The following is a 211,756-nucleotide window of genomic DNA, read 5'->3' as shown; positions in this document are numbered from 1 at the left end:
GTGCAGCGCTTAAGTACTTGGAGAGTTAAATAGACCTGGTTTCAAATCTTGGTTTTGTTACCATAATTTGTCCCATGTCTTGCAACGCTTATTTTAAATTGTGCAAAAAAGTATCTCCCTATCTGTTGCTGTCAGAATTAAATGGAGATAATGCACGTAAATCACTTGTCCAGTCAGTGTCTAGCACATAGAAAGCGCTCAGTAAATATTGGCTGTACTCACGATAACCCATGATAGTTTATACTGACAAGGTAGAAATTACTATGTAAACGGCTCTTCACTATGAAGTTATTTCCTTTATGGGACAGCGACCACCTGCTGTATATTTTTTAATGTAACCGCAAGTTTATTTTTTCTTTAATATACATTTACTATAGGAAAACGTGGAGGGGGGGTGCGACCAAAGAAAAATGGTAAAAGTTAACAGCCTCCTCCTCTCAAACTCCCCAGAACCAAATCCTGTTAACACTAGGTTGTTAAGTCCCATCAGAGGATCTCAGGTTAAAGTGCTTGCTGGCGCTGTGACACTGGGTCACACCCTTTGAGATAAAAGAGAAGGCCGGGTGCGAGTCAACTATCATAAAGATACAAGATTCGGTGAGAACAGCAGGTCGCAGAGGCCGGACGCTTTTAGGCTATTATCGCGTAGCCCATTCTCATATCTCCTCTCCAGGTCTTTGTACACATGCAAATAGTTCATAAAGCAGAGATCGTCCCACATCCATGCGCTGAATCAGCCCGTTTGGGCCGAGATAACTCGTACACTGAGGAAAAATGGACCACCCCTGCGCTCCGGGGACAAGGCCAAGCCTGTCTCCCTCGCCTGCAGCGCGGCGGGGGATCCCCGGGAACCCGAGGATCGCCAGCGCGGCATCGCCAGGAACCCGAGAATCGCCAGGGGCCCACTCATTCCACAGGCCACGGCTGCAGCGTCGAGGCCCTCGCCGGGCGTGGCAGTCGCCCCTTTTGGCGGGCTCGGGCGCCTCGAAACTCCGCCCCCCGGCGCGGTATATCCGCACTCGCGGAGGCGGGTGCCGCACTCCTATTGGTAGAGTGGCCCGCGGTGGCCCCGGCCCCGACGCGCGCACGTTGAGTGGCGGGGGAAGGCGGAAGAACTGCACGAGCGAGGAGCGGCTCCGAGGGCCGGGCAGCAGAGTTGGGGTGCCCGCTTCGGGGCCCCCAAGAGGCTGCCGGGTCGGAGTGCAGCCTGAGACCACAGGGGGAAGGGGGTGGGTGGGCTGAGAGCAGTTCGGCGGCGAGGTTGGCCCGCTGCCTCTTCCCCCCCACCCCCGACCTTGTGGGCAGAAGCTTCCCAGAGCTCCCTACGCCGGCGCAATGGCGACTGCTGTGGAGACGGAGGCCTCTCAGCCGACGGATGCGAGCTGTGAAAGTGGCGGCGGCGGAGACGACGAGGTGAAGCAGGCGCTTCCGGAGCTTGAGTCCTCCCCACAAAATGGCGGCGGCGGCGGCCTCAACATCGCCGAGCCCGGCGGCGGCGCTGGGCCTGAGGAGACCGCGGGGGCCGAGGCCGCCCAGAGCTTCAGCCACGAGCAGCCTCAGGACTCCTCTGAGGCGGGCGCGGCCGCCCTGCTCAAAGGCCCCGAAGAGGCCGAAAGGCCTCTTAGGAGGAGTTTTCAGATCCCCAGGAAGAGCAGAGAAAAGAAAGGTGGTGCCTCTCCTTCTTCTCAACCCCCTCTCTCTCTCCCCTCCATCTTTTCATTAGAGCCTTTCTATCTTCTCTTCCCACACCCATCTGAGATACGTAAACACGCATGCAGCGCCGGCCGCCTCTCCCCTCACCGCCACGGCCGCCCAGCTGCCGCGCTTGGTGCGAGAGAAAGCGGTGGAACCACGCTCCCCTGCTGCCCCTCCCCGTGGAAGTTGGAAGTAGCTCAGGTTTGAAGCTTGTCCGTAAGGCTGCAGCTCCCAGAGAGGAAAGATGGTGCTCGGCGCCCCTCCCTCCCAGCCCCCGAAGGCAGAGAAGCTGTTGTGTCCTCCTAAGGATGCTTCTGAGAAGTCTCGCTATGGAAATAGCCCGTGGCCATGGATTCTGGGGCTTTCTCCAAGGCCATTGCCAATGTTCTGAGGACCACGAGTGCTTCTCCCCGTGGAAATTCTTCAGCTCTGTGTGTCTACTTGAAATGTGCTTGATGTCAGCGTCCTCCCTTATTTAGAAATCTCTATTAGTAGATGTGATCCATGCACACTGCTATTTTCCATCACACTTCATTTCCATTTAGATTTTTCCCCCTTGTTTTTGAAGCGTTAAATAGGTCTCTCTCTCTTTAAATTTGAATTTAGTATTTTTTTTATATTTGAAAAGAATGGCAAGGTAGGTTCTTGGCGCAGTAATTTCCCAATGGAAAAAGATTAATGAGAAGTTACCTTGTCCTCAAGAGTCACCAAGTTGGTCTTCTAGATGGTAGAACTTCAGATTTAAAAAAGTCCAGACTTAGTTTTTGGAACCCATATGGAAACAGTTACATTAATTACTTGTGCCTTTAAAAAATCTTAATGCCATATTGTTAATATGGAGTCAGAATTCCTAATGGAGATAAAAATCAGTATTGTTTTTTGTTATTGGGGTATAATTTTTTTAACTATCCAGTAAATTTTGGATATTCTGGATTTAGACAACTTCCTTTTTGCCCTACTCTGTGGTTAGGTTTTCATTAATTACTTTGGAAAATAATAGGATTTGTTTTTTTCCCGTATGGAAAGCTTTTCCATTTATTTGATTATAGAATCTTGGCTGTAGCGTTACACTGACTTTCCATAAGCATCACCAGTTCCATTTGCACTACTGGAATTGTTTGAGCCTTTTATTGGAAAAGTACAAATAAAGTTCATTTCTGTTTGGATGGCAAAGCCAAGAAAATACTTGGTGTGAGAAACCATGTTGACAAAGATGAAGTTAACCTGTGGAAGTTAGCATGAGGATTGTTTCTAGAAATATCTTTTGAGTTAATGTAGTTTAGGGTTCAGAAAGATACTTTTAAAGGTCAAGACTGTCAGTTCTTTTGGTGTATTTAGTTAAGATTTGAGATGTATGATTATAGTCTATATGAGAAAAGTTCCCAGTGTAATCAGTTGGTAGAGAATAGGTTGGAAGTACGTTCAAATGGGCTCTGGTTATGAGGTAGGAGGGGGAACTATTTTTTTCTTCACAGTTTGAGAAAAGTCGGTTGGAGTCTATTTTTTTAAGGTTCAGGTGCCTAAGAATATGGACAAACCACGATAAATTTTTTTTTACTGTTAGGACCAGAAAATTGGCCTAGAAACTCTTAAAATTTAGTTTGAAATGTGGGAAGGCAGTAGGAACTGGAAAGGCACTGTTTGTGTGTTTTTTAAATAAATAAAACCCAGAGATTGTTGTAAAATAGACTTCAGTTGAACACACTAAAAGTAGAAATAATTGAGGGATTAGGAAATATAAACCTTGCTGTTGTCCCCCATAGTCTTGTACCTCTTGGGTAAAACTTGTATTTTCCATTTTTACTTGAGAGACAAAAGTTGTGAGGAAAATATATCGCAGTGGGCTTTTTCATGATTAGTGAAAATGAGCAATTTTTAACTTGAGTAATTATTTATACCCTGAACAGCTGTTCAAATAGTAAAATAGCTAAAATAGCGATTTAAATACAACTTTAAAAAATTAAATAAGCAGCTATTTTACCACCGTGAATTTTATCTTGTTCAAGCTGAGAGAAGTTAGTAGTTGGCGATAGAATTCAATACATAAATTCAACTTTATTTAAAAAAAAATTCATCATAAACAGTACAGGTGCTGCTAGTTTTACTCTTCATACTCTTCATCCCAACGCCATCTCTTGGAAGGCTCTAAAGGTAAAGATAACACTTTGTGTAGGATTTGGCTAGGTATAACTAGTTGTGGTCATCTGAGTCTTTTTATCAAGAATATTAGATGGTTTTCAGTAGGTATGTCTGCTTGAACTTTTCAGTATCAAAGGTTCTGTTGCATTCATGTTTTAATATGGCAGACTTTTTCTTGTGACTGCTTTTCCAGTGAAATTTAAGATTAGTACTTAAATATTTTAATAACTTAAAGGTCATTACTATGGAAGTATAACTTGTTGACTCAAAGTTCTTTCTTTGGTCTTGCCAATAGTATGACATCCAAAATAACTGCCATTGTAATTGAGTAATAATATTGGCAAACACTTGTATAGTGCCTAATAAGTTGTGGGGATTGTTCTAAGCAATTTACATACATTGACAAAATCTCAACAGTGTTTTGTGGTAGGTACTATTCCCATTTTACAGATGAGACTAAAGTACTGAGAAGTTAGGTAACTTGCCCCAGATCACACAACTAATAAGTGGTGGAGCTGGAATTTGAAGATAGGTGTAGAGTACTTTTACTACTATAAAAAAGAAAAATCTTGCTACCCAGATTGAATAATCTAAGGTTTTAAGTTAGCTGCTTTTGATCTGACCTGTTAGTAACAAAAACTGTTTTTATCCCCCTATTAAATATAGAACTACTTAGTATGTTTTCGTCCTTGGGGAATTTTGACATTCAGAGATTATGTTCACTATCAACATTTGATTGGTACTGACAGATTAAGTGCCTCTTTGACTGGAAAGGTATACATTTTACTGTTTTTGATGTATGTTATATTATTTATTGGCTGAGGCATGATTCTTATATTTAACCAAATTGTAGAATTGCGTTTTGTTGGTAGATGTTTCACTATTGCCGCCTTTCAATCTAGTAAGTCATAAAAAGTAAAATTGGTAATTGCATTTGATGTAATTTTTCCCTCCAAAGTTTTTGGGAAATGGAGTAGTGATGATTGACTATCTGGAAAATGTTTATTGGTTAATGTTTTTGTAGGGTCCAGGGGAGTCTCAAAAATTAATTGCTCTCATGCACTAAGTTTCCATACTGGTTTAGTCCGGAAGTAATGGCTAATTCTCCTAACCTCCATCTTCCCACACAAAATTTGCACTTGCGTTTTGGAAGCCATTGGAGCCAAGTCTCATTCTTAAGGAAATTTCCATGGTATTTCATTAGTTGTATATGGATGAATGGGTTCTGAGAACAATAGGTCTCTCCACATAATAGCAAAGTAACCGAGGTAAAATTTACTTTGATCTATCCTCAGTGCAAAAAACATTGTTTCGTATTTGTACTCGCTTGATTCCTGCCAGCATATTCATTTCTAATTGTACGCTATGTTCAACCTTGTTGATTTAGAGATGAAGTACCCACTCCTAAAGTATTGTCTGTGGTAATTTTTTTTAGACTGAAGAAAAGTGATTTTAAAAAAAGACCTTACTGTGAAGAAGAAATGGATGGAGAGTGGTTGTATTATAATCATTAATAGACATCAGCTATGAATTCAGAGAAAATATCAGATCCCTAGCCTCTTCTTGCTAATTATTTCGTCATCTTCCATGAATTAGTTACTTTAAATCAGACAATTGTTTATTTATACTTCATACTACCCATTTGTATTTTTTTTTTGGAGGCAGAGCCTATGTCGTCCAGGCTGGCATGCAGTGTTGCAATCCTGGCTCACTGCAGCCTCCGCCTCCTAGGTTCAAAGGATTCTCCTTCCTCATCCTCCGAGTAGCTCGGTTACAGGCGTGCGCCACCATGCCCAGCTAATTTTTGTATTCTTTTTAGAGACGGGATTTCGTCATGTTGGCCAGGCTGGTCTCAAACTCCTGACCTGAAGTGATCCACCCTTTTTGGCCTCCCAAAGTGCCGGGATTACAGGCATGAGCCACCATGCCCAGCCCCATTTGTATGTTTTGATAGCAATGGTCCATCTTTTAAGTTCAGCTTTTTAAAATTTATGTACATATGATAATATTTTTTGCGATTCATATACATAATACAAAAAGGTCTGCCTTAACACCAAATTGGTAAAACTAATTGATGAAGATGTTCTTTTGATTAAGGAACAAAGCTGTTTGATGACCTAAATTATATATCTATGCTGACTGCCTTTATAAATATAACCTTTAAATCTTGAGTGTGGGCCAGGCATGGTGGATCATGTCTGTAATCCCAGCACTTTGAGAAGCCAAGGTGGGCAAATCACGAGGTTGGGAGTTTGAGACCAGCCTGGCCAACTTGGTAAAACCCCGTCTCTCCTAAAAATACAAAAAATTGGCTGGGCCTGGTGGCGGGCTCCTGAAATCCCAGCTACTCGAGAGGCCGAGGCAGGAGAATCACTTGAACCCAGAAGGTGAAGGTTGCAGTGAGCTGAGATCGCGCCGCTGCACTGTAGCCTGGGCAACAGTGCGGGACTCCATCTCAAAAAAAAAAAGAAATTTGAGTATGTTTTATATGATGCTACTAATAAAAAATATTTGATGATAGTATGGCTAAGAGTCAGGAAATTTGAATTCCAGTTCACATTCTATGTTACTGTCAGTTTCCTCATTTAAATTATAAACGTCCAAGTGCCCTTCTAAATCTGTGCTCTTCAGTCTCGTAAAATACATCTATAATTAGTTTGTCAATAGGGAAACCTAGTATGATCAGTAATCAACTCAGCTGTTTTTCTGACAGGCATTTAATGGAAATCCATTAAATAAGCAAAATTACACATTTCTTAATGTGTGAAAGAACCTCTATTGCTACTGCTGTTAACCTTTATAAAACAAAGGGCGTTACGACTCTTGGCCCTGTTATCTCTAGAGGAAGATTAAAATCAGAAAAAATTAAGAGATTTGAGAGAGGATATGAGGGTAGAAAGAGCAGTATTAGAACCAAATTCTTTGTTCTTTTATAGCCAACTTCCTGTGCCTAAGTGTTCTATATGATTTATGGTCTATAAAATGAGGAAACAGTCATTTTTCCGGCTCTTGACATGATTGGATATTGTACGTCTAATATCACACACACGCACGTCGTATATTTCAGGATACAAGATAGGGAGCCTGATCACTTGAATTTGAATCCCAGCAGCTTGATCCATTCGTTAATCCTGTAACCTTGGGCCAAGTCAGAGGCTACTTGTCTCAGTTTCAATTGATAAATGGGCATGCTGAACTTAATAGCATAGTTTTGATGATTGAGATGATACATGTAAAGCTCTTGGTACAGTATTGAAGGTGGTACTTAACCACTAATAGTTAGACAGTAACTGTCATAATCTAAAGAACAGTATGTTGAATACTGAGTTCCCTGAGTGAAATGGATGGTTCATATATATAATGCTTTCCCTGTTTGGATAGACACAGGGTTGTTTATTATTACTACCTCAAATAGTGACCCATAGTTGAGATTTTTGACGTATTTTCTTTAAAAGGAGTGACAAGACACATTGATTAAGATACATGTAGTGTTAAATCACCTCTGAGGACATAAAATAGACTACCAGAGAATATACATTCAGAACATGAACTTAATAAATTTTCTGAACTGCTATTACCAGCAAGTTGACTTGAAATCCTTAAAAATAGTTGCAGGGTAATTTTATTATTTTAGAAATTATCACCAGAAAAAATGAGAAATTATAACCGGCCTAACTAAGCCACTGAGGCATTTACAAAACAAAATCATTAGGATACAGATATTTATTGTTAGAGCTAAAATGCCTTTTTATTTGCATTTTAAGAATTTTTTCCTGTCAGCTGTCATTTTTAGTACATTGGACATGACTCTTGGACATTGCTTTAGAGTGAACTGGAAATGTTAATTACTTTGAGAATAATTTGGATGTGAACTTTTATGCAGATTTATGATTTGACTAATTTTACTTATGATTAGATAAATGGTATAAATTGTATTGGGTAGCTTAACTAATGAAAATTTATGTAGACTATAAAATTTCATAGAAATTGGCAGCCATGTGGTATCTTTTTTTGTGTAAATTTTAGATATCCGAAGTCATTTTGTTTAGAAACAAAATCGTGTAAATTTAACCCAGCTTTTACAATCATGCTTGGCCCACTTTAGATGTGAAAGTTATAAAGACCTCCATATGCTGCGTTCCTTGCCAAGTTTTTCACAGTTTAATTGGGGAGAGTCATCACAAAGATAAGATGTTTTTTGTCCTACATTCCGTAACACAGGTTTGAATGAAGACAATGTATGCCTCCTACCCTCTTCTGAGCTTTCATTTGTGTTTTGTATGTTACTGAATTGTTGAATTTGTGAATGAGTCTTAATTTTAAATAACAGTCATTTAGTAGTAGAATATATTGTTACCATTTTTAAAACGACAAATTTTCTCATTTTCTTCACTTGACTGTTCAATATTTTTAGGGCCAGCACTCACAGGTCTAGCTACTGGAATACAGGAAAGATGAGTAATGAGCAAGGCAGATACAGTTCCTGCTCTCATGGAGCTTGCAATCAATAGGTTACTGAACATATTCGTCTGCTACAAGTTTGATTATAGTACACTTTGTGTTGAGTAGTCTTGTTCTATTTGAGTACTTGTTTGAGCTTACTCCTGTTTATTAGTTGCATTACTATAACTGTGTTGTCTATTTTTTTAGTGTACAGTTCCAAAATAGTGGTAACCATTTGTTTGTACACATTGTGCCATTGAAAACTGTGTTTTTACAGTCACTTCTGTAATGTAGACATGGTTGGTAAATGAATGGATGAATGGCTCTGTCATTTGACATGTCCTTTAAAGTCTAATAATCATGTATAGAAAAGACAAAAGTTCGCTGCATCTGTCACCTTTAGGAGTATGTAAAAGTGGAACATTATGTTTTCAGTAGTGACCTGTTTTGACTATGACATTTGTTGACCCTTATTAAATAGTGTCTTGAAAGAAATTAAGGTAATAGAGAATAACGTAGTTTCTATGAGTAGTTCTCTCTGCAGTAAAAAGTGGTTCCTTTTTGATTTGGGGAAATATATATATGTATAGACTTTAAGGTGCGTTAGTAAATTAAAGTATTTTGTGCATAAGATGGAAATTCGAGGTTAATAGACTAGTAATTCTCAAGAACTAATTGGATATTTGACTTAAATATTTTAAAAAGTGGGGGCCAGGCGCAGTGGCTCACGCCCGTAATCCCACAATTTAGGACGGCTGAGGCAGGTGGATTACCTGAGGTCAGGAGTTTGAGACCAGCCTGGCCAACATGGTGAAACCCCATATCTACTAAAAATCTAAAAATTAGCTGGGCGTGGTAGCAGGTGTCTGTAATCCCAGCTACCTGGGAGGCTGAGGCAGGAGAATCACTTGAACCTGGGAAGCACGGAGGTTGCAATGAACTGAGATCGCGCCACTGCACTCCAGCCTGGGTGACGAGCAAAACTCCATCTGAAAAAAAAAAAAAATTCAGTAGGATGTAGAATGGTTGGGGATGTGGAGAATAAAAACTTAATGTCCTGGCCAGGCGCGGTGGCTCATTCCTATAATCCCAGCACTTTGGGAGGCTGAGGCAGTCGGATCACGAGGTCAGGAGATTGAGACCATTCTGGCTAACATCGTGAGACCCCCGTCTCTACTAAAAATACAAAAAAAAAAAAAAAAAATTAGCCGGGCGTGGTGGCAGGTGCCTGTAGTCCCAGCTACTCGGGAGGCTGAGGCAGGAGAATGGTGTGAACCCAGGGGGTGGAGTTTACAGTGAGCTGATACTGCACCACAGCGCTCCAGCCTGGGTGACAGAGCAAGACTTCATCTCAAAAACAAAAAAATAACCTTAATATCCTACTATGTGTTGGATGCTATGTTTAGAGCTTTTTCCATGTGTTATCTTATGTATGGCGTGTGGCATATAGTGGTTATTAGGGTTGCTGGAGTTTGCTGTTTTACATATGAGAGAGCTGAGCTATGTAAGTAATTTATTTACCCGCATCTTATTCCAAGCCAGTAATGCTGGGTTTGGTATTTGTGTCCAGGTTTGACTCCAAAGCCTGACATGTTTTCATTTTACTAAGTTGTCATAATAAATGTTCTACTACTTTTTATGGTTTATACAAGAAGCCACGTGAGTGCACCATTTTATTTTTTATTTTTATTTTTGAGACCGGGTCTTGCTCTGTCTCCCAGGCTGGAGTGTGGTGGCATGAACATGGCTCACTGCATCCTTGAACTCCTGCGCTCAAAGGATCCTCCTGCCTCAGCCTCCTAAGTAGCTGGGACTACAGGCATGCACCACCATGCCTGCTAATTTTTTTTCTTTTTTTTTTAATGGTTTGTGGAGACAGGGTCTCACTATGTTGCCCAGGCTGCTCTCGAACTCCTGAGCTCAAGCAGTCTTGCTGCCTTGGCCTCCCAAAGAGCTGGAATTACAATCATAAGCCACCAAGCCTTTTTTTTTTGTTTTTTAAAGACCAGTGTGTCAGTAATAGCACATATTTTGTTACTTCACATAATGTCTTAAATGTTTTTATGCTCTCATATATGGTGTAGGTATTTAGTTTGCTGAAATACACAATCTGAGACATACTTCAGTGTAACATAAAATAGGAGCTGAGACAAGTTGAGTATAAACACAGGTTCTTATAAGAGTCTTTAAGCAATTTAGGTTACCTGATGTAGCATGCCTAAGGTTGGCAAAATTGCAACTTCCTTGTCTGTGTATGATATGCCATATCCTCATTGTTGAAGGAACTGGCATATGTAGGCAACTAGTTTTACATTTTTTTCAATGAGTTAGTAAGTATCTCTTTTGCATATCACAAAGTAAGATAGCCTTCATGCCTTTTTTCGTGTTTAAGGTTACAATGGCCCACAAAAATATAAGAAGCTATATTTAAGATGGAGTAATGTTAAACATTTTAAATGTTTGTTTTTTTTTATTTTAGCACTTTTCCAGCCATTAACTCCAGGCTCTCGAGAATTTGAAGATGTTGTAAATATTCTCCATTCTTCTTACCTTGAACCAACCTCAGTAACAAATTTTAACTACAGACGTGCTTGCTTGATACACAATGAGCTTTTGGAAAAGGAGGTATGTTTTAAATTATACTTACTGTAAGATTGTTTTCAGAACCAGTTAACAGCCTGGGGAAAAAATTTTCTCTAGAAATACTAAAATTTTTAAGAAAACCAAATTACAAAGGGAAAATAAGTTGTTGTTGTTGTTGTTGTTTTTTGAGATGGAGTTTCGCTCTTGTTGCCCAGGCTCGAGTGCAGTGGTGCGATCTCCGCTTACTGCAACCACCGCCTCCCCGGTTCAAGCAATTCTGCCTCGGCCTCCAGAGTAGCTGGGATTACAGGCATGTGCCACCATGCCTGCCTAATTGGGAAAACAAGTTTTAAATGATATCTCTTTTTCCCACCAAATGTTGCTGTAGCATTACATTTATCTGCTATGTTAAAATTGTTATTAATAGCAATTGTATAAAATAACTTTTTAACTGAAAAAAGTATAGCGATGGCTTACTAGCTAATGGTTTAATTGTAAATTCAACTGAGCATTGTGGCTTATGCCTGTAATCCTAGCACTTTGGGAGGCTCAGGCAGACAGGTTGCTTGAGGCCAGGAGTTTGAGACCAGCCTGGCCAATGTGGCGAAACCTGACTCTATGATAATTAGCTAGGCATGGTGGCACATGCCTGTAATCCAGCTTCTTGGGAGGCCGAGGCACAAGAATTGCTTGAACCCATGAGGTTGCAGTGAGCTGAGATTGTGCCACTACACTCAAGCTTGGGTGATAGAACAAGAACTCTGTCTCAGATAAATAAGTAAATAAATAAACTGAATTCGTAGGGCTTTTTGCTCTTTGAGTATTGTACATGTTAATTAAATGCCTAAATTGGAAGGTAGTTAATGAAATCAAATATGTGGGTGTATTTGTTTTTAGGACATGCTTAATTTTTTCCACAATTATTGCCTGGTGGCTATATGATGATTTTATCATTAGTGGATATTCTTAGTGAAAAAGTTCTATCAAAGAAGAACAGTGAAGCATGTTAGACAGTGAACTTAAGTTTCCTGTACAAATTAGAATATTTCAGTTTTGATTTAGGAAAAGCCCGCATGTGTAGATGTTTCAAAATATTTGATGCATAATGCTTTCTGATGGGCATGAAATATGAATTTTTTATTTTTGCAAGTTGGTTAACCAAGTGATACCAGGATTAATTTTGAAAGGTTCCCTAAAGGGCACTAGTGTTACTGAATCCCAGAGAAAATTAAAATCTTAGTAGTTTGAATTGATGTGGCTTCATGGTATGATAGCGATTATTTGTTAATTTTATATGAAAATTTAGTCTGAAGATTCATTAGTTATGTTATTGAAGAGCAGTAATAGCCTGAATATAAAATGTTAGATATTTTATATTTTAAATGTATATCTGTTTTATAGATAGGAAAGCCAGCAGTTTAGGATAACTTATAGTTCCGACTACTTAGATGAAGTCACTCTTCTATCCTGTAAATATTTATGGAGCACATCTTATGTGCTTGTCATTGAGAATACAGTTACAGAGAAAAGAAGCATTTTTCTTGTCCTAGTTGAGTTTATAGTCTGGTCATTCAGCAGATTTATTAAACCACCTATTGGATGCAGTGTACCATGTTAAGTAAATGGGAGATACAAAGATAACTAAAGCGTTAATTTATAATCTGTGGGAAAGTTGTAATGTGGTAAAATTATAAGAGAAATTAGGCCGGGCGCGGTGGTTCATGCCTGTAATCCCAGCGATTTGGGAGGCCGAGGCAGGCAGATCACAAGGTCAGGAGATCGAGACCATCCTGGCTAACATGGTGAAACCCTGTCTCTACTGAAAAAAAAACAAGACATTAGCCGGTTGTGGTGGTAGGTGCCCGTAGTCCAAGCTACTCGGGAGGCTGAGGCAGGAGAATGGCGTGAACCTGGGAGGCGGAGCTTGCAGTGAGCTGAGATCGGCCACTGCACCTCCAGCCTGGGCGGCAGAGCGAGACTCCATCTCAAAAAAAAAAAAAATTATAAGAGACATTTAAAGATTGATGAGCGTTAGATGTTTATTTGACTATATTAATATATATAAAGAGCCAGTTAAAATAGGGGAAAACTGAAGGACAGCGAGTATAGAGATAGAGATTATTTTTCTATTTTGGTAGGTATGAGATTTCTTGGGGAAAAAAACTTGTAGCTTGAAAAACATAATCACATGCTAAGGCGTTGTTATAGATTTAATTCCATTTAGTTTACAGAAAAGCGAAGAGAACTGAAGTTTGATGGTCGTTTAGATAAGGAACTTTCAGAATCCTATGCATTTCTGATGGTCGATCGATACCAGGTGAGTTAATGCATTTTATAAAAAACAATTCGAGGATGTTTCCATTGTAAATTACTAATTTTGTGATTATTCAACAATATACTTGACAGTTATAGACTTTTTTTGAAATATAAGTGGCATGCATGATTTAAGGGGGCAAAATGTTTATTGTTTGTAATTTGTTTTTCAAATGTACTCAGTTTTTTCTCTGACCAGTCCTATTTTCTTACCCTAGAATGTGCTTGATAATAATACTTTTCTCTTTATTTTTTTTTCTGAGATGGAGTCTTGCTCTGTCACCCAGCCTGGAGTACAGTGGCATGATCTTGGCTCACTGTAACTTCTGTCTCCTGAGTTCAAGTGATTCTCCTGCCTCAGCCTCCCAAGTAGCTGGGGTTACAGACATACCTCCCAACGCCTGGCTAATTTTTGTATTTTTAGTAGAGAGAGGGTATCACCATGTTGGCCAGGCTGCTGTTGAACTCCTGACCTCGTGATCCACCCACCTCGGCCTCCCAAAGTGCTGGGATTACAGGTGTGAGCCACCACTCCCGGCCTTTTCTCTTAAGAAGATTATCTTCTATATTGTTGATTGTATGTGAGATTATCTTCTATTCTTCTATATTGTTGATTATGTGTGCCTGGAACCATTTTTCCTTTTTTTTTTTTTTTTTTTTTTTTTTTTTTGAGATGGAGTCTCACTCTGACGCTCAGGCTGAAGTGAAATGGTGTGATCTCGGCTCACTGCAGCCTCCTTCTCCCAGGTACAAGTGACTCTTGTGCCTCAACCTCCCGAGTAGCTGGGATTACAGGATGCGCCACTGCACCTGACTTATCTTTTTTGTGTGGTTTTAGTAGAGTTGGGGTTTCCCCATGTTGGCCAGGCTGGTCTTGAACTCCTGACCTCAAGTGATCTGCCTGCCTTGGCCTCCCAAAGTGCTGGTATTACAGGTGTGAGCCACCATGCCTGGTCTGTTTTTTCCCCTTTTAATTGAAGGTATTTAGGTGGAATAATATTTTGCTGTTTCTAATTCTCTTTGAAGAGTAATGGTTATGTATATTGAGTGGCAGGAGTTAAGAGTATCTGTCACCTCTGGCATAAAGAAAAATGATTGAAAACTAGCCAGGCATGGTGGCACGTATTTGTAGGCCTAGTTACTCAGGAAGTTGAGGTGGGAGAATCACTTGAGCCAAGGAGTTCAAGGTCATGCCACTGCACTCCGGCCTAGGGGGCAGAGGGAGACCCCGTCTCTAAAAAAATTAAACAAAGAATAGGCCGGGCGCGGTGGCTCAAGCCTGTAATCCCAGCACTTTGGGAGGCCGAGACGGGCGGATCACGAGGTCAGGAGATCGAGACCCTCCTGGCTAACACGGTGAAACCCCGTCTCTACTAAAAATACAAAAAACTAGCCGGGCGCGGTGGCGGACGCCTGTAGTCCCAGCTACTCGGAGGCTGAGGCGGGAGAATGGCGGGAACCTGGGAGGCGGAGCTTGCAGTGAGCCGAGATCGCGCCACCGCACTCCAGCCTGGGCGACACAGCGAGACTCCGTCTCAAAAAAAAAAAAAAAAAAATTAAAGAAAAATGGATTCTAGGTATGTTTACTTTGAGAAGCGTAAGTCAGTTTTACATTAATATTTATAAAGTGGCAAATATATAAGTTTTCTGTGATTTAGAATGATATGTAGTTTAGAAGCTTTGTTTTTATTTAAAACAAGTTTATAAAATTATTTTTTCAGGTTTTAAATGTTATGACTGCAAGATGAAGTAATTTTTTTTTAATTTAGGTTCAAAGCATATGTGAAAAAGGATTACATGTGGGTCAGTCCAAAATAACAATTCTTGGCAGTCCTTCCATGGGTAATCTTTTTTTCTTTTTAAATATAAATATCTACTATTAAGTTGCTGTCTAAAAATATCTCATGTAATTTCACTGCAGTTGTTATTAAATTCATGCTTTATTATGTTTCCAGAAAAAGAGACTACTCGTAGGTTCCGAAATGTAAGATCAGTTTTATCTTTTGTTTCTGACTTTCTGCACACTTCAAATTGATCAAGGATAGCTTTTTAAAAATGTCTTTAGTCCTAGTGATTTTGAAAAATATAATCAGTTTCCTTAATTTTTCCCACTTTTCTAGGTGTCTATCTTTCTAGGTATGCTGATTTATTACAAGCAAATCCTTTGGACACAGGGGCAATGGGTGATGTTATTTTTAAAATAATGAAGGTAATTTAAACTTACACATTTCATAGATGAAAAACTACACTTGATTTGGATTTTAATTTTTAGATGATGCTAAGTCTTTAGAAGATTGTTTAAAAGGTCATGCTTGCTAGTGTTTGGTAGTTAAAGATTCTTTTGAAAATGGTTTATTTGCCGTCTTTTTTGTGTGTGTATTGTTTTTTGTTTTTTGAGACAGAGTCTCGCTCTGTCGCCCAGGCTGGATGGAGTGCAGTGGCACCATCATGGCTTACTGCAAGCTCCGCCTCCTGGGTTCATGCCATTCTCCTGCCTCAGCCTCCCGAGTAGCTGGGACTACAGGTGCCCGCCACCACACCTGGCTAATTTTTTGTATTTTCAATAGAGACGGGGTTTCACTGTGTTTGCCAGGATGGTCTCGATCTCCTGACATTGTGATCCACCTGCCTTGGCCTCCCAAAGTGCTGGGATTACAGGCATGAGCCACTGTGCCCGGCCTGTTTGCCATCTTTCATCTAAGCTAACCATTCTTAAGAGTTTGTTTTCCTTTCCAAAGAAAGGAATGTAGAGAGTAATATGTTGGTAATATAATTTATGTTAGTGAAGAGTATTGTGAATGGAGTTTATATTTACTTGTTATTAAACAAGTTCAAATGTTTTTTTTTAGTGATTAACTTTTTCTTACTGCTTCAAATTTGGTAAAAGTGTTCTGTGAGATATTATTTTATTTATTTTTTGGAGAATGAGTCTCACTCTGTCACCCAGGCTGGAGTACAGTGGCACAATCCCGGCTCACTGCAACCTCTGCCTCCCAGGTTCAAGCAGTTCTGCCTGCCATAGCCTTCTGAGTACCTGGGATTACAGGCCTGCACCACCATGCGCTGCTAATTTTTGTATTTTTAGTAGAGACAGAGTTTCCTCGTGTTGGCCAGGCTAGTCTTAAACTCCTGACTCCAGGTGATCCGCCTGCCTTGGCGCCCACCTGTTCTGTGAGATATTGAAGGGAAAAAATGGTTGGTATAGTTGATCTATATTCAAAGAAGTATTTCATAATATTAATGTTATATAGTCAACAATTAGGTTGAGGTAGACACTTAAAAGGTTTTCTCTATTTTAGGGTAAAATAAAGAGTATATATGACCCCACGGGTGTAAAAAGTTTGGAATCTATGTTAAATAAAAGTGCTTTGGACCCCACACCAAAGCATGAATGTCACATGTCGAAGAATGCCAATCGAATTACATCGCTTTTGGCTTACAGAGCCTATGAGCTTACTCAGGTAGGTGCCAGGATCTGTTGTAATGTTATGACCGCATATCTGTTTGTTAACAAATCCTTTAAAATGTCTCCCTTTCAGTTCTCTCTGTCCCCACACCAGTCTAGACTCTGGTTTCTGCATATCACTTTCAGATTCCAGTGTCTGTTGCTGCTGTTTGTTCAGTGTTTTCTGAGATGTCTCAGAAACATAACAGTGGCTCTTCAAGGTTACAGGGTAATATTTATAGACTGCCTAGTCTAGCTCTTCCTGCTGGTAGACTGTGGCCTGGGTTTTGTATAATCATTGCCCTCAACACATCTTATTTCGTTTTGAAACCTTGGCATTTCCTGGCCTAGAAAGGTCTCCTGCCTAATATGATATTACTCATCTTTCAAGGTAAAGTTGAAATCCCTTGAAATGTCTTAAATCATAACATTTCGTACTATTGATTTGATAGATATTTTCTATCTTTATTAACATTTTTAAAGATGTAAACCTAGACTTATTTTTAAAGCCTTATTCAAGTATAATTGACATACAATAAACCACACATAAATAAAAGTAACATTTGATGAACTTGAGTGTTAAGTTTTTATATGAGGTTTGACTATAAAGCAATGGTTTTTTGTTTTTGTGTTTGTTTAAATAGAGATGGGGGTCTCACTGTTTTGCCCAGACTGGTCTAGAACTCCTGGGCTCAAGTGATCTTCCCACTTCGGCCTCCCTATTCTTGTTTTTTTTTATTTTAGTATTTTGTTATTTTATTTTGAGATGGAGTCTCGCTCTGTTGTCCAGTCTGGAGTGTGGTGGCGTGATCTTGGCTCACTGCAACCTCCGCCCCCAAGGTTCAAGTGATTCGCCTGCCTCAGCCTCCCGAGTAGCTGGGATTATAGGCACCTGCCACCTCACCTAGCTAATTTCTTGTATATTTTTAGTAGAGACAGGGTTTCACCATGTTGGCCAGGCTGGTCTCAAACTCCTGAGCTTAGGTGATCCCACCTGCCTCAGCCTCCCAAAGTGTCGGGATTATAGGTGTGAGCCACCGCACCTGTTCTTTTTAACATTAAAAAAATGTCTATAACCAAATGGACTGTTTGTGAAAAGTAGTAATGTTAACTTGGAAATGTTCTTTCTTTAATTATGTAAAATAAAATTTTAAGAACTATTGGTGTGGGCTTTCAGCAAAAATTATATTCACCAAAGTCATTTGGAACTGACTCATTTGATTACCTTCTGGACAGTAGCAGTATTAGTAGGTGTGAAGTATACATGTAAGATAGTTACTGGCTTTTCTAGAAGGACTTGCAAACTGGCCTTATGTTTTTAAAAAACTCCAGGCATTTTTTAGAGCAATAACAACATTATTGAAATCAATAGTTTCCCAGGGGAATGGACTTTGAAGGACAATACTACTGTGTTCATAAACTCAGGCATTCTTAAAGTGAAAATCACTAGTCTGCAAGTTACAAAACTGTACTATACTGAATGTGGTGAAGAGGTGAAGGGGAAAGGCTGATGCATAATGAGAAGAGGGTCAGCTACCTTTGTCACCTATGTTCGTATTCTTTTCCGTATCTCCTTTGCTATTTTATTTGCAATTGGAGCCCAGGTGTGTTTTTCTTTTGAAATAGCAAAACCGTAGTTTGGTTTAGTTGAGATTGTGTTCTTAGTATTTTGCTTTTTGTATTAGATTGGCTATTCTGAGCTGACCTGCAAGCTTAGGCTCTGTTTATAATATTTTTATTAGGAAACTCCCAGTGGTCAACTCTTCAGAAGTAAACTTTTGGAATACTTAGTAATACTCTGGGATCTTACACACTTAGATGCAGAATATTTTATATCACAAAATGAATAAAAAGTACTAATTATTTTAGTTAAATTGGCAAGCAGAGCTTAAAGACATTTTTTGTCAGAGGTGCATATATGGTTTTCTGTTTCTCAGAAATCAGGCAAATAAATATAAGGTTTCACCTTGCCTTTTTAAAGAAGTTAATTTTGCATTTTCTTATTTTTAGTATTATTTTTATGAGTATGGCTTTGATGAGCTAAGGCGAAGACCAAGACACGTTTGTCCATATGCAGTTGTGTCTTTTACTTACAAAGATGATATACAAACTCCGAAGTTTGTACCTTCATCAAGGTAAGACTTAGGAGTTTTAGACATCATCCACAGTGATACTCGACTACAGATCCTGCACTGCTGAGTTAGGAGGACCATTTTGTTTCTTTCCCATTTTTTTTTTTTAACTTCCCTTGAAGTTAGTTGGAGACTGAAGTGTTTAACGATGACTTTTAAATGGTCAGTGTGAAGAACAGTTAGTTTACCATGTGGAAATAAATACAAGCTAAAATTTAAACCTCATCTGGTTAATCTCTTCCTTAGAAATGAAGGTTTGTGTAGTTGAGTAAGTGGCAGGTTTTTTTTGTTTGTTTGTTTGAGACAGAGTCTCACTCTGTCCGCCAGGCTGGAGTGCAGTGGCATGATCTGGCTCACTGCAAGCTCCGCCTCCCAGGTTCACGCCATTCTGCCTCAGCCTCCCGAGTAGCTGGGACTACCGGCGCACACCATCATGCCTGGCTAATTTTTTTATATTTTTAGTAGAGACAGGGTTTCACCGTGTTAGCCAGAATGGTCTCCATCTCCTGACCTCGTGATCCACCCACCTTGGCCTCCCAAAGTGCTGGGATTACAGGTGTGAGCCACCATGCCTGGCCAGTAAGTGGCAGTTTTAAAAAGTGAGATTTTGGCTGGGCGCAGTGGCTCACGCCTGTAATCCCAGCACTTTGGGAGGCCGAGGTGGGTGGCTCACCTGAGGTCAGGAGTTCAAGAACAGCCTGTCCAACATGGTGAAACCCTGTCTCTACTAAAACTACAAAAAACTTAGCCGGATATGGTGGCACGCGCCTGTAGTCCTAGCTACTTGGGAAGCTGAGGCAAGAGAATTGCTTGAACCTGGGTGACGGAGGTTGGTAGTGAGCCGAGATCGCACCACTGCGCTACAGCCTGGGCGACAGAGTGAGACTCTGTCTGTATTTTTTTTTTTAAGTGAGATTTTGTGTGTTAGCACTCTTGGAAATGGGGAGCTTCTACAAAGGATGCTCATACCTCACCACAAACCAATCAGATATTTAATGGGCAGTCAAGGCATTGATAGTTTTTAAAAACTTCCAGGTGATTCTGATTTTCAGCCAGTATTGAGGACCATTGGTTTCTTTTTTTTTCTCTTTAGAGACAAAGTCTTGCTCTTTTGCCCAGGCTGGAGTGAGTAAAGTGGTGCGATCATAGCTTGCTGCAGCCTCAAACTGCTGCGTGCAAGCCATCTTCCCAAGTAGCCGGAACTACAGGCGTGCACCATCACGTCTGGTTTATTTTTAATTTTTGTGGAAATGGGTCTTGCTGTGTTGCCCAGGCTGGTCTCAAACTCCTAGCCTCAAGCAGTTCCCCTGCCTTGGTATTCCAAAGCACTGGGATTATAGGCATGAGCTGCCACACCTGGCCTGATGATTTCTTTTTTTTTTTTTTTTTGGTTTTCTGTTCTTGTGTTATTGAATATTTCTTATAAGCTCTAGGATAAGGTGACCAAATAGGAAGCAGTTACCATTTTTTCCCCATGTGGTGATTCTAAAAATGTTTTAGCCAAATGGAGTAAGTAAATTTATAGGGATGTAAGTGAGATGGTCAGATAGATGTCTGCTCATTTTTACTTTGGGTGTCTATACATATTTGAAGTCATGTGTGATATCTATTAATTAATTTAGAAATACTACTGTTTTAAAACCATATATCATGAAACATATATGTACGTTTTTGAGGTTGACCTCTTTGTCAGTTTTCCAGATCAAATTCTCTCCCATTTACGATCCTTTTTTCATGTAGGTGAATAATCCTTGGAAACCATATGTAGCCACGGGTACCAATTGACATAGTATCAAGACAGTTGTGGCTTTCATTTTTTGTGGCTCTAAATTTATGATCACTATAATATATACATCACTATAGTGTTTTTCATAAGTAGTTTTTAAAAGACATCTAGCACTTATAATTATGAGGTCATGCCCCCAGGAATAATGACTCTTAATTTCTTTGCCTCCTCTTTGATTCCATCTCTTGACCTCTATATCATTTCAAAGGAGCATTGATTGAACATCCATCCTTGTACCTTGAATATTCCATGAATGCTCCTGCTTCAGGGCCTCTGCATTTGCTGTTCTCTCTCTTTCCCCAGTAAGCTGCATAATTCATTCTGCATTTCTTCAGGTATCTCCTTATCATTGAGGTTTCTTTGTTTTTTTTTTTTTTTTTTTTTAACCTCTATACTCTTAATGTCTCTTTTTATAGCACTTAAAACCATCATGATCTGTTACATAACATTGTTTTCTGTCTTCCTCATTAGATTTATGTACGTTGGAACTTTGTTTAATACTATTACTTAGAACTGTGCCTGATAAATAATAAGAGTTTAGTACATATTTATTGAATGATGAATTAATGTATTTATGTATTGAGGCTGTGTCTTCTAATGTTGTCACCAAAATAATTGACAAGAGACTTTGGTGGATGCTGTTCTCTCTTGATTAATATTTTTGGAAAAAACAGCTCCTTTAAATTTGGGTAAATGTGGTAAAATGAGCAAAGTAAGTACTTCTGTTTTCTCTAAGTAGACTTGGATTTACTAGATTTTGTAATGAGTAATTTCTTTGTTCTTCCTACCTGGAGGAAGGACTTAACTGTAGTATGCCATTAAAAATTGCACTTATATCAAAGTCTTATATGTTAATTTTTATGATTATACTAATGAGTAATGTTTTTCTTTCCTTTTAAAAAATTTGTAGATCTAACAGCTTTAATGCAGATAGAAACATAGGTAAGAGATTTATGTTTCTTTAGTTTTATAAATGGAAAGAATAAGTATATATAGCAAAAGATTAAGTGCTTTGTATTATTTCTATAATGAATGAAAATCTGCAAAGTATGAAAAAAGTTGTAATGTAGCATCAGCATTTGGTTGTCCAAGCATAAGATCCCCTTTGAAAATTTGCTGCTGTGAATAGACCAAAAGGTTTTAGCACTTCAATTGAAAAAGATAAAAAATAAAACAGGTTTCATAACTCTAGCTTTTTAAAAGTATTAAATTCACCAAAGGTACAGGATTTAGAAGAGAAGTAGAGAAGATTTAAAGTAGTATTGATGTTAAACTATTTTAAAGTTTCTTCTTTTTTTTTTCCCTGAGATGGAGTCTTACTCTTGCCTAGGCTGGAGTGTAGGCATGATCTTGGCTCACTGCAACCTCTGCTTCCTGGGTTCAAGTGACTCTCCAGCCTCAGCCTCCTCCTGAGTAGCTAGGATTACAGCCGCCATCACACCTGCCTAATTTTTTGTATTTTTAGTAGAGATGGGGTTTCACCATGTTGGCCAGGCTGGTCTCGAACTCCTGACCTTAAATGATCCACTCGCCTTGGCCTCTCAAAGCGCTGGGGTTACAGGTGTGAGCCACCGTGCCTAGCCTATTTTAAAGTTGCTTTATAATGAAAATACAATGAGTAGAAGATACAGGACATTGTAGGCATTCATATAATCAACCAGATCTAATACAGCATCCCTTTGGAGGAAATAAGAAATGAATAATTGTCTTTGCTCCACAGCTTTTCTGATAATGACATTTAGACAGATACATTTGTTATTCTTTGCAACTGGCATGATTTTGCCAGGGGATAAATACCTGAAACAAAAATCCTAATATTTGAACTCTTAGTAAATAGAAGTGTAGAAGTATCGCTTCTTTTTTTTTTTTCCCTCCTACTTAAACCTTGTTTCAGATATTTTCCCTCATTTCTAATAAATGTGCACTCCTCTGGGCTGCCAAGTGACTAAGCTGTGTCATTATATTCTTTTTATTTAGATAAATATAACTATACCTTGTGGAAAGGACAGCTTTTAAATAAAGGAAAACTTTTGTGTTATATTTCTCTGAGGTCAGCCACTCGTGCTTTTTTGCCTATCAAACTGTAAGTATAAGTAAAGAGCAGTTCATGGTTGCTAATTTTATCACTTTCTTGAGCCTTTTTCCTTATTTCTTTTTCATACTTAAATTTTATTTTGCTTCATAAGAACTTCTATATAAATGTTGGTTTGTTTTTTAAAAGGTTGATTTGAAATTAGGTCATTTGGCAATATGAGTCCTCTCCCTCTGTGTCTTGATTTGAGGATAGGCTAGTCAGTACATTTACGGCATAAAGTTTTTTCTTTATCTTTTTTTTTTATTTTTTTGAGATGGAGTTTCGCTCTTGTCTCAATCTGGAGTGCAGTGGCGCAATATCAGCTCACTGCAACCTTCGCTTCCTGGGTTCAAGTGATTCTCCCATCTCAGCCTCCTGAATAGCTGGGATTACAGGCTCCTGCCACCATGCCCAGCTAATTATTATTATTATTATTATTTTTGTATTTTTAGTAGAGATGGGGCTTTGCCATGTTAGCCAGGCTGGTCTAAACTCCTGACCTCAGGTGATCCTCCCTCCTCGGCCTCACAAAGTGTTGGGATTACAGGTGTAAGCTACCGCGCCTGGCCTAAAACTTTTTCTTAGTGATTTAAATCTGAAATAGAATTTTTTAGTTTTATCCTAAGTAGTAGATATATATTTTTTATTTAGCATTTTGAATATAGTAGACTTAAAAGTTACCCATTCTTTGTTGGGAAGAGCTTTGATTTGGTGAGTTGAAATATACAGGCTGTTTTCAGTCCTATGCAGCATATGTTGGTATAGAAAGGTTTAAAATCTTTTGCTTCCGTCATTGTGAGCCTTCATAAACGTGTGAAGATTAACAGTTTATACTTCAGTTGTCCTTAATAAAATGACAGCCTTTTAGTTTCTGGCTTAAGGATGGAAGGTTGGAAATACTGCCTGGCTAGCTATCTACCCATGTATATATCTGGACTTCCAGTATCAAATCCCCTTTACTGCTGGGCATAGTTTCTCACTCCTGTAATCCCAACACTTTGGGAGGCTGAGGTGGGAGGATCACTTGAGACTGGGAATTTGAGACCAGCCTGAGCAACGTAGGGAGACCTTGTCTCTACAAAAAGACCCCAAAAAAAAAAAAAACAAAATTACCCTTGTGTGGTGGCACATGCCTGTAGTCCCAGCTACTTTCCAGAGGTTGAGGTGGGAGGATCACTTGATCCTAGGAGGTTGAAGCTGCAGTGAGCTGTGATCGTACTACTGCAGTCCAGCCTAGGTAACAGAGTGAGACTGTCACAAAACAAAAGATCTTTAGAATAAGGTGAGATGTTAGTAGATACGCTTTTCCATTTTCCATCAAGTATACTTCTTTGTGTATGTGTTAAGATTGCTAGAGTTGAAAATACATATAAGGCAAACATGCTTTTTAAATTTTCTTTCAGACCTGAGAAGTTAGATGTTGAAACAGTTATGAGTATTGATCATCTGAAACAGAAAATCCCTCCAGCATTGTTTTATAAGGAAACATACTTAGGTCCAAATGAAGGTAAGGTAATTTAATTTTATTGAAATGCATTAGAAGCAGACTTGATCTGGATATTTACTATGTATTTTTCTTATGTCAGTTTTGAAGAATGGAATGTATTGCAGCCTTTATGAAGTGGTAGAAAAGACAAGAATTGGAAGTAACATGGAGAGTTTACTGCAAAAACTAGACAGAGAAAAACTTGTGAGTGAAAGGTTTTTTGATGTTTCTCATTCTTTCTTACAAATATGCATATTCATGTATGATCATATTAGTGTTTCAGTTTATTTTTTGCCTCTGAAAGTACCATGAGGTGTCTGTCTGTTGTTACTGTTTAATTAACAGTGTTTTACTGTGGCTTCTGGTATTCTTTTCTTTGGGGCATGGTATCAGAGCTTATGTAAACCAGTCTTTCCCATGGAATATCTTTTTTTTTTTTGAGATGGAGTCTCGCTGTCTCACCAGGCTGGAGTACATGGAGTGATCTCAGCTCACTGTAATCTCTGCCTTCCTGGGTTCAAGCAATTTTCCTGCCTCAGTCTCCCGAGTAGCTGGGATTACAGGTGCACGCCACCACACCCAGCTAATTTTTGTATTTTTAGTACAGACGGGGTTCCACCGTGTTGTCCAGGATAGTCTCAATCTCCTGACCTTGTGATCTGCCCACCTTAGCCTCCCAAAGTGCTGGAATTACAGGCGTGAGCCACCGTGCCCAGCCCCCATGGAATGTCTACTTTGTGATTAAGAATGTGATTATCAGGCCGGGCGTGGTGGCTCATGCCTGTAATCCCACAACTTTGGGAGGCCGAGGCAGGCAGATCACGAGATCAGGAGATTGAGACCATTCTGAACAACATTATGAAACCCTGTGTCTACTAAAAATACAAAATTATCTCCTTGTGGTGTAGTCTCAGCTACTCGGGAGGCTGAGGCAAGAGAATCGCTTGAACCTGGGTGGCAGCGGTTGTGGTGAGCCGAGATCACCGCCATTGCACTGCAGCCTGGGTGAGTGAAACTCCATCTCAAGAAGAAGGAATGTGATCATCACCATATATTTTTTGAGTATCATTTTCTTACACAGGGTATATAATATAGTTCAGTAAAGAAAGAGAGTTTCTGTTTTCTCCTGTATCATAGAGTGATAGAGTTATTCAGATAGCTGTGGTTTGTTCCAGTAGAGACAGTGGCATATTTGAAAATCCAAGAAAAACAAACATGGTGAGATTGAAGAGATAAACGAACACTAGAGTAGTTGGGGGAAAGTAGTAGGGACCTGTGTCATACAGCATCATTCAGGCAGTGTTCAAGTGTTTGGAAATTTGGATTTGATCCTAAGAGCAGCAGATTTTGAAGGGTTTTCAAGGGTGTGCATTGAAACTTTGAAAGTGTATGCAACATAAGATCTGTTTTGAATAATTATATGTTAGTTACTCTGTAGAGAACAAATTGGAGAGGGGAGAGATGAGGTAGAAGCTATTAGATTAGAAGGTGATGGTGGGTTGGATGAGAAAGGTAATGATATAAAAAGAGACTGATTTATGGGATATTTTTGAGGTAGGGTCCAATTTAATACTGAAGTGTATCTAGTTTGAGTAGAGGGATTGGGTCAAACATCAGACTGTGATGGGTTGAGCAGTGAGTGGAAAATGAATGTGATGCCAGTATGTGTGGTTTAGCTGAAGGCGAGGAGGTGGTTGTAGAGAAGGGAAGTGGCTGTTACAAGGTTTCTTTTTGTCTTGCTAAATGTTGGTGGAAAGTTCCAGGAAAGAGGGATACAACTTGTTTTAGGGCAGTTGACTTTTTACTTCTCACTTTGTTGAGCCTCAGTTTCCAGGTAATCGAATGGCAGTCAAATATCTTTGAGTTTCAGAACCTGCAGCTTCATGTTTAATGGCTATGTCGAATTTAATTATTTTCATGTATATGTGCTTAATCAGTCTCTTGTTTATAGATGGGATAGATTGCACATCAAACTTATAGGCAGAGTTATAAAACTCTTACGAGTCTGACTTACAGGCTAGAAACCTGTCAGTTAAATGTCCTAGAATGAAAACACACACACACACACACACACACACACACACACTCTCTCTCTCTCTCTCTCTCTCTCTCTCTCTCCTTCACTCTTTTTTTTTTTTTTTTTTTGAGACAGAGTCGGCCTCTGTCACCCAGACTGGAGTGCAGTGGTGCAATCTCAGCTCACTGCAACCTCCACCTTCCGGGTTCAAGCGATTCTCCTGCCTCAGCTTCTTGAATAGCTGGGATTAGAGGCATGCGCCATGGCACCCAGCTAATTTTTGTATTTTTAGTAGAGATAGGGTTTTATGTTGCCCAGGCTGGTCTCAAACTCCTGACCTCAAGTGATCCACCCGCCTCGGCCTCCCAAAGTGTTGGGTGAGCCACCGTGCCCAGCCCTTTCTTCTTACTTTCTCATTGCATGTGAACATAATTTTGTGTTCATATTACATTGCTTGTTTTCCTCTGAAAGCCTGACTACAGTGCAAGCATTCCTCATGATCAAAATCTATTCAGATCCCGAGTTCAGAAAATGAAAGTTGAGATAGTAGGTTTGGATATGGAGAGATACTGAGTTATTCAAATCTATTTGGTTCTTGTGTTTCAGAGAGTGAGTATTGAGAATTTGGACAATGAGGGGTTTATCAGAAAATTACAATATCTTTTCAGTTACTGATAATGAGGATCAGGATAGAAAAGATGGCATTTCGTTCCTCACGTGACCAAGTATTACATTATGTTCATGGAATACTGGGTCTTTTCCAGAATCAAGAAGTAAAGTAAAATCCTAGATCTTAAAGGTTACTAGCATTCCACAAGGATACACTCCCAGAATCTAATGTACCTAGGAATTTTGCGTAGCTGTCCCTTTTCCAGCAGGCCTCACTGGGATTATTCCAGCTATAGCTGCTTTATTCATAGTTCTCTTGATAATGAGCAGTGCATTGAGGAATACTGATATTTTAAATTTTGTCCAAGATATGCACACAAGGTTTTCTGAATCGGAAGCAGATTTTGTGAATACCCCACAGTGAGTAAAAATGTATTGGCCCTCCTTTGCCCTAGTCCTTGACTCCCTAGAGCATGCAGGCCTAAGCCACTTGTCCTGAGTAGCTGCATACTTCATAGGTAAGAGATGGGGACAAATACTTTCTCTTTGCTTATAAAGGGGAAGAGACAGCTATTCCCTCCTATGCTGAATGTGTCTCTTTGAAATGTTATGAATATTAACGCCAACTCTTCGGTATATAAATAAAATCTCTTCAGGAGCCATTTATTTAGCCCTCTTGGACCAAGAGATATTTCCAAATTCCTGGGAACTCATTCCGTATTGAAATGTAAATACCTAGGGAGATCTCCATAGTCTTCTTGGCACCTCTGGACTTAACCTAGGAACCTCTCTTTGCTGTAATCTCTTAATCTATTCCCACTTGATGCTCTCAGGGAGATAAAATAAGTTTTATTATTGGGGAGCAGAGCAATTAACTAGATAAATGGCTACAGATCTAAATCTTAAGGTATGTGAAGAGTAAAAGATTTGGGGGGATATGAAATTACATATTCCCTTATCTTTATATCATATACATTTTTGTATATTAGAAGACTAGGACTTTTTGCAGTAGTGCTTAGAAATCGAGGGAAGTTTTTTCACCCAGGGAGATGATAAACGAAGTAAGATTATATTGACTTTTTTTTTTTGGGATGGAGCCTCGCTGTGTCGCCGCACTGGAATGCAGTGGTGTGATCTTGGCCCACTGCACTCTCCGCTTCCTGAGTTCAAATCATTCCCCTGCCTCAGACTCTAGAGTAACTGGGATTACAGGCGCCCGCCACCATGCTCGGCTAATCTTTGTATTCTTAGTAGAGACGGGGTTTCACCATGTAGGCCCGGCTGGTCTTGACCTTGTGATCTGCCTACCTTGGCCTTTGAAAGTGTTGGTATTACAGGCATAAGCCACCACCGTGCCTGGCCATCTTGCCCTTTCTTAGTGTATTTTTTATTTTTGTTCGAGTTTTGCTTTTGTTGCCCAAGGTCCGATCTCAGCTCACTGCAACCTCTGCCTCCTGAGTTCAAGCAATTCTTCTGCCTCAGCCTCCTGAGTAGCTGGGATTACAGGCATGCGCCGCCACACCTGGCTAATGGTGTATTTTTAGTAGAGATGGGACTTTCTCTGTGTTGGTCAGGCTGGTCTCAGACTCCTGATCTCATGTTCTGCCCACCTCGGCCTCCCGAAGTGCTGGGATTACAGGTTTGAGCCACTGCACCCGGCCTAGTGTATTCTTTTAATAGAGTTTTAGAATTTTCTGGATACGAGTCTTGCTCATTTTTTGTTAGATTTATCCCCAGCTGTCTTACATTTTTTGATGCTTTTGTAAATAGTATTTTCTTTCTTCTTTTTGCGGGGGGTGGGGGGGGGAGCGGTACAGAGTCTCACTCTGTCACCCAGGCTGGAATGCAGTGGTGTGATCTCAGCTCGCTGCAACCTCTGCCTCCCGGGTTCAAGGAATTGTTCTGCCTCAGCCTCCCAAGTACCTGGGACTACAGGTGTGCACCATCATACCTGGCTAATTTTTTTTGTATTTTTTGTAGAGATGGGGTTTTGCCATTTTGGCCAGGCTGGTCTCGAACTCTTGACCTCCAGTGATCTGCCTGCCTCAACCTCCCAAAGTGCTGGGATTACAGGTGTGAGCCACCACGCCTGGCCTGTGAATAGTACTTTCCATGTTAGTACATTTTCTGTTTCTTGTATACATAGAAATGTAATTGATATTTACATATTGATTTAATGCAGATCAATGTGAAATTTGAATAACGTGTTCATTTTTATACATTTTTGGGGGTTTCTATAGAGAATTCATTATCTGGAAGGTAGACTTGTTTTATTTTATTCCTCTCATCTTTATAGCAGTCCCCCATTATCCTTGGTTTTGCTTCCTGTAGTTTCAGTTACCTGTGGTCAGCTGTTATCTGAAAATACTATATGGAAAGTTCCAGAAATAATTCATAAGTTTTAAATTAGTTTTCAGTAGTAGCCTAATGCTGCATCATAATGTCTGTGTCATCAGCCTCACTTCCATCTCATCACATAGGCATTTCATCATATCACGTCATCATAAGAAGGGTGAGTACAGTACAATAAGATTTTGAGAGAGAGACCACATTATGTAATTCCTATTGTATATTGTTACAGTTACTCTATTTTTTTGGTGGGGGGACGGTATCTCATTCTGTTGCTCAGGCTGGAGTACAGTGGTGTGATATGATCATAGCTACTGCAGCCTTGAGCTCCTAGTCTTAAGTGATTCTCCCACCTCAGCCTCCCAGGTAGCTGGGCTGCAGGTGTATACCACCATGCCCAGCTAGTTTTTAAAATTTATCTATTTCTTTAAATTTTTGTTAGAGAATGAGGTCTTACTATGTTGCCCAGGCTTGTCTCAAACTCCTGGCCTTAAGCAACCCTCATGCCTCAACCTCCCATAGTGCTGGTATTATAGGCATGAGCCACCATGCCCAGCCTGTTCTATTTTATTATTAATTATTATTGTTAGTCTTTTAGTATGCCTAATTTAAAAGTTAAACTTTATTATAGATATGTATACATAGAAAAAAACAGGGTTTGTTACTGTCTGTGGTTTCAGACATTCACTGGGGGTCTCGTAACATATCCTCTGCAGATAAAAGGGAACTACTATATACTGTTTCTTTTGCCATGTTAATGTGCAGTCTAGGATTTGTAGTAAGAAGCTGAATAAAAATGGTGATTGTGGGCATTCTTGCCTTCTTGATTTAAAGAAAAAAAATTCTTATAACATTTTACCATTAAGTAGGAAGTCCACAGTAGTTTTTTATGTTGTAAACATTGCTTCTTTATTTTTTTAAGCATGAGTGGATTTTGAATTTTAGCAGATGGTTTTTGTTTTGTGTCAGGCGTTGGATTTATCAAGCTGGTCACACAGTATTTTAGGGTTCTGCAGAGAAACAGAACCAATAGTGTATGGTGGGGTGGTATGTAAAAAGAGAATTATTGTAAAGAATTGGCTCACACATTTATGGAAGGTGACGTGTCCCAAGATCATATCTTCAGTTAGCAAGCTGGAGACCCAGGAGAACCAGTGATTTAGTTTCAGTCTGAGTGTGCAGATGTGAGAACCAGGACTGCCAATGGTATAGTTCTAAGGGTGGCAGGCTCAAGACTCAGGAAGAGCCAATGTTTCAGTTCAAGTCTGAAGGCAGGAAACAGTTGATTTCTCAACTTGGAAGACAAGACAGGAGGAATTCTCTTGTTGTGGGGCTTAGGGTTTGCCTTTTGTTCTATTTAGGCCTTCAGCTGATTGGATATGGCCAACCTACATTAGGGAGGTTGGCCTGCTTTATTCAGTCTATTGATTGTAAACTCATCCGAAAATAACTTGACAGGAACACCCAGAAAAATATTTGATCAAATACCTGGGTACTACCTGGCCAAATCAAGTTGACATAAAAAATTAACCATCACACATGGTATTTATTCTGTAGACCTACTAAGGTGAGTTATATTTATAGTTTTCCAATATTAAACTATCCCTGCATTGCTTGTATAGAAACTACTACCCTACCCCTGCCACAGCTTTTAAAATAAATTGTGGGGTTTGGCTTTTGTTTAGGAATTTTGTATCTGTGATGATAAATGAGACTGACCTGCAATTTTCCTTTCTTATACCATCTCTGTCTTGTTGTTGTTTTTGTTTTTTTTTTTGAAGACAGAATTTCGCTCTTATCCCCCAGGCCTGAGTGCAGTGGCACAATCTCAGCTCACTGCAACCTCTGCCTCCCGGGTTCAAGGAATTCTGCCTCAGCCTCCCAAGTAGCTGGGATTACAGACATGCTCCATGGCACCTGGCTACTTTTTGTATTTTTAGTAGAGACAGTGTTTCATCATGTTGCCCAGGTTGGTCTCAGACTCCTGGGCTCAAGTGATCTGCCTGCCTCGGCCTCTCACAGTGCTGGGATTACCGGGGTGAGTCACCAAGCCTGGCTAACTTTTACTTTTTTGAGATTTGTTTTGCTATTTCTGTCTTAAGTCAGAAAAATAGTCAATAAATACTCAGTTGTAAGTACTGCTTTAATTGCATTTTACGTTTTAATGTGCAGTATTTTCATTATTCATTTCTGAGAAATTTTTATTTTTTAGTTTCCAATTTTTTTTTTTAACTTTGATATATGATGTAGAGGTATATGTATAGGGAAACATAGATACTTTCATCTTTTTTTATTTCTAATTTAATTGCATTGTAATCAACAATGGTGGTGATTATTTGAAATTTGTTGAGACTTTGAGATCTATGTAGTTAATTTTTGTACATGCTCCTTCTGTGTTTGAGTTCTGTGTTTGAGAAAAATGTATAACCTATAATTGTTGGATGCTGGGTACACAGTTCTGGGTTGACGGTTATTTTCTTGCACTTTGACTATGCTGCAGTGTCTTCTGGCTTCTGTTTTTGTTTAGGGGTTAGCTCTCAGTCTAATTGTTGCTTTGTAGGTCCCCTGCCGCCCCCTGGCTACTTTTTAAACCTTTTTTTTTTGTCTTTGATTTTAGCAGTTACAGTATCTAGGTGTAGATTTCTATTTATCCACCTTGGTATATATTTACTTTTCATACCTGTGGATTTACATCTTTTTTTCTCAAAAATTAGTTACCTCTTTTATTGTACTTCTCCCTCATTTTCTTTAGCCTGCCCTTTTTTTTTTTTTATTTTTGAGACAGAGTCTCACTGTGTTGCCCAGACTGGTGTTCTGTGGCATAATCGTGGCTCACTCCAACCTCCACCTCCTGGGTTCAAGCAATTCTCCTGTTTCAGCCTCCCAAGTAGCTGGGATTATAGGTGTGTGCCACCACGCCTGGCTAATTTTTGTATATTTAGTAGAGACAGGGTTTCGCCGTGTTGGCCAGTGGTCTCTAATGCCTGACCTCAGGTGATCCACTAGCCTTGGCCTCCCAAAGTGCTGGGATTACAGGCGTGAGCCACTGCGCCCGGCATGGCCTGTCTTTTTAGGACTCTGAAGAGGCATATTTTCCATGTCTGTTAACCTCGTCTTACGTTTTCCATCTATTTGTTTCTCTGTACTGCATTCTAATTAACTTCATTGTAACTGTTTTCTAATTTAAAAATCATATCTTTAGCTATTCTCATTTGTTGCTTTATTTATTGTGTTTCTAATTTCACAGTGCATGTTTTTTATTTTTAAAAGTTATATTTGAATTTTTTTGGATCTGCCTGGTTATTTTATAGCAAGTTCTTGTTAATTCTTTCAGAAGTATTTAGTGAGTACCCTATTATATGCCAGGCAGAATTCTAGGAGGTACACATTATATTCTGGTATTCTTTGCTAATATTTTTTTAAGTGAAATAAAACTCAGTGACATAAAATTAACCATTTTAGCCTTTTTTTTTTTTTTTTTAATGGGCAGGATCTTGCTTTGTTATCCAGGCTGGAGTGCAGTGATGTGGTCCTGGCTCACTGCACCCTTGACTTTCTGGGGTCCGGTGAGCCTCTTACCTCATCCTTCTGGGTAGCTGGGGCTACAGGTGCATACCATCACACCTGCTTAATTTTTGTGTGTTTTGTAGAGACAGGGTTTTGCCATATTACCTGAGCTGTTGTTGAACTTGGCCTCCCAAAGTGCTGGGATTACAGGTGTGTACCACCGTGCCCGGCCATTTTAGCCATTTTAAAATATATAATTCCATGGTTTTTTTAGTGGATTCACACTGTTGTGCAACTATCAACACTAATTCCTGAACATTTTCATCTCAGAATTCACTGTACATTCCCCCTTCCCAATCCCTGACAGCCATTAGTCTACTTCTGTCTCTATGGATTTATCTGCTCTGGATATTTTATATAAATAGAATTAAGCAATATGTGGCCTTCAGTGCCTGGCTTCTTTTGCTGAGCATAATTTTCAAGGCTCATTGATGTTGTAGCATATAGCAGAACTTCATTCTCTTTTATGGTCCAGTATTCTTTCATTGTATAGATAATACCACATTTTGTTTGTTCTTTTATCAGTTATTTCCATTTCTTGGCTGCTATGAATAATGGTGTTAGGAACATTAGTGTAAACATTTTTGTGTGAAAATGCTTTTAATTCTTCCAATTATTTTATGTCTTTAAACATTTCATAGTGGATTATTTTACATTTTGCATCTGATAATTCCAATTTTTGATGCCTTTGAGTGTTTGAATCTTTTTTTTTTTCTGCTGAATCTCACTTTAGTATAGCTTATTTCCTTCTAAGCTTCTTTTTTTTTTTTTTTTTTGAGACAGGACTTACTCTGTTGCCTAGGCTGAAATGCTAAAGTGCGTGGCACAATCACAGCTTCACAGCTTGAACTCTCAGAATCAAACAGTCCTTCTCCCACCTTAGCTTTCCAAGTAGCCGGGACTATAGGCACATGATGGCACACATGGCTACTTTAAAAATTTTTTTTGTAGAGGTGGGGGCTTGCTGTGTTGCCCAGGTTGGTCTTGAACTCCTGGCTTCAAGCAGTCCTCCCACTTCAGCTTCCGAAAGTGCTGAGATTACAGGCATGAGCCACTGTGCATGGCCCATTGTACGTGTGTTTATACTAACTCTTTTTTTGTGGGGGTTGGGGAGTGCCATAGTACCTTTAATGTTATCTGGAAATTTAAAATAGTAGAATCAACTAATTAAAAACCCCACAGATTGGATTAATACTTTTTTTTTTTTTTTTAAAGAATAACCAAACAGCTAAAATAAAGGCAACAGGAGCACAATTTCCAGGATTTTTTTTTTCTGCAGAGCTGAATGGATTTCTTTGGGCTGAAGCCACAGATGCAACTGCTGAAGGCCTCTGTCTGCCTTAGTGTTATTTCTGATTATAGATTCCCTATACTCCATGGATTTTTAGAAACATTGGGACCCCTTAAGTACAGGAATCTTTAGGTTAGTAGTAGTGGAATTTATAAAACCTAGTATTTGGAGTGAGTGAGAGGTTAAAGGCATCTAATTGATTTTTGTTAGTGAGCACAAAACATGAAAATCTTACTTGTGCTTCCTAACTTTTTATTTCATCAACTAGGAGTTTGGGCAAAATATTAAAAGAAGTATATTATCTAAAATATTTTAAGTAAAAGTGTTTGTATCTGAAACAAATTTTTCAGTTACGTTGTCCACTTGTAGTATACTCTAAGAGACTTAGCGTGGCTATAAATGGTAGCCATAAGACGCAGTTAAATATCTTGGAGGGCCAATACTATATGTCAGCATTATGATGTAACTTGGCCTGAGGATTTTTTAACCTTGGCCCTGGGATTTTTAGGAAACAAGGCCACCTCAGCACAGATGTAACTATTAGAAACCTTACAACAAAGTTTACCCTTACAAGAATATTTAAACTTCCTTTATAAAAGAAAGACCTGGCCGGGCGCGGTGGCTCAAGCCTGTAATCCCAGCACTTTGGGAGGCCGAGACGGGCGGATCACGAGGTCAGGAGATCAAGACCACCCTGGCTAACACGGTGAAACCCCGTCTCTACTAAAAAAAATACAGAAAACTAGCCGGGCGAGGTGGCGGGCGCCTGTAGTCCCAGCTACTCGGGAGGCTGAGGCAGGAGAATGGCGTAAACCCGGGAGGCGGAGCTTGCAGTGAGCTGAGATCCGGCCACTGCACTCCAGCCTGGGCGACAGAGCGAAACTCCGTCTCAACAAAAAAAAAAAAAAAAAAGAAAGACCTGGTAACTGACCCTCACAGAATACAGGCAGTAAAAATGGGGAAAGATGCCCCAGAGTTTAGAATGATCTTCAGATGGAGACCTTCCTAGTCATTTGGTCATCTGACCCCCGACTTTATCTGGCCCATGCCACCAGCCTGCTTCCACTAAAATAAACTCTTTGAACACAGGTATCTATGACTGATTTTTGGCACAGATTGAACTGAAGGAGAAGTTGACCCTGGAGAAGGTGATCAACTAAGACTACCTGAAACCCCCCAAACATAATACCACTTTACTTTTGAGTGTTCAGTGTTTTTATTAAATGTGAATTAGTAGCACAGTTACTTTTTGTCCTCTGAATTATTAGTTTTTATACAGACATTGTTTACTGGAATTGTTTTAGTAGGAATTTAGGTAATACAAATTTTCTTTCAGAAGTCAGGTATCCTTTTGTGTTCAGTTGCCATGCTCAGTTTCTCATTTACCCAAAACATTGTGAAATGAATTCTTTGCATTAGATTGTTTTTCTGCCTCCTCCTGCACAATGCTGTCAAGTCTTTTTTGTTATTGTTGTTTTAAGGAAACACTAGCTCAAAGGCGTATGCTCTCAAGGACATTCCTGGCCAACCTGGCTTCTGGTCTTTTTACAGCTAACCTATGATCTTTCATTCCATACTTGTCTTACACATTGATCCTAGTCTGTCCTCACCCTCTTGCCAGTGATAAATAACTGTGATGTTTGTAAACTGTCCATTATAACTCACCTTTGCTCATGGTGTTACCTCTACTGAAATGGCCTTCCCGCAATCTCAGGCTCTTGTCAGTGTACCCATCCTTCAAAATCCACTTTTGATACACTTTCAGTAAACCTTTCTTGACCATCTTTTACTACCATAAACAAACCGTATTTTTCTATTTCTGTTATTTTGTAAATCTCTTAGGGAACTTTTCCGTCTTATGTAGTTACTGGTATTTCTTGTGTTACTCTCTCTACCTAATTATAAACTTCTTGTGATCAAGGATCTTGTGTTGCTTGTATTTGGTTATCTCTAGGCAAATTGCCTTACATGTGAAAGTGTTCATGTAATGTGTGCAATTCGATTATGGAAACACATTGGGTTTGCAATTAGTCTGAACTCTTGGAACACAGTGTTTCAAAGCGTGTTTTATATCTAGCATCTAGCACATTACTTTGGCCACTAATAAACATATCTTTTGAATTGATGAAGAAAATATTTGAAGTCTTTAGTTTGATTTTGGTCCATCCTTGTATTTTAGCTTCAGGGAAAAATTAACGTGGTTTTGCAGTTAGGGGAGTTCTTTCAGTAACATTTTCTCATTAATGTTATGAAAACCAAGGAATTTTTATTTGATTGGAATCCTGATAATCAGCACAGTTGGTAGAAAGAGTTAATTAATTCATTAGCAATATTTTTTCTTAAAAGATGATTAAGAACTCTTTCTTTACAATTAGTAGAAAATGCTGTGTGTCTGCCTTATGGTGAATAATAATAAAGCAGATACAACTTCTTCCTTCCCCTCAAAATACAGGTTCTTGTTAAACCTTTGGGAGACCGAGGATACCTTTTTCTTCTCTCCCCTTATCAGATGGTTCCTCCATATGGTAGGTGGTCTCTGTTTAATTTTTATAATTCTTTCTTAACTTTTTAGTTAAAACACATTGCTAATGAGTTTGGCTTCTGTTTTTTAGAATATCAGACTGCCAAGTCTCGAGTCCTACATGCTTTGTTTCTATTTCAAGAACCTAGAAGCATAGTTACTTGTAAGTTCTTTGAATATCTAAATCTAGTTACTTATAGATACTTAACATTTCATTGAAATTTTCCAGATAACTCACTAAACATTTTGCCTTTCTTACATCATGTTTCAGGAAATACTGGGGGTTAAGAGGTAATTAGCAATATAAGACACAAATTATATGACTTTTTTTTTTTTTTTTGGAGACAGAGTTTTGCTCTTGTTGCCCAGGCTGGAGTGTAGTGGCGTGATCTCAGCTCACTGCAACCTACGCCTCCTGGATTCAAGTGATTCTCCTGCCTCAGCCTCCTGAGTAGCTGGGATTACAAGGCATCCATCACCATGCCCAGCTAATTTTTTGTATTTTTAGTAGAGACGGGGTTTCACCATGTTGGCCAGGCTGGTCTCGAACTCCTGACCTCAAGTGATCCACCTGCCTCGGTCTCCCAGCATGGTGGGATTACAGGCGTGAGTCACTGTGCCTGGGCAACGATTTTTTTTTTAACTGTGAGAAATTATTTTGTGTATATCAGTGCTCTCATAAAGCTTGATTATAATTGTTATAGTACTGTAGCTTAGTTATGAGGGTTACTTACTTATTTATTTTAGAGATAGGGTCTCACTCTGTTGCCCAGGCAGCAGTGTGATCATGGCTCACTACATACAGCCTTGCCCTCCCTTCTAGGCTCAAGCAGTCCTTCTGCCTCAGCCTCGAGTAGCTTGGGATTACAGGCGTGTGCCAGCACACCTAGCTAAATTAAATTTTTTTTTTTTTTTCCTTTAGAAGCAGGATCTCACTATGTTATCCAGGTTGTTCTTGAACTCCTGGCCTGAAGCGATCCAACTATCTCAGCGTCCCAAGCTTTTGGAATTACAGGCATGAGCCACTGTGCCTGGTCTGTGAGGGTTTTGTATGATTATTTTTTAGCTTAGTTTAATTTTGCATTCAAATTTTAGTAACTCTAAAGCATAATTTGCCAGGATAAATATTAGACCATTCAAAATTAATAAGAATTTCTGGCACTGATATAAGACAAGATTTGTTAACCACCTTTTCTAAGAATGAACATTAATACTATGTATTAAGATAAAGTTCCCACTAATGGCTTCATTTCACTGTTGGATTAAGGATGAGTTTCTCAATTGTGGCTACTCAACATCTGCATATCTGTTCATGTGAAGTTAGTTACTACTTTATATGAGGAAGGGATGACATGCAGGACTGTTTTGCTTGGAGCCTCAGATCTTGTTCTGTCTCTGTTTCTTCTTACATGTTGCTTGCCACTATTTGAATTTCCTGGGGGCAATAGGAAGCGAAATCTTCAATGAGTGGGTGATTTTTCCTTTAAAAATGTGTTCTGCTCTTTCGTTTGTTTTAGTTTCTTATTGGCCTGTTACAAGTTCCTGGACTTTTAACAAGCATGCTATTCATGTATTTGCTATATTGTATGTATGTACTAGGGTACATACTCGTCTGGTTCAACATTAATGATAAATGTTTTTACACTTCTTTGGCAATATTTAGATCTGTATTTGATTAGTTTCTTGATTGCTAACATGGTTTGCTTTTTTTTGTTTGTTTTATTTACAGCACAAAAAGGTTCAACCAATGCAGCACCAAAGGAGAGGCATGAGAGCATGCCAGATGTATTAAAAATAGCTCAGTTTTTACAGTTTTCTTTGATTCAGTGTCGAAAGGAATTCAAAAATATAAGCACTATAAATTTTCATTCTGTTGTTGAAAAGTATGTAAGTGAATTTTTTAAGCGAGGTTTTGGTTCAGGTAAACGAGAGTTTATTATGTTTCCATATGATTCACGATTAGATGATAAAAAATTCTTATACTCAGCTCCCAGAAATAAATCTCATATTGATACTTGTTTGCATGCCTATATTTTTCGGCCTGAAGTGTATCAGTTACCTATTTGTAAATTAAAAGAACTATTTGAAGAAAATAGAAAACTTCAACAGTTTAGTCCACTTTCAGATTATGAAAGTCAAGAAGAAGAAGTGAATGGTACAAAAATGAAATTTGGAAAACGAAATAACTCGAGGGGTGAAACCATTATATCTGGAAAGCAAAGATCATCTCATTCTTTGGATTATGATAAGGATAGAGTCAAAGAATTGATTAATTTAATTCAGTGTAGGAAAAAGAATGTGGGTGGGGACTCAGACACCGAAGATATGAGAAGCAAAACTGTCTTGAAGAGGAAGCTTGAGGATCTACCTGAAAATATGAGAAAGCTCGCCAAAACCAGTAATTTATCTGAAAATTGTCATCTGTATGAAGGTAAAATATCAGATTGCTCTTATAATAACAACCAAAAATAAAGTAGTTCTGTTCTTTCCTGTAGTAGAGGGGCGTATGAATTAAAGCCTGAGGGCCAAATTCAGCCTGTCCACTATTTTTTAAAGAAAGTTGTATTTGAATACAGCCATATGTATGTAGCTGTTTTCATGCTGTAATGGCAGAGTTGGCATTGGCACTGAGACTGTATGGCCCACAAAGCCTAAAATATTTGCTACCTGGCCCAGTACAGGAAACACTTTACAGTTCCTGCACTGGAACATCAGATTTCTAAATTGTTTGGTTTATGTTAACATGACATCATAATACTAATCAGAGTTCTTGTCCTTTTATATTCTTTAATTTGTATTTTTTTAATGGTTATTATTACTATTTTTTGAGACAGAGTCTCGTTCTCTCGCCCAGGCTGGAATGTAGTGGCACAATCTTGGCTCACCGTAAGCTCCACCTCCCGGGTTCACGCCATTCTCCTGCCTCAGCCTTCCGAGTAGCTGGGACTACAGGCGCCCACCGCCACGCCCACCTAATTTTTTGTATTTTTAGTAGAGAAGGGGTTTCACCATGTCATCCAGGATGGTCTCCATCTCCTGACCTCGTGATCCACCCGCCTTGGCCTCCCAAAGTGCTGGGATTACAGGCGTGAGCCACCATGCCCGGCCATATTCCTTTATTTTTATAGTTGAAGAAGTATTAGTTGAAGAAGTATAGTTTAATAGTATTAGAATATTAGTATCTTTTAGGCTGTTACATAATGAAAAGGAACCTTCTGAATTTGAAAATAAAATATGCATACACATATTCTTTTATACCCCAAGAATCTAGGAATATCTTTAGGTTTTTCTTTTTTTGTTGTTCTTTTTTCCTTTGTTTTGTTTTGTTTTGGTTGACAGAAAAAGATAAGACATGTAAGGTGCTTGTTTTAAGTGTGTTTGTTTCAATATTGCAAGTCAGCTAAAACACTTTTATCTGGATTTTTAAGATCTTAACACTACTAGTTCATAAGCACGAAATTTTGTATTCAGAGAAAGTTGACCTAACAGTCCACATTTCCTGCTGCTGTTGCCCCTCTGAATGATTGTGGCAGAACTGAGTATTCTGACGTTTTTTATTAAGCAACTTGTCTTTTCAAATTCAGTGTGTCTTAGTCTAGGTTAGTCAGATCAGTGTGTTTTTACACTTTTGCTCTTAGCAATCTGTATTTGTATCCTCACTTTTCACTTTCTTGCTCTCTTTATTTATTTGTTTTTGAGACAAAGTCTCACTCCATCACCCAGGCTGTAGTGCAGTGGCTCCATCTTGGCTCACTGCAACCTCTGCTTACCTGGTTCAAATGATTCTCATGTCTGAGCTTCCCCAGTAGCTGGAATTACAGGCACGCACCACTGTGCCTGGCTACTGTTTTGTATCTTTAGTAGAGATGGGGTTTTGCCATATGGGCCAGACTGGTCTTGAACTCCTGACCCCAAGTGATCCGCCTGCCTTGGCCTCCCAAAGTATTGGGATTACAGTCGTGAGCCCCCACGCTCAGCCTGCTGTTGTTTAACTTTTTTATTGTCATATGGTATTCAATATGGTAGCCACTAGTCATATGTTGTTATTTAAGTTTAAAATGAAATAAAAATACATTTCAACAACCACACCATTGTATTAGTATAGAGAGAGAACATTTCCATTATTGCAGAAAGTTCTGTTTGACATTACTGTTCTTTGCTGTAACTATCATGGTTTTTTCATTAGTTAACCTGTGTGTCTCTCTTTCCAATGTTGTTATTCCTTGTCCGTGTTCTTTATCTCTTTGGTGGCCTTCCTGACTTCACTACCTTCTTGCACCCGTTTCAGTATCATGTTCTTCTCAGTATTGCTTTGCTAATTTACTACCAATCTCATCTTATATACTTGCCTTTTAAAGCTTTGTTACAGACTAGCCATGTCCACCCATGTTTCCCACTCTTCTCTCACATGTCTTGGTTAAGGGTCATCTCTCTCTGCCTAGAGTATGTCATGGTCAGTCTTTTATTTCCCTCTTTTCCTGAAGTAACTTTCATTTCTTTCAAGCCTTATATCTTTGCAGTTCATATTTCTCCTCAGCTTTCTGTCTGTTCTCCTTAATGGTCTCCTCCTTTAGTTTATGCTGGATTTGCAATCTATGCTGAACCCGTTAGCACTTAATTGTCTTGTTGACATGTCTTGAGAGTTTTGTTTACTGTGTACTAGGTACTTTATGTATATGAACTCATTTATTAATAGTTATTGAGTAGTAGGCATTATTATCCTAATTTTGCAGATGAGAAAATCGTCTCAGATAAGTTAAATAACTTTACCAAAAGTTCTGAAGTTAGTAGCACAATCCGAAGTCATTTCTGACTGGCTCCAAAGCATTGTTCACAAACTGCTGCATTTCCTGTCACTGAGCACATAATATGCACTGAATAAATAAGATACTTATTTTTTGGTACTGTTTTTATTGGTAACTAATTCTGTTTATGTGGAAAAAATAGTTGTGGGTAAAAATCAGGCTTCATCAGTAATTAAAATGAGAAAGCCATACTAATTATAATAGGTCAAACGAGAAATGGGGCAGAAGAAGGAGGGTATATAGCTTAACTGAAACTAGTGACTGTCAGACTTGCATTTTTAGGTGTTTCTCACTTCTTTTCAAGTAATTTTGCGTACTTTGTTTCTGAAGGTAGAGATTTCAAGGTTGTATTCTAACTTTTTTTTTTTTTTTTTTTGAGACGGAGTCTCATTCTATCGCCCAGGCTGGAGTGCAGTGGTGCGATCTCGGCTCGCTGCAAGCTCCGCCTCCTGGGTTCACGCCATTCTCCTGCCTCAGCTGCCCAAGTAGCTGGGACTACAGGTGCCCACCACCATGCCTGGCTACTTTTTTGTATTTTTAGTAGAGACGGGGTTTCACCATGTTAGCCAGGATAGTAATCTCCTGACCTCGTGATCCGCCCACCTCGACCTCCCAAAGTGCTGAGATTACAGGCGTGAGCCACTGTACCCGGCTGTATTCTAACTTTTAAAACACCCTGATCTTGATTTGGTGGTGAGCCCAGTCATTTTATGAGGTAACCTCCTAACCCATTCCCACCACCCTTTATAACTTTTAACATAAACTGTTCTGCAGTACAGTTTATATCAGTGTACCTATTTAAGCGCACAGTTTGATGAATTTTGATAGCTGTGTAATCACCACTCCAATATATAGAACTTTTTTTTTTTGTGATGGAGTCTTACTCTGTCTTCCAGGCTGGAGTGCAGTGCCCCGATCTCAGCTCACTGCAACCTCTGCTTGCTGGGTTTAAGTGATTCTCCTATCTCAGCTCCCGAGTAGCTGGGATTATGGGCGTGCGTCACCATACCCAGCTAATTTTTTTTTTTTTTTTTTTTTTTTGAGATGGGGTCTCGCTCTGTCGCCCGGGCTGGAGTGCAGTGGCCGGATCTCAGCTCACTGCAAGCTCCGCCTCCCGGGTTTACCATTCTCCTGCCTCAGCCTCCCGAGTAACCGGGACTACAGGCGCCCGCCACCTCGCCAGGCTAGTTTTTTTGTATTTTTTAGTAGAGACGGGGTTTCACTGTGTTAGCCAGGATGGTCTCGATCTCCTGACCTCGTGATCCGCCCGTCTCGGCCTCCCAAAGTGCTGGGATTACAGGCTTGAGCCACCGCACCCGGCTAATTTTTGTATTTTTAGTAGAGACAGGGTTTCACCATGTTGGCCGAGCTAGTCTCAAACTCCTGACTTCAGGTGATCCACCCTCCTCAGCCTCCCAGAGTTTTGGGATTACAGGCATGAGCCTATAGAACTGTTTTTTTTTTTTTTTTTTTTTTGGAGATGGAGTCTCGCTTTGTCACCCAGGCAGGGGTGCAGTGGCACGATCTCAACTCACTGCACCCCCTGCCTCCTGGGTTCAAGTGATTCTCTTGCCTTAGCCTCCCGAGTAGCTGGGACTACAGGCGCATGCCACCATGGCCAGCTAAATTTTTGTATTTTTTTAGTAGAGACGGGGTTTCACCTTGTTAGCCAGGATGGTCTCGATCTCCTGACCTCATGATCCCCCCCCTTGGCCTCCCAAAGTGCTGGGATTACAGGCGTGAGCCACCGTGCCTGGCCAGAACATTTTTATATGTTGCTTTGTTTTCTTTGTTAGGTAGCTCACCCTACTCTGCTGCTGATCTGCTTTTTGTCTTTAGAGATTAGTTTTGCCTGCTCTCTAAAAAGTTTACATAATTAGAATCGTACAGTATGCACTCCTTTGTTTCTGACATTTATTTTTGTTGTGATACATTACACTCAAATTAGAAATCCTAACTCAGGTTTCACCCAATCCCTACCCCAACACAACATTAAAGCACATGACTTTCTGAATGTTTGCTCCCTTTACAAGTTTTAAGATACATTGGTTGTTACAGATTATACAGATTTATAGTGCATGCATGGAACCATGTCTTAACGTGTGTGCATGGAACCATATCTTAATGTGTTTCCTCTTATAATGCTTTTTCTTGATGCAAATTTCGTGGAGATTTTTTCAAGATGATTTTATGTCTGTAATATCCTAGCTTCATTATGAATTTAAGTAATCTAGTCATTCAAGATAAGTTGTAAATTATAAGTGTGTCTGCCAGTGCCTTAAGGACAAAATATAGTAGGTATGGAAAAGATAGAAATCAAATTAAGTCATTTTTTTATTAGCCTAATGTAATACGCATATAATCCTAACAATTGGCAAAATAGCAAGTACAAATGTTTCATCTCTTGTCAGGCATTTGGTTAACTTTGAGATTTTGATGGTAGAGTTAATACACATATTTAAAACCTGATGCATGAGCTTATTTTCCTATTGATAGAATGCTTAAATTACAATGAAAATTAAACTTTAATAGCAATTTTGAACTGTGCAAAATTTTACAATTCTGTTTGTAAAGTGATGCGAATATTTATAAAGTCTAAGCAAATTGTTTGGTTGAGTTCCTGACCATAAATGCTTTACAATAATTTTTTAGGTATATTTGATTTCAAAAATTTTATGCTGGTTTTTAAACTTAACTTCAACCAATGACTTTTCTTTCCTTTTTCTCAGAGTCTCCACAGCCTATTGGCTCACTTGGACATGATGCTGACTTGAGGCGGCAGCAGCAGGATACCTGTAACTCTGGCATTGCTGACATCCATAGGCTGTTTAATTGGTTATCAGAAACACTAGCAAATGCGCGCCATTCTGATGCATCTCTGACAGACACAGTCAACAAAGCCTTAGGATTGAGCACTGATGATGCCTATGAAGAGCTGAGGCAAAAACATGAGTATGAGTTGAACTCTAACCCAGATAAGAAAGAATATGAGCAGCCTACTTGTGGAAAAATTGAAAATGCACAGTTTAAGGGTACTCAGAGCTTATTACTAGAAGTTGATGCAACATCTAAGTATTCTTTTGCTATTTCTACCACCGAAGTCGGCACTGACCATAAGCTACATTTGAAAGAAGTAAGCATATAGCTGTTGGTTGTCTTTGTGTTTGTGAGTGTGTGTGTGAAAGAGGTGCTGTGAGTATGCTTCAGGGAATGGTTTTTTTCTTTGAAAAAGAAATAAAATGCACTTCTGAGTAAAGGTGCCTGTCTAGGATCGTACTTCCTAAGTTATTCCTTGTTACAAAGAGATAAATGCTGAAATAGTTTTCCTTCCTTCCTTAGAAGCTTAATATATTGTCTACAGTTTACTTGTGATAAAGCTAAGGTGGAACAATCTATTAATATTTGTCAGAAATGGCTTATTGGGAGTTAATTCCTTATTGTTTCATAATAAAGTTGAATTATCAAAACATTGGCTTTCTGCCGGCACTAACAGAGAACCCAAAGGTGAGACAGGTGAGGATACCAGTCTCAATACAGCAGTGTAAACAAAGTTAGGTACTTGGTATTTCTTATGCAAATAGGAATGGGACATAAGTAGCCTTTAGGATTACCTCTGAAGTGACTCGCAGCTTTGCTTATTGGAGTGTTCAGTATATTTATGATATATGTTCAGAGTGCTGGTTTGTAGCTGAGAAGTAGCCTTATCTCCCTTAAGTAGTCGCTGCATCACTGCGGAATAGTTCTAGGATGGCACCATATTCCTATGGGCTTACTTCTTCATTTACTGTCTCCATTTTCTCTTCCTTGCCTTTGTTTAAAAGTTGTATGCATGTCCCCATTCTTTCTCCATGTCGTTTTGGGGATATTTATTTCAAGGGGAAGATGATGACACGAAGCTTATTTGTTGGGTTATGTAAGGTAGGCACTGAGGAACTAACCTGTATTAATATTTTCCTGATAACTTTTGTATTTTAAATCAAGTTGATGGGGGGCGGGGGCACGGGGCGAACCTAGCACACCACCCATTTTTATAACTAAAGTTTTATTGGAGCACAGCTATGTCCATTTGTGTAGGTATTGCCTGTGGTAGACTTGAGAGTCTGGCCTGCAGAGCCTAAAATATTTACTGTTTGGCACTTTAGCATAAAAGTTGACCAATCCCTGTTCTAAATTAACATAAAATTAAGTTTTGAGGGAAAAGTTATGTTTTAATTTTGAGACTACAGTATAACTTTACCATGTTTTTACACATTTGTAATGTTTAGATTGAAGCACGTGAATTTACTGTGAAAAAAAGTTTATTCTTCACACTAAAATGAAATGAAAAGAAAGCTATTGAGTGTGTACTTTGATTTTTAGGATCCAAATTTAATTAGCGTGAATAATTTTGAAGATTGCAGTTTGTGTCCCAATGTTCCCATTGAACATGGATTTCGTAGACAACAGTCTAAGTCAAATAATGTTGAAGAGACTGAAATACATTGGAAACTGATACCAATTACAGGTAAGAAAAGTATACTTGGACTTCAGTTTGCTTCATTTTACTTGGAGACCAGTTTCCTGAAAGTTTCCTTCTGTTCTGGATTTCACTCTTGGGTCACTAGGTGCTTCATCTTACTTGGCACTGATATCTTCAGTGTCTTATTTAAGTAATACGATGTAATACTTAAGTAATACGAAGTAATACTGAGTGTTGCTGTTCTTGGTCAGCATCAGCAAGCACCGGCAAAATCACCTTAAAAACAGGGATTTAAGACACACTGTCTCTGTGGAGTTTAGCATGCAGACTGCTGAATGAAGACTGTTGGCAGAAACTGAGTTTTTGATAAGGTGAGGTAGCTGCAGAGATAAAATGGTGCTCTTTGGACAATCAATTAAATGTTGTCTTCTCAAACTTACTAAACTTCACTGTAACAAGCTGTCATCTAGTAAGTGATAATGTTGAGGTTCATCTATTAGAAATTTGATTTCTTAATGCTGAATTATCTTAAATAAATTGGATTATTATCTTAGAGAATGGCCTCAATGATCACATGTAAATGTTATTGAACTATGAGGCAAAAAGTTTAGCAGATGTTGAAATATTATTTTTTTGGTAGCATCCTAATTTCTCCGTGCAAACACGCACATACAAACACAGAAATACATACACTTCATATATCAAGTTCTTTCTCTTAAATATTTTTGGAAATATTTTCACGGTATACGTCTTTTCCAGTCCTACATCTTTAACCTTTTAAAAACAATAGCAGCAGCAAACAACTTTTTGTTACAAAGTAGACTGGCCTGTGAACTAGACTAGAACCTGCTGAGACTTCCGAGGACTCAGAAGAATTTATAAAACTTTATGAGTTCCCATGGGCTTTAGCACCATCTTCTACTTAACACCTTTCTGGAGGGCAGGCGGCCTGTAGGTGATGATAGAGGGAACCTAGTATTGTTTTATGAGGTGGAAATACCAGCTTGAGTGGGAGAAACAAAAGAAGTAGTTGACACAAGAAGGTTATCCTAACCGTTTCTCATTTAGACACCTTCATACTTGGTGTTGGGTCATTTGAAGGTAAAGTGTCTTAAGTGTTGATATTCCATCATCACAAGTATGACCCTTCAGATTATTTTAGGCAGAAGAAGGAATGCTTGCATTTGTTATCACTTGGGGTTGTCTGAAAGGTGCTTAGTAGGTATCACTAATGTCTGAAGAGAGTCTAATGGATGCTTTCCCTCAGGAGGGAATGCAAGAAGCCCAGAAGACCAGCTGGGGAAACATGGTGAGAAACAAACACCAGGTGAGAAGGCTTGCTTTTCTTTTCTTCCCAGTGTGCCCTTCTTCAGGATTGCTACTTGCATTTCTGATACTCCATCAATAAGGGCATTGACTTAAATTTTTTTAATTACAGAAAATTTGGACACTACCATATTTATTTGTATGTAAATCATTACTTGAATTGTATCCAATATTCTTACTATAAAGAGTGTTCAAATAAGTCACCAAATATTTATATAGATTAAGTTTTCTTCACCCATAGTAGAGTCTATCTTACAGTATGATTTGGAAAGACCGGAATACATTCCTAAACCATTTGTGCAGTATATCTTATGAGAAACTCTTCTTTGTTTTTGTTTTCGTTTTTTTTTTTGAGATGGAATCTTGCTCTGTCACCCAGGCTGGAGTGCAGTGGTGTGAGCTTGGCTCGCTGCAAGCTCTGCCTCCCAGGTTCAAGCAATTCACCTTTCTCAGCCTCTCAAGTAGCTGGGATTACAGGCGCATGCCACCATGCCCAGCTAATTTTTGTATTTTTAGTAGAGACGGGGTTTCACCATGTATGCGAGGCTGGTCTCAAACTCCTGACCTCCGATGATCCACCCGCTTTGGCCTCCCAAAGTGCTGGGATTACAGGCTTGAGCCCCTGCGCCTGGTTTTCTTTTTTTAAAATTAAAAAAAAATAGCCAGGAGGGGAAGCCATTTATATTTTAGGTGTACTGTACATAGTCTTAACCTAGTTGTTCTGATTGTAAAGCTGATTTCTGCAGGTACTTTAAATAAGAGATTAAGAAATTTGGATTTCAGAAACAATTGCAGATATTACTGATTAGCTAGTTGGCAGTGGGTACCTAGGAGATAATCTTTGAGATTTGTGGATTCAGCTTCTTTGTGGATTCACCTTCTCTGCAGATGCTCTTGCTTATAGTTTGGTGGTGATATTTTTTATGTTTTCTTTCAGTTTTATTGTATCTGACTCAGAAATTAAAGTGTTTTTTTATTTGAAAGAAATATGAAATAATTTTCTTACTACATCTTTGTAGTAATTTCTTTGCTTTGGGAGTTGTTTCTCCCCTGCCCCCCCCCCCCAATTAAAGTTACTAGCTTCCTTCAAGAAAATCTTTACCATCTCCTAGGAAAATTATGGTTTAAAAAAAGAAACCATGAACAACAGATACATAACATAGAGGAAAGTTTACAAATTTTTTTTTCTTTTTTCCTCTGACACAGAATCTCTCTCTGTCGCCCAGGCTCTAGTGCAGTGGCATGATCTTGGTTCTCTGCAACCTGTGCCTCCTGGGTTCAAGCGATTTTCCTGCCTCAGCCTCCCAAGTAGCTGGGATTACAGGCATGTGCCACCACACCCAGCTAAGTTTTATATTTTTAGCAGAGACAGGGTTTCACCGTGCTGGCCAGGCTAGTCTCGAACTCCTGACCTCAAGTGAGCCACTGAACCTGGCCACAGATCTTTATTGTACAGCTTTTTGAAATTTTACATATGTATATGACCACCACCCAAATCAAGGTATAGAACGTTTCTAGCATCCTAGAAGATTTTCTTCCGCATTCTCCTAGTTAGTACTCTCCTTGTTGCCAAGTAATCGCTAATCCAACTTCTTTTACCATATATTAGTTTAGCCTGCTGTTGAACTTAGGTTAATTAGAGCCTACTCATGTCGTCTCTCACGTTTGGTACTTTCATGCAATATTATGTCAGGACGTGATCAATGTTTTTCATCTATCAATAATTCTTTTCTCATTAAGAACAGTAGAATAGTAGTTATCTTTTTTTTTTTTTTTTTTTTTGAGAGTCTTGCTCTGTCGCGCAGGAGTGAAGTGGCGTGATCTCGACTCACTATAACCTCTGCCTCCTTGGTTCAAGCGATTTTCCTGCCTCAGCCTCCCGAATAGCTAGGAATACAGGCGCGTGCCACCACGCCCAGCTAATTTTTGTATTTTTAGTAGAGATGGGCTTTCACCATGTTGGCCAGGATGGTCTTGATCTCTTGACCTCGTGATCTCCCTGCCTCGGCCTCCCAAAGTGCTGGGATTACAGGGGTGAGCCACCGTGCCCGGCTAGTAGTTATCTTTCTTATGTTTCAGAATGTTCCATCAGCACCTACATTCGTTTTATTTGGGGATATCATCTTGATATTTTGTAAGCTAAAGTGTAGACATCTGACTGGTGGTGCCTTTAGAGAACTCACTACTCCCCTTTCACTTAAAAGTTAAAATACTGCAATTATTTAATGGCAGTAAGTTAAAAAAAAAAAAAACGTGGTGGCTCATGTTTGTAATCCTAGGACTTTGGGAGGCCAAGGCGTGCAGATCAGGAGGTCAAGACATTGAGACCATCCTGGCCAACATGGTAAAAACCTGTCCCTACTAAAAATAAAAAAGTTAGCTGAGCGTGGTGGCTCGTACCTGTAGTCGCAGCTACTCGGGAGGCTGAGGCAGGAGAATTGCTCGAACCTGGGAGGCAGAGGTTGCAGTGAGCCGAGATCGTACCCCTGCACTCCAGCCAGGTGGCAGAGCGAGACTCTGTCTAAGAAAAAAACAACAAAAGCATTATTATAGATTGACATGTATGTGTGTTTTCAATCACTTATAGATGGAGATCTTTTCAAAGTAATTAAGTTTTTTTTTCCTTTTTTTTTGTGCAACAGAATCTTGCTCTGTTGCCCAGGCAGGCTGGAGTGCCGTGGTGCAATCTTGGCTCACTGCAGCCTCCGCTTCTTGAGTAGCTGAGATTACAGGTGCCCGCCACCACGCCTGGCTAATTTTTGTGTTATTTTTTAGTAGAGACGAAGTTTCACCATATTGGCCAGGCTGGTCTCGAACTTGACTTCAGGTGATCTGCCTGCCTTGGCCTCCCAAAGTGCTGGGATTATAGGCATGAGCCACCGCGCCTGAGCAGTTAAGTTCTTAATAAAATCATACAGGGAAATTTGTGCAAAATAAAATTAGGTTGTGATTATTTATATTTTATAAAGGGATCTATTTGGTTTAGAGGTTTTTAATTATGGAAAATTCTCCATGTGGATTTAAGTTATATTGCAGGTTTAAAATATCCCCTTTATTTATAACCCTTCAGGAGTAAACTTACTGGTTTGTTGTTTAGCTGTACATTTTGGGAACCACTGTTTCATTTAAAGTAATAAATAGCCAGGTGTGGTGGTATGCACCTGTAGTCCCATCTGCTTGGAAGACTGAGGCAGGAGGAATTGAGGCCAGAAATTCAAGGCCAGTCTGGGAAACATAGTGAGGCCCCATGTCTAATAAATAATTAAGAACTTTTTAAATTAAGGTAGTTCTCCCCAACCCATATGTTTTATGAGATGCAATTCAACATTTTTTCTTTGAATATATTAGATATTTGACATGATACATAATTCAAGAAGTCTAAAAATACTTCAGAAAGTAATACTGCCCCAGCCCAGGTCACTTAGATTCTTCCCTGTATATTAGCCATGGTTACCAATTTCTTGTGTATCCTTCCAGACACTTTATGTGTACTAAATCACATTTTAATGTTGCATATTTAAGATATTCAGGATATTTAGTATTCCTAATTATCTTATGGAACTTGGATTTTCTGGTTTATCAATTTCATACAGTTCTAATTCTTATCCTGGCACGTTGGATATTTTGTTCCCCTCTCACCTCTGCCTACAGACCTACCTTGAGTCTTTTCGCTGTGCTGACAAATTGCCTTTGCAATAGTTAATGAGTGTACTGGTTCAGGATAACCACCAGCATTGGTAGAGAATGTCATAAGCTGACTCTTAGTGAGTCTATTTAAACCTTTTCTAGTGTGATGAGTGTGAGCAAAATCTACTGTAGGTTTGAAAACTACCTGTACCTGGACTTCCTAATTTAAAGGCCCCATTTTCTATACTACAGCAGCAATTTGTTAGGGAATGTTGGCCAAGGCTTAAGGAAAATCAGTAATTTTTTAGCGGGTAAAATTGTGTATAGGTCTTCTAAGCAAAGATCATGAGTTTTTGTCTTTTCCTAAAATATAACACTAAAATTGAAGTTAAATGTTTTTCAAACCCTTGTTGCTTAAAAATGGAATTTGGGTTCCCTTTTTCAAACGTTTCAAAAACATACTTTGTTTGAATTTAGGATTTTTTGGGGGAAAGTTGATCTTTTGGGTTGAGCTATTTGTCAAGAGTGAAAGGTTTTAATCCCATTAGTATCAGCTAACCATAGTATCAGCCAACCTCAGTATCAGCCAACCTCTGTATCTCAAATGAGGTATAGCTGTCCTCTTTTCTCTTAGAATTATTTCCAAACAAAAGGAAAATATTTATGAAAGGACTGTCAAAAGTGTGCAGCTGTGAAATATGTTCTTCTCTTGTCTTATTATTGTTCATTTTATTTTCTGATAAAATGAAATCCCTGACATTACAGGAAATCTACTTAGCAACCTCATAAGTGAGAACGAGTCTGAAAGCAGATATAAAATTAATTATCCTAGATCCTAGATGCAACTTTTGACAGTTATTCCCACAGCATTTCTGTTTAGTGTTCTTACAATTGTCTTACGCTCAGAATTCTCACTAAGGGGCCATTACCATAGTAGATATTACTTGGCAAATAATAAATACAGGGATTGAGCAAGCTGATGCAACTGACCATCTTGATTAAAACGTGTATTAAACTTAGATCTACAGAATGGTAGGGAGGCAGAAGTAAGCAAATGACTTAATTTGTATTGATGCCAAATTGGTGTTTCCTTGAGCACTTCAAAATGGCAGAGTTGTTAACTCTAGCTACAACTCTTAAGGACCATCCCATAAGTAGGGCACATAGGGCATAGAATTCATACCAGAATTTTAGGATTTTATTTTACTTTCTAATATATAATTAGTTCTTAATGTGTGTTAACCCTTTTTTTCCCCCCAATTTAAGGGTTTGTGTTTTCATATGTTATATTTTTGGATTGCTCTTATAATAATGAACTCTTCCTGTATAGGTATGAAATCACCAGAAGAACAACTGGTGTGTGTGCCACCACAGGAGGCCTTTCCTAACGACCCCCGGGTAATAAATAGACAGAGAAGTTCTGATTACCAGTTTCCATCCTCTCCATTTACAGACACACTAAAGGGCACCACTGAGGATGACGTGTTGACAGGTCAGGTGGAGGAGCAGTGTGTGCCAGCAGCAGAGGCAGAGCCGCCTGCAGTGAGTGAAACCACAGAGAGGACAGTGTTAGGAGAGTACAATCTCTTTTCTAGGAAGATAGAAGAGATTTTGAAGCAAAAGAATGTTTCATATGTCAGTAGAGTTTCCACACCTATCTTTACAACACAAGAGAAGATGAAACGGCTTTCCGAGTTCATATATTCTAAGACTTCTAAAGCTGGTGTGCAGGAGTTTGTAGATGGTTTGCATGAGAAGCTAAATACTATTATTATTAAAGCATCAGCCAAGGGTGGGAATTTGCCACCAGTCAGTCCTAACAATTCTGGTGCTAAGATAGCATCAAATCTTCTGGAAAGGCATGTCATACCAGTTTCCTCAAGTGACTTCAACAATAAACATCTCCTTGAGCCACTGTGTAGTGATCCTTTGAAAGACACCAACTCGAATGAGCAGCATTCCACTTCGACTTTGAGTTTAACCGAAGTAGAAAAGAACCAGCCTCAACATGCCACAGAGTTAACGGTGACTTCTGATCATACTGTACCTGGTGATATGGCCCAGGAACCAGTAGAAGAAACAACAAAATCCCCCAGTGATGTAAACATTTCTGCTCAACCAGCTCTTTCAAATTTTATAAGCCAGCTAGAACCTGAAGTATTTAATAGTTTGGTTAAAATCATGAAAGATGTCCAGAAAAATACTGTGAAATTTTATATTCATGAAGAAGAAGAGAGTGTGCTCTGTAAAGAAATAAAGGTAACTAAACGAGAAGGTAATAGTAATGCTGTACAAACTTCTCTTGTTGGTGTGACCTGTATAAAATGGAAGTTTTTTGTGTTTAAATGTTTACCATAGGCCAGGCATGGTGGCTAATACCTGTAATTCCAAAACTTGGGAGGCTGAGGTAGGAGGATAGCTTGAGGCCAGGAGTTCATGACCAGCCTGGGCAACATAACACGACTTTGTCTCTTAATAACAAAATAGGCGTGGTGGCACTCTACTGTAGTCCCAGCTGCTTGGGAAGCTCAAGTGGGAGGGTCACTTGAGCCCAGGCATTTGAGATTACAGTTAGCTATGATTGTGCTAGCTTAGGTGACAGAGTGAGACCCTGTCTCTAAAACTAAATAATAAAAATAAATGTTGATTGCATATCTTCATAATTTAACTCAGGGTAGAATAAAAGAGTGGTAAGTCCAAGTAAATTCAGAACTTGTGGTCTTAATATGTTAGAATTTAGAATCTTGTTTTATAGTGTCATTTATGCACATACCTTTTAAACTGTTGATTTGAAGGTTTTAAGTGTTTCTTGGAATTTTTTTTTTTTTTTTTGAGACGGAGTCTCCCTCTGTAGCCCAGGCTGGAGTACAGTGGTGTGATCTCGGCTCACTGCAACCTCTGCCTCCCGAGTTCAAGCAATTCTCCTGCCTCAGCCTCCCGAGTAGCTGGGATTGCAGGCATGCAACACCATGCCCGGCTAATTTTTTTTTGTATTTTCAGTAGAGACAGGGTTTCACCATGTTGGTCAGGCTGGTCCGGAACTCCTGACCTCGTGCCACCCGCCTCAGCCTCCCATAGTGCTGGGATTACAGGCGTGAGCCACCATGCCTGGCCGTTTCTTGGATTTTTAATGAAGAGGAAGGAAAAACAGAGAGGAAAAATTAAGTTGCCAGGGTTTATCTCATGGGATTTGATCAATCACATAGAAAAACAAACTGCCCAGAGTTGGCCTAATGATAAAACTTTTGGTACTTCTTGATACCCTAGCCATGTTACATTCCCTTTAGCGTTTATTGATCAAGAAACCTGATAATCTTGAAAGACTACTCAGTCACGAAAGATTTCTCACTGTGAGGTGTATTTTTTTCTACTGAAGCTGCAGACTGATATTTCATATATTTGGTTGAAACACACAGATGGCCAGGCGCTGTGGGTCACGCCTGTAATCCCAGCACTTTGGGAGGCCGAGTTGGGTGGATCACGAGGTCAGGAAATCGAAACCATCCTGGCTAACATAGTGAAACCCCGTCTCTATTAAAAGGACAAAAAATTAGCCGGGCGTGGTGGCAGGGTCCTGTAGTCCCAGCTACTTGGGAGGCTGAGGCAGGAGAATGGCGTGAACCCAGGAGGCGGAGCTTGCAGTGAGCCGAGATTGCATCACTGTACTCCAGTCTGGGCAACAGTGCAAGACTCCGTCTCAAAAAAAAAAAAAAACACACACACACACGCCTTTCTGTGTGTCTGTATGTTAGACATAGATATGTAAGTTTGTTACCAGTAAGTAGGTAAATGGTAACACATTGGAGCAATTGTATTAGTGGTATAATATTAAAATTAATACTCAGTAAATTATGGGATTTTAATTCCTCAAGGGAATGCCTAAGATTTTGAAATAAATGCCTGCTCTCATTTATGGAGTTTACTTACCATGACTGGAATTTCATTGGAATCAGAGGGACCATGGGCTTTATAGCTACTAACATGTCCTAAGCCTTTTGTCAGTTTGGGCATCTCTGAGGTCAGCATGTTTCGTGTGACATCACCTGGTCAAGACCTGAAGAACATAGGAATGACATGAGTCAGAGTACTCTGTTGGGCTTTCCTGATTCCTAATGGTTTCTTGGGAAAATGAAATGAGACCTCTAGGAATTCCTTGGTTGCATTTCTGCCCTACATGACTGAATGTAGAGTTTCTCAACTTTTCCCTACCAGCCAGCAATAAGTTCCCAAGCACAGTACTCTTTGGGGGCATAGCTGCATATTGGTTTGGGGCTAGATGAGAGAATAGGTTGGGAACAGTTCCCAGTGTGCTTAACATAATTCCATCTCCTTCCACCGCCACACCCCCCACCCCCTGCTCCTTTTTTTAAAAAGATTTGTAACACACCTATTTGACATTTTAAAAAATTTATTTAGTGAGATGGAGTTTTGTTCTTGTTGCCCAGGCTGGAGTGTAATGGCACTATCTTGGCTCACTGCAGCCTCCACCTCCTGGGTTCAAGCAGTTCTTCTGCCTCATCCTCCCAAGTAGCTGGGATTACAGGCACCCACCACAACGTCCAGCTAATTTTTTGTATTTTTAGTAGAGACAGGTTTTTACCATGTTGGCCAGGCTGGTGTTGAACTCCTGACCTTAGGTGATGTGCCTGCCTTGGCCTCCCAAAGTACTGGGATTATAGGCGTAAGCTATCACACCCAGCCGTGACATTTAGATTACGGGGATAGGAGATGCATTTCCTAATGAAATGTGCTTTTAATTTTTTCTGGCATAGAACAAGTCATTTCTGTCATTTATATAGAATAAAAGAGCATTCTTTGTTTTACGAATCTGATAGAAAACCAGATTGAAACCTTAATTCTTTTAATCAATATCCATTGGAAATATTCCAGGAAAAATACTACAGTAAAAGACTTTATGAATAAAAATGTAAAATTTAAATATTTCTGGAGTCAAACTGATTTATTATATGAATTAAACTGTCTTATTTTAAATGAACTTAAAGGTTCTTAATGTAAGAAGACATCAAAAATTACCAGGAGGGAGGCTGAGGTGGGCGGATCATGAGGTCGGGAGATCGGGACCATCCTGACTAACACGGTGAAACCCCGTCTCTACTAAAACTACAAAAAATTAGCCAAGCATGGTGTCGGGCACCTGTAGTCCCAGTTACTGGGGAGCCTGAAGCAGGAGGATGGTGTGAACCCGGGAGGCAGAGGTTCCAGTGAGCCGAGATAGCGCCACTGCACTCCAGCCTGGGTGACAGAGTGAGACTCCATCTCAAAAAAAAAAAAAAATTACCAGCAGGCATGTCAGATGGTAATTTACCTTTTCATTAACTGGCTAAGCTGGTCTGAGATCTGCCCAAAAGTTCCAGAGCTTGTATCAAAATCAATGTAGAAGGTGCTGCTTCAGCACAACATCCTCCTCTTTGGGGTGACACTTTAGGCAGCTGTTGAAAGAGCAGTAGACAGGTTGTCAGGTAAGCTGGGTTTTTATTATAGCTGTCTCTTGACCAGCTGTGCTGACATTAAAAGTAATCTCTGAAATGAGGAATATGACCTCCAGGATCTTGCAGTTTGCTTCAGTGTTCAGGATTCCACCAGCAAGCAGAGAGCAAAGGGAACTCTGCATAGAAGTCTGCCTGTGTCTTGTGAAAGGCAGTACCATGTTCACCAGCATGGAGGAAGAGTTATTAGTTGGGAGAGTCTACTTTGAAGACAGAAACTTGACAGAAATGGCTTATTAGTATGTGAATACCATTGTACATAATGAAGCTCTATATAAATGCTTTTTGAGCTGTTGTGAATTAAAGGAGCTATGGTTGTGAAAGTTGTTAACTCTGAAGGCATTTATCCCAGTTAATACTGCTGCAAATAACCAAGGGCCTGCTTAGAATGGAAAGGAAAATGGGAGCTAGGGAGTGGTTAATGATTAGACTCTAGGTTGCCTTAAAGTGTTTCTCATAGGGTATTACAGGCAACCTAGAGTCTAATCGATTATTAACCTCTATAATAACTAAAGGAGCTGGGTTAAGAACCTGGCCTAATTAACAGTTCTTTCTGTTACCCTCACACTGTTACTTGGCTGGCTTTGCATAGTGCTGTAACATTGTGACCATGTGATTGGTGAAGCTCTGTAACATTGTGACTATGTGATTGGTGAAGCTCTGACCTTTAGATTCCTCTTCTAGAAAAGAAAAGTGGATTTGGGCCATGTGCAGTGGCTTATGCCTATAATCCCAGCACTTTGGAAGGCCAAGGCAGGAGGATCACTCAAACCCAGGAATTTAAGACCAGCTTGGGCAACACAGCGAGACTCTCTTACAAAAAAAAAAAAAAATTAGCCTGATGTGGTGGTGTGAGCCTAGTGCCATGTATTCAGGAGGCTGAGGTGGGAGGATTGCTTGAGCCTGGGAGGTCAAGGCTGCAGTGAGCTGTGATCATTCCGCTGCACTCCAGCCTGGGAAACACTGATACCCTGTCTCAAAAAAAAAAAAAAAAAATGGATTTGGTGGTCTGTAAGGTCTCTTAGCGTGTAAATTCATTCATTGTTAATAATGTCCTAGTAGTACTTAAGCTTATCAGTTTATCTTGCATTTCTGGTATTAAATTGATGTTTACAAAAAAGCATTTTAATATTGATTTAGTTGTTTTTCTTTAACAGGAATATCTTATCAAATTAGGCAATACAGAATGTCATCCAGAACAGTTTTTGGAAAGAAGATCAAAATTAGATAAACTATTGATTATTATTCAAAATGAAGACATTGCAGGTTTCATTCACAAGGTAGACTATTAAGTCAAATTCACTACTTACTTTGGTTTTAAAAACTCCCTTATTTTAAAATCTTGCTGTCTGGCAGACTAGTGTTTTTAAAATAAGCTTTAAAGGAGATTAAACTTAAGGACGCATCTATGAATCAGCTTGTGAGATTCAAGTTTGTACCTCTGCAAAGTTTTAAATTGCTGCACATCACGGATCTTCCCTGTCACTCAAGTAGTCAAGACTAATAAGAGTACTGAATCCTTGAATGCCATTAGGTCTGCTGACTGACTACTTAATGTTTTCATCTTCATTTGTATGTCCTAGGAAAAACCTATTTGTGCTCCATCTTTGTCAGACCAGTCCCCTTTTCCCTTAAATTTTGAGGCATGCCATCTAGTCTTAGGAGCCCTATCTCACATCTTACATCTTGGATGCCTTTCCTGATTGTTTGACTGTTCCAGCACATAGGCTTTTGCCTTCATCTGAATTCTGACTGTACTCACAGGTTATAGCGAGGTCAGCTTTTGTCCATTTTGTGTTTTCAGGTCTATTGTAAGCTGCTTTTCCTTAGTGGTCTCCGATAGGTCCCAGTACATAAATGTTGGGTTTATATATTGGGAAATAATGTTGAGAATATTATTTGTGTGTGTGGCTTTCCAGAGACAATCTACTAATACAGATGAGCCATAGTGCATTCTGTTAAACTTCTTGTAGGTTCCTTCACACTTGGGTCTATCACTTCATTCCCTCATCCATCTGTTTCTCTTTTTATTTTGGGATTTAAACAGATACCTGGCTTGGTGACTTTAAAGAAGCTCCCCTGCGTTAGTTTTGCTGGTGTTGATAGCCTGGATGATGTTAAAAATCATACATACAATGAATTATTTGTATCTGGAGGTTTTATCGTATCTGATGAATCAATTCTAAATCCAGAGGTGGTCACAATTGGTAAGGTGTGATGTTCTTTTTAGCACACAACTCCTCTTCTGACTCTAATACTTTTTAATGTACTGTCCATTTATTCTGCCATTCACAGATAACTAGTACATTTCAGTCTTTTCCTGAGCTTTTATTACCTCAAATTTCTTTCCCCTTCTCTTAGACCAATAATTTTCTCTAAATCTGGTGTAAAGCAAGGCTCTCTGCCCCTGCTGCAGTTGAATCACTTCTTTTATTACTGTCATCAACATGTTCTTTTGTATGTAGATGTTATATTCTTAGAGCTTTAGGCATGTATAGATCTGTCTCCCTTAGACAAAGAGAAAAGAGTACATAGGAAAGTAGGTGTTTCTACATAATATGAAAAAGCACTTCTTTCATAATTCACTTGTGGAATGATTATTTATTGAATTAAAAAGAACTTCATTATCTCTAACAGAGAAACTTAAAAATTTTTTGACATTCCTTGAAGAACTTAGTACTCCAGAAGGAAAATGGCAATGGAAAGTCCACTGTAAATTTCAGAAAAAACTAAAGGAACTAGGCAGGTAAGCTTTGAAACATAACGATATAATGGTTGTTGATTTTAACATTGTACTCATATTTCTCTATTCCCATGTTTGTAGATTATGGATGTTGTTTGTTTTTCACAGATGTCCATAGCCAGTCATAATGCAGTATAGATACTAAATTATTCTTGCCTTTATAAGAGGAAGTGGTATTTTTAAGTAGAAGTTTGGTGAAGTTCTTGTTATGTGCATAGGTAAAATTTGTTTAATCTTTGCCATTTGTGGATTTAGAGTAATCATCCAGATGGAATGATCAGCATTTTTCTTTTCTTTTTCTTTTTTTTTTGAGATGGAGTTTTGCTCTTGTAGCCCAGGCTGGAGTGCAGTGGGGCAATCTCGCCTCACTGCCACCTCCGCCTCCCGGGTTCAAGTGATTCTCCTACCTCAGCCTCTCAAGTAGCTGAGGTTACAGGTGCCTGTCACCATGCCCGGCTTATTTTTGTATTTTTAGTAGAGATGGGGTTTCACTACATTGGCCTGGCTGGTCTCGAACTTCTGTCCTCAGGTGATCCGCCCACCTTGGCCTCACAAAGTGCTGGGATTATTACAGGCATGAGCCACTGTGCCCGGCCATCATTTTCCTTTTTTAACTGAACTGTATGTTCCAACTACATCAGACCCTCTCCGAGCCAACTGACTACTTTGTAGGTAGCTAATAAAATTACATATATTTGGACAAGGATTAATCTTGACCTGGTGAAGTGATTTGTGAGTAGGACATCAATTCATGTATATATAGGTAATTTCTAACATGCATGGAAGTCACTTCTTCAAGTGTGATCTTTGGAACACTAGTCACTTAGAGTCCATAAATGATTGTGGTAATCAGGCACATTTGGGATACTATATCCTACTAGTAAAGTCTATAAAATGTATTTACACATTAAAGGATATGAAGAACTCTAGTTAAAGGAATTGTTTTACATTGTGTTAATCATTATTTCCTTAAACTTAGACCACAAAATTTTATTTCTTAAAGTATGACATTCCATGGTAAACTTTTCAGGAAATTCAGGCTTAAGTAAGTTTTGAGTATTTAATTTTTTGTAGCAATTCACTTTTAAAAGCTTATCTCCATTTGTTGCCTTGTCCCTTGAAATATAGAAACAGCTTAGAGCCGGCCGGGCATGGTGGCTCATGCCTGTAATCCCAGCACATTGGGAGGCTGAGGCGGGCAGATTACGAGGTCGGGAGATTGAGACCATCCTGTCCAACATGGTGAAATCCCGTCTCTACTAAAAATTAATTGGGTGTGGTGGTATACGCCTGTAGTCCCAGCTACTCGGGAAGCTGAGGCAGGAGAATCGCTTGAACCCAGGAAGCGGAGGTTGCAGCAAGCCAAGATTGCACCACTGTACTCCAGCCTGGCGACAGAGCGAGACTCTGTCTCAAAAAAAAAAAAAGAGTTTAGAGCCGTAATAGTGTATTTTACTTTTTGTTTGTTTGTTTAAGAGACTTTAGTTCTTGTTGCCCAGACTGGAGTGTAATAGTGCGGTCTCAGCTCACTGCAACCTCTGCTTCCTGGGTTCTAGTGATTCTCCCGCCTCAGCCTCCCAAGTAGTTGGGATTACAGGCATGAGCCACCTCATCCGGCTAATTGTATTTTGAGTAGAGATTGGGTTTCACCATGTTGGCCAGGCTGGTCTCGAACTCATGACCTCAGGTGATCCAACTGCTTTGGCCTCCCAAAGTTTTGGGATTACAGGCGTGAGCCACCAAGGCCTGGTCTGTATATTGTATTTTTTGAAGGAAGGATTTTTTTGTCCTTTATACTTTTTTTGTCCTTTTAAGTTCTTCATTAAAGTTCAAAATTGATAGAGGTAATCACACTTTATTATTAAGTAAGTAGAATAATCAGCTGAGATATTAGCCTAAGCTGTATAGCTGGCCCTGAGGCCTTGCGACCAAGAAACCCCTTTCTTTCTTTCCAAAGAAGCATGCCCATACATCAGGCAGAGCTAAAGCAGTGCAGTTGTCATTAGTTGCCTCAATGGAGAAACTGAATTTTAATCTACAGCAGAAATTTCCATACTAAATTTTAGAAGTACAGATCCAGATACTGAACTGCTTAATTTCACAGATTGAATGCTAAAGCTCTAAGTCTGTTGACGCTTCTGAATGTCTATCAGAAGAAACATCTGGTTGAAATTTTGTCATACCACAATTGTGATTCACAAACTCGAAATGCTCCAGAATTGGATTGCCTTATCAGACTTCAGGCTCAGAACATACAGCAACGACACATAGTCTTTTTAACAGGTAAAGAGAGCACTCCTAAGCTTTCTATTACGAATATAGGAATGTGAATGAAAGGATTTTATGGGGCTGTGGTGGGTATCGCTAAGCTTTGATTCTGAAAATGTGAAGGAAAGGATTTTGTGAGGGCTGGGGGCTGTCTACATTTTGAAAGGTTTCATACATGAAACATTTTTTGTTAATTTAGAGAAGAACATCAAGATGCTTTCCAGTTACACAGATAATGGAATAGTGGTTGCAACTGCTGAAGACTTCATGCAAAACTTTAAAAATCTTGTGGGCTATCACAACTCAATCACAGAAGAAAACCTTCCGCAGCTTGGTGCTAATGAGAATCTTGAGTCCCAGTCAGGTAACTTTTCAGTGGTTTTCATTTTCTTTAACGCAGACAGTAAAACAGGAATGGTTTTGTTCTGTTACCAAATAATGAAATGACTGTTTTGAAACCACTCACCTCAGTATAAACAGTCATAGGGAAAGTGTTTGAAGACATTTATCATTCTAATACTTAGCATGCACAAGATCTGCTCATTTATTATACTGTAGCCAGTGTAAGTTGTTAGTTATTATAGATTATGCATTTCTATCTATATTGTAGACAATGCACACTATGGAGTATGCATTTTCTCTTCGAGGGTTTTTAAGCATTATTGGTTACTGTTGTCAGCAAAGGGGTTATATTAATAAAAAGGTAAGAAACCAGATATGGCTATTCAGCATTGAGCTACTAGACCTCCCCACATGTATAAAGCAATTTAATTGCAAGATAGTAGAGCTGTCATAGCTTTAGTCTTTCGTGAGATGGCCTCTGCTTTGGTTCCAGGTTCTATGTAAAATGAAAGATGTACTTTTGTTTTGGATGAAAAAAAAGCAGAAATGATCATTCAGTAGTGCTAACCAGTTTAGTAATCCAGTGAAGCTAGATGTCAAAAAATTTTATTTTATATTTGTCTTGTCAAATACTGAATTACCGTATAACTTTAGATGCTGTTTTGACATTAACCCCTTTGGAGCTGGGAGTTGGGATTTCCCAACATTAAACGTGAACACATTTCGCAGAAGCTTTTAGCATCGGATTATCTGGACATTCACATCTAGTGTGAGTGTTGTGACTAAGTGAACTTGTGGCAGAAGACCAAGCTTTAAGGGATTGTGGACTTGCAGACCCTGACGCGTTATATTGTGTGAGTAGTGTATAATTTTAAAACTTAAACAAACTGTGTATTTCAATAGAGGAGGACTTTTTGTTTTTTAAATGTAGCTCTTTTAGAAAACGATGAAAAGGATGAAGAGGATATGTCTCTGGATTCAGGGGATGAAATCTCACATATAGAAGTATGCAGCAATTTTCATTCAGAAATATGGGAGAAAGAGACCAAAGGATCACGTGGAACAGATCAAAAAAAGAATACTCAAATTGAGTTACAGTCGTCTCCTGATGTGCAAAACAGTTTATTAGAAGATAAGACTTATCTTGATTCTGAAGAGAGAACTTCTATTGATAAAGTATGCTCTGAAGGAGAGAACAGCAATTCAACAGAACAAGATTCATACAGTAACTTTCAGGTTTATCATAGTCAATTAAATATGTCCCATCAGTTTAGTCATTTTAATGTTCTCACTCATCAGACATTTTTGGGGACACCATATGCCCTTTCATCAAGTCAGTCTCAAGAAAATGAAAATTACTTCTTATCTGCTTATACTCAAAGCTTGGATAGAGATAAATCTCCACCTCCCTTAAGTTGAGGGAAAAGTGATTCTTCCAGGCCATATTCACAAGAGAAATAACTATAGTAACTTTTTTTTTTTAAAATAGATTGTTGTGGACTTTGTTTATTAACAATTTATATTTCTTTCTCTAAAAAGGTTCTTGTTCTTTCTCAAATGTTTTTTCTTTTATTTAAATCATGATGGTCTGTAACAGTTGAAGCATCTAAAAATTGAAATAAATATATATTTTTAACATATATTGTACTTGAATTATCTCATGTTGGCACTTCTAAGTTTTACTTTTGTATGTTACCTGTAGTTAGGCTTCAAATTGAAGCCTGTTTTATGTGTAAAATCAGATGCGTGCAGGAGGACGGTAAACAGCAAAGGCTTTACTACTTTTGCTCTAATGTCACCTGATAAAAAGTACTTTTGTTGAAGTGAATTATTTTGATTTAGGCTTTTGTATAGTGTTTTTACACAGGTATAAGCCAGTAATAGCAGTGTTAATATTTACAGGATTTTGGCTCAATACCTCAAGATTTAACAATGCAGTTTCATTTAGATAATAAACTATGTACATAGGACACATTTTTTATCTCTAGGCTTAGTCATGTAAAAACTGCCTATTGCTAAAATTCCGGTAACTTCGAGAGTATTGGATGACTTTTCAGTACTTGTGCAATCCTTGATTTAATGAAATTAACTTTCATATTTCAAAAGATAGGCTTCTGTTTATCAACGGCATTGAACAATTTGATTTTTAAATTAGTTTTAGCAATATTGAAGTATAATGGAAATATATTTTTGAGGTGGTCTTAGTAGTAATTACCATTTGTTGAACACATTAGTGCTATACTAGAAAGATACAGTGGAGATAGCTTTCAAACCTACATCTATTCCTAACTACATCTATTCCTAACTACTGCCTCTAATACTAATTACTAACTTGTTGCTAATGCTAACTTATAAAAATGTTTTTGAAAATTGCAATTTCTACAAATGTCATAAAAGCAGGATTTAAATAAAACAATTCAGGATTTAGAGAAGAAAACAATTTCCACGGAAGCCTAAATTGAATTTGTTATTTTAGTAATAGAGTTATGGGTCTAGATGTGTTAATAAGTTAGATAGAACTTTGGCACTTTAGAACAAATGCATGAGTGGTATTTCACTTAATAAGTTACATAAAAAGTGTGAAAGAACACTGTGAGGTCCCAGAAACGCCAGACTATATATTAAGGTAAGTAGAAAGTGTTTTTTTTTTTATAGGGCTTCGATACTCAGGTGGTAACAGAGCAGAAAAACATGTTTTTTTTAACTACTAAGCTTTTACAAAAGTATCTGTTTTATTGTACAGAACAAGTACAGCATTTTACTACATAGTATACAAGTTTTTAATGAGCATTTAAAAAAATAAAATCTAGGCTATTTGAAAAATACCGTTAAGCCAGTGAGCACATTTTATAATTTGGAAGACACAAATCAAATGTGAAGGATTTGATTTTCTACATTTAAAATGAAGAACCAAAATTATCTTCTTGATTTTCAGCTAAAGGCAGGAGACTACTTTCCAACTCCTTTTGCTTCTGGAGAAGGCCCTGAAATCACATTGATATGTTAGTAAAATGTGCACACCTGACTTGCAATGTTGTGTTAAACTAGAATTCTATTCACTTGGAAAACATTGCTTAGGATAAAACTGTCATTCAAAAATTTTTCAGAAATGCTTGTACTAGACCACTTCATTTGGATATATAGCTATCACATTTGTAACATTATATTTTTAGCATAAAAATCAGTAGGGATGAGAATTTTCTTCAAAATCAAGCCTCCAAAACTATGGGGGTTAAATGAAGTCATTCCCTCTCCCCCAATCCACCCCCAAGTGCTCTTAGATACTAGGAGTCTCCCTTAACATACATACAGTGTTTGTTTTGAGACGGAGTCTTGCTGTGTTGCCCAGGCTGGAGTGCAGTGGTGTGATCTCGGCTCACTGCAAGCTCCGCCTCCCAGGTTCATGCCATTCTCCTGCCTCCCAAAAAGCTGGGACTACAGGCATCCACCACCACACCCAGCTAATTTTCTGTGTTTTTAGTAGAGACAGACAGGGTTTCACTGTGTTAGCCAGGATGGTCTCGATCTCCTGACCTCGTGATCCACCTGCCTCAGCCTCCCAAAGTGCTGGGATTACAGGCTTGAGCCACACTGCGCCTGGCCAACATCCAGTGTTTATCTTGACTATCCTAACCTTACCTCTTAGATGCTAATAGAAGGGTCCTGCTGAAATAACACTGGGCACTATATTTGTGGGTAGATGTATACATCATATTCCTTTATCTTTATCTCACAATTTTTGTCTCCACTAAGCAAGAAGTAAATTAACACTTTGTCACTCTAAAGAAGTAATTTATGTAAAACTCTTAGTAATCCTGTTTGTCTTCAAATGAGTAAATAGACCAAAGGGGACAATTTTCTAGTTCTGTGGAGGGAAAACATCTGAGTCAGCATTTTGAAATGCAGAGGGTATTGGTACATGACGACATGGAAAAGGGCACTTTTAAACAACACAGCTTATTCTTCCCTGAGTACAGAGTATATAGTGAATCACAGCTAACTACAGCCATTCTTTTTAAAGCCCAAGGGATGGAGCAAAGATTGTAAAACCTGTTTTAATCAGAGAGTAAAATAATGAGAAGTCACAATAGTTTGGGAGAAAAAGTAGTCTGGTGAGTAAGGTTATATGTATAATTTCATACTGAATTTATTACTATTTGGGATGTACGTCAATATTCTAAACACTGCCAACACGTCAAGTTTTTTTAAAAGCCACATATTGCTAAGAATTTGTTAAAGTGTAACTGTATTTTTTGTTTTAGAGCCTTATTGATGTTTTGCCATTCCAATGTATGCATTTTTTTTACTCAATAAACTTGTCTTAATTTTGGAACTGTCTCATGATTTCGTACTGGAAAGAACTACTCAAAGACGGCAATGTAAAAGCAAGTCCAAGGAAAGTCCCATTTTATTTGTGTCTAACATACAGGAACTGAAATATTTGTTAAAAGCTGGGATGAGGCCGGGCACGGTGGCTCAAGCCTGTAATCCCAGCACTTTGGGAGGCCAAGACGAGCGGATCACAAGGTCAGGAGATCGAGACCATCCTGGCTAACACGGTGCCGTCTCTACTAAAAAATACAAAAAAACTAGCCGGGCGAGGTGGCGGGCGCCTGTAGTCCCAGCTACTCGGGAGGCTGAGGCAGGAGAATGGTGTAAACCCGGGAGGCGGAGCTTGCAGTGAGCTGAGATCTGGCCACTGCACTCCAGCCCGGGCGACAGAGCGAGACTCCATCTCAAAAAAAAAAAAAACACACACACACACAAAAACCTGGGATGCATCAAAGTAACTTAAAACAGCCATTCAACATGTTCCCCCAACCACCCATGCCACATAAAGAACAGACACATCTACACTTGAAAAAGCTCATACCTGTCTCAGTTCTGAAAGTCCCTTAAGGATTGCTTGCTGTCGATCCCTATTTTTCACCATGTTAGGATTAAGAAGTGGATCCCTGACACAGTCAGAATCAAATAGCTGTCGTTCTTGGCCACAGTCTAAAATAAAGCCAGATGAAAGTAACAAATCAGTCAATTACATTAGTAAAATGACATAGCCCTGTGCTATATAATAGTCTAAGGAGTCATTAATAAATATGTATCCTAGGAAAGTACTAAGCAAAATTTAAGACACATTCAAGAGAAAATTCCTTCATCTCTCCAGGAGCAAACATTGTAAGAAACTTTCTAGAACTAAGTGCAGGAATTACTAATTTGGAATTTGAAGTTGGGGGTTTACATGGGTCTTCAATTTTTACAGTTAGAATGCTTATATTTACTTACCTTGTGAATTTTGGTACTGAAGGTCCTGGGTTGAAGGCCGAGACAGTGGTGCATCGGGATCAAGGTAATAGATCTCATTTGTTCGAACATAGGGAACAAAATGGGATGATTCAGAAATCCCAGGTGATAATTCTGTTTGATTACCTCCTGAAATCAAATTCTCTCTCTCATAGCTACTGTTTTTTAGTGGTAAGTGTAATGTATTTTGAGTTTGTTGGGTTCTGTTTTTCACTGCTGGAACTGGTGGTGATGGAGACCTATTAAAAAAAGAAAAACAGGAGCCTTAGTAAAAAATTCTGTATTTAGATTAAGTATATCTCTTTGATCACATTTCACTTTATTTATGAAACGAAGTCTCGCTCTGTTGCCCAGGCTGGAGTGCAGTGGTGTGATCTGAACTCACTGCAACTTCTGCCTCCTGGGTTCAAGCAACTGTCCTGTCTCGGCTTCCCACGTAGCTGGGATTACACACGCACGCCACTGTGCCCAGCTAGTTTTTGTATTTTTAGTAGAGACAGGAGTTCACCATGTTAAACTCCTGACCTCAGGTGATCCACCTGCCTCGGCCTCCCAAAGTGCTGGAATTACAAGCGTGAGCCACATGCCTGGCCCATTTCACTTTATTCTAAATGTACCTATAACACCTTTGGGAATATATGCATAGAAGCCTGAGCTCTATAATACCGTTCCATAAAACGGGAAAAGAATGGTATTAATTTGTGTTTTTACTAGCACTAGCTATGGTATGTGTACTGTAGCACAAGGGAGAAATTTAATTACTAGATCCTGAGGAACACTGCTGGCTTGGTTAATCTGAGCCTACTGTTTTCTACTTAGATAATTCACCATATAATAATGTACTCACCATCTGAACGAAACTTGTTTTTAAGCCCCATTCTGAGACAACTAAACCAGCTGGTTCATGCACAAAGAATATTCTAATTTCTAAATCTCTCACTGACTGAATTTCTCATTGTCCTTATCAGTCATTTCTTCCCATTCACCGCCCCCCGCCATCCCTCCTCCCAAAGCAGAATGCCTATTCTGCTAGTGACATACCTGGAATATCAAAATCACTTAGTTAAGTCTAGAGATAAAAGTAAATGTTATCTACATTCCTGCCTAGGCCCAGTCCAACACAGGCCTTCAAGCTCCAGCTAAAGTGCCACCCTATCCCTTAATCCTCTAACCTTCACCTGGAAGCCACACCCTTTCTGACTGTTCTCTACATATACCTATATGCCTCATGCCGTCCAGATCTTGAATCCCTTTTTTGTCCCACACAGCACTAAGTAGCTGCAGAATTAATCTGATGCATACATACCTTTCCTTGCTGAATGAATTAATATTCAGAGGCTCTTCTTCCTAAAAGATGGATAAATGCAGAAAGGAATATATAGCATTTTCACATGTCCCCACAAATATTTTTAGAGCTATTTATTGAAATAATCTGAGGGTAATATTTGAATAACAGGTACCGACTGAGCAATAGACAGATTCAGTATTTTTCCAGGGTCAAACTAATCCAGTAGTTCCTAATCTCCCAAACTGACCTCTGTCTATATGGACTATAAACAAGGGTTTTAAAGGGGTATTTTGAACACATAGCATTCATCTATAGAAGTTGTGTTAAATGTAAAGGACTCGATAAGAAAACCTTTTCAGCTTTGTGGGCCATATTGTTTCTGTTGCTAGTCTGTTGTGTGAAGTCAGCCATAGACAATTGATAAAAGAATGAGTTGACTATGTTCGTATAAAATTTTACAAAAACGGGTAGCAGCCTGGATTTGCCCATGGGATATAGTTTGCTGATCCCTAATGTAAACTGAAACAGATCAGAACAGCCTTACCAAAGCATACATGTGAGAAACTATTTTAAATCTAGAAATACCAACACATCTTCTAAGATGGAAGAGCTTTACCTTTTTGACTAGATGCCACCTGAACTTTGACTCAGTTTCTTGATGAGATGAATGGAAAATTTCTGGTGAAATGCCTCTGTTTTGAGAGAGGTGCCCAGGATTATTTTTGTCTACCAAATGAAGCAATTCCATCTGCCTCCTTACTTTTTTTTCTTCTCTTTGCTTTTGAAGCTGTTTAGGGTACTTTTCTGATGCTGGAATATACCTTTTAGGTGGCTTATTTATATTCCAATCAGGCCTTTTAGGATATTTCTTCATGTGTTTTGTTTGTTTCTCTATTCCTGTGAACTGATTACACTGGTCATTATACCGATTGTTTTCTTTTTCTAAGCTGGCTCCTTTATCCTGAGTTAGTTCTTGCTTGTTTTTCTTGGTGCTAAACTGTCCGATAAGTTCTGCCGAAATCTCAGGAGATGAACAATTTGTGATGTCCCTCTCCATTAATGATCCACAATGTGATTCTGCATTGGTGAATATTCCTATATTTAAGTCATCTAAAAAAAAGTTTCAAATGATTTTTAAAAATTGTAAACAAAATTTTCAATTTTAAATAACTTTCCCCAAAACATTAAACAATTACTGCCCTCTGAGACTTTTATGAATTTTCAACAAAACCAAAACTCTATTATACTCATTAAAGAACAACCCCTCATACTCCCAACCACTGGCAACCACCACTCTAATTTCCATCTCTATGAATTGATAATCATGAAAAGATGCTCAACATCATCAGTCACTGGGGAAAATGCAAACCAAAACCACCTAAGATAACACCTCACAATCAGTAGAGTAACGAGGGTTTGGCAAGAATATAGAGAATCAGAACCCACATGCACTGATGGTGGGAATATACCACTGCTTTGGAGAAGAGTTTGGTGGTTCTTCAAAATGCTAAACATACAGTACCTGTTACTCATGACTCAGCAATTCTACTCTTCTCTCAAAAGAACTAAAAATGGGCCGGGCACGGTGGCTCAAGCCTGTAATCCCAGCACTTTGGGAGGCCGAGACGGGCGGATCACGAGGTCAGGAGATCGAGACCATCCTGGCTAATACGGTGAAACCCCGTCTCTACTAAAGAATACAAAAAAAAAAAAAAAAAAAAACTAAAAATGTACATCCACAAAAATCTATATATGAATATTCACAGCAGAATAATAGCCAAAAAGTGGAAATACCCCAAATGTTCAACTCATGAATAAAAATGTGGTATTATAAATGTAATATTTATTCAGTGACAAACAGGAATGAAGTACTGACACATGCTACAACATGGATGAACCTTAAAACATGCTAAGAGAAAGAAGCCAGAGAAGACCGTATGTGGCCTAATTCCAGTTACATGAAATGTCCAGAATAGGCAAAAATATTCAGAGACAGAACGTTAACTGGAGGAGAAAGAAGAAAGAAATAGAAAGTGACAAGTAATGGGTACAGTGTTTCTTTCTAGAGTGATCAAAATGTTTTAGAATTGATTGCGGTAATGGTTGCACCACTGAATACCAAAAAACACTAAACTGTAGGGTAAATTTTGTGGTATGTGACATATTTCAACAAAGCTGTTATTTATTTTGTAACTTACTGAAAACCTCACCTTTCATTAATTTTTGAACTTTTAAATTGAACTTAATTCTAATTGCTTTAATTATGACTTTAAGTAAATTTTAAATCAAACCACAATTTCTACACAAATACCTGTTTGCACACCAGTATCCTTCTTAGAAGTCGTATAATTCGTGTATGTATTCATTTTACCACTGACTTCATCAGAATCATGTCTTGAATTTGAAATGTCAGTAGACGCGTTATATTCCATTTGTATTGTATCAACTGGCAAAGAGAAATTACCTGATAAAACAACACTTAAGGAATATTAATAAAAATTATGTATGTATAGCAGCAACTAAATACAATAATTTTCACTTAATCAGAATGAACACTGCAATAAAAATTTTCTTACAAAAAGTTACCCACATTCCTATCAGTTACTGAATTTAGGGAGATCATTTCGTAATTGTTCTCTGTAAAAACAGATACAAAAAGTACACATTTTACCTATTATTTTAACATTATTTAACACATTTTAACATTATTTCTGCTTTTATTGTAATTTTCCACATAAATTAAGCATTCCTATTTATAAAATTACACTAGTTTAAGGTCTGAAATTCCTACAAAAATAGTAGGTATACTAAAGGTATTAAAAATAGGCAATCATTTAGGCTGGGTGCAATGACTCACACCTGTAATCCCAACACTTTGGGAGGCCAAGGTGGGAGGGTCATCTGAAGGCAGTAGTTCAAGACCAGCCTAGGCAACAAAGTGAGATTCCACGTCTACAAAAAATACAAGGTTGCAGTGAGCTGTGATGGCACCACTGCACTCTAGCCTAGGCAACAGAATCAGTCCTTTTCTCCAAACAAAGATAAAAAGGAATTCTTTAAAATCATCTTCTAAAAATATTATAAATAAAGTTCTGGTTAAGCCCTTACCACCAAGATTTTTAATCAATCTAGAAGTGTCATGTCCCTTTTGCGCCAATTCTCGGATTCTCTGTTCTTGTTTTAGTCTCTGTGCCAGTTCCTGCGCTCGCTGCATTGTCTGGAATAGCTCATTTGTCTTGACAGTCATGATTTCCTGTCAATATTGATGTGTTATTAAATACAACTATTAAACATACAAAGACTTGACTATTTCCTCTCAGTAAGTATTTTCTAAGCTTCTCATATGTGTCAGGCACTTGTTTACATACTAAGGCTAAGTAGAACAGTCAAGACAAAGTTCCTGCCCTTCTGGAGCTTACATTTTAACATCTTTTTCTACAGCTGTATTCAATCACAAATATGGTAACTCTTTTTACCCATTTCAAATTTATACTGAAAATTTTCAAAGTTTTAAAAACTGTTCTATTACATTTAAAAATAGATTTTAAAAGGTAAACACAAGGTTTATGACCTTGCGGTTCAAATGATACTTTACTGATTTCCTCATGTTACATAGGGGTAACTCAATGAAACTGGAACCCAGACCATGTGTCCCTTTACTAGCCAGTTTTGGAGTGAAGGTTGCCAAGTGGGAAAACTGCAGTAAAAGGCAAGAAAACGTTTAAAGTGCTCTACATTTTAAAACTTTAGCAAAGGAGTAAAAATGTTAGGTTAGCTCAAATATGGTACCACCACCATACATACCTATCTTGTCTGCACCACTTAGGGTTCTCCTAGTGGTGCAGACAAGATAGGTATGTATGCATACCTATGTTGTCTCCTAGTATCTACTTTTTTAAAAGGCCATAATTTAGGCCAGGTGCAGTGGCTCACGCCTGTAATCCCAGCACTCTGGGAGGCCGAGGTGTGTGGATCACGAGGTCAGGAGATCGAGACCATCCTGGCTAACACGGTGAAACCCCCGTCTCTACTAAAAATGCAAAAAATTAGCCGGGCGTGGCAGCGGGCGCCTGTAGTCCCAGCTACTTGGGAGGCTGAGGCAGGAGAATGGCGTAAACCCAGGAGGCGGAGCTTGCAGTGAGCCGAGGTCACACCACTGCACTCCAGCCTGGGTGACTGAGCGAGACTCTGCCTCAAAAAAAGGTCATTTAACATAGAGATCTCTAGGACAGTCACAAATTGTATCATCAATCCCAGCCAATTATTCTGCAAATGTATGTTCCTGTTCATAAGTGTCAATCATTTCTCTTAACATACCTAGAATAATTATTAATATAATAATAATTGCTTAGAAATGAAGCAAAGAAACTAGGAGTAGATAAAAATGAAGCACACAAGTAACACCTGCTTCGTGCTGTGACCTCCTCTACAGAAAAAGCCAAACCAATATAACATTTGAGAACTATTATCATGTGAAATAATGAAACTTTCTCAAGCTTCCCTCTTTCGTAACTTCATGTGAAGGTCTGACATGTCCATACATAGCTTCACAATTTCAAAATAACAGAAATGTTGAACTTCTGGTTATTTTTCATTTAAAAATACATCCATTTTTATTCTAAAATGTTACAATTAGGAGGCCAAACGTGGTAGCTCACACCTGTAATACCAATACTTTAGGAGGCTGAGGTGGAAGGATCACTTGAGCCCAAGAGCTTAAGACCAGCCTAGGCAACATAGTGAGACCCTGTCTCCTCCACACACCAACAAAAAAATCAGCCAAATGTGGTGGTACTACCGTGCCTGTAGTCCCTGCTACTGAGGAGACCAAGGTGGAAGGACAACTTGTGCCCAGAGGTCAAGACTGCAGTGAGCTATGATTGCACCACTGTACTCCAACCTGAGCAGAAGAGTGAGACCTTGTCTCAAAAACAAAATCAAAAATCAAAGTTACAATTAGAATGTAAATACCTACTTCCTTTTGTTTTTGCTTAAGTATGTCTTCTTCATACTGTTTCTGCATCTCTTCACGTTCCTGTGCTAAGCGAAGCTCCTCTTCTTGTTCTTCCTTCTTTCTTTGCTCTTCCTCCAGTTGTTTCTTCCTGCGCTTTTCTTCTACCTGGGCAGTGATGGCTTTCTAGTCATAAGCAATCACATAAATCATTGTCAAAAATAAAAATCTGTGAAGCAGGAGGGACTTCAAGCAAGATGGCTGACTAGATACATTCAGTGCTCACCTCTTCCACAGAGGGGAACCAGAATAATGAGTAGACAATCATACTTCACGTAGATCTAACAGTGAATAGTGGAATTCAAAATGACAGGAAGCATCAAAAGCAAGGAAGGAAGCAAAGCAGCCTGTCTTGACAGGATTGGCTAGGAGTCTACAGAGGCTGCCTAATTGGAGGAAAAGGAAAGTGAGCAATCCCCAGCAATCCACATTCCCACCAAGGTCTCCTACAATCCTAATCACCAAATAGCCCCTTGACCCTTGTGGGTCTCAAGACTAACAAGGCATTACCTGGAGAGCACAGGAAAGCACTGCTCAAGAGGGAGCTCACACTAGGTCCCACAAACACCCAAGACCTAAGGAACTGTAGCATTGCACTATTTTGAGAGCCCAGCTCCTAGCGGACCTGCATCTTGCCCCGGGGCCCTACAGCCCCTGCATCTCCACATCCCTAGAGACCCACTGACATTCACCATCTGCAAGAGCAACTCACTGAAAGCAAACCCACCCTCCCTAGTAGCAGAGCTACAATGCAGCTGCTACTGCCCCAACCTAAGCATTCTGCTGGTGGCCTGGAAATCATCCCACCCCTGCCTACAACAGCCAGCACCTGCACACAACACCTTGGGAACCTAGGGGCAGGTCTGCCCAGCCTTGCTTCATCTCCACCAGTAACCAAGCACATGCTCCAGGGATCTGGGGATTGCCCTGCCCAGGACACCACCATTGGCACCTGAGCACTCCTCCCAGAGTCTGGGCCCAATCAACCTGCCATTACCATCACAGCTGGCACCCACCCACATATGCCACCAGCAAGTCTGAGGACTGGCCCACGCAGCCCATCATAGCCACTGCCAAAACCACTGCTGACTGCTTGGATCCCAGAGGGTTGTCCCACTACTACTACTGCCATTGCCCATGTTTGCTGCCCAGTGGCTTGAAAACCTACTTACCCACCCAACCCACTGCCACCATTCCCAGAACTAAATGAAACTGAAACAAAAAAATACAAAAGACAAATGAAACAAAAAGCTGGTTATTTGAAAAGATAAATAAAATGGATAGATCATTAGCAAGATTAACCAAGAAAAGAACAGAGAAAATCCAAATAACCTCACTAAGAAACGAAACAGGAGATATTACTGACACCACTGAAATACAAAAGATCATTCAAGGCTACTATGAACACCTTTACACACGTAAAATAGAAAACGTAGACGAAACGGATAAAAGTCCTGGAAAAATACAACCATCCTAGCTTAAATCAGAAATAATTAGATACTCTGAACAGACCAATAGCAAGCAGTGAGACTGAAATGGTAATTAAAAAATTACCAACAAAAAAAAGTCCAGGACCAGATGGATTCACAGCAGAATTCTACCAGACATTCAAAGAATTGGTACCAATCCTTTTGATACTATTCCACAAGATGGAGAAAGAAGGAACACTCCCTAATTCATTCTATGAAGCCAGCATCACCCTAATACCAAAACCAGGAAAGGACGCACCCAAAGAAGAAAACTACAGACCGCTATCTTTGATGAACACAGATGCTAAAATCCTTAACAAAATACTAGCTGAGTCTAACAACATATCAAAAAGATAATCCACCATGATCAAGTGGGTTTCATACCAGGGATGCAGGGATGGTTTAACATACTCAAGTCAATACATGTAATAAATGTAATTCTTAAAAGAAGAACAAAAATCACACGATCATCTCAATAGATGCAGAAAAAGCATTTGACAAAATCCAGCATCCTTTATGATTAAAACCCTCAGTTAAATCAGCATACAAGGGACATACTTTAATGTAATAAAAGCAGTGTATGACAAGCCCACAGCCAACATAATACTGAATGGGGAAAAGCTGAAAGCATTCCCTCGGAGAACAGGATCAAGACAAAGATGCCCACTCTCACCACTCCTCTTCAACATAGTACTGGAAGTCTTAGCCAGAGCAATCAGACAAGAGAAATAAATAAAGGGCATCCAAATCAGTAAAGAGGAAGTCAAACTGTCCCTGTTTGCTGATGACATGACTGTTTACCTTAGGAGTCCCTAAAACTCCTCCAGAAAGCTCCCAGAACTGATAAAGGAATTCTGCAGTTTCCGGATACACAATTAACGTACACAAATCAGTAGCTCTTCTATACACCAACAGCAACCAAGCAGAGAATCAAATCAAGAACTCAACCCCTTTTATAACAACTGCAAAAAAATACCTAAAATACTCAGGAATATACCTAACACAGAAGTCGAAAGGCCTCTACAAGGAAAAACTACAAAACGCTGCTGAAAGATATCACAGATGATACAAACAAATGGAAACACATCCCATGCTCATGTACTGGTAGAATCAATATTGTGAAAATGACCATACTGCCAAAAGCAAGCTACAAATTCAGCATAATCCCCATCAAAATACCACCATCACTCTTCACAGAGTTAGAAAAAACAATTCTAAAATTCATATGGAACCAAAAAAGAGCCCACACAAAGCAAGACTAAGCAAAAAGAACAAATCTGGAGGCATCACACTACCTGATTTCAAACTATACTATAAGGCCACAGTCACCAAAACAGCATGGTACTCATACAAAAAATAGGCACATAGACCATTGGAACAGAATAGAGAACCCAGAAATAAACCCAAATACTTACAGCCAACTGATCTTCAACAAAGTAAACAAAACATAAAGTGGGGAAAGGACGCCCTTTTCAACAAGTGGTGCCGGAATAATTGGCTAGCCACATATAGGAGAATGAAACTGGATCCTCATCTCACCTTATAAAAATCAACTCAAGATGGATTAAGTACTTAAACCTAAGACCTGAAACTATAAAAATTCTAGAAGATGGAGGGTTGCTGGCAAGATGGCCGAATAGGAAGAGCTCTGGTGTGCAACTCCCAGCAAGATCGATGCAGAAGGCAGGTGATTTCTGCATTTCCAACTGAGGTAACTGGTTCATCTCACTGGGGCTGGTTGGACAGTGGGTGTAGCCCACTGAGGGCGAGCCAAAGCAGGGTGGGGCGTTGCCTCACCCAGGAAGTGCAAAGGGTCAGGGAAATCTCTCCCCTACCCAAGGGAAGCCATGAGGGACTGTGCCATGCCATGAGGAATGGTGCATTCTGGCCAGATACTGTGCTTTTCCCACAGTCTTTGCGACCCACAGACCAGGAGATTCCCTCTGGTGCCTATGCCACCAGGGCCCTGGATTTCAAGCACAAAACTGGGCGGTCGTTTGGGCAGACACTGAGCTTAACTGTAGGAGTTTTCTTTCCATACCCCAGTGGTGCCTGGAATGCCAGTGAGACAGAACCATTTACTCCCCTGGAAAGGGTGCTGAAGCCAGGGAGCCAAGTGGTTGGGCTTGGAGGGTCCTACCCCCACAGAGCTCAGCAAACTCAGATCCACTGGCTTGAAATTCTCACTGCCAGCACAGCAGTCTTGAGGTTGACCTGGGACTCTCGAGCTTGGTGGGGGGAGGGGCATCCACCACTGCTAAGGCTTGAGTAGGCGGTTCTACCCTCATAGTGTAAACAAAGCCGCCTGGAAGTTCGAACTGGGCAGAACCCACTGCAGTTCAGCAAGGCCGCTGTGGCCAGACTGCCTCTCTAGATTCCTCCTCCCTTGACAGGGAATCTCTGAAAAAAAGGCAGCAGCCCCAGTCAGGGGCTTATAGATAAAACCCCTACCTCCTCAAGACAGAGCACCAGGGGGAAGGGTTGGCTGCGGGTGCAGCTTCAGCAGACTTAAACATCTCTGCCTGGTGGCTCTGAAGAGAGCAGTGGATCGCCAAGCACAGCATTCGAGCTCTGCTAAGGGTCAGACTGCCTCCTCAAGTGGGTCTTTGACCCACATGTATCCTGACTAGGAGACACCTCCTAGTAGGGGCTGACAGACACTTCAAACAGGAGAGCTCTGGCTGGCATCTGGCAGGTGCCCCTCTGGGATGAAGCTTCCAGAGGAAGGAACAGGCAGCAATCTTTGCTGCTCTGCAGCCTTCGCTGGTGATACCCAGGCAAACAGGATATGGAGTGGACTTCCAGCAAACTCCAGCAGACCTGCAGCAGAGGGGCCTGACTATTAGAAGGAAAACTAACAAACAGAAAGAATTAGCATCAACATCAACAAAAAGGTCATCCACTCAGAGACCCCATCCAAAGGTCAACAACATCAAAGACCAAAGATAAATAAATCCATGAAGATGGGGAGAAACCAGCACAAAAAGACCGAAAATTCCAAAAATCAGAACGCCTCTTCTCCTCCAAAGGATCACAACTCCTTGCCAGCAAGGGAACAAAACTGGACAGAGAATGAGTTTGAGGAATTGACAGAAGAAGGCTTCAGAAGGTGGGAAATAACAAACTCCTCCGAGCTAAAGGAGCATGTTCTAACCCAATGCAAGGAAGCTAAGAACCTTGAAAAAAGGTTAAACAAATTGCTAACTAGAATAACCAGTTTAGAGAAGAACAAAATGACCTGATGGAGCTGAAAAACACAGCACGAGAACCTTGTGAAGCACGCACAAGTAACAATGGCTGGTGTATCAATAGATGAACTGATTAAGTGGAAAAAGGGTATCAGTGATTGAAGATCAACTTAATGAAATAAAGTGAAAAGACAAGATTAGAGAAAAAAGAATGAAAAAGAACAAACACAACCTCCAAGAAATGTGGGAATATGTGAAAAAACCAAATCTACATTTGATTGGTGTACCTGAAAGTGACGAGGAGAATGGAACCAAGTTGGAAAACACTCTTCAGGATATTATCCCGGAGAACTTTCCCAACCTAGCAAGACAGGCCAACATTCAAATTCAGGAAATGTGGAGAACACCACAAAGATACTCGGCGAGAAGAGCAACCCCAAGACACATAACTGTCAGATTCACCAAGGCTGAAATGGAGGAAAAAAAGCGTTAAGGGCAGCCAGAGAGAAAGGTCAGGTTACCCACAAAGGGAAGCCCATCAGACTAACAGTGGATCTCTTGGCAGAAACCCTACGAGCCAGAAGAGAGTTGGGGCCAATATTCAACATTCTTCAAAAAAAGAATTTTCAACCTGGAATTTCATATCCAGCCAAACTCAGTTTCATAAGCGAAGGAGAAATAAAATCCTTTACAGACAAGCAAATACTGAGAGATTCTGTCACCACTAGGCCTGCCTTACAAGAGCTCCTGAAGGAAGCACTAAACATGCAAAGGAACAACTGGTACCAGCCACTGCAAAAACATACCAAATTGTAAAGACCATCAACACTATGAAGAAACTGCATCAACTAATGAGCAAAATAACCAGCTGGCATCATAATGACAGGATCAAATTCACACATAACAATATTAACCTTAAATGTAAATGGGCTAAATGCCCCAATTAAAAGACACAGACTGGCAAATTGGATAAAGAATCAAGACCCATCAGTGTGCTGTATTCAAGAGACATCTCACATGCAAAGACACACATAAGCTCAAAGGAATGAAGGAGGATTTACCAAGCAAACGGAAAGAAAGCAGGGGTTGCAATCCTAGTCTCTGATAAAACTGACTTTAAATCAACAAAGATCAAAAGAGACAAAGAAGGCCATTACATAATGGTAAAGGGATCAATGCAACAAGAAGAGCTAACTATCCTAAATATATATGTGCCCAATACAGAAGCAGCCAGATTCATAAAGCAAGTTCTTAGAGACCTACAAAGAGACTTAGACACCCACACAATAATAGGGAGACTTTAACATCCCACTGTCAATATCAGACGGATCAAAGAGACAGAAAATTAACAAGGATATTCAGGACTTGAACTCAGCTCTGGACCAAGTGACCTAATAGACATCTACAGAACTCTCCACCCCATATCAACAGAATATACTTTCTTCTCAGGACCTCATAACACTTATTCTAAAATTGACCACAGAATTGGAAGTAAAACACTCTTCAGCAAATGCAAAAAAACGGAAATCATAACATAGTCTCTCAGACCACAGTGCAATCAAACTAGAACTCAGGATTAAGAAACTCACTCAAAATGGCACAACTACATGGAAACTGACCAACCCGCTTCTGAATGACTACTGGGTAAATAACGAAATTAAGGCAGAAATAAAGATGTTCTTTGAAACCAATGAGAACAAAGAGACAATGTACCAAAATCTCTGGGTCACATTTAAAACAGTGTTTAGAGGGAAACTTATAGCACTAAATGCCCAAAAAAGAAAGCAGGAAAGATCTAAAATCGACACCCTAATATCACAACTAAAAGAACAAGAGAAGCAAGAGCAAACAAATTCAAAAGCTAGCAGAAGACAAGAAATAACTAAGATTAGAGCAGAACTGTAGGAGATAGAGACACGAAAAAGCCTTCAAAAAACTCAATGAATCCAGGAGCTGGCTTTTGGAAATGATCAACAAAATAGACCACTAGCCAGACTAATAAGAAGAAAAGAGATAAGAATCAAACAAATGCAATAAAAAATGATAAAGGGGGCCACGTGCAGTGGCTCTCGCCTGTAATCCCAGCACTTTGGGAGACCGAGGTGGGTGGATCACGAGGTCAGGAGATTGAGACCATCATGGCTAACACAGTGAAACTCCATCTCTACTAAAAAATACACAAAATTAGCCAGGCATGGTGGTGGGTGCCTGTAGTCCCAGCCACTTGGGAGGCTGAGGCAGGAGAAGGACGTGAACCTGGGAGGCGGAGCTTGCAGTGAGCCAAGATCTCAACACTGCAGTCCAGCCTGGTCAACAGAGTGAGACTCCATTTCAAAAACAAAAAACAAAAAAACAGGATAAAGGGGGTATCACCACTGATCCCACAGAAATATGAACTACCATCAGAGAATACTATAAATACCTCTACACAAATAAACTAGAAAATCTAGAAGAAATGGACACATACACCCTCCCAAGTCTAAACCAAGACGACGACGAATCCCTGAATAGACCAATAACCAGGTCTGAAATTGAGGCAGTAATAGCCTACCAACCAAAAGAAGTCCAGGACCAGATGGATTCACAGCCGAATTCTACCAGAGGTCAAAGAGGAGCTGGTATCATTCCTTCTGAAACTATTGCAAACAATAGAAAGAGAGGGAATCTTCCCTAACTCATTTTATAAGGCCAACATCATCCTGACAACAAAACCTGGCAGAGACACAACAACAAAAAAAGAGAATTTCAGGCCAATATCCGTGATGAACATCGATGCAAAAATCCTCAATAAAATACTGTCAAATCAAATCCAGCAGCATATCAAAAAGCTTATCCACCACAATCAAGTTGGCTTCATATCTGGGACGCAAGGCTGGTTCATCATACGCAAATCAATAAACATAATCTATTCACATAAACAGAACCAATGACAAAAACCACATGGTTATCTCAATAGATGCAGTAAAGGCCTTTGACAAAATTTAACATCCCTTCATGCTAAAACCTCTCAATAAACTAGGTATTGATGGAATGTATCTCAAAATAGTAAGAGCTATCTATGACAAACCCACAGCCAGTATCATACTGAATGGGCAAAAACTAGAAGCATTCTCTTTGAAAAACAGCACAAAACAAGGATGCCCTCTCTCTCCACCCCTATTCAACATAGTATTGGAAGTTCTGGCCAGGGCAATCAGGCATGAGAAAGAAATAAAGGGTATTCAAATAGGAAAAGAGGAAGTCAAATTGTCTCTGTTTGCAGATGACATGATTGTATATTTAGAAAACCCCATCATCTCAGCCCAAAATCTCAAGCTGATAAGCAACTTCAGCAAAGTCTCAGGATACAAAATCAATGTGCAAAAATCACAAGCATTCCTATACATCAATAACAGACAAACAGAGAGCCAAATCATGAGTGAACTCTCATTCACAACTGCTACTAAGAGAATAAAATACCTAGGAATATAACTTACAAGGGATGTGAAGGACCTCTTCAAGGAGAACTACAAACCACTGCTCAAGGAAATAAAAGAGGACACAAACAAATGGAAAAAATTCTATACTCATGGATAGGAAGAATCAATATTGTGAAAATGGCCATACTGCCCAAAGTAATTTATAGATTCAATGCTATCCCCATCGAGCTACCTTTGACTTTCTTCACAGAACTGGAAGAAACTACTTTACATTTCTTATGGTATCAAAAAAGAGCCCACATAGCCAACACAATCCTAACCAGAAAGAACAAAGCTGGAGGCATCACGCTGCCTCACTTCAAACTATACTACAAGGCTACAATAACCAAAGCAGCATGGCACTGGTACCAAAACAGATACACAGACGAATGGAACAGAACAGAGGCCTCAGAAATAACACCACACATCTACAACCATCTGATCTTTGATAAACCTGACACAAACAAGCAATGGGGAAAGGATTCCTTATTTCAAAAATGGTGTTGGGAAAACTGACTAAGCTATATGCAGAAAACTGAAACTGGATCCCTTCCTTACACCTTATACAAAAATTAACTCAAGATGGATTAAAGACTTAAACGTAAGACCTAAAACCATAAAAACCCTAGAAGAAAACCTAGGGCAATATCATTCAGGACACAGGCATTGGCAAAATGACTAAAACACCAAAAGCAATGGCAAAAAAGCTGAAATTGACAAATGGGATCTAATTAAACTAAAGAGCTTCTGCACAGCAAAAGAAACTATCATCAGAGTCAACAGACAACCCACAGAATGGGAGAAAAGTTTTGCAGTCTATCCATCTGACAAAGGGCTAATACTCAAAATCTACAAATAACCTAAACAAATTTACAAGAAAAAACACCATCAAAAAGTAGGCAAAGGACTATGAGCAGACACTTCTCAAAAGAAGACATTTATGCAGCCAAGAAACATATGAAAAAAAGATCATCATCACTGGTCATTAGAGAAATGCAAATCAAAACCACAATGAGATACCATCTCATGCCAGTTAGAATGGCGATCATTAAAAAGTCAGGAAACAACAGATGCTGGAGAGGATGTGGAGAAATAGGAACACTTTTACACCGTTGGTGGGAGTGTAAATTAGTTCAACCATTGTGGAAGACAGTGTGGCAATTCCTAAAGGATCTAGAACCAGAACTACCATTTGACCCAGCAATCCCATTACTGGGTATATACCCAAGGGATTATAAATCATTCTACTATAAAGATACACACAGCTGGGTGCGGTGGCTCACGCCTGTAATCCCAGCACTTTGGGAGGCTGCGGCAGGCAGATCATGAGGTCAGGAGATTAAGACCATCTTGGCCAACATGGTGAAACCCTGTCTCTACTAAAAATACAAAAATTAGCCAGGCATGGTGCCAGGCGCCTATAATCCCAGCTACTTTGGAGGGTGGGGCAGGAGAATCACTTGAACCTGGGAGGTGGAGGTCACAGTGAGCTGAGATTGCGCCACTGCACTCCAGCCTGGTGACACAGCCAGATTGTCTCAAGGAAAAATTAAAAAAAGATACGTGCACATGTATGTTTATTGTAGCACTACAGCAAAGACTTGGAACCAACCCAAATGCCCATCAATGATAGACTGGATAAAGAAAATGTGGGCCGGGTGCAGTGGCTCACGCCTGCAATCCCAACACTTTGGGAGGCCGAGGCAGGCAGATCACGAGGTCAGGAGATCGAGACCATCCTGGCTAACACGATGAAACCCTGTCTCTACTAAAAATACAAAAAAATTAGCTGGGCGTCATGGCGGGCGCCTGTAGTCCCAGCTTGGGAGACTGAGGTAGGAGAATGGCATGAACCCAGGAGGCAGAGCTTGCAGTGAGCCGAGATCACACCACTGCACTCCAGCCTGCACAACAGAGCAAGACTCCGTCTCAAAAAGAAAAAGGAAATGTGGCACACATACACCATTAATACCATGCAGCCATAAAAAGGGATGAGTTCATGTCCTTTGTAGGGACGTGGATGAAGGTGGAAACCATAATTCTCAGCAAACTAACAAAAGAACAGAAAACCAAACACCGCACGTTCTCACTCATAAGTGGGAGTTGAACTACGAGAATACATGGACACAGGGAGGGGAACATCACACACTGGGGCCTGTCAGTGTGTGGGGGTCTCTAGGGGAGGGATACCATTAGGAGAAATACCTAATGTAGATGATGAGTTGATGGGTGCAGCAAACCACCATGGCACGTGTATACCTATGTAAAAAAACTCCATGTCTGCACATGTACCCCAAAACTTAAAGTATAATAAACAGCAACAAAAAAAGATATGGGAGAAATAATAAATAACCATAAATACAAAAAAAACAAGGTAACATTGGAAAAACCCTTCTAGACGTTGGCTTAGGCAAAGATTTCATGACCAAAAACCCAAAAGCAAATGCAATAAAAACAAACATAAATAGCTGGGACCTAAAGAGCTTCTGCACGGCACAACAAACACTCAGCAGAGTAAACAGACAACCCACAGAGTGGGAGAAAATCTTCTCAATCTATATATCTGACAAATGACTAATAACCAGAATCTACAAGAAACTCAAATCAGTAAGAAAAAAACCAAACAATCCTATCAAAAAGTGAACTAAGGACAGGAATAGACAATTCTCAAAAGAAGATATACAAATGGCCAACAAACATATGAAAAAATGCTCAACATCACTAACGATCAGGGAAATGCAAATCAAAACCACAATGCGATACCACCTTACGAATGGCCATAATTAACAAATCAAAAAACAGTAGATGTTGGTGTGGATGTGGTGATCAGGCAACACTTCTACATTGCTGGTGGGAAGGTAAACTAGTACAGCCACTATGGAAAACAGTGTGGAGATTCCTTGAAGAATTAAAAGTAGAACTACCATCTGATCCAGCAATCCCACTACTGGGTATCTACCCAGAAGAAAAGAAATCATTATTCAAAAAAGATACTTGCACACGCATGTTTATAGCAGCACAATTCACAATTGGAAAATCATGGAACCAACCCAAATGCCCATCAATCAACGAGTGGATAAAGAAACTGTGACATATATATATATATATATATATATATATATAATGGAATACTACTCAGCCATAAAAAGGAATGAATTAACAGCATTTGCAATGACCTGGATGAGACTGGGGACTATCATTCTAAGTGAAGTAACTCAAGAATGGAAAACCAAACATCATATGTTCTCACTGATATGTGGGAGCTAACCTATGACAATGCAAAGGCATAAGAATGATACAATGGACTTTGGGGACTTGTGGGGAAGAGTGGAGGTTGGTGGGGGGGATTAAATAAACATATATGGTGCAATGTATACTACTCGCATGATGGGTGCACCAGGATCTCACAAATCACCACTAACTAATTTATTCAGCTAACCAAATACCATTGTACCCCAATAACTTATGGAAAAATAAAAATTTTTAAAAAGCAAGGAAATAGGACACCTCCAAAGGAATACAATAATTCTCCAGCAATAGATCTCAATCAAAAAGCAAGTTATGAAATCCCAGAAAAAAATTCAAAATTTCAATACTAAAGAAGCCCAATGAGGTACAAGAGAATACTGAAAACCAATACAAAAAAGTCAGAAAAACAATTCAGGGTATGAATGAGAAATGTACCAAAGAGGTAGATATCAGAAAAAGAACCCCCAAACAAATTCTGGAAATGAAGAAATCATTGAATGAAATACAAAGCATATCTGAAAACTTCAACAATAGATTAAATAAAACACAAGAATTGTAGAGCCTAAAGACAGGTCTTTAAAAATAACACATTCAGAAAAAAAAAGAAAAAAGAATAAAAAAGAATCAGCCTAGCTTTTGTGACATATGGGATACCATAAAGTGACCAAATATTTGAATTTTCAGTGTCTGAGAAGGCAAACAGAAAGGATAGAGTTAGAAAACCTATTTAATGAAATAAAAGATGAAAACTTCCCAGGTCTAGCAAGAGGTTTAGTAATCCAGATACAGGAGGCTCAAAGATCCCCAAATAGATACACTGCAAAAAATTCTTCTCCACAGCATGTTATAGTCAAACTGTTAAAAGTAAGAGACAAAGAGAAAATTCTAAAAACCATGCAAGAGAAAATCATCTCATCACCTATAAAGGAACCCCCATCAGACTAACAGCATATTTCTCAGCAGAAATCTTAGAGCCAGGAGAGAATTATATCTAAAGTGCTGAAAGGGGGGAGAAAAACCTGCCAAAGATACTACACCCTGTAAAGTTATCCTTCATAAATGAAGAATATATAAAGTCTTTCGTAGACAAGCAACAGCTGCGGGAAGTCATCACCACTAGACCGGTCATACAAGAAATGATAAAGTTCAGGGAGTCTACACCTGGAAGCACAACAGCAATTAACTACCACCAAGAAAACACTTGAAAATACAAAAACCACTGGTAGGGCAAACAAATAAAGAGGAGAAAAAACCTCAAATGTTACCACTACAGGATGCCACCAAACCACAATGTTAATAAACAAAAAGAAAGAAACACACTAAAGAGAAAAAGAAAGGAATCAAACATTTTCACTACAGAAAACTACCAAGCCACATTGATAAATAATGAAAGGAACAAAGGATATACAAACTACAAAAAAAAGAGAGAGAGGATTAAGTCTTCATATATTAATAACTTTGCATGTAAACTAAGTAAATTAAAAGGTATAGACTGCCTGAATGAATAAAAACCAGCCAAACAAACAAAACATATTTGCTGACCATAAGAAAGTCACTTCATCTGTAAAGACATAAAAAGACTAAAAGGGAAGAAATGGAAAAGAAATATTCAACACAGCCAGAACCAAAAGCAAGCAGGAATTGCTGTATTTATTTCAGATGAAAAAGACTTTAAGTCATGAACATTAAAAAGAGACAAAGAAGGTCATTTTGTAATGATAAAGGAATCAATTCAGCAAGACAATATAACAACTGCAAACATACGTACACAACACCAGAACACCTAGAAATATAAAGCAAGCATTATTAGATCTAAAGGAGAGATAGACTACAATACAATAATAGCTGGGGATTTCAATACCTCACTCTCAGCACTAGATAGATCATCTAATAAGAAAATTAACAAACAATGGACTTAAACTGTACATTAAGCCAAACAGACCTAACAGCCTTACAGAACATCTCATCCAACAGTTAAGAGAACACACATTCTTTTCATTAGCACAAGGATTATTCTCCAGGACAGATCATATGTTAGGACACAAAACAAATCTTAATAAACTTTAAAAAACTGATTTCATATCAAGTACTTTCTCAAACTACAATGGAACAAAACTAGTAATCAATAACGAGAAGAACACTGGCAACTGTACAAATAAACAGAAATTAAACAACATGCTTCTGAACAAGCATCCGGTCAAGGAAAAAATTTTTTAAAAATTCTTGAAAAAATGAAAATTGAAACACAACATACTAAAACCTATGGGATACAGAAAAAGCAGTGCTAAGAGGGAAATTTTTGCAATAAGTGCATTTATCAAAAAAGTGGAAACATTTCAAAAAGCAATCTAATGATGTACCTAAAAGGAACTAGAAAAGAACAAACTCCAAATTAGTAGAAGGAAAGAAATAATAAACACTAGAGCAGAACTAAACAAAATAGAGACAAAAAACACAATACAAAGGATCAAGAAACAGATTTTTTTAAAAGATAAACAAAACCAATAAGCTACTTGCTAGACTAACCAAGAACCAAAGAGAGAAGACTCAAATAAAATCAGGAATGAAAAAGGAGAAATTACAACTGATACCACAGAAATACAAGAGATCATCAGAGGCTATTATGAACAACTACACACAAACAAACTAGAAAACCTGGAAAAAACGGATAAATTCCTGGACACACACAAGCTATCAAGAATGAATCAGGAAGAAATAGAAAACCTGAACAGACCAATAATGAGTAATGAGACTGAACTGGTAATAAAAAGTCTCCCAACAAAGGAAAGTCCAGGACCAGACAACTTCACTAATGAATTCTATCAAACTATCAAAGAACTAACCAATTCTTCTCAAATTATTCCAAAAAAGTCAAAGAGGAGGGAATTTTCCCTAACTCATTCTGTGAGGCCAGCATTGCCCTGATACCAAAGCCAGAGAAGGACAGAACAAAAAAGAACAAAGAAAATTACAGGCCACTATTTTTGATGAACATAGATGCAAAAATTCTCAACAAAATACTAGCAAACTCAATCCAACAGCACATGCGAAAACTAATACCCAACAATTAAGTGGGGTTTATCCTAGTGATGCAGGGAGAATTCAACATATACAAATCAATAAATGTGATACATCACATCAACAGAATGAAAGACAAAAACCATATGATCTTCTCAGTAGACAAGAAAAAACATTTTACAAAATCCAACATCACTTAATAATAAAAACTCTCAACAAACTAGGCACAGAAGGAATATACCTTAACATAATAAAGACTATATATGGCAAACCCACAGCTAACATCATAGTTAATGGGGAAAAGCTGAAAGAAAGCCTTTCCCCTAGGAGCTAAAACAAAATAAGGATGCCCACTTTCACCACTCTTTCAACATAGCAACAGAAGTCCTAGCCAGAGCAACCAGGCAAGATAAATAAAGGGCACCTAAATTAGAAAAGATAAAATAAAAAGTCCCCTATACAAAAATTACCCAGGCATGGTGGCGCACACCTGTAATTCCAGCTACTTGGGTGGAATTGCTTGAAGCCAGAAGGTGGAGGTTGTAGTTAATGGGAACTGCTTGAACCCAGAAGGTGGAGGTTGTAGTGAGTCAACATTGTGCCACTGAAGTCCAGCCTGGGCGACAGCTGTCTCAAAACAAAACAAAAAAACTAAAATCAAAACGTCCCCTTTGCTGATGTTATCATCTTATAGCTTAAAAACCCTAGACTCCACTGGTGCACTGGCTCATGCCTGAAATACCAGCACTCTGGGAGGCCAAGGAGGGTGGATCACCTGAGGTCAGGAGTTCGAGACCAGCCTGGCCAACACTGCAAAACACCATCTCTACTAAAAAAATACAAAAATTAGCAAGGTGTGGTGGCACACGCCTGTAGTCCCAGCTACTTGGAAGGCTGAGGCAGAAGAATCGCTTGAACCCATGAGGCAGAGGTTGCAGTGGGCCAAGATCGCGTCACTGCACTCCAGCCTAGGCGTCAGAGCGAAGGCTCTGTATCAAAAACAAACAAAACCCAAAAACAAAACCTAGACTCCACAAAAAAAACTCACAGCTGATCAATACATTCAGTAAAGTTGCAGAACAAAAAATCAACATACAAAAATCAGTAGCATTTCTATACACTAGCTGAAAATAAATAAAGAAGGCAATCCCACCTACAATAGCTACAAAAAATAAAATATCTAGGAATAAATTTAACCAAGGGGGTTACACATTTCTACACACAAAAAAACTACAAAACAGATGAAAGAAACTAAAGAGGACACAAACAAATGGCAAGATATCCCGTGTTCATGGATCAGAAGAATTATGCCTAAAGCAATCTACAAATTCACTGCTATCTCTATCAAAATACCACCTTCATTTTTCACAGATATAGAAACAATTCTAAAATATCTATGAAACCAAAAAAGAGCCGTAATAACCAAATCAAGGTGGATCACAAGAACAAAGCTGAAGGCATCACACTACCTGACTCAAAATATATTACAAGAATAGTAACCACAACAGCATGGTATTCGTATAAAAACAGACATATAGATCAATGGAACAGAATCGAGAATCCAGAAATAAATCCATGTATTTCAGCCAACTGATTTTCAACAAAAGTGTCAAGAATATAGTTGGGGAAAGCACATACTCTTCAATAAATAATGCTGGGAAAACTGGATATCTATACGCAGAGGAATGAAACTGGAGCCCCATCTCTCACCATATTCAAAAAAACAATTCAAGGGCCAGTGTGGTGGCTCGTGGCTCATGCCTGTAATCCTAGCACTTTGGGAGGGTGAGGCAGGTGGATCCTTTAAGGTCAGGAGTTCAAGATCAGTCTGGCCAACATGGTGAAACCCCATCTGTACTTAAAAAAAAAAAAAAAAAAAAAAAACTTAGCCAGGTGTGGTGGCATGCACCCATAATCCCAGCTACTCAGGAGGCTAAGGCAGGAGAATCGCTTGAACTTGGTAAGTGGAGGCTGCAGTGAGCCGATCATGTCACTGCATTTCAGAGTGACAGAGTGAGACTCCACCTCAAATAAAAAAAAAAAATTCAAGATGGATTAAATAGTTAAATGTATGACCCCAAAATGTAAACCTACTAGAAGAAAACATACAGAAAACACTTCAGGACACTGGTATAGAGTTTATGGTTGAGACCTCAAAAACACAGGCACCAAAAACAGACAAATAGGGCTAAACTGAACTAAAAAGCTTCTGCACGGGAAAGGAAACAATAACCAGAGTGAAAGAGACAGTCTGTCCCCCAGTTTGAATATTCAGTAGTTTGCATATTCAATAGTTTGCATATTCAGTAGTTTGAATATCTGCAAACTATTCATCCAACAAGGGGCTACTATCCAGAATATATAAGAAACTCAAACTCGGCCGGGCGCGGTGGCTCAAGCCTGTAATCCCAGCACTTTGGGAGGCCGAGACGTGCGGATCACAAGGTCAGGAGATCGAGACCATCCTGGCTAACACGGTGAAACCCAGTCTCTACTAAAAACTACAAAAAACTAGCCGGGCGAGGTGGCGGCGCCTGTAGTCCCAGCTACCCGGGAGGCTGAGGCAGGAGAATGGCGTTAACCCGGGAGGCGGAGCTTGCAGCGAGCTGAGATCCGGCCACAGCACTCCAGCCTGGGTGACAGAGCGAGACTCCGTCTCAAAAAAAAAAAAAAAAAAAAGAAACTCAAACTCAACACACACAGACACCAAAACCCAAATAATTCCATTAAAAAGTAAGCAAAGAGCATTAATAAACATTTTTCTAAAGAGGATATATAAATGGCCAACGGGTATATGAAAAAATGCTCAACATTACTAATCACAGAAATGCAAATCAAACCCACAATGAGATATCATATCACCTCAGTTAGAATGGCTATTACTAAAAAGCCAAAATTCCTGGGCCCAGTGGCTTATGCCTCTAATCCCAGCACTCTGGAAGGCTGAGGCTGGAGGACTGTTTGAGGAAAGGAGTTCAAAACCAATCTGGTCAACATAGTGAGACTGTGTCTCTATAAAAGAAAAAATTTAACATTAGCCTGGCATGGTGGCGCATGCCTGTAGTATCAGCTACTGGGGAGGCTCAGGCAGCAGGATTGCTTAAGCCCAGGAGTATGAGGCTACAGTGAGCCATGATCATGCCACTGCATACCAGACTGGGCAGCAGAGCAAGACCCTGTCTCAAAAACAAACAAACCAAAAGACAAAAAATAACAGATGCTGCCAAGGAAGTGGAGAAAAGGGACTCCTTATACACTGTTAGTGGGAATGTAAATAAATACAGACACTATGGAAACAGTACGGAAACGTCTCCAAAAACTAAAACTGGAACTACCATACGATCCAGCATTCCCAGTACTGGATATTTATCCAAAGAACATGAAATCCGTATATCAAAAGGATACCTGCATTCTTGTGCTAATTGTAGCACTATTTACAATCTAAGTGTCTATCAATGAACAAATAGATCAAGAAAATGTGGTATATACACAATGGGATATTATTTGGCCATAAAGAAAAAATAGTCTTGTCATTTACAGCAACACAGATGCGACTGGAGTTCATTATGTTAAGTGAAATAAGCCAGGTATAGAAAGATAAACATCACATGTTCCCACTCATGTGTGGGAGCTAAAAAAGTAGGTCTCAAGGAGCTAAAGAGTGGAATGATAGGTATTAAAGGCTGGGAAGGGTGTGTGTGAGGGTGGTGGTGATCAAGAGAGGTAGGTTAACAGGTACAAACACATGGTTAGATGAAAGGAATAAGTTCTAATGTTTGATAGCAATAGTAAGGTGACTATGGTCAGCAACCATGTATTATGTATTTCAAATTGGTTAGTAAACTTGAAATGTTCCCAATACAGAAATGATAAATACTCAAGGTGATAGATACCAGAATACTCTGGCTTAATCATTACACATTCTACACATATAACGAAATATCATATGTGTCCTATAACTATATAAAACATTATATATCAATTTTTAAAATCCATGAAGCATTTGTTTGGTGACTGTAGAAATAAGTTTTATCAGCATACTGAAAGTATTATTTATGTAAGTGAAGTGGAAATGTCAAATTTCCAATGCACTTCTCCCATCTCCCATTTGTACTGTCAAGTTCTACATGCCTTTTCTTCAACCCTTAGGGGGCTACTGGAGGAAATGATATTTAAAAAACTGAGGAAATAATCTCAGTGCTTAGCATAGTGCCTGGTAAGTAGCAGATGCTCTGCAAACGTCTGCTTACTGACTAAGCGTAACATTAATGATGCCAAATTCATGTATCAAAGGATTTGAAGAATTATGCAGATATTAAAATCCCTTTAGCACTAGGCTAAAATCAGGAGAGGAAGTTTTAATTTTAGCCTCTTTTCTTATATTATGCATTAGATTTCTTAGTCATAATTCTAGTTCAATCCCTATTCAAAGAATGAATTCTCATCTTAAACAGAACTCAGGAGAAATAAATTGATGGGAAAAAAAAACAAAAACCAGTACTAACCTAAGACAATACAAATTCACATATACAACTTATATATTAAAGACCTTCTCTACTGGAAGGCAGGTGGCTGTAGTATGTGATACTGTTGGGTTCTTAGCATAAGCGTAATTCTAATATTACAATGCCAGTTGGGGTAGGGACTGGATTCACGACACAATTGGACAGGACCAATGCTGTAAAGTTACATCAGAATTTAAATTTCCATTTACTTAGGTATATGTTTACCATGACTGTTACTTATTAAGGTAAAGAACAATGTTTAACAATGCAATACCTGATGCTCTAATTGTTTTTGTCGCCGTCTGTCTCGTTCCTCAATCTGAGCTGGGTCCAAGAGAGCAGTCATAGAACGGAAAAAGCTGGAAAGATACATATATTAGCTATTAAAAACCTCAGAAAGGTAGATTCAACAAGCTAAATCATTTTGTTTGGGATAAATCTACTGATTATTTCTATTTTAAAGACAAATACCAAACCTGAAACCAATTAGACATTAACAAGTCTTACTAAAGCACATAGACTTTCTTAAAAATCAATAAATACATAAGCATGAACTTACTTTGTTTTCTTACTATTTGCCATAACCACATCCTTAATAGGTTTTGCTCTATGCTCCACCTCTGAAGGTTCAACCTGGCTTCTGGTTGTAGGTGTACAAACACTGCTGACATCAGCCAGCTCCTGAGTGTCAGGAGAGACACAGAAGTACTCAGGTTGTTTGTGTGTTGACCGAGAGGACAGCTGAGATTGAGAACCAGGATAACTCTTTAATGAATCAAAGTGCATTGCCCATCTGTCATGTTCCTCACCCTAATGATGACAAAAAATTCTCATATATAATTCCAAATGACAACCAAAGATGATTTCTAAAAGTCACCTTAGAGGAGAATAAGCATCATAAAAATTAACAAAACTATACTGTTTAGAGTCCTTATACATAGATAAGTAGCTTCGAAAATTTGAGAAATTCAAAGAATTAGGAAATTTCTAAAAAGTTGTAAGAAGCTATGCAGTGCCACATAATGCATTCAATGAAACAGGTTCACATGGGCAAATGTGGAATAACTGGAATACTCTGGTCTTGTCAAGAAGTTTCAGAATACTTCTAGTTTTAATTGATTGAAGAATTTGATTTTATTATCATTTTCTTTTATAGCCATAAAACCTCATAAGTTACCTTTGAATGTGTAATTTTTTCCTCTATTTTTCTTTGACGGTCATCTTCTATTTGCTTATTCAACTCTTCAATCCATTTTCTCTGTAGTTCTTGTTTCACAGCACTGAAAGGGTGCTCCAGCAGTACTGTTTCCTAAACAACAGTCATAAAAGCCATCAAAAGTTCAGTTCTCTTTTTCTAATCACTTAATATGTGCAAATCTTGCCAAAGTAACTTATACAGATTTAATCCAGTGAGGCACTTATCTGTAAGAGAAGCAGTAACTTCAAATGAATTTGAATTCAAACAAATAATTAAGTAGATATATTCTGATTCGCAGAATCATATTTTAAATATATTAGAGCAGAGAGATATAATAAGATATCTAAGTGTAAGGAAAGGGAATTTTCTAATGAAAAACAGAAAATTCTTTCTCCCAAACAATTACAAGACTCAAAATTCAGCTGGATGCAGTGGCTCATCACTATAATCCCAGCATGTTGGGAGGCTGACATGGGCAGATCACCTGAGCCCAGGAGTTCGAGACCAGCCTGGCCAACATGGCAAAGCCCCATCTCCACTAAAAAAAAAAAAATTAGCCAGGTGTGGTGGTGCATGCCTGTAATCCCAGCTACTTGGGAGGCTGAGGCACAAATCACTTGAACCTGGGAAGTGGGGGTTGTAGTGAGTCAAAATCATGCCACTGCACTCCAGCATGGGCAAGAGTGAGACCCTGTCTCAGAAAAATTGTTTTTCAAAATTCTAAGTCTCTTTTAGAGGCTGAAAGAGTTACTAACAATTTAAAACAGATGACTATTGTTTTACATTTGGCTTTGGAATACAACAAATATTGCCTTTAGGACGAGAACAAGGAGAATATAGAAAGATGTGTGAAAGCACGAGACTTTCCCTATTGAATCATGTCTCTCTCTAGGAGACCCTCTGTCTTCTAGGTTTCTGCTACTACAGCTCTATCACAGCCTATGATGTTTCAATAAGAAAAATATACTGTGTCCAGAACAAGTCTTTGAATCTTAAGGAAAAAGTAAAAAATGAAAACAGTAGCATAAAAGTTTGCTGCCACTTTAACTGTTGAGTTTAGGATACTCTTTTAAAAATGGAAAAAATATATATTCTACTCAAATTGTTCTGAAATGCAACAGGCAAATAACAAAACATTTCATTACATGAAATAACTGCAGGACATAATTAAGAAAAACGGTTTGACAGAATCCTACAATGACAATATACCTCACAATGTTACTTTCTTCCCTTGTTTTTACCAGAAAAGATCACAAAGGTTATAGTTTACAACTCACTGTTTTGATCAGAAGAAATATTTATACAAAAAGTAAAGATCCTTATATCTCATCCTCCTACATTCTAAACAGATTAAAAATCATCAAACTTATTTAAGCCTAAAACAATCACTTCAAAAGGAACATTATCTTTAGGTAAAAGAAAGTATACCTCAAGAAATGTTTTAGAGGTCAAAATGGGAAAAGAAAACAAGCATTGTCCAACCTGTGGGCCAAGACAGCTTCGAATGTGGCCCAACACAAATTTGTAAACTTCCTTAAAATATTATGAAATTTTGCAATTTTTTTTTAAGTTCATCAGCTATCACAGTGTTAGTTTATTTTATGTGTGGCCCAAGACCATCTTTCTTCTTCCAGTGTGACTCAGGGAAGCCAAAAGACTGGATACCCCCAAATTGAAAATGGACCCTTTGAACTCCCTAAAGAAAATTTTCAACAAGGTAACTAAATAGTCTTAGAATGCTGTGTATTTGTTTGAGTTTGATGTAACCAGATCTGATTCCATATTCTAGTGTAGTGGTATCACAAATTATTCACGGATTAGACAAAAGTTAAAATTATCCTTAAAAATTCCTTAAACACTCAAAATATTTTATATATATTTATAACCCTAAGACAACTGAACAATCAGATCTCTCAGTTTAGTCTTAATTTCTTTTCTTTTTTTTTTTTTTTTGAGACGGAGTCTCGCTCTGTCACCCAGGCTGGAGTGCTGTGGCCGGATCTCAGCTCACTGCAAGCTCCGCCTCCCGGGTTCACACCATTCTCCTGCCTCAGCCTGCCGAGTAGCTGGGACTACAGGCGCCGCCACCTCGCCTGGCTAGTTTTTTGTAGTTTTTAGTAGAGACTGGGTTTCACCGTGTTAGCCAGGATGGTCTCGATCTCCTGACCTCTTGATCCGCCCATCTCGGACTCCCAAAGTGCTGGGATTACAGGCTTGAGCCACCGCGCCCAGCCTAGTCTTAATTTCCTACTCAAAGATGTCTTACAAAGCTACCACGACTTACCTGCATTTCATTTCTGTTGTTGACTGGGAAAGCCTTTAAATTATTCTTACATTCTTTTTCACAAGTCTCTCCCAATGTGCATTCAGTTAGAAGAATGAAAAACACGGGGGTGGGAGATGGGAAGAGGTATAGGTAGAACTGCATTCCTTTTGGTTTACTGCATGCATTTAGTTGAAGGTGAGTAAGGAATATTTGTATGTAACACAAGACATACTGTAACAAGTGTTGTGTTTTGACCTTCTTCTAGCATTCCCTCTTGCTAAATCCTACATACAGTTAAAGAAGCCTCTTTTCCCAGGTTGACTTTTTCACTGTATCTCCCTATTACTGACCTGAGACTTCCCCTACATAAAAACTGGTTTCCCAAATATGTTTTGAGCCTATTTTTTTTTTTCAGGCAGGGTCTCACTGTCACCCAGGCTGGAGTGCACAATCATGGCTCACTGCTGCCTCAACCTCCCAGGCTTAAGTGATCCTCCTGCCTCAGATTCTCAAGTAGCTGGGACTACAGATGCACGCCACCACACCCAGCTATTTTTATTTTATGTAGAGACGGGATTTTACCATGTTGTTGCCCAGGATGGCCTTGAACTCCTGGGCTCAAGAAATCCACCCACCTTGACCTCCCAAAAAGCCACTGCACATGGCCTATTCTCACGTGACAGCCTTGTGTGAAAACTCATAGGAAACCCACTACAACCTTCCCCTCAAATAGTTCCTGATGTTACAGAGTCCTAATGTTATTACTTTAGTCTTCAAATTATTCTGTTAGGAAATGTTAGTCTCACTCCTGATTCGAATGCTGTACAAATGGCAGCTGGTAAGTCAGAACTGAAAATAAAGGGCTTTTCAAATGGTCCACTATAGATGCCTGTTTCCATTTCATGTAATTCTCCCCTTAAAGCAGTCTATAAAAATGCAGCTTTGGGAAAGAACACTCAGTGTTGACTTGGCCAACGGCCAGAACAGCCCTTCTTGCCAGTTCATGATTCCCCAATTAAGATGACAACATCCACCTGCCTACCTTGTCTACTGGCCAGGCAGAAAAGACATTCATGTGGGTGGTAGGGATGTCAGGACACTGGATTACAAAGACCATTACCTTACAGGAGGAAGGGCAGCAAAACACAGAGCTGAAATCATTTTTTAAAAAACAAAATTACTTTGAACTTAAACATTATTTAAAATCCCTCTGGAACCAGAAGGCCCATAGAGTAAACGATGGCTAAAAATCCGTTTCTCATGTACTTACTTGCCATATATCCTCTTTGGAGCCAGGTCTATTAAAATTCTGCCAATTAAAAAAATTAGGTTGTCTAATTACTGAATGTTTAGTTTTTAAAAATATATGCTGGATGTAAGGCCTTTTATCAAGGATTAATTTGCAATCATTTTCTCCCTCTATTTTATAATCTTAACTTTAACCTAAGAACAGAACTTTTGATGAGGTCATTCATCAATTCTTTTTTAAAAGATCATCCTTTCAGTGTTGTACTAATGACACTGGTACATTAATTCTTGTGTCTAGCCACTTTTATTAAGTTTACCTATTATTTTTATAAATATGATGACTATCATTGATTTGTGAATGTTAACCCTAGCTTGCTTGCACTCCTTGAATAGACCCAACTCATCATGATTTATTACTCTTTCTTGTATTTATTTTTCTTTCTTGTATTTCCTGTCAGGTTTTGGTATAAAGAGAGTTAGTTTTGGGTATCAGGTTTACTACCCTCATAAACAACCTAAAAGGTTTTCACTTCCACCTTAATTGTTGGGAAGAATTCACCAGTAAATACATTTGGTTCTGGAGTTTATTTTGTTGGGTTTTTAGTAATGGGTTCAATTTCATTAAAGTACCATTCTGATTTACTGCTTCTTATGTCAATTTTAGTAATCTGTGTTTTTCTAATAATTTGCTCATTTTTAAGTCCAAATTAACTTGAAAGTGAAGTTATTCAGAAAATCCCCTTCTCTTTCTAATGTCCATATTCTCTGGTGATGTCTCCTTTTTAATTCATCTCAATTTTATGAAGGGTTTATCAATTTAAATAACTTTTCAAAGAATTAACTTTTGGCTTTGTTAATTCTATTGTACATATTTCCAGTTTTACTAATATCCACTCTGACCTACTTTGGGCTTAAATTTTGCTGTTCTTTCTCTAACCTCTTGAGATGAATACTTTAGGTCACTGATACTTGATTTTCAATCTTTCAAGAGATGCATTTAAGGTGAAAAATTTCCCTCTCAGCACAGGAAACCTACGTTTTGATATGTAATATTTTCATTATCACTCAGTTAAAAATATTTTCTAATGTGAATTTCTCTTTCACTCAGAAGTATACTGCCTACTTATCAAACATTTGGGAATTTTCTAGTTACTATTTGTTACTGATATCTAGCTTAATTCCATTATATGGTTTGATTCTGTGTCCCCATCAAAACTCATGTTGAATTGTAATCCCCAGTGTTGGAGGTAGGGCCTGGTGGGAGGTGACTGGATCACAGGGGTGGTTTCTCATGGTTTAACACCATCCCCCTTGGTGCTGTCATTGTGATGAGTTCTCATGAGATCTTTTTATTTTTTAGGTTGGTGCAAAAGTAAATTGCAGTTTTTGCTATTGAAAGTAATGGGTAAAACTGCAATTACTTTTTTTAAAAAAATTTTATTTCCATAGGTTTTGGAGGAAGAGGTGGTATTTGGTTACATGAGTAAGTTCTTTAGAGGTGATCTGTGAGATTCTGGTGTACGCATCACCCGAGCAGTATACGCTGAATTCACTTTGTAGTCTTTTATCCCTCAGCCCCCTCCCAGCCTTTCCCCACAAGCCCTCAAAGTCCACTGTATCATTCTTAAGCCTCTGCATCCTCATAGCTTAGCTCCCACTTATGAGTGAGAACATAAGATGTTTGGTTTTCCATTCCTGAGTTACTTCACTTAAAATAATACTCTCCAATTCCACCCAGGTTGCTGCAAATGCTATTCATTCATTCCTTTTTATGGCTGAGTACTATTCCATCATATATCTATATCTATCTCACAGTTTCTTCATCCACTCACTGACTGATGGGCATTTGGACTGGTTCCATATTTTCCCAATTGCGAATTGTGCTGCTATAAATGTGTGTGCAAGTATCTTTTCCATATAATGACTTCTTTTCCTCTGGACAGTTAACCAGTAGTGGGATTGCTGAATCAAATGGTAGTTCTACTTTTGGTTCTTTTTTTATTTTTTACTTTCATTTTTTGAGACGGAGTCTCTGTCATCCAGGCTGGAGTGCAGTGGCGCAATCTCGGCTCACTGCAACCTCTGCCTCCTGGATTCAAGCAATTCTCCTGCCTCAGACTCCTGAGTAGCTGGGATTACAGGCGCCGCCACCACGCCTGGCTAATTTTTGTATTTTTAGGAGACAGGGTTTCACCATATTAGCCAGGGGGGTCTTGAACTCCTGACCTCAGGTGATCCGCCTGCCTCGGCTTCCCAAAGTGCTGGGATTACAGGCATGAGCCACCATGCCCAGCCTAACTTTTAGTTCTTTAAGGAATCGCCACATTGTTTTTCATAGTAAGATCTGGTTGTTTAAAAGTGTGTAGCCCTCCCTGCTACCTCTCTCGGTCCTGTTTGTGCTACATTAGATGCCTGCTTCCATTTTGCCTTCCACCATGACTGAAAGCTCCCTGAGGCCTCCCCAGAAGCAGAAGCCACTATGTTTTCTGTACAGTCTGCAGAACTGTAAGCCTATTAAACCTCTTTATAAATTACCCAGTCTCCAGATATTTCTTTACAGCAATGAGAGGACAAACTAATAAAATCCACGATAACAATCTATGTAATGTGAACCTATGAAATTTGTTCAGACTTTTATAGCCTAGTAAATTATTAATTCTCACTTTTTACTTTGAATATTTCATCTATATTCTTTGGGGTTTCTATATACATGACTAATAACTACACTTTCATTTTTTCCTCTCCAATTCTTATGACTTGAAATTTCTTTTCCTTGTTATATTGCCTAGAACCACCAATACAAACAGTAATAATATGTTGGCATCTTATCTCTTTTCAGAGACAGGGTCTTACTCTGTGGCCCAGGCATAATCAGCTTACTGCACCTCTAACTCCTGGGCTCAAGTGATTCCCTCACCTCAGCCTCCAGAATAGCTAGGACTACAGGCACATCCAGCCATGCTCAGCTAATTTTTTGTTTTTTTGTGTGTGCTGTGGAGAAAGGGTCTCACTATGTTGCCCACACTGGTCTCAAACTCTTGGCTCAAGGCAGCTACTCTTCTGCTTTGGCCTCCCAAAGTGTTGGGCTTATACGCATGAGCCACTGTATCCGGCCCACAATTTTTAATAATGTATAATTTTATTGTAAGTGTGTCTCTTTTAAGCATCAAGTCTTTGGAGTTTTCATACCTCTGCTTTTTAACAAAGGATTTTTGACTTTTCAGAATTGATTCTTGTTATCTTGCTATTACTATTTATCTTGATGTTTACTGTACAAACTATGTTGGCAGATACTCTTTATAATTATACTAATGGTTACTTTAGTTTTCCTTTTTTTTTTTTTTTTTTTGAGACAGAGTCTTACTCTGTCCCCAGAATGAAGTGCAGTGGCACGATCTCGGCTCACTGCAACCTTCGCCTCCCAGGTTCAAGCGATTCCCCTGCCTCAGCCTCCTGAGTAGCTGGGATTACAGCTGCGCAACACCACACCCGGCTAATTTTTTTGTATTTTTTAGTAGAGACAGGGTTTCACCATGTTGGCCAGGATGGTCTCGATTTCCTGACCTCGTGATCCACCCGCCTCAGCCTCCCATAGTGCTGGGATAACAGGTGTGAGCCACTGCGCCTGGCGAGTTACTTCAGTTTTCTACATTCTTTAACTTTTATCTGATTTTCACAATCATAATAAACTCTGCCTTTATGGAGAGATCACACAACAGCTAAACACTTTGCACAATATTCTAGCAAAGCAAATGCATAAAGAACTAGAAAGTTCTCCTTGTTTCCTTCCACTCTCCTTCACCAGAGCGAGACAATACCAACATTCTGCTTTTCGTGTGTGTGTTTGTGTGTGTATGTATGTGCTAGTCTTTTAAAGTATTTCTTTAAACATAGATATGGTTATAGTATATGCATTATTCTGCAACTTTTTTCATTTCACAATGTCTTAAGAGACTTTTTTGTCAGCTACTCGTTACTTTCTAACCACAAACTTCTTGTAAATTGTTTTAATTCTGACACATTTTTCTGATCCAGAAATGGTCTTTAAGAACTTTTCTATTAAAAGAAATATTTGGGAGAAATATTTTATATAATTATTCAGGTCTGAGTATGTCTTTATGTTCTCTTTATGTATGAACATCTTTCCTAGGCATTAAATATTTTAGCCCCACTATCTATTAAACCTTTATAAATATTGCTATACTATCTACAGAGGAGAAATCTAAGATCACTTTGATTTTTGTTGTCATTTTCTCATATTTAAATGCTTGAAGAAGTATATCCTTATTCTTGATATTTGTAAACTTATTACCATATGCCTTCAAATTGGCCTCTTTTCATTCATTCAGCCTAACTTTCTTCTGGATCTAGAAAATTTTTTTCTATGAAACTTGACATATTATTACTTCTGTTTTCTTCTTTAGGAAAGCCTATGATTCAAGATTGTATTTTTATAAGCTATTTATAATATCTTTGATACCAGATTTTTCATCTCTTTTGAAACTTCTTCCTATATTCTGGGAGTGTTCCCACAGCAATTTCTTCTTTTTCCTCATTGTAATTTAAATTTAATGTTTTACCAAGTATTTTTCCTTTCCTATGATTGTATGTATTGTTTTCTTCCATTCACCTTATGTTGGGCCTATTCCTGTACAAACACTTCCTGGACCAATTCAATTCCTTAAGATATGAGTAGATAAAAACTAAGTGAGTGTTTTCTTAAAAAACTCTTAACTATGCCATACGAGGGGCTCTTCCTAAACTTATATGACATGACAGAGGTGTATTTTGTACTATCCTTTATGTTTTCTTGCATTTCACAAATATATATAATATTTTTAAAAGTCAGAAAGTTGGCCAGGCACAGCGGCTCAAGCCTGTAATCCCAGCCCTTTGGGAGGCGAAGGCAGATAAACTGCTTGAACCCAGGAGTTTGAGACCAGCCTGAGCAACCCTGTCTCTACAGAATACAAAAAATTAGTCAGTCATGGTGGGATGTGCCTGTGGTCCCAGCTACTTGTAAGGCTGAGATGGGAAGATTGCTTGAGCCCAGGGAGGTCAAGGCTACAGTTGGTTGTGACTGTGCCAGTGCACTCCAGCCTGGGTGACAGAGTGAGATGCTATCTCAAATAATAATAATAATAATAATAAAGTTGAGAAGTCAAAAAAGGAAAAGATATGTAGAATTAAGTTATGATTATGCATATATGAATATCTTGAGCATTAAGGTAGATCAAAGTTTATGTATCTACTCATCCAGAAAGCAAAATAGTACCAGAAGGATCCACATCAAACTCTTGCACTGGACAATGACCATCACTAAGATTCTACAAAAACACTTATAGAATAAATTTAGCAAAGTTGCAGTATATAAAATCAACACACAAAAAATAGCTGGGTTTCTATATACTAATCTATATACTAAAAAGAACAATTCTTCAAGGGTATTCAAAAATATTCTGGAGGAGGTTCCAAGATGGCCGAATAGGAACAGCTCCAGTCTGCAGCTCCCAGTGTGAGCCAACGCAGAAGACAGGTGATTTCTGCATTTCCAACTGAGGTACCGGGTTCATCTCACTGGGGCTTGTCAGACACTGGGTGCAGCCCACGGAGCAGGGCAGAGCATCGCCTCACCAGGGAAGCGCAAGGGGTCAGGGAATTCCCTTTCCTAGCAAAGGGAAGCTGTGACAGATGGTACCTGGAAAATCGGGACACTCCCACCATAATACTGCACTTTTCCAACGGCCTCAGCAAATGGCACACCAGCAGATTATATCCCATGCCTGGTTCGGAGGGTCCCACGCCCACAGAGCCTCGCTCACTGCTAGCACAGCAGTCTGAGATCAAACTGCAAGGTGGCAGCAAGGCTGGGGAAGGGCGTCCACCATTGCTCAGGCTTGAGTAGGTAAACAGAGTGGCCTGGATGCTCGAACTGGGTGGAGCCCACTGCAGCTCAAGGAGGCCTGCCTGCCTCTGTAGACTCCACCTCTGGGGGCAGGGCATAGCTGAACAAATGGCAGCAGAAACTTCTGCAGACTTAAATGTCCTTGTCTGGCAGCTTTGAAAGGAGTAGTGCTTCTCCCAGAACGGAGTTTGAGATCTGAGAACAGACAGACTGCCTCCTCAAGTGGGTCCCTGACCCCCGAGTAGCCTAACTTGGAGACACTTTCCAGTAGGGACTGACTGACACCTCATACAGCCAGGTGCCTCTCTGAGACGAAGCTTCCAGAAGAAGGATCAGACAGCAATATTTGCCGTTCTGCAAAATTTGCTGTTCTGCAGCCTCTGCTGGTGATACCCAGGCAAACAGGGTCTGGAGTGGACTTCCAGCAAACTCCAACAGACCTGCAGCTGAGGGTCCTGACTGTTAGAAGGAAAACTAACAAAGAGAAAGGACATCCACACCAAAACCCCATCTGTACGTCACCATCATCAAAGACCAAAGGTAGATAAAACCACAAAGATGGGGAGAAACCAGAGCAGAAAAGCTGAAAATTCTAAAAATCAGAGCTCCTCTTCTCCTCCAAAGGAACGCAGCTCCTCACCAGCAACAGAACAAAGGTGGACGGAGAATGACTTTGACAAGTTGAGAGAAGAAGGCTTCAGACGATTGGTAATAACAAACTTCTCTGAGCAAAAGGAGGATGTTCAAACCCATCACAAAGAAGCTAAAAACCCTGAAAAAAGATTAGACAAATGGCTAACAGTGTAGAGATGTCCTTAAATGACCTAATGGAGCTGAAAACCATGGCACAAGAACTAAGTGATGCATGCACAAGCTTCAGTAGACGATTTGATCAAGTGGAAGAAAGGGTATCAGTGATTGAAAATCAAATGAATGAAATGAAGTGAGAAGAGAAGTTGAGAGAAAAAGAAGTAAAAAGAAATGAACAAAGCCTCCAAGAAATATGGGACTATGTGAAAAGACCAAATCTACATCTGACTGGTGTACCTGAAAGTGACAGGGAGAATGGAACCAAGTTGGAAAACACTCTTCAGGATATTATCCAGGAGAACTTTCCCAATCTAGCGAGGCAGGCCAACATTCAAATTCAGGAAATACAGAGAACACCACAAAGATACTCCTCGAGAAGAGCAACCCCAAGACACATAATTCTCAGATTCACCAAAGTTGAAATGAAGGAAGAAATGTTAAGGGCAGCCAGAGAGAAAGGTCGGGTTACCCACAAAGGGAAGAAGCCCATCAGACTAACAGCAGATCTCTCGACAGAAACTCTACAAGCCAGAAGAGAGTGGGGGCCAATAGTCAACATTCTTAAAAAAAAGAATTTTCAACTCAGAATTTCATATCCAGCCAAACTAAGTTTTGTAAGTGAAGGAGAAATAAAATCCTTTACAGACAAACAAATGCTGAGAGATTCTGTCACCACCAGGTCTGCTTACAAGAGCTCCTGAAGGAATCACTAAACATGGAAAGGAACAACCGGTACCAGCCACTGCAAAAACATACGAAATTGTAAAGACCATTGATGCTAGGAAGAAACTGCATCAACTAACGAGCAAAATAACCAGCCAAAATCATAATGACAGGATTAAATTCACACATAACAATATTAAACTTAAATGTAAATGGGCTAAATGCTCTGATTAAAAGACACAGACTGGCAAATTGGATAAAGAGTCAAGACCCATCAGTGTGCTGTATTCAGGAGACCCATTTCACATGCAGAGACACACATAGGCTCAAAATAAAGCGGTGGAGGAAGATCTACCAAGCAAATGGAAAACAAAAAAAAGCAGAGGTTGCAATCCTAATCTCTAATAAAAAAGACTTTAAACCAATAAGCTCAAAAGAGACAAAGAAGGCCATTACAACAAGAACAGCTAACTATCCTAAATATATATGCACCCAATACAGGAGCACCCAGATTCATAAAGCAAGTCCTTAGAGACCTACAAAGAGACTCAGACTCCCACACAATAATAATGGGAGACTTTAACACTCCACTGTCAACATTAGACAGATCAACGAGACAGAAAGTTAACAAGGATATCCAGAAATTGAACTCAGCTCTGCACCAAGCAGACCTAACAGACATCTACAGAACTCTCTACCCCAAATCAACAGAATATACATTCTTCTCAGCACCACTTCACACTTATTCCAAAACTGACCACACAGTTGGAAGGTAAAGCACTCCTCAGCAAATGTAAAAGAATAGAAATCACAACAAACTGTCTCTCAGACCACAGTGCAATCAAACTAGAACTCAGGATTAAGAAACTCACTCAAAACCACTCAACTGCATGGAAACTGAACAACCTGCTCCTGAATGACTACTGGGTACATAACGAAATGAAGGCAGAAATAAAGATGTTCTTTGAAACCAATGAGAACAAAGACACAACATACCAGAATCTCTAGGCCACATTTAAAGCAGTGTGTAGAGGGAAATTTATAGCACTTAATGCCCACAAGAGAGAGCAGGAAAGATCTAAAATTGACACCCTAACATCACAATTAAAAGAACTAGAGAAGCCAGAGCAAACACATTCAAAAGCTAGCAGAAGGCAAAAAACAACTAAGATCAAAGCAGAACTGAAGGAGATAGAGACACAAAAAACCCTTCAAAAAAATCAGTGAAACCAGGAACTGGTTTTTTGAAAAGATCAACAAAACTGACAGACCGCTAGCAAGACTAATAAAGAAGAAAAGAGAGAGGAATCCAATAGATGCAATAAAAAATGATAAAGGAGATATCACCACTGATCCCACAGAAATACAAACTACCATCAGAGAATACTATAAACACCTCTATGTAAATAAACTAGAAAATATAGAAGAAATGGATAAATTCCTTGACACATACATCCTCCCAAGACTAAACCTGGAAGAAGCTGAATCCCTGAAGAGACCAACAACAGGTTCTGAAATTGAGGCAATAATAGCCTACCAACCAAAAATAGTCCAGGACCAGACGGATTCACAAAGGAATTCTACCAGAGGTACAAAGAGGAGCTGGTACCATTCCTTCTGAAACGATTCCAATCAACAGAAAAAGAGGGAATCCTCCCTAATTCATTTTATGAGGCCAACATCATCCTGATACCAAAGCCTGGCAGAGACACAACAAAAAAAGAGAATTTTAGACCAATATCCCTGATGAACATTGATGCAAAAATCCTCAATAAAATACTGGCAAACCAAATCCAGCAGCAAATCAAAAAGCTTATCCACCACAATCAAGTTGGCTTCATCCCTGGGATACAAGGCTGTTTCAACATATGCAAATCAGTAAACGTAATCCAGCATATAAACAGAACCAAAGACAAAAACCACATGATTATCTCAAAAGATGCAGAAAAGGCCTTTTGACAAAATTCAACAGCCCTTCATGATAAAAACTCTCAATAAACTAGGTACTAATGGGACGTATCTGAAAATACTAAGAGCTATTTATGACCTTACACCATATAGAATACTTAACTCAAAATAGATCAAAGACCTAAACGTAAGAGCTAGAACTAGAAAACTCTTAGAAGAAAATACAGTCTGATGATCAGAGTTGGCAATGATTTCTTTGATAAGACACAACAAAAGAAAAGAGATAAAATGGACTTCATCAAAATTAAAGATTATTATCAAGAACGTGAAAAAGTAACTCACAGAATGGGAGAAAATAGTTGTGAATCATATATCTGATAAGGGATTATCATACAAAATATATAACTCCTACAACTCAACAACAACAAAAAACCCCAAAAAACCTGATTAAAATGGGCAAAGGATCTCAATAGGCATTTCTCCAAAGATGTGCAAATAGCCAATAAACATGTGGGAAAATGTTCCATATCAGTAATCATTGGGAAATGCAAATCAAAACCACAATGATATCATTTCACAACCATTGGGATGGATATTGTCAATAAATCAGAAAATAAGTGTTGGTGAGGATGTAGAGAAATTGAAACACAGTGCACTGTTGATGGAAATATACAATGGTACAGCTGCTGTGGAAAGCAGTGTAATCGTTTAACACAAAATTACAAAATTAAAATTGGTAAAAATTTAACATAAAAAATTAAAAAATTACCATACAATCTAGCAATTCCACTTCTGAGTATATACCCAAAAGAACTGAAACAGGAACTCAAAAAGATAATTTATACACCAATGTTCATAGCAGCATTATTCCCAATAGCCAAAAGGTAGAAACAATCCAAATTTCTACCCATGGATTAATGGATAAAGAAAACATGGTATATACATACAATAGATGTTATTTAGCATTAAAAAGAAATGAAATTCTGACACATACCACAGTATGGGTAAACCTTGAGGACATTATGCTAAGTGAAATAAGCCAGTCAGAGGCTGAGACAGGAGGATCACTTGAACCCAGGAGTTCGAGGCTGGAGTGCAACATGACTGCGCCTGTTCAGCCTGGGCAACAAAGTGAGATCCCCAACTCTTTAAATTACAAGTAGAAAAAAACTTCATTAGCATTTGTTCTGTTGTCAGTCACTATTCTAAGCACTTTATATGCATTACCTCATGTTTTAACAATCAAAGCTTTGGTGACTGCCTACAACCAAACTTCCTTCCCTCCCAATTATATAAAGAGGCTAACTAGATTATTCAAATAGTATAAATAGTTGTGGCTACAGCTGGAATTTCTAAAAACAACTGCTCTAAGGTATTTAAGAGGTCTTTTTTGTTACACAGCAAATTCCTTTTCCCTCAGTAACATCTCTCCAATTTTGTACCACATTCACATACAAATACATAAAAACTGCATTTAAATAGTAAAAAAATGAGTCAGTAATCATACTCTTTTAACTCTTGGTTGTCCAGTCTTGAATATTGCATGTGTTTCATTTTCTAGTCCACCCATCACAAACCCCTACAACTTTTGTTTCCAAAAATTTTTTAAATAACTTTACTGGGATTTTTTATTATTAAAAAAAAGATACACATGAGGAATAAAAGTAAAATTCTAAGTTCCCCAACTAACTGAATGGATCATCCCTTGGCCAAGGGGACCCAAAAGTGCCTTGAAAACTGAGTTCTTGGCCATGAGTGGATGGGGGAATCAGACACACCACATTATACCTCCTCCCTCCCTGGCTAACCACTATTTAGCCTAAGGGCTAAACAGAAACCAGCCCTTCAAAAGATGCCAGCACTGACACCAACCAACCACCTGATGCTTCTGGCCAAAAGGTTTGTGTCCTCTGCTTCGCTTTTTGATGTCAGAGGGCTGACAACTCTACCCTTGGATCATGGTAATGCTGCCATTTTTTGTACATGGGACCCATGACGGGTCATAACACTCAATTGTGTATGCGTGTTTCTCCTTTCATAAATATTCATGACTCCTCGTATAGCTTATTAAATATGTATATTCAGCCACTCCACTCAGCATAAATTCCTGTTCCCTTCCCCACCACCTTGAAGTTTTTGCCTCCTGGCCCCCCAAAGGCTATGCTTCCCAGCCTGTCAGAATGGCCATGCTGCAGGTTGCAACCACTGATGAGAAATACAGTTCTCCTTTCCAAATTCATGAGCCTCATCATTTCATCAGCTGACAAATACTATCATTAAAAAATATATACGAAATATTTTAAAACCTAAAAGTCACCTCAAATGGTTCTTTATTTGCATTAACAATCATGATATGGATTATCCCCAGATAATAAATGACCTAAAAAGCCATGCAAAGTAAGAAATAATAAATTACATATTGACATTTCAACTGAAAATTTGGCAACTGAAATTTAACATTTTTAGCATTACAGATTTTTTTATCCTGATGTTGAAAAGTAAATAAGCCAACAACTGATCCTCACCAACTTCATGAAAACTTAGTTTTAGCTACAGTTTTTAACGGTGTCTGCATACAACTTCTAAACTTTACACACTTAAAATTATCACCCAGAGCTACAGAATTTTCCAAAATGAGTTCTACCAAGACAACCTTATTGCCTTTTCAGTCAAAGTGCTTTTGGGATTGTGGGCAAATGCAATTCAGATTTCATTCCTTCTGTTAATGTAAAATTATCAACAGACAACAAAAGTATTCAACGTAGGCAAGTCAGCTCTACACGAAGCAGAAGAGTCAGTCATGCAAAAAAATTAACTTGAAGGGGTTCTATAAGAAATTTACCTAATTAGGCCACAGTGCCAAAAATATCTACCACCAGAATCATCCCTTTAGGTCACTGCATTATTTTCAGAATACATTTGCTAAAATGTAAATGTTCACAAGGAGGAAGGGAAATAAATGTAAAAAAGAAATGAGGGCAAATGAAGCATAATACACTCAAGTAAAAATTAACTGATAACTAAAAATAAGGAGGACTTAAGATTCTCTCTTCAAGGAAAATAGGTTAGAGGTCAAATACTAAAAGGTTTAAATATCCAAAGTACTGACACTTAGGACTTACCGCTAAAGACTGACTAGCTCTAAGTAGTGAATGCCCCATCAGCTTGGACCACCATCACCTGGCTAGGAGACTGTGATAGAATGCTTGAAGGGCTAGCAGAAGTATAAAAATCAATAGAAAACCAGTGACACTGTTTCTTTACTCAAAATTACCACAGATAAAATTTAAAAATCACAAAAGCACTACACAAGGCACACTTGGCATATGCGTATATTTGATAACTAAACACTTACACATAGTTAGTGGCAGAGTTTTGTATTCACTTCAAAAATTGCAGACCTCCTTTATAAGACTCCAAAGGAGGTGCCTGGGAGCCTCTACACTCACCTAATGACAATGAGACAACTTAGAGAATGTAAATAGAGACCGGTTGAGGTCATAATTAAATTCAAAATAACACTGTTTTAAAATACCATTATGAGCCAGGCCCAGTGGCTCACACCTACAATCCCAGCTATTCAAGAGGCCAAGGTGGGAGGATCACTTGGGGTCAGAAGTTTGACACTAGCCTGGGCAACACAGTGAGACCCTGTCTCTAAAAAAATCTTTTTTTAATTAGCTGGGCATGGTGGAGTACACCTGTAGTACCAGCCATTTGGGAGGCAGAGGCAGGAGGATCCCTTCAGTCCAGGAGTTCAAGGCTGCAGAAAACTATGATTTCACCAGTGCACTCCTGCCCGAGCAACAGAGCAAGACCCTGTTGCTTTAAAACACACACACACACACAAAAACCCAACAATATGACAAGTTTTTTAAAATAGGCTGGGCACGGTGGCTCATGCCTGTAATCCCAGCACTTTGGCACTTTGGGAGGTCGGGGCCAGCAGATCACATGAGGCCAGGAGTTCCAGACCATCCTGGGTAACGTCGTGAAATCCCATCTCTACTAAAAATACAAAAAATTAGCTGGTCTTGGTGGTGAGTACCTGTAGTCCCAACTACTCGGGAGGCTGAGGCAGGAGAATTGCTTAAGCCCGGGAGGGGTAGGCTGCAGCAAGCTGAGATTGTGCCATTGCACTCCAGCTTGGGCAACAAGAGAGAAACTCCGTCTCGATAATAAGCTTTAAAAATAAATTCTGTAACATGAACACTGCTTAGCATTTTAAAAACTGCAATTAAGATGTCTTACCCTAGATTGCAATTAAGATGTCTTACCCTAGATTGGTCAAGAATTTGAAGTTTTTCCCATATTATTTTATCACTTTCAGATTTTTTCCAAGGATCATTCCATTTTTCAGAAACTTCTTTTTCTTTCTTCTTTAGAGCAACCTGTTCATCTGTAAATAATGTCCTTTTTAAAAACATGTACAAAAACTGTAAAAAAAGAACCATGTAAACAAATCATGACTTTCTTAATGCAGATACCAATACGGATCTAATCAAAACTTTTTAGGAAGGAGATTAACTCACGAAGTAGAGAATAATTTTTTAGGGACACAGAATAAGAAAAAATTTAATCAGAACCAAAGTTAAGTATGGTACAATTTCATTATCACAATTACCAATAAGGAGCAATTTTTTTGGAATAACATATTTTATATTTTGTCAAATATCATGAGGTTCTAGTTTCCTGTAACGTTCATTCAATTATTATTAAGAGAATTAAAAGCTAGAATTCTGAAGTAGAGAACTATGGGTTAAAATTCAAGTTCAACAATTTCCTAGCTATGTGATTGTTAGCAAGTTGCTGGTAAGCTTTTTTTTTTTTTGATATAGAGTCTCGTTCTGTCACCAGGCTGGACTACAATGGCGCAATCTCAGCTCACTGCAATCTCCGCCTCCCGGGTTCAAGTGATTCCCCCGCCTCAGCCTCCCAAGTAGCTGGGGCTACAGGGACACACCACCACACCTGGTTAATTTTTTGTATTTTAGTGGAGACGGGGTTTCACTATGTTGGCCAGGATGGTCTCTATCTCCTGACCTTGTGATCCACCTGCCTCAGCCTCCCAACATGCTGGGATTACAGGCGTGAGCCGACCGCACCCAGCCAACTGCTGGTAAACTTTCTAAGCTTGGTTTCTTCTATAAAATGGGGATAATAATAGTGTCTATCTCAATATAGGGCTTGGCACAAAGTAAATATTCAATAAATGTTAGCTATTATTTCTTAATTGCTGACAAGTAAAAAACGTAAAACCCTGGGTCTGACAGATATAGTCAAAACTAAACCCCCAAGCAACAGTTCTTTAAATACAAAATTCGATGATGTATAAATTTAAATTCCAAGAATGTTACTGGAAGCATGACTTAAATAGAGGTGCTTTACTGAGACTTTTAAAAAAAAAAGTAAACTGAGTTTTAAAATAATTAAAGCATAAGGCCGGGTGTGGTGGCTCACGACTGTAATCCCAGCACTTTGGGAGGCCAAGGCAGGCCGATCGCCTGAGGTCAGGAGTTCGAGACTAGCCTGGCCAACATGGTGAAACCCCGTCTCTACTAAAGATTTTTTAAAGTAAGTTGGGCATGGTGGCGGGCACCTGTAATCCCAGCTACTCAGGAGGCTGAGGCAGGAGAATCACTTGAACTCAGCAAGAGGAGACTGTAGTGAGCTGAGATGGCGCCATTGCACTCCAGCTTGGGCAACAAGAATAAAACTCCGTCTCAAAACAACAACAACAAAAATGATTAAAGCACAAAACATTCCGGTCATTTCCAAGTAGTTCTTTTTCTTTTTTTGTAGAGATGGGGTCTCGCTCTGTTGCTCCAGCAGGCGGATGTTGAACCCCTGGCCTCAAGCAATCCCCTACCTCGGCTTTCCAAAGTGCTGGGATTACATGTGAGCCACTCACCTGGTTTTGCTTATCTGTTTTTCTATGTCACCCATCCCAGCCAAGTTAGTGATGGCCTCACAAGACTTACTAGTTTTTCTTTTTCTTTTTTTTTTTTTTTTTGAAACGGAGTCTCACTCTTTCGCCCAGGCTGGAGTGCAGTGGCTGGATCTCAGCTCACTGCAAGCTCCACCTCCCAGGTTTACGCCATTCTCCTGCCTCAGCCTCCCGAGTAGCTGGGACTACAGGCGCCCGCCACCTCACCTGGCTAGTTTTTTGTATTTTTTTAGTAGAGACGGGGTTTCACCGTGTTAACCAGGATGGTCTCAATCTCCTGACCTCGTGATCCACCCGTCTCGGCCTCCCAAAGTGCTGGGATTACAGGCTTGAGCCACCGCGCCCGGCCAACTTACTAGAGTCTCGCTCTGTCACCCGGGCTGGAGTGCAGTGGCCGGATCTCAGCTCACTGCAAACTCCGCCTCCGGGGTTTACGCCATTCTCCTGCCTCAGCCTCCCGAATAGCTGGGACTACAGGCGCCCGCTACCTTGCCCGGCTAGTGTTTTGTATTTTTTAGTAGAGACGGGGTTTCACCGTGTTAGCCAGGATGGTCTCGATCTCCTGACCTCGTGATCCGCCCGTCTCGGCCTCCCAAAGTGCTGGGATTACAGGCTTGAGCCACCGTGCCCGGCCACTAGTTTTTCAACTAGAGTGAAGCCCATCTCATGCCTTTAGCATAGCTATTGTTAAGAAATACAACTGTTAGGTCACACATTTTGCAAACTGTGATATGCAGACTCCAAGTTTAGTCAAAGAAGTAATGGATATTTCTTAGTCACTAACGAAATTTCAAGACTATAACAGAAATCTGTAATTTCAAGCAATTCTCCTGTCTCAGCCTCCCGAGTAGCTGGGACAACAGGCGCACACCACCACGTCCAGCTAATTTTTATATTTTTAGTAGAGATGGGATTTCACCATATTGGCTAGGGTGGTCTCAATCTCTTGCCCTCCTGATCTGCCCGCCTCGGCCTCCCAAAGTGCTGGGATTACAGGTGTGAGTCACTGCGCCCGGCTTCAATACATATTCTTTAACCCAATAAAACTATAATAAAGGTATAAAAGTTACCTACCTAGCTCTTTCCTCCACTGGGCTTTTTTTGCTTCCAACGAACTTCTATCACGTTCCCTTTCCCCCAGAGTACTGAATATATCAGCTGGTTTCCATTCATTCTCTCTAAGGTAAAACACAAAAGATAATAGAAACTGTATCATACATTTCTATACAACTGACTCCATAAATATTAAGTAATAAGCTTTTAAATAGCTCTAACTATTCAGAGTAACTATTTCACACGCAAGTAAAGGAAAAGCAAAACCATATTCCAAAGATGACCACACAATAATAACAGACAGGAGTTACATACATGGCAATTTTTTGCTCACACTGCTTAGATGTCTCTTGATGTTCATTTAAGACAGATTTACTTTCAGCTGGGACAGATGAAACCATTTCAGTTTTTTTGAATAATCCCATAATATTCTCATCCTTTGGCTGATTAGAGATACTGTTTAAATGTAGACTATATTGACCTAGGAGGTAAAATACATGTTTTAAAATTAACACTAAATTACATCTATTATAGTACTTGACATACTGCTATACAGTTCTTACATGTCTTATACGTTACTTAAATTAACTCTCAAAACAATCCTTGAGGTGGCTATTAAGCTTCCCTTCCCGTCAAAAAGGAAAAAAGGAAGCAGGGTGTGGTGGCTCACACCTGTAGTCCCAGAACTTTGGAAGGCTGACGCGGGCAGATTGCTTAAGCTCAGGAGTTAAAGATCAGCCTGGGCAACATGACAAAATCCCGTCTCTACAAAAAATACAAAAATTAGATAGATGTGGTGGCAGTGCCTGTAGTCCTAGCTATTTGGGAGGTTGAGGTGGGAGGATGGGTTAAGCCCAAGAGGTGGAGGTTTCAGTGAGCTGAGATTGTGCCACTGCACTCCAGTCTGGGGAGCAGAGCCAAATCCCGCCTCAAAAAAAAAAAAAAAAAAGGAAACTGAAGCCCAGAGGTTAAATGGTTTGCTCATGACCACAGTCATACAGTTTCTTATATCAAATAAGGAAGAAAACAAGCGAGCAACAACAGAAAACAAATCTCCATTCCCTCTTGCCAACATGCTTTTAAAAATAAAAACTGGCCGGGCGCAGTGGCTCACGCCCGTAATCCCAACACTTTGGAAGCCCGAGGCAGGCAGATCATGAGGTCAGGAGATCGAGACCATCCTGGCTAACAAAGTGAAACCGACTCTACTAAAAATACAAAAAATTAGCCGGGCGGGGTGGCGGGTGCCTGTAGTCCTAGCTACTTGGGAAGCTGAGGCAGGAGAATGGCATGAATCCGGGAGGCAGAGCTTGCAGTGAGCCGACATCGCGCCACTGCGCTCCAGCCTGGGCAACAGAGCGAGACTCCGTCTCAAAAAATGAATAAATAAATAAAAATTATAACACAAATCACAATCTAAAGGGGAATAAATACAAATATCTTGATAAATACTCATTACCTTGACATTACTTTTCTTATTTAGCTGTGAAATCAGTGGAAAACCTTTTCATGAATTGTCTCTATGTCCCAGCCATAACATCAAAATCAGATGTTTTACAGAGGGCTCATGGGCTGGCTCAAAAAATGTTCTGATATCTTTTGAATGTGCTAGTTCTCCCAGTGAAGAGAAAGCATACTTAATATGAATGTCTACATGATTAGGCAAATTCTGCTTTTAACTTTGTTGATATAATCTCTCATTATGCCTAATAAGCAGGTTGTTGCTAGAATTTTAGCCCTAAAGACAAAATTCAGCTCCCTCATTTTACCAAGAATAATCTATAACAAGAGAGTAAAGAATGCCATCTTGAGTATCATGGGAATATACAGGAGTTACTGGGTCCCCAAACCATTTGTGGGGCCTCTCCATGTGAACTGTTAATTTTTTATTTATTTCACTATTGCCTAATAAAATTTTAGATATTTCTATTGTCTTCATATTCACAATTCCTTATCCCAAAGTGGAAATTAGAAGGCTTTTAAAAACATGATACAATGCCAGGACTTGTGAAAGAGAAAGCTTGTAACACTCTACTGTTCCTTCCAAATCTGTGTTAACTTTGTTTTTTAAAAAAAGTACTGCCAATTCTTAGCATGGAATGCAGCAGCCAGGAAAGCAGTGTTTTTCAGCAACTCAAGTCAAATAGTCATAGTAAAGTTTCCTTAATTTTCACTGGAAATACCATAATGGGTTTTTTTCTTAACAATGTTTCATATAACTATTTTAAATGAGTAAAGCCTCCTATATTCTAAAATAAATATAATAGTTTTTTGTACTAACATTTTTTTCTAAAATCCACAGAAACTGGGTTTCTTAATATTCTGAGCACTAACCTTAAAATATGGCACAACTATAAAAATAATTTTGCACATCAGAGAAAGTCCTCTAAAAGAACAATTATTTTAATAGATTGACAGGTTAAATTAGAATTTAAGAGTCACAGTTACATAAAACCCAATGAATCTGACATTCTAAAATACACATTGAAAAAATCAAAATTCATGAAAACTTTATAAAAATCTTACTTTTTGCCTCCTTTCCATTCTCAGTCAGGGAAAGAGATGTATTTCCTTGGTTTACAGTCATCAAAATCTGTTGTAGTTGGTCTTGTGTTAGACACACCAAACTGCTCTTCATGTTTTCAGCTGTGATGTGTTTTTTGTGAGGCTTCTGTTTAGCTACTAGAGATGTATTTACGGTGTTTCTAGTCTTCTGTATATTAGGGGTTGCAGGTGAAATCTCTTTCTGGATATGAAGACAGTCTTTATCTACACATTGTTTACATAAATCCTTAATGGATGAAAAAGTCATTCCATTTTTTTCACCTTTTGCCTGTGATGTTTCTGAACCAACTGTCTTCTTTTGCAAAAGCTTTTCACTTCCTATACAAGTATCTTGTGTTGATTTTAGAATGTGCCCAGTTTTTGTTCTTAAAGGACATTTTGCAATCTTGGTCTTATTTCCCATCTGTTAAAACACCAGAAGCTTATTCTTTATAACTGTCCAAGAAAAATCAACAATTATCTTTATTTATATGATCTGTGATAAATCAGTCCTCTAAACTTTTTTCCATTTTGCTATTTAGGTAATATAACCTTAAGAAACTAACTCTTAATACTTCCAAATCTTCATCAACAGCTAGAAATTATCTTACTTCAGGAACTTTTATTATAGTTGTTATAGGACAACTCCACTATACTCCAGCTTTGAATCTAGTGTCATTAGATTATACCACCTACATTATCTCTTTTCTTTTTTTTTTTAATTAAAAAAATTTTTTTTAACTACTTTTTTTTTGACACAGCGTTTCACTCTGTTGCCCAGGCTGGAGTGCAACAGCACGATCTCAGCTCACTGCAACCTCCACCTCCCGGGTTGAAGCAATTCTCCCGCCTCAGCCAGCTGAGTAGCTGGGATTATAGGTGCCCACCACCACGCCTGGCTAATTTTGTATTTTTAGTAGAGACGGGATTTCTTAGCCAGGCTGATCTCGAACTCCTAACCTCAGGTGATCCACCCACCTTGGCCTCCCAAAGTGCTGGGATTACAGGCGTGAGCCACCATGCCCAGCCATTTTTCATTATTATAAAGACAATGTTCAATGGATTTGTTTAATATCACTTGACTTCACAATTTATATGGGGCCAGGATCCCAAGACCAGAACAAATCAGAGAAAAGTAACATTTTTAAATATAAAATGGGGACCGGGTGCAGCGGCTCACGCCTGTAATCCCAGCACTTTGGGAGGCCGAGGCGGGTGGACTGCCTGAGGTCAGGAGTTCAAGGCCAGCCTGGTCAACATGGTAAAACACCATCTCTACTAAAAAAAAATATACAAAAAACATAGCTGGGTGTGGTGGTGGGCGCCTATAATCCCAGCTACTCAAGAGGCTGAGGCAAGAGAATTGCTTGAACCCAGGAGGCAGAGGTTGCAGTGAGCCAAGATCATGCCACTGCACTCCAGCCTGGGCAACAACAGCGAAACTTCATCTCTAAAACAAACAAACAAAAAATACACATATAAAATGTGCTACCTAGCACTAATATTACAAATACCTTTTAGTATGTCACTGATTCTCACATGCAGACATACTCATAAAAATTTTGTTGTTTTATAGTTCAACTAATCTTTGAGACTATTTTAAGTGTAAGAGTTTTAGAATCCATTATTTTAACAAATTACTTATGATACTGGACTATGTGTAGTTTCCCATTTCTCTTCCTATAAACTTAAGAAATTACGCAAGTAACCAAGTTTACTTCATTACCATGGACTGAAGAAAAATGTAGGAGAGGCTAGGCACAGCAGCTGACACCTACAATCCTAGCACTCTGGGACGCTGAGGCAGGAGGATCACTTGAGACCAGGAATTTGAGACAAGCCTGGGCGACACAGGAATACTCCCGTCTATACAAAAAATTTTTAAAAATTAACTGAGCATGGTGGTGTGGGCATGTGCCTGTAGTCCTAGCTACTTGGGAGGCTGAGGCAGGAGGATCACTTGAGCCCAGGAGGTTGAGGCTACAGTGAGCCATAATTGTTCCACTGCACTCCAGCCTGGACAAAGAGAGAAAGCCTGTCTCAAAAAAGAAAAAAAAAAAGAAAAAAGAAAAATGCACAGATTTTGATAGAATTAGGAAAGCACTTTGACCACATATATGTTAAACTTGATGATAATGAGATAGAGTTCAGCTGTGTTTAAAGAACATACTATGCAGATTACAATAATTCAACCAGTGGGAAATGGGAAAAAAGAAAAAAGAGACTTTTGGTGTTGTAGTAACTCAGGAGCTTACCCCATTAGAAGGAACAAAGAAAAGCACTATGCAGACAGAATTCATGAATAACTTACAGAAAAGAGAATTCAACATCTAGCTGCCGAACTGTGAAATTTGGGAAACTAAAAAACAAAACAAAAAAGAAAGAAAATACTACTGATTTTGGTGTTTATAGTCTGTAAAGACCAAAAAGAAATGAGAAGGATCTCTGTAACCTCTATCAATATGGGAAGATAAACTTCTTGAAAACAATCAATACAGAAAGGAAACTTAGGTTGCATCAGTATTTTGAAGTCCCAAATGCAATGGGGATAAACCCAAACAATTTGCTTTAAAGCAGTAAACAATTTAGGCTCAACATTAGTTGAGAACATATTAGTTATTCTAAAAAAAAAAAATCCTAAAACACCTCTTGACAGCTGATAGAACTTTTTAATTAAAAATTAAAAGTCTAGTAATCAAAAGTCCAAGACTAGTAACTTTATTATAGGCCTACCAAAAATCCAAGACTAGTAATTCTGTTCATTATAGGCTTATAAATCTTCAGATGTTCTGAGTTGGTTAAAATGACATAAAATGTCTTCACAAATGTGGCTTCTGTAACAAACCAGCCTGGAGAAGATAAAAATCAACCATTACAAATAGCTTTTCATCTAGGAACTTGATAAAGGCCACTGTATTTGTGAATGTGTTTCAAGTAACAGCAGTTAGTTGCAATTTTTAATAGGGAAAGCGGTAGGAATAACATACAATCTGTAGTCTGTGATGAGGGGAGCATACAGGGTATATAACTATATGATAGAGAAAGATAAACAATTTTTATATGTAGCTTGGGGAATTGTTCTGATCATCTTCACCTATTTATTGAGGGATATTTTGGGTACTCCAGCAACTTCTTCACCTTGATTAAACCTGCAAGTAAAGCCATCAAGGGCTTAGAGTTGAAGGGCAAAGTGGTATATCATCCAAACTGGGTTCTATCCACAGACAAGTAAAGACTTTAAGACACTGCAAAGATAAAAGAAAAGGGGGCTGTAGTAAATTATTGAAGAGGAGAAGATAAATTCCTACTGATATTAATTTAAAAATTAAAAAAGAAATAGGTAACAAGAAAAGTAGAAGTATCAAAAAAGTTGGCTTTGTTTCTGTTTTTTGAGAAGGAATTTTGCTCTGTTGCCCAGGCTGGAGTGCAGTGGCGCGATCTCGGCTCACTACAACCTCCATCTCCAGGGTTCAAGTGATTCTTCTGCCTCAGCCTCCTAAGTAGCTGGGACTAGCGCCACCATGCCTGGCTAATTTTTGTATTTTTAGCAGAGATGGGGTTTCACCATGTTGGCCAGGCTGGCCTTGAACTCCCGACCTCAGGTGATCCACCCACCTTGGCCTCCCAAAGTGCTGGGATTATAGGCGTGAGCCACCATGCCTAATCTCAAAAAAAATTTTTTAATGATAATTCCAGCCTATGCAACATAATGAGATCCCATCTCTACTAAAAATTTAAAAAATTAGCCGGTCATGGTGGCTCATGCACATGGTCCCAGCTACTTAGGAGGCTGGAGGAGGAAGATACGCAGCCATGATTATGCCACTACACTCCAACCTGGGTGACACAGTGAGACTCTGTCTCAAAAATTAAAATAAACAAAGTGATAATGTATTTTGCAGAAGAAAAGCACAATAGATTCCTGATAAGGGAAAATAATTTAAAAGGAAAACTACCCTTAAGCTCAAGTGCAACCTTTTAAAGGAAAAAGCTAAATGCATGCTACAATTTGTGAACTAAATTTCCCCTTTGGTGTGGGCAAATGGAATTTGAGTATGAAAAGAAAAAACATTTGCTTAAAGTCTGAATATCTATTTTTAAAGATCTCTGGAGCTGCACTGTCCAGGACAGTCCATTATCCATTAAATTTCATTAAAATTTAAAGGAAATTAGAAATTCAGTTGCTCAGTCATACTAGCTACATTTTAAGTGCTCAATAACTACACATGACTAGTGGCTTCCATATTCGATAATACTGACTTTATTAATGAACACTTCCATTAATACAGATGCTTTACTGAATAGCACTTATCTAGAGAAAGAGGTTCTATTGGGCTTTTTAAACCTAAAATGATTCAATTTCTGTGAAAGGACCAATCTGAAAGCAAGAAAGTAACTTCTCACTATAATTCCAAATTCCTCAGAACACTTGACATTTCCCAGGAATTATTTTCTAACCACTGTAAAGAAAACTGCATTTTACATTCGAAAACAGGTCAGGTCAAAGTCATATGGCTTACCTTCACAGAAATTTTTGATTTACGTTCTACAAAAGAAAAAAAAAATTACTAAACTGTCCACCAAAAACATACTAAGGTGGTCATGCAAGAAAACTGTAATTAATATTGTTGTAAGATTTTAAAGTGGCAACATTATCCTCGAAAGCACTAACTTTAGATCTTGACTGAGTGTTCTTTCCCAATCCAGTTCAAGTATTTACTTCTATTTTATTTTTGTTTTTATCTTTCCAAGGAAAAATAAACAGAAAAAAATGCGAAGGAGAAGATACCAAAGTACACTGAGATTAAAAACGAATACTAAAAGTGGGTTTAGCATTTTACTGTGGTCTTACTATAAACTTTTCTCAAATGATACACTCTTTATGTGCAAAGAACATAATCACATAAATTTCACTTGTATTATTCATCAGGCAATAAGGATATTTGCTATATGCAAATATAATGAACACGCACTATACTGGGACATTAAATGTTATGAGTCTGAATACTGACAGTAGTAAGCAGTGTTGTAATCCGATTTGGATAGAAATAAATTTGAAGAAGTTTGAGGAAACAGTTTTTTTCAAAATATTTAAATATCACTCTATTACAAGCAAAAAGTCTGTTGAACTAATATAAATTTTATGTACGAATTTAAAATTTAACATTTCAGATTTCTGTAACATAACATACCATATGGAGACAATATTAGCTTGGTTTTTCCATCCAGTAATTCAGTTTCAAGCTTTAAACCATCTCTGCAATAAAAAAAGAAAGTTGTCTCTCATTGTTAACAAACCCCAACATTTTAAATAACCAGAAATGTTAATTTGAACCTGGACAATAAATCCATTATTTTGAATTTATGCAGAAATCTTGTACACATCAAACCAGTCTTTTTATTAAAAACGTTTTGCAATCCAAGATAAAACCCACAACTACAGGGAAAATTCTTGAAACTCTTCAATAACACAAGCATTGTTATCATTAACTTGAAACCTCATTTTGTTATTGGTAAACTATCAATTCAGTTATACCACCTTTTTTTTTTTTTTTATATAATTCTAGACTGGAAAAAATAATGCTGTTACCAAAATGCCTCACATAAGTTAAAGGAGCAAGATATATTTAACCACCATTCATTAGTTTCATAATGAACTCATGACTAACACATTCTATGGAGTGCTGGAGCATCGAAAATGACTACTAACACCACCATCAAGTTTAGTAACTGCTTGAGCAAAGAGTGCCACTTTGAATATTTCAAATAATACATATTGATATTTAGTAGGATGCTTTATACGTGCATGTCAAAAGCAAAGGCATAAAGTAACAGCAGGCACTGCCAGCAAAACTTGAATGTCTGTTAAGGTCCTAAAATTCCACTGAAAACAAAAATGGCAGCCCATACATACAGTCCATAATTCAGAGAGAGAAAATTAAATCCAGAAAGCCAGTCAAGGGAGAGAGAGGCTGGGAAAGGTCTGATTAGGAATGCGAAATTTGCCGTGCTGCTCAGGTACGGGAAATCAAATTACCTCAACTTAACTATTAAAGGTAAAACACTGGAAAGAATAGGTTTTACGACTTTCCCTATTGCAGGGTTATGAACAGATCATGTTTATGTTGGTGAAACGTCACCAAGAAGAAAAGACCTTGAATGGTAAAGTATCTTCAATGACGCACTACACTGTAATCTCCTTAAAGGACACGCTATCTTATTTATTTCCATATCCTCAGATTCTAAAACATAATAACATTTGCTGAACGATGTGTACTTAAGTGAGAGTTTGGTGGTGGCTTTTCATCTTCTTTTTTTTTTTTTTTTTTTTTTGAGGCGGAGTCTCGCTCTGTCACCCAGACTGGAGTGCAGTGGCGCAACCTCGGCTCACTGCAAGCTCCGCCTCCCGGGTTCACGCCATTCTCCTGCCTCAGCCTCCCGAGTAGCTGGGACTACAGGCGCCCGCCACCTCGCCCGGCTAGTTTTTTGTATTTTTAGTAGAGACGGGGTTTCACCATGTTAGCCAGGATGGTCTCGATCTCCTGACCTCGTGATCCGCCCGTCTCGGCCTACCAAAGTGCTGGGATTACAGGCTTGAGCCACCGCGCCCGGCCTTCATCTTCTTAAAATATCAAACCTGCGAATGATTAAGACCATGTACCAGTCCTTTTTATTTATTCACCCCTACGTAAGGAGCGCCTACTAGGTGTTAGGCACTGGTACTACATCGATTTCTTGAGAAGCCTCGGTTCCCCGCCTCGTGCACCTAAAACTAATCTGGGCGCTCCGACATTCTGCAAAACTCCAAAAACAAGGTGGCGAAGAACCCGGGGCGTGGGCCAGGAGTCCTCCCCATTAGCCTCCACGCTTCCTCTAACTGTCTCGTCATTTCTCTCCTTTCCTCCTCAGCTCTCTTCCCTCCCCATCCTGAGGTAAATAAGGGACCGAAACGGGAATCACGGGCAGTTTTAATGCGAGTCATTAAGAGAAAACGTAAGGTCCGTGGAGTCGCTAAGGGCCGACTCGTCTACCTCGCTCTTCTACCCGAGAACTGGGCTCTGTCCCTCTCGGCGGCGCAGGTTGGGAACGTTCTCCGCTAAAGACTCCAAGGGACAACCCAGATACACATGGCCCCCCTTTCCGCTGACGACCACCTTCCTTACCCCAGCTTACCCCAAGTTCATGGCCTGACCTCGCACTTTCTCCACAGAACGCTCCAGCCCCTTGTGTACGTCGGTTGCCGCCGCCGCTCAGCAAGCGCTACGCTAATTGGGTATAGGGGTGCCGGCGAGCTGAGAAAATGGACCAATCAGGATGGGGCATGCTGGCTGGTGCGCTGAGCTGGGCCGGGGCTCCCAGGGCGACGGCTGCGAGCCCGGATTGTGCCGTTTCCCTACGCGCCGCGGAATTTGGCCTGACCCGGCTGCGTCGGTGGCGGAGACCTGCGCTTCTCGCAACTGTAACCTTGCAAAAGGCGCGCGCGCACACACACATAACACACACATACACACCCTTTTTTGGGTCACCATTTGAAAGTAAGTTACAGACCTTGTAACGCTTAACCCTTTAACATTGCAGCATGTATCTCCTAAGAATAGATGTTCTCTTATGTAACAACAGTACCATTATTATACCTAAGATCATTAATTTCATGATAGTATCTAATTTCCCTTCCCGATTTAATTTCCCCCACTTGACCTAAGAGTATCTTATAGGCGTTTTATTTAGAAAGCCAGAGCCAATCAAGGATCACACATTACATTTAGTTGTTAAGTATCTTTGCACACACTCTTTCCAGAAAAAAAAATGAAAGATTAATTATTAAATGCTTGACAAACCTTTACTTTTTTTATTGTAATATGTGTTAAAATTTGCTATTTTTTGCCATTTTCAAGTAGTAATTACATGATACAATGTTGTGGAATACACCAGTATGTTTTTCCAAAACCTTTTTAATACCCTTCAATAAAAATTCTGTGCCCATTAAGCAATAACTTCCCATTCTCCTCTACCCTCAATCCTAAGAAACCTCTAATCTTATTTCTGTCACTAGGAATTTGCCTATTATAAATACTTCATGTCATAAAAGTAAAATCATACAATATTTGCCCTTTTGTGTCTGACTTCTCTCATGTAGCATAATGTATTCAAGGTGCATCCATGTAGTATGTATCAGAGTTTCATAACTGTTTATGATTGAATAGTATTCCATTCTATGTATATATATACCACAGTTCGTTTACTCATTCATCCATTGATAGACATTTGGGTTGTTTCCATCTTTTAATTATTGTGAATAATGCTGTAGTGAACACTGATGTACAAGTATCTGTTTGAATCCTTATTTTCAATTTTCTTGGTATACACCTAAGAGTGGAATTACTGGGTCACATGGTAATTCTGTGATTAACTTTTCGAGAAACTGCCAAAGTGTTTTCACAGAAGTTGCAGCATCTTACATTTCTGCCAGCAGTGTATATGAGGGTTCTAATTTCTTCAACCCAACACTTGCTTTTTCTGTCTTTTTGTTTTGTTTTATTTTGAGACAGGATTTTGCTCTGTCACCCAGGATGACTACATTGGTACGATCATAACACTGTAACCTCAAACTCATCATGGTTTTAAATGATCCTCCTGGCTCAGCCTCCCAAGTAGCTAGGGCTACAGGCATGCACCACTATGCCTGGTTAATTTTAAAAAATTTTTTGTAGAGACAGAGTCTTTATGTTGCCCAGGCTGGTCTCAAACTCCTGAGTCCCCCCTCAGACTCCCAAAGTGCTGGGATTATAGGCGTGAGCCTGTAGCCAAAATTATTTCTAAAATGTGAATCTGCTTAATTCACTCTGCTGCTTAAAATCTCTCAATATAGGAGACTGTCCTTAACTTGATAAGCAATATCTGCAAAAAAATCCCCTAGAGACCAGGTGTGGTGGCTCACGCCTGTAACTGCAGCACTTTGGAAGGCCAAGGCCGGAGGATTGCTTGAGTCTAGGAGTTCAAGACCAGCCTGGGCAACATAGTGAGACCCTATCTCTATCTAAAAAAAAAAAAAATCCCCTAGAATCCAATATCACACTTAACAGTGAAAAAGTGGAAGCTTTTCCACTGAGATCGGGAACCAGAGCAAGGCAAGAATGTCCCTGCTTATCACTACTTTTCAACATCACACTGGAAGTCTAAGCTAATCCTAAGACTTAGCCTTAGTCCTAGCTAAGACAAGAAAAGGAAATAAGTATACGGACTGGGGAGGAAGAAATAAAACTTTGTTTGCAGATGACATGATTGTCTATGTAGAAAATCTGAAAGAAGCCACAAAAAATCCTCCTGGAATTAATAAGTGAGTATAGCAGCATTGCAGAATGCAAGGTTAATGTGTATTAAATTGCTTTCCTGTATGTCAGTAATCAACAAATAAAAGCTGAAATTAAAAACACAATACCATTCACATTAGCATCCCATCAAATGAAATACTTAGGTATAGATCTAACAATATACATATAAAGTCTATATGAGGAAAATTACGAAACTGATAAAGAACTAAATAAATGGAGAGATATTCTGTGTTTATAGATTGGAAGACTCAATATTGTGAAGATGTCAGTTCTTCCCAACTTGATCTATAGATTCAACACGATGCCAGTCAAAATTCCAGCAAGTTATTTTGTGGGTATCAACAAACCAAATCTAAAGTTTATATGGAAAGACAAAAGACCCAGAACAGCCAAAACAATATTGAAGATGAACAAAGTCAGAGGACTGACCCTACCTGACATCAAGATTTACTATAAAGCTACAGTAATTAAGACAGTGTCATATTAGTGAAAGAATAGACAAATCTATTAATAAAATAGAGTGCCTAGAAATAGACCCACATAGTCAACTGGTCTTTGACAAAGGAGTAAAGCCAAACAATGGAGAAAACATTCTTTCAACAAATGGTGCGGGAACAATTGGAAATCCACATGCAAAAATGTTAGTCTGACCCAAACCTTGCATTCTTCACAAAAATTAACTCAAGATAGAACAGAGTCCTAAATGTAAAATGCAGAACTGTATAACTTCTAGAAGAAAACATAGGAGAAAATCTAGATGACTTTGGGTTTGATGATAACTTTTTTTATAAGCCCACAACTAACATCATATGATTATAACTGCTTAGATGCAACACCAAAGGCATGATCCATCAAAGAAAGAATTGATAAGCTGGACTTCATTAAAATTAAAATTTTCCGTTTTGTAAAAGACACCGATAAGAAAATGAAAAGATAAGCCACGTTCTAGGAGAAAATATTTGCCAAAGATATATCAGATAAAGGACTGTTATTCAAAATATACAAAAAGATCTTTAAACTCAACAATAAGAACATAACCCAATTTTAAAAATGGGCCAAAGACCTTGATGAATCCCTCACCTAAAAAGATGCTGAATACAGATGGCAAATAACCATATGAAAGATGCTATATGTCATATATCATCAGGAAATGCAAAATGAGACAATGAAATACTATTACACATCTATTAGAATGGTCAAACTCTAGATCACTGATGACACCAAGTGCTGGTGAGGATGCAATCTCATTCATTGCTGGTGAGAATGCAAAATGGTATAGCCACTTGGAAGACATTTTGGTGATTTTCTTTTCGTTTTTTGTTTCTGTTGTTGAGACAGGGTCTCACTCTGTTGTCCAGGCTGGAGTGCAGTGGCATGATTTTGGCTTACTGCAGTCTTGACCTCCTGGACTCAAGAAATCCTCCCCCCTCAGCCTCCTGAGTAGCTAGGACTACAGGTGTGTGCCACCATGCCTAGCTAAATTTTGTATTTTTTTGTGGAGATGGGTTTTTGCCATGTTGCCAAAGCTGGTCTTGAACTCCTGAGCTCAAGAGATCCGCCTGCTGTGGTCTCTCAAAGTGCTGGAATTATAGGCGTGTGCCACTGCACCTGGCATTTGTGGTTTCTTACAGAACTAGACATATTCCTACCATCTGTGTGACCCAGCAATTGCCGCCTTTGGTATTTATCCAAAGGCATTGAAAACGTATGTCCGCAGGAAAACCTACACATGGATGTTTATAGCAGCTTTATTCATAATTGTCAAAACTTGAAAGCAACCAGGATGTCCTTTAGTAGGTGAATGCATAAACTGTGGCACATCCTGACAATGAAATATTATTCAGAACTAGGAAAAAATGATCTCGATATCAAGTCATGAAGAGGCATGGAGAGAATGTAAATTGATATTACTAAGTGAAAGAACCAATTTGGAAAGCCCACAAACTGTATGAGTTTGATTATATGGCATTCTGGAAAAGGCAAAACTGTGGAGACAGTAAAAAGATCAGTGGTTGCCAGGGATTGGAAGAAGGAGGGTTAAATAGCCAGAACAGAGGATTTTTAGGGCAGTGAAACTACTCTGTATGGTATTATAGTAGTGGATATATGTTGATATAGTTAGGCTTTGTGTCCCCACCCAAATCTCATCTTGAATTGTGACCCCCATAATCCCCATGTGTCAAGGGAGAGACCAGTTGGAGATAGTTGAATCATGGGGCAGTTTCCCCCATGCTGTTCTTGTGACAGTGAATGAGTTCTCACAAGAGCTGATGGTTTTATGAGGGGCTCTTCCCCCTTTGCTCAGCACTCCTCCTTCCTGCTGTCTTGTGAAGAGGGGTACCTTGCTTCCCTGTCATCTCCCACTGTGATTGTAAGTTTCCTGAGGCCTCCCCAGCCATGCTGAACTATGAGTCAATTAAACCTCTTTATAAATTACCCATTGTTGGGCAGTTCTTTATAGCAGTGTGAAAATGGACTAATAAACATGTCATTTTCATCCAAACCCATAAAATGCACAAGAGCAAGAGCGAACTCTATCTAATGGAAACTATGAACTTTGGGCGAGAATGGTTTGTCAGGATAAGTTCATCCATTGCAATGAATGTACTACTCTAGTAGGGGATGTTGACAAAGAGGTAGGTTGGGGAAGGGGCAGAAAGTATATGGGAAATCTCTATTTTCTGTTCAATTTTGCAGTGAACCTAAAATCACTCTTACAAAACAGTCTGTTAAAAAACTCCTGATAATTAAAAAACCCCATTGCTCCTGATACAAAGCGCAAAGGTCTTAACAATCTCATGAGTCCCATCTTGACCTTTTAAATTTCACCTCTCACCACTGCCCTCTTAACACACTGATCTTTCATTTCCTCAAATGTAGCCACACTTGTTCCTGTCTCCCACCTTTGCGTAGTCATTTATTCCACATACTTTATTGAGTGCCTAATGTGTCCCCAAAATTATTGTAGCACAAGGGATAAAGCTGTAACCGAAACAGACAAAATCCCTGCCCTCCTGGAGCTATTACTGTTTGCTGAAATGCTGTTCCTCAGGGTGCCCCTCACCTGAGCAACTTGTTCTACAGAGTTGTTGTTAAGATGTCACATCTTCCTGGGAGCCTCCCTTACTGTCTCCCTCTCTGGGTTACACCCCTCCCCCACTCCAAGGTGTACTCTGCACTTCCCTCCACAGAGCATTTGTGACTCTCCCTGAATGCCCACTAGAATATAATCTCTGAGAGCAGGGACATGCTGCCCTTGCTCTGTATTCCCCCCAAAGCGTAACACATGGGAAACTCTAAATAAATATCTGTTGGAAAGAAGATACATAAAAATTGCCATAAACCAATAACTGCCTGCTAGAAAAGGAATCATGTAAAATGGAAACATGCTACTTCTAAACCTGTAATGCGGCAACAGAGGTTCATAATTTATATATTAACTTAGACATATCAGAGAAAAGGGAACACTATGGTCGGTATAAGACTTGGCAGCAATGAAGGAGAGGTTAGCTGGGCAGTCCTAACTCTTAAATTTGGGGAAAATCTTTTTGAGAGCAAAGGTATTGTAATAGAACTCTGCATGAACTCTCCAGGTTAATGTGTTGCTTTCAAAGAGACTTCTCTGGTCAGTCTTAATAAAACACACAGAAGTAAAAGGTGAACACATTTGTCTATGAGGAAAATGAATTGTGCCACCAATTAATTGTGTTTATGACAGGTCAATGTACATGGAAGCACCTTGCAGCATGCAGAATAATGGTGCCCCCAAAAATGTCTACATCCTAATCCCTGGAAACTGTGAATGTGTAACCTTACATGGCAAAGGGGAATTAAGGTTGCAGATGGATTTAGGATTGTTAATGAACCCACCTTAAAAAAGGGAGATTATCCTAGATAATTTGGGTGGGCCCAGTGTAATTGCAAGGATCCTTAAAAGTGAAAGAGGGAAACAGAAGGTCGGAGAAAGAGGTATGACAATACAAACGGAGTCAAAGAGATGCTACATTGTTGGCTTTGAAGATGGAGAAGGGGAGCCACAAGCTAAGGAATGCAGGTGGCCTCTAGGAATTGGAAAAAGCAGGGAAATGTATTCTCCTCTAGAGCCTCCAGAAGACATTCATCCCTGGCAACACCTTGATTTTAGCCCAGTGAGTCCCACATCAGACCTCTGACTTACAGAACCATAAGATAATAAAGTTGTGTTGTTTTAAGCCACTACATTTGTTGTAATTTGTTAAAGTAGTAATACAACTAATGCCTATACAGTCATGTGCCACATAGCCACATTTCAGTGAATGATGGCCCTTGTATACAGTGGTGGTCAGAGCAATAGAGATACAAGATAGCCTAGGTGTGCAATAGGCTGTCACCTAAGTTTGTGTAAGTGCACTCTATGATGTTCACACAAAAGACAAAATCACCGAAGAAGCATTTCTCAGAATGCATTCCCTTCATTAAGGGACACATGACTGTACTTGTTCCATGAAGCACCCCTCCTTTCCAGTACAGTACCCAACAAGAGTTGAGACCCCAGCTCTAATTGAAATCTATAGAGATGAACAAATTGTGGGATTTGCTTTTGAGTTTTGAATGGCTTGGAGTTCTCCAGTTTTCCTTGTCTCTCATTTCTCACACCACCCACACACACATACCATCTCGTGCACAGAAACATGACTCAGAAAGATGCAGTCTGTCACCAATATGTCTAAGATTGCTGTTTAGCAATACCATCTGAGATGGCTTTCTCTGGGGTCCTTTAACCTGGACCTTGCAGACTCCTCCTTGGTGCTATCTTCTCTTTTCTTTCTAGCCTGCCTGATATACATTTAAACTAGTTTATTTATTTTTTTTGAGACAGAGTTTCACTCTTGTCACCCAGGCTGGAGTGCAATGGCATGATCTCTGTTTAATGCAACCTCCTGGGTTTAAGCCATCCTCCTGCCTCAGCCTCCCGAGTAGCTGGGATTACAGGCACTCAATACCACGCCCGGCTAATTTTTGTATTTTTAGTAGAGACGCGGTTTCACCATGTTGGCCAGGCTGGTCTCAAACTCCTGACCTCAGGTGATCCTCCCACCTTGGCCTCCCAAAGTGCTGGGATTTCAGGGATGAGCCACCGTGCCTGGCCTTAAACTAGTTTATTCTTACATAAAAGTGTTGAAGGAGATGGGGAACTGGATTGCAGGTGGTGTGGTGTCTCTGGCTCAATATTTTTCCTCCTGGAATTGTCTCTATTCAGGTTCATTATTAGAAGGTCACTTACAAGATGAGACCAAAAGAAAGAAGTTTAAGTTATAGTTAGCAAGAGTGGTCAGATGCTGGGGAGAATTGTAATAAGAGCATTTTCATCATTTGTAGAGGGATATACTGCTGCATCTCATGACTGACTCCCCAGTTTTGTTTTCTAGCATCCATGGCCCCTGCTCTTCTCCCAGGCCCTACTTCTGATTGTTCAACCTCTCTCTTACCTCCCTTTAACTCTCATTTCTGTAAGGATTGTAAGGGTGGGTCTGAAACTCCCAGTTTCTACTTCTTTCCTCACCTATGCAATCTCCTGTTATAGCTGCCAGTTCTCACATGGCTGTGTGGAATCACCTCGAATGCAGCAGAGGCAATGCTACATGTACTATCCTTTCCCAACATGACTCTTGTGGTCCAATTTCCCTTCATTTTGTCAATGGCACAGTGGCTTTCCCAGCCCCTAGAAATCCATCTTTATGTCCCCATCCCCTGATGCTCCAGCTGTGACAGTCTACTTACTCCTCCCCAAATATACTTACTATCCTCTCTCATTTCTGTATCTCTTCTTCAGCTTTCCCTCTATCTAGAATACTTTTCTCCTCACATGAACCTGTAATGGGACAATGGGGGCTCATAATTTACATGTTACCATAGACGTACCAAAGAAAGGGAACACCATGATTGATATAAGACTTAGCGGCAACCAAGGAGAGATTATCTGGGCATCTGAGTCTTAAATTTGGGAAAAAATCCTCCTGGGAATAACAGGACTGTTTTGAAATAGAACTTTCTCTACTAATTCTCCAGGGCGAAGTTGCTAGCATCGAAACTTCTTCACTGGTCAATCTTAAAGCACACAGAAGTAAAAGGTGAACACATTTACCTATTAGATGTGCATATTTGCCTATGGAAGGCTTTCCCAGTGACAAACATGACAACCATGAGGGTAATTTCCTTGGGTGGGAGTGGTGGCAATGAGACCAGGGAGACGAATCCAGCAAGTAACAATGGCATTGGTAATATTCATTTTTTAGTAAAGATGGTGGAAACATAAGTTTGTTATATTATTCTCTATTCATTTTTGTGTCCCTGAAATATGTCATGCTAAAACCCACAAACACAATTCCTCCCCACACTGCTAATACGAGTTGAAATAAATAACTGTTAGTACATATTTTTCCCTGCATTCATTTTCCAAGAAGCAAAGTAATACAGGTTTTCCATATATATGTTTTGCATTTCTTAAACCCAGTTTATGTGGGTGATTTTAAACCTAATCTTGACACAGCAGATGGCAGTGTGGGTCCAACTTCATGTACAACAATACCATATGGACATTTTCACAGATGAAATTTATTTTAGTTGAATAATTGTGGGTTTAAATGGTTAACACAGAAAATACAAAATTCTAGAAAATCATGACTCTCTTCTTGAAGACTTAGAGACACATTTTCTGATTATATTAAGCTCATTAAAAAAAACTTCCTTAATAAACCCAAAGCTAATTCTTAAGTAGAAGTAGGAATCATCATCTCCAAAGAGATTTTCACAAGATTTGAGTAATTGTATAAACTAGTACTTCAAGTTTGACTTTTGCAAATAAGCCCCCTTATATAAAATTACTTAAAAATCTTCACATTTTATTTATTTATTTATTTTTATTTTATTTATTTATTTATTTTTTGAGAAGGAGTCTCACTATGTTGCCCAGGCTGGAGTGCAGTGGCACGATCTTGGCTCACTGCAACCTCTGCCTCCTGGGTTCAAGCTATTCTTGTGTCTCAGCCTTTGAGTAGCTGGGATTACAGGCATGCGTTACCATGACTGGCTAATTTTTGTATTTTTAGTAGAGACAGGGTTTCACCATGTTGGCCAGGCTGGTATCGAACTCCTGAACTCAGGTGATCTGCCCGCCTCAGCCTCCCAGAGTGCTGGGATTACATGTGTGAGCCACCACACCTGGACAAGAATCTTCATGCTTTATTACTGTGGTGTAAGATAACATTTTTGGCAAGACTTAAAAAAAACACACAAAGAAAATTTTAAATAAATTTTTACTTAAGAACTACAGGTATGAAGTTTTGCCAGTACATTTTCTTCACATTCCCCCACTGCTTTCCTAAATTCCTTTGAATATCCTGCTTTCCTTGCATTACCAAGAGCTAGTAGTACAGCAAGGTGGAGAAGAATGCAAGCTCTGATTAAATAAACCCAGTTTCAAATTCCTGACTTGCTGCTAACTTTGCTGTGTGGTCTGGGGGAAGTTAATTGGCCTCTCTAAGCCGCAGTTTCTTTCCCCATAAAATGGGGATAGTATTATAATTTGGCATTTAGGGTTTTTGGAGAGTTAAACGTGAAAATGTGTTCACACTATTACTACAGATGCCTGTTCTTGAGGATTTCCAGGTGCCAATCTCATTATTCTCCTCTTGTACGTATTCTCTCTCTTTCTCTGCCCTTCTGCAGAATGTGGAAAAACACCTGTCACCAGACATCTTTCTTTCCCAGCCTTTGGAACAATGTGTCTCTGATAGGCTGCCCCTTGTTAGGCCCTGATTGTTTTTTTTTTTCTTTCTTTCCTCTTTCCCATTCTGAAACTGTACTTCTGTCTCATTTTGCTCACCAGTGTTCAGCTTTATTGACTCTGAATTTCCACAGAAATCAGTGACAGGCCTTGTTTACTCTTTCCCCACTGGGGATGCAGCCAATCTTCTCTTTGGGTCCACCCATCTTTCCTATCGTTCCCTGGGAAAGGCTCAAGAGAACTGAAAACTCCTTGCTTCAACTAGAAGATTCAGCAGATGGACTTTTCTCCCAATGTTAGAAATATTTGAAAATGGGCCACTTTAGAAAGATAGTTGAAGTATTAAATAGTAGAATTTTTAATTTTTTGGGAAGACTTTTGTGATAGTTTAATTTTTTATTTTATATTGTACTGTTGGAAGGGAATGCAACTATTTTTAAAGTGTCATTAATTTTCCTAGACTACAAAATAGATCACAGCAAGAATTATCTAACTTTCTTTCTTTTTTTTTTTCTTTTTTCTTTTTTTCTTTTTGAGATAGGGTCTAGCCCTGTCACCCAGGCTGCAATGAAGTGGCATGAACAAGGCTCACTGCAGCTTTGACCTCCCAGGATCAAGTGATCCTTCCTACTCAGCCTCCTGTATAGCTGGGACTACAGGCATATGCCACCATGTCAGGCTAGTTTTTCAATTTTTTGTAGAGACAGCATCTCACTATGCTTCCTGGGTTGGTATGAAACTCTTGGGCTCAAGCGATCTTCCTGCCTTGGCCTCCCAATGCGCTGGGATTACAGACGCGAGCCACCGCTCCCAGCCCCCACCTTTATTTCTACAGAGGTTCACTGGATTGAAACAAAAATTGTAATCATGATATTCTTGAACAGGCAACAAAATGACCAACTGAGTGATTGTTTTAATAATAATACAATGAAATAAGTTCCTGTTTGTTTAGTACTTATTATATTTGACATAGAACTAAGCACTTTAAAAGTATCTCAATTTATTCTTAAACAAATGAAAACTCAATTGTAGATATTAGTATTTTCTCCACCTTACAGAAGACAAAACTGAGGCTTAGAGAAGTAAAATAGCTTAAGTACGTCAGACGGTGAGTAAGGGTAGAGTCAAATTAGTCTACCTGGCTGGGCATGGTGGCTCACACCTGTAATTCCAGCACTTTGGGAGGCTGAGACGGGTGGATCACGAGGTCAGGAGTTCAAGACCAGCCTGGCCAAGATGCTGAAACTCCATCTCTACTAAAAATACAAAAATTAACCGGACATGGTGGCACGTGCCGGTGATCCCAGCTACTCGGGAGGCTGAGGCAGAAGAATTGCTTGAACCCAGGTGGCAGAGGTTGCAGTGAGCCGAGATCGTGCCACTGCATTCCAGCCTGGGTGACAAAGCAAGATTCTGTCTCAAAAAAAAAAAAAAAAAGTCTACCTCTGAAATCTAACTTCAATATCACTCTTAGATGGTATCTGGTCAGTACAAGGCAAATATTCCTGATGAAATTGGCCGTTAGACGCTAAGTTAAATCCAGTTTTTTCTTTTTAAAATTACAGTTCAAATTTTATTATAAAAATATGGGGGTGCCATAAAAAAGTTTGAAGCAAGGGAATAACAAGAGATTAGTACTTTAAGAAAAAATAAAATTTTGGTAAAGCGAGAAAACGGTATTGCAAAAGTTTGAGATAAGGTGATTGGTTGGTTAGGATTCCATTGGAAGACTTCCTCTTCTGGTCAAGATGGAGGTAGAGGACTGGATTTAACCTCCCAATAGAAAGAACAAAAACAATATACATAAAGCAATGGTTTTCAAAACACTGGACATCAGACAATAAAAGACAGAGATCCTTGTGAAATAGGAAACATGAAGGATAGACGAATCCTATAGCCCTACACACTGCTTTGAGAGAGTTTCCAGACTCTGATGCAGGAAGAGGAAACCCAGGTGGAGCCCAGTGGTCTCCCTGAGTGAGGAGACAAAGTTGAGACTTTGGGGAGACCAAGACAAGTTCCCAGAACAGGGCACCACAGAGGAGAGAGCTGCACAAAGGCAAAGAAGCCTGGAGATGTGCAGAGGCTCCTTCAGTATTCAGCAAAGTGCTGATCAGCACGCGTGTGAGGCCAGGGACGTAACCATTCAGAAGAGTTAGAGAGAACAGTAGCTGGTACTCAGGCAGGTCCAGGAACAGTACCTCCTCCCATCAGCCAGACTGGAGAAACCCAAAATTCATGGGTAGATTAATCAGAAAGATTTTGCCTCAGTATTGGAATAGACTGAACACTGCTCCAGATCTCCCTAACAAGTCGTAAAAGCTAGACCTGAAAGGATCAAACTCTTTCCAAGTAATTTAACTTCATCCCAGACTCAGGAAGATTTATAGGGATACAAAAAGTATACCTTGTACCCAAACAAGGTAAAATTTGCAATGTCTGTCATCCAATCAAATATTACCCTATAAAGAAGCAGGAAAATATGGCCCAGTATAAGAATAATAATCAATCAATTGAAACTGACTGAGAACCTACACAGATGGAATTAGCAGAGAAAGATTAAATTAGTTATTATAACTGGATTGCATATATTTTAAAAGTGAAATAGAGGTGGGTGCAGTGGTTCACACCTGTAATCCCAGCACTTCGGGAGGCTGAAGTGGGAGGATCACTTGAGGTCAGGAGTTTGAGACCAGGCTGGCCAACGTGGCGAAACCCCATCTCTACTAAAAATGCAAAATTAGCTGGGTGTGGTGGCATGCACCTGTAGTCCAGCTACTCGGGAGTCTGAGACAGGAGAATCACTTGAACCCAAAGTCAGAGGTTGCAGTGAGCTGAGATTATGCCATGGCATTCCAGCCTGGGCAACAGGGCAAAACTGCATCTCAAAAAAAAAAAAAGTGAAATAGAGACATAGAAAATATTTTAAAGACCCAAATTGAACTTCTAAAGATGAAAAATACAGTGTCTGAGATGAAAAATATACTTAAAGATATTAACAGTATTTTATAACAATTATATCTCAGTGAAGCAGTTAAGAAAAAAAAAAAATATATTCCATTGCATTTGTCCAAGGAGAGGTAAGGAGAGCCTTAACAGATAAGGGGTATATTGAGGTAGAACTCTGAGGATTTTCTGACAATTAGGTAAGGGTGTGGGGCAGAAAAAGAATGGGAGATTGGGTGTCAAATGCTACCATTCACAAGAACAAGGAATAAATATGGAAAGATGTGAGTGGGAGGTAAAAAAACCATTGTTTCAGGCATATTGACTTTAGTGTGCTCCATAATAGAACTCTCAGGAACTCCAACATTTAAGGTGTTGATGGAAAAACAGAAACTTATCAAAGGAAGTGAGAAGGCATGGTCCCAGAAATAGAGAACCAGGTGTAAGAGGCTTCATGGAAGTCAAAGCAGCTCCAAATTTCAAGGAAGAAATGATTGGCATGACCAATGCTGCAGAGATTAAGCAGGAGAAAACATGAGAAGTGGCCCAAGTGGCTCCTGTACCTGAAAGATGAGAAGTCACTGGTGATCTCAGATATGTGACGGCAGGGACTGCATCTGTTTTGTTCACTACTATATACCCAGTGCATATTCCACAGTTTCTGGAACAGAGCAGGTGCTCAAAATCATTTGGTGAATGAGTAGATGAATTCAACACAGTTGGATGTATAAGATACCTGGTGCCTGGCAGAGCCTCTTTGTGATCTCAGCAAGGGAAGATTTAGTGAGAACAGAAGGCTGGAAGACTGGAAGCTAGACTACAGTGGAGACAGTGAAGACCCGAAAGTGAAGGGAAGAAGGCCATAGGAAGATGCAAGATGAAGACAGACTTTTATTTTAACGGGGAGGGAAGTGGAGAGGAGTGACATCTGAAAAATATTGAGAAATCTGAAAAACATTGAGGTGGATAAACATGGTGTTTAAGGGTACCTGCTCAGGAGTCAAGTTGTCCAGGTCAAATCTTTTTTCCTGTCCTTACTCAAGTTAGTTACCTTCTCTGAGCCTCCCTGCCCTGATCTGCAATAGTAGTCTCTATCACTTAGCGCTATTGTCAGGGTTTAACGAAGTAACACATGTAAAGTGTTTGGAGCGATCCCTGGCTCAGTGAATGCTAGCTGTGACCACCGAGAAGGTAGGACCATAAGAGACACACAAGTGCCAGGTTGCCAGGAGGAGGGATGGCTGGAGGTAGGTAAGCTCAAGATAAATAAGAAGTTCATGGGACTGGAGTTTTACATATGGGACTTAACAAAACTGTTTGGATTTTGAGGAAGATTCTTTGGCTGTAGAAAGAACTACACATTACAGCTTGGAGACAGAGAATGAAGGAGGATTTGGAAAAGATGTGCTAGAAATGATCTAGAAGAGCAGTTGGAGAAGGGCTTGGCCTGAGCCAATGCAAAATAGCATTTCGAAGCGACCATTTACTGTGTGCATTTGTGTTGGTTAAATGTAGCACATTCCTTTAGTTACAATTCTGAAATTCATAGCATTCATCTCCAGTCTTCAGAAGTACTGCAACATAGAAATCTTTACATCTGATTAAGGTAAAAGAGATAGGAAAATATAACAGTTGGAGTTCTTTGGCTGTGGGCCAAAGAAATTAACTTTGGCTAATTTAAGCAAAAATAAACAATTTTGGAGTAGCTTACAGGATTTAAGGAAAGTTTAAGAACCAAGTCTTAGTGGCTGTCCAGGACCCAATAGAATAAAAGCTGACAGTCATCTTCTCAGGGGCCCATGCCATTGAGATGATGGCCTCATCTGCACCTCTCAGCCTAAGTAACCCCTTAAGATTCAAATTCTTGGGAGAAGACAGGTCTAATTGGCCTGACTCAAGGCACGTGGTCATAATCAGTTTGCTTTCTGAGTGTGTGATGTTAGTCCCCAGCATTCAGTCTTCAGTAAAGTTGGCAGGACTGGGAAAGGGATGATTCCAGGAAAACCATCTAGTGTGTTGTTTTTCTTTTTCTTCTTTCCTTTTTCAGTGAATATTTTATGTACCTGCTATGTGCCAGGCACTCTGTTAGAAGAAAGAGATATAAGTAATAATGTGCCAAACCAGACACAGTCTCCTCCTCTGGAGGGTTGGACTGTGGGAAATTGATCTTTTTTTTTTTTTTTTTAAGAGACAGAGTCTCACTCTGTTGCCCAGGCTGGAGTGCAGTGGCACAATCATAGCTCTCTGCAGCCTCAAACTCCTGGGCTCAAGTGGTCCTCTCCCACCTCAGCCCTCTGAGGAGCTAGGGCTGCTGGCATGTACCACCACATTTGGCTAATTAAAAAAAAATCACAGAAGCTGGACATGGTGGCTCATGCCTGTAATCCCAGCACTTTGGGAAGCTGAGGTGTGCAGATGGCTTGAGATCAGGATTTCAAAACTAGCCTGGGCAACAGCAAAACCCCATCTCTACAAAAAATACAAAAATTAGCCGGGCATGGTGGCATGTGCCTGTAGTCACAACTACTTGGGACGCTGAAGCAGGAGGATATCTTGAGACCAGGGGATCGAGGCTGCAGTGAGCCTCGATCCTGCCACTGCACTCTAGCCTAGGCAACAAAGTGAGACCTTGTCTCAAAAAAATTTTTTTTGTAGAGACAGACTCTCACTATGTTGTCCAGACTGGTCTTGAACTCCTGGCCTCAAGTGATCCTCCTGCCTTATGCTGAAATTACAGCATGAGCCACTGCACCTGGTCTGAGATTGCCATTAGTTCAACATCTAACTTAATAATTACACAATTGCAAACCAAAGAACTGCTCTAAAGGAACTAAATGTCTCCAAGACAGTGTATAATAAAGGAGTCTGATCTAACCTAGGGGCCTGGGGAAATACTTCCTATAGGTAGAGATGTCTGAATTGAGATCTAAAGAATGAATGAAGAGCATGGCAAACAAGACAAACAGCATGTGCAAAGGCCCTGTGACTGGAGGGAACCTGTTATACCCTTGGTTGAATATAAATTTTGCGGTAAAAATTAAGTCAAGTTTTATCAAGCTGTAGCTTTCTAAGGTATAATAATGATCATGTTATATGACAAATAATAAGGAAAAAACATAATTTAAAGCCAGTTTAAGAATTTTATTTAGATGAACTGTTTTCTGTATGGAATCATTATATGGAATTTGTATGAACTATAAGAACCAATGTAGATGTTTTCATATCTCTGTAATCATCAATTAAATATGACTACTAAATATAATTAAATGTTTATCACAGATATAATAGTTTCACTTGAGTTTTTAAAATTCTAGCAATATATTACTAACTGTAACATAAAATAGTCATGAAAATACAGGTCAGGCCGGTTGCGGTGGCTCAAACCTGTAACCCCAGCACTTTGGGAATCCGAGGCTGGCAGATCACTTGAAGTCAGGAGTTTGAGACCAGCCTGGCCGACATGGCAAAACTCTATCTCCACTAAAAATACAAAAATTAGCCTGGTGTGGTGGCATGTGCCTGTGATCCCAGGTACTCAGGAGGTGAGGCAGGAGAATCATTTGAACCAAGGAGATGGAGGTTGCAGTGAGCCGAGATCACACCACTGCACTCCAGCCTGGAAGACAGAGCGAGAGTCTGTCTCAAAAAAAAAAAAAAAAAAGTCAAATTTTGTAATTGTGTTTTAGAAAAATTTCGCATGCACAAACACCTGTTTTATGTAAAGTTGATACACACAAGCATTTTTAATATTAGTTCAAAGTTTAAATATCATATTGGGCCATATTTTTTAATTCACAGAATTTGGAGAAAATCCTTTTGAAAAGTCATTCGTCACTACCATTCACCACCATCTAGTTTTAGAACATTCTTATTACCACAGAAAGCTTCCTCTACAATTCATGTGTTTTTCTTTTGGAACAACTATCACCTCAAAAAAGAGTAATTATGTGTAAATGACTAGAGTATAAAATGCTTGTTGAATAGGTAAGCTAATCAATCTCAAAAATTCAATCTCAAGCGGCCGGGAGTGGCAGTTCACGCCTGTAATCCTAGCACTTTGGGAGGCCGAGGCGGGCGGATCACAAGGTCAGGAAATCGAGACGACGGTGAAACCCCGTCTCTACTGAAAATACAAAAAATTAGCCGGTCGCGGTGGCGGGTGCCTGTAGTCCCAGCTACTCAGGAATCTGAGGCAGGAGAATGGCCTGAACCCGGGAGGCGGAGCTTGCAGTGAGCCGAGATTGCGCCACTGCACTCCAGCCTGGGTAAATGACATCCAATCCAAACTTTTACACTAAGCCCCAGGCAACCTGTGATCTGCTTTCAGTCTTTATATAGAAGTTTGTGACCTAATTAAATTCAACTGAACAAGAGAAAAATGTAAGAGAAGTTTTGTATGCTGTGGCTCCACATGTAGTCCCTGGCACATTGTAGGTGCTCAATTAATGGAGTCCCCTGGTATGTGCTATGTATAAATGTCTGCTGAATGTATTATAATTACTTTCTAAGATTTATTTCCTTCTTGTGCCAGAGTGCAAGATACTGTATCCTCAAGAGTTCCAAAGGGGAGAAAAACAATCCAATTTATCCTTCTAGATGCTTTATTCAGATCTTCTTGGATAATGTTTCCATTGTCAATAAGAGCACTTTGTAATTGTCACCTCGTCTATTGTTCCTTTCTATAAGTACAAACACCATTAGTTTGTAAAGTAGGAAAGTGGAGAGGATATCGTTTTTCAAGTTTGCATGAGCCCATCTGGGTTTACTATTGAAGAAATAAGCCAAAGTAGTTTCATTTTATCATATGTATGTCCTTATTTCTCTTTTCTTGATACATTAATTTTTTTCTAAGTAGAAGAATTACTATTCATTTATGAGACTGAATCTCCAGTTGAAGAGTAAGCATTTTATCATCTAGTCATCTATAATTACTTTTTTTCAGGTTATAGATGTTTCACAAGAGAAACAAACATAAATTTTAAAATGTGTGGTCAAATTATGGTAAAGCACTCATTTCCTAATTAGATGACCTAATATGGAACTTTCACAATTAACACGTTTAGGATTTTGCTCTCTGTATCGTTTATGGATTAGCTACATATGGAACTTTCTTTTTCTTTTCTTTTCTTTTTTTTTTTTTTTTTGACTTTCATTATAGTTTTACTCATATGCATGCATCTGTTATGGACCAAATTGTGTTCCCGTGCCAAATTCATGTGTTGGAGTCCTAACCTCCAGTATCTCAGAATGTGACTGTATTTGGAAATACGGTTGTTGAAGAGATAATTCTGTTAAAATGAGGTCACATGGGTGGTCCCTGATCTAATATGACTGGTGTCCTTTTAAGAAGAGGAAATTTGGACACAGAACGTGTAGAGAGGGAAGACCATGTGAAGACATTTAGAGAAGAGAGCCATCTATAAGCCAAGAAAAGAGGCCTCAGAAAAAATCAAGCCTGCTGATTCAAATTTTGAGCCTCCAGAATTATGAGAAAATAAAATTGCGTTGCTTAATCCATTTTGTTATGGCAGCCCTAGAAAACTAACACAGTATCTTTAGCAGTATTTGATTTGCTTTTGAATTTTGTATAAATGGATTCATATTCTAAGAAATCGTCTGTACCTTGCTTTTTTCACTCAACGTCATGGTTTCTGAGATTCAACCAAGTTGATGTTTGAGCAGTAGATCATTCTTTTACTGCTGTATAGTACTTATAACAACATGCTGTGGTTACATCAATTTACCTATTAATTATTTTTGTTTGTTTGTTTCTTGTCTTTTTTTTTTTTTTTGAGACGGAATCTAGCTCTGTCTCCCAGGCTGGAGTGCAATGGTGCGATCTGGGCTCACTGCAACCTCCGCCTCCTGGGTTCAAGCGATTCTCCTGCCTCAGCCTCCTGGGTAGCAGGGATTAAAGGCACGCCACCACGACCGGCTAATTCTTGTGTTTTTAGTAGAGATGGGGTTTCACCATGTTGGTAAGACTGGTCTGGAACTCCTGACCTCGTGATCCGCCTGCCTCGGCCTCCCAAAGTGCTGGGATTACAGGTGTGAGCCACCATACCCGGCCAATTTATGTGGTTTTATTAGTCTGTTACTTTTCATTTTATTTGTTTGTTTGCTTGTTTGTTTTTTGAGACAGAGTCTCGCTCTGTCACCCAGGCTGGAGTGCAGTGGTGCGATCTCGGCTCACTGCAAGCTCTAGCCACCCGGGTTCACGCCATTCTCCTGCCTCAGCCTCCTGAGTAGCTGGGACTACAGGAGCCCGCCACCACTCCCAGCTAATTTTCTTGTATTTTCAATAAAGACGGGGTTTCACCGTGTTCGCCAGGATGGTCTCGATCTCCTGACCTCGTAATCAGCCCTGCTGCGGCCTCCCAAAGTGCTGGGATTACAGGTGTGAGCCACCGCACCCAGCCTTTCCTGATTATTGATAAGATTTTCCATTTTTTAATGGGTTGATTGGCCAGGATGGTGGCTGACACCTGTAATCCCAGAGGCTGATGCAGGAGAATCACTGGAGGCCAGGAGTTCAAGACTAGGTCAGGCAACATAGAGAGACCTTGTCTCTACAAAAACAAAAACAAAAACAAAAACAAAAACAAAAAAACAACCAGGCATGGTAGCATGTGCCTGTGGTCCCCAGCTACTCAAGAGGCTGAGGCAGGAGGATTGCTTGAGCCAAGGAGGTCAACGCTGCAGTGAGCTGACTGTGCCAGTGCACTCCAGCCTGAGTGAGAGAGTGAGACCCTGTCTCTAAAAAACAAAAGTTTTACAACTTTTGTCATAAAGTCCTCTTTTTTTTCATCATGAACTCTTGAAAATCTTTTGCTAGATTTATTTTAATGTACCTCACAGTTTTCAGCCTTACAAATGGTGTCTGTATAGTTGCTTTTTGCTTCTGTAAACAGTATGGCTTTTAAAAACAATATTGGCTATTTATTACTCTTATATCTGCTTTTAAACTTATAAGTTATATTTTATAACTATTAATTTCAGTACTTTGTTAGTAGATTCTTTTGGGTTTTCTATGTAAGCAGGTATATCATTTTCAAATTAAAAGTGTGATTTTTGAGAACACTTGGACACAGGAAGGGGAACATCACACACCAGGTCCTGTCGTGGGGTGGGTGGAGGGGGGAGGGATAGCATTAGGAGATATACATTAAGTAAATGATGAGTTAATGGGTGCAGCACACCAACATGGCACATGTATGCATATGTAGCAAACCTGCACGTTGTGCACATGTACCCTAGAACTTAAAGTATAATTTTTTTAAAAGTGTGGTTTTTTTCCTGTCCAATCTTAGTATCTTTAATTTCTTTTTCATATATTACTCTGCTGACTAGGATCTCTAACATAATACAAACTAGGAGTGGTGATAGTAGGCCGACTTGTATCTTCTTTATTTTATTTTATTTTTTTTGCGACAGACTCTCACTCTGTCACCCAGGCTGGAGTGCACAGGCATGATATCTTGGCTCACTGCAACCTCAGCCGCTTGGGTTCAAGTGATTCTCCTGTCTCAGCCTCCCGAGTAGCTGGGACTAGAGGTACCTGCCACTGTGCCCGGCTCATTTTGGTGTTTTTAGTACAGATGGGGTTTCACCGTCTTGGCCAGGCTGGTCACACCTGCCTCAGCCTCCCAAAGTGCTGAGATTACAGGTGTAAGCCACCACGCCCAGCCCCAATATCTTCTTGTTTTTAACAGGAATGCTCAATATTTCACCATTATGAAGGGTATTTGCTGTAGATATTTTACAGTTCTCCTTTTGAAGGTTAAGGAAACTCACTTTCATTCTGAAGTGGATGAGAACTTTTATTGTACATGTTAATTTTATCAAGCACTTTTTCCAGACCTATTGGGTTGGTCATTTGGTTTTTTCCTTCTTTAATCTAGAAATGTCACTAAATACACTAACACATTTTTTGAATGTTAAACCAGTTTTACATTTCTTAGATAACCGTACCTTGGTCGTAATATATAGTGTCAAATTTAGCTTATCAATATTGTATTTATGATTCTTGTTTTGGTATGCGTGAGGGTAATTAGCCTGGAATTTTCTTTTCTTGCATATTCCTTATCTTGCTTTGATGTAGAAGTTATTTTAAGTTTATAAAGGATTTATTTATCCTTTTTTATTCTCTGGAAGAGTTTGTGTGAGATTGGAATTACTTGCTCATTGAAAATTTTAATATGTGTATCTTTACCTTATGTATAACCTTCAAAGTTAGGTGTAGAAGCAGACATATGGGGACTGACATTTGCAAAGCTGAATAATAAATCGAGATTAAAATAATTGGTGTTAACAACTCAGTTTTCCTCCAGGATTCACAACATGTACCTAGTAAGAGAAAAAGAGAAAGTGATTACGAATTGTGAGGATCTTCTTTAAGTTGAATGTTTCTTTGGTGAGCATTTATGCAGATAGGAAAGATAAAAATGAAAAGCTTTGAACTTCTGTTGAAAGAAAGTGAATCCTTATTTACGGCGGACAAATTGAAGCTGATTGCCACCTTTCTCCAGTCATGCATCCAGCTTCTCTCATTTGCCATCAGATAGCTCAGATTGATGTGCACTGTCAGTCCTTAGGATGTTGTGTTGCCATAGACACTTGCCCAATTCTCAAATCCCCTTTATTCTACTGATTTCCCTCACAAAAGGAGTGCTGATTGAGGTCAAATTCATGCAAAAAAAAAAAAAAATGTGCACATAGAAGAAAAAGCAGAATTAGAATCTGGTTGAGCTTCTTTCCTTCCTAAACTCCCACCTCCAGATTCTTTTCTTAGCTAATGAAAGGAGCAACTTGCTTAATGGCATATACATACATTTCACTACTCTTTCTAAACTCATTCAATAATTCTTTAAATAACACTAAGCCATAAAAGCGAAGCTTACATAAAAATTAATTGAGAAGTTTTCTGTCACAAATTTATTTCTTCTATAATTACATCATTCTTCATTTGTTTGTACTGAATGGCATTATTAATAATTTTACCTTGTATTAATGCTGCATTTCATAGATTACAATCAATGTTGTTGTATATTGCTTTTATGTGTTTCTAGTGACATAAATGAGTATCATTCCTGTTTTACAAATGTGAATCACCTCAGAGTAGTCATTCATTCCCCAATGGGAATCAGATTTAGTTAAATTTATATTTAATACATCATGTACTTAATTAAAAGAGTATTAAAATTAGTAAGAACTTGATTAGCATTATTTTATTGATAACTAGGACTTGCCTAGGAAAAGAAAAAAAATAGACCCTTGGAAAACAAAAGCAGATTTATGCTATTTAAAATATTTCTTTTTTTCCCCCCTTGCCTGGAGAAGTAAAATGAGAAAAACATCATGAAGCTGCTTGTCTTTGCCAATGTTGAGGTTGAATCTACTTTAATATTGCATTATTATTGGAAACTTTTGTAATATGTAGTAGCTCCATGTAGATACTGCTTGTTAGGAGCTGAACTGTGTTTCTTCAAAATTTATATATTGAAGCTGTAACCTCTAACCTTGGCCATTAGGTGGGCCCTAATCTAACCTGACTGGCACCCTTATAAGAAGAGGAAATGTGGTCACGAGAAGAGAGAATTAAGATGAGCACAGAGGAGAAAGACCATGTGAAGACACAGCAAAAAGGTGCTCATCTGCAAGCCAAGAAGAGAGGCCTCAGGATAAACCGAATCTGCTGACAACTTGATATTGGACTTCTAGCCTCCAGACTACAAGAAAATTAATTTGTGTTGTTTAAACCACCCAGTCTTTAGCATTTGTTATGGCAGCCTTAGAAAAATACTACACCACTCAAACACATTGAATATGGGGAGAAGGAATGATCAGTTGTCAACGAGAAGCCTCCTGAGGCCCCTTCAATTTCTTAAGTCCCAAATTAAGCCTTTCAAAAAGAAGTCTCCCCATAAACTAAAAAATAAAGATTGACATATAACTATAAATACTTGAAGAATCATTTCATGAATAGCGTCCTTTATTTTGGACAAATGGCTCCAAATGAACTGCTCATTACCAAACCCTTGACTGAACCACATTATGCAGAAGCATGGCAAGGGTTCAGCATCATTTGCAAATTAACAATGAGTTATAAGCAGCTCTATATTCTTTTTCTGGCCCTTTCTGGGCCAGAAGGGATTATTTAATTTGGAATTCACTTTTCTATTCAAGTAAATGTTTAATAAAGTGGGTTTTCTGAAACAGCAAATTCACATAAAAATATATTTTAGGTGCTATGTTTCCTATTTTTAATAATTTATTGAGGTGAAATTCATATAACATAAAATTAAAGAGTTTAAAGGGAACATTAATTACAGTGGCATTAATTACAGTCACAATATTGTGCAACCATCACCTCTGTCTGCTTATAAAACATTCCTGTCACTCCAAAGTAAGATTCCTTACCCATTAAACCTTGTGCGTCATTTTCTTGTGTCCCAAGGCAAGTTAACTTCTTTGGGGCAGGTGAGTAACACACCAGGGTTAATAGTGTTGGATTTTTTGTCTTTTAAAGTAGATGACTTGGGATGCAGCTTCCAATTTTGGTTTAGTTGGGAGTCATAAGATAGGATGGTAGTGATATCCATGTCAGAGGTGTGAGAAGTATATTAGAATGTTGCCATTTACTGTATCCCATAGCTGAGCTTTTATAAAAACTTAAAGAAGCAAAGTGAGATGGGAGGTTCTGATCCTGGCTCACGGTATTGAAATTTATACCAAATAACGTTTTCCCAAGAGCTGCCTTTGTAGGCAGAAGTGTTGATTCCTTCGACAGATATTTGTCAAGGACTGCAGGCTGCAGGAGATTCAGTGGTGGACAAGTGAAGTGTGGTGATTGTGGTGGAACAGGTGACAGTCTGGTAGGGAGGACAGTCAATTAAACATGAAGTGTAATAGGAACCTCAACAGTGGAAACACACATCAGGAACCCCCGACTCTACTAGAGAAACAAAAAGCATCTTGGCTCAAACCCCTATTTTTCAGGTGTGGAAACTGAATGCAGAGAAGGGAGGTGACTCACCCTTTGTTAGTAACTAAGCCAGGAATAAAACTCTTGTTTCTCAATTCTGCTTTTTTCTTTTCTTTCTTTTTTTTTTTTTTTTTTTTGAGTCAGGGCCTCACTCTGTTGCCCGGGCTGGAGTACAGTGTGGTGCCATCTCGGCTCATCGCAACCTTGATCTCCTGGGCTCAATCGATCCTCCTGCCTCAGCCTCCCAAGTAGCTGGGACTACAAGCACATGCCACTACACCCAGCTAATTTTTCTGTAGAGATGAGGTCTTGCCATGTTGCCCAGGTTGGTCTCAAACTTCAGGCCTCAAGTGATCCTCTTGCCGTGACCTCCCAAAGTGGTGGAATTATAGATGTGAGCCACCATGCCCGGCCTTCAATTCAGCATTTTAAAAACAGAATCTCTGCTATCCTTTCTTTCTAAATTAGTTTGAAAAATCTGGTCTTTGCTTTTAATTTCTTTTTTACTCACATGGAAGTTTGATTGTTCAAAAGCCTGAGAAGGGTGCTGCAATTGTGAAGGTCAATTACTATGCAGGCATTCCACGGCACAGTTAGTGCACTCCAGCCACTGTGGGTTTGTTCTGCAGACAGGACTCTCCTCATCTGATCCAGACCACAGGATCAAGTCTAGAGTTGTTGGATGTTGTGATTTGGCTCTGTGCCCCCACCTGAGTCTCATCTCCAGTTGTAACCCCTAGGTGTCAAGGGAGGGACATGGTCAGGGGTGATTGGATCACGGAGGTAGTTTCCCTCATGCTGTTCTCATGAGAGTAGCTGGTTCTCATGGGATCTGATGGTTTTATAAGGGTCTCTTCCCCCTTCTCTCTGTCTTCTCTCTTTCTTGCTGCCTTGTGAAGAAGGTACTTGCTCTTTCTTTGCCTTCCACCATGATTGTAAGTTTCCTGAGGCCTTGCCAGCCATGCGGACCTGTGAGTCAGTGAAACCTCTTTCCTTTATAAATTACCCAGTCTGGGGTAGTATCTTTATAGCAGTGTGAAAATGGACTAATACACCTGACAATGCTCACTTACTTCCAGCAGACCCTGGGCAACTTCAGCCCCATGGCCCTTTCTCCTCAGACCAACTTTAAACCTAGACTTCACTTATGAACTCAGCCTCTCTCTAAATCACAACTGCCTTTAAAGTCTAATGCATTATGTTGCTTAACAGTTGGTTATGTGATGACATAAAGAAAACTATATTTTAGTTTTTATCATGCATTGGGTCCAGATCACATAGCAATTGGTGGTTCCTTGGATTTTTATTTCCTGTGACCTGAGTAAGGCAAGCAGAGACATGCAAGTTTGACAGGTCAGCTTGTGAGCAGCCACCAGCAGTCCAGGGCTTGAGGGATCCTGAAAGATCTTCCTTGGAGATCATTTGGAATGACACAATTTCAGAGTTGGAAGGAACCTTAAAATTATTACCTAGTTCAACCAAATACCCTTTTAACTGGTGAAGGTCATTTACTGTTTATTTGTTGGATGGACATTTAGCCAGTCTGGTGTCCTTCCTTAATTGCTCCATTGAAACTGCTTTTGATAAGTTTACCAATGACTTTCGGGCCAAACACTGGTCCCTTTGGTTCTCATTTTACTCAATATCTCTTAGGATTTTAACATTGTTAATTATTTTTCAAGCCCTTGGCTTCTGTGACATACTTTGTTTCCTGTTTTCCTCTTAGATCTTTGATCAATGGTTTTCAATTAGGGACAATTTTACCCACAGAAGACATTTGGGAGTATCTGGAGGCATTTTTGGTTGTCAAAACAGGGAGTAGAGTGCTTCTAGTGAACAGAGGCCAGGCATGTTAACAAATGCCAAGGACACCCCCCGAGACAAAGGATTATGGAGGCCCAAATATCAATTGTGCTGAGATTGAGAAACCTTGATCTGTGATCACCCCTTCTCTTTTCTTCTTCAGGGAACCCCCATATTATAATTTTTTAAAATTTTGGAATTACCCAAGTTTCCTTAACCTTTCACCTTCCTCTCTTGATGCATTTTCTCTGGTGCACACCATCCGTTTCCATGGCTTTGACTCCTACCTATACCCATGTCTTCAGCTTTGACATTCCTCTTTGACTCCAACCTATTAGACAACTACCAAGTAGATATTTCTGCTTTTACATCCTGCAGACACAGTGTATTAGGCCATTCTTGCGCTACTATAAAAAAATACCAGAGACTGGGCAATTTATTAAAGAAAGAGATTTAATTGACTCATGGTTCCGCAGGTTGTACAATCATGGTACCAGCATCTACTCAGCTTCTGGGGAGGCCTCAGGGCTTTTACTCATGGCAGAAGGTGAAGCAGGAGCAGGCACTTCGCACAGTGAAAGCAGGAGCAAAGAGAGAGTGAGGGTGTGGGAAGTGCAACACAACCAGATCTTGTGAGAACTAACTCACTATTGCAAGGACAGCACCAAGCTACGAGGGATCTGCTCCCAGGACCCAAACACCTTCCACCAGGTCCCACTTTCAACATTGGGGATTGGCAATTCAACATGAGATTTGGCAGGGACATATATTCAAACTATATCATTCTGTCCCTGGCCTCTCAAATCTCATGTCCTTATTACATTACAAAATACAATCATTGCTTCTCAACAGCCCCCCAAAATCTTAACTTGTTCCAGCATCAACTCAATCAAAAGTCCCAAGTCCAAAGTCTCATTTGGAAATGGATTCCTTCTACCTATGAGCCTGCAAGTTCAAAATCCAACAGGGCAGTCATTAAATCTTAAATCTCAAATCTTAAAGCTCCAAAATAATCTTTGACTACATATCCCACACTCAGAGTACACTGGTTCAAAGGTTGGGCTCCCCAGACTTGAGCAGCTTCACCCCTGTGGCTTTGCATAGTTCAACCTCCATGACTGCTATCACAGATTGTTGAGTGCCAGTGGCTTCTCCAGGTACAGGGTGCAAGCTGCCAGTGGATCTACCATTCTGGGATCTGGAGGATGGTGGTTCCTTTCCCACAGCTCCATTAAAAAGTGTCCCAGTGGGGACTCTGTGTGGGGCATCCAACCCTACATTTCCCCTCTGTTCTGCTCTAGTGGAGGTTCTCTGTGAGGACTCCATGCCTGGCTTTCTCATACATCATCTGAAATCTAGATAGAGGCTAGCCCCTTCACTATTGCCCTCTGTGCACCCGCAGGCTTAATGCTGTGTGGAAGCCACCAAGGCTTATGGCTTGCACCCCCTGAAGCAGGAGTCCAAGTTGTATCCGGGGGCCTTTGAGCTCAGGCTGGAGCCAGAGTGGCCGGATGTAGGGAGCACTGTCCCAAGGACACAGGGAACACTGTCCCAAAGACTGCACAGGGTAGTGGGGCTGGGAACCTAGCCCATAAAACAATTCAGTCTTCCTAGCCTAAGGGCCTGTGATGGGAGAGAGGGCCTCAGAGATCTCCGAAATGCCTTCAAGGCCTTTTTTTCCATTGTCTTGGCTATTAGCACTTGGCTCATTTTTAGTTATGTAAATTTCTCTAGCAAATGGTTGCTGTACAGCCTGCTTGACTTTCTCTCCTGAAAAAGCTTTTTCTTTCTCTGCCACATGGCCAGGCTGCAATTTTCCAAATTTTATGCCCTGCTTTCCGTTTAAATATAAATTCCCACTTTAAGTCATTTATTTGCTATCAAATCTGAGCATAGGTTGTTAGAAGTCATGCCACTTCTCAGATGCTTTGCTACTTACAAATGTCTTCTGCCAGATATCCAAAACCATTACTCTGAAGCTCAGACTTTCATAGAATCCCAGGGCATGAACGGAATGCAGCCAACTTCTTGGCTGAAGCATAAAATGGGTGACCTTTGCTCTAGCTCCCAATAAAATTTCCTCATTTCCTTTAGAGACCTCATAAGCCTGGACTTTATTGTCCATATCACTATCAGGATTTTAACCAGGCTATTAAAAATTCCAAACTTTCCCTTGTCTTCCTGTCTTCTTCTGAGTCATACGGACTCTTCCAAATCTTCCCATTACCCAGTTCCAAAGTTGCTTTCACATTTTCAGTTATCTTTATAGCAATGCCCACTCCCCGGTACCAATTTTCTGCATTAGGCCATTCTTGCATTGCTATAAAGGAATACCTGAGACTCGATAATTTATAAAGAAAAGAGATTTAATTGGCTTATGTTTCTGCAGGTTGTACAAGCATGGCACTATCATCTGCTCAGCTTCTGGGGAGGCCTCAGAGAGCTTTTACTCATTGTGAAGACAAAGCAGGAGCCAGAACAGGCACATCACATGGCGAAAGCAGGAGCAGAGAGAGTGGGGAGGAGGTGCCGCACACTTAAACAACCAGATCTTGTGTGAACTCACTCACTATTGTGAGGACAGCACCAAGCCATGAGGGTTCCACCCCTATGACCCAAACATCTCCCACCAGGCCCACCTTCAACATTGGGAATTACAATTCAACATGAGATTTGGCAGGGATATATATTCAAACTATGTCACACAGCAAACCCAGCAGTGCACCAAACAAACTGGTTATCTTCCCCTCAAGTCTGCTGTTACTCCTTTTCCTCTGTCTAGGATTTCTTTTCTTAACAGCTCCCAAATCTCCGGGGTTGGTTCTGAGGGCTCTCACCTCAGGTGTACAATTTACGTGTGTCTCTTGGAGACTTAAGGACTCTCAAACCATTGCCCAGGATGCTGCCTGCTCCAGAATTTGCTGCTCACGTCAGATCTAGAGACCTGGCACCATCTCCTAATAAAACCTGTGCAGTTGAAAAGACACCCAAGTAGCCACATATGCCTGCTTTTTATGATCTCTCATTCATGCTGTTGCTGGCAAAACTAGCACTTGGAATGTTATCTGTAGTTGGAAAAGATGTGGCTTGGGCTGATCTGCCTGTCCTGGTGGCTTTTGTTGCTGCTGTTGCTGCAGCCAATCCCAACGTAGGCCTTAATGGCCCCTCAAGGAGGTACATATCTTCACTCCAAGTTACACTTAAATAACAGGGCTCTTTGCTGGACTGGTGGGCCTGCGTGTTACAGCTCATTAGTTATTTGCATACTGTCAGTTCCTGTGGGCTGATGTTTACCACTAAGAAGCAGGGATGCATGAGACAGGTTCTGATTTAGCTGCCTACTGGGCCTATTTTAAAGGTTTCCATCCAACTGACTTCTGGTACAGAGGTCAGTACTCATGGTCCTTCCCAATCACACAATATTCCTGACTTGTTTTTTCTAAGACCACCAGAGCGGGCACAAAAGAACCAGCGAGTAGGCAAGTGTAGGAGCAAAACTGCAAGTTTATTTTGGTCACCTAGCTTCAGGGGAAGAAGGTGGGTAGGGAGAGGTCTGTCGGCCTCCGGCAAATGAGGCCAACAGAGTCGCCCATGGAGCTCTCGGACGGAGTTCCGACAGTCCCAACCGCAGTGGGGGAGCTGGGAAGTCCATGCGTGGCGTTCGTGCGGAGCGGCTTTTCTAGGAGTGGGAGGGCAATAGGCGGGGCACGGGCGTGTCGGGGGGGGGGGCGCTCCGCAGGTGCGACCAGGTAAATCTTGGTCTCTTCGGATTGACATCACCTGGCGCATGCCTAGTTGGTCTGCACCTTCCCGGGTCACCGGCTGCATTTTCGCGCCCGCAGGAAAAGTTGGGGGGATGAAGAACCCGGAAGTGCACCATCTTGCCTCAGTTTGTCCAAACAATTCCCTCTTGGGAGCCTCCTCATCCCTTCTTCCCATCTCTATAACCTTGATCACAGCCATCCCTGGGCTGGGCCAGGCCACAAAAAGTGCACTGAACTTGGATCCTGGAGAAAAGGATGACTTGGACTTGGTTTAAAATGCTCTTTTCCTCATTATAACACTTAATCAGCAAGTACTCAGTGCAAAGGACACACATGCAGAGCCCATTGAGAGGACACAGCTTCCAAATGGCCTCTGCATTCCATAGAAGTACCCCTTAAAGTGGAGATCCTAGCATTTTGCATGGAGTAAGGAAACTGGGGTAGAAAGAACCCTAATCCCCAAGCTCATCAATGGGCTCAGAGTAGGGCCATGTCAGGTCTGAAACACCTGCTCTCATCACATAAGAAAATGTCTTCTGTATTTGTTACTTCCATGTTCTATTTTTTTAAATTGTGCCATTGGGTTTAAAGTAGGTCTTACCATGCTCTATCTTAACCTTAAGCCACCAGATAATTTTCAATAACTTTTAACTTCAAAGTAGTCAGAAGCTTAGTTTCAGCATGAACAGGATTTTTTGGTTGCGAGTAACAAAAACAATCGATTCTGGTCAATCCAAATAAAACACAAAAACAAACTCAAAACAAGGATTTAAAGGAAAGATATGAGGTAGCTCAAAGAATAAGAATCTACACAGGTCCTGAAATCTAGGAATCAGAAACTAAGAACGCTGTTGGAATGATTATGTTGTAACCTTTTTCTGTCCTTGTGTTTTATAGTTAATAATTCAGATTCCTAGGAGAAAACATCTGATTGGTCTTGCTTATTGCACATGTTCATCTCTGGACTAGGTAGGGCTATGATTGACAGTCCACCAAAACTGCTATAAGTGGTTTCTGTATATTCAAAGGAAAGTCAGGGTGCTCTTACCTAACAGAGCAAGAATTCTCAGCAGGCAAAACCAGCAGATGTCCATTTGTTCCCTGTCTTGATCAGTTTGGGCTGCTGTAACAAAGTACCATAGTCTGGTGGCTTATAAACAACAGAAATGTATGTCTCACAGTTCTGGAGACTGGAAGTTTGAGATCAGGATACCAGCATAGTTGAGTTCTGCTGAGGGCCCTCTTCTGGGTTGTAAACTTCCCATTTCTCATGAAATGGCAGATAAAGAGCTAGCTAGCTTTCTGGTTTCTGCTTATAAGGGCACTCACTAATCCCATTTATGAAGATTTCACCCTCCTGGCCCAATTACCTCCCAAAGGCTCTACCTCCAAATACCATCACATTGCGTGTTAAGATTTCAACATATGAATTTTGGAGGAAGACAAACTTTCTGTCCATAACAGTCCCCTTCTTCCCAGGAGGCTGCGCAGGCTGAGGATTTTGGTACAATTCCTTCCTCTGTGGTTTTTTGCTCTGAAGGCCAGTGTGTTAGGAGAAGAGTGGCTGGAATCCATCTGCCTTTAGGATTGGAGACCTGGGTTTAGTGAGGTTTTCTTGTTTCATCATATTCTGGAAGATTAGACTACATTTTATAAATCAGTCTTTTATTTATTTGTAGCCCTGAAATGTAAAACCAATATTTTAAAATGTATTTTCAGGTTTATATTATCCTTCAAAGCTGCAGGCAAGTTTTTTTTCCGATCAAAGCACTAAAATGCCAGGAAGGAAATCACCTAAGCCCAGCAATGTCCAGAGAAAATGTTATGTACACTGAAATTGATAGAGAAAGCACTGGAGCAGTGCAATCTTAAATCAAATGCAAAAGTAAAAGGAAAATGCTAAATACAGAAAGTAGAATCTAGTAATTATAATTCCATAGTCTCCTGATCAGTTATTTGCTTATTTATTGACTCCTTAAATATTTATCAAGTGCCTCCTCTGCACCAGGCATTATGTTGGGTGCTGAGGATGGATACAATCCCTGCCCATACAGAGTATATCCTGTAGTGGGGATCACATTCTAGTGTTATGTTCATTTATAATAAAACCTATAGCTTAAATATTCAAATATTTTGAATACCCAAGTCACAAAACTATGCCAAAGTCCACTGAGGAGCTCAAAGGAAAAATTCACATTTCACATGTGGGAATAAATACTCAGTATTTACTTCTCTAACTTCTTCCCACCCTTTAACACATGCTCCCATTTCCCCTAATCTTGTTTCTTTCTCTTTAAAAAAATTAGAGAAATTAAGTAAGGTAACATTTTCCAAAAATTTAAGTATGTGTCTGCAACACTCAATTTAGAGTAACTAAAGCTTTCAAGGAATTACAGTGGGGTTCTCCATGAAATAATGTGGCTTTTCCCAATACTTGAAAAATCATATTTGTGCTTAGGATTTTTTTCCTTTAGATTTATCAGGTTGGCTGTTAAATGCACCACGTGGTTATAAAAAGAGGTATGAGGAAGCGTTTGGAACTGTCTGGAGCAGCAGCTACAGCAAGAGACTGGAGGTTTATGGGCCTCTCCCCTCAGGCCATGGCTGAGCTTCCAGCAGGAGGCTACTGCCCAGGGATGCATGCATGAGTGAAGATGGTTAAACTGAGCACTCAGTGAGGACAGAGATACCCTCTGCCACGGTCATTGCTGGCATCCTCAGCATCAAGCACTGTGACTGGCAGAGGGCTTGCACTCAGTAAGCTTTTGTTATATGAATGAATAAAAATTAAAAAGGTCCTTTGAACAAGAGAAGAGAAAATCTGATCTCCTTGGATTTATAATCAGATGATTTTTAAAAAATTTTTACTTTAATTCTGGGATACATGTGCTGAACGTGCAGGTTTGTTACACAGGTATGCGTGTGCCTATGGTGGTTTGCTGCATCTATCAACCTGTCATGTAGGTTTTTTTTTTTTTTTTTTGAGACGGAGTCTCGCTCTGTCGCCCAGGCTGGAGTGCAGTGGCCGGATCTCAGCTCACTGCAAGCTCCGCCTCCCGGGTTTACTCCATTCTCCCGCCTCAGCCTCCCGAGTAGCTGGGCTAGATTTTTGTATTTTTTAGTAGAGACAGGATTTCACTGGGTTAGCCAGGATGGTCTCGATTTCCTGACCTCACGATCCGCCCGTCTCGGCCTCCCACAGTGCTGGGATTACAGGCTTGAGCCGCCGCGCCCAGCTATGTGCCACACTTTCTTTATCCAGTCTATCATTGATGGACATTTGGGTTGGTTCCAAGTCTTTGCTATTGTAAATAGTGCTGCAATAAACATACGTGTGCATGTGTCTTTATAGTAAAATTATTTATAATCCTTTGGTATATACCCAGTAATGGGATTCGTGGGTCAAATGGCATTTCTGGTTCTAGATCCTTGAGGAATTGCCACACTGTCTTCCACAATGGTTGAACTAATTTACACTCCCACCAACAGTGTAAAAGCGTTCTTATTTCTCCGCTTGTAGAGTTGTTTAAGTTCCTTATAGATAAGCAGTTGATTTTTTTTTTTTTTTTTTTTTTTGAGATGGGGAGTCTCACTCTGTCTCCCAGGCTGGAGTGCAATGGCGTGATCTTGGCTCACTGCAAACTCTGCCTCCTGGGTTCAAGCAATTCTCCTGCCTCAGCCTCCTGAGTAGCTGGGATTACAGGCATCTGCCACCATGTCCAGCTAATTTTTGTGTTTTTGGTAGAGACGGGGTTTCACCATATTGGCCAGGCTGGTCTCGAACTCCTGAGCTTGTGATCCGCCCATCTCGGCCTCCCAAAGTGCTGGAATTACAGGCATAAGCCACCATGCCCGGCCGATAATCAGATGATTTTTAACAGCTCCTTTGATTAATTGGTTGATTCTGAGCTGCATTTGATATACTAAATACCCAAAGCCCAATAAAAGCAGACAAAGAATTTGGGTGTTTAGAGACCTCTGTTTTTTTGAGATGTAACCCTAGGTGCCTCTTTGGTTATATCTAAAGTAAACTTTAATGCCTATTTAGCCAGCTCTCTGATTTAATTACAAATTCTTCTTGATTATGGGTTAAATTTTGACTTCATAAGATAATTTGAATTCCAGCTGTGTATACTTGGAAGTTAGTATTTTGGGACATTTTACTAATTAAGAAAGGTTTCTGAATCTGGTAGGCATAAGGGAGGTTTTCCTATATAGGTGATGGTAATTGAATTTCATCTCACTTGCCAATTTTAATGGATTGGTTTGTGTGGGGTGCCAGATTAAGAAGGATTCTGAGGCCAAGCCTGAGCTCTGTAGAGAAGGTTACCATGCATGATAGATGATCAAGGTCTTCTTGGCTGACAGAGGCAGGAGGATAGAACATGTCCTTCATAATTTCTATCCTTGCTCCACAAACTATCATACAAGATCAGCAGTGCCTCTTCTGTGACCAGAGACTGAATGCAACCAAGATCTGCAAACCAGGGGAGTGATTAGTAGACACATCAACATAACTCCATCCTGAGGGAGTCATTTGTTGTTAGCTTGATGACAAATAGCCTGAAATGGAATTATTGAGGGAATCTGATTCCTTGTTAGAAAGATGAAGACGTAAATCAACACAAAATTGTAAAGTCTAAGAAGTCGCTGAGGAGTGTTCTGGAGAAGGAGTCTTCTGGAAAGAAAGTTAATAAGCCTAGTAGAGTAAAAAAATAGCTTGGGGATTGGTACCAGAAAAGCACAATTGTCATCAGCTATGTGCCTTTGGATAACTCAGCCTTTCTTCCTGGGACTGCTTTCTCCTCTCTAAATATGGATACTAATACTTGCTCTGCAGATGATAACAAGTATATATAAAAAGGGCCTGGCACAGAGAACAACTCCAGCGATAGCCATTTTCCCATAGAAGTGTAAATTGCCTGGTATCTTTGGACATTATCCTTTAGATTTGTTTCTTAACAAGTTTATATTTTAAACATACTTTGGGGAACCTTTCTATTTAGAAGATCCATGAGTGTCAGCTATTGCTGGCTTTATGAATATTTAAAGAAAGCTATATAACTCCCTCGCATTAGTTGGCACTGGCAATTCCATGTAAGAGATAATCTAGAGTTAAGCTAAATTACCGGTGACTTTTAAATCTACTCATATGTGTCCTCTGACGATCCAAGCTGTCTGTTGATGCTTCCACTGCCCAGTTCAAATAAACTTTATCCCCTCTTCAGCTGCCATAGTACCACAACATATAGATCAGAAGAAATTACATCAAAAGAACAGATACATACTCAGAAAAGAGACAAACTCTGGGCTCAGGGAAAGATGGTGTTGTCAGCACTCTTTCACATGGCTCTTGTAATTTCAGTTGCTCTTAGAAACAGATTTCTTTACGTGGAAGTTGCTTTTTAAATCCAATTTATACTTAGACTTATCTCCAGAGTTATCTTCAAAGGAGTTCTAGCAAGAAGAACTATGCAAACATTGTTTATTGGATGGAACTGTTTTTCTAGATCACTTTAGAATTTCAAATATGGAAATGCAGGTAGGAAAAGATCATTATCAAAATGGTACGTCTCCAAAGAGATTTTATCTTTATTTACTTGGATGTAGGAAAGCAGTCTACATATCTGCTTCTGTTTCCACATGGGAGAGAAAGTTAGGAAGCAGGTGAAACGTTTATCACTTGCCTATGGTTTTAAAATGTAAAAAATTTCCAGTTGGGCCTACGGAGGTAAAAGCTGCTTTATAAAAAAATCAATTAGGATACAGGAATATCTAAAATGTAGAATAGGACATTTGTGTGTTGAATTATTCAGACAACCTGGAAAAATTTATCATGGAGAAAGTAAAAAGAAAACATACAGGTGCACACACACACACTCACACACACACACACATACTGCTGATTGGTAAGAGAAATGGTGAGCATGCACATCTGGGAAAAGAAAGCTACACAGAAATGTGAGATTTTTAAATTTCAAGAGTCATTTTATAGCACTTTCAGGCTTGGGAGGCAGTAGAGTTCCATGGTTATGACATTGGACTCTGTAGGCTGACAGATCTGGCTGCAAGTCTTAGCAACCTAGGAATATGGGTTTTGTTTTCTTATTCTTCCCCCACTCCAAGCTTTCTGATAGTTCTTTCTTTTCTTTTTTTTTTCCTTCTTTCCTTCTTTCTTTTTCTTTCTTTCTTTCTTTTCTTTCTTTCTTTCTTTCTTTATTTTTCTTTCTTTCTTTCTCTCTTTCTTTCTTTTTCTTTCTCTCTCTCTTTCCTTCCCTCCTCCCTCCCTCCCTCCCTTCCTTCCTTCCTCTCTCTTTTCCTTCCTTCCTTTCTTTCTCTCTATTTTCCTTCCTTCCTTCTTTCTTTCCTTCCTTCCCTCCTTCCCTCCCTCCTTTCTTCCTCTCCTCTCCTCTCTTCTCTTCTCTTCTTTTCTTTTCTTCTATTCTCTTCTCTTTCCAGGGTACCTCTGTCACCAGGCTGGAGTGCCGTGGTGCCATCTCAGCTCACTGCAGCCTCAACCTCTCAGGCTCAGGCTGTGATCCTCTCACCTCAGCTTCCCTAGTAGCTGGGACTACAGGTGGGTGCCACCACACCTGGCTAATTTTTTTGTATTTTTTGTAGAGATGGGAGTTTTACCATGTTGTCCAGGCTGGTCTCGAGTTCTACATATTCTCAGACACCTACAGTTCATATTTAGTTTTTATGATTGAAATTAGCGACACTGTCAAATAATATTTCATATGGTCTGTTTGCATAGCGAAACCTTTTTTCTTCTTGAGACTCAGTAGGAGGCTGGCATTTGCCCCTTGTATTTGGTCACTTTTGTCTATGTTCAAGCCTATTTAAGTGAATTAATTTTCATATGTCCATATCAGAGTCTAAACTAAAAGATAGATGTTACAGTGGGGGAAAACTATTTCCTCTAGCTAAGCTGCAAAGGATTATGTAATCAAGAGGCATCAAGGAGCTCTGGAACCAATGGCTTAATATTCTTGATATATGGTGCTGATTGTACAACTCTATACATTTGCTAAAAATCATTGGATGGCACACTTACACAGTTGACTTTTATGGTATGTAAAATCTACCTCAATAAAACTGTAAAAAAAAAAAAGCATTGATACATTAAAAAAAAAAACCTACAAAACAATTGGGAAAAAAAGCAACAATTCAGTTGCGAAATGTGGAAGACATCTAAGTAGGAAGTAGATGGCCAATAAACATAAAAACAAGTTCAATGTCACCAGCAATTAGGAAACTGCACTCTGAAACAGCAATGAGAGCACTCATCATCTATCATTTGGCAGATTTTTAATGTCTGAATTCAAACTGTATAAATTATTTGAGTAGGTAGTACATTTAAAGGGTTCAAAGATAAAGATGAAAATAGGTATAAAAAATGTATGTGGAAAGTTCCCTTTCCACCTCTTTCTCCCAGATCTGTTATGCCTTTTCCCTCAATGCAATCCGTTGTCACTATCTTGTGTAATTTCCCTGACGCTGTCTTTAACGTACATACAGTAAAATACGTATATTTACTACCACCACTTTATGCACTAGCGGTTTGGCACTGTATCAATTGCTCTGCATCCTGCTTTGTTCCTCTACCTTCAAGAGCTTCCCCAATGGATATATACAGTGAGTCCTTGCTATTTTGTTAATAGATGCATAGAACTTCATTGTGCAGATATACCACAATCTATCTAAATGTTTCCCTATTGGTGAAATATTTTTTCAGTATTTTTCCATTAACACTGCAGTGTACATTCATGACTTCACATAAGTGTGAATATGTCTGTGGAGTAGTTTTTGGATGTAGTTTTGGTAAATGTGGAAAAACGTTTAAAGGTTGATTGCATACAGCATCAGTGAGGGTTTAGATAAATGAGGAGCCCACGGTTTTTTTGCAGGGGAGCACAATCTTACTGTATAACAACACCAGAAATGTATATACCCTTTGATCCAAAAATTATATTTCTAGGAATCTCCACCACAAAAATCTTTATATATGAACACAAAGTTATATGTTCCAGGATTGTTCGAAATAGCAAAACATTGGAATCAACCTAAATATATAGCAATCTTAGTAGTAAACAAATTATGGTGCATTTATACTACAAAATATTCTGAAGAAGTAAAAAGAAAGAGGTAGATCTTTATAAACTGACGTGGAAGAGCAACCCTCTAAAATTTGTTAATGTGAAAATCATGTTGCCTATGTATTGTGGTTCCTCATAAGATAGATGGTTAGGTAGATAGCTATCTAGATATCTATCTAGATATCTCATAAATCTCTTTTTCTCTCTTCTTCCCTCCCTTCTTCCCTTTCTCCCCTTTCCTCCCATCCTTCCTTTCTACAAATGCATAGGAAAAGAACTGGGGACATATATATGTATTCACACACACACACATATATAAGGTATTATTCTATGTGACTATATTTGTATATTCCATTTTCACATTGCTATAAAGTATACCTGAGACTAAGCAATTTACAAAGGAAAGAGGTTTAATTGACTCACAGTTCCACATGGTTGGGGAGGCCTCAAGAAACTTAAAACCATTGTGGAAGGAGAAGGGGAAACAAGGCATGTCTTACATGGTGGCAGGAGACAGAGTGTGCAGGGGAAACTGCCACTTTTAAACCATCAGATCTCATGAGACTCCCTCACTATCATGAGACTCCCTCACTATCATGGGGAAAACCGCCCCCATGATCCAGTCACCTCCCACCAGGTCCCTCCCGTGACATGTCAGGATTACAGTTCTAGATGAAATTTAGGGTTGGGACACAGAGCCAAATCATATCTATGTGTGTGTATATACATACACACAGACACACACACATATATATATATACACTGTTAGTGAATGTGTGTGTATACATATAAATACACACACTAATGTTATACTAATGTTAGTATATATCTAATGGTAATATACTAATGTTAGTATATACATGTTAGTGTGTATGTATATATAGTACATATGTATTATATATTATATTAATTATATAGCAGATATATATAATATATATTTATATATCTATTATATATTCTATATACACATATGTATCACATATACATATGTGTATATAGTATATATGTATTATATATACATATATGTAAACATATAGTATAATACATGTATTATACTATACATGTACATATATATTATATTATACACATTATATTATACATGTATATATACACATTATACTATGCATACATATACACATTATACTTATACACATAACTATATGTATATAACTATATGTATGTAAGTATAATACGTATATGTATATATAGTATAATGTGTACATATGCACAATACACACACACACACACACACACACACATTAACATTTAGCAGTAGTTACCTAAGGAGAGAGAAAAAGAATTGAAATAGAATGAAAGGGGAATTTCTATTTTTTATTGTTTTTTTTTTGTATTGTTGAATGTTTTCACAATGAGCACATATTCACATATAACTCTGTCATTTAACAAATGATATTTTGAAATACCAAGAAAAATTCTAGTATAAGTTATCAACTGCCCCCTAAGACTTTCTTTTTCTTTCTTCCCCCACTCTGTTTTTTGTTAATCATGAAAATTTTCAAGTATCTATAAAGTACAGAAAATAATATTACAGACAACCATGTACCCATCATCCAAATTTAACAGATGTTAACATTTTGCCAAATTTGTTTCAGATTCTTTTCTAACTAAAAGACAGAAAATGTTACTGATAATAGTTAAAGGTCTGTGCCCTACACTCTCGAGGTGGTGATTTTCTTGGAGTTATGTATTATTTATAATTTTTTGGATCAGAAAATAAAGTGCCCTTAGATGATTTAAAAGAAAAAAGTCTTAAGTGCAGTTTTCCACGTTTTGTAGAAAACTTCCTGTAAGCGGGATTAGAAATTGCATCTTTCTTTTTCCTTTGAACCACTTGGAGGGTTTGCCATTTCCTGTTCATTCTCCGATTCTAGCTCCTCATCTCACTCCCATCTCCCTGAATGAGCATCTCCCCAGATGAGCATCTCCCCTGGGCTCTTGACCTCTTCTCTCTGTTCCATTTTGGCAGCCACTGCCAGAGTATCTTCCTAAAGCAAGGTTTCTCAACTTTGTTACTACTGTCATTTTGTGTGGATAATTCTTTGTTGTGGGGGCTGTTCTGTGCATTGTACAGTGTTCAGCAGCATCCCTGGCCTCTAACCACTAGATGCCACTAGATGCCTTCCCGAGTTGTGACAACCATAAGCGTCTCCAGCTATTGCCACATGTGCCCCTGGGGAGCAAAATTGCCTGTGGTTAAGAATTACTGTCCTAAACTGTGAGTTTTGATATCACTTCCATGCTCCTAAAAGTCCCATGGTTCTCTACTGCCCATTACATCATGTTCAAACTCTCCTCACACCTGTCACTGCCCCACATGATTTCAAGTCACCTCTGCTCCCACCTCCTCCTGGTTTCGTGCTTCCTCCCATCAATCAGTCACTACCTCCCTGCTCTCCTAGTCCTCTTGTATTAGGCTAAATCTCACCGTTGGGCTTTTGTGCATGCTTTCCTGCATCTTATGGTGTCATATCTGTTACATTCTGCCTGTCCAACTGTTGCTTGCCTTTCAAGGTCAGGCGTAAGTCCCATTGCTTCATATAATGTTTCCTGATTTCTTTGGCCCTTAATTGTGTCCTCTTGATTTGGAAGCAGTAAGCTCTGGTGGGTCAGTGAATGGACCTCAGGATCAGATGAATGTGGATACAGCCCTGACACTCCTACATAAGAGCTGTGTGACATAGGCAACTAGTTTAGTCTCTCTGTGCTTTGTCTCCTCAGTGGCATAATGGGGACAGCCATCCCTACCTTACAGGGTGGTTGAGAGGATTAAATTACATTTTGTAGGTCCCATTTAGCTCCCGAGTATATATACTACTTCACATGTGTTTTTGTCTTAACTGGGCAAATGGAATGAAGTTTGTTTGTTTGAGACAGGGACTCTGTCACCTAGCCTGGAGGGCAGTGGTGGAGTCATAGCTCACTGCAGTCTCAACTGCTGGGTTCAAGCAATCTTCCCACTTCAGCCTGCCAAAGAGCTGCAATTACAGGCATTAGCCGCTGCGCCTAGCCAGAAGGAAGTTCTTTGAAAAAGGAGATTGTATGTTAAACTTCTCTGTTGTCTCTCGTGACAGATGCTTTGTAGATATCCGGTAGGTATCACTGACTGCATGGGGAAAATGCAGCAGTACATATGTACCAATTACTATACTGCTTCTGTATGTACTCACAACTTTGGGGGTCCTTGATCTTTCATTCCTTCCAAATGAGTTTCAGAAGGATTAGGCTTATCACCTTGATTTTTTAAAAAATTATCATTGGTATATAATAGGTGTATATATTTATGGGGCACATGTAATGTTGTGATGCAGGCATACAATGTATAACAATAAAATCAGGGTAATTGGGGTATCCATCATCTCAAGAATTTATCATTTCTTTGTGTTAGGAACATTCCAATTTCAGCCTTTTAGTTGTTTTGAAATATACAATAATTATTATTGACTATAGTCACCTGTTATACTACCAAATTCTAGATATTATTTATTCTATCTAACTATATTTTTGTACCCATTAACCATCCCCACTTTATCCTCACTACCCTTCCCAGCATCTGGTAACCATCATTCTACTCTCGATTTCCATGAGATTCATTGTTTTAATTTTAACAATACATATCACCACGGGCTAAGTGGGGTCCCACATATGAGAACATGCACAATTTGTCTTTCTGTGCATGGCTTATTTCACTTAACGTAACGTCCTCCAGTTCCATCCATGCTGTTGCAAATGAAAGGATTTTCTTTTTTAATGGTTGAATAATATTTCATTGTGGATTTGTGCCACATTTACTTTATCCATTCATCCGCTGATGGACATTTAGATTCCAAATCTTGGCTACTGTGAATAGTGCTGCCATAAACATGGAAGTGCAGATATTTCTTCGATATACTGATTTTCTTTCTTTTGATATATCCCTAGCAGTGAGATTGCTGGATCATACGGTAGCTCTATTTTTAGTTTTTTGAGGAACTTCCATACTGTTCTCCACAGTAGCTGTACTAATTTACATTCCCACCAACAGTGTACGAGGGTTCCCTTTTCTCCACATCCCTGCCAGCATTTGTTATTGCCTGTCTTTTGAACAAAAGCCATTTTAACTGGGATGATTTGCATTTCTCTGATGGTTAATGATGTTAAACATTTTTTCATACACTTCTTGTCCATTTCTTTTTTTTTTTTTTTTTTTTTTTGAGACGGAGTCTCGCTCTGTCACCCAGGCTGGAGTGCAGTGGCCAGATCTCAGCTCACTGCAAGCTCCGCCTCCCGGGTTCACGCCATTCTCCTGCCTCAGCCTCCCGAGTAGCTGGGACTACAGGCGCCCGCCACCTCGCCCGGCTAGTTTTTTTTTTTTGTATTTTTAGTAGAGACGGGGTTTCACCGTGTTAGCCAGGATGGTCTCGATCTCCTGACCTCGTGATCCGCCCGTCTCGGCCTCCCAAAGCTTCTTGTCCATTTCTATGTCTTCTTTTGAGAAATGTCTATTCAGATCTTTTGGCTTTTTTTTTTTTTTTTTGACAGAGTCTCGCTGTGTTGCCCAGGCCAGAGTGCAGTGGCGTGATCTCAGCTCACTGTAGGCTCTGCCTCCCGGGTTCACGCCGTTCTTCTGCCTCAGCCTCCCGAGTAGCTGGGACTACAGGCGCCTGCCACCACGCCTGGCTAATCTTTTTGCATTTTTAGTAGAGACGGAGTTTCACCGTGTTAGCTTGGATAGTCTCGATCTCCTGACCTTGTGATCCTCCCGCCTTGGCCTCCCATGGTGTTGGGATTACAGGCGTGAGCCACCACGCCTGGCCTGCCCTTTTAATATTATTTATTTATTTTGAGACAGAGTCTCGCACTGTCACCTGGGCTGGAGTGCAATGGCATGATCTTGGCTCACTACAACCTCCGCCTTCTGGGTTCAAGCAATTCTCCTGCCTCAGCCTCCCAAGTAGCTGGGATACAGGTGCACACCCTCACACCCTGCTAATTTTTTGTATTTTTAGTAGAAATGGGGTTTCACCACGTTGGCTAGACTGGTCTTGAATTCCTGACCTTGTGATCCGCCTGCCATGGCCTTCCAAAATGTTGGGATTACAGGGGTGAGCCACCATGCCTGGCATATTTATTTATTTTTGAGACAGAGTCATGCTTTGTCGCCCAGACTGGAGTGCAGGGATATGATCATGGTTCACTGCAACCCCAACCTCTCCTACTCAAGAGATCCTCTCACCTCAGCCTCCCTAGTACCCGGGACCACAGGTGCACACCATTATACCTGGCTAGTGTTTGTATTTTTGTAGAGACAGGCTTTTGCCATGTTGCCCAGGCTAGTCTTGAACTCCTGGGCTCAAGGAATCCACCTACCTTGGCCTCCCTAAGTGCTGAGATTATAGGCTTGAACCACTGCACGCAGGCCCTTTTGCCCTTTTTAAAATAGAATTATTTGATTTTTTTCTATAGAGTTGTTTGAGCTTTTTGTATATTCTGGTTCTCAATGCCTTGTCAGATGAGTAGTTTGCAAATATTTTCTCCCATTCTGTGGCTTGCCTCTTCACATTGTTGATTGTTTCCTTTGCTGTAAGGAAGCTTTTTTAGCTTGATATGATCCCACTTGTCTATTTTTGCTTTGGTTGCCTGTGCTTTTGAGGTATTATTCAAGAAATCTTTGCCCAAAACAATGTCCTGGAGAGTTTACTCAATGTTTTCTTTTAGGAGTTTCATAGCGTCAGTCTTATATTTAAGTCTTTAATCCATTTTAATTGAGTTATGTATATGGCAAGAGATAGAGGTCTAGTTTCATTGTCTCTTGTACAATGTTTAGCAGCATCCCTGGCCTCTAACCACTAGATGCCAGTAGATGCCTTCCACAGTTGTGACAACCATACATGTTACCAACTATTGCCACATGTGCCCCTGGGGAGCAAAATTGCCTGTGGTTAAAAATTACTGTCCTAAATATCCATTTTTCCCATCTTGATTTGTTGAAGAGACTATCCTTTTCCCAGTGTATGTTCTTGGCACCTTTGTAAAAAATGAGTTCACCATAGATGTGTGGATTTATTCCTGGGTTCTCTATTCTGTTCCATTGTTCTATGTGTTTGTTTTTATGTCAGTACCATACTGCTTTGATTACTGTACCTCTGTAGTATAATTTGAAGATAGGTAATTTGATTCCTCCAGTTTTGTTCTTTTTGCTCAGGATGGCTTTGGCTATTCTGGGTCTTTTGTGATTCCATATAAACTTTAATAATCTTTTTCTATTTCTGTGAAGACTACCATCAGTATTTTGATAGGGATTGCATTAAATTTGTACACTGCTCTAGATAGTATGAACATTTTAACAATATTGATTCTTCCAGCCCATGAACATGGAATATCTTTCCATTTTTATGTGTCTTATTTCATTTTTTATCAATGTTTTATAATTTTCATAATAGAGATTTTTTATTTGTTTGGTTAAGTCTATTCCTAGGCACTTTATTTTATTTGTAACTGTTATAAATGGAATTACTTCCCTGGCTTCTTTTTCAGATTGTTCACTATTAGCATATAGAAATGCTACTGATTATTGTATGGTGATTTTGTATCCTGTAATTTTACTGAATGTATTTACCAGAGCTAACAGTTTTTTTGGTGGAGTCTTTAGATTTTTCTAAATATAAGATCATATTGTCTGCAAAGAAGAATAATTTAACTTCTTCTTTTCCAATTTGGATGCCCTTTACTTCTTACTCTTGTCTAATTGTCCTAGCTAGGAGTTCCAGTACTATGTTGAATAACGGTGGTAGAAGTGGGCATCCTTGTCTTGTTCCCTATCTTAGAGGAAAACCTTTCAGTTTTTCCTCATCCAGCATGATATTAGCCATGGGTCTGTCAGATATGACTTTTATAATGTAGAGGTATGTTTTCTGTACCCCATTTTGTGAGAGGTTTTATCATAAAGTTTTATCATAAATGTTGAATTTTATTGAGTGCTTTTTCAGTGTCAATTTAAATAATCATATAATTTTTGTCCTTCATTCCGTTGATACGATGTATTACATTGATTGATTTGTGTATATTGAATCATCCTTGCATCCCTGGGATGAATCCCATTTAGTCATGATTAATCTTTTTTTTTTTTAGCGTGTTATTAAATTTGGTTTACTAGTCTTGTGCTGAGGATTTTTGCATCTATGTTCATCAGAGATACTGGCCTGTAGTTTTTATTTTTTTTTCACTGTGTCTTTGTCTGGTTTCGGTATAAGGATAATACTGAACTTGTAGAATGAGTTTGGAAGTATTCCCTGTTTCTTGATTTTTTGAAATAGTTTGAATAGGGTTAGTTTTAGTTCTTCTTTAAATGTTTGGTAGGGGCAGGGTGTGGTGGCTCATGCTGTAATCCCAGCACTTTGGGAGGCTGAGGGAGGTGGATCATCTGAGGTCAGGAGTTTGAGATCAGACTGGCCAACATGGTGAAACCCCGTCTTTTCTAAAAATACAAAAATTGGCTGGGAGTGGTCGTGGGTGCCTGAAATCCCAGATACTCAGGAGGCTGAGCAGGAAAATTGCTTGAATCTGGGAGGTAGAGGTTGCAGTGAGCCGAGATTGCACCACTGCCCTCCAGCCTGGGTGACAGAGCAAGACTCTGTTTCAAAAAAAAAAAAAAAAGAAAGAAAGAAAGTAAAAAAAACTAGGTGGAATACAAGAGTGAAGCCATTGGGTCCTGGGTTTTTCTTTGTTGGTAAACTTTTTATTATGACTTTACTCTCATTACTTGTTATTGGTCTATTCAGGTTTTGGATTTCTTCATGATTCAATGTTGGTAAGTTGTATGTGTCTAGGAATTTGTCCACTTCTAGATTTACCAATTTATTGTCGTATCATTGCTCATAGTAGTCTCTAATGATCCTGTGAATTTCTGCAGTGTCACTTGTAATGTTTCTTTTTTCATCTCTGATTTTATTTATTCAGATCCTCTCTTTTTCTTAGTCTGGCTAAGGTTTTGTCAATTTTGTTTATCTTTCATCTTTCACAAAATCAACTTTTTGTGTCATTGATTTTTTTTGTTTGTTTTAATTTCATTGACTTCTGCTCTGATCTTTATTATTTCTTTTCTTCTTGGAATTTTGATTTTGGCTTGCTCTTGCTTTTCTAGTTCTCTAAGAGGTATCATTGGGTTGTTTATTTGATGATTTTCTGCTTCTTTGATGTTGGTGCTTATTGCTATAAACTTTCCTCTTAGTACTGCTCTTGCTCTATCCTATAGATTTTGGTATGTTATGTTTCCATTTTCATTTGTTTCAAGAAATTTTAAAATTTCCTTATTGACCCACTGGTCATTCAGGAACACATTTTTTAACTTCTGTGTGGTTGTATGGTTTCCAAAACCCCTCCTGTTATTGATTTATAGTTTTATTCCATTGTGGTCAGAGAAGACGCTTAATACAATTTCAATTTTTTTTTTTTTTTGAAACGGAGTATCGCTGTCGCCCAGGCTGGAGTGCCGTGGCACAATCTCGGCTCACTGCAAGCTCAGCCTCCTGGGTTCATGCCATTCTCCTGCCTCAGCCTCCCAAGTAGCTGGGACTACAGGCGCCCGCCACCACACCCAGCTAATTCTGTGTATTTGTAGTAGAAACGGGGTTTCACCATGTTAGCCAGGATGGTCTTGATACCCTGGCCTCATGATCTGCCCGCCGCGGCCTGCTAAAGTGCTGGGATTACAGGCGTGAGCCACTGTGCCCAGCGTAATTTCAGCGTTTTTTTTTTTTTTTTTTTTTTGAGGCGGAGTCTCGCTCTGTCGCCCGGACTGGAGTGCAGTGGCCAGATCTCAGCTCACTGCAAGCTCCGCCTCCCGGGTTTACGCCATTCTCCTGCCTCAGCCTCCTGAGTAGCTGGGACTACAGGCGCCCGCCACCTCGCCCGGCTAGTTTTTGTATTTTTAGTAGAGACGGGGTTTCACCGTGTTAGCCAGGATGGTCTCGATCTCCTGACCTCGTGATCCGCCTGTCTCGGCCTCCCAAAGTGCTGGGATTACAGGCTTGAGCCACCGCGCCCGGCCAATTTCAGCTTTTTAAGACTTGTTTTGTGGCGTAATTTGTGGTCTACCCTTGAGAATAATCCATGGGCTGAGGAGAAGAATGTGTACTTTGGCCAGGTGCTGTGGCTCACACCTGTAATCCCAACACTTTAGGAGACTGAAGCAGGTGGATTGCTTGAGCCCAGGAGTTTGAGACTAACCCGGGCAACACAGTGAGACCCCATCTCTTTTACAAAAAACACAAAAATTAACCACGCATGGTGAGGCATGGCTATATTCCCCGCTACTGAGTCCTCACTTAAGGGGGCAAGGCATGGTGGCTCACGCCTATAATCCCAACACTTTGGGAGGCTGAGGCTGGTGGATCATTTGAGACCAGGAGTTCGAGACCAGCCAGGCCAACATGGTGAAACCCCATTTCTACTAAAAATACAAAAATTAGCCAGGCATGGTGGTACACGCCTGTAGTCTCAGCTACATGGTAGGCTGAGACATAAGAATCACTTGAACCCAGGAGATAGAGGTTGCAGTGAGCCAGATAGTGCCACTGCATTCCAGCCTGGGCGACAGAGCCAGACCCTGTCCAGAAAAAAAAAAAAAAAGGCTTGCGTGAGCCCAGGAAATTTAGATTGCAGTGAGCTGTGATCGTGTCACTGCACTCCAGCCTGGGCTATAGAGTGAGATCCTGTCTCAAAAAACAAACAGAAAAAAGAATGTGTATTCTGCAGCTGTTGGATGAAATGTTTGTAAATATCTGTCAGATCCACTTAGTTTGTAGTGCAGATAAAGTCCAACGTTTCTTTGTTGATATTCTGTCTGGTTGATCTGTCCAATGCTGAAAGTGGGGTGTTGAGGCCTCCAGCTATTATTATGTTAGGGTCTATTTCTCTCTTAACTCAAATAGTATTTGCTTTATATATCTAGGTGCTCAGAGCTGGGTGCATGTATATTTAGAATTGTTACATCCTTTTGCTGAATTGACCCCTTTGTCACCTTGATTATTTTAAAAATAAATGTACTGTGCCAATTGGTTGTTGCCTTGTTTAAATGAAATAATGAATTGCCCAATGATTGGTGAGGATGATTCATTTCATAATGCTCTTGGAAATACAGATAGACATTATGACACTCAAAATCTTCAATTCTATGGCTTCTCTTTGGGATTATTATCTGTTAAGGTGCTGAGTGTTACTAGTATTTTGAATTTCTTCTTCATAGACTCATAGTTAAGAGTACATATTGAGAATTCAGACCATGATTGCAATTTCAGCTCTGCTGCATACTAAAAATCCGACTTCGAGAAAATTTTTAAAAACCCCTCTAAGCCTCCATTTTATTATATTTAAATTGAGGAAACGATAGCCCTTCCCTTATGGGACTGCTATGAGATAATATGTGTACAGTCTTAGCACGGTTCTTGGCACATGCCAAATGCTCTGTAAACGCTACCTATGTATCGTTATTTTTTCTCTTTACAAATATTCATCAGGCATCAACTATGCTCCAGGCAATGAACAAAACAGAAATGGCCCTGCCCTCAGACAGCCTACGTCCAGTTTTTATTATTTTGAGGGTGGTAGGTGTTTTTTTTTTTTTTTCTTCTCAGATTGCTCCACAAACATTTTTAATTTCTTTTTTTTTATTATTATACTTTAAGTTCTAGGGTACATGTGCATAATGTGCAAGTTTGTTACATATGTATACTTGTGCCATGTTGGTGTGCTGCACCCATCAACTCGTCAGCACCCATCAGCTCGTCATTTACGTCAGGTATAACTCCCAGTGCAATCCCTCCCCCTTCCCCCCTCCCCATGATAGGCCCTGGTGTGTGATGTTCCCCTTCCCGAGTCCAAGTGATCTCATTGTTCGGTTCCTACCTATGAGTGAGAACATGTGGTGTTTGGTTTTCTGTTCTTGTGATACTTTGCTAAGAATGATGGTTTCCAGCTGCATCCATGTCCTTACAAAGGACACAAACTCATCCTTTTTTATGGCTGCATAGTATTCCATGGTGTATATGTGCCACATTTTCTTAATCCAGTCTGTCACTGATGGACATTTGGGTTGATTCCAAGTCTTTGCTATTGTGAATAGTGCCACAATAAACATACGTGTGCATGTGTCTTTATAGCAGCATGATTTATGATCCTTTGGGTATATACCCAGTAATGGGATGGCTGGGTCATATGGCACATCTAGTTCTAGATCCTTGAGGAATCACCATACTGTTTTCCATAATGGTTGAACTAGTTTACAATCCCACCAACAGTATAAAAGTGTTCCTATTTCTCTACATCCTCTCCAGCACCTGTTGTTTCCTGACTTTTTAATGATTGCCATTCTAACTGGTGGGAGATGGTATCTCATTGTGGTTTTGATTTGCATTTCTCTGATGGCCAGTGATGATGAGCATGTTTTCATGTGTCTGTTGGCTGTATGAATGTCTTCTTTTGAGAAATGTCTGTTCATATCCTTTGCCCACTTTTTGATGGGGTTGTTTGTTTTTTTCTTGTAAATTTGTTTGAGTTCTTTGTAGGTTCTGGATATTAGCCCTTTGTCAGATGAGTAGATTGCAAAAATTTTCTCCCATTCTGTAGGTTGCCTGTTCACTCTGATGGTAGTTTCTTTTGCTGTGCAGAAGCTCTTTAGTTTAATTAGATCCCATTTGTCAATTTTGGCTTTTGCTGCCATTGCTTTTGGTATTTTAGACATGAAGTCCTTGCCCATGCCTATGTCCTGAATGGTACTACCTAGGTTTTCTTCTAGGGTTTTTATGGTATTAGGTCTAACATTTAAGTCTCTAATCCATCTTGAATTAATTTTCATATAAGGAGTAAGGAAGGATCCAGTTTCAGCTTTCTACTTATGGCTAGCCAATTTTCCCAGCACCATTTATTAAACAGGGAATCCTTTCCCCATTTCTTGTTTCTCTCAGGTTTGTCAAAGATCAGATGGCTGTAGATGTGTGGTATTATTTCTGAGGACTCTGTTCTGTTCCATTGGTCTACATCTCTGTTTTGGTACCAGTACTATGCTGTTTTGATTACTGTAGCCTTGTAGTATAGTTTGAAGTCAGGTAGCGTGATGCCTCCAGCTTTGTTCTTTTGACTTAGGATTGTCTTGGCAATGCGGGCTCCTTTTTGGTTCCATATGAACTTTAAAGCAGTTTTTTCCAATTCTGTGAAGAAACTCATTGGTAGCTTCATGGGGATGGCATTGAATCTATAAATAACCTTGGGCAGTGTGGCCATTTTCACTATATTGATTCTTCCTATCCATGAGCATGGTATGTTCTTCCATTTGTTTGTGTCCTCTTTGATTTCACTGAGCAGTGGTTTGTAGTTCTCCTTGAAGAGGTCCTTGACATCCCTTGTAAGTTGGATTCCTAGGTATTTTATTCTCTTTGAAGCAATTGTGAATGGAAGTTCATTCCTGATTTGGCTCTCTGTTTGTCTGTTACTGGTGTATAAGAATGCTTGTGATTTTTGCACATTAATTTTGTATCCTGAGACTTTGCTGAAGTTGCTTATCAGCTTAAGAAGATTTTGAGCTGAGACAATGGGGTTTTCGAAATATACAATCATGTCATCTGCAAACAGGGACAATTTGACTTCTTCTTTTCCTAACTGAATACACTTGATTTCTTCTCTTGCCTGATTGCCCTAGCCAGAACTTCCAACACTATGTTGAATAGGAGTGGTGAGAGAGGGCATCCCTGTCTTGTGCCAGATTTCAAAGGGAATTTTTCCAGTTTTTGCTCATTCAGTATGATATTGGCTGTGGGTTTGTCATAAATAGCTCTTATTATTTTGAGGTACGTTCCATCAATTCCGAATTTATTGAGCGTTTTTAGCATGAAGGGCTGTTGAATTTTGTCAAAAGCCTTTTCTGCATCTATTGAGATAATCATGTGGTTCTTGTCTTTGGTTCTGTTTATATGCTGGATTACATTTATTGATTTGCGAATGTTGAACCAGCCTTGCATCCCAGGGATGAAGCCCACTTGACCATGGTGGATAAGCTTTTTGATGTGCTGCTGAATCTGGTTTGCCAGTATTTTATTGAGGATGTTAGCATCGATGTTCATCAGGAATATTGGTCTAAAATTCTCTTTTTTTGTTGTGTCCTTGCTAGGCTTTGGTATCAGGATGATGTTGGCCTCATAAAATGAGTTAGGGAGGATTCCCTCTTTTTCTATTGATTGGAATAGTTTCAGAAGGAATGGTACCAGCTCCTCCTTGTACCTCTGGTAGATTCAGCTGTGAATCCATCTGGTCCCAGACTTTTTTTGGTTGGTAGGCTATTAATTATTGCCTCAATTTCAGAGCCTGCTATTGGTCTATTCAGGGATTCAACTTCTTCCTGGTTTAGTCTTGGAAGAGTGTAAGTGTCCAGGAAATTATCCATTTCTTCTAGATTTTCTAGTTGATTTGCGTAGAGGTGTTTATAGTATTCTCTGATGGTAGTTTGTATTTCTGTGGGGTCGGTGGTGATATCCCCTTTATCATTTTTTATTGTGTCTATTTGATTCTTCTCTCTTTTCTTCTTTATTAGTCTTGCTAGCGGTCTGTCAATTTTGTTGATCTTTTCAAAAAACCAACTCCTGGATTCATTGATTTTTTGGAGGGTTTTTTGTGTCTCTATCTCCTTCAGTTCTGCTCTGATCTTAGTTATTTCTTGCCTTCTGCTAGCTTTTGAATGTGTTTGCTCTTGCTTCTCTAGTTCTTTTAATTGTGATGTTAGAGTGTCAATTTTGATCTTTCAGCTTTCTCTTGTGGGCATTTAGTGCTATAAATTTCCCTCTACACACTGCTTTAAATGTGTCCCAGAGATTCTGGTATGTTGTATCTTTGTTCTCATTGGTTTCAAAGAACATCTTTATTTCTGCCTTCATTTTGTTATGTACCCAGTAGTCATTCAGGAGCAGGTTGTTCAGTTTCCATGTAGTTGAGTGGTTTTGATTGAGTTTCTTAGTCCCGAGTTCTAGTTTGATTGCACTGTGGTCTGAGAGACAGTTTGTTATAATTTCTGTTCTTGTACATTTGCTGAGGAGTGCTTTACTTCCAATTATGTGATCAATTTTGGAATAAGTGTGATGTGGTGCTGAGAAGAATGTATATTCTGTTGATTTGGGGTGGAGAGTTCTATAGATGTCTATTAGGTCTGCTTGCTGCAGAGATGAGTTCAATTCCTGGATATCCTTGTTAACTTTCTGTCTCATTGATCTGTCTAATGTTGACAGTGGGGTGTTGAAGTCTACCATTATTATTGTATGGGAGTCTAAGTCTCTTTGTAAGTCTCTAAGGACTTGCTTTCTGAATCTGGGTGCTCCTGTATTTGTGCTTATATATTTAGGATAGTTAGCTCTTCCTGTTGAATTGATCCCTTTACCATTATGTAATGGCCTTCTTTGTCTCTTTTGATCTTTGATGGTTTAAAGTCTGTTTTATCAGAGACTAGGATTGCAACCCCTGCTTTTTTTTGTTCTCCATTTGCTTGGTAGATCTTTCTCCATCCCTTTATTTTGAGCCTATGTATGTCTCTGCATGTGAGATGGGTCTCCTGAATACAGCAGACTGATGGGTCTTGACTCTTTATCCAGTTTGCCAGTCTGTGTCTTTTAATTGGAGCATTTAGTCCATTTACATTTAAGGTTAATATTGTTATGTGTGAACTTGATCCTGCCATTATGATATTAACTGGTTATTTTGCTCGTTAGTTGATGCAGTTTCTTCTTAGCCTCGATGGTCTTTACATTTTGGCATGTTTTTGCAATGGCTGGTACCGGTCGTTCCTTTCCATGTTTAGTGCTTCCTTCAGGGTCTCTTGTAAGGCAGGCCTGGTGGTGACAAAATCTCTAAGCATTTGATTATCTGTAAAGGATTTTATTTCTCCTTCACTTATGAAACTTAGTTTGGCTGGATATGAAATTCTGGGTTTAAAATTCTTTTCTTTAAGAATGTTGAATATTGCCCCCCACTCTTTTCTGGCTTGTCAAGTTTCTGCCGAGAGATCTGCTTTTAGTCTGATGGGCTTCCCTTTGTGGGTAACCTGACCTTTCTCTCTGGCTGCCCTTAAGATTTTTTCCTTCATTTCAACTTTGGTGAATCTGGCAATTATGTGCCTTGGAGTTGCTCTTCTGGAGGAGTATCTTTGTGGCGTTCTCTGTATTTCCTGAATTTGAATGTTGGCCTGCCCTACCAGGTTGGGGAAGTTCTCCTGGATGATACCCTGAAGAGTGTTTTCCAACTTGGTTCCATTTTCCCCCTCACTTTCAGGCACCCCAATCAGACGTAGATTTGGTCTTTTTACATAATCCCATACTTCTTGCAGGCTTTGTTCATTTCTTTTTCTTCTTTTTTCTTTTGGTTTCTCTTCTCGCTTCATTTCATTCATTTGATCCTCAATCGCTGATACTCTTTCTTCCAGTTGATCGAGACGGTTACTGAAACTTGTGCGTTTGTCACGTATTTCTCGTGTCATGGTTTTCATCTCTGTCATTTCGTTTATGACCTTCTCTGCATTAATTATTCTAGCTATCAATTCTTCCACTCTTTTTTCAAGATTTTTAGTTTCTTTGCACTGGGTACGTAATTCCTCCTTTAGCTCTGAGAAGTTTGATGGACTGAAGCCTTCCTCTCTCATCTCGTCAAAGTCATTCTCTGACCAGCTTTGATCTGCTGCTGGCGATGAGCTGCACTCCTTTGCCGGGGGAGATGCGCTCTTATTTTTTGAATTTCCAGCTTTTCTGCCCTGCTTTTTCCCCATCTTTGTGGTTTTATCTGCCTCTAGTCTTTGATGATGGTGATGTACTGATGGGGTTTTGGTGTAGGGTCCTTCCTGTTTGATAGTTTTCCTTCTAACAGTCAAGACCCTCAGCTGTAGGTCTGTTGGAGATTGCTTGAGGTCCACTCCAGACCCTGTTTGCCTGGGTATCAGCAGCAGAGGCTACAGAAGATAGAATATTGCTGAACAGTGAGTGTACCTGTCTGATTCTTACTTTGGAAGCTTCCTCTCAGGGGTGTACTCCATCATGTGAGGTGTGGGGTGTCAGTCTGCCCCTAGTGGGGGATGTCTCCCAGTTAGGCTACTCAGGAGTCAGGGACCCACTTGAGCAGGCAGTCTGTCCCTTCTCAGATCTCAACTTCTGTGTTGGGAGATCCACTGCTCTCTTCAAAGCTGTCAGACAGAGTCGTTTGCGTCTGCAGAGGTTTCTGCTGCTTTTGTTGTTGTTGTTGTTGTTGTTGTTTAGCTGTGCCCTGTCTCCAGAGGTGGAGTCTACAGAGACAGGCAGGCTTCCTTGAGCTGCTGTGAGCTCCACCCAGTTTGAGCTTCTCAGCGGCTTTGTTTACCTACTTAAGCCTCAGCAATGGCAGGCGCCCCTCCCCCAGCCTCACTGCTGCCTTGTGGTTAGATCGCAGACTGCTGTGCTAGCAATGAGGGAGGCTCCGTGGATGTGGGACCCTCCCGACCAGGTGTGGGATATAATCTCGTGGTGTGCTCCTTTGCTTAAAGTGCAGTATTGGGGTGGGAGTTACCCGATTTTCCAGGTGTTGTGTGTCTCAGTTCCCCTGGCTAGGAAAAGGAATTCCCTTCCCCCTTGTGCTTCCCAGGTGAGGCGATGCCTTGCCCTGCTTCAGCTCTCGCTGGTCGGGCTGCAGCAGCTGACCAGCACCGATTGTCTGGCACTCCCTAGTGAGATGAACCCAGTACCTCAGTTGAAAATGCAGAAATCACCGGTCTTCTGTGAGTTGGAGTTGGAGACTGGAGCTGGGAGTTGGAGACTGGAGCTGTTCCTATTTGGCCATCTTGCTCCGCATCCCCCATAGGTGGTTTTAAGTAGAGGGCACATTTGACTCTACAGACATAAAAGTCCTTTTAGAAAAATGACTTAGAAAAATGAAAAATGACTGTAAGAACTGATCTAAAAATTCAAATAAGAATTATTAGAAAGAGACTTGATAAATAACAACATTATTCTACGGTCATTTTCAATACTTGGAAATAAACCTGATATGGGTGTAAAGTCTTAACCTTCCAGAAAGCCTCTTATGTCAAATATCATTTTTATTGTTGTGCAAATGAATATAGTTGACAGTGACATATGAGAGAACCAGTGTATAGAATCACAGAGCCAGAGCCAACCTTTTAAATTAACCCACACCCTGCCCTGTGTGCTTTCTGTGTAATGGACTGAATGTTTATGTCTCCCCTACCCTCCAAACTTATATGTTGAAAGCTTAACCCCCAATGTCATGGTATTAGGGAACTTTGTGAGGCAATTATGGTGGGGCTTTGGGAGGTAATTATGTCATGAGGTAAAACCCCCATGAATGGCATTAGTGTCCTTATAAGAGGCCCTGAAGAGGCCTTTCCTTCCACCATGTGAAGACACTGTGAGAAGGTGGCATCTGTGAAAACGCAGGTCCTCATCAGACACTAAATCTGCTGGTGCCTTGATCTTGGACTTCTCAGCCTGTAGAATTGTGAGAAATAAAACTCTGTTGTTCATAAGCCACCCTGTTTGTGGTATTTTCTTATAGCAGCCTGAAAGGACTAAGACATCACCCCCCTCTGCTGCTCACATTATATCCCAGGCATGGGAGATTTTTCCATTTCGATGTGTGTATATTTTGTTTTCTTTTTAGACTTAGAAACTTATTTATAAAAGCATGATGATAAAGTAGCATGAATGTGAAGCTCTTTGCTTCCTGGCCCCTAAAACATGCACTTTTGTACACATTTCTTTAATTTAATTATAAAGCAAAACTAGAGTGAAAAAATGAATGACAGATCCTTCACTTTGTGGGGGCTAAAAGAATCCTATAGAGCAGAAGAGCTGCTCCCTGGGGTCTTCTCTGCCTTTTCTGGATGTCTATTTTGTGGCAAAGGTAGCTTCTGGTGACACGACAACTGTAAAGCCTGGGGCTTCCTGACTTGGCATTTCACGAAAGATTAACTGATAAATTCCACTTCTAGGAATTGATCTTAAAAAAATAATGATAGAGGCTGGGCGTGGTGGCTCACGCCCATAATCCCAGCACTTTGGGAGGCCAAGGTGGGTGGATCACGAGGTCAAGAGATCGAGACCATCCTGGCTGACATGATGAAACTCCAACTCTACTAAAAATACAAAAAAATTAGCTGGGCATGGTGGTGGTCACCTGTAGTCCCAGCTACTCAGGAGGCTGAGGCAGGAGAATGATGTGAACCCAGGAGGTGGAGCTTGCAGTGAACCGAGATCATGCCACTGCACTGGAGCCTGGATGACAGAGTGAGACTCCGTCTCAAAAAATAAATAAATAAATAAAAGATAGAGATGCAACATGATCTAGTTATAAAGATGTTCATTGCAGTATTTATAATAAAAAGTAGAGACTCTCTAAGTACCTAAGAACACAGATTAGTTAAGAAAACAGTGGTAAATCCATATGTTAAAAAATATAATTGACATGGAAAGATGTTCAAGATATGACGAAATAAAAAAGTAGGCTGCTGCCAGGCACAGTGGCTCACGCCTGTAATCCCAGCACTTTGGGAGTCCAAGGTGGGGGCAAATAATGCGGTCAGGAGTTTGAGACCAGCCTGACCAATATGGTGAAATCCCGTCTCTACTAAAAAATACAAAAATTAACCAGGCATGGTGGCACGTGCCTGTAGTCCCAGCTACTTGGGAGGCTGAGGCAGGAGAATCGCTGGAACCTGGAAGGTGGAGGTTGCAATGAGCTGAGATTGCATGTACCACTGCACTCTAGCCTGGGTGACAGAGCAAGACTCCGTCTCAAAAAAAAAAAAAAAAAAGTAGACTGCAAAACCGTAGGCACAGTAGGATCCTAGTTTGTTAAAAAGGACATATGTCTGTGTTAGCATGTACACATAATAACTGACTAGAAGGTATATGCAGTGGGTCCCTGTGGGTGATGAGATTACAAGTAACTTGGATTTTCTTCTTTTTGGTTCTCTATATACTCTGCAAATAACTAGTGGCAGCTATCACTGGTACCTGTTAAGTGCTGATTATGTCTCCCCAAATTCACATGCTGAAGTTCAGGATATGACTATTTGGAGATAGGAATTTTAAAGAGGTAATTGAGTTAAAATAAGGTCATATGGGTGGGCATAATTTGATATGACTGGTGTCCTTATGAAAGGAGGAAACTTGGACACAGACATATATAAAGGGAAGACCATGTGAAGACATAGAGAGAAGATGGCCATCTGCAAGTCAATAAGAGAGACCTTAGAAGAAATCAACTCTGCTGACACCTTGATCTTAAACTTCTAGACTCTGAAGCTGTGAGAAAATAAATTTTTGTTGTTTAAGTCACCTAGTCTCTAGTATTTTGTTACAGTTACCCTAGCAAGCTATTGCAGTACCCAAACCCTAACAACCTTTATGCCTTCCTCCTCTCTAATGAAACTCCAACTTGGTTTAGGTATCCACCTTCCTCCATGAGAAATGGGCTGAATCCCTATCGCCCATGCCAATGGCGGTAGGCCCCTTCCCTTGACAGATATTGATTTATACATGCACATGTGACTCAGTTATGGGTAATCAGAAGTGAAAAATCTTGAGAGTTTCTAAGTTTTCCCAGAGGATTAGACACATCCTAAGGCATAGTCCCTTGTTTGGTTTATATTTTTGCTAGATATTGTCCTATCTGCCTAAGTGTGGCAGCACCTCGAGATCGTGAGAGAAGCTGGCTTAATCTCATGATCAGAGGGCCACCTTGCCTTGTGGAGGACAGAAAAGCAGAAAAATAAAAAGAATCTGGATTGATGATGTCTTTGTATCCCCAAATAAATCACCCCCATGGAGTCAAACACCTGAAGAATTGTTTCACGAGATAATACAGTTTATTTTTAAGCCAGTTCAAGTTTGTTTTTTCCTTGCTTGGAGCCTAAAGCATCCGAATTGGTACAATTGAAACCCAAAACAAAATATACGAGTGCAAAATACGTTCTAGAAACCCTCAGATACCTCTAGGCCTTTACCTAAAAGCATGAACTCCACATCTAACAAACTGCTCCAGCAAGAAATGGACTTGTTTGGCTAAAGCATAGGTGCTAGTTAAGAAATTCGTTCTGTTCAGAATATTGACAACTGTAGAATACACATTTGAATGTTCCCCACTCAGGTTCCCACGTCACTGAGTTCTACTCAGTGAATACAAGTGCCCAAGGTCCATGTTGCATAACAACCTCAGGGATTATTTAATTGGAGCAGCTACTTCATCTCAGCCATTTAACATTTGAATGCCTGTGGAATACGCAACCCAGGACCCTGTCCTGTTGCGAAGCTGTGGGACTACTAAGCATATGGAATTAAGACCTGCCTGCAAACAGATTATATTCAAGGTAGGATAAGACAGACGTGTGGGGGAACCCCAAGACAAAGCAAGACCGTGTATAGGTAAGTAGGATAGGCAGGGGGTAGACACAGGATTAGCTTCCACTGGGGATGGGAGGAAAGGACTAGAAAGTCAGGATTGTTTCCTCGTTCTACATTTTTTTTTTTTTTTGAGATGGAGTTTCGCTCTGTCACCCAGGCTGGAGTGCCGTGGCACAATCTCGGGTCACTGCAACCTCCGCCTCCCGGGTTCCAGCAACTCTCCTGCCTCAGTCCCCCGAGTAGCTGGGACTACAGGCACGTGCCACCACGCCTGGCTAACTTTCTTTCTTTTTTTTTTTTTTTTTTGAGACAGAGTTTTGCTCTTGTTGCCCAGGCTGGAGTGCAGTGGCGAGATCTTGGCTCACTGCAACCTCCACCTCCCTCTACCTCTCCTGCCTCACTCAGCAGCCTCCCCAGTAGCTGGGGATTACAGGCATGCGCCACCATGCCTGGCTAATTTTTGTGTTTTCAGTAGAGACGGTGTTTCACCATGTTGGCCAGGCTGGTCTCAAACTCATGACCTCAAATGATCCGACCACCTCGGCTTCACAAAGTGCTGGGATTACAGGCGTGAGCCACTGTGCCCGGCTGCTAGTCCCACATTTTTTGCAAACCATTTGCTGTGTTTAGTCTTTTACTTCATTCAGGTTCCTTTGCTAATTTCATCCCCATGGAGAAGTCTTTGTTATCTAGAGTGTCCCACACATCATTCCCCAATTCCCTCCTATCCACTCACACTGCTTTTAATTTTTTTCATAGTCCTTCTGCCAACACTACATGTATCTCTCTAGGAGAGATTGTCTGTCAGTTTTTATCTCTCTTAATTTAGCACCCCTGTACAAATCAACCAAAGCTGTGAACTCCGGGAGACTTTGGAAGTTAACTGATTTTCACTCTCCTGCTGGAAATAGATCTTTAAAAATTTGCTTATACATGGACATAAAGACATATATGCTAAAGTGTTCATTACAATATTGTTTGCAATAGAGAAAACTAGAAAACAACTCAAGTATCCATTAATAAGGTAGTTATTACATAATTTATGGTACGTCCATACTATGTTTCTTAGTTAAAGAAACATAGTTGCATAAGTTATAATACATAATCCCTGTTACAGTTCAGGCTACTATAACAAAAGTACCATAGCCTGAGTGGCTTAAACCACAACTTACTTCATACAGTTCTGGAGGCTGGGAAGTCCTAGATCAAGGTGCCAGCAGATTTGGTAGCTGGGGAGCCCCATTTCACGGTTCATATATTACTGTCTTCTTGCTTGAAGAAAGGGGCAAGAGCTCTGGGGTCTCTGTATTTTTTGGGGGGGGAGTCTCTTTTACAAGAGTATTAAACCCATTATGAGGATTTACATGACCTAATCACGTCCCAAAGGTCCCATCTCCTGAAACCATCCCATCGAGGTTTAGGATTTCAACAGGAATTCTCAGTGTACACAAATATGCAGCCCAGAACACTATGGAATACTATGTACTAGCTAATGTGTAATTAACAGTAATAAAATAAGAATATGACCAGCCTCAGCAACATTGTAAGACCTGGTCTCTAAAAAAAAAAAAAAAAAAAATTACCTTGGCAGGGTGCTCACCTGCGGTCCTAGCTGTTTAGGAGGCTGAGGTGGGATGATTACTTGAGCCAAGGAGTTTGAGTTTCAGTGAGCCATGATCATGCCACTGCACTCCTGCTTGGTTGACAGAGTGAGACCCTGTCTCTTAAAAGACAAAAAGTAGTTAAATTTACTAAATGCTTACTTATATTTTAATCATTTCTTTTCCCTTCCACCACTGTAAGATGTGTACTTTTAAAAATCCCTAGTTCACAAATGAATAACTGAGACACACAGAGTTTAAGAGATTTGGTCAAGATCAGATAATTAGGAAGTGGCGAAATCAGGATCATGACTAGTCTGAGGCTAGTACACACAGCCAGCCACTTCTCCATAATGTCTTACAAGAATATGTAAGAGACATGTATATAGAGATTTTAAAAAGTCTCCTAGGAATTTTATTAACTAAAAATAAAAGCAAATGGGCCTAGAATGAGTCCATTCACAAAACAAAAGGTGTTGGTAAGTAAATATATGTATGTCTTGTGTATTCTCAGTGCTAACTTCCAAGGTGGGAAGTAGGAGAGGAAGGATAATGGGAACTTGCACATTTACTCTGTATTTTTAAGATGCTTGAATGTTTTATAACAATGTTTTCATGTGTCACCTGAATAAAGGCACCCCTCATTTTAGTGCACTTCACTTTATTGAGCTTCGTGGATACTGTGTCCTTTACAAATGGAAAGTTTGTGACAACCCTGCCTTGAGCAAGTCTGTTGGTGTCATTTTTCCAACAGCACGTGTTCAATTCATGTCTCTGAGTCACATTTTGGTCGTTGTTACAATATTTCAAGCTTTTTAATTATGATTTTATCTGTTATGGTGATCTGTAATTAGTGATTTTTGATGTCACTATTGTAATTGTTTTGGGGCATCATGAACTAGTCCCATATAAGATGGCAAACTTAATTGGTAAATTAAGTTTGACTGAGTCTTCTCGCATCTCTCCATCTTCTCTAGCCTCCCTATTCCCTGAAACACAACAATATTGAAATTAGATCAACTAATAACCCTACAGTGGCCTCTTAGTGTTGAAGTGAAAGGAAGAGTCACACATCTCTTTCTTCAAATCAGAAGCTATTTCTAGCTTTAATGTCTAAATTAAATTTAGTGAGACAGGCATATTGAAAGCCAACACAGGCCGAAAGCTAGGCCTCTTGCACCAAAGAGTTAGCCAAGTTGTGAATGCAAAGGAAAAGTTCTTGAAGGAAATTAATAGTGTTACTCCAGTGAACATATGAATAAGAAAGTGAACAGCCTTATCACTGATATGGAGAGAGTTTGAGTGGTCTGGATAGAAGATCAAACCAGCCACAACATTCCCTTAAACCAAAACCTAATCCAGGGCAAGGCCCTAATTCTCTTCAGTTCTATGAAGACTCAGAGAGGTAAGGAAGTTGTAGAAGAAAAGTCTGACACCAACGGAGGTTGACTAATGAGGTTTAGGAAAAGAAGCTGCTTCTATAACATGAAAGTACAAGGTGAAACAGCAAGTGATGGAGAAGCTGCAGCAAGTTTTCTAGAAGATCTAGCTAAGATAATTTATGAAGGTGGCTATACTAAACAACAGATTTTCAATGTAGACAAAACAGACTTCAATTGGAGGAAGATGTCACCTAGAACTTCCATAGCTAGAGAAGAGAAGTCAATGCCTGGCTTCAGAGCTTCAAAGGACAGCTGACTCTCTTGTTAGGGGCTAAGTCAGCTGGTGACTTTGAAGCCAATGCTTATTTACCATTCTGAAAACCCTACAGTCCTTAAGAATTATGCTAAATCTACTCTGCCTGTGCTCTACAAATGGAAAACCAAAGCCTAGTTGAAGGCATATCTGTTTGTAGCATGGTTTACTGAATATTTTAAGCCCACTCTTGAGACCTGTTGCTCAGAAAAAAATATTCCTTTCAAAATATGACCACTCATTCACAAAGCATCTGGTTACCCATGAGCTGTGATGGAGATGTGAGGCAGCACTCCTTTCTCAGGGGCACTAGCTGCAGAGGGTCTGTTCCTGCAGACCCTTGATTTGGTGGCGGATGAATAAATGTACACTGACACACAGATATTCTGCTTTGCCAGTCCAGCTGAGGGTCCGAGGCCACTCACAGACTCCAAGAAGAGTCCTGTAAAGAATGGCAGGCACTGCCCTGAACAGTTTACGCTCCAGTCATTTATCTAGTATAGAGTTAACAACGGAAGCTTTGAGTCAACACACTTGTGGATAATGTACATGGTTAAGAGAGTAGTTCTATGTCCCGTCCAGCGGGATCATTAACACAGACCTTGGAGGAGGGGGTGGGAATTTAGAGAGACAAGAGACACAAGAAATGGAGACAAGACAGTATCTTGATCAAGTCTCGTTTAATGGCGGCGGTGCAATGCCTTATATAGGCTGGCAGGGAAGAGGAAGTGCGGCAGAGCAGGCAGGGAGAAGAATAATGAGAGATGTCACCAGGCGCATGCTCGGTAGACTTAGTCTTTCCCGGGCGCGGGAAGTTATCTACCGGCGCACGGGAAAAGTTCGCGCGCACGGGAAAAGTTGATGATGAAGAACCAGGAAGTGTGCCATCTTGCCTCCCCAATGTGGAGCTTAAGCAACAGAGGCCGCGGCAATTTCCGGGCCTCATGGCTCCGGACAGTTCTACGAACGATTAAAGCTCAGGTACTGTGGTCTAAAGTAAATACCATTACTGGGCAATTTTCCTGGTCGACGTCCCCCGCCCCTCCTCCCCTCCCTGCCCCGGACCATCTGGCTCAAAGGTTAGTTAATGGAGGTAGGGTAGACAGAATTAACAGAAGAAACCTCTATTGTCCCTAGTATTTACCCTATGACCTAATGCTCTAAGGTAAGAACCAGCTGCCTTTAACCTGTTCAATTATTACACGCTATGTAACCTTTCAGCCTTCCAGAAAGCTTTGTGACTGTTCCCTGTAACTTTCCCTAATATTTCCCTTTAATATTTCTGCCACCATCCTGAGTGAATCCCAACAGAGATGTACAAAAGGATTAATGTTTTCCAGCCTGCTAATACAACATCCATTCTGCAGCCCGTGGATCCAGGGGTAATTTTGACTTTCAAACCTTATTATTTGTAGAAATCCATTCCATAAGGCTATAGCTGCCATTGATAATGATTTCTCTGATGGATTTAGGCAAAATAAATGGAAAATCTTCTGGAAAGGATTCTAGATGTCATTAAGGACATTTATGATTCATGGAAGGAGGCCAAAATAGCAACATGAACAGGAATTCGAAAGAAGTTGACTTCAGCCCTCATGAATGACATTGAGGGGTTTAAGACTTCCATGGAGGAAGTTATGGCAGACGTGGTGGAATCAGCAAGAGAACTAGAATTAGAAGTGGAGCCTGAAGGTCTGACTGAATTGCTACAATCTCACGATAAAACTTGAATGGTTTAGGGGTTGCTTCTTATGGATAAGCAAAAAAAGTTGTTTCTTGAGATGGAATCTACTCCTGGCAAAGATGCTGTGAACATTGTTGCAGTGACAACAAAGGATTTAGAATATTATATAAACTTATTTGATAAGGCAGCAGCAGGGTTGGAGGGGATTAGCTTTAATCTTGAAAGAAGTTTACTGTAGGTAAAATGCTATCATAAAGCATCACATGCTACAGATAAATCTTTCATGAAAGGAAAAATCAATCAATGCAACAAAATTCATTGTTGCTTTATTTTAAGAAACTTCCACAGCCACTCCAACTTTCAGCAACCTCCACCCTGATCTGTCAGCCAGCAAAGATACTATCTTCACCAGCAAAGATATTATGACTCGCTAAAGGCTCAGATGATCATTAGTAATTTTTTTAGCAATAAAATATTTTAAATTAAGGTATGTACTTTTTTTTCGGAGACAGGGTCTCACTCTGTTGCCCAGGAAGGAATGCAGTGGCATGATCATGGCTCACTGCAGCCTCAATCTCCCAGGCTCAAGTGATCCCCCTACCTCAGCCTCCTGAGTAGCTGGGACTGCAGGTGCACAGCACCATGTCCAGCTAATTTTTAAACCTTTTTTTTAAAATGAGTTCTCACTATGTTTCCCAGACTAGTGTCAAACTCCTGGGCTCAAGTGATCCTCACACCCTTGCCTCCCAAAGTGCTGGAATTACAGGTGTGAGCCACTTTGCCAGGTGGGTACATTGTTTTTTGACATAATGTTATTGCATTCTTAATAGACTACAATATAGTGAAAATATAACTTTTATATGCACTGCAAAACCAGAACTTTTGTGTGACTCACTTTATTCTGATACTAGCTTTACTGTGGTGGTCTGGAACCCAACCTTCAGTATCTCCGAGGTCCACCTGAAATTTTAAAAACAGTTGTGCAATAACTAAAGTAGCCACTAGAGGGCTCAACAAAGCTGCTTACCACGCCCTCTAGAGGCGGTGCCAAGAGAGCTGTCCAGGTGCTGAAGTGTATAGAAAGGTTGCTCACCGCAGTGACACTAGGGAATCTAGAATGTGTCTTGGAGATTCCACTGCAGAGCTCTGTGGCTGGAAATCAGTTGGCGTTAGGTGTAAGGCAAGAGTACAGAACTGCTCTGGATTCTTTAGTCCTTTCTATTATTCCAACATGAATCAAACCTAGCATGTCAGGGAAGGGTAAGCGAGTGATAATATTTTGATATGCTTCTCACCCAAGAAAAGAAATGACACTTTGCAATCATGAATCCTGGTGACGGTGGAAGCCTAGTTAAGGCGAAAGCTTCAGCTAGCAATAGAGACTAAGAATTTTTACCTAGTTCTCAAATGGTTGCAAAAGGATGTGGTCTAGGAAGAGAAGATTTTTTTTTTATTGTTTTTAACTTTTTTTTTTTTTTAAGATACAAGGTCTCACTCTGTCACCCAGGCTGGAGTCCAGTAGCACAATCATAGTTCACTGCAGCCTCCAACTCCTAGGCTCAAGCGATCCTTCTGCCTCAGCCTCCTGAGTGGCTAAGACTACAGGCATGCATCGCCATACTCAGCTAATTTTTTAAATTTTCTTTTTTTATAGAAATGAGGTCTCACTGTGTTTCCCAGGCTGGTCTCAAACTACTGGCCTCAAGTGATCCTCCTTCCTCAGCCTCTCAAAGTGCTGGGATTACAGGCGTGATCCACTGCACCTAGCCTGAGATTTTTTTTTGTTTTAAAGATTTATTGCCTGAATTAACTTAAAAAACCTAAACTTTAAAGTTTGTTGTCACATAGTTTGTAAACAATAGCCAGGCCCTTCATCCCTTCATCTTACTATTTTATAAGAGATTATACATTCAAATGTAAAAATAAGAAATCTGTAAAAATGAAAACTATCTACATTGCCCAAATTTGCTGAAGGATTGGGCAAATAAGTATGGATGTATATTACTCCTGAGGGTTTTAATTGTTGCAACATTTTAGAGGGCAATTTGGCAGAATCTATCAAAATATCAATGGGTATTCTTGTTTTTTTTTTTTTTAATACAGAGCCTCACTTTGTCACCCAAGCTGGAGTGCAGTGGTGCCAATCACAGCTGACTGCAGGTGGTGCCATCACAGCTCACTGCAGCCTTGACCTCCTGGGCTCAAGCAATCCTCCCATCTCAGCTTCCCGAGCAACTGGGACTACAGGCATGTGCCACCACACCTGGCTAATTTTTTTTTTTTTTTAAATATATGGGGTCTTGTTGCCCAGGCTGGTCTCAAACTCCTGGGCTCAAGTGATCCTCTCACCTCTGTCTCCCAAAGTGCTGAGATTACAGGTGTGAGCCACCGTGTCTGTCCTGGGTATCCTTTTTGACCCCTCAAATCCATGTGAGAAATTTAACTTAAAGCAATATAAATAAACAAGAAGCATCTTTTTATTACAATCATGCAGAAATTATACCACTGATGTTGTGGTAAAAAATGGGAACCAATGTAAACGTTATCAGTAGGAGATATGTTAAGTTATGGTTCAGCAATTACTATGCAATCATTAAAAGCATTGATTTATATGAATAGGCAAGGAAACATATCCACAACTTTGTTGGATTAAAAAATATAGGGCAGAGAATGGTATGCATAGTATAATCTATTGAGGCAGATACATTTGTAGATGTATGCACAGAAGAATCTAGAAGGCCATACACTAAAGTATTAACAGTAGATTTTATTTAGAGACTGATCTACCAAGGGAAATGTGAGGGCCTTTTCACTGTTTGGTACACATTTGTACCATACAATAAGCATGTACTATTTACACTTTTAAAAAGATAAAAAGGAACTGTGTAAACCAAAATATTGAGGCAGGGAATATTACTATTCCCTGTGATTGTATCCTTTTAAATTTTTATTCCTTTCAGTTTTAAATTTAACACCACTAGATAATTTCTTTTTTTATCCTTCTGGTTGTCAGCAAAGGACTTTATTAGAATACTTTTTAAAAGTGAGAGGAGGCTAGGCACAGTGGCTCAGGCACAGTGGCTCACGCTTGTAATCCCAGCACTTTGGGCCGCCGAGGTGGGCGGCTGAGGTCAGGAGTTCGAGACCAGCCTGGATAACATGGTGAAACCCTATCTCTACTAAAAATACAAAAATTAGCCACGTGTGGTGGCGCATGCCTGTAATCCCAGCTATATGGGAGGCTGAGGCAGGATAATCGCTTGAACCTGGGAAGCGGAGGTTGCAGTGAGCTAAGATCATGCCATTGCACTCCAACCTTGGCAACAAGAGAGAAACTCCCTCTCAAAAAAAAAAAAAAGTGAGATGGATATTACTCCCCAAATTTTTCATTAAGAATCAAATCACGAAAGTCTCCTGGCAGCTTAACTGATCAGTTCACATATCAATTCTGCAAAAGTTATCACAATAGACAGCTATGGATGCATAAACCACTAACAAAGGTTTTAGGTACTGGTCTATTGAGTCCAAGGATCTGAGAATACATAGCTTAGGTCTGTATTAACTTATGAGAGTCATCTTTAAATCGACTTATGCAAAATTCAATTTGTATTGATTAAGCTCTTGACCTTACAAAGTGTATTAGTTTGTTTTTGCACTGCTGATAATGACATACCTGAGACTGAGTAATTTGTAAAGGAAAAGAGGTTTAATGGACTCACAGTTCCATGTGGCTGGGGAGGCCTCACAATCATGGTGGAAGGTAAAAGGCACATCTTACATGGTGGCAAACAAGAGAGAATGAGAACCAGGTGATAGGGGTTTCCCCTTATAAAATTGTCAGATTGTGTGAGACTTATTCACTACCATGAGAAAAGTATGGGGGGAACCACCCCCATGATTCAATTATTACCCAATGGGTCCCTTCTGCAACATGGGAATTATGGGCGCTACAACTCAAGATGAGATTTAGGTGGGGACACAGCCAAACCATATCAGAAGGGATAGTGAGGTTTTGGGAAGTGGAAAGTCTGTTTAGCATTGGAAAGATTCCTGGACTAGATACAGAAGGAATCCTTTGCAAAGATTCTAAATTAAAGGGTGAGTATTGCAACAGATTATTCACAAACATGATCTAAGGCACCAGATTCATTAATGTTTGTAAACTGTACAATCACTGGATAATTCCTCCAAGTTGTATCATGAGGTGGGGAGAATGAATCACCACAAAGGCTGAAATCCTGGGACAGGATTGCCTGCATGCGGTAATTAGAAGTTTTCTAATAAAATGTTAGTTGTCTTTTGCTACAATCTGCTCAGAATCGTATTTGGCAAGTCCATCTTTTAACGTTTCTTCATCCTTACATGTAATGCGTTCAGTAAATAGAGCATATTGTAGTGGATGCTTTGGATACATCAGATTGCTATTCAAACTGAAACATAACCACTAATGGGTCTAGAAAACATTATTAAGGTAAAAAGCATTCCACCCTGGAGTGCCAGTGAGGAGAGAGGGGACCCTGGGTTCCATTATTTATCTCTTTCAACCAGTACAGTGCTGTGTGCTCATCTCAAAACAACAAAAAGTGAAAGGCAAGAGACATATACTTCTTCATATACTACAGAACTGAATTTGCAGTGATTTTATACTTTTTGGGTGAGATCACTTTCCTTTTCCCAGGTGTGGCTTTACAATAAAATAATAATAATAATTCTCTTTTAATGGAGCACTTACTATATGCCAGACAAATTTATCTAACTTAATCTTCACTGCACTTTCATCAGATACATTCTATTTAAGAGACAGAATTTATTCTTTGTTTACTGATGTGAAAACTGAGGATTAATGTATCTGAGGAACACAACTGTCGACTAGCAGGAGTAGTTTACCATTTATTTAAGCAATTCAGATTTGTTAAAACCCCAGAGTCTATACTGCTTCCTTCTAGGCACTTTAGAAAAAAGAGGCTTGTTTAACCTGATTGTTTTTTCCTATGGGTTAATAATGTGCTTTGGGAGATAAGGCACATACTGATAAAGCAAGGTGTGAACAAGGGAGCATTAAATAGAATAGACTTAAATCTCATATAAAGACTAAAAACAGGACAGTGTAAACTACCAAAGAGGCAGGCTGGGTAGAAGGCCAAAAAACTCTATAAGGAAGTGTCTTAGTCAGCTTGGGCTGCCAGAACAAAATACCAAAGATTGGGTGGCTTAAAAACAGAAATTCCGCTGGGTGTGGTGGCTCACGCCTATAATCCCAGCACTTTGGGAGGCTGAGACAGGCAGATCACTTGAGGTTAGGAGTTTGAGCCCAGCCGGGACAACATGGTGAAACCCGGTCTGTACTAAAAGTACAAAAAGTAGCCAGGTGTGGTTGCACACACCTGTAGACCCAGGTACTTGGGAGGCTGAGGCAGGAGACTCGCTTGAACCCGAGAGGCAGAGGTTGCAGTGAGCCAGGATTGTGTCACTCCAGCCTGGACAACAGAGCAAGACTCCGTCTGAAACCAACCAACCAACCAAACAAACAAAAAAACCAAAAAACCTCAGAAGTCCATTTTCTCACAGATCTGTAGTCTGGAAGTCTAGGATCAAGGTGCTGGCAGGGTCGGGTTCTCCAAGCCTGTAGATGACTGCCTTCTTGCTGTGTCTTCTTCACATGGTCTTTAATCTGTGTGTGCACACCCCTGGTGTCTCTTCCTCTTCTTACAAAAATACCAGTCAGATTGGATCAGGGCCCCACTCTTATGAGCCAGTTTAGCCTTAATTACCTCTTTAAAGGCTCCATCTCCAAATGCAGCCACACTGGGGGTTAGGGCTTCCACATAATTTGAATTTGGGAGGGACATAATTCAGTTCACATTACAGAGACTCAGTGGGGTAGCAGTGGGTTGTACACAGGACCAGGGGAAGGTTGGAGGAAAGATGGTGCTGTAGTGCTGGCTGAATGTGCACACCATCTATCAGAAGGTCAGGGAGGAAGCCCTGCAATGGGATAGTATTTAATGAGATGACCTCAAAAATCCTGTCCAAGTATGAGATTCTGTGAATTATAGGCCAGAGACTTCTCCAGCTGGCAGAGATCTTTCAGGAAGAGTGCTTGATAAACACTCTTGACAGTGTGGAATGAATCACTGATGCTAAGTTGAACCTCAATGTGCATAAACAATTCATTTCCCTCTGTTATAAACATAGTATTGTACATAAGCTTCTATCTCTGTGCAGGATTTCTGTAACACAGAAGGTCAAGGGTTTTGTTTTCTTGGATAAGGACGTTTATGCCTCTTTAGAGGAGCATCACTTTTAACTGGATCTGATTTTAAACTTCTTGAAACTCTGGAACACAAGACAAATGATGAGTGCTTGGCAACATAGTCTGTGCTTAGCAAATACTTAACGACCTGCACAAAGACAATAAGCCCTTCTCCGAAAAGGTTTCTTATTTTACTAAATATAAAGAACAAAAATGTATACTATGGCTTGTAGATGGCAGACACCAGATTTTTTAAAGCGAAAAGTCCAGATGTTTTGGATCATGTTGAGTCTCCCGAAGATAAGCCCTCCAGCTGTGCAAGGAAGTCTGGACTCATGGGAACAAACATGGCCCTCACACAAACTTGTCTATTTCCTACACTATTCCAGTTCTTACAGAGGCAGGCCTTGTGGAATGTTTTTCTTTGGCTTTGAATTTCTCTAGATAATGTGCATTAAAGTGAAAAGTCGATATCCATAGTTCAAGGGCAAAAGAGACCATAAGGTACTGAAAAAATTAGAGTCCTGCAACCCAAGAAGGCTGCCGTGTTGTGCTGGCATATCAGGTCACAGCAGTGGAGTAAGCCAATTCTTGAGGTGAAAGCCACAGGGAGGGAATTAAAGCAGCTCCAAACCTCTTACTCAGCACATGCTGTTGTTCATGCAGAAGCGGGGATACCAGTAAGACTCAACGTGCTGACTCAGTGTCAGTCTACAATTCATATTATTAATAGAGAAATCCTTCAAAGAACTAACACTTAATGGGCGAAACACCCTTATTACATTTGGGTGAGCACACCCAGATATAATTTTTGCCGTGGGTCGTGGAAAGGTAATTTGCCCAATCAAGGGCACAGCTGGAATTGAGAGAAACACTTCTACTTGCAAACGGTACACAGGCTGCAGAGACCTTGAGAACAATGCCTTCCAGCCGTGACCTTGGGCAAAATGCTTACCTTTTCTAGGCCTCCCTCAGTTTCCCTATCTGTAAAATGGGGATTAATTGGGGGAAATGGGGAATGCTCACTTTGTAGGTGGCCCGGGGGATTAAATGTCAAAATGAATGATGCCCTTGTCCCAGAACCCTGATACTTCATGAGTATTCAATAAATGTGAACAGTAATTAAGATAGTAACTCAGGGTCTCCTGTTTCCATTCAGAGTAGTAAGCATTGCCAGTTGCTTTTAAGCAACTAGGCACTATCTTTCATATTTAAGTTTATGATCACAAAGACTATTAGAAGAGAGAAAATTTAGAAAAATTTATTTAAGAAACAGAACAGGAAGTTCTGCCTAGTATTTTGAAAAAAAATGATACTATTACTCTAGGATCTTAAAATGAGGATCTCACTCTTGTGATTCTATTGATGACAATTGTGCACACATTGAATTGAAACATTGTGTGATGGTCACTATGTTAAGGACTTTGAAATATTTCGTTTAATCATTAAAATAACCATAGGAAATATGCTCTTATCCATATTTCACAGATTAGGAAACCAAGGCTTTGAGAGATTGAGTAAATTTCCAAAGGACCCATTGCTAGCACATTGGTTATCTATTGCTATGTAAGAAATGATTCCGGACCCAGGTACAGTGGGAATTGAGGCAGGAGGGGATTGAGGCAGGAGTATTGCTTGAGGCTAGGAGTTTGAGACCAGCCTGGGCAACATAGTGAGACATGTGTCTCTTAAAAGAAACCTTAAATTAAAAAAAAAAAAGTGATGATTCCAAAACTTAGTGTCTTAAGATAAACATTTTCAGGGCCAGGACTAGGGTGAAGTAAGTGAGGTATAAGTCTGGAGTGCAAAATTTAAAGGGATGCCAAAACACTCAGCAGGAAAGAGAAGCAATATTTTAAAAAATCAAAATTAATGCCGAAAAACCCCCATGCTGAACAAAATGGAATAATTTTAAATAAACATAAGATCGTTATTACTGATCTTTCCTTTTGCCTCAGACTCAGCATTGTTAGTGATCCTGTCTTGCTTTCAGTTTCCCCATCCTTCAAATAACCTTATATTCTCCAACCTCTACTTCCTCATCTCAAATTTGTCTGCTTATCTCCATCTCCAAAGCCACTATTTTAGTCCAACCTCTCTTTGATTTTTGCTTGTGCTACTGGAATAGTCCCTGCAAATGTCCTTTCCACTTCTGCTCTGGGTTCTCCAGGAAGAACCTGAGATGATTTGCATGCAGGAAGCTTAGCAGGGAGTGCACAGGATCCACATGGAAGGGCAGTGAGAAAAGCAGGACTGGGCCAATGGAGAAGTAGCATTGTGAGGCAAACACTCATGACAAAATCCTCAGCTGATCTCACAGGAAGTGCTGAAGTTGTCTGGAATTACTGCAATGACTGTGGACTCCTCCTCACCAAACAAAATCGCAGGCCTTTATACCAGCACCTGCCCCCTGATTACCACATACATAATAGACTTGTCATTGCATGCAGGATTCCCCCAGGGAGGACCATGTCCTTAGGCTGGGCAGCTCTCTTCAGCCAAAGTGAATTCCCAGACAGGGATCAGCTGAACAGTCAGTTGCCAGTGCTAAAAGAAACCAGGGGATCGAGTGCCTCAGTCTTGAAGCAGGTGATAGATGGGGGCATTGAGATGGCTTATCACAACATCCACTTCCTCTTCCAATCTACCTCCTTCTGCAGGGGCCTGCCTTCAGCTGTTGGACAAACTGAGAGCTGCCCCATCCCTAAGCCAGAACTTCACCTTTCTCAGCCTGAAATGCTCTCCCACTCTTTGCCTTTGCCTTCCCAGCCTCCCGAGTAGTTGGAACTATAGATGTGCACCAACATGCCTAGCTAATTTTTAAATTTTTTTGTAGAGATGGGGTCTTGCTTTGTTGCCCAGGTTGGTCTTGAGCTCCTGGTATAGAATCTTACTCCAGCCCTGGCCCCCCAAAATGCTGGGATTAAAGGCAAGAGTCATGGCACCCAGCCCAAAGTTGAGTTATTTCTAAACGGAATTTGAGTTTTCTGTTATTTTGTCCAAGTTATGGATGAGGAAATCAAGACTCACGGGGAAGAACGTGCTCAAAGTTATGAAGACAATGGGTATGACAATGGGATCTCAAACCATGCAAGGTAGATGACTACAGACAAGTTACTGTTGACAGAACATTGATATAGACAAGCAGGGCTTTTCTGTGTGGCTTCTTGATGAATATCAGTAAGTCCTGGGGATCCAGAACTTTCCAGTGGCATCAAGTCATGACAGGGAGCCAGCTAGCTGGAGCTGCTGCTATTTCTTTCTACATAGTGGGGGTATTGAGAGGCTTGAGATGTAGACTTTCTACATAGTTGGGTACTGAGAGACTTGGGATGCTCCTGGGACTGCCTAATACGCTTAATCCTTACCTTAAACAAGCAAGGCCATCCCTATGAACATTTGGATGCCGTTTGGTAGATACTCCAATATAATTTTCTGAAATGAAGAAAAGCTGGCATCTCCTGCATGGTCCTCATCTGATGCATTGGCATTCCCCAGACTGATTTTGCATTAGTAAAATAGCTAATAAGTCATATTTTTCCACCCCACTATTGGTGCTGTTCTGGGTTTCTGTTTATTAAACAGAAGAAATCATTATTGTATATACAATGACTGCAGACTCCTCCTCACGAAACAAAATCACAAATCTAAGCTTCCAGTAAAAAGCACCAATTAAATACCTGTCAATAGGAAATAAATGGTTGTTAGCACAGAAGAGACTAAAAAGCTATCATCTGAACTCCACACCTTTTGCTTATTACAGTATCTGTCCTATATATTACTATGATGTGATAGCAGCCACCTTTCATTGATTGCCGATATATAACAAAAGTGGTGCTAAAAGCTTTATATATTATATGATTTAATTCTCAAAACAACATTATGAGGTGGTATAATTTTATCCCCATTTTTCTAATGAACCGAGGCTTAGAAAGGCTCTCATGCTTCAAAGATGGCCAGTCTGGTGAACTACTCTACCATGCTATATACAACAATGAGAAATGTAAGAATAACTTAAATGTCCCTTCAACACACTTGACTGATTTTTTTTTTTTTTTTTTTTGGCATGCAAAATCTTAAGATAATGCATTTTTAAGGTTCAGACCACTGAATTACTTTTAAGAAATGCCTTTCTGGCCGGGCGCGGTGGCTCACGCCTGTAATCCCAGCACTTTGGGAGGCTGAGGCAGGCGGATTACGAGGTCAGGAGATTGAGACCATCCTGGCTAACACAGTGAAACCTCGTCTCTACTAAAAATACAAAAAAAGCCAGGCGTGGAGGCAGGTGCCTGTAGTCCCAGCTACTAGGGAGGCTGAGGCAGGAGAATAGCATGAACCTGGGCGGCAGAGCTTGCAGTGAGCCGAGATCACGCCACTGCACTCCAGCCTGGGTGACAGAGCAAGACACCGTCTCAAAAAAAAAAAAAAAAAAGAAAGAAAAAAAGAAAAGAAAGAAATGTCTTTCCTTCCCCCGAGTTGTTAATTACAGAAAACAGCATACGGTTTTGGTGAGCAGTAATGGCTTTGATATGAGGAATGTCCAGATCTGGGGAGAGCCACCTTGTGGGATACGGTCCCTTGTCCTGCAAATGGGGAATATTGTGTCCCATCTCCCATAATTGTAGTGAGTGCTAAATGAGAAGATGTATCCAGGTAAAGTTCTTGACTCAGTGCCCAGCACCCAGCAATTGTTCCGTGAGTGGTGGCTGGCTCTGTTGTTATTACGGGAGTCCTTCAAGTCCCGCTGAAGAGTTCTCCCGTGTTTAATCTTCCCCACTCCTGGTCCCATAGCTTGCATATACACTTTCATTTATTTAAGGCTTATATCACATCTACTTCCAAAAAGAGTTCAAGATGGGAGTTTTAAGTCAATCTCTATGTAATCTTTGGCTATAAATTGGTTAGAGGGGTCACAGGTCCCAATTCTTGTCCTAGCCATGTAAACTAGGCAAGCCTTGTGCCTCATTTTCCTTATTTGTGAAATAGGGATAATATCAGCACTAAGCTCCTCAAAAGGTTGTTAGGAGGATGAAATAAATCAAACAAATGGAAAGCTAAAATGTGCTACCAGCGGTCATTAATGTCAGCTTCTAGTGGGCTTGTAAATGCTACAAAGGACATGTTCTGCAACAGAGAACAGCGTCAGACCATAATGAAACTCAGTGACAGATTAAAGCCTTATCTGTTTACTGCTGGGTCTTCCCCTGTGGACAGCCAATGAGAGAGGGTCAGCGGTCCTGGTTTCTACTTCCTCTAATGGACTCCCTGTGGTACAATTATTCACCTAAGGTCAAAGGGCAAGTCTTAAAGGCAAAGACCAACCAGAAACCTCATTGGCTTACTTATGACATTAAAGTGCTTCAGCCCCCTGGGGAGAAGATGCTGTGAATAGGTTTACTTTTAATTATGTACTTTCTCAAATTAATGATCAAGGTAAGGAGGAAGAACACAGATACTCAAAAACATATTAAATATATTGCTGTTATTCTTGATAACCTGGAAAAAGTTTCCACCGCTCAGAAGCTGAGGTTCATTTATCATTTTATGTTTTAGATGCTGGTCTCGTGGAAGAAATATGTTCTTTAACCTTTGTTACTACTGGAGACTACGTCTGCTCCCCAACCTCCACCTTTATTTATTCAGCGTTTGCTTTGAAGACTGCCAGCTGCCTTTTCTCCCACAAAGTAGACTGAATGGCCAGAACCACTTGGGCACTGCTGTTGACGATTAAAACTGGAACATCCAACCACAGCCCACTCTGAGTAGGTTGGTACAAATTTATATCCTATGGCTGTGTGGGCAGCACCTTCTGAAGAGACAGCTGCTTGTTTGAAGGTTGGGATGGGCGTTCTGGAGCCGTTTTAAATGTGTCAGATGGTAGGAGGCTCAGTTGTCTCGCGGTTGGTCAAGAGCTTGAATTTGTGAGGCAGATGACCCAGTTAAATCCTGACCTTACTAGCTATGTGAGCTTAGGCAAGTCACCTCATCTCTCTGAGCCTCTTTCTCTCTTTCTCTCTCTCTTTCTCTCTCTCTTTCTTTCTTTCTTTCTTTTTCTTCTTTCTTCTCTCTCTTCCTTCCTTCCTTCTTTCCTCCCTTCCTTCCTTTCTCTCTCTTTATTTGTTTCTTAGATTTCTTCCACCAAACTCTTTTCTTTTATAGTATGGCTAGAATGGTAGCTGTTTCAGAGGATTGTTCTGAAGTTTAAATGAGAGTAAACCTGTAAAGCACTTACATTAGTGCCTGATAGGTAGAAAGCACTCAGTGAATATCAACCATTGTTATTAATGATGCATGTGAAGTGCTTGGCACAAATATGTATATGAAGGGTGGCAGTTGTTACTATTAATACTGTTGGTGTTGTCCCTTGTCATGTGGACCTCAGATCAGTTCTACTTCTGCTCCCTTGTCTCACAAACCCTTACTTGATGGAAATGGCCCAGTTACTTTCTGCTTAGAAGCTCCCTCTGTACAAGACTCAGACATGACTTCCTGGGGCAGTGGGTGGGAGATCTTCACCGGTATCTGAAACAGACTGCAAACTCTCCTCACTCCCCACAGTCTTAGCCCTAGACTAGTGTAGCCCTCCTTTTCTCCTTCTCAACCTCCCTCCCCATCAAATTTCCCCAGATCTCTCCTATACATCCTGAGGTTTCTTGGTGAATTTCATTCTTCCTCCTCCATTTGAATGTGTAATTGACTTGCCACTAGAGCTCAATCATGGATAGCAGGTGTCCCACTCTCAGCCTTGCTCAGTGTTTGGATCCAAACTGAATTAGGTGTTCTCAACCTTGGCTACATACTAGATTTGCCTGGTGGAGGCTTCTAGAACATATAGCTGCCCCACTGTTGATTAAATACATCAGTGGGAGTGTCCTAGGTATCTATGTATCTAACAATTTCATATATTAACTGTGTCAGGTACTGTGTTCAGAGCTTCTTATGAGTTAGCTCATGGAATCCTCATAACAAATGTATGAGATATGTTTATCCTTATTCTACCTAGAGGCTAAGCATGCTGCCCAGGGTCACCTGGCTGAGGGGTCTCTTGGTCTCCAAAGCCATGGTCTTCTAATTACTAAGCTACTTCCCCAAAAATCTGTTTCAAGAACTGACTGAATATCTGAGCTTCCCTGATAGTCTCACATATTTTGCTGTTGGAAAGAGCCTTTGGGCCCACTGATATTGGTGGGTGCCTGATTTCAGCTGTAAGGCTAGAGGAGGCGGTGGTGTTGAGGTGATACCCACTATTTTCACACCCTTACCCACGCTTCATCTGCAAGGTGAGGCAAGTGTTAATCATGTTCCCAGAGACCCAGGGTGCATGGGCATTTATTTTAATTAGAAGCAATTAAAGAATTACTCCTTATGTTGTGAGTATTTCCTTGCCCAAAGAAGAAAGGCTTTGGGCTTTGGCAAAGTAGACAAAACATTAGATTCTTTTCCATCTCTTGTTTTATATTAAAAATGAGGTGGATCTATGGGTTTAACCTATAATTAAATTTACTTTATTTAAATGTTTTGCTTTTCAATGACTTTAAGAATTAACAAAGAGGGTATAAAATAACTACTGTGGAGTAACCCTCCAGAATCTTATAAAACCACTACTTTATTATGAAGTGACACAATATATTTACACACATATACTTGCACATACCCCCACACATACTTACAAATACATTCACACATATTTGCTCACAATTCATACACAGAATGAAGATAGAGGTTTATTATACTTTTTAATGGAGCAGTAAGCCTCATTTTGGTTTCAGAATTAGTAAATATTGACTTATTCACACATCCATTTATTTATTAATTCATTTAACAGATATTTATTGAGCATGTGCTTAGCTAAGGGTTGAGTACAAAATAAATGCAATGTATGATTGCTTACGATCTGAGTGGCAAAGCTGTTACATTTCTATATGTGATGGTATGCCCAAATGAAGCCAACTTGACCTTATTTCCTTTTTGGGTTGGATTGTCAGACCAGAATTTCACAGACATATTATAGGCAAAATATATCCTGATATGGACAAAGCATTTGACAAAGTATCTTTTGCATCCATAGGGACAAGGTGGCAAATGTGAGCTGGACAGTAGTTTTAGGCCACTTGAGGGCAGGAATGAGGGCTTACCCATTCTTTACATACGTTGCCTAGCTCAGAGCTTAGTGTATAGAAAGCATTCAGAAAACATTTGTCAACTGAGTGTAAAATAAAGTCATGGCACCTTAAACAATTGTGCCGACAAGGCTTTTTAGTGGCTCAGTGTTAGACTGAAGGTAGGTCTGTCATGGAATATCACAGACACAGAGCCCTTACCCAGACTGGTTGGTTTTTTTTTTTTTTTTTTGAGATAAGTTCTTGCTCTGTCACTCAGGCTGGAGAACAGTAGTGTGGTCTCAGCTCACTGCAGCCTTAACCTCTCAGACGCAAGTGATTCTCTCACCTCAGCCTCCTGAGTAGCTGGAAAAACAGGCATGTGCCACCACACCTGGCTAACTTTTGTACTGTTTTTGTAGAGACAGGTTTTCTCCATGTTGCCCAGGTTGATCTTGAACTCCTGGGCTCAAGTGATCCTCCTGCCTCAGCCTCTTAAATTGTTGGAATTACAGGCATGAGCCACTACACTCAGCCAAGACTTTTTAATAGTAATTTAAATAGGATAAATCTGGGAAGGAGATCAGAATTCACACTGAAATGCCAAATAACTAAGCTTTTAAAATCTAACACATAAAATTTAAGAACAACAAATGTCACATGCTGTGTTTGCTTAAAAAATTAATTGCATAACATGAAACAATAGCTCTGAAAGACACATATCCTTAAGCCCTACAGTTGCTTTTAGGAACATGCCCTAAAGGAATAATCATAGATAGGTACAAAGATTTTACTACAAGGCATTCATCAAAACGTTGTTTATAGTACAGACAAATTGAAAACAAGAGAAATGTTCAAAAAGACAGGTTCAGCGGATACTGCCAGTTGCCCTCCCAATATTCATTTCCCCAAATTCCTTATTAATAAACCTGAATTTTATTCAAGGCAGCAAAGTGACCCATCAAAGAAACTATATTTCCCAGTTTCCTTTGCAGCTAGAGGTTACCTTATTAAACCAATAAGATGTAAATGGAAGTTGCTGAATATCAACTCACCTATAAATTAAAAATGAAAAGAGACACAATAAGTGCTAAAGGCAATTTATCTCTGGATAGTAGTATCATGGAAGATTTTTCTTCTTCTTTCAAGAGTTTGCAAAAATTTCTTGTATTGAACATATGCTGCTCTTAAAACTAGAACACAAGAATAATAAAATTTACCTTTAAAAGAGTTCAGTTGAACTAAGTCACTAGTCTGAGGGGACTGCTAACCTGTGTGAAATTCTTCCTTGCATACATAGAATTTTAGGGTGCAGACATGGGAAAGAAATGCCTCTTGTGAGCCTGCACAGACTGGGGTGTTTTTCCTGTTACCTTCTTTCCCCACTGAAGTAGCTCTTCTTTTTTCATTTTTGGAGATGGGGCCTTGCTATGTTGCCCAGGCTGATCTTGAACTCCTGAGCTCAAGTGATCCTCCTGCCTCAGCCTTCAGAGTACCTGGGAGCAGTAGCTCTATGAGTTTGAATTAATCATCTCCTGCAGAACTTGATTCAATCCTGGGAGTTCATTGTGACCTGATCAGCTAGATGTCACAAGGCACCTTATAGAATAAATGGCCAAAGAAACTGGGAGTTAGCCTAGAAAAGGCTAAATGGGGCTGTTGTCTTCTGATATTTGAATGCTTGCTATGTAGAAGAAAGAATATGGAGAGTTTACAACTCTCTCTTTATATGAATCAAGCATGGGGCTAAGTGCTTGACATGAATTTATTTTTAAATTTTGACCACAGGTTAAGTTTAGTGTCTAGGTTAAGAAACTGAGGCTCAGAGCGGGGTGAAGCAATTTGCCCAAGATCACACAGGTAGTAATACTAAAAAATGAGTTTGTCTTATGTTGGACTAGAACTGTTAGCCTTGGTGCATCTGCCAAGGAGCGGAATGATTGTGATGGGTGGAATTAGAGCCAAACACATTTTTGTCTTAATGTAGGAAGAAACTACCCAATCCTTTAAACCATTCAATAATGGAATGGACTGCCTTGTGGTGTTAAGTGAGTCCCTTCTCACAGAGAGGATCCAGCAGAGGCTAGCTGGCTCTGAGAAGAAGAAGCTGTCTCAGAAGTTTCTTCCAGTCGATGTTGTACTGAAACTACTGAAACCTAGTGTTGCAGGTGCTTCAGTCGGGTGAGCAGTGGCATCAGCAACCCTCTGGTTTTTGTCTTTTGTTCACTCTGGCTTTTGTCTGCCACCCTTGTTTAGCATGACTATGCAGGTACGTAAGATATGGCTTTCAAGACCCCTTTTACCTGAGTCTCTTTCAATTCCTTTTTGAATCTAGCCATTTACACATCCAATTAGAGATAATTATTATAATTATCACTTTCTTTCCTGAAACTGATAACCAAATAAGTTGAGAGAATGTTGATAATATGACATCAAAGAGGTATAGTGGGTTTTTTTCTTTTTCTGTTACATGGGATAAAGACATTCTTCTGACCATCATAAGGGAAACTCCTTGGCAAATTAGCTACTTATTGGGTTTTCTAAAGTCAAAATTTATTGAATAAATCAATTTTTTCTCAAGATTTTCAGATATTTATAATATCATTACAAGGGACCTGGCATTGGGGCCAACGTGATAGAAGTGGTCCTATTCCTGGTGAAACTGGAGCATACAGGTTTGTGGGTGAGATAGCACTGAGTCCAAGAGTCGGTTATTCCGTGATGGTCTTGATAAGTGCTATGAAGAAGTGTGGTGGGCAATGAGATTTGATAGCATGACACCTTGTTAACAGAGGACTCAGGGAGTGCTGCTGCAGGAAATGTTATCTGAGTTGTGGCTGAAGGAAGAACAGAAGTTAACAAGGTAGAGTGGTGGGAGAAGAAGGTGTTAAGCAATGGAAACTGCAAGAAGAGGACCATTTATTGGAAGGTATTAAATTGAATCCCAATCCATGCTGCACTTTTTTCCTCTTCTGTATTTTGTATGAATGATTAATCTGAATTCCCAAGGCCATAATACCATCAGGGGAAAGTCCCTTGAATTCTATTTCACAAACTATTTGCCTTAAGGATCCAGGAAATTATCCTTTTTGTACCTGTTTGTACTTTGAAGAACATAATCCAGGGCGAACCTGAGGGCTGTGGATGTTGTCGTCAGATGAACCCTTCTTCCCTCTTCAGCCCCAAAACACCTGCTAGAAAAACCCCTAGACACACAGCGTATGTTCAACATATCCCGAGAAGGGCATATGCCACTCTAAACAACATCTGACATGTATTATGCTCCAATAAACTTCACTTTGCAACAAGGTCACAGAAAGAATGAATTTTGATCTTTACTCACAGTTTAATTTTGCTCTTAAAGAGAAACTCAACATTTAGAAAGTCATGCATCCTTTCCTTATTTTTAGGACTATTTTTGCTTCCAAATGTTTCCTGGCTAGCACCCAGCTTTTTAAAGAACAGTTTCTGAAAGTCACTTTGGCAGTTGAAAAACTTGGAAGGTGGAAGTGGTATACAGCCCTGGACAATGGAATGTATTGAATATCATGAAGAAGATGATGCTAGCCTCCATTTGTTAAGCATTTACTATGAATGCAGCACAATCATAGAAACTTTCCACACAATTTCTTATTTAATCTTCTCAAGTTATTTATGAGATAAGTACTATTAATCATTCCTCTTTTTTTTTCTTCTAATGAGAAAACAGGCTTAGAGGGGAGTCTTACCTCAAGACCACACAACGTATAAATGGAGGAACTAGAACTTGACACCATTACTGTATGACCATGAAGTCCAAGTGTAATACTTTATTAAAGTTGATCCATGTCTTGGAAACTGCATGGTAGAAACATTGGGCTTCAGATCTTCAGATGGATTCAAACTTGGTACTAATTGTACTTATGGTTCCAGGTCTCAACAACTCATGCAAACACAGCCTCCTCTCAACTTCACTCAAAAATGTGTTCATCTATAACAAATAGGTTTAAAGACCCTGTGAATGAGTGGTTGAGTTAAGGTTACAATGCTAGGGGAAGCAGGGAAACTGGGGTGCATACATAAGGCATAACTTTTAGAAATCTGCAGAGGTAATAACAAATGCCAAAAATTACTCTGCACAAGGTAGGTTTGATGAGTACTACATGGGAGGTTGGGGAATAAGTGCTACTTAAACTTCATCAATGCTGGCCTCTAATTTCCATAACAATCACCATTCCTAATGTGGCTGCAGCTCTTTAAGCTGAATATAATTTTCTGTGTTTACCACTTTTAGAACCTTCTTGTGTTGCTGACTTCAGAAAAAGGTCATAAACATTCATCCATACAAAGGACTATTATTTGGCCATTGAAAAGGAAGAGGGAGATGTGCATTGATATGGAAATTGTCCATGCTATGTACAATTTTAGCTGAATAAAATCGAATTGCAGAAGAGTATGTATATTAGGATTCTCTTGGCTGCAAGTGGCAGACAACCATGGGGAATAGCTTCAGTAAGAAATGGAACTCACTATGGGTGTAAGACAGTTATAAGAACTGGAACAATGCTGGAGTCACTTAGAGAATTGAAGAAAGAGCTGCACAAAAGAGCTTTGGGAAAGACTGGGACATCCGGGTCCTTAGCAACAGAATCAGGAACCTGAATGCTCTCAGGGCCAAGACTTTCTCTCTGCCTTTTGTCTCTGCCTCTCACTGTTTGCAGCTTTTCCGTGACAGTGGAGCCATGGATGCCACCAGCTCTGTTATTATGTTCTTTTTTTTGAGACAGGACCTCGCTCTGTTATCCAGGCTGGAATGCAGTGGCATGATCATAGTTCACTGCAGCCTCAACCTCCTGGGCTCCAGCAATCCTCTCACCTCAGCTTCCCGAGAACCTGGGACTACAGGTGCACACCACCACTCCTGGCTAATTTTTCTTTTTTTTTTCTTTTTTTTTTTTTTTTGTAGAGATGCAGTCTTGCCATGTTGCCCAGGCTGGTCTTGAATTCCTGGGCTCAAGCGATCTTCATACCTCGGCCTCCCAAAGTGTTGGGATTATTACAGGTATGAGCAACTGCAGCCTGGCCTGCCTGTTATTACATTATTGTAGCTCCTTGACTAGAAAAGAAGAGAGTTCCAGTAGTTGAAAAATCTCAGGAAAGGATTCTGATTGGCCTGGCTATGATCATGTGTCTAGTGCTTGGAGCAATCACTGTGGCCAAGGAGGAAAAGTGGTGTGACAACTTCTGAAGTCAGAAGGGCAAAGTGTAAAGCTAGAAGGAGATAAAGGATACTGAAAGACAAAAGCCATAATTGGATCCAATTACAAATATATATACATTCAAAAATCCAAGGGAATAAACACCAGGCTGTTAAAAGTGGTGGTCAGTTATCTCAGAGGGTAGATTTTTGCTTTTTCTGGAACATTTCAATTTTCTTTTCTAAGCCATTCCTCCTATTTTTTATGCTGAAAAAAGTTTTAAGATTTTCATTGAAAGGTTAAGAAAAAATGTCCTAAACTGATAAGCTCTTTGTTTGTTCAGCTGATAATGTATCCCATTAATCAAACCCAGGAGCAATCATTCTAAAGCTGTTGCCAATTTGGTTCATATTTTTTATCATTTAAAATAACTTGTTTTCTTTCATTATTTTCCTCCAAGCGAATGAATTCCCTTTCATTTAATTGTGTAGTTAGGCTTTTGTTTGGAAAAGAACTCTCAGAGCTGATCCAAAACCTGTTTCAAGAAATGGATAAATTTTTGGCAACATAAGTTATGAAGCTTTGTACTGTCTATAAGAATTGCTTAGTGCTAGAACATTCAGTGATCTGAGCCACTTTTGTAGGTGATAGGATATATACCCAATGCTTGGAAGAAAAACCATCACCCAGTCCCATTTTCTGGGTTTATGCCCCATTCTCCCTTTATCTAGCATTGGCCCCGTTCTGCAGCAGGCTGATTAATGGACCCATCACCGATATCTTTGCAGTACAACTGTGGATTCCACTCTTCAAATTACATTAACAATTCTCCTATTACTAAAAAATGACTCATATTTATTGAGTATTCAGTGTGTTTATTCAGACATTTATCTCATTGACTTTTCAAATATATAGTCAAAAGCAGGTATTCTGTAGACCTTGGGTTCTTGTTTAAATGGGTAAACAAGTTCATTTTGGTTCCAAGAATTGCTAAATGGCTTGTTACCCTTCCTCTCGCAATGAGAACCCACCTTTTGAACAGGTGTTTTTCTCCTGCCCAGAGAGAGTCCAGGCTGTAAAGATAATAGATGAATGCAAGTGTTCAGCAGCACTCCTAGCACTGGGAATTTGGCTGTTAATTAAAAGCCCTAGTATAAGAAATTCTTCTTTGGACCCTCAGGGTGTAAAATTCCTATAGGGGAAGCTCCAGTCCTTTTTTCTCTTTATTGTTTCTCAAAACTTCCAATAAAACTTTATTTACAGAAACAAGCAGCCAGTCCATGGGCTGTAGTTTACGAATTTGTTTTTCAAAAATATTATGTTAAAATATAATGTGTCTTGATTACTGAGGATTTGGTACCCTTTTGAATTTTGCACACAAGGCTAGTGTTTCACTTGCTTCACCCTAGTCCTGGCCATTTATTATAAAGTTTCACAGATTAATTTAAACCTTCTAAGAATGTTGCATGTAAATTATATTCTTTTCATGATCATTATTATGAGCACGGAAGCCACCATTTCTTGAGTGATCTAAGGACTTTACCTGAATAGTTATATGTTTATCCTCATCACAGTTATGTTGAAAATAAACTGTGATTAGTGCTATTTTGTAAATAAGGAAAAGAATCTCTAAGTAAGTGATTTGTCTGAAGACACACGACTATTAAATTCTGAACTTTTGCCACTATGGAGGAAAACTGTAAAAAGGTGAGCTTTGCTGTGTAATTAATATTTTATGCACCTTTCATATTTCAATACCTCCCCCGAATTTTGTTATTTTTTTCTGATTATAGTGAATCCTATTACTAGCTTGCTTTAATTTTTTGCTGGGTCTTTTCAGCATCTGCATGGATGGAAATGCAGGCAAGATTCAAGGTAAGAACTCTTCATAGGTTTCTAGGCTAGCTCAACTTTCTAGTAAGCCTTTAGCTTTAGAAGGAAAATTGCGTGGTGTTTGAATATAAATCCTTTGGTAGCAAAAAGCACAAGACTAAAGGAAGCAGGGTTTGAGTGAGGCAAATAAGATTACGTGAGTCTGCTGCATAGTGGAGGTTTTTTGTTTTTTTTTTTTCTTTTTTTGAGACGGAGTCTCGCTCTGTCGCCCAGGCTAGAGTGCAGTGGCGTGATCTCGGCTCACTGCAAGCTCCGCCTCCCGGGTTCACACCATTCTCCTGCCTCAGCCTCCCGAGTAGCTGGGACTACAGGCGCCTGCCACCACGCCCGCCTAATTTTTTGCATTTTTTTTTTAGTAGTGACGGGGTTTCACCGTGTTAGCCAGGATGGTCTCGATCTACCGACCTCGTGATCTGCCCGCCTCGGCCTCCCAAAGTGCTGGGATTACAGGCGTGAGCCACCGCGCCCGGCCATGGTGGAGGTTTTAAAGCCTGTGTCTGTGGTTATTTCTCTCCTCGAGAGCTTCAAACAGGCCTTTTCTACTTTGGAGTTATTTTAAAATGGGTGTGTTAAAAAATTCTCCTAATTTTATAGCTTTTATCATAATTTAAAACGTGCTAATGAACTACCTTTAAATAGCCAAGCCAGGGAATGAGGAAGGAAGAGGAGGCCCAAGCAATGGGCAGGAGCTCGTGGAAAATACCACAGAGAACACACACACAGCCCAGAGTAAGGGGCTTGCGTAGGTGTAAGGAAGCTGACTTTCAATTCCGACAGTACTTGTGGTTGCAAGGAAGAGAAACTCACTCAAAATACTTAAGAAGGCAAAAACAAACAAACAAGAAAGAAGATATCTACTGAAAAAACATGGAGGCCTCTCATAGAACCCAAGGATAGCAAGCGTGGTCAGACTTCATGAGTGATTAGAGTCAGGAAATGAGGTTATTGGAAACAAGGAACTAAATAAATTGATATTATTTTACATTATATGTACATTTAATCAACATTTTGCAAGGCCCTGAAAGACTTGCCTGCCTTGAGATGAGATTTACAGAAAATTATAAATTGAGAATTAAATGTTTAATGAATGTCTAAAAATATAACATTATGAGTTTTCATGTTTACAAACATTTCCTTTCATTTGGAAACAACTGTATGTTAGATTTTCTTCTCACCTTATAATAGTCTTTGAGTATGCTTAATGATTTTGGACAACCATAGCCACAAGTAAATAAAATGATTTGTTCTTGCTCAAATAATTTTAAAAACTTTCAAACATTTTCACAGAAAAACAAATGTGTGTGTGTGTGTGTGTGTATACATATATATATATATATATATATTTTTTTTTTTTTTTTTACAGAGTCTTATTCTGTCACCTATGCTGGAGTGCAGTGGTGTGATCACAGCTTACTGCAGCCTTGACCTCCTGGGCTCGAGTGATCCTCCTGCCTTGGCCTCCCAAAGTGCTGGATTACAGATGTGAGCTACCATGCGCAGCCAAAATATGTATATTTTGGATGGTGCTGGATTTTGATATGTTTGCTATGATGCTTAAAACCTACAAACGTCTTAAAACATTCCTGGCAAATATAATTTGAATGGTTTAATGGAACCAGTTGTTAGTTTCCAAAGGATCAGGTGATTTTTTTCCAGTCCAACTGTTGTGGTGGTAGGTCAGTTAATTAGGTGTTTTGTTTTGTTTTAAAGTGGCAGTCCAATCATGTTTCTTTTGAGCTAAAATCTACCCTGTTAAGACTTGCACAAATGACCTCATACCTAAGAAGAACAGACAATTATAAGTTGTTTAGGGATTTTGTTTCTTATTTAACTAGATTCTTCCTGTGGACATGCTAATTACTGTTCTGGGTTACCTGGCTATGCCCAGGACTCTAATCACCAAACTTGGTGACTCCCATATACTGTCTTTATCAAGAATCTGTTGTCTGACTTCAAAGCACATTGAAACTGCCATGTTCTGGACATCTCTACCATGAGGTCCTTGGCATCTCAAATATGAAAAGCCTCAAATTGAACCCATAAACTGTTCATAATTGGGTTTCCCATATGATCTATAAACGTTCCATAAACCTGTACTCCTCCCCCAACCTTTATTTCCAGTTTTAGTGAACGGCACATTATCCACCCAGTTACCCAAACCAGACTCCTGGGAGCATTTTTGACTCCTCTCTCTTGACCACAGCCAATTGCTCACCAAGTCCAGTTTATTTTACCTTGTTTGTTCTGGAGTCAGACTTCTTGGGTTAGAATTTCAGCCCTGCAATGATTTAGCTGTGTGGTCCTGGTAAATTACCTTACTACAGGTGCCTCAGTGCCTTTGTTGGCAAAATAGGTATAATAATGGTATATTTTAGGTCGATTGTGAGGAATAAGTCAGTTAATGCACACAAAGGGCTTCGAACAGGGCCTGGCACATAGTATCAATTTTGTCTAATTGGTATTTGTTCTTCGTTGCTATTACTATATTCAAAATGAATGCAAAAAATCCAAAGAAACAGAAACAAAACCAACACAGGTTGTTGTTTTATGACCCTTCTTCACTGTGCAACAAGAACAGTTGTTTCAGTTCCGAGGCCACTTGGCTATCATATTCCCACACTGGCAGGCTTATGAGAGTTAACAATCACAGGAGAATTGATTGGGCATTATGGTGCTTTTATATATAGTCATGCTTTTTCATTGTAGAGATTAACTTTTTCTATTTGGTTCAAAAAATATGTAGGGGTACCCAGTTTTTCCTTTGCTTCAGGCTCTAATATGGCTTGGCTCAGGCCCAGGTAGAGCTGATAGAACTGGCTGATGGTGTAAACGTGTGGTATAAGCAAAAGGAGGAATTAATGATACTCCTAGGTTTGGACCTGAGCAACAAGATGATTGGTGATGTCATTATCCTGATGGGTGACCTTGGGAGAGAGGAGACTTGGTGCGTAAAAATCAAGTTTGAGATACTGGTTAGATACTCACAATGGGGAAGTCAAATAAGCACGTAGATATCCAAGTTCTTTAGGTCTTTAGAAATCTCATTTCTGGGCCGGGCGCGGTGGCTCAAGCCTGTAATCCCAGCACTTTGGGAGGCCGAGTCGGGTGGATCACGAGGTCAGGAGATCGAGACCATCCTGGCTAACACGGTGAAACCCCGTCTCTACTAAAAAATACAAAAAACTAGCCGGGCGAGGTGGTGGGCGCCTGTAGTCCCAGCTGCTCGGGAGGCTGAGGCAGGAGAATGGCGTGAACCCGGGAGGCGGAGCTTGCAGTGAGCTGAGATCCGGCCACAGCACTCCAGCCTGGGCGACAGAGCGAGACTCCGTCTCAAAAAAAAAAAAAAAAAAAAAAAAAAAAAAAATCTCATTTCTGTCTATATGGCTGGCTGTTCTCTTTACAGACCAGCTTCCTTGGCAAGGGTCTTAGAACTTACTTTGTGATGACTTTGGCATCATGGTTTTTGGTGCCATAGTTCTAATTTGGGCCACCACAGTCTACAATCTCACTATTCAATGCCAACTGACTGACTCATTCTTCAAGCTCAATTTGAAATACTGGAGGGAGAGCCTGTCATGGCTTATCCAGGGGCAGGTGTCCACCATAGCTCCCATCTATAATAGCTGCCACTCCAGGCTGAGCACACCGTAGGGCAGCAAAGTTGGATGTGGCAACAAAGTTGACATTTCCTTAGGAAAACTTTTTCTGAACCCCAGGGGAACAGTTGGTTATCCTTCCTGCATGTTCCTGCAGTTCCCAGAACTTTGTTCCTTCACAGGCAATATTGTTATTGCCTGCTTCTTGTTTGTCTCCGTCACTAAACTGTACAGTCCTTGAGGCAGGGGCTCTGAACCCATAGGACCTAGCAGAAAGTAGATGCTCAATAAGTATTTGTTGAATGAATGAATGAATATGTGAGAAAAAATATCTGCCATGAAAGTATGCTCTCTCTGACTTACTTGAGAAGAGCTTGCCAAGATGAAGAAAGACATCAATAACCGTCAAAACAACACAAACCAAACCAAACCACCACGACAACAAAAAACCCTGGAGCAACGGACCATGTTTTAGAAAATACAATATGTTTTAGAATTTTCTGTCCTGAAGGGTTAGATCTCACAATGGCTACTTGTTAGCATATTGAGAGAAGGTGTGTGTATGTATTTGTGTACATATACACACATATATGTGTATTTTAACATAAAGTTAGAAAATGTTAGCGTTGAGAGTAATCTTAAGATTCTTTAGTTCAGCTTTTTATTTTCAGAAAACTAAGTCCCAGCGAGGATAAAGATGACTTGCTTAAGATTCCTATAACTTACACTCTTGTTTTACTATGTAGAGTCACTTTCTATTTCAAGTAATTATTCTTAACTTTTTCTGGGTCAAGGACCCAATTTGAAAGAAATCCGTTGAGAACCATGAATCTTCTCTTTGTGGGAAAAATGTACCTAAGCGTGTATATAACAAATTGCCCCCCGAATGTCAAGGATTCCTTTTAAAACCCATGGATCAAAGGAAAAGAGAATGAGTGGCCAACCAGAGTGAACCTCAGGCATTGATTTAAATAAATTCTTCATGGAATCACCCTGGGTATGTTACTCAACTTTTCTGAAAGACAGTAAACATCTTATAGAATTTTTGTGAGAATAGTTGAGAAAATGTAAGTGCCCGCACAGAGGGGGGTA

At 39.7% G+C, this 211,756-nt stretch overlaps 2 protein-coding genes across 29 annotated transcripts; one reads left to right on the top strand and one right to left on the bottom strand.

Annotated features, from left to right (window-relative positions):
• The first annotated feature begins 1,081 nt into the window (after positions 1-1,081).
• On the top strand, positions 1,082-63,167 carry TASOR (transcription activation suppressor). Of its 6 annotated transcripts, none has more exons than XM_033210157.1 (24): positions 1,082-1,666; positions 10,757-10,902; positions 13,085-13,177; positions 14,943-15,015; positions 15,294-15,382; positions 16,473-16,634; positions 18,629-18,753; positions 21,447-21,478; positions 22,514-22,619; positions 24,014-24,117; positions 24,197-24,300; positions 36,382-36,454; positions 36,542-36,613; positions 38,180-38,881; positions 43,985-44,388; positions 45,615-45,759; positions 46,982-47,041; positions 51,998-52,926; positions 57,332-57,454; positions 58,222-58,381; positions 58,812-58,920; positions 61,022-61,200; positions 61,385-61,549; positions 62,459-63,167. In XM_033210157.1, the coding sequence occupies exons 1-24, from the start codon at positions 1,336-1,338 to the stop codon at positions 62,944-62,946; spliced, it is 4,974 nt and encodes a 1,657-aa protein (XP_033066048.1). In that variant the 5' UTR covers positions 1,082-1,335; the 3' UTR covers positions 62,947-63,167. The 6 variants fall into 6 exon arrangements, with proteins under 6 accessions (XP_033066048.1, XP_033066051.1, XP_033066053.1 ...); XM_033210160.1 differs by having other exon boundaries at positions 1,110-1,666; positions 52,121-52,926; XM_033210162.1 differs by having other exon boundaries at positions 1,110-1,666; positions 52,121-52,926; positions 62,182-63,167.
• Positions 63,168-64,230: 1,063 nt separating this feature from the next.
• CCDC66 (coiled-coil domain containing 66) lies at positions 64,231-122,833 on the bottom strand. Of its 23 annotated transcripts, none has more exons than XM_033210168.1 (19): positions 122,749-122,818; positions 120,749-120,813; positions 120,077-120,102; positions 118,290-118,405; positions 115,539-115,980; positions 113,328-113,493; positions 113,034-113,137; positions 110,290-110,411; positions 93,192-93,323; positions 92,574-92,824; positions 92,289-92,373; positions 73,092-73,253; positions 71,225-71,369; positions 70,428-70,580; positions 68,733-69,226; positions 68,135-68,175; positions 66,811-67,067; positions 66,401-66,525; positions 64,231-64,511 (listed from the first exon to the last, which is right to left on the bottom strand). In XM_033210168.1, exons 4-19 carry the CDS (start codon positions 118,317-118,319, stop codon positions 64,425-64,427), a joined length of 2,796 nt encoding a protein of 931 aa, XP_033066059.1. In that variant the 5' UTR covers positions 118,320-118,405; positions 120,077-120,102; positions 120,749-120,813; positions 122,749-122,818; the 3' UTR covers positions 64,231-64,424. The 23 variants fall into 23 exon arrangements, with proteins under 23 accessions (XP_033066059.1, XP_033066071.1, XP_033066060.1 ...); XM_033210180.1 differs by lacking the exon at positions 118,290-118,405 and having other exon boundaries at positions 115,539-115,758; positions 115,839-115,980; positions 122,730-122,794; XM_033210169.1 differs by having other exon boundaries at positions 122,730-122,751.
• Between the last annotated feature and the right edge of the window lie 88,923 nt (positions 122,834-211,756).

The sequence above is a fragment of the Trachypithecus francoisi genome, unplaced genomic scaffold (genome assembly GCF_009764315.1).
Source record: "Trachypithecus francoisi isolate TF-2019V2 unplaced genomic scaffold, Tfra_2.0 Lachesis_group0, whole genome shotgun sequence".
Taxonomy (NCBI): domain Eukaryota; kingdom Metazoa; phylum Chordata; class Mammalia; order Primates; family Cercopithecidae; genus Trachypithecus; species Trachypithecus francoisi.
Note: the sequence above shows the minus strand (reverse complement) of the source record. Positions and strands in the feature narration are given on the sequence as shown.

Excerpts from the sequence above, each read along its gene's own strand:
- TASOR (XM_033210157.1), top strand. The coding sequence starts at position 1,336 with ATGGCGACTGCTGTGGAGACGGAGGCCTCTCAGCCGACGGATGCGAGC. Across the intron at positions 47,042-51,997 it reads TGGTGAGAAACAAACACCAG|GTATGAAATCACCAGAAGAA; the intron begins GTGAGAAGGCTT and ends CTTCCTGTATAG. Across the intron at positions 57,455-58,221 it reads TTGCAGGTTTCATTCACAAG|ATACCTGGCTTGGTGACTTT; the intron begins GTAGACTATTAA and ends GGATTTAAACAG.
- CCDC66 (XM_033210163.1), bottom strand. Across the intron at positions 118,406-120,748 it reads GCTAATATTGTCTCCATATG|GCTGGTTTGTTACAGAAGCC; the intron begins GTATGTTATGTT and ends TATCTTCTCCAG. Across the intron at positions 64,512-66,400 it reads GACTTTCAGAACTGAGACAG|GGCCTTCTCCAGAAGCAAAA; the intron begins GTATGAGCTTTT and ends ATGTGATTTCAG.